Source organism: Talpa occidentalis, unplaced genomic scaffold (genome assembly GCF_014898055.3).
Source record: "Talpa occidentalis isolate TD23 unplaced genomic scaffold, MPIMG_talOcc4v2.1 talOcc4.11, whole genome shotgun sequence".
Lineage (NCBI taxonomy): Eukaryota > Metazoa > Chordata > Mammalia > Eulipotyphla > Talpidae > Talpa > Talpa occidentalis.
Genome location: NW_023601104.1, coordinates 36,221,424 through 36,509,781, shown reverse-complemented (window position 1 = coordinate 36,509,781; position 288,358 = coordinate 36,221,424). Strand labels below are relative to the sequence as shown.

The following is a 288,358-nucleotide window of genomic DNA, read 5'->3' as shown; positions in this document are numbered from 1 at the left end:
GGGACAGGGAAGAAAAGCGACATTTTACTCTATATGTTGTACACAATTTGAATTTTGTACATATGGCTGAAATACCTACTCCAATAATAAAGAAAAATAAAAGAACAACATACTATCTGATTAAAATTGTAGTAAATGCTAAAAAAGGAGAAATCCAAAGTTATAAGAGCATTTAACAGTGAGATCCAATCTAGACTTTTTCAGTTGGGGAAAATCAGTTTCACTGGAAGTGATGTTTGAAATGAAACCTAAAGGTTTAAGACATTAGCTTGGGGAAGGGGGGGATGAGAAAGTGGGAAGTGCAAGAAAGAATTCTGCGCAGACCTCTCCTGCCACCCGCTGCTCCCCTCAGCAGTGTACTTCAGTCCTTCTGCCTGCTCTGCTCCCCGCTCTGGCTCTGGTGAATTCTCTCACCCTCCCGCGCTTCTGACTGTACCCAGTGCATGTATAAACAAAACAAACAAATATAATAAATAAATAAATAAAAACATGCCTCTATAAAAAAAAAAAAATAGAATAAGAATTCTAAGGCAGGGTCCCCTCCAGTGGCAGCGCAGCCGGTTGAGTGCAGCCCAGCGCAGTGCTATGAAGCTGTCCACAGCCTCTGCAGTGTGGGGGAGAAACCCACATGGCACGGCAGACCTCTCCTTTCTCACCCCCTGCTCCCCTCAGCAGTGTCTTCAGCCTGTCTGCCTGTTCTGCTTCCCATTCTGTCTCTGGTGAATTCTCTAACCCTTTCTCGCGCCTCTGACCTGTACCCCAGTTCTTGTATAGATAAATAAATCTTTAGAAAAGAATTCTAAGGCAGGGGTTTCCCTGGTGGCACAAGGGGTTATGTCTCAGCACTATGAAGCTATGGGCAGCCACTGCAGCACTGCACAAGTTTGATCCCGGCAAGTCGGGGAGCTGACCCACATGGAACAGCAGACCTCTCCTGTCTGGCTGCCTGCTCCCCTCAGCAGTGTATTTCAGTCAATCTACCTGTTCTGTTCCCCACTCTGTCTCTGGTGAATCCTCCAACCCCCTGCACCTCTGGCCTGTACCCCAGCTCTCATATGCATAAATAAATAAATCTTTAAAAAAAATATTCTAAAGCAAAGGAAGAGTTTGTGCAAAGTATCCAGGAGATGGAAGAAGCATGGCCAGTTTACACCACACAGAAAGAAGACCAGAGCTTTTGGAAAGAAGTAAGACAAAGCGAGTTGGAGAGCTGTAATAGGTGGAGAGGTAGGAGAGACTAGTGGTGAAGAGCCACAAGGGCTATTTGAGGAATTTTATTCTAAGGGCATTGAGAAGGCACTAGAGTTGTTGGTTTTGTGGGTTTTTTTTCAATAGTCCAGTGGTTTTGTTTTCATACCTATCATGCCATGAATTCACAGGGAATGGGTTCTACCAGCTCAGGCTCCTCACAAAGTAGGCTTCTCTGTGGGGAGCAGACTGGAGCTTCAGTTGAACCCAAATACCTTTCTCTGACTTCCCTTTCTTTCTGATCATTTTCTTTACACCTTTCAGGAAACTCTTGGCTCCTAGAAAGCTTAATATGCTCAATGTGAACATAATTCTCTTGGCAAGAACCTTTCCCTTGTTTGTTTACAACAATGCCAACTGCATGCTGGGTATAGACTTTCAGTTTTGCTGTGGTAGCCATTGTGGAGCATTCCTTTTACAACAGTGTCCACCCTCTTGATGTCTGCAATATCACTTTCTTGTAGATTTGCATGTATGTAGCCAAAGGAACAACTCCAAGTTTTCTGAAAGGCCTAGAAAACATATAGCAGGTGCTTCTCTTTCCCTCTGTGTTGGTCATTTTGGCGATTTATTGCAAGATACCCATTCTAGGTGAAAGGTGAGAAGGCACGAGTGTTTTGAGCAAGAAATGACATGGTGAGAATGAACATTTAAAGAGTCATGTTTCAGAAAACTGGGGACACCTGGAGTAACTGTGTTTGGAGACTCCTGCATTTTTTTTTCCTTTTAAAGCAGTTTTTTTTTTTTTAAAGATTTACTTATTTATACAAGAACTGGGGTACAGGCCAGAGGCACGGGAGGGTGAAAAAATTCACCAGAGACAGAGCGGGGAGCAGAACAGGCAGACTGGACCCAAAACACTGCTGAGGGTAGCAGCGGGTGAGACAGGAGAGGTCTGCCGCACCACGTGGTTATTTCCCCGGCTGGCCGGGAATCAAACCCACACTGCAGAGACTGGACAGCTTCATAGCCCAGCGCTCAACCCGCTGCGCCACCAGGGAGGACCCTGGAGACTCCTGCATTCTGAAGACAGTGAGGGGCTGCTAAATTTCAATCCCCTGCGGGCATTTCTCACTGGCCTTGCACAGAGTCATTAACTATCACCACTAAAGAAGGATATGAGGCCAGTGGACATAATTCCTTTAGAACAAAGGAAATAACTTTTGTTACCCATGCCTTGGTTCAAGACTTGGAAACTAACAACTTTGGCAAAGTACAAGCAGAAATAGTTGTATCAGCTTAACCACTTTATCCAATGTGAGCCTGGACACTATCTATAAGGAGATGGCCACTCAAGCTCAACAAGGAATAACAGTACAATAATTAATGACTCATTTGGACTCCATCAGGAAAGAAATGGTTATATAGAGAAAGGTGCAAATCTGAGAGCAGAGAACCAGAAAATGAAAATTGAATTAGAACAAGTTAAGCAACAACTGATAAATGAAACCAGTCAAATCAGAGCAGATAATAAACTAGACATCAACATAGGAAAAAAAAACCTTAAGCAACCACAGAATTTACCCAAAAAGATACCAAAACCAAAAGTATTTCAGAGGCCTGGAATAAAACTGACACTGAAATCGCTGCTTTAAAAGCACTGATGGAATCTTACAAACTTGAGACAATTTGTTACCTTGCAGCCTCAGTGTTTACCTTCCTGGCAATAGCACTGGGACTTTATAGATTCTGGAAATAGCAGTGAAACTACTGCATTATACTCAGCTGCCAGAGTTGACTGCTTAGAACACTGAATCAGGAAAGGTTTCCATTTTCCAACATTGAAAGTTGCAGCAGAATCATAATACAAGATTATTCAAAGTACACATGGACTAAAAAGAAATGTTTTGGAATGGGAAGATGTGGTTTGTTTTATATTTATATCTTCATTGTATTAACAAGCTGTCATAAAAAAAAAAACTAACTTGAAATAGAAAGGTCTTCTGATTTATCCTTTTTGATAGGTCTTAGAAACCAAACTAGAGTTTTCTTGTATTAGCTTGAAGAATTTACTTTGATGTTTTCTGCAAACTTGAAAACTATTCTCAAGCCTACATACTTGTTATTGTATCAACTTTGCTGATGAGTGTAGCACTACTGTCTTTTCATATAAAATGCTAATATAACAAAAAAAGGTCATGTTTAGCTGATGAATGAGGAATAAATTGAGAGAGGAACAAGAATTGATAATTGAAGGAAAATTAAAGGATACTGCAAATAAGACATAATGAACAATAAAATTTTAGCTATCAGAATCCAACAATGTATCCATAAGATAATTCACCACGACCAAGTTGGATTCATTCCAGGGGCACAAGGATGGTTTAACATCCGAAAATCAATCAACGTTATCCAACACATCAACAAAAAGAAATATAAAAACCATATGATAATATCAATAGATGCTGAGAAAGCTTTCGACAAAGTGCAACACCCATTCATGATAAAAGCCCTTGAAATTCTTGGGATACAAGGAACATACCTCAACATCATAAAGGCCATCTATGAGAAGCCAACAGCCAGTATAATTCTCAATGGTGAAAAGCTGAAAGCAATTCCATTAAGATCTGGAACAAGACAAGGATGTCCACTCTCACCACTGCTTTTCAATATAATACTGGAAGTCCTAGCCAGAGCAATAAGACAAGAGAAAGACATCCAAGGAATCCAAATAGGAAAAGAAGAAGTCAAACTATCACTATTTGCAGATGATATGATAATATACATAGAGAACCCCAAAATCTCCACAGAAAAACTAATTCAACTCATCAGTCAGTTCAGTAAAGTGGCAGGATACAAAATCAACACACAAAAGTCAGTAGCCTTCCTATACACAAACAATAAATCTGAAGAAGAAGAAATCAAAAAAACCACCCCTTTTATTATTGAAACAAAAAAAATCAAATATTTGGGAATAAATCTAACAAAAGAGGTAAAGGACCTATACAAAGAAAACTATAAAACACTGTTAAAAGAAATAGAAGAAGACACAAAGAAATGGAGAGATATCCCCTGCTCATGGATTGGAAGAATAAACATTATTAAAATGGCCATCCTACCAAAAGCAATATACAGATTCAATGCTATTCCAATCAAAATCTCAATGGCATTCTTCAAAGAAATAGAACAATTATTGATGAAATTCATATGGAATCACCAAAAAACCCGAATAGCCAAGCTCTACTGAAAAAAAAAAAAGGAAATGGAGGCATCAAACTCCCAGACTTCAAACTATACTACAAAGCCATAATCATCAAAACTGCATGGTATTGGAACAAGAACAGACATACAGACCAATGGAATCGAATAGAAAATCCAGAAATAAACCCACAGATTTATGGTCAACTAATCTTTGACAAAGGAGCAAAGACTATGCATTGGAGCAAAGAAAGTTTGTTCAATAAATGGTGCTGGGAAAACTGGGTCGCTACATGCAAAAGAATGAAGCTTGACCACTACCTCACACCATACACAAAAATCAACTCAAAATGGATTAAAGAACTAGACATAAGACCTGAAACCATAAAATACATAGAAGGAAATATAGGCGAAACACTACGGGATTTGCACATCAAAGACATCTTTACAGACACATCACCCAAAGCAGTGATAGTGAAGACAAAGATAAACAGCTGGGACTACATCAAATTAAAGAGCTTCTGCACAGCAAAAGAGACAATAACAAAAACAAAGAGAAACCCCACCAACTGGGAGAACATTTTTGCACCCAACACTAATGATAAAGGACTGATCACAAAAATCTGCAAAGAGCTGATGAGACTCAGCAACAACAAAGAAAATAATCCAGTCAAAAAGTGGGCAGAAGAGCTAAAGAAACTTCTCTGAAGAGGAAATGCAAATGGCCAACAGACATATGAAAAATGTTCAACATCACTTGCAATCAGGGAAATGCAAATCAAAACTACCATGAGATACCATCTCACACCAGTGAGAATGGCACATATTAAAAAAACTAGCAACAACAAATGTTGGTGAGGATGTGGAGAAAAAGGAACTCTTCTGCACTGTTGGTGGGAGTGCAAACTGGTCCAACCACTATGGAGAGCTGTGTGGAGATTTCTGGACCTACTAAACATAGAGCTTCCATATGATCCAGCAATTCCACTCCTAGGTATTTACCCAAAGGACACAGAAACATCAATTCCAAAGAGCACCTGCACCCCTATGTTTATAGCAGCACTGTTTACAATAGCTAAGCTTTGGAAACAACCCAAATGCCCAAAAGTAGATGACTGGATCAAGAAGATGCGGTACATATATACCATGGAATATTACTCAGCATTCAAAAAAGATAAACACATGCAATTTGCAGCAACATGGATGGCGCTGGAAGGATCATGCTCAGCGAAATAAGCCAAAAAAGAAAAAGAAAAATACCGGATGGTCTCACTCATAGCAGGAATCTAGAAACTTAAATAAGGGACCAGGAAAATGAATATAAGAAAGTGAAAATCAAAATCAACAAAAAACTATGAACCAGAGACACTTTTTGGGGGGGGGCGGGAGGGAAGGATTGGGTCATGAATGGGGTGTTTGCAATTGAGAGGGGAATATAAAAATTAAATTTAAGATTAAAAAAAAAAAGATAATGAAACCATTCACTTGGACTAGAGTGAGGGGGAAAAGAAATGGAAAAAAAGGAGAATGGATTTTAGGAAATCTAGGAGGTACAACAAACCTCCACTGATGTATAATTGGATATGTAAGAATGAGGGGGAAGGAGACAGATGTCACTGGAAGATTGTTAAGTTTTCTAACTTAAAAAAAAAACTAGATGAATAATACAGCTAGTTGCTATGATGGGGAGTATTGGGGAAGACGTTGGTGGAAAGGTTTCCAATATATAAAATCTCCCTGAAAGAGGACTTGTGAGGAATAAATTATATTTTCACACCTTTATTAAAAAAAGATGCTATTATTACTATATGTTCTAAAAACTTTTTCTTTGACCCCACACTTAAGAAGTTAAAGCACTTTATGTGCAAGGACTTTTTTCATGAGAAAACATTTTGGTTTCTCAAAACACCAAAACCAAACTTCAAGTGCTTTAATTAGATAGGGATCAGGAATATTCCTTAAAAAATGTTAAGAGTAATAATAATGAAGTATAGAGGGTGACAGAATACAGTCTAGGAATAACTACACACACATCCAGTCAGTTGACATTCAACCAAGAGGCCAACTCAATCTAATGGGTGAAGGAAAATCTTTTTAAACAAATGTTGCTGGAGGGGGCCTCCCTGGTGGCTCAAGGGTAAGCAACACACTGTGAAGCAATCCGAAGACTCTGCAGCACAGAGTTTGATCCCCGGCCGGCCAGGGAGCAACCCACACAGCACAGCAGACCTCTCCTGTCTCGCCTGCTGCTCCCCTCAGCAGTGTACTTCAGTCAATCTGCCTGTTCTGTTCCCCACTCTGTCTCTGGTGAATCCTCTCACTCCCAGCACCTCTGGCCAGTATCCTCGTTCTTGTATGCATAAATAAACAAATCTTAAAAAAAAAAAAAGTTCAGTGCTTTAAAAAAATAAATAAAATAAAAATCCAATTTTAAAATAGGAAAGGTCATGATAGACACTTCATGAAAGATATACATACTTAAGATAAGCATATTAAAAATGTTCAACATCATTAATCATCAGGGAAATGTAAATTAAAATCATAGGGTTATTTCATACCAACTGAAATGGATAATATAAAAAATATAACAATAAATATTGAAAAAGATATTGAACTGGAACTCTCATCCATTGTTAATAGGAGCACAAAATAGTAAAACTACTGTGGAGAATAGGGAGATAGTTTCTTCTTTTAGGGAGATGGTTTCTTAAGAACTTAAATATACATTTATTACAAAAGCTTATACAACTCAACAAAGGAAACAACCCAATCAAAAAATGGACAGAAGAGGGCCTCCCTGGTGGCACAGGGGTTAAAATCTCAGCTCTATCAAGCTATCATCAGTCATTGTGGCAGGAGTTTGATACCTGGCCAGGGAGCAACCATGTGGCCCAGCAGACCTCTCCTGGCTCGCCTGCTGCTCCCCTCAGCAGTGTACTTCAGTAGATCAGCCTGTGCTGCTCCCCACTCTGTCTCTGGTGAATCCTCTCAACCCCCACACCTCTGGCCTGTACCCCAGCTCTTGTATTCATAAATAAATAAAATAAATATTTTAAAAAATGGACACAAGAGCTAGATAAACATTTCTCCAGAGAAGACATATAGATGGCCAATAGGCACATGAAAAAAATGTTCAACATCATTTATCAGGGAAATGCAAATCAAAACCATGAGATTTCACCTCAACCTAGTGAAAATGACCCATATCAAGAAAAAAACAGAAACAACAAATGTTGGTGAGGGTTGGAATGTAGACTGGTCCAGCCCCTATGGAAAACAGTATGGAGGGCCCTCAAAATATTAAAAAGAGATATACCATATGATCCAGAAGTCCCTGTTTCAAAGGGCTATATGCACTCCTATGTTTATTGTGGCACTATTCACAATAATCAAGTTATGGAAACAACCTGAGTGCCCAGTGACAGTGCAGTGGGTTAAGAATATGTGGTATACACACGTAATAGAACACTATTCAGCTACTAAAAAAAGAAAAGATAAGCCTTTGTTATTTGCCATTTGTGACAACATGGATAGAACTGGAAGGGATTATGGGAAATAAATGAGGAGGAAAACAAATACCAGATGATTTCACTCATGTGAAATATAGAGATACAAAACAAAGGAATTGATAAAACTAAGCCAAAACAAGCCCTGGAGATATGTCTATAGAACCGAGGCTAAAGAGGGGATGGGGTTAGGAACCAGGAATCAGGTGTGGGGGGTGTGGAAGGAGTGGGCCCGAAGGTCAGTGGTACAGGACTGTGGATGCTTTTGTGATAGGTATGTATGGGGTGGTGACATGCATCTGAGGTTTGTTTCACTAAATCCTATACAGTGTTGTAAACCAATGTTACTCAACTAAAAATTAAATTTTAAAAAACTGAAAAAAATAAACTTACAATATGACTCAGCATTTTTCTACTCTTAGGTATTCATCCAAGAGAAATGAAAACCTCTATCTGCAAAACAAAAACCAACAGTCTTGTGTAAAAATATACATAGCAGCCCTAATCATAACTGCCCCAAATGGGAAACCACTTGGAAGTCTTTCAATAGGAAATTTGATAAACTATCATATATTCAGCAATAAATAATTTACCAATACATACATTATAAATGAGTCTTCAAAGAATTATAAGTGAAAAGAAGCCCCACGCAAAAGACATACTATGTTATTCCACTTATAAAATCCAAAGGCAGGCAAAATTAATTTTTAGTGATGAAAATCAGCAAAAGTTATTGGTGTAGAGAGGATAGGAGGGATGATTTGAAAGCACAAGTAAATTTTCTGGGTTAGTTGTCATGTTCTAAATCTACTTTTGGATGATTATCAGACAAATGCATACAGTTGTCATAACATCAAACTGAACTTAAGCTGTGTGCATTTAATGATATATTGATATCTATCGATCAGCTTAATATAAAGGGGAGAAGAGGATTCCTGTTTCAGGAGCAACTGTTCCCCAGTTTACTTTACTGATCTATCAGTTCTCATGTAATCTTTGGGCTCTAATCTGCTTAGGGCCCAAGTGCTTGTTATGGAATTTATCTTAAAAGGACATACAATCCAGTGTCCCCCCAAAATAAGATATTAAATCTGTGAAGCAATTTTGGGTTAGTAAGCAACCATTTGATCATTTAAGGCACTGGCTTGTACTACTGTGATTTTAACATGGATAGTACAAGATTTAACCTAGTCTATTGTTAGCTACTGCAAATAATGGAGTAAAAAAATTAACTCTTCAAAGGCATGCAGAAGACTGTCACTCTTCTTCATTAAGCCCATCCCCTGGTATGCATTACTATGGTCTTTACAACACTCAAAACCACTTGCAGGTATTTTGGATACAATAGCATTTACTACCCAAAGCAAACATCATTTCCAAAGCAGGTCATGCTTCCTCCATTTTTAGAAAACTCTTTAGTATTTGCCCTAGTTATATAAAAATGAACCACAAGACAGGGTCATATGGTAGGAATTTATTAACAAGCAAACAACTTTGTTCATACCAGGAAGGCCAGCAAGTAGTTATAAATAACTTGAGAGCAGGTGCAATAACTTAACAATTTTAGAGCATTCCATTAGAATGTCTACTGTCCAAAGGGACCCACAAGAGGTGCTTTCACAAGTGTGGGTTATCATTACAATGCACTCTGAGAAAATGTGACTTGCTAAGGTCGGAGTACACAGAAGGATCTCCCCCTCAAAAGAGGAAGCTGAGAAGTTCAATTAGTGGTGCACTTGGATAGTGTTCTTAATTAAGGATGAATCCTGCTGTGTGTGTTTGCTCACTCCTCAGGAATCCCACCTCAGATGACTGGTTCCAGAGTCAGAGCCTCACCACACGAGCCCCAGATTCACAACTCTGAGAAATAGCCACTTAATGTGGACTGAAGTTAAAATAAATGTACAATAACATGGACTGAAGTGGCAGCTAGGCCATGGTTTTGTTACTGTATATGTAGGTACCAATTTTAACCTTCAGAGGGAAATCTAAAATCAGTAGAAACGAGATTTCAGCCTAGAGAACTTTCTGGAGAATTGATTGCCTAAAACTAATAGTTTCCTATTTCTATAGTCACCTTCCAAAGTTCTACCCTGAAACAAACTTGAGTACTCCATGGCAAAAGGGAGGCAGTTTGAAGAGTGAATACCAAATTTTTATAGATGTAGTCAGTGAGAAGGGACATGTAGGTGTCAAGAAAGACACCAAGTCAGGAATTACTTTGTGCATATGAAGTTACCAACTCAAAACAGGTTAAGACTGGCCTTGGAAATAAGGGGCTTGGTTCTTAATTCTCATTAAAATGCTAGGGTGGCTTGAAAACCTGAAGGAGAAAAAGGCATAATTTGAATCCTCCTTAGTAGAATGTCTGAGGTTAACAACAGAATAAGATGTATTTTGAACAGAGAAAAACCAATATAAGAATGTCATTGAGTCTCCAGGGCAACCTAAGATTGAAAGACCCTTAACCAATCTATGTAATTTTTTTTTAAAAGTTTTATTTATTTATACAAGCACTGGGTATAGTCAAAAGCACGGGAGAGTGAGAAAATTCAACAGAGCCAGAGCAGGGTGCAGAACAGGCAGACTGAAGAAGTACACTGCTGAGGGGAGCAGCGGGCACAGCAGGAGAGGTCTGCGCGCCATGTGGGGCCCTTGCCAGCCAGCAGCAGGGGATTGAACCGGCGCTGCAGAGGCTGCGGGCAGCTTTGCACCCCACCGCTCAACTGCTGCGCCAACGGGAGGACCCTCTATGTAATTTTAGCAGGTGTTTGGCAAAGTTGTTTGAGAAAATTACAGTGAGATAGTGTAGTAGTCAAAATGTGCCTTGAGTCCTGCCACCCACCCGCTGGATGGCCTTGGGCAATCTGTTGAGTCTCTATGTACAATCAGGATTGAAAATTCCAGATAACAGACACTCTGTTTACTGTACCTTCAGTGCCTAGAACAGTCTGACAACGTAGGTGTTAATGAAATAACCTACGTTTGAATCTTCATTCTGTTAATTACAAAAGGATGACCACAAGGAAATTATCTATTTTGCACTTCCATTTTATTTATAAGCTTATCTTAGGTCTGAATTTAAAAAAAAAAGGACATAAAGCATTTAGTGAACACTAAGTTAACCATAATTATTATTCCTAGTTTCTTATTTAAAAAGAAAACTGGAGTCTCCCTGGTGGCGCCAGGGGTTAAGCACAGCATATGAAGCTGTCTGCAGCCACTGCAGCATGAGTTCAATCCCCAGCCAGGAGCTACTCACATGGTGCAGCAGACCTCTCCTGTCTTGCCTGTTGCTCCCCTCAGCATGTATTTCAGTCTGCCTGCCTGTTCTGCTACCCACTCTTTCTCTGGTGAATTCTCTCACCCCCCACACCTCTGGCCTGTACCCCAGTTCTTGTATGCATAAATAAATAATGTTCTTCATGACCTGCTTCCTATTCCACAGGGTTAAGTCCCTAAGAGCCGCCACATTTGTACTGATGACCCACTCCCATAGATGGTTGTCTGTAAGTGTCTAGAACAGTGAACATGTAACACGTAGAACTGTGGGAAAAGCAGCTATTAGAATAATGTGGATGTAAAGATGGTGGATAATGCCAGTTTCAGAGTACAAAATGTCTACTTTTTTGGATCCAATTTCATCCTGCTTTTGGAAGTTTATGAGATAGCTCTATATCCTTATTTCTTGCCTAATTTAACAATAGTGTGCTTATTATTTGTAACTAGGCTTTCTTTCCCCATTTTCGTTAATCCTCACATTATTTCTATAAAACATAGTATAGCATGACAGAATGAACACAGTGAATCAGATCAGCATGGCCATGTCCCAAAGTCTCTATGAGCCTTCTCATTTATAAATCAGATAGCAATGCCTGGTTTGTTTCAGACTGCTTATAAGATAAAGATAATATAAATAAGGCATCTGGCAAGAAGCACTCAACAATTTATACATCCTATTAGTATCCCCATTTTACAAAAGGGAAAAATATGACTGAGAAATACTATTATTCTTCCTATTACAAAATATTGGGAAAACAGGAAAATTCAGTTTTAACACACAAGATTATTAAAGGATGAATTTAAGTTAGAAATTTGTGAACCCTTAAATGCTCTGAACTTTATTGTCCATTGATTTGACATAAATAGCTTAATGATTGCTTTACTTATAACCATTCAGCTACCATTACTCAGCCTCTAATTTACTTTCTCATATTTACTTCTCTCCCCTGGGAAGAGAATGTATTGATGTGAACAATCTACTCTGCCTCTAAGTTCCACAGTTCTTTTGATTTTGTGAATTGATTTTTTCTTTTTTCAAGATGTACTATTTACCAGAAAACTGACAAAACACACATTAGATCCTTTGGAGGCACTGTTTCACAAAATCCACTCAGCTAGGGCTTACAATGTGGCTCTTACCTGAGCTTGTGAATTTGCCAGGATTCTGTCTCTTATGGCCTAGTGCGCTCACCCATACTCCCTCTTTGAAACCACTCAAGTGTATAGATCGATAGTCTCAACGTTGTCTGTTTTCAAACTACATTGCACAATCATCAGGAATAGGGGTGGGAACAGGGCTTTACAAATGAATGCCAAAGACACAACCCAAAGTAACTGAATCATCTGTAAATCTTGATAGGGAGGAAGTTGGGCATTAGCTTTTGTTCTTTTTAAGCTCTTCAGTGATTCCTGAGTGTGTCTGATGGATAGTGGCATTAAGTTGCAGCCCAAGATTAACTCAAGTTGGAAAATATGGCTGAAGCACAATCTTGCTTTGACCCATATTTAAAAACACTGTAGGGCTCCCTTGGTGGCCCACAGGTTAAGTCTCAGCACTACCACCATGATGACCTGAGTTTGATCCCCAGCCAGGGAGCTAACACACATGGCACAGCATACCCCACTCTGTCCCCGGCGAATCCTCTCACCTGCTAAACCTCTGGCCTACGCGCCCCAGTTCTTCTATGCAAAAATAAAATCTTTAAAAATATTGTAAATTAACTGTCAACAAGTCATGAGATGTTTCACTCAAGGTGAATTTCACAGGCTCCTCTCAGAGCCTACCTAGTCAAGAGTAGTCTATTAAAATATTAGCTGGCTCTGAGACTACCTAAAGTTTGAGACCCCTATATTACTCTGACAATAAAGTTGTGCTTTTAGCATCATTATATTTGCTATATAGCAATGTGATTATGTGTTAATTGGCTCCTATGAAAATGGCCCTACACAAGCATATTATGTGATTTAATGAGTCCGAAAAAATTTTAAAAGGACCTGTTATCTTTCTCACCCTAGACGCTATTGCCTAAAGAAAGATCAACAGTTGCCTTTGTATTGAATTCCACACAAAGCAAAAAATTAAGTTTTCTTACTCTTTATTCCTAAATAGGTACTATTTAGTAATTTTAAATTGAGATTTCTCAGTTGACTTCTTTTATCTTGGGTAGTTGAAAAGCAAATTCCTTTAAACCAGAAAAACATGGACTTTATGCCCAAAGAAATCTAAAATATTTGAGGCCCACACTTTTCCTGTTTCTGAAGGAGCCAACATTTCCCTGTAAATCGTTTATCTTCCTAAACTCCCCTAGTTTATTCAGTTCCAAGGAGAAAACCTGAGAATGGGTAGCAGCTGTTCTGTGTTTTGTTATAAAACAAATCCTGAAACAATTTCCAGCAGACTATTCAAAGTCCTTTACATTGGAAATCCACTTGAACAAATAACTAGACCAACAACTGCAACTGGGCACCATTTATCAAATCTAATGATGCAGAACCTTTTACTCTCAGCTATCACATCACAGCCCACTTGAGGACTGTCCCAATCAGCAAGATAGGAAAGACTATTCTATCCATGGCTGGTTTCCTTTCATTAGGCAAAACACTGGGTCACATTAGTTGTAAACGCTCCAACAACAAACCACCTCTTCTGGCACTAAATGCTAGGTCACTCTGAAACTAGATTAATATGATACAAAGAGGTAGTGCTATATTGAGAGTCCCAGATAGAAGAAAGTTTGAATTGCAGATGGAAGAAATCGTGAATTGTGGGGAAGTTAACCTCAGTGGACCTTATTTCGTAGACCCACTTGCTATAGATGGTAATATAAGTTAAAGTGCTTTGCAGATAGTGATAAATGAATTTTTATAATTATAGATTCAAAAAAGCTCAAATTAAATTGTCCTAAAATCTGAATGTGGCTAGAATTAGAATGCCAATGACAAATATGTCTAACTTTGGAGTCTTCTTTAAGACAACTCTTATTCTATCTCTGTGGGAGATACAGGCTTCTAAGAATGAGCTAAATGGAAGTAATGTGAAGGAATTTTGAAGTTAAGTGAGAATGACTTAAAAGATTTTATCTTTAAAAAGTTGACAAAATCTACTAAAGATCTAATATCTATTACTGTTACAACAGAGATAGCAATCTAATGTTCAAAACACAAACTGGAAAGCTTTCAGGAAATTCTCTAAAGGCTTCATTAACCAAGTTAATTGCTGGGGATGGTCTCATTCACAGTTCCCTCCAAAGAAACTGAAACAAATCTTGCTATTTTATATAAAGTAGGAACAGTGAATAAGGCACAACTTGCAGGTGACTGTTAGGCCACCAATTATGTCTTTTTTTTTTTAAGCTATAAAAATAAACATAAGTAACTAATGGAATAACAAAATAAAAGTTTATTTTATTAGAATTAGGAATGTTCTTTCCCTCTGGGCAACCTGAACAGTCCAGTTTACAATGAAAATCTAAGAACAGTTATTTCCACAGCACAGGGTGCTCTATGCACAAAATTACAGGGTTAGGAGCATTTAATCAATTTACCGATCTGATTGTCTCACCAACCCACCCCCTCCCATCCCCCAAGTGCTCTAAACCGGGATTTGTAACTCAAAGAATGTTACATTGTCCTTTTCTCTCTTGTACTCACTTCAGTTCCTAATCATGGCTGAGCCACATTTTACACTGCATATTCAACCATTTCAAATCAAGTCAGTCTTGGATCTGTTATATATGTGTGTATGTATACACATGTGTATTTAATATATTTATTTAAACACACATAAAACACATACAATCTGGGCCGCAGCAAATTACACAGAATTTAGAATCTGGTTTTGTATGCTACTCAATTTTACCACTGTGGTATGTATCCTGAGCTTTGGATCAAAATTTTATTGTAAATCGTTGAAAGTACATCTACTGCTAAATAAGTTGTTCAAATGAAGCATGCACTTTTTCAAAAGACAATGTAACTACCCTCAAGAAGACAGGGGAGACCCCTGGTGCTTACTGCAAATAGAGCCCTCTGATAGAAAGACTTAGGTAAGTGAAATAGGGAAGCTGTCATACAGTGTGGCTTGCCTATCTCAGTTTGAGTCACTGAAGCTACTAGCAAAGAGAGCAATTAACTCAGGGAATTCCATCAAATATGTATGGAGATAGCTTTTAAAAGCTTGGAAGTAAAAAAGGCTAATTTACCTTGATCCATACAAACTAGGGAATGCACTCACAATTGCAATACCCTCAGGTAATATGCCAACATTGAAACTAGAAAGCATATCTAAAAAGCACTGTTCCTCCATGGGTGGGGGCTGATATGAAGTGCACACAGTTTTGAGTATTTGTTGCAAGGGACGCGTGTAAAGAGGATTCATGACACTCAAACCTAGATACCGCAAAGTTAACTGGTAAGTTTTTTTAAAAACACCACACATACACAAAACATTTTAAGGGAGCCACATACAGCTAGATAGCAACTCTGGTTGCTTTTCAAAGTTACCAGGGAAAGGAACTTATTCACACTTTCTAAAAAAAAAATTTTTTTTTCCTTAGCTCTGATAAATGTCTCTTAAGATTGATGCAGTCATTTAAAATAAAGTCAGGTGGATGATGGGGAAAAGGGGAGGAGAAGAGTATATGGAAAGAGCAGACAGTGAGTTCAGATGTGCACCTGAGGTGGCAAGGGAGGGGAGGATAAGAGGTATAGGGTAAAGTTGATCCTAAAGCGACAAGTGGTTTAAGGAAGCAGCATAATATACTCAGCAAACATTCACTGATTTTTGATGGGAAAAGTATAGTTGCAAGTACATCTCATGTAACAATCTTTTCTAAAAGGAAAAGTAGGGTTGATTCAGCAAAGCCTAACTTAGGCAAAAGGCCAGAGGAAAGTGAACCTACTTCCCAATGGAGTAATAAGATGTACAATGCAAGAGCAGACAAAGCTGCCTCACAAATGGTAAACACTCCCTAGGCGCAAGACATTTATTTAAAGGAAGACAAAGAGGTCCTCAGTCAAAACTGGTATTTAATATTAAGACCTCTTAATCTAGTTGCCTAGTTTACTCTGCACTCCTATATAAAACTGACAGATTTAGGGCAAAATACCACAGTCAGATGGCCTAAACAGGTATATAGTTAATAAAACCACCACCATCCTTTACTTTTAACATAGCTCTTAGTAGAAATTTCATAAAAATGGACATCACAGCTAAATGCATTATTAATTCTCCTATCTGCTGACAATAGAAAAGAAGCAAACTCAGTGATTTCTATTTAAATGCACCAGATGGGAATATCATGTTCTAGGGATATTTGCCTTCAAACTGAACCCACAGCAACAACACACAAGCAATCTCGGTACCCGCCATTTTAAATTCACAATCTGAAACTAAGTGAATGGCTATTTATATTTAAAGCTAAAACATTCTATTTGACACCCTCACGTAGAGAAGGGGTGAGAGAAGAGCCATAACTAAAATCTTAAAAGGCTCAAAGCAGCAATTAGGGGGGAAAAATCGCAATGTTTCCTCTGTATGTGACAGAAATCCTAGGAAGCCTTCAGCCCTCTGCATGACATGGGCACACAAAGGCTTAGGTAGATGCACGAGGCCACGAAGGGGGGTGAGGCTGGGGAGGGGGGGGATTGAGTCATTCATGAGCTGCAGCAACAAAGCTTGCTGTTGTAACCCTTTATCAGGCCATGGCATTTAGTCAGAGTTTGACCTCCCTGTTCCTGATCTAGAGCTGGGAATTCAAGGCATGAGGCCCATGGCCAACAACGGATGTATCAAAACCAGAAAGGGCAAAATTGTCTCAGGAAAGGGAAATTAAAGAGCCCTATTTAGGTCTTCCAGAGGAGCTAAACCAATACACGCCTTTTATCCCAACCCTCAACCCTGGGAAGATAAAGCAAACTGAAAGAAAATGCACAGCAAATAGACATAATCTTGAAGATTTTTAAAGAATAAATATTTTTTTTGTAATTAAACATTATGCAAACACGTGCCACGCTTGCTTTGTCCATGCATATGCGCTATATACAATTTTGAAAAATACTGTGTTGTCCTCTTGTTTTAAAAGTCATATACAAAGTTTTTTTGTTTGTTTAATCCTCCTGCTGTCTACCCTCCCTTTCCCCGCCCCAAGAATTTTCTTTACAAGGAACTAGTAATCATTCACTCATGACCTTCAGGTATGAGAGAAAGAGTGAGCCTGTGTGTGGGTATATTTGTATGTGTAGGGGAAGAAGGGGAAGAGATCCTTTACCAAAGTACAACAAAATAGCTGGTTTGGACATGAAAAGCAGTGTCGAGGAGCTGTTTTAAATTTAAACTGTACTACACTTAGGAAAAAGAAAAAAGAAAAAAAGGAGTCAGCTTTGAGAATGAAGCTACGTTACAAGTTAAAGTTGGAGGGCTTTTAGTGTGTCTGTCACACTTTTGTTGGCGGCCTAGAATACTGTTGTACAATGGTTTATCTACCTTTTTTATTACAATATAATTTACTTAAACTTTCCGTTAACAAAACAGAATTCTGGCACTATAGACCAGCGGTGTCAGAATAGGCTTAGTGCCTCCTTGTTTGTGTTTGTTTTGTTGTGTTTGTTTTAATTGCATGAGCACTCTAGATGGTAAAGTTTTCAGAGTTCATTTTATGCAGGGCCATTCTCAGTCCTCAATGTACTCCCACAGATCTTTTTCATAGCCTTCATGCACATGCTGTAACAAAACCCTCCGTCGACTCTCACAGTATCTGTAATTAAAGAGAAAAAAAATTATCAACCTACAATAATAAAAAAAGGAGGTACTTGCTTATTTTTTTAGGTTCCCTAATTTATCTAGATATGGAAATAAGCACTTATTTGAATAGGCACATTTCAAATCTAAATGTATAGGCACATATCAAACGGTTTCTACTGTTAAAAAGGTTTTTGAAAAAGCCACGATTCCCATGGCTAACAATACAATGTTAGAGATTCCTAAGGGCCTCAGAATTCATCTGATTGAACCATGTCCTTCTATATACAGAAGACAGTTTCAGAAAGAAGTGCCTTTAATATTAACAGATTCACATCTGTAAAATCTTTGTTAAATGTAAAAATACTATAAACACAAGGTAGTAGCTATAGTTGGCAAAGGGAAGTTTAAGTATTAAGACTAAATTTCCAAGTCTTCCAAATTCTCTCTTCCAAAAGTTTCTACTACATTAAAAAGACTTTCGTATTTGTCAGAAAACAATTCTGGAAAAAAGGACTTTCACACTGAAATGGTAAACATTTGGCATTTTTAGCTTCAGAGGTAGCACATATTTAGTCACAGGACAAATAAATCTCATTAGAAAGAACAAATCTAATAAAATCTCTAAAAAGTTTGGGTAGCTCACTTGTCAACTGCTTTGATCCACAAGATCCCTAGGCCAGGACCAGCATCTTATTCCCACCTCTCATCTTAATGGCCACTTGCACCTTTTAGGTTCTTTCTTCTTTGAATGGCATCAACTAAACAAAGTATATTAAGCCAGTGGGATAAATGGCTGATTTCCTCTGCTATGCTTGGCTAGCACTACTATCTGCAATTTGTTGCCCAAAGGACAGAGATAATCTGTGAGAAACATGGCAGGAGCTCAGTTACTTAATATATTAAACCCAAGTTTCACCATCACCCAACTGTACTGCTAAGGCACACCAGACATCCACTGGCAGAAAGTTCTGCAACAGCTATTTAAAAAATCTCACCTGTACTTATCCTGTACTTTTTGCTTTATATCCTGCAGAGAATCTTGGGAAATATCTCGTTCGAGGTAGCCCGAAAGCACCTCTGTGGCATTCTCTAGATCTGCTTGGTTATTCTGCAAGAGGAAAAAGAATACATGGTAAGTTTTGGCTTAAAACACTTAAAAAAAAAATAGATAAATCATCTTAACTGCTTTCTTACCTATGAGTACACTCAACACAAATTTTTATATTTTCATAAATGGTTTAACTGACCCTGTAAAGCTCTTTATCACTTTCACCTGTAACAACTTGCTTTCTCTTTTCTAGGACTTAAAATTTACCCATTACTTCTGGAAAAATAGCAAGGACAATTTGAAAGGACTTAAGAAAAAAGTCTTGGGGCCTCCTTGGTGGTGCAAGGGGTTAAGTGTCAGCACTATGAAGCAATCTGCAGCTACTGCAGCACAAGTTCGACCCCCTGGCCAGGGGGGTGACCCACATGATGCAGCAGACATCTTCTGTCTCACCCACTGCTCCCCTTAGCAGTGTATTTCAATCTTCCTCTTCTGCTCCCCACTCTGTCTCTGGTGAATCTCCCCCCGCCCCACCTCTGGCCTGTACCCTGGTTCTTTTATGTATAAATCAATAAATCTTAAAAAAAAAAAAAAAATCTTTGGAATCTTCTAGTTCTGAGAGCTGCTATTTGCTAAAACTCAAAGGGAAACTTAAGGAAAAAAACAGAAACCCATTCTTGCTTACAGTTGTCTGTACTTACTTCTTATAAGAAAACACTATATGGTAGCTTAAATTGTTACTCTTTACTATGGTTAGTTGCATATATTTACCCATCTAAATAACCATCTGAGATGAGAGTCTATTGTCTAATCATCTATGAACACGAATGCTTCATACATCAATTTTTTTTTTTTTAAAAGGGGGGACAAAGGAAACTGTAGTCCTCAGAATTTTTTTTTAATTTTTAATTAATTTTTTTTTTTATTTATACAAGCACTGGGTACAGTCAGAAGCGCGGGAGGGTGAGAGGATTCACCAGAGCCAGAGCGGGGAGCAGAGCAGGCAGAAGGACCGAAGGACACTGCTGAGGGGAGCAGCGGGCGGCAGGAGAGGTCTGCGCGCCATGCGGGACCCTCCTCCGGTGGCCGGGGAGCAGCCGGGGATCGAACCGGCGCTGCAGAGGCCGCGGGCAGCTTCGCAACCCAGCGTTCAACCGCTGCGCCACCGGGGAGGCCCTTCATACATCAATTTTTAATGAACATCTCTACTTGCATCCCCTGTAATCATTACTTTACCAAATAAACCATCATATTATTTCTAATAACATATATTAGTTTTCCCAGAATAAAGGATTTTATTGAGAACTTGTGATGTGTCAGGTACTGTTATAAACAACACACATAGATAGCCTTTTGAATCTCACAACACCCTAGAAATGTATTATTCTCATTTAAAAACAAAGGTAGCCATAGAAGGGATTAAGTAATTAGCTCCAAGTCAACAAAGGTAAAACGTGATGAAGGGAAGATTCACATTTACAGCTGACTTCAAGTCTGCACACTTAGGCACCTGGGGGGCTAAACTAAATCAATTTGAATATACTTTAGGACAAGAAATGCAAATTCTCACATCTTCCTAATAAATATGATCTCAATCCACATTTTCCAAATAGGCAGGAACCTTTAAAACTCTATGTATTTTATCTATGAATATGGATAAAGGAGTCCTATGATACAGGTTGGTTTCCTCCCCACTCAGTAACTACTCCTACCTCAAAGATAATGGACTGGTTATTCTTTTTGAGGTAGAAAGCGAAGACATAAGTGTACATGAGTGTGGCACGACACTGGCAGAGGACATCAACTGCTTTCTTCAGGAACTGCACCTCAATCCAGGACATGTTGTGCTGTTGCATCTCCTCCATTTTCTGCTTCACCTGAGCATAAAGTTTGTGCTCAAAGCGTAGACTCTGCATGTGGTTCATATAGCGATTACAGTAGAACAGGTACCTCTGCAGGGCTGCCCTAGATCGCTGTCCATTAAGAAAAATTAAGGGTGCATAATTATAACAAATGTATCATATATATACAAAAACCGATTAGCAGATTTACTGATGAAACAGTTAAGGAATTTAGGCTATACTCAGGAATAAACAGACCTCTATCTTTACCTCTGTTATTTAATACTGGTTTATACTTTCCAATATGGCAGCCACAAGCCATATGTGGCTATTTCAAATAAAATTAGAAATTTTTCAGTAGTCAGTTGAACAATGGTAATAAAGAATATATTCATCACTACAAAAAGTTCTACTGGATATCACTATTCTACAGTATACAAAGTAAGATATAAAACAAGCAAAAAGAATCAATATTATAAAGTAGAAAAGAACAGAGAGCCAATCAGACAATACATAACTCCTGATAAAATGCAACAGAAAGTATGCAGTACCGTCCTTTCCATCCCTTCCCCAAATTGAGTCTAAGTTTAGTTTCCTAGAGCTAACCACTAGTTTCAGAGGGATATAGAAAATAAAAGAGCTTGCTTATCGAACACCACCAAGAGTTCTATCAGCAAAATCCACAATATGGGAAATTCAATAGGTCAAAACAATCTAGTTTCCTCAACAAATAAATAATGAGGAGAAAGGAAGAGACTTGAGATAGCAATCAAATCCAAATTATGTACATGTGTGGATCCTGATTTGAATCAATTATAAAAGAAAACTGGAGGTAAATGAAGACACAAAAACACTGGGTAGTTGCTGATATTAACAGAGTATGCTTAAAAATATATATCTAGCTATAGACAGATACATTTATACACAGATATACACATATTATCTAATAATGACAGAGCAGTTACATTAAAAGACTGTCTCTGGGGCCTCCCTGGTGGCACAAGGGAGGCACAGCACTATCAAGCTATCAGCAGCCACTGTACCATGAGTTTGATCCCCACCCAGGGAACTAACCCATAAGGCACAGCAGACTTCTCCTGTCTCACCCACTACTCCCCTCAGCAGTGTATTTCAATAGATCTGCCTGTTCTGCTCCCCACTCTGTCTCTGGTGAATCCTCTCACCACTCCCACCCTGCACCTCTGGCCTGTATCCCAGTTCTTGCATGCATAAATAAATAAATAAATATATTTTTAAAAATTAAAATAAAAGACTGTCTCTGAAAGATACATTAATTATTACCAAAGAAACTGATTTCTGGTCTAGATTTGTTTTACATTATTTAATCAAACTGCAAAAATAACTCACATAGATCTCTTCAATTATATTTTAGAGGAGTATACACTTTTCAAAAAGTAATCTTAGAACCTAATATGTAGAAAATTATTAAGAAAAAATGCTTGTTAAATGTACCACTATCAAAGAGTTTCTTGTCACACATACGTATCTCTTCTTTTATTCTTACCACCTTTCTTTTCTTCCTGCCTTAAGCCTACAAACAGTACAGATACCACCAGACCCTATGGTAAGTCTCTTAGAAACACTATCTCTGAACTGCTGAATTAGCCAATCACATGATACAGCATCACACAACATTATAAAACAGTTCAAAAAACCTATACAAGTCATAGTATTTCAAGAGTCAAGTAGGTATTAAATCAATGCTTACAAACTGAAAAGTTACATCACCTATATATAAAAATATGCCAATTTTATCTAATTACTATTAGGTACATATTATGAGGTCAAAATAACTATTAGATATTATATATTGCTAAATCTAAAAATGATGCCACTTATATCTAAAAATGTAGTAGACATAAAACAATGTACTTGACATTTTACCTCCTCCAAAAGCACTAATATATGTCTGTCAAATTCCCAAGATGAAATGGAAAACATTAATTACCATATTAAATATATGCTAGAAGACTTGATTTAATGACCAATAATTCTGAAACAGGTTCTAAGATAACTTTCAAATTCAACATAAAGAAAACCTATACTAGTACTGCAAATGAGAGCAACTTCTAATCAAATGCCAGAATCTGGATTGTGAAATGCTATCAGTGACCTGAAAAACATTTTGGGGGAAAAAAAACCTGTAACAACAAACTAGATTGCTTAGTTAGAACAGTGTTAGGAAAGCAGTTGTCAAGATAATCTAGCCTATTTTAGTTTACTTAGAACGTTGTTACACCAACTCTTAGCATCACAAGGCAAAACTGTAGCTGTACAGCAGACCACATAATCTGTAAAGTTGAAAATTCATGACCTATCACAGTAAAGTGTGCTGACGCTTCGTCAGACAAGAAAACTCAAATACCCACCACTGTACACACTGTGGCATTAGAATATTAAGTCAATAATCTTCTCTACAACACAGGCACACCTTTTCCAAGGCACACAAAGTAACATTTACGGTTCTTTCTGGGCTGTGTGCCAAACTTCTAATACTTTTTAAGATTACAACTCCCAAATAGTAGTATGGAAGTGAGGGAAGTGAGTAAATAAGAGCTTAGATGGGGACACAATGGTGGGCTCCATTTTGGGAAGCATGGCTCCCATTAAACAAACAAACAAGGCCAACTATTGTGAACTCTTTTCCCTGTATACCCAAAGGATTAGAAGATTCTAGTTCAGTCTCATAGATGTAAACTAGAAAAAATTAGACACTGGCTTTGAAGCTCTGCACGGTAATCCACAGTTCCTTTAAGATTTCAGAAAGGGGCCCTCCCCTGGTGGCACAGGTGGTTGAGTGCCACACTGTGAAGCTGTCCGCAGCTTCTGCAGTGCTGGTTTAATCCCACAGGCCGGCGAGGGTCCCACATGGCACAGCAGACCTCTCCTGTCTCACCCGCTTCTCCCCTCAGCAGTGTATTTCATCAGTCTGCCTGTTCTGCTCCCCGATCTGTCTCTGGTGAATCCTCTCACCCTCCCGCGCATCTGGCTTGTACCCTGGTTCTTGTATAAATAAATAAATTAAAAAAAAAAAAAAAGATTTCAGAAAGGGGGCCTCCCTGGTGGTGCAAGGGGTTAAGTCTCAGTACTATGAAGCTATCAGCAGCCACTGCAGCACAAGTTCAATCCCTGGCCAGGGAGCTAACCCATATGGAGAAGGAGACCTCTCTGGTCTCACCCACTGCACCCCTCAGCAGTGTATTGAAGTCAATCTGCCTGGTCTGCTCCCCACTCTGTCTTTGGTGAGTTCTCTCATCCCCCATACCCCTGGCCTGTACCCCCATTTTTGTATGCATAAATAAATTAAAAAAAAATTTCAGAAAGGGATTCTACCAGCACCCAAATAAAGACCAGTTGAGGTGAAGAATATCCAATACTTTCTGTCTTGTTAAACACTGTATTTGTCTAGATCTAGCTAAACTACTCTTTATTCAGAACAAGTAAAAACTAAAAGCCCACCATGGTAATTAGGAAAAATATAATGTAACATAAAAGAAAATTTCTGTGTTGACTCAAAGAATTATTAAAATTAGAGGAAAGTTTTAGTAAAAATCATGTTCTTCTGAATAGGATTTAAGATAACCACAACTGCTTAAAACAGAAGCAGAAAATCACAAGGAGAAAGGCTAAGATTAAAAATTAATAGAAGGAAATGCAAAGACAAACTGAGCTAAATAAAAATGCAGGAGTAAGATCAAGTCCAAATGGAAGGTTGGAAAAAGCATTACTGTTAACAAAGGAACTTTTATATCAAAATTACACTGGGTGATATATCTCCAATTAAAGCCTAAAAAATACTAGATGGGAGTGAGGTAGGAGTAACAAATGATCCGGTTTTAACACATTATGGAATTGACAATGACATAAAGAAAAAAATCCAGTCAGCATCATCTGAAAGAGTTTTATAACCAAGAATCAAAATCTTATTTCAGATCTTGTATTTGTGAAATGGTATCAAACATTTATTTATCGTATAAGGTGAATGAGAAAAACAGTAATGAGAAAATATATATCAATAATAAATTCTAGTCAAATGAATCATGATGTACCATAGGAATAAAGGCTTACAATAGCTGAAATATGAAAGACAACACAGCTGTCAAATTAATTTTAACCTTTCACTGGCTTTGTAGTTTCCTTAGTTCAGCTGTTTATAGTTGAATAAAAGCAGAGGAGTTTAAACAAACAAAAAAGGAAGAATTTATAGCTGGGTTTATGATTATACATATGTAATGAATATAATTTAAATCACATTGAATTTGTTATCTTTCTGCCTTTAAAAGGATCACAAATATTTTTTAAATTTATTTTTCTAAGCATTTATTCATTCATTCATTCATTTATTGCATAGAAGAACTGGGGTATAGGCCAGCCGTGCCAGGGGTGAGAGGAGTCACCAGAGACAGAATGGGGAGCAGAGCAGGCAGATCTACCGAAACACACTGCTAAGGAGGCACTGGGCGAGACAGGAGAGGGTCCATTGCACCGTATGTGGGTTAGCTCCCTGGCCGGGGATCAAACTCAGGCTGCAGCAGTGATTGTGCTGAGACTTAACCTCTAGGCCACCAGGGAGGCCCCAGGATCACAAATATTGTGAAAGTCTGTGAAATATCACTTAATCATCTGTAAGTACAAACTATACTTTTCCAGATCTAGAAAAGTGAGACACAGAACTTTCACTTCTAACAATATGACAGACTGGGATATGGTATTTTATATTTATGGTATTCTAAGTAGAAATAAATTTTAAATAAAAGTTTAAAAAGTGAAATAGTAAGGAAACAGATTATATTCTGGACTGCATCCTGGCAAAGAAAACCAATTAAAAGAATATTTTTGGGATAACTGGGGAGTTTCAGTATGGAACTGATGAATATAGAAATGATTAAATTCCAGGGTTCTACACTTATAAATAAGCCTAGTATTACTAGGCTGAAAAAAACTCGAAAGTGTTTCGGAAGTAACCCACATTTAGTGTTTGCATCCTTTCTAGATTATTTTCCTATCCAGCAATATAGGTAATCCCTATCTCCTGAGGTCAGCTCATTACAGATTAGTGGTATTGCCTATAATCATTAGGCTTTAATCATTAACTGTGAGGTTTAAAAAAAAAAAATTAAAGTAAAATGAGATCCTGCCTATTACAAATAGCAACAGAGCTATTTACAAGGGTTAGTCTTCTAATCTCTTGCTGGGGAGGGAATAATCTTGACATGAAGACCACTGAAATCCGGAATTGTGCTACATGACTACATTAATCAAAAGAAATCAAACAGGGCCTCCCTGGTGGTGCAGGGGTTAAAGATAGAGCTATCAAGCTATAGCCAGCCACTGCAATTCAATGACCAGGCAGCCAGGGAGGTGACCCACACGGTGCAGCAGACCTCTCTGTCTTGCTCGCTGCTCCCCTCAGCACTATATTTCAGTAGATCTGCCTGTTCTGCTCCCCACCCTCTAGTGAATCCTCTCATCCCCCTGCATATCTGGCTTACACCCCAGTTCTTGTATGCATAAATAAATAAATCTCAAAAAAGAAAAACAAAAGAAATCAAACAAATTTATAAATAGGAGTATTCCTAATATGCATTTTAGATAAAGAGTTTCTCTCTAAATGTATAGATACCCAGTATTTACTGGAGTGTCTTTCCACAAGTCTTTCAGAATTGAAAACTTATACTAAATTATTTCCTAATTAACAGACAAAAATGTACATTCCTGTTCAACTGTCACCAGAAAATAAATGTACTTACCTCCTGTGCATCTCTTGCTGCTTTTGCATCATCCTCATTATAGCGGTTACAGTTGTACCTTAAAGTAAATTTAGAGAACTCCATAAAGCCATAAATCAAAAAAAAAAAAAAAAAAAAAAAAAAAAAAGGAAACAAATCACAGAATTTTAGCCTGGATTTAGAGATCATCTAGAACGAATATTCTCCTTTACAGAGATAAAATGAGGTGTAAATTACCCAGGGTTCTACCACTATGACAGAATTACAGACTAAAAGGAATAAAAGTGAATCTAATCCACACCAAGTGTTTGAATCCTTTTCATAACAGTGTACCAAGATTCCTCACCTCTGGCCGTCCACTTGAAATCAGCTTGCTGTCCTCATTAGAAAACACTGTCATATTAGAACTTCTATTAACTGACTGCAGTTTGAACTTCTCAGGTGTTTTTTTATTTTATTTTATATAATTCTTACATCTTTTTTCATCTTTGCACAATGTATGCATTTTCATTTTGGTTATATTCCCCATACAATTGTACACCCTGCCCCCCTTATTTTGACTCAAGTCCTTCCTTTCCCCACCTCTCCCCACTCCGTAGTGTGTCTCTGGTTTATAGTTGCTTGTTGATTTTGATTTTTACTTTGTATTGATTAGTCTTTTTCCTGGTCTCTTATTTAGGTTTTCTAAATTCCTGCTATGGGTGAGACCAGAACTTCTCAGTTTTTTTTGAAAAAGAGACCATATCACCTTCTAGGCTGTCTGTTACTTTTGCCAAAAACTCCCATTTCTGTCATCACTCACCTTCTTATCTGCTCTTCTATAAACTACAGGACCAAATGTTGGAAACTATTATATAGTAGAGCATGTGCTATATGCTTTACATGCTACCACAGTTTATAAGTGCCATTGAAAAACAAATGATAGACAAAATAAAGAGGAGGGAGGAAATGCCCAAAGAAGTCAGAGTAAAGATGAGTAACACTGGTACTTCCCTTGTTCCTTGTTTCAATTATTCTCTCTTCTGTGATGTCAGCCCACATTAGGGGAACAGCTACTATCTGTTTAGTGCTTACTACATACTACCCACTACTAACGGCTTCAAATGTACTATTACATTTACTCCCTTCAACCAACTTGTAAAATATTATCCTCACTGAGCACATGAAGATGAGGTTTAGAGAAGATAAGTAACAGACTAAGGTCCCATAAGTATCAACAGTTCCAGAACTGGGAATTAAACTTATATATGTTTAATAAGTTTAAGTACAAGGGCATGAAGTCCATGCTCTTAACCAGTTGAGTATACTGTTCACATGCATTGGTCACATCTTCAGAATCTTTTAGTGAATTTTTTAGAACTGAAGGAAAATTTGTTGAATTTAATTTAAATCTTTTAAAACTGGACCCATTCTTCCAGCTTGTCAACTTCTTAAGGATTTTAATGGTCTATACATTCAATATCTTTGATGTTACCCTCACTGTATGCAAGAATCTTTTAGTTCAAGTAAGTCACCAATAAAACTGACCAAAAAAAAACAATGTATAGTTTACATGGGAAAAAAAAAAGGCGAAGACAAGCCTTTCAGGAAACCTTTAACGCACTCCATTAGGGAAACACAAATTTATTACCTGTGCTCCAAGAAATAGTCACTCAATTCCAAATATCCCTCCCTGTCTGTATTCCTAGCTTGTCTATGTCCACCCTGAAAACCTTAAGGAGATATGCAAAACATTTTGTAATCCTTTATCCTAAAAATACCACTTGATTCTGGGATTTCACAAAAAAGAAAAGTTATGAGGTTCAAATTGTTATTTTGGAACCAATCACAAAATTTGAGGTTACACTTTATCTGTTTTCAATCTTTAGTATTTCCTTATTTTCCATAATTACTCCAAAATAACCAACACTGTATTATTAAACATCATCTCTTCAATTTTTTAAATCCAGACCACAAATCATTTGAGTCAGGAGAATTAATCCCTTTCTCCTCCCAGGCCCACGCCTCCTCCTGGGGTTGTATGTAGTTCTCTTACTAGTAATCACTCAAATTTAGGCCAAGGTTTGCTCTTCTTGTCCTCTACTAGTTAACTATTAACACCTTTTCTTTCAATCTGATACATCCTTAAAATTTTCCTTTTGATTTTTTAAAAGTATTTATAAAACTCAACTCATTCTGGGTTTACTCTGGCAATGTTTGCAAGGATTTTAAGGCCATAAAAACAAATAGGATTCATTTATAATTTGCAGATGAATGTTAGTACTACTTGGAATGCTACTTTTGAGGATTCTGAGGCATTTTCAGTTTTAAACAAGAAAGCATAGCAGGACTCATTTGCAATGTCAGCCACAGGTAAAGGTAAGACACAACAACATTTCTGATACCCCTGGTCCAGGTCATCATTCTATATCCCATCTGCTTTATACCCTTTACAGTTTTCTTTTTTTGAATTTTTTTCTTTTTTTAATTTTTTACATCATTGTTCATTTTTAAACAATATTTGCTTCCCCCCACCCCCTCAGGTGTAGTCCCCATAGAATTTCCTTCCCCATTTACCCTTTACAATTTTCAATGCAGTTCATTTAAAATTTGAGCTGTGATCAGACAACTTATACACAAAAATATTATCTCTTTATCAAAAACTTATTACCCATTCATTTCCCATTCATTAGACTTGTTTAATTTCACTAGTGTGAACTTAAGTTTCTGGGAACACACTAAATCCTCCTATTTGCCTTCTTAAAATCTAGAGCTAAATCCCAAATATGCTTCTTTGGTTCTGACAGTGACAATGTCAACTTTTTTACTTCCATTTAATGAATTCATTTTTACCCGCTTCAGAAAAATAATCATAAAAGTAAATCCCTTTTATTCCTTTAGTGAAGATAATGAAAGTTCCATAAAACTAAAAGGGAAGACTTGCCATCGTCTTATGGTCAGATCCTCCTCATCTTGTCTTGAACCCCTCCTACTCACTCTCTACAAAGTAGTTATAATGCACGTAATACAGTCTTCTCATTGAAATTACAGATGTAATCATTTGCTGTCACTTAAGATCCTTCCAATAATGCAAACTACCTTAAAGTAGTCTACTTTCTAACTCAATTCATGATGGACACAAACTTAAATGCCAATAAGGGAAAAGCAAGTAACACAAATTAGAGAAATAGGCCATTTGCATATCATAATACTCAGAAATATTTCCACTTTCACCAGGAAATAAAGAAGTTACTGTTCTCAAAACTCAAGGCATCCTCAGTCTAACCTGCCAAAGTGATAAAAAATGTGTATCAAACAGGTATATATCAGTATTAAACATGATCAGAGCCCATCGATATATAAAAGTAACATTGTTTTAATCTTGAGGAAACAATGGAAAGCAAAGGCCCCAAATAAAGGACTAACAGTCAATTCCAGGTGATTACTGTCTAGCAGAAAGCAGGCCTGTTTTCTATGTTTCAAAGAGGAGGTTAGAATCTGGACTATATTGGGCAATTTTCCAATTATTAAAGTTTAGGGCAATCTTTTTTTTTTTGTCTAATGGTTTGCAGGGTAAACAAAACACAGCTGCATTCTGTGTTTTGCCAAGAGTCTCTTAAATTTCAATTCTGTCCAATATTACAATGCAACTTCTCTGAATAACTTACACACTTTTACATCACCGTGCCTTTGTTTGTGCTGTTCATTTTTGTTTTGGTTGTCTTCCTGCTAACTTAATCAATCCTCAAAGTTTATCTCAATTATTACAGCCTCTGTGAAATATGCCCAATAAATTCCTCTCTCTGGATATCTTGCCTGTACTTCTAATACTGATCACAACTGTATTAATTATCTAGTTCCCAAAGTACGAGATTTCCATGAAGTAGAAACCTTATTCATGATACGCGGCACATTATCACATACTTATGTGAACATATTCTTCCCTTCATTTCCCCAACCTACCAGGCAGATCCATGTGGTTCCCAAGGGCCAAGACACACCCAGCAAAACTCTGCTTTACAGTTCTGGTTACGACAGACCATGTGATTACAACCGCCATCCTTCTCAATTGTGACATGGCATTTGGGACATTCCTATGAAGAGAAACTATAAAGTTGGTGTCAATGCTACACTAGGTTATATTACTATCACTGAGGAGAAGCCAGTTCCAGTTGGTTTAGTTTTAAATACCACCTTTACTGTGATTAATACATGTAAAGCACCTAGAACAGTGTCAAATACTTAATAAAATACTATCAAAAATCATAATCATTACTGATTTTTAAAACATTCAACAATTAAATGATTTGGTTTGTGGGGTTAGGGGGACAAAAACATTTTACTTTTAACCATACATGTAGTAAACACAGTTTTATGGGAGGTAAAATATTTTGCTCATGTAAATACATGCTCTAGGGTCATCTAGAAATAATTATTGAGCACTTCATGTACCCCACGCACTGTTCTCAGTGTTTTATATGCATTAATTTATAATTCTTATAGTCATGCTATTTCTATTTCCACTTGTCAGATGAATAAACTAAGGGCGTCAGAAAAAATAAATTAGCCCAAGGTCATACAGGTAGTAAATGATAAGAGTAAGGATTTAAACCCAAGCAATTCGGGCCTCAAGAATCAGACAAATGGGATCGGTAAATCCTTTTATGGTTACTGAACTCCCCAACTTTCATTTGCTAAATACTCAGGCTTTACATTCTTCTCATTATGTTCCATTTACAACTATACTACAGAGATCACAGTTTTTTTCCAAGTCTCTATCATTTCTTTTGCTGCTTAGTGAGCCAGTTATTGCCCTGTAGGCCTATTCTTTCTTTAGAGAAATCAAAAAAATCAAACTTACTCATATTTAAATAAAACTATAAATAAGATATAAAGTTTGCATTTTTGTTGTATTTGTTTTTGGTATCTGTAACTCTCACAAAGGAGGAATATCACCCATTATGTTGAAACTTCAGACTTTGTGGAACAAACTATACTGCCCATAAACTACAGTAACTTTAAGTAGACCAACATGGCAATTTTCAAGTAAAAGTTTTAAATAAAAATTTTTTAATCACACACAAGAAATTTTTCATTTTTCCAAAGAAGCAAATTCCAGGCTTAAATATATGTTCATTTGACATTCCTTATCTAGAATTTACCAAATAATATTAAGCCCTGAATGTGTTAGGATGTCACTGACATTCTGCCAACTCATTTAAGGAGATAATAACAATAACAAAAGAGTTTTTGAAACCTCAGGAGAAAAGTGTCCTCAGTAACTATCTCAAAATTGAGAAGTAAATATATTTATTACTACAAACTGCTATTTTTCTCAGTAATCTACCTTCAAAACAAATTCAATCATATTGAAGCCTGTACTCTGTACTTTAAACATCTAAAAAGATTCAGTGTTATTTGTGGATTTCTCTAGACACAGAATAAGAACAACAATTTAATCAAATTAGTAAACACAGAACTGCCCTATTCTGAATACTAGTTTTACATAATATAGTAAGGCTTTTAGGAATTCTGGAGAAGTCTTCAATCTTCTAAAAAGAATTTTTGACTAGGAAAAATGATTAAAAATAACAAAACTGAATACTTCTTGACATGGTACACTTTCTAAGGCTCTCTTGAGTGATATAAGTTGTATTTATTCATGATGATTTTAGAGAACACAAAAAATTTTAATTTCAAGCATACATTCCTCAAAGGTGTGACATTTGTTTTATGTGAGAGAAACCACTATTTCACTAATACCTCCTGAAAGACAAAAATGAATACTTATGTCCTAATAATTTAGGGTAAAGAAGGTACTACTGGTAAAAATTTTATGTTGGCTTCGTTGTTTAAGCACTCCTAATTCTTACTGTTCTACGATTGATGGAACAGTACAAAGCCATAACTAACCGTGGTCAAACAATTCAGCATTCTTTAAGGTGTGTGTAATACAACAGTAAAACATGAATAGCACAGCACATCAATATCCTACCACTCATCACCCAAAACACTTCCATATTATATGGACAGGATATTTAAGTAAATAAATATCGGCTATTTATACAATTTTCTGGTAAGAGACTGTTTGGATACACAGCTGTGATTCAAATGTTTACTTATCATTTCATGACAGAAAAGAAGATCAAGATTACCTGCATTTTGTGATATTTGTCTAGGGTTAAGGAAATGATTCAGTCATAAAGGAATTGAATTTTGAAATTATTATCATGAACAATACTTCAAATAAAAAGAAAAATAGAAAAACCAAGGCAAATTAATGTTATCCTAAAACTTATATAATCAGGAACTGTCTCTTAATATATCACATTTTAATAGTTCAATGCCAAGAATATTTGTTAAGTGCAGTTCAGTTATTTAAAAAAAAGTTGACTCAAAAAATAAATAAATAAATAAATAAATAGTTAAAGAAAGTTGACTCAATTATTCTGCTTGAGTCCTTTTCTAAAGGGTTTAAAAAAGTTAATCCCTGGGGCAGAAATGTATATAAATGTAAACTAATAAAATCAAACTAGGAGAAGTAAATTCTAGAACACATCTGTATAACTAAAGCAGCCAAGAACAGTATGAAAAGGCATTATAAAAGCACAGAGTAGGAAAATTAACAGATTTTTCTTTTACAGGAAATGGAAGTTTTCACAATGGAAGAAATCCTCTAAGTAGAGTACTATACATATTGCAGCATAGCACTCAATAACAATCAAAGAACTAACAGGCATTCATTCTGAGGGGAGGGGGGAATCTCTAATCAAGAAAAATGTTAAGAAATACCATAACTAGGTAAACTTACTGCTTTTGCTAAGCAAAGGCACCTATCCTTATCAGTTTCATCCAACAATTTACTGAAGGAAAATACCAACCTTAGTGTTGGCTGCAATCCAATTAGAGGTTTCACTGTCATCATCACATTTTTTAATCCACTTCTTCAACCACTGTTTGAAAATAACAACTGTTAGGATACAACAAATGACTTAAGAAAAAGGATAGCAAATTACTTCAAGACTTACGTACAGTAAAGCTTAAATATAAAAGCCAAAGAACAAGGGTTCATTTCTTTTTAAACAAGATTCTGTAGTTCTCAGATCTAATATATATGAAATCAACCAAAGAAGAATTTTCTGTGGCTAAAGATGAATGAGAAGCCCAGCTCCCAGGTTTGTAAATCTCCTTAGCCAATTACAAGTCTACTTTGGGAGATGCCTTCACCATGGCTGTTCTGATAGTTATCAGAAGCTGACTTATTCCTAAGTTATGGTCTCTAAATACTTGCAATGAAATAAAATCTATCCACTAATGAATAAATAAATAAAAATTGGGGGCTATAGTTTTCAGTCACCAAGTCTTAGAAACGCTCTTCTACATTATTTTAAAAAATTCCAAACTCACCTTACATTTAACAGGATCATGCCAATTTTCTCCACAGTTAAAGCTGTTAAGCAATAGAAAAGTTAAAAGAATTAAGTTCTACCTACTATAAGTAACTAAATAAACCAGTCCATACTTTATAGTTCTTCACTATTTTCATCAGTTGTTAGTGACCGGCAAAACAAGGGCTACAACATTCTATTTTATTCTATAATAAATTCAGAATTTAGCTATAGGACTAGTATGTAGTAGGTATCCAAATATATGAAATGAATGATAAAAAGCATGAAGGCATAATGTGATCACAATTTTATAATGAATGACTAAACAACCATCAAACTATTAAGACAATAAAAATCAGTTTAGTTAGATCTGTACATTTCTGGTAGTCTCTAATATATACATAGTTCCTTGCCCTACCCATTCTCTAATTGAAACCAAACTGAAGTTTCACTGATTTGTATTTAAATTTCTTTTTTTCTTCTTCTCAAATTGTATAGATTTGACAATCATTCACAGAACCATAGATTTTGGGAGTACATCACACCTCCGTGTTGTGCATGTTTCACTCACCCTCCACCAAAACTCTAGTGCCAATATCCTCTTACTCTCTCTCTCCTATCCCCTCCTCTCTCCTCAGCACCCCCATTCCCTCTAGTCACCACCAGTTTTCACAGAACTTAGTATTTTCTGTTTTGCCATGTTTTCTTGAACTTAAATATGCTTCATCAGTATGTCTCTATCAAATCTTTTATTTAACACTATAAATAAAGAATGTAAGTCTAACTTTGTAGAGTATAATTTAGTATTAATACACAGTAAGTAATATGTGGGAAGCAAAGAGGTTACATCTTTGAATGATGAGAACGAATGAACATCAGTCCAGTAAAGAGAAACTGTAAACAAGGTATAAAACCGAGTATGAGTAACTGTTCTCTAAAAATACAGGAAAGTATAGGGAATGGGAGGAAACAAAGGGCTTCATATGTATCTGTCATGTTTTAATACAATTAAAGGAAAAATTGATTTTGATTAAACCTGGTTGTAGTTACATAGTATTCATTTTTATTATTTTCTAAACTTTAGTCTGTATTTGGAATGTTCCATACTAAAATGTTTGAAAATAGGTATGGAATCAGACGTTATTGTCTGTCTACACTGTAAATTCTGAAACAATAATGCATATATTACATATTTTTAATCTGTGAGTTTATGTGGTTTTGGAAATTCCCTGCTAAGTCGAATATAGAATTCAAATGTTGAAGAGTACACTATAGATCTCCAAGGACTCAGATTATCAAGAAAGCTGGAGTCATAGGAAAATTTAATCAGTCATGTTTCAGCTTCCCAATTTATCTGTGCATTTTCTTTCTAGGAGTAAGATTCAACTTATCAGAACAAAGGAAATTTAAGAAAAAATCCTATGTATTTTATCTTAATAAAATATCACTTAAAATAAGCTAAAAAAGGAGCAAGAGCATAAAAGAACCAAACATTTGACAAAATAAGGTGAAAGAAGTAAGAAAGCTGTTGTCCCAGATCTGTAAAACACACAAGAAGCTCTAGAGAAACATAAAAGATGTGATAACAGCCATAATTTTCCCTTAAGAAAATATATCCAAAAGTTAGAGAAAAAGGAAAAACTGATTTAATATCTGAATTTTTAATATAAAAATTTCTTATTAAAAGAACTATAACTATTTTAAGCCAAAATCACCTATCTCACTACCTGAAGTGAACAATTTTACTATCAAGAAGAAACAAAAGCTGTATGTACAACTCCAATTTAGGAAATCACTTGTTTACCAAAACTGACGCCCACATTTGCAGCGAACAGGTTTAGCATCAGGATACTGGACTTTCACAACATGGTGGCAATCTGGGGCAGGACACCACTTTAACAGTCGATTGCACTGAAACACGAGACAGAAAATTTTTAAAATGACAGCAAATTAAATCATGATGCAATATTTCCCAACACACCAAGCAATAATGTATATTGTTTCCCTAATGCATAAGGCAATGGGGGTATGGTACCACAAGCATTAAAAAATGTATCATCAATATTTAGTCTATATCAATGGTTTCAGATGCAATGTTTTTCAAAGACTATAGATCCTGGTTTCATAAAATACATGAACTACTCCTTTTTATTTTTTTAAAAAAGATGTATTTATTTTATACAAGAACTGGGGTACACGCAAGATGCGCGGGAGGGTGAGAGGATTCACCAGAGACAGAGCAGGGAACAGAACAGGCAGACTGACGAAATACACTGCTGAGGGGAGCAGTGGGCGAGACAGGAGAGGTCTGCCACGCCATATGGGATTCTCGTCGGCCAGCTGGGATCGAACCAGCGCTGCAGAGGCTGCGGACAGCTTCACAGTGCTGCGCTCAACCACCTGCGCCACCAGGGGAGGCCCTACATGAACTACTCTTGATCTAACTTCAAAATCCCACTGAGATAAAGAACGAAAGCCAGTTCCTCACCCAAGGCAAAGATCACATTTTGTTTCCTCAAAAGGAACATAACTACTCAAGTGTTTTTATTATGAAATAAAACTGGCTTGGATAACACTCTATACCAGAATTAAAATATTTACTGACAATTTAAAAATATACCATATTCCTAAAATATGCTATTTTCTAGAAAATCTGACCTTCAGTTTAATCTTCAATAGAAATAAAAATTATTTCTGGCATTAGAATACCAAATTACACTGTTGCTCTTACACAGGGGGTAGCAAAGTTCTATAAAGAGCCTGAGGGTAAAGATTTTTGGTTTGAGGGATCATAATGGCCTCTGTAGCAACTATTCAACTCTACCATTTTTGCACAAATTCAGTTAACAGAACAAATAGGCATGGGCATGTTTACATAAATCTTTATTTACAAAAACAAGTAGGCCATAGTTTGATACCTTCTGTTCTGCTAAAACAAAGACAGTTGATAAGAACAAAGACCTACAGCATTCTTCATGAACAAAGTTTACTGGCAATGGAAGCTAAAACAACAGACATAGCAGGATTAGTGTGTCAAACATGATTAAATATGACATAATTAGCAGTCTGCTATAATCCTCTGCTAAGGATAAAGAGGGATGAAAGAAGACTATTATAAAATTAATTGTTATCAAAGTTAACAATCTGTGAAGAGATATCTACCTATTCGCTTGTCACATTCCTTTGAGAATAAAAGTATTTTCATGTGTTTCATAAATAAAATCCACAACCCAAGTAAATTGTAAAAGTGTCTTTTGCTGTCAAGAGAATTTTATATAAAACTGGTACTTCCATTAATAAGCAAAACTGCTTTTATTAAAAGAAGGATAACTTGAATCACTTACCTCTACAAAGCTATTTGTTATTAAATGTTGATACTTTAACTTAACTTTTGAATCTGTGATCAGGCGCCTGAAAGTGAGAATAAAAATAAGTTTGTAGCCAAGAGTACTCTCCACATTTATAAAATTTCAATGCCATGGCTATAAAATCTGCCCAAAATTGAGAACACTAAAATGTACACACAACAACCCAGCACTCAACCGCTGCGCCACCGGGGAGGCCCTAAGTTTTGTTAGTCTTAATGGTAAACATTCCTGTGAGTGTTATAAGAAAAAGGTAAAGCAAGGAGGGGAAAAAACCCCAAACAAGTACCCACTGAAAAGCCAGTAAGAACTGTATCAAACACACACACAGTCCGACCTCATTAAAATCTTTAAAATACGAAAGCTTTGTACAATTTGACCTTTAATTTTTTGAGCTTCTTATCCCACTGTTCTTCTGTTAAGACCCCACCCTATCCTGTGACACTTTCAATCTACTCCTGCCACATAAGTAGTCTTTCAAAATAGTAATAAGCACCACCCCCTCCTCAGAGGCTTTGCATAGGATAGCTTCCATTGTAAAGGGAAGAGAAGAATATCATCATGGGGCTCTGAAGTGGAACCACCTAGGTTGAATACTGGTTTCACAACTTACTAGCTAAAAATTGAGGGTAAGTTCTTTGACCTCTCAACTTTTTCATTTATTACTCTGTAAAATGCAAAGGAAAAATAGGTTGTGAAACTATACTGGTGCCTGGCAAACAGTAAGCATTCAATAACTATTAGGTGTTGCTATGATTATTATTATTATTACTATATTACTCTCAGCCAAAATGTTACTTGCTCAAGGTAGCCTCTGCTAACAATTCCTTACATCAATCTAGACGTACACTCCCCCTCAGTTCTCATGGAATCTGTACGTCTCTTTTTAAAGAATATGTCATAATTGTAGTTAGTTATCTGTAGAAGCATCTGTTTAATATCTACCTTACGGTTCCCCTCCCCCAATCAGTAAGTTCCACGAAATGACCCCTTGTGCTAGCATTCTGCCTGGTTTGTAGAAAGAGTTCAATAAATATTTTTTAAATGAGTAAACCAACACATTTCACATAAACTGAAGTCTAAAAATAATGTATTTGATGATACTTCAAGTAAAAACCAAAATTACTCTATGACCCAGTAATTCTACTCCTAGATTTGTATGTGTCATATAGCTCCAAGAGAATTAAAAACAGATGTTCAATTAAAAACTTGTACACAAATATGAGAGAAATATTTCCACAAAAAAAGTAGAAACAACCCAAATGTCTAAGAGCTGTTGAATGGATAAAACAAAATGTGGAATATCCACATAATGAAATATCATTCAGTCATAAAAAGGAATGATACATGCAAGAACTTGGATGAACCTTGAAAATATTGTTAGCTGTCAGAAGTCAGTACAAAAGATTACATGTTATATGACTTCATTTAAGTGAATTGTCCACAACAAGCAAATTCATACAGACAGAAAGTGGATGAATGGTTGTCAGATCTAGCAGAGGAGGGAATGGGGAATAACTGTTTAATGGATAGTAACTTCTTTTTGGGGTGATGAAATGTTTTAGAATTAGATAGTATCGACAGTTGCACAACATTATGACAAAAAAGTTCCTGGATTGCATACTTAGTTAAAATAAAAAATTTTACATGATTTACATTAATTAAAATAAGGAAAGAACCAAATCCAAAATCAGATTCCCTGACTGGCAAACAGGTATTACTCCTTTACCCATAATGCTTCTCTGATGGGACAAATCCTCAATATTTCTTAGCAAACTCTACCATAAGCAGTTGTCTAAGCCTTGCTTGGCTTACCAGAACTGGCAAGAATAGAACTCAACCATAGTTATTATGTTAAAGGTATTAAGGCTCAATTATCAAGTCATAGTTTATCTGAAAAAAGGAAATAAAAAGAAAGTGATTGTCATCTCTAATAAGAAGCAGTCAGAAGAAGGTGTCCTCCAGGCCATTAATAAACTAATATGCCCTGAGGAACTCTCTGATGGTGTTATACTTTAAGTTAAGGTTTGAAAGAAACTCTAGTTATAAAAGCAACACAAAAGGATTCTAAACCGTATCGCATGTTTTGTTCCCATGCCTGGAGAAGGTAATGTCAACTCATCATGTAATATTTTGTATAATTCATTATGAATCAAGAAGAATGAATTCTCTTGACAAAGACATGCTGCCATCACAGTAAAAATGGTTACACCAACTCTGATACCGGATACCTATCTATGAAGATAAATAATATGACTTGTACTGAATGACCGATATATAAGGTGAACACAATGTCGATGCATCTAACCATCCTTGAGTTCTGGGGTAACTCTCTTCACAAATTAGAAAATTGGAGAGCTGTGATTTGAAACCAGGTAAGTTCCAACACAAGGACTTTTTTCAGTATGCCAAGTACTAAACCACACCTTATGCTTGTGCAGCACCCTAGGCAAATCAACGATATGACTTTATTTAAGACTAATAATAAAAATACTTTAAAAGTTCTGCCTCAGGGCCTCCCTGGTGGCAAAGGGATTAAGTTTCAGCACTATCCAGCTATCACCAGTCACTGCAGTCTAAGTCCTAATTCCCAGCCAGGGAGCTAACCCACATGGTGCAGCAGACCTCTCATGTCTTGCCTGCTGCTCCTCTCAGTGTATCTCAGTAGATCAGCCTGTTCTACTCCCCACTCTGTCTCTGGTGAATCCTCTTACCTCCCCCACCTCTGGCCTGCACTCCCATTCTTGTATGCTTAAATAAATAAAAAATAAATCTTAAAAAAAAAAAAAAGTTCCGCTCCATTCTCCCACCTCTGGCTGCCCAAGGCCAAGGTTACACGAGGTTGTAAAAATCCATGCAGGATAGCCCTGGAGCAAGCACCAGCTTGTGAGAGACAGACAAGTGGAAAGAAAATTATTAGAAAATGGTTTCAGGCGTAATTTTGATAGTGTAACTCAGCTTAGGGAAAGGAGGGCTGCTTTGTTCTCTTTTGCTGGCTATCAACTTGGAGGTGGCAGTAAGGTCAATCAAGTCAGACTGCTTTTGAAAGTTAAAAGTCTGCCTTGAAGAACTATACCATGTTTGAGTCTAGCAACTGGCTATAAAAGCAGGTGAGAACATCGAATCTCAGATTAAAGGAACTGCACAAGATCATACAAATAGGTTAATGAAGGCAGAGGAAAAGTTGAGCACAAAGCAGAGCCTGGAAGCATCAGCACAGAATGGAGCCAAAACAAATCACAGCTGCCTGTTAACTAGAATGTCCTGAGAGCAAGACTGCTGCAGATGAGAACAGTGAGGCTCCGCAAAGCATCTGCTCTAGCCCACACAGACAGGAATAAACTGGAAACGACTCTAACAGGATCTGCCTGGAGGCCCCGTTTCCCTTTTTCAAAACGTGCTCTCTCCTCTGGCTGCGGGAGAAAACTGCTGTGTTAACCACCATGAAATGACTTCAAGGATTTGATGAAACAGCATGATACTGTTCTTCTGAGGACAACACACGCTACTAACGCGCACCCTCCGGCCTGGGTACACTGAGGGGCACCTACTGTGAGCCTACGGATCACATGCCAGCAAACTGCTGCCTATGGGTCAAACACCTGTTTTTATAAATAAAGCTTTGTTGGAACAAAAACACGAAAGATGTTTTCCCCCAGCCATGTAAATGAGACAAGCCTACAGAAGGAAATAAAAATCATCTATTATCACTCAGGAGCAATAAACACTCAATATTTTGATCAATCTGGGATCTTGCTCTCTTTTTTGTTTTTATCAATGTCTGATACATAGTTTTTAAAGAGAACATTTCTATCTTAGCTTTATTCACTTACATTACAGGCACTCTGAGTGCACTAAAACATTTATAGACCTTTTGGACAACTGTATTACATTCCATCTTCCCCTACTATTGTGGATATGTGATTAACATTTTCATAATATTTGCTTGTGTTTTTGTTATTAACAAAACATTCACTGTCATCTGAATTCATCTAATAACAATCAAAGGGCAAAATGATCTTATAGTCATCTCTGATTCATTTCTTTCTCTTACATCTCACTTGTATTATTTTAAAAATACAAAATCCAAGCATTTCTCACCATTTCCTCTGCTATCACACTGGATCACTACTATCGTCTCTCACCTGGACTTTGTAACTATTGCCCAATCTCCCTGCTCCTACTTATAGTCTCTTTCCTACTTACAGCAACCCTCTGCTCAAAATCCTCTTATGACTCTTAGAATAAAAGTCAAAGATCTTACAATGGCCTATTTTTCCATATAGCCTGCTTCATGTACCACTCCCTTCAATCTATAAGTTTACATCTGAAGCTCAGACATCTTTAACAATTTAAATTCATCATAATTATTAATAATTTACTGCCTATATCCTTTGTCTTTTTAACTACCAAAACTTGACAAATTATTTTATTTTGCATTTCAATGAGAGGAAAAAATTATTTCAGTATGAACTTGAGTCTAATCCCAGAAGCACATATTTTACAACAGATAGTGTTCTATAGCTTTTGTGCTAACCTTTCTCCCAGAACACTATGCTTTAAAGTACTGCTTTTCTGTTTCATTGTGGAGAAATGATGGGACCATTCAATTTACTCCACTATGAAACACACAACTCTTTTTTAAAAAAGATTTATTCATTTATGCATACAAGAGCTGGGGTACAGGTCAGAGGTGTGGGGGTTAGATGATTCACCAGAGACAGAGTGGGGAACAGAACAGGCAGAATGACCAAAGTACACTGCTGAGGGGAGCAGCGGCCAGTCAGGAGAGATCTGCTGTACCATGTGGGTTGCTCCCTGGCCGGGGATCAAACTCCTGCTGTAGAGGTTGCAGACAGCTTCATTGGTTGCATCTTAACCCCCTGCACCACCAGGGAGGCCTGAGACACACAACTCTTAAGTCATATGTTATCAGAACACTTTCCATAGCTGTGGACTGCCTTAAAAATAAATACAACATTGGGCCTCCCCTGGTGGCGCAGCGTTTGAGCGCTGGGCTGCGAGGCTGCCCACAGCCTCTGCAGCACTGGTTCGTTCCCTGGCCGCCGCTGGAGAGGGTCCCACAAATAAATAAATAAATAGATAAATAAATAAATACAACATTGGGATACGCAAAGATTTCATCAGGTATCAATAATCATAAATAGGAAAAAATGATGCCATTAAAATGAAAGCTTTTGTTCATCAAAAATCATTAAGAAAGGGCCTCCCCTGGTGGCACAGCAGTTGAGCGCTGGGCTGTGAGGCTCCCCGCAGCCTCTGCAGCACCAGTTCGATCCCCGCCCACTGGTGAGGATCCCACAAAAAAAAGAAAAAAAAAATCATTAAGAGAAAAGGCAGCCACACACTGGAAAAATAGTTGAAACATATCTAGCAAAAACCAAGAATATTTAAAGAATTCTGGAAAATTAATTAACAAACAGGAAATAAATAGGGCTACACAAATAAAGTTTCTACAAAGCAATGGAAACCATAACTAAAAGGAAAAAAGACACCCTACTGAATGGGAGAAAATATTTTCACATCACACATCTGACAAAGGAGTGATATAGAAGATCTAAAAAGAACTCATACAACTCAACAAAAACAACCCAGTCAAAAATTGGGCAGAAGAAGGGGGCCTCCCCGGTGGCGCAGCAGGTTGAGTGCAGTGCTGTGAAGCTGTCCGCAACCTCTGCAGCACGGGTTCGATTCCCGGCTGGCCGGGGAGATTCCCACATGGCGCAGCAGACCTCTCCTGTCACACCTGCTGCTCCCTACTGTCTCTGGTGAATCCTCTCACCCTCCCACACCTCTGGCCTATACCCCAGTTCTTGTATAAATAAATAAATCTTAAAAAAAAAAAAAAAAAGATCTCAAATTACACTGTTACCTTCCCAACTTTGAAATATAAATATAGGTGGCCAGTAGTGAAACCCCCCCCAGACCAATGAAGATTAGCTATGATGATTATCATAGTACAAATTAATCGCTGAAATTTTCAATTATGACACAGGTGAAGACAAGGAAGAATATACATTTTCAATTATATACAGTAACTGACACTATGGAATAAAAAAAGATTAATCCACTGAATCAGTAATCTTAAGGATTTAAGAGTCTAAGTAGCACTGATGGATCAGTGAGTAGCATTTCCAAACTCAGAGCCACACATTTTGAATGGAAATAGCAAAGGACTTAAGCAACATAAACAGGATATCAGAAGTTATACAGATTATAGCTTCAGAAAGAAAACAGATCAGAATATGGGTAATTGCAACAGTGTATGGTAATGGAAATACGGGGGAGATAAGGAGTTCACAGGATGTCTGACCAAAACAAAATGAAAATTTAAAATGAGGCTTGAACTCCCCGGTGGCGCAGAGGTTGAGCACTGGCTTGTGAAGCTGCCCGCAGCCTCTGCAGCGCCGGTTCGATCCCTGGCTGCTCCCCGGCCACCAGAGGAGGGTCCCACATGGGGCGCAGACCTCTCCTGCCGCCCGCTGCTCCCCTCAGCAGTGTACTTCGGTCCTTCTGCCTGCTCTGCTCCCTGCTCTGGCTCTGGTGAATTCTCTCACCCTCCCATGCTTCTGACTATACCCAGGTCTGAATGAATGAATGAATGAATGAATGAATAAATAAATAAATCTTTAAAAAAAATAAAACAAAATGAGGTTTGAAGAATGACTAAGAGGATAGTAGGTTGAGAATTAAAGAGTAAAACAAGGAGAGTAATACATGTGAAAAGTCATGAGCGAATACAGAAGTAATCAAAATTCAACCAAATAAAATGCATAGCAGTTTCAAGAAATTAAGTTCTATATGGCTAGAACACAGAATGTGAGAAAAAAGTGAGGCAAAAAATGAAGCCACACAGATGAGCAAAACAGGACAAAGGAAAACATTTGTGAAGAATGGATGGTGATGAAAATAGGTATAAGGTAATCACTTAGGAGCCAGTAGCAGATTCCTAGCTAAGAGAAGATGGCTGTGATCAGGTTAATGGAGGTAGGAACAGACAGAGAAATGGACAGATTTTTAAGCATAACTAGGATGTGGAACTGACAATTTGGTGCAAAATTCAGTACAGAAGACATATACCAATAGTTTACAACTATGTAAGATAAAAAGTAAAAATCCCTCTCCATAATCTCCAATCTTCCAGCTGGTATCACTACCAAAATTGTCTTTTGAGTATTCCTGAAAGCTTTCTGTATTCAGGATGAAAATCCACAGCGTTTTAGAACTCCTACATATGACAGACACAGAGAAAACCACATCAAAAACATATAGTCAAATTTGCTGTAAAGAGCCAGCAAATCATGAAAGCAGCAAGTAAGGAACAACAATGTAATTAAAAGCTGACTTATCAGAAACAATGGAGGCAAGGAGGTAATAAAATGATGTTCAAAGTGATGAAACTATTGGATGAAAGGCCAAATAGCACACATTTGTATAAACTGCTAAATTGCATAATAAATAAGGTGTGACAGTTTATATACCCTGTTGTATTATAGTCTCACATTAGATATTACTAACTTCTTTAATCCTTTAATCCAATATGAAAAGCAAAAAAGAAATTTTAATGGTGTGTGTGTGTGTGTGTTTGTGTGTGTGTAAAAGAAATGGAATGTAGGCCAGAGGTGCAGGGAGTATAGGATTCACCAGAGAGAGTGGGGAGCAGAACAGGCAGATTTACTGAAATACACTAAGGGGAGCAGTGGGCAAGACAGGAGATGTCTGCTGTGCCATATGTGGGTTAGCTCCCTGGCCAGGGATGGAACTCAGGCCAAAGAGGTGGTAGCACTGAGAATTAACCCCTAGGCCACCAGGAAGACCCTCCAAAAAGAAACTTTTAAAAAGGTTGAAGTATTTAATTTTGATTTACATCTATTTAACTAGGAATGATAGTAGCTAATGTTTAAGACTATTCAAATTTCTTTCTCCACAAATTGCTTATTCATGTCCTTTCCACAGAAGTATCTTCTTCCTACTGATTTGCAAGAGCCCTTACACTAACCACATTTGTTTTTGTGTTCGGAGTATTTTCTCTATTTCCTATTTAGCTTTTCCTCCCCAAATAAAATTTCCTAAGAAATAGCTTTCTAATACCTCACTGCCCAAATGTCTTATCACAACTCTAAAATGTCTTCTACTATACCATCAAAGTTGCATTTCTAAAATGCAAATCTTATTAGTCTCACCAACCTATTATGAAACTCATCACAATATGTCACTCTTCATATCTCCATCTCTAGTAATCCTATTCTGTGCTCTAGCCACAATAGAATACTTCATAGAGAAGTTCATGACCTATTTAAAAAATAGTCATCTTTTCTTAAAATATTACTCTTCACTCTGTCAAACCAAATGTTTACTCCTCTTATATTTCCCCCTAAGTAAAGTCTCCCTAGACATTTCAGATGGAATAATTCGTATTAGTTGATATATACATTAAACTTAAACTTTGCATTTTAGTGATTTATTAGTAACAATCCTCTGAGGGAAGGAAATGTATCCCATTTTGTTCTCCTGTGCCTCTGTGCTAATAAGTGGGCTTCCAGTAATATGTCTGTGGAATGAATGAAAAGTCAGTGATTTATGCTGATGAAATATATCAATGAAAGAATACCAGAAATCCAAAAGTATAAGGGGACAAGAGAAAGACAACTCTGATGGTACTTCAAGATGATACAAGGATAGCTTAAAACAATAATGGATAAAAGATTTACTGAAATATAAACAGTATTAACATATAGCTGATAATAGTAATTATGTTTTAACAAGTCAAAGTAGGGTGAGATTATTATTATTATTTTTTTAAAGATTTATTTACTTATTTATACAAGCACTGGGTACAGTCAGAAGCGCGGGAGGGTGAGAGAATTCACCAGAGCCAGAGGGGGGAACAGAACAGACAGTCCGACGAAATACACTGCTGAGGGGAGCAGCGGGCAGCGGGAGAGGTCTGCGCACCATGTGGGACCCTTGCCCGGCAGCCGGGGATCGAACCAGCGCTGCAGAGGCTGCGGGCAGCTTCGCAGCCCAGCGTTCAACCGCTGCGCCACCAGGGGAGGCCCTAAGTAGGGTGAGGTTATTAATAAAGTGGAATTAGCTTTATAAACTATGTTGGTTAAGTCAATTTATGGCTTTAATAGTTTTAGAAATTTGCTCATTGAAATTCATGGCTGTTTGTACTTTACCTCCAAATCCCAGTACTTAAACACGGATATGCCTTTCTATATAGGCAATTATCCAGGACCTAAATAAACTGTCTGTGGATCATTCAGGCCCTCGACCTTTGTCTCCACTCAGTCAGGTAACCCAAAGTTGTGAAAACAGCACTGAGTGAGGAATTAAACAACCTGGGATTTTATCTCAGGTTCAGGAACTGCTTGTTTCTTCAAATTTCTTTCTCCCTACAAAAGAGAACCACAGATCTGAAGCAATACAGCAGGGTAGGAGGGGAGAGAGAGAGGTCAAAAGAGGGACGAGACAAGCATAAGGGATGGGGGAAGATGGATCAAAGGTGCTATGGTGGTGGGAGAACTATGGATACAATACCTGAGGGGAGAAACCAAATAATGTCCAAAATTTACAGTGATTTAAGGAAATAAAAAATCTGAAGGAGGGAAAAAAAGAATCTTCTTGTGGAAAGTTAGTCAACAGACTCCAGTAGTGGTGGCCCAGGACCTATAGCAATGTTTTAGTCAAGGTCAAATTCCCCCTGCATAGCTCCCAGCTAATGAGTGACCATGGCTAGAGTACCATTTCTGTTTATTAAGGCATTGCTCTATGGACAATCTATGCACAGGAGTTCTCCAAAGAGCTACCAGACTCTCACAGATACCTCATAGTCTGAGTCACCTCCTAATGACTCCTCCTCCTTTCTTTCTCTTCTTTAATATGCATCAGACCTGCATCAAAGTCTGTCTATTCCTTCTCCTCCTCCTCTCTACCCTGCACTGTAATTGTCCCACAATAAATCTTCCCTTATTTTAACTCTGTTAAGGCATCAGTTTCCTAGAGAACCTGACCAACACTGACATAGCTTATTCTCCTTTTCCAGGTTTACTGAAATCTAGCTATTACATATTGCAAAGTTTATCAGAATTGAGAGGGCATTTAACCAAATTACAAATGGATTTTTATATAACTCCAAAGGAACAGAGATTGGAAAATCTCTTCAGATCTTAATCATTTTAACTCCCTTGAGGTATTGAGCAAAAATTAATTTGATTTAACCAACTAACCAATATTCAACATGTAGAAGCTATCAAAAATACTTACATAACTGTGTTGTCATCCACTAAAATATCACAACCATGAGCAGGACACGAAATAGTCTGAAAAAGACGGACACAGCTGTCATTCAACAAATATTTATCTAATGCTCTACCGTTACCAGACATTTAGTGGGATTGGGGGGATACCTTAATTAGGTAAGGACACCTTAATAAGATCTTAACTGTTCCCTTTCTTTTTTTTTGTTAAAGATCTATTTATTTATTTATTTATACAAGCACTGGGTACAGTCAGAGGCGTGGGAGGATGAGAGAATTCACCAGAGCCAGAGCGGAGAGTAGAACAGACAGACTGACGAAGTACACTGCTGAGGGGAGCAGCGGGTGGCAGGAGAGGTCTGCATGCCATGTGGGACCCTCGCCCGGTGGCCGGGGATCGAACCGGTGCTGCAGAGGCTGCGGGTAGCTTCGCAACCCAGCGCTCAACCGCTGCGCCACCGGGGAGGCCCTTAACTGTTCCCTTTCTATTAAAGCAAGTGTATGTATGCATGTTTATCACCATAAAGTAAATAGGATTGCTGACCTAATTGTTTTTTCAGTTCAAAAAGCAAGAAATCTTGCCCCAAAACAAATGAATGGATCAAAAAGATGTGGTAAAGATACGATTCAGCAATCAAAAAAAATAAACTCAAGCCATTCGCAGCAACATGGATGGAGAGCTAGACGGGATTATCCTCAGTGAAATAAGTCAGAAGGAAAAAAGAAAAATATCAGATGTTTTCACTGATAGTAGGAACATAGGGAAACCGAACGGAGGCAGAAAAAAAAAGATAAAACTAGCAGGCAAATCATGGATACAAGACATAGAACAGGGGAGGGGGGAGGGAGAGAGATCAAAACAGGGGAGGGAAAATCACAAGGGACTATGGTGATGGTTCATGGGTAATGTTGCAGAGGGAAATTTACAGGGAATACACCTGAGCAAGAAATCTTACAAAACTGCTTAACAAGTTGAGTATGATGTAGTTGAGTTGATGCCTGTTGAGGAAACATTGTCTGGATTGGTTCTTTATTTGGAAAGATAAAGAGTAAATAATAGAAAAAGGTCTCGGGCCTCCCCGGTGGCGCAGGTGGTTGAGCACAGCGTTATGAAGCTGTCTGCAGCCTCTGCAGTGCTGGTTTGAACCCAGCCAGCCTCAGAGCAACCCACATGGCAAGCAGACCTCTCCTGTCCTCGCCCGCTGCTCCCCTCAGCAGTGTATTTTGTCAGCCTGCCTGTTCTGTTCCCAGCTCTGTCTCTGGTGAATCCTCTCACCCTCCCACGCATCTGGCCTGTACCCTGGTTCTTAAATAAATAAAAAAAATCTTAAAAAAAAAAAAAAAGAAAGAAAAGAAAAAGGCCTCAATTGTCTTTTAGTTGTTTTAATTAAAAAAAAAATTCCCGGGCCTCCCCAGTGGCGCAGCAGTTGATCGCTGGGTTGTGAGGCTGCCCGCAGCCTCTGCAGTGCTGGTTCGATCCCCGTCCGCCAGGCGAGGGTCCCACATGGTGCGCAGACCTCTCCTGCCACCCACTGCTCCCCTCAGCAGTGTACTTCGTCAGTATGCCTGTTCTGCCCTCTGCTCTGGCTCTGGTGAATTCTCTCATCCTCTCGTGCTTCTGACTGTACCCAGTGCTTGTATAAATAAATAAATAAATAAATAAATACATAAATAAATAAATAAATAAATAAATAAATCTTTAAAAAAAAAAAATTCCCTCATGCAATTCATAATCCAGCATTCTGTACCTATTTATGTTTTTTTTTTTTTAAAGATTTATTTATTTATGCATACAAGAGCTGGAGCACAGGCCAGAGGTGTGGTGGTAAGAGGGTTCACCAGAGACAGAATGGGGAACAAAACATGCAGATTGACCGAAGTTCACTGCTGAGGGGAGCAGCGGGCAAGGCAGGAGAGATCTGCTGCACTATGTAGGTTGCTCCCTGACCGGCCAGAGGATTGAACTCGTGCTGCAGTGGCTGCGGACAGCTTCATAGGTTGAATCTTAACCTCTTGTGCTACCAGGGAGGCCTGTACCTATTTATGTTTGTGTAATGTTCTAAGTACTGTAGAAAATTTAATAAAAATTAAAAAACAAGTTGGCATCTTTACCTGTCCCATGCCTTCCTCCATTATTTTGGTAGTTAAATATTCGCTCCAACACTGCATACAAAACTTATGTCCACATTCAAGGCCAGTGAAATACTGCAACAAAAATAAAACACAGACTTTAAAAAGACATTATCAGAAAAACACTATATACAGGAACTCAGTAAGAATCTATTAAGTCACATTTATCACAGTGCCTAAAATACCAATTTCACAAGACTAGGGAGGCTCCTAAAATGAACTTCAAAGTGATGAAATATAGACATGCAAATACACTGAATATAAAACATCAAGTTAATGAGATATGCACCTACAGTATTTATAATTTTTTTGAAAGTCCAGCAACAAGTTTGTATTGAATATAAGAACAACAAAAATAACTCATAGACTGTGTGAAAATATAGTAGTTACCAAAGGGTAAGGGATTTGAAAGGAAAGGGCAAAGGGGGTCAATTTTATAGTGTGAATGGCACTAGAACTTGGGTGGTAGGTGCAATGAGACATATGCATTGAGATGTGAGGCTATACTCTTGAAATGTATATAATATTGTAAACCAAAGGTAAAATTTTATGTAAAAAAAAAATCCTAAAATAGGTCATGGGCCAATAAGCATATATAAAGACAGATGTTTAATACTCTTAGACAAAAGAGAAATGTAAATCAAAACCACATCATACCTACTAGGGTGGCTATAGTAAGAAAGATAGTAACAAGTGTGAGCAGGATATGGAGAAATTAGAACCCTCATACACTGCTGATGTACAAAAGCTTTTGGAAAACGCTCTGGTATTTTCTCAAATTAAACAGAAGTTATCACATGGTCCAGTAATTCCACTCATAGTCTATTTGCCCCAAAATGAAAACATATATCCACGCAAAAACTAGTACATGAATGTTCATAGCAGTATGAACTAGAATAGCTCCAAAGTAGAAGCAAGCCAGTCATCAACTGAAGAATGGATAAACAAAACATGGAATATTCACAAAAAGGAATGACAAACTCGATACATTCTATAACAAATGAACCCTGAAAACAATATGCTAAGTTAAGTAAGTATATCACAAATGACAACATACTGTTTTACTATGTTTACAGAAAAGATCCAGAATAGCCAAAAATTTATAGCAAAAAAGAAGATTAGTGCTGCTTAGGACTAGGTGTATGGGGTAAGAATATGGGAATTGACAGTAAAAAAATATGGGATTTCTTTTTGTAATCATGAAAATGTTGTAAAATTGACTGGCATTGGTTGCACAGCTCTGCCTATATAAAACACTTTAAATAGGTAAATTGTATGATATGTGAATTATATATCAAGCAAATATTTTAAATGATATTGGAGAGTCTAGAGAACTGTATTTTTAAAGGATTCAAATAAAGGTTACTATGTCTTTTTAATATTTACCACTAAATTACTTTTAAATAAGTAATACAGACTCATGGTTAAAAAGAATTATTTAATAGTAAGAGTTTATACTGAAAAATAAGTCTTCTTCATTCCATCCCTGCTCTCTCTCTGCTCCATCCATCCAGAAGTAATCACTATTTCTAATATCTTATATATTTTTTCCCAGAGATGTTCTAACATACACAGGCACACATACAACTATAGTAAGAGGAACACACACACTGTTCTGAGTCTTTTTCTTTTTTTAATTACTATTTAATAAAGTTCTGATGTGGTGCTACATTGGTAAACTTTTTGTACATGTAATGAAAGTACCACAATTTAAATAGTCTACTACTGAATGGACATTTAGATTGCTTATTCTTTTCCTAGTATACCACTGCACTAGACTATACATGCAACTTTGTGATCATATGAATGTATCTCAGAAGTTTATAAGTGAAATTATTAATAGGTATGCATTTACAATTTGATAGATTCTTACCAAGCTTCATCCAAAGAGGTTGTAGCAATTTACATTGTGCAAGATAAATTGGTTTCTCACACTCATGTCAACACAATATATTATCCAACTCCTTGATCTTTGCCAATCTAATGAGAAAATGAACTAACTTTATTAGTTTTTAATTTCTTTTACTGTGTATGAAGTCTAAGCATTTGAAAAAAGTTTTAAGGCTATATATATATATATATATATTTATATATATATATATTTTTTTTTTCTATGTACTCACTTCATCCATTTGTCCACTGGGTTTTTTTCCTTTATGATTTAGTGGAGATTTTTATTGATTTGTTTATAAGCATGAAAAACATTTTGTTTTAATTTTTAATGTTCATATTTGTTGCCATATAGCAGTTCTTTATATCTAGCACAATATATCAATTTAAAAATTTATGTTTTCAAATTAATTAACTTTGACATAAGGAGTAAGAAGTAGAAATTTAAGCTTCCATTCCACATAGAAATTATGTTGAAAAATAAGTTTCCCTCATACCCAACCCTGTCCTCTACTTTTTTCCTCTAGAAGGTAATCACAAATTGTTCCAAAACCATTTACTAAATAATCCACCTGAATTAACACATATTGTCTGTAATATTCTAAATTTATTCCATGCACACTGGATTCTGTCCTGTTTTACTTCATTACCTTTCCTTTTTTTTTTAAGATTTATTTATTTTTATACAAGAGCTGGGGTACAGGCCAGAGGCGCCAGAGGGCCAAAGGATTCATCAGAGACAGAGTGGGGAACAGAACAGTCAGACTGAAATACACTGTTGAGGGGAGCAGCGGGCGCAACAGGAGAGGTCTGCCACACCATGTGGGATTCTCGCCAGACGGCAGGGATCGAACCGGCACTGCAGAGACTGCAGACAGCTTCACAGCACAGCTCAACCCACTGCGCCACCGGGGAGGTCCCCGTACTTCATTACCTTTTCTTGTATGGAAGGACTAGTTACAGCCCTCACCCGCCAGTTCCCATCAATCCATTCTTTTTAACATTTTCAACTATCCTTTCTAAAAACTCAAGTTATCTTTTCATCTCCTTAGAATTTAAAGTTTTCTCCATATAGATCTTTCACATTTCTTGCCAAGTTTATTCTTAGCTCTTTTATTCTTTCTGTGGGTCTGATAAGTAGTGTTTTTATTCCATTACATTTTCTAATTAGTTGTTATATGAAATTTCTGATGTCACTTAAGAAATTAAATGCAAACACTCAGGATAACAAAATTCTATGCTACAGCATATCAACTGTATAAAAAATGTCTAGAAGCAGCTCTGGAAGAAAGCATACCAGAGTCCTGAAACTGGATTTATGGTCCAAAGACATGGGAAATATCAAACTATATATATGGCACTATTCAGATTGACGATGATTGTAACTCATTCACAAGACAAGTTCAGTAAATATTTGGGAAATCAGTATTCTTGCCATTAGAAAGAGAACTAGAAAACAGGAATCTATTTCATTACTCCCCACTAGTGAAGGCAATCTGGTACTAACTGGTTGCCAGATCACAAATGGTGAGTAATTGATTGTCAAGGTTATAATGAGGAGCATTCTGCTAACAAATAGAGAAATACACCAACAATTCTAAAATATTTTATTATTAACTGAAAAACATGTACATCCCTCTGCGCTTTATTCTTTTCTCTTAAGGACTCAAGAGATAAAAGGTCTCAATGATTATTAAGTGATCACTGCAAGTAACAGTTCTGCCTTTGGGACTTCTAGACTAGGGTCTGTGATGAGATATAAAGAAAACTTTTCTTTAAGGACCTTTTTTTTTAAAAATTTATTTATTTATTATACAAGCACTGGGTACAGTCAGAAGCATGGGAGGGTGAGAGAATTCACCAGAGCCAGAGGGGAGAGCAGAGCAGGCAGACTGATGAAGTACACTGCTGAGGGGAGCAGCGGGCGGCAGGAGAGGTCTGCGCACCATGTGGGATCCTTGCCCGGTGGCCGGGGATTGAACCGGCGCTGCAGAGGCTGCGGGCAGCTTCACAACCCAGTGCTCAACCGCTGCGTCACCGGGGAGGCCCTTCTTTAAGGACTTTAAAAAATTTTTACTTTACTTTTTTAAAGATTTTTTTTTTTCATTTATACAAAAGCTGGGGTACAGGCCAGAGGTGCGGGAAGATGAGAGGATTCACCAGAGACAGAGTGGGGAGCAGAACAGGCAGACAGATCAAAACCACTGCTGAGAGGAGCAGTGAGCACAACAGGAGAGGTCTGCCGCTCTATGTGGGAATCGAACCCGTGCTGCAGAGCCTGCAGACAGCTTCACAGCGCTGTGCTCAACCCGCTGCACCACTGGGGAGGCCCTAAGGACTTTTCTTTAAAATGAATTTTCTAATTAGGCAACAACACTAAACAAAGTAAGTCAGAAAAATAAACCACATGTGCATATCTAACGTTAAAGCAAAATCATATTCATTGTACTTAAGAGTTATCATTATCATGGATATGTATGGGTATCTTACTATCTATCATGCTTTCCTTTCCCTTCTTTTGATGTGTTTGTATCTTTACTACCTTGTGCTTACCTACTTGGTTCCCTGGGCCTTTGGTGACTTAGGAGATCAGAGTATCTATTCATCAAACATACCTATTTATAGCATAAATATATCTGAACAAGAATACATTAAAAAATATATGAATTATTAACAGGCAAAAATAAAATCAATGGTCCTGACAAAAAAGAACTAAAGGAGAATATACATTCTTAAGTTTCATTTATCTTCACCATTTTATATATACAGCAACTAATGTCAAATAACAGTAAAAACATTAAGCATTATCTTCCTTCAGAAGTTGATTCTATAATCTTTAAAGTTGAAGTCATTTTGTTTATAAAAACTTAGCAAATAATCAGGGATGTCTGCACAGCCTCAGTGCAGAGATTTCATCCAGGGCTTTGCAGGTTTCTTTTCCTCTCTTTCTGAACCCAAAGGCCTCTCCTGCAACCATGCTCTGCCAGATCCTCAGGCAGGCCTAGAAGCATTCTAGTTTGATTCTCCCTTTTTGTATTTACTGGAGCCAGAGGTTCCGGAGCAGCATTATATGTCATGCATCTGGCTTTGTTCAAACCACATGTCAGTTGGGGCAGACAGAATAACTCAGAACCCTGGAGCAAACTGGATCTCAATGACCCATGCAAGTTGTACTCAGTGAATGTAGAATATAGAAAACTGAAGGAAGAATGTCCAGACTTATAAATGAGATATGTCACTATAAAGCTGCTTAAAATGAAGGTCTTCCAGATACCATCTGCACAATTTTCCATTTAACCAGGAAAAATCCTCTAAATGCACAAAATTATGTTGATATATTGTGTTGGGGTTTACAGTGATTAAAAATAGCTGAAACTTGGAAAAAAATAAATAAAAAGGGACATAGGATTGGACCTATATTAGATATTTAAGTGTTTTCTGTAGTACATTAATTCAGAAGTACCACAGGAGTGGGGGATGGGAGGGTGGCCTATACTCACAATCTCCAATTTTGTAATTTTTAAACATATATTCTTAGAAAACACAAATTGCTGGGCCTCCCTGGTGGCGCAAGGGATAGCCTATGAGGCTATCCACAGCCACTGCAGCACGAGTTTGATCCCCGGCCAGGGAGATACCCACATGGTACAGCAGACCTCTCCTGACTCGCCCACTGCTCCTCTCAGCAGTGTATTTCAGTCAATCTGCCTGTTCTGTTCCTCACTCTGTCTCTGGACTTCTCTCACCCCTCCACACCTCTGGCCTGTACCCCAGTTCTTCCATGTATAAATAAATCTTTAAAAAAAGCAAAACACAAATTGCTTACTTCATAAAAATTAAACATTGTAGTCCCAGTTATATGTCCTAGTACAGCTAGATCTTAGGATTGCATTCAAAATACTATAAAATGAGTAACTGTCACCAGGACTAAGAAACCCCTGAACTGGCCAACACTGGGTAAGGGAAATAAAAAAGTGCTCTCAAGTCTCAGGCTATTTTTTTTTTTTCCAGGCTATTATTTTTTTAAAGGAGTCTAGATATCACCCAGGATAGTTAACGCCTCAGAACAAAAGTAGCAGAGGCATTTATTTAAAACAACTGTTTTCATATGGCACTGTATAAGGCTAAAGTTGCTTTGTAGAAGGATAATGGTATTGAAAATATAAATTAATAAAAGTATAAGTATTTGAAGATAGTGGAAATTGAAAAGTACGTGTTATACAATGTAAGTAAAAAAATCACTCATCCTACTAATAAAGCCCCAATGAAGACTATCAGGTGGTATTTACTTCCAAAACTGAAGAGGCTAAAATTAACCTTCTCTATTAGTCTAAAAAGTATGAGAAGTCCTAGTTTCATGATGATTATATATTTCATAACACTTGGCATAGTTTCTATAACTCTTCAACTTACTTTCCAATCTATTGTTGCTTCTCTGTTTGCTTTCTTGTCCTGTAACTTACATAGTCAAAGTTGATATGAAAGTAACTATACTGCCTCTAATTCCTTTCCCACCTTCAAGTTGATGAATGACTCTTCAGCCATTGAATGCAGTGTGGTTTCCCACCCTTACCACCTACTTAAAATAATTTTCCAAGGTCATCAGCAAGTTTCTCGTTAATTCCAAATTCATGTTTCAATTCCTTTCTCTGAAGTGTTTTTAGCACTGTTTACCATTTTTGAAAGTGCATTCTCTTCTATTAGCTCTGTGTTAATACGTCTTCCTTGCTCATCTAACTTGCCTGAGGTGATTAGCTCATATGTGATTTCTATGTAAAGCCCTCCCCAATCCAAAAGTGGACTGGGGAATCTCTCTAATAGGTCCCCACAGCAGCATACACTATATTAAAGCAATACCTCTTTCTGAATGTCACTTTACTTAAATGCCCAGAAAACCTATAAATTATCTGAGGCAGGCATTGTATCTTTATTCCATGGTGCTTTTAACATTTAGAACAGTACTTGGTGTGACAGATGAATCAATCAATGAATAGTAGGTTCTTCATCATCAGTTGCAAGTACAAGCAAAATTTACACTGCAAATCTCCTATCATGATTTCTAATTTGTTGAGACTGAAAAAGTCAGAGGGTATCTGTAAGCAGTTAGCTCCAGTATTCAAATTACATTTAAGATTTAATTTAAGGAGGAGGTGGCTATAAGAGATCAGGAGACATGCCAAAGAATAAGGAAACCTTGCATAACCTGGGAAAAATTACTTGGATCTTAATATTATCTCACAGTTTTAGGCAGTTTACAGTTTTAAAATGTAAACACCACGCAAAATGTCAACTGGTAAAGAGAATCTGTTAAAGAAAAATGACAAAATGATCAAAACATGAATTAATTTGTAACAGTAATGCTGACTTCTCTTTGAAGGTAAGGGAAATGATACAGTTTTCAGTCTGGAAGAGATTTGAAAGAATCTCTTATTCAATTCATATGTGAAATTAGAAAATACTTATAGCTAGTGATTAAATGACTTACTACCCTCCCCAAGTCAAAAAGTATTAGTAGTGCTAGAACTATGATCAAAACTTGAGATTTTGGAAATTTACCTACTAAATTATTTTAACTTGCTGATTTCTCATTTTCTCTAAGAGTACTTAATTAACATAATAATGGTAACAAAGACATGATAATTTATTAGTTGCTTAACTAATGAATTGGAGAATATGAACAAGTTATAATTAAGTAAATACATAAGTTACTATTTAAAGGTGAATTTAAATAAGAAATTCACTTAATTCAAAGGCGAATTAATTCCAAGTAACTAAATACATTTATGTTACAAATATTTTTTCTATGCGTACTAATAAAGTAAGGCCTTCATAGGAAGATTACGCTTATTTAAGCCTAAAATTTCTTTATTAGACCTAACTCCAAACCACCTACTCTATAGGTTTTAAAATGACTTTTATTATTTAATTTTCCTTATTTTATATTTATTTTTTATTTTTTTAAGATTTATTTATTTTTATACAAGAACTGGGGTAAGGCCAGATGTGCGGGAGGGTGAGAGGATTCACCAGAGACAGAGCAGGTTACAGAACAGGCAGACTGACAAAATACACTGCTGAGGAGAGCAGCGGGCGAGACAGGAGAGGTCTGCTTCGCCATGTGGGATTCTCGCCAGCCAGCCAGGATCGAACCCGCGCTGCAGAGGCTGTGTACGGACAGCTTCACAGTGCGGCGCTCAACCGCCTGCGCCACCAGGAAGGCCCCTTAATTTTCCTTATTTTATTTAACAGAAACATCAATTAATTGATCCTAGTCTCTGCTACAACTCTGTCACCACCTGTTATACTTAAGAATCTGTTAAAATGAATCTATACAAGGGAAAATCTTTTGTTATAAAGTAAATTAGTATTAGACATTTTATAATATTTTGGATATTTATAAAACTTAGTTTTAAGTCTATCTAAATTTTTTTAAAGATTAATTTATTTATGCATACAAGAGCTGGGGTACATAAGCCAGAGATACCGGGGGGGGGTGTGTGTGAGAGGATTCAGCATAGACAGTGAGGAAAAGAACAGGCAGACTGACTGAAATACACTGCTGAGGGGAGCAGCGGGCAAGACAGGAGAGATCTGCTGCACCATTTGGGATGCTCCCTGGCCATCAGGGATTGAATTCGTGCTGCAGAGGCTGTGATTGCTTCATAGTGCATACTTAACCCCTTGCGCCACGAGGGAGACCCAAGTCTATCTAAATTTTGATGAAAAATAATTCTAACTCAAGCAGCTACGTACTGGACAATTCTCCTATATTGGCAAAATAAATGTGAGAATATTTAAGCGTGTAACGATAAATTGTTGCTTAAAAAAACAAACAGGGATGGGAGGGCTGGTAACAGGGAGGACAAATTTTTATCCTTTCTCTTCCTTTCCTCATCCTTGATATATTGACAGCTTACTGCTTTGTTACAATCCCAGACTCCCAGATCTTCCTTTGTTTAAATGAAAGTTAATTACCCTCTGAAATAGAGAGTCAGTGCTAGCCTTAAACTACCAGATACTCACCGAGTTAGGGTAGTTCAAGTAGCAGATCTGACAAGGCATATCCTGTGCTGATGACCTTGTATTCATCTGGCGTGTTCGAGACTTTTTACTTGGATTAATTACATGACACTCAGCAAAGAGCTTCTCCAGGTTTCCATCAAAGTACCTGCATTATTTAAACAGAAAGGATGAGAGCCCAGCAATGTCACACTGTTAGAGCTCTCCAAAAACCGGATTTTTCTATAGGGAAAAGCAATGAACTGTAAAATACACCAAGAGCATAACCTTTTTGGCTCAGAGGAAGTAAGCTATGTGACTAAGAATTATAGCCAAAAAAGGTATATATGTATGAAAACAGATCAAGTTTTTATTGCTATTTTCACTATTCTTATCCTGGAAATTTGATCTATTAATATTTTAATTAAAGCTTAAGGATGAAAGGTGTGCATGGTACCTTATGAAGAGTAATGGTATTTTAAAAGACTTGGTTATATTTCATACAAATGAATTAATTTTGTTAATAATTTTAGTTATAACCACTATTAGCAAGTGAATTGCCTACAAAAGTATGGCTCATACTACAAATGATGAAGTTACTATGTATCTAAGTCTACAAAATTCTTTCTAAATATTCTTTTGAAACGAAGACATCTTAAAAAATGTTTTATATAAAATATATTACTTTTTCACAAAAATGTCTAAATATACAGAATTAGTTTAGTATCTAAGATAACAAGAGCATGGTATACCAAGTACTATCTATAGAGTTTAAACCGCAAACTTCTTAACAGCAGATGGTGTTAGCACAACACTTCCCATTAATCCAGATGGACATGGGCCCTGACCTCCTGAAATAACTTTATACTCCAAAGGGGAGAGCAACAGATAAAAAAACTTCTAATCTGTGAATCAACATAACCAGTAAAAATATTAATCAGAAATGGGTCATTACTTTTTTTTTTAACATATAAAGCTCAGGTTTCACTAACTACAATGTTTTTTACATACAAACTAGAGGTGCCCAAGTTAAAAATAATGATCAAGAAATTCCAGCATTAATGAGGGGCTTATTCAAGTTTTGTGTCAAAGCATTTACTATACATGCAGAAACACATTCAAATGAAAACAAAGCACATCATTCTTCTAAGACTAGTACATATTTTGACAACATTATGTTTCAATGAAATAATCAATTATCGCTCAGCATATCAATAGATTATAAAAGGAAAACTCATAAAATGTTAAAGTTGCTCTGATTCAGGTAATCAAAATATAGAACAGAAAACCAAGTGCTTTCCTACAGATTTTATCTTTGAGAAAATCTAAGATGAAAAGTTTTATCAAAGAAGTAGAAAGCATATGAAGCTAACACTAAATATGAACAACAAAAAAAAACCTTGTTTTCAAAAAAAAATAAACTCACAAGATCAACTTATGTCATTCAAAATCTGGCTACATGTAACTAGCTAGTCCTAATAGCGGGGTGAACACTCTACAGAGCATTCTATACATAGTGTAATAGACATGTAAATAGTAAATAGTAATTTCATGTAAATAGTAACATTCCAGAATTAAGCCTACTTTCTTCACCAACATCTTTGTTAATAACTATAGCTCTACACCATCTTCATTTCTGTGTATTATTCCACTTTAGCTATGTCACTATAATTTAATTAACCCATTTTATATTGAGAAACATTTAGACATTCCGCATATAATCCTTGATTGAAATCCTCGTTCATCTGATATTGGGAGTAATATCTAGACTTAAATTGCATTTCTTTATTAGTGAGGCTAAACATTTTTCTGTAAAGATCTTACTATTATGAGTTCTGTATGTAAACAGGAAGACTAGCCTTTTATTGCATGGCTTGCTTTTTCCCATTAAGTTTCTGACTTGTCTTTCAACCTTGTTTAATGATGTTTAAGTGCCACTTTAATTTTTATGCAGACAAATTTATCATGCAATCCCACTGCGATTTCTGGATTTCATAGCAAACTTTGAAAGATCTTCATATCCAAAAATCATAAAAGTTCATTCATAGTTTTAGCTTTTTCTTAAAACGTCTGCTTCACATATGAATTATTTTTGTACAATATGGAACAAAGCAAGGATTACATTTCATTTCATTCCAAGGACGTTTCAACTACCTGAAACCCACTTCTTATCTAGATCTGTTTGTTTGTTTATCTATCTATCTATCTATTTATTTATTTATTTATTTAGTGGGACCCTCGCTGGTGGCCGGGGAACGAACCAGAACTGCAGAGGCTGCGGGCAGCCACGCAGCCCAGCACTCGACCGCTGCACCACCAGGGGAGGCTCAGTTTAAATCTATATCCTCAGGTAAGTATTCCTTGACAGATCTTCTCCCACTAATTTGGTAAGGTATTACATCTCTATGGTACTTTACTCCTCCTATAGTCTTTATCACATTATTAACTCTGTTAATTAGTAGTTTATGTTTTCTCTGCTAGAATATATACCCTATGAGGACTATTACACTACTGTTGTACTAGTTTCTAGGAGAATCTTACTGTAAGCACTTCATATTTCTTTTTAAAGACTAACTGACTCAAACAGTAATTTCAAGACAACCTGACAGTAATCTATCTGAATTCCTTTGTTTTTATTTTTTAAATATTTATTTATGCATACAAGAACTGGGATACAGGCCAGAGACGTGGGAGGTGAGAATTCACCAGAGACAAAGTGGGGGAAAGAACAGGCAGGCAGACTGAAATACACGACTGAGGGCCGCAGGGGGTGAGCCAGAAGAGGTCTGCTGCGCCATATGGGTCACCTCCCTGGCTGGGGATTGAACTTGCGCCACAGTAGCTGCGGACAGCCTCACAGTGATGTGTCCCAACCCTTTGCACCATCAGGGAGGCCCCTGAATTCCTTTGTTTTTAAAGACACATTTCTTAAAGTTAGCATATATTGGACTTTATAGCTTTTTGATCCATAGCATTTATAAATACCCGGTAAACAGAATAGTGAGTTTAATAATACATATTCTTTTTTAAAAAAGATTTATTTATTTATGCATATAAGAACTGGGGTGTAAACCAGAGTTGCAGGGCATGAGAGGATTCACCAGATAGAGTGGGGAGCAGAACAGGCAGATCTACTGAAATACACTGCTGAGAGGAGCAGCGGGCAAGGCAGGAGAGATCTGCTGTGCCATATGGGACTGAGGATTGAACTTGTGCAGCAATGGCTGGTGATAGCTTGATAGTGCTGTCTTTAACCCCTGCGCCCCACTCATATTCTTGGGCACTGAAGACTTAGAAGTCTTTTCCTTAAATTAAGTTTCATCTTATAAGAAAAACAGCATTTAAAATTTTGTTTTAATTTTTATTACATGGTTTACTCACCAATGACTGCAATGATTATCTGAAAGATCTTGAAATCTATTTTACTTATTTAAATATAACAAAATCAATGCTTAAACTTATTCCTTCATTTGTCAAATTTAAATAACATAGTGATTGTCCTTGTATATATGACCGTACAACTTAACCTTCTAGTTTTGGCTGGAACTTCCTGGAGCCTTTCTTTGTTATCATTTTAAATAATTTTTTTCCCACTAATTATATACTGTTTTTATATTATATAGATTTTTCTTTCAGGAATGATAACTGCTTTTTGTTTCCTAAACTTAATCACTCTAATTATTTAGTTCAAATGTTTAAATATATCCCAAGGCTCACTTTTGGCCAAAAATTTTTATTTTTTTTTAAAGATTTATTTTTTTATTCATACAAGAACCAGGGTACAGGCCAGATGCGCAGAAGGGTGAGAGAATTCACCAGAGACAGAGCGGGGAACAGAACAAGCAGACTGACAAAATACACTGCTGAGGGGAAGGCATGACAGGAGAGGTCTGCAGCTCCATGTGGGACCCTCGCTGGACGGCAGGATGGAACAGGCGCTGCAGAGACTGCAGACAGCTTCATAGTGCAGCGCTCAACCGCCTACACCACCAGGGTAGGCCCTCGCCAAAAGTTTTCCCTGAAGCCCTCAATATTCTTTATACTGATAGCTTCCATGCTCTCTTCCCTTTTTTTGTCATTGAAGTCTGATGTCAAAATGTTTTTTCTCATTTTATAATTCAAATTCTTTTTCCAACCAACATATATAGGTTTATTTCTTCATTCTTGAAGCTTAGCAGTTCTACTAGGGTTTGTCTTAGCATTTAGCTTTCGCTTCTGACATGCCATTCAGGTTCTGATTACTTCAAAATTCTTTAGTTATTAAGATTATCTTACCCTGATTTGTACCTAATTTTTGTTCATTTGTTCTCCAAGTTCACCATCTGTGAATTCCTTTTATCCTTTTTCTACTTTATATATCTCTAACAGAGTATCTACTGTATTTCTTACTGTTGCCCATGTGGTTTTAAAATCTGCAAGATTGCTTGTCCTTTCATTTTCTTTTTTCTTAGTTGCCAGTGTCCTTTTCATATTGTTCTGTTGTTTTACCAGTTCATCTTTGACTCCTTATCTCCAGAGTCTATGTTTCAACTTCTATATCCTTAAGAGAACAAAGCAACTTTTTTCTTTCCAATTATGACAGCTTTATTAAAAGACTACTATACTCAAGAATATGGATAGATTCTTAACTCCCCACACTCTGTTATCTAGCCACTATTTGGAAGCTTCCTCAATTTTCTGGCTTTTATGTACATCCTCACATGTGAAAAACAAGCCAAGATGAGGTACTGCAGTTGAGGCACTTTAGTTAATGAGTTAACACTTATTTGTCTCCTTCACTGACTTTGGTAAAGGGCTGCAATGCTTTTGCTAAGATAATGCTTCTCTCCCTTTCTGCAACCCTCTACTATCCACACTTTTTTTTTTTTAAGATTTATTTATTTATTTATATAAGCACTGGGTACAGTCAGAAGTGCGGGAGGGTGAGAGGATTCACCAGAGCCAGAGCGGGGAACAGAACAGCTAGACTGACAAAATACACTGCTGAGGGGAGCAGCGGGCATGGCAGGAGAGGTCTGCGTGACATGTGGGACCCTCGCCAGTGGCTGGGGATGAACCAGCTTTGCAGAGGCTGAGGGCAGCTTCACAGCCCAGCGCTCAACTGCTGCGCCACCAGGGGAGGCCCTCCACACTTAAAAACAGAATGGCAGAGGGTTTTTCCTTCTGTCTAGTACTCCAGTGGAGGAAGGACATTCCATCGTTATGTGGCCTACATTTCTCTAGATTATGATTGTTAGAAGGGCAGTTTAAGAGGTTTCTCAGTGGAGATTATGAATGTTCTCTCTCTGGGGTTCTTTCTGTTCAGTCAGTATGCTTACAGAAATATAGGTAAGCAAACCGGCACTAAATCAGTTGATTTTCCCGGATATCCAGATCTTCATTTTTAATTTTACTTAACTGCTAAACAGAAATAAACCAAATAGTATGAATTAAATTTCAAGGCAGGGACAGTGACAGAGTAAAAATACCATGTCTGGTGGTGGGGGGAGACATGACTGATAGGGCAGACTAGTTCTAAGTGTTATTGTGGTTTTTTTTTTTTCTGAGTAACAGTGGCATCACTGCATTTTAGTACTTAATTCTGCAATTAGTTTGTCTTAGAAGCCATTAGTTTCATACTTTATAAAAGACAATTGTTGAAGAAGTACTTATTTTCACAACAGAAGCATAAAAACATAAACGTTAAGCCAGTTTAAAGTTACAGAGGGCTTTTCTATTCTCTATTCTTATGTTGTAAGATTTCAATTCTTGTTGTATTGCTCCCATTATTATCTGTATAACAAGTCAATTATCAATTGCTATGAGACTGAGGAGAAGCTAATATTAACATACACCTACATGAAAATACATAAAAACACATTATATATCCATGTATAAACACATATAACAAATACTTTTACGTCTAAGTAACTAAGTAATTTTTGCTTCAACATTGTTATGCAGTATGAGTACCAATATTTAATTTCAAAAGGCAACATGTTAAAAAACAGTCACAATTATTTGATGCCTTAATTATGGTTCTAACAGAGAACTAAAAAAGATCTGTGATACCAACATCTCTTCTAGGAACTGCCATTCACCTTTCCTTTGGCTCCAGCAACAACTTGCTTCTAATAGTTTGTTTTTCCCCCTACTTTTAGAAGATATATTTAAGCAAAAATGTCACAGGAGCAAAGGAATAGTTTAAGTTCATTTAAATCATGTGGATGAGTAAGAATTGCCATGGTGTTTAAAAGCAAAAATAATATTTAAGGCACCAAAATGACAGTCTAAAAATAGCAATAGAGAACAAGAGAATATACACATTAGAAGAGAAGACTTTCACCAAACATTAGTTTTCAAGCTTAATTCTCATCTTCTACAGAAAGGAGGCAGGAGATACAGTTTAGTAGTATAAGCAAGTTATTAAGTAATACTGAAGTAAACAGTTTTCTTTTGGGGAATGAGACTGGAACTGAGGATGTGGAGCAAAATTTTCATACACCTATATTAAAAGATTCACTCTATCCTTTTGAAGTAGTCTTTCAAAAAGAATAACTAAAAGTAGAATAAAAGGTGACTGGCACACACATTAACTTCCACTGGGTAAAGAGCTCAGAATTTCAGAGAACTAAAATTGTCTAAGGACTTATGGATAGAAAATCTTTTCTAAGGAAGATTTTTGGTACTTAACGACTTAAAACAATTCACATTTTACTATTAATGTATTACTTGTGGTTTACAGCTAAATAAACATACTGATCATGTATTTAATTAAAAAAAAGTAGAATACTTCTTGAGAATACAGGAAAACTCAATGTAATAAAAACAGCGTGATGTAATCTCCTGAGCTTGCTTATTGCTAAGCAAAAGATCACCTGACAAAGTTGTTACTAAATAATACTTTCAGTTTTCAGTACAAAAATCTTGTTGCATATTTTTTTGAGAAACTTTCTACAATTTGTTCCTTCATATCTTATCCTTTTTTGGATCTGAGCCACAATGAAAGCAAGTGTGTTAAGGAACTAACCACAATGAAATTATAAAGTAACTGTCTAGGCTTAAATTAGGGAAATCATAACAAAAAATTATGTCGTCTTCCAAAATAGGCTCCTACCTCCTTTTACTGGAGAAAAATTTAAATATGCAAAAGCAAAAAGAACAGTAAAACTAAACTCCCACATACCCAACACATCCAGCTTTAACAATTACTAAATTTTGCTAATCAAAAGGTTTTTACTGAATAAACTTGATCCTATTATTAACTTTCAGGACAACTTAAGATGCTAAATGGCTATTCCCTTTCTAACAGAGGAAAGAGAACTCTACACTAGAAGCTTCAGAAGATATGGACGCAGGTTTCCCAGCACATTCAATTCACATTTAAAGACACAGAGAACATGGGAATTGTCTTATGTTCTCTGACCTGATTATGATTATTTCAATTTATCAAGTTCTTTTAACCTAAAGTTCCAGAAACTTCAACTGTGCAGTATATAAAGTAGTATCACTTATTTACATGCTCATCCTCCCTCCCAAGTTACAAAGCTTTTTATACTTTTTCAAAAGACTACTGGCCCCCAAAATGACAAGAACCAATACAATTTTTTAACTATCCATTACTTCAAAACAAACCAACACCCAAACAAAAACCAAAACCAAAACCAAACAAAAACCAAAAAACCCACAGACAGCAAGTTCTGTGCACTCTGTCTAAATATGTGCATGCAACACAAGTCTGCAGCCCCTGCTCTACTCAATGGTCTTTACCTCCTGCTATGTATGAGCAGCAGAACTTAATACATAAATAAAATAATTAAATAAAATGGAACAAACTACTTGTGATTCATGCAAAAGTGGGTCTGATTCCAACACAAAGATGGTTCCCTCCAGTACATGAAAATATATATCTATATCCTTTCACTATTTTAGTAATGGTGTTTCAATATATTTAATGGAAATCTTCAGGTAGCAAATGTTGAGTATAAACTAAACTATGTTTAAAATCTAGCTAAAACTAAGAATATGCGATCAAAATACAAGACAGTATGTAAAAGCCATTTTCACATAGTTCCCTCACATATTAAGCAACTACCTGTGGAAACTGTGCTAGTTGGTGGAAATATGAATCTTTCGAAGAAAAAGATGGAAAGCTATTTGCAATATAACATGCTAAAGATGCAAGATATGAGAGGAAAATGGTACAGAAGTATAGGAAATAGCAATTTCAAGAAGTCAATATGACTGAATAGTAAATATGACAAAAATTCAGAGAATAAGGAGATACAGAGGGCATCATACAAGTTGTACATGATATACAGAATTGCACACAATTGTGCCTGTGAGCACAACCTTTGAATGAAATATTGTTGATGTTCTCTGAATTGGGACAAGGTGACTGGGACCGAAGACTATGAGGGCATCTGGAATCAAACTACAGAAGGTTTTCAACAGTCAGCAGTATAACTTAGAATCTGGCCACAAAATGCACTGACATGACAAAACCTAAGTTTAGGATAAATTTACATTAGCGCCTAGGTAGACAGTGAGGAAACAGTCTTGACAGAATGTTAGACATACTTGTAGGTACACCAAAGGCACGATTAATGCTACATGTGAAAACCCAAGTTGAAAGTTCCCTTTTAATGTTGTCCTTTTCCTATGTATAAGTGCTCACATTTTAAAATGATTTTTACTATGAATTAACCCAATTCTAGAAAAGTGTATAAAAATAAATGAAGTTTACAAAATGTTACATGGAAATGAGTAAGAGAACAGATAACGGACAAAATGTAACTTTCTTCAACAATTTTGACTAGAGTATGCAAGATTAATGGAAATACACTCTGTTACAAATTGGGATTTTATTTTTTTTAGTTACATACCTACAAGTATGTAATTTGCTTTTCTTGGATTTCCTAAGTAAATGATGTTCTACATAAAATTTCTCTTCTTTTCTAAACTTCATACCATTTACTTAATTTTCTATGTATTATTTATCAGAACTTCAATACATACAAATGGTAGTGACAGGCAGTAACTTGGATTTTAATGAGCATCCTCCTAATGTTTCAACGTTAAGTATAATTTTGCTGTAGATTATTAGCTGATATCCATTATTAAACTGAGAAATCACCATTTAGTTTGCTAACAATGTCTTTTTCTAAATTATGCACAGTATTATTTAATGCATTATTGACTACCTTTTGATTTTTCTTCATTAATCTGTTTCTGAAATACAATACATTCTGAAATAATCCTTAACAAGAACTGGTAATTTCTTAAAGATTTACTATATTGACCTTGCCCACTGAACCACATCTAGTGCTGTTGGCGTACAGAGGAGTATTTTTCAGTTTATTTACTATGCCTTTTCATTGCTATTTTCCTACCTTTTTGGGGGGTAAGGGGAGCAATTTAAGTGACTTCCATTTCTTTTTTTTTTTTTTAAATTTTTTTTTTTTATAGAGGCATGTTTTATTTATTTATTTATTTGTTTGTTTGGTTTATACATGCACTGGGTACAGTCAGAAGCACGGGAGGGTGAGAGAATTCACCAGAGCCAAAGCAGGGAGCAGAGCAGGCAGAAGGACCGAAGTACACTGCTGAGGGGAGCAGCGGGCGGCAGGAGAGGTCTGCGCGCCATGTGGGACCCTCCTCCGGTGGCCGGGGAGCAGCCGGGGATCGAACTGGCGCTGCAGAGGCCGCGGGCAGCTTCGTAACCCAGCGCTCAACCGCTGCACCACCAGGGAAGCCCAAGTGACTTCCATTTCTAAGCTTTCAAATGTACTGGTAAAAGCAGCATACAGTATTTAATTATAATTCTGAAATATTTTCCCATCTGTAATTATACATTATTCTCAATTTACTTATTATTCCTTTTTCCCCTGCCCCCATCAATGGTTTCCCCTGCCCCTGCCAATGGTTTATCCCCCATCTTTGTTCAAGAGATTTTACTTTTTCAGAGCAGTTTGAAGCTCACAGCAAAACTCAGAATTCCCATATACTCTTCCCCCTCTTCCCAAACTTCCCCAGTAACAATATCTTACACCAGTTTGATATATCAATGAATCTGTATCAACACATTATTATTCAGTCTATATTCTACTTTAGGGCTCACTTCTGGTGTTGAACACTTTATGGGTTTAGACAAATGAATAGTGACATATTCCTACCATAACAGTTTCATATAGCATAAAAATCCCTTTGTGCTCCAATCCCTGGCAACCACTGATATTTATATTAACGCCATAGTTTCGCCTTTTCTATAATGCCTTATAGTTGTCTAGATGTACCAGAACTGATTCCATTTGCCTACTGAAGGGCTTTCTGATTATGCCCAAGTTTTGGTGATTATGAACCAGCAGCTATGAACATGTGTGTGAAGGTTTTTGTGTGGACCTAAGTTTTCAACTCATTTATGTAAACACTAAAAAGAGTCATATTGTATGGTAAGAGTATATTTAGTTTTTGTAAGAAATTTGATCAAACTGACTTCCAAAGTGGTTGTTCTACTTTATATTCTCACCAACAATGAGTGAGAATTCCTGCTACTCCATAGCCTAATGAATATTTGGTGGTGTGTTTGGATTTTGGTCATTCTAATAATAAGTATGCAGTGTTATCTCATTTTAATTAGCAATGCCCTAATGGTGCATGGTGTTAAGTATCTCCTCATGTGCTAAGATATCTATATATCTTCTTTGTTAGATATCTATTCAGATTTTTGCCCATTTTTAAATTAAGTTGCTTTGTTTTAAGAGTTCTTTGGGTATTTTGAATAATAGTTCTTCATCAGATGCATTTTGCAAATACTTTCTCCCACTCTATGGCTTATCTTTCTCTCACTCTTGATACTTCCCTTTCACAAAATTCATTTCAAAGATACAACTTTTTTATTTTATTATTTTTTTTCTGTATTTCATTAATATTGCTGTTATCTTATATGCCAATCCTACCCTATTTGGGTTTATTTTGTGCTTTTCTAAATACCTATTTCTTTTTTTTTTTAATTTTTTAAAAGATTCATTAATTTATTTATACAAACACTGGGTACAGTCAGAAGTGCGGGAGGGTGAAAGAATTCACCAGAGCCAGAGAGGGGAGCAGAACAGGCAGAGTGACGAAGTATACTGCTGAGGGGAGCAGCGGGCCCGGCAGGAGAGGTCTGTGCTCCATGTGGGACCCTCGCCAGTGGCCGGGGATCTAACCGGTGCTGCAGAGGCTGCAGGCAGCTTCGCTGCCCAGTGCTCAACCACTGAGCCACTGGGGAGGCTCTAAATACCTATTTCAATGGCTTGTTTTCTAACTCTTTTCCTTATTCTTATAAATCTACTAAGGTTATAAATTTCCTATACTTCTACAGTCACATTGTACATTTTTACTCCCATTATTTAGTTCATTTTTGGATTCTAAGTGCTATTTGGAAGTGTGAATATGGAACACATATAGCTTTTCTTTGAATTTATTATAACTTAAAATGTGACAATTTCAGAATATGATGGGTATAAAATACCAATACATATTTTAAATCCTGTTTATTTATTAACTTCCTAGAAGAAAATGGTTTAAGAATAGTTCTATGAAACCACTCTCCCAAAAAGTTACATACCAAGAGAGATAAGGGAGAAGTAGCATCCACAACCTAGATTAAAATTATTAAAATGAGTAAATTGATATGTCTAAATAAACAATTTAAGATGACATTAGCAGAATATTCAAATACAGAAAGAAAAGCAAGTTAATGAATTAAAAGTAAACCTACTGAGCTTTCATAGACCAGAGCGAAAAAAGATGACAAGTAGAGAAGAAATATACTTTTTAAAAGATTTATTTATTTTTATGCATAGAAGAACTAGGGTGTAGGCCAGAGGTGCAGAGGGTAAGAGGATTCACCAAAGACAGAATGAGGAGCAGAACAGGCAGATCTACTGAAATACACTGCTAAAGGGAACAGCAGGAGAGACAGGAGAGGTCTGCTGCACCAGATGTGAGTTAGCTCCCTAGCAGGGATTGAACTCAGGTCCTCATGGTGATAGCGCTGAGACTTATTAACCCCTATGCCATCAGGGAGGCCCCAGTAGAGAAGAAATATTTTGAAAAAAGTTAGATGACTGGAAAAGAGATCCCCGAAGTTTTAACATGTGACAAACAGGAATTCCAGGAAGCATCAAGAGAAGGGAGAAAGTACCAGAGAATGGAGAAAAGGTAACACTGAAGAAATAACAACTGAGAATTTCCCCAAACCAAAATACAAGTCTCCTCATACTTAAAGAACTCAACTGGCTATGTTTTCAGTATCCACCAAAAAATTTCAGAATATCGAGTTTCTCTTATAGTACTCAATTTCTCTTAGAGTATCACATGTAAAACCTGAACTCCCCCTACCCCCCCCCCAAAAAAAATCCAGATGACTAAAGGATATATTCTAAAGAAAAAGGTGCGGGCCTCCCCTGGTGGCGCAGGTGGTTGAGTGCAGCGCTGTGAAGCTGTCCACAGCCTCTACAGCGCCGGTTTGATCCCGGCCGGCCGTCAGGGGTCCCACATGGTGCGGCAGACCTCTCCTGTTGCGCCCGCTGCTCCCGTCAGCAGTGTATTTCGTCAGTCTGCCTGTTCTGTTCCCCGCTCTGTCTCTGGTGAATCCTCTCACCCTCCCACGCATCTGGCCTGTACCCGGGTTCTTGTATAAATAAAAAATAAAAATCTTTAAAAAAAAAAAAAAGAAAAAGGTGCAAATTTGGATAAAACAATGATAATACAAGAAGAAATTAGCAAAAAAAAAAAAGTCAATAGTAAAAATGCTTAACATCAAATTAAAAATTCAAATACCAACTTATGCTGGGAGGGGCAGTGGAAAGGATAGAGGGAAAAAGAACCCAGTTTTGTCTTATGCAGGGTAAGGATATAAACACTATTGTTATAAACTTATAGTTTTAAGTATACCTATGCAAATTTAAAGATGACCATTAGAAAAATGGAAATAATTGTAAAATTACCAAAGGGAAAAACTTTGATCAAGTTAACAAAATAACCAATTACGAAACATTGCAAATATAAAGCACAAGTTACAGTAGCCGTATTTATATACCAATATATTAGTAATCATAAAGTAAGCATATAAACATAGCATCTGTGAAACTCATTACATAAAACAAAAAGATCTTTTGTATTAATTACACAACATTATTTAAAGATTTATAGGTAACTCAGTAATCTATCTTCAGAATATGTAAAAATAAAACTGAAGGTACAGGTAGTTTATACACTACAAGTTTCCCAGAAATCACCTACTTTTATTTCACACTCACTGCAACTTAGGTGGAATTATCTATCGAAAAATGCTTTCAGCAGTGCCAACAGTGTTAAAGGACATCATTCACAATGTTTTTGGAAAAATACATTAATAAGAGACAAACTGTGAGTAATTAAATCTACTTCACTAGAAGATGCAAATAACGAAAGACACTTTTCCTAGTAGAGGTGTCTGAAAGTCAATGCTGTATAATAATTTATTGAGAATAATCTTATGTTGCTATTTCATTTCTAGAACCTTGATTTTCAATTTGAAAATCAAATGCCAAAGGTACTTCAAAAAAGATGGTCAGTAACATGGAAAAAAATAAAACACACTAATAAGAAGCATTTTTTTCTTCATTAAAACTTTGGGAAAGCTGTGGTGCCCAATAATCTTGAATTTGAGTTGTAACTCCTTGTGTTACAAAACTGGGATAAATATATTAACCAAGCTCTACGTCTTGGTTTCCAAATCAATTAAGTGGGGATAATAATTTCAAACTCATGAAGGAAGAGAAAAATCAAATAACATCTGGCACAGAGAGCTCAATAACTGGACAGTATTATTGTTATTATTAAATTGTAGTTGGTATACAAGGTGTGCTAAATTGGGTATAATTATGGTATTATTTATACCTATTTCTACAAAGTGCTCTCAACTTTAAAGTCAAATGGGAAATATTTTCCATTTCTCACAATATTTGAATTTTCAGCTCCCAACAAATATTTAAATTTATTAGTATTTTGATTGCAGATTTTAAACTGACAAATAACTATGATAGAATAAATATAACTGTCACCTTACTACCATAACACGTGCTCCAAAATTCCAATTTAAGGAAGAGAAAAAGACTAAGAAATGGCAATAATACTGCCAGTCTCTACTCTCAGTAAATTCCTTCCCTTTTAGAACTTGAAATGTTTTCCAAGAGAAAATATAAGAAAAATGCACAACAGCAACCCTGCACTGAAATCAGAGAACCAGTCCAAATAGCCTCATAGGTAGGCAGGATACTTTTTCCATTTTTCACTGAATGTTATTCATATGCCTAACATAGACTTCAAGGCTTACGGGTAAGTAATTTTTAAGTAATTAAAGGAAGGTATTATTCTTGTATTAATGTATCAAGAGATTTATAAAAAATGTTTTAGCTCTTGTACTAAAAGATACAAAAGTAAGGACATGTGTAGAAGATACTGAATAGATCCTCCCACCTCACCTCCAAAATAAATTAAGAAACATTAAGCCTGAGTTACCTTTCTTTACACTAAGTTTACTGGGAGTTCACAAATGGGGAACATAAGAAATTAAAGCAATTCACTACTTATACACTGGCTTGGTCACATACCGGTATATAAATCAATTCCTTACTTTTGGTAAATTTAGTTCAAAGGCTAAATTGTTACTTTTAAGTCAAGGCTGACAATATAGTTCCTTACCTTTCCATTAGCTTCTCTTTATCCCAATTGAAGTGGCTAAGGAGTATTCTTGTGATAGTTGCTGGATTCTAAAGGAGGAAAAAAAGTCATTTTAAGGAATAGCACTTCATTGACCGTCAGTGAATTTTTATGCTGAATTTAAATTACTCTAATATCCTACCCAATTTTCCTTTGCTAAGATAGTTCTTTATTGCCCTAAGAAAATAAAAAAATTTAATTATAAGTTCAAGACTATTTAAAAATAGTTTGTCACACTAGTATATCAAGTTTTCTATGATATTTTAAAGCAGAATTCAAAACAATCAAAAAAATTAAATGGAAAGTTACAGCATTAAATCAAACACTAAGTAAAAACTTTTTTGCAGTTAAGATTTAACAGCTGTCACACCAGTACACTGTTAGTCAATCAAAATTCTAACATTTTATGCATTAAACAGTCCATTAGAGTTCAAATCACTTTTTAAGTCAGGAGCTATTTTAGAGATACTTAATGAAAATGACAAAAATACCTGCACTGTATAATAATTTATTGAGAACAATCTTAAGTTGCTATTTCATTTCTAGAAGGAAAAGCTAACATCATGAAATAAAGCCAAAGTTTACTGCCGTATCATTCAATACAGTCACAAGAATTTACATTTTCGATGAAATTAGTGAGATTAATATATGGACAAAGAATTTTGAATTAAAATGGGATGGGGCCTAAGACCTGTGCTAAGTCTCACTTACCAAAAACCACTAGAGCTATTGATAATTAGAAAGTCAAAGGTGGAACACAAATCTGAATATGCTTATTTACTTCATGTATAATTTTAGTCTATCAATTAAGATTTCAAAAAAGGTCTCAATATAAAATACTTTTATCACAGTTAGACCACGGGATTAGTTAGCTACTGACTTAAATAGCAATCTGATATAAAAATGTCACAAAAGAAATCTTTATCAGTTGTTCTCAACAATACTCTTTGTCACAGAAAAATTCATACACATTCACATACCCCCTTCCCCCCAAGTCAAAGATGCAAACAAGGTAACTTTCATCCACCTACTCCCAGGCACATTCTGTTAATTCACTTAGGATTAATTTACTTTTTGGACCAATAATTTCTTTAAGAGTCCTCTTCTAACATAGCATACCAGAAAGATACCACAATCTACAAGAGTTAACAGGCAAAAAGAAACCTACTAATTGATCCTAAATCGTATTGGGTCTATTTGTACATTGTATTTTACACCAGCTCTTTCTTGCAAATGTGATTCAACAATTCATTTTTTTTTTTAAAAAGATAAACCTCTCAGTTTAGTAAACAAATTTTCTCAAAAGGATTTTCCTACAACTGACAAAGTTTTTCATTGCGATTTAGTCATATGTAAAAATAAGGGTGATAATCCTACTAATTGGGAACACTAAGTCTACCAGTAGCTACCAGAATTGTGAGACTTTAACTCTGTGGCACCCAATACGTGGGATTCCTTGGTACAAGACAGAGCTGTTGGGGAAAAATGTTTCAGGAATTGACATAAAGATCCAATTTGCAAAGACAAAGAAGGGAAGGGAGGAAAAATGCCCTTTCTTATGAGTTGTACCTTTTCTATTTGAGTTCTAGTTTCAAAAATCGGTCCTATCCATAGGCCCCCAAATATGCTATTTGTTCATGAAAAATTATAATGGAAAATGCTGTTGTTAACAGACTCATAAGTCCCACCCCCATATTGTTATTTATTTGTTTATTTATTGAGATTTATTTTTATTTATATACGTATACAAGAACTGGGATGTAGGCCAGAGGTGTGAGGGGTAAGAGGATTCACCAGAGACAGAGTAGGGAGCAGAATAGGCAGATCTACTGAAAGATACTATTGAGGGGAGTAGCAGGCTAGACAGGAACAGTCTGCTGTTCGTGGGTTAGCCTTCTGGGCAGGGACTGATCTCATGTTACAGTGGCTGGCAATAGCTTGATAGCGCTGAGACTTTAACCCCCTGCTCCACCAGGGAGGGCCCCCCCTCTATCTTTAATAGATTGGGGTAGGACCTTCCTAAATGTACTTATTGCCGAAGGGATTCAGAAAATCAGATCAATGTTCTCCCACGGTGAAGAAAACATAACTTTCTCTTTCATTTTTAGTTCATCATCTTTATAGATATATGCATTTGTTCAACAATGCATATACTATAATGGAAGCCCAAAAGTCTTTCATAGTAGGATATTACTGAAAAATTTTGTCTAAATCACAGATATTGCCTATATACGTATATTCTGCTAGGACTATAAAACTACAGAGCAGGCGATATTTCACAATAAAATTATGTGAATATATTCTGATCACTAATTGAGTGCAGTCAACTCTAGTCATTTATATGTACTACATATAAGGAAGATGTGTATAAATCAAGTCCTGGGCTTACCTGCAAGCTATGAAAATGTGGAACACAGTCAAAGTATAGCTGTGGCTTTCAGAACAGAACTGCCCAAGTCCCAGGTCAATCTGAGTGAGAATGGGAGGGATATACTCAACATAGCAAAGGTTTTGAAAACTGAACAGATTAAAGGAATCACTGCTATATAAAGCAAGAAAGAACTGGAAGCTAAAACCTAACTGGGCTGATTTACTTATTAAAACAAAAACAAAAGAAAATAAAAATCACCATTATCTAAAGTATTTTAATAGGAGATGTAACTTAGGAACATAATAAAACATCTAGGATAAAATTCAAAATTACCAAACATAATATAAATAACAACAACAACAAAAAACAAAGGAGAGGCAACAGATGTTGACCACTATATGACCCAGATATCAGAATGATTAGACAAAATTTTTTTATAAGTATCAGAATTACTTTATTTTTTATTTTTAAAGATTTACTTATTTATGCATACATACAAGAAACGGGGTATAGGGCAGAGATGTGGGGGTGAGAGGACCCACCAGAGACAGAGTGGGGAACAGAACAGGCAGATTGACTGAAACACACTGCTGAGGGGAGCAGCGGGTGAGACAAGAGAGGTCTGCTGCGCCATGTGTGTTGCTCCCTGGCCGGGGATTGAACTCATGCTGCAGTGACTGCATATAGCTTCATAGGCTTCGTCTTAACCCTCTGTGCCACCAGGTAGGCCCCCAGACAAAGATTTTTAAAGCAGCTATTAAAAACATGCTCCATTAAGTAAGGGTGAATACCTTAAAAGGAATGAATGAAATTCTTAGGAAAAAGTAAATTTATAAAAAGAAGCAAATAGCATAAAGGAGAGATGGATGAGTTAGTGAACTTGAGACTGTGTCAGTAAATAAGCATCCAATCTTCACGACAGAATATATGCACACATATGAAAATAAAAGAATAACCTTTTAAGGTCCTATGGGATAATATCAAAAGTTGTCAGCCCAGAATTCTATATTCGGCAAAAATATAAGTAAACAGGGCCTTCCTGGTGGCACAAAGGGTTAAGCACCACACTATGAAGTGATCCAAAGCCTGGGCAGCACGAGTTCGATCCCCGGCCAGGGAGCAACCCACATGGTGCAGCAGACCTCTCCTGTCTCGCCCCCTGCTCCCCTCAGTAGTGTATCTCGGTCAGTCCGCCTGTTCTTTTCCCCACTCTGTCTCTGGTGGGTCCTCTCACCCCCCGTATCTCTGGCCTGTACCCCAGTTCTTGTATGCATAAATAAATCTAAAAAAAAAAAAAAGTACACAAAAATATAATTAAAAAGAAAAAACTTAAAAAAAATATAGTAAACATCTTAAAACAGAATGGAGATGTAAATACGACATATCAAAGTTTGTGGGATGTACCTAATATTGTTTGAGGGGAATTTACTGCATTAAATGCTTATCTAAGAAGAAAGAACACTACTTATTTTTTATTTTAAGCAAGCAGAAGGAAAGAAATATTAAAAAGCAGATATAGATGAAACAAAAGAAAATAACTGAAATCAAAAGCTACTACTTTGATCAACAGAACTCTAGTAAAGACAAACCAAAATTTAAAGAGACACAAATAACCAATAATCAAGAATAAAAGAGGGAAATAGCATGTTCCCAAGAGAATTCTACAAACAACTCTTTGCCCATTAGTTCACAACCTGCAAGAAATGGACCATTTTTCTTAAAGACATAAATTACTGAAATTCACTGACGAAATAGGTAACAGGATTCCTACATTTACATTCAACCAAATATGTAGTTAAAACCTTCTACAAAGAAAAGTCAAGACCCAACTGGTTTCACTGGCAAATTCTACCATCACTTCAGGAGTCAAAAACTATGAATTCCATACAGTCTCTTCCAAATAGAGACTGGGAACACTTCCCTAATTCCTAAGACTGGCATCACCCTGATAGAGAAATCAAAGATATAACACCCTGACAGAGAAATTAAAGACATAACCAGAAACTACTGATACTGTATGAAAAAAGATACAAAGATCTTCAACAAAAATTAGGAAATCACATTTAGTAATATATAAAACAAGGATAGTTATACCACAACAAAGTGGAGTTTTTTGCAATGTTGCAAGGGTGGCTACATACTTAAAAGAAAGTTAGCTAAGCATATTAATAGACTAAAAAAATGTATAAGATCTTATCAGTAGGACTCAGAAAAGGTATCCGACAAAATTCAACATTCGATATCCATAAAAACCCTTAGCAAATTTAGGAACAAAGTAATTCCTAATTTGTTAATTTCCTCATATTGGTAATCTTAAAAAAAAATTACAGGTAATGGGCCTCCCCAGTGGCACAGCGGTTGAGCGCTGGGTTGCGAAGCTGCCCGCAGCCTCTGCAGTGCCAGTTTGATCCCCGGCTGCTCCCCGGCCACCGGAGAAGGGTCCCACATGGCGAGCAGACCTCTCCTGCCGGGCCCGCTGCTCCCCTCAGCAGTGTACTTCGGTCCTTCTGCCTGCTCTGCTCCCCGCTCTGGCTCTGGTGAATTCTCTCACCCTCCCGCGCTTCTGACTGCACCCAGTGCTTGTATAAATCAATCAATCAATCAATCAATCTTGTATAAATAAATAAATAAATCTTTAAAAAAACAAAACAAAACAAAAAGGTGCTAAAACAATCAAGTGGGGAAAAACAAATAGTGCTGAAATAATTAAAACATGTATGTATTTTTAAAAATCTATTTAAATCTATGACTCAAGATTTCATACATAATTCATAATGATCAGACAGAAATATCAAACATAAGACTATAAAACTTTTAGTAGAAAACCTTTGTGACCTTGGATTAGGAAAACAGTTCTCGGATACAGCAAAGTACAATTCATAAGAGAAAAGTGATAAATTAGAATTCATCAAAATGAAAAAAAAAAAACACTGCACTGTTAAGAAAATGGAAAGACACATCACAGGCTGGGGAAATACATTTGCAAATCACATATCTAAATATCATAGCTAGAATATATAGTTTTAAAACCTATTGAAACCTAACCAAACAAAAACCCAGTTTGTTTGTTTTTTTTTTAATTTATTTATTTATTTATACAAGCACTGGGTACAGTCAAGGTGCGGGTGAGTGAGAGGGTTCACCAGAGCCAGAGCGGAGAGTAGAACAGGCAGAGTGACGAAGTACACTGCTGAGGGGAGCAGCGGGCAGCAGGAGAGGTCTGCGCGCCATGTGGGACCCTCACCCGGTGGCTGGGGATTGAACCGGCGCTGCAGAGGCTGCGGGCAGCTTCCCAACCCAGCGCTCAACCGCTGCAACACCGGGGAGGCCCCAAAAACCCAGGTTAAAAGAAGACAAAGATTTGAATGGACACTTCACCAAAGACACAGAAACATGGAAAGATGCTCAACATCATTAGTTATTTGGGACACAAATATTAAGCCATAATGTTACCACCACATGCTTACTGGAGAGAGTGCTTGTGTGTACATGCATGGTGAGGGAGGCGGGCAGCCAATCTGGCAAACCCAAATGCTAGAGAGTGTGTGTAACAACTGGGCCTCTCTCATTACTGCTGGTGAGAATGCAAAATTGCACAGCCAATAGGAAATAGTGGTTTCTTATGAAGTTAAATATAGTCTTCCTACAACTCCCAAAATCTCAGCATTAACAATTAACCCAAGTGAAATGAAAATATATTCACCCCCAAACCAATAGTAAATAGTTTTATTTGTTCCTGGCAAAAAGGGCAACAATCCAAAAGTTCTGAGATGGGGGAATGTATAAACAAATGGTGGTATACCCACACAATGGAATATTACTCAACAATAAACAGAGAGATAAGACAATGTGAATTCAAATACAAATTCTAGGTGAAAGCAGTCACACCAATGGCTACAAATTTTACGGTCTAAATGACATGGTAAAAAAGGGAAAACTATAGAGGTGGTATATAAACATAAGTTCCTTGGTTACTAGGAATTATGGGTAGGAGGGAGTTTGAACAAATATAATAGTAGTGAAATTTTTAAGGGGTGATGGTGGAATTGTTCTGTAAGTTGGCTGTGCTGGTGGTCACATAACTAGGCATTTGTGAAACCTCACAAAATTATATGAGTAATGAAAATTTAAATAAACTTAAGATATTAAACTATAAAAGTTATCTAACCTGCACTGGAGCATCTGTGATGAAGTTCTGACTGTTAACAGTACAGTGAGTGTCAAAAGGGCAATGTTGAACAGGAGGAACATAGATTTAGTCCCAGGCACTTCACATACATTATTTCATTTAATCACACAGCAACATTTTGTGCAAAGAGACATTATTTACATATTTCATATGAGGTTAGAGAGAAGTGGCAACTCAAGAAAAAATAGGTTAACAGGTTTTGAATATTAGGGGAGAGTTTATAAAATGTATATGTGTATCACGCTCCAATATTCTGATTTGATTACTTTAGGTTGGATCTGTTCAAAAGAGGGAAATGTGCCTTTGTGTGCTGCCAAAATTCATTAATTAGTTTAGTAGAAAGTCAATTCAAGCTTTTGGTTAAAGTAAAGAACTCTTCATTCTGTTCTTTTTGGTGTTCCTTATTTTTAAAAGAAACAGTTAACAAGCAAAATCACTATAATCAGAAAACTAATACTAGCAGCAGTACATTATACTTTTAGGGCAATAAAGTAACCTAAACATCTCACACCTTCTCTAGTTTTAAGTTCTAATGGTTCCCTTGCCCTTCTGACCCCCCTTTTCTGGTTACATGAATCTCCTGAGGAACTTTAAAAATATCAATACTAAGATTTTGCCACCAGCAATTCTGATTCAATTACTGGTGTGGGGTGGGATGGGTGGGTGGGGTATGTATAACTTTCACCCAATGTTTTTACCTAGATTTCTGCAGAAGAAATCAATATGCAGTCAGAATTAGGAATTACTGTTTCAGTTTCCCACTAAGGGGGTTCTGAAACATTAAAGGATGTGAGTAAAAATCCCACATACAATACTAGTGTAATAACCTTAGTAATATGAAGAAAATTATTCTTGGGTTACAGCAGCCATTTCTGCTTTGAAAGTTATACCTAAAGTTCTGTTTCTGAATTTTTTTTTAAATTATTATTATTATTATTTTTTTAAAGATTTATTATTTATTCATACATGCACTGGGTACAGTCAGAAGCATGGGAGGGTGAGAGAATTCACCAGAGCCAGAGCGGGGAGCAGAGCAGGCAGAAGGACGGAAGTACACTGCTGAGGGGAGCAGCGGGCGGCTGTTTCTGAATTTTTAAAAGTGGGTCTGGAAGAGGTAACTGTCCCAGCTGTGGATTTACTATCAATGCATTATCAACCGCTTCCTGCTAATTATGTGGTTTTCAATTCTGGTACACATTAGCATCATTTGAGGAGCTTTTTAAAAACTGATTCGCAGGCCACATCCTACAACAAATACATTAGAATACTGTGTGACAGGAAGGCATACTAGGGGAGAACCTAGGTATGAACAATTTTATAAAGTTCACTGGTGATTCCAATACACAGCAAGACCGAGAATCACCTTAGTTCACAAAAGAATGCAGACAATGTTCACATTCAAGAGTATGACAATCTCTTGGTAAAATCAACCAAGTCGTCGAATGACATTCCTATGATGAGTATTATAGGGAGGCAACTATTTTTTGAAAAGTCTACAGACAATCTTATTTCAAGAGAAAGCTGAATATACAAAATGGGTTTATATTATGAAAGATAAATAGCCAAAAAAAAAAAAAAATTCACCTCCCTCCAATAAACATAAAAAAAAGGCCTCCAGAGTTGAGTTTTTCATTTCTCTCAGAATTTGACCCTAAATAGGTTATGGACTCCAAATTCAAAACTAAGTTTGATGATTTTCCTACACAAAAAATGGGCTCATGTCTCTATTATGTTTCTATCTAGAGTAATCTATGATTTCCTTAAGAGAGTTGCTGATGTTCCAATTATTATTAGATGATTATTTTGTAGCGAATCTTAAACAATATTAGAAACTCAAAAGCCATAAAGTACAGAAACATCTACATAGAAAACTATTTATAACTCCCATAACAACAAGCAAACGTATAGTCCCAAAGGTGACAAATCTAACAAAAAACAATGAACAGTTAATTCAAGGAATATATTTAGTTGAAAAATATTCTAAAATATTTAACCTCCTTAATATAATACAATGACTAACCAAAATGTCTAGCACAATTACTAAGACCTTAAAACCTGAACACTATCCAGTGACAAAGATTTAGTGACAGGGTATAACAATTAGTGAGATGGCGAGTTAGTTAAAAGCTTCTGGGAGGGTAATTAATTTGGCACATGATCTAGGACCTACAGAATTGTCAGGGGGTTGGGAGAAGAGACGAGATGGGAGAAGACAAGGAGAAGAATTATTTTCATATGGACATTATTTGGAAAAATGAGAAAGAAAAATGAGCCTACATTTTTCCAAGAGGAGACTGACTATAAATTATATGATATCCGTACTTAGAACAAGATGCAGCAATTGAAAAGACAAAAATATATTTGTATTCACTACAAGGAAAAATATCCATGAGATACCACTGAGAGAAGGGGAAAAAAAATAAATTACTGAGAAATGCACAACATACTCTTTTTGTGTAGAACAACAACAAAAAGATTTATATTATAGACTGAATGTGCAATAAGAAAATGTTTATAAGATTATATACTAGAACTGTTCTTGAGACTTATTCCTGGTATTAGTTTGAGGGTGAATGAAAAGAGACATGGAGTTTTTCTCTACTCTATAAATACACATATTAAAGAAATTAAAAGTATTACTTTTATAAGTTACTATGAACAATACAGGCCATGCTACTCAAAATGTAATACACAAAATCACGACCATCTGAGTTTGTTAGAAACGCAGAATCATAGGTCCCAATCCACATCCACTGAATCCTCTCATTTCAACCTGACCCTCAAGTTCCCTGAAGTGATCTGTGTGCACATTAAAGTCTGAGAAGCACTGATACAGGTTACAGAAAGTAACAATCTTATTTTTGACATGTAAATTCTTTAAAAATTTTTAAAAATCTATTTATTTTTTTCTTACAATGCTTGCTTTCTTTTCTCAGGTGTAGTCCCCGTCGAATTTCCACCACCAATTCACCTGTGCACCATACCAGTTCCTTGTGCTCTTCCCACCCTCGTTTTGATCCCATTTCCTCCCCTATCCCCTGCAAAATGTCTCTGATTTATACTTGTCTGTTTATTTTTATTATGTTGTGGTTTTTTTGTTGCTGTTATTTTTTTCCCTTGATCTCCCCTATATCCCTCCTATATGTGAAACCATCCAGTACTTTTCTTTTTTACTTTGATTTATTTCACTGAGTATAATCCCTTCTAGCTCCATCCATGTTGCTGCAAACGGCATGAGTTTATCTTTTTTGATTACAAATCTTACCTATTATAAATAGTGCTACAATAAACACAGGAGTGCATGTATTCTTTTGAATTAATGTTTTTGAGTCCTGTGGGTGGATCTCTAGGAATGGAACTGCTGGGTCATATGGTAACTCCATTTTTGATAGACTGAGGAACCTCCACACAGCTTTCCATAGTGGTTTGGACCATTTTACATTCCCACCAGCAGAGCAGGAGAGTTCATGTTTCTCCACATCCTCACCAACATTTGTGGTTGCCTATTTTTTTAATATGTGCCATTCTTACTGGTATAAGGTGATTATCTCATTGTGGTCTTAATTTGCATTTCCCTGATTATGAGGAATGTTGAACATTTATTCATATGCGTGTGGGCCGTTTGCATTTCCTCTTTGGAGAAGTGTCTTTTAAGTTCTTCTGCCCATTTTTTCACTGGACTGCTCACTTTGTTTTTGTTGAGTCGTGTGAGTAAAAAAAAGGTAGATCTTTGTGATCAGTCCCTTATCAGTTGTATGGAGTACAAAAATTTTCTCCCAATCAGTAGGTTGTCTCTTTGTTTTCGTTAATGTCTCTTTTGCTGTACAAAAGATCTTTAATTTGAGGTAGTCCCAGCTGTTTATCTTTTCTTTCACTCAGTGACATTCTGACAACTGGTTAACTGTAAGGTTTCATTTCCAAATTCCCAGATTTAATACTCGTTTTCCTTCCAAGAAATCAAGAAATCATGTGGCAATTCCCTTTAAAGGTATATAAGTATGTTGAGAACTTGAGTGTCACTAAAAGGCTGCACTATAATAATGCTTAGTGACATAAAACAATTTTTTTGTGTATCCAAAGTTCATATGGTGGCACATATAAAATGGAAGTAGTTATCTTTTCACCAAAGGATATTCTCGACTTTGATCAGTCAGGATTTCATGCAGGGAATAGAATCCACTAACTAGATAATGTGGGCAAAGAAAGAAAATTAATAAAAGGAATTAGGTGCTAAACTATTGCTGGAGGAGTAGAGATGAGGGTTATGTCTACAGGAATGACACAAGAACACCAACTGAATCACAAGCTCTCCCTTAAGTAGCAGATGGAACCACTAAATTCAAGAACATATGGCATGTAACCATGATCCAAAAATTAGAAAGCTGGAATCAGGAAATCACCACTGCTACTGCCACATCTGCCTTCAGATACTCATGAAGCTAGATGATGAATAAAACAAAATAAGATCCACCTGCTGCCTTTGCCACAAATGCCTCTTGTAGCACACAGAAAGGTAGTGACTAGATAAATGCAATGCTGCATTTCTGCTACTAAAAACTCACATCTTCACAATCAGGAAGGGGAGGGCAAAAAAAGAAAGATGAACTCCTTTCACATCTAACACCATTATATCCATCTAATTATCAGCAATCAATTCACATCCAAAACTCTGAATGCGTAAGTCTGAGAAAAAAAATTTCTGGCTTTTGAGCCCAGTAATACAGGTACTTAAAAGGGTTGAAGACAATCACAGAATTTCTAGATGACTTTAAAGTCATAAACATGGGCCTCCCTGGTGGCGCAGGGGGTTAAGTCACAGCACTATAAAGCTGTGGGCAGCCACTGCAACATGGCTTTGATCCCCAGCCAGGGAGCTAACCCACTCTCCTTTCTCACCCACTGCTCTCCTCAGCAGTGTATTTCAGTCAGTCTGCCTGTTCTGCTCTGCACTATGTCTCTGGTGAATCCTCTCACCCCTCACACCTCTGGTCTGCACCCCAGCTCTTGAATGCATAAATAAATAAATCTTCAAAAAAAGAAAAATGTTATAAACATTTAAGAAGAATTTACAACACTAATTCTTCAAAGTTTCCAGTTTTGAATATTTACTCAGAAGGAAGGTACAAAAAAATGAGAAAAATATTGGGGGTAATGTACTTGAGAGGCTTTCTTACTGAAGATGCTTCCTGAAAGGTTATATCTTGATGTACCAAAACTTAGTAATGAAGGCACCTAGCCAAACATCCAACATGTCAAATTCGGCTTTGCCCGTACATGTGTTTTAGGAAGGAAATTACTTGGAGAGTCAGAGTTCACTTCTAGAGAATGTCAAGAGTTTAATCAGATTTTAATAAAATGTTTCTGTAAATGGAACAATATTATGATCTTTTGATTTAATACATAAAAATTAAACTACAAACCAAAGAGGGCAGGTGACAGAAGGGATATTATAACACAAACTGTAGAAGCAGTATGTAAGGTTAAAACATCTGATATTTTATCAGAAAAACAAACTCAAGACTTTTAATAGAACTGTATGTTTTGGCATCTAGTTGACCGAAGTCTAGCCACCTCCAACAAATGTAACCTTAGTTTTAAACCTTTAGCACTCCATGAGGTTCCAATTCAAGATTTCTTGTGTCTCAATCTCCTAATTGGCTATTTCCCTTGTGGGGAGGAATCCAAAAGACAGAACTAATGATAAGATCATGAATCAGGAAAACTCCAATTCCATACTACTTTGGAATAAAGGTACTTTCTAAACCACAAATGAAGATTTTTATATAGACTTCCTTGTATTAGTTCAGAATTATAAGAGATGATTAGTAACCTTCTCAGGTATGTACTTATATTCTCTCTGCTCAAGTCCAACTATCAAGCCCAAAGAATTAGCATTCCACGTAACTATTTTGGTACACACATTTGAGTAACTTCAGTGTGCTACCATTTCATTTAACACAACTAGCCGTCTCCAAACTATCTAGAGATAGCATACAAAAAGTAAACTAGTTCTAGAAAGTGAACTGATTATTGTGAAGAAGTTTTTCTTATATGTAGTTACTGCTTCCTCTAGAGGCACTTAGATACATATAGGTTCCCAACTAGTTCTTAACAAATTTTACTAGTACTTGATCTAGTGCTCTTCCCAAGCCATCTTTTTATTAAATATTCTTCCCGCGTCATCATAGCAACTCAAAAAATCTATTGGTGGGTGGTAGGTTTCTGATCCACAATTTATTACTTCTTACTTATTTGTACTTTAATATATAAATGCAGCATACAAAATTTTGTACAGTAATATAAACATAAGTGAGACTATCTGAAAATCATAGCCCTTTCATTTAGAATGTGTAAAGATGTTATTTAAGCAACTAAGAAAAATTGTTTTCTAAGAAAAATCCTATTTAAAAAAAAGCCATCATAAATTTCATCATAAATCCAAATGATTTTGAAATAGATATTAAGTATACTCCTGCATTGTTTAAAGTTTTATAATCGAACTGTAATAGGCCATGTACATTTCTAGTACATTCTCTTGCTAGTTATTCTCAGAATACACAATTCAGGGGCCTCCCTGGTGGTGCAGGAGTTAAAGACACAGTGCTATTAAGCTATGGTCAATCACTGCAACAAGAGTTTGATCCCTGGCCAGGTTGCTAACCCACATGGCACAGACCTCTCCTGTCTCACCCGCTGCTCTCCTCAGCAGTGTATTTTAGTAGATGTCCCTGTTCTGCTCCCCTCTCTGTCTTGGGTGAATCCTCTAACACTCCTCTCCCCCGACCCATACCTCTGGCCTATAGCTCAGTTCATGTATACATAAATAAATCTTTAAAAAAGAAAAAAACACAAAATACACAGTTCAATGATTAAGAATCATGAAAAAGGAACATACAGCCTATATAACTGAATCTTCATTCATGAAGGCTTATTATAATGAACACCTAAACTAAGACTCATCTACATATATTTGCTGAGGATGTTGTAAAGAAAGAAGGCATCACTAAATGTGAACTTTTGATGAAAGGACAGCACTAAATTTTTAAAAAAAATTTAAATGTAAAGAATGTACTTTTTTTTTTTTTTTTTTAATTTTCTAGAGGCATGTCTTCTTTATTTATTTGTTTGTTTGGTTGGTTGGTTGGTTGGTTTATACATGCACTGGGTACAGTCAGAAGCGCGGGAGGGTGAGAGAATTCACCAGAGCCAGAGCGGGGAGCAGAGCAGGCAGAAGGACTGAAGTACACTGCTGATGGGAGCAGCGGGCCCGGCAGGAGAGGTCTGCGCGCCATGTGGGACCCTTCTCCGGTGGCCGGGGAGCAGCCGGGGATCAAACTGGCACTGCAGAGGCTGCGGGCAGCTTCGCAACCCAGCGCTCAACCGCTGCGCCACCGGGGAGGCCCAAGAATGTACATTTTTAAGAAGTTAATAGTAACCTAAAGGTTGACAAATCTTCTGTGTTACATCTCAGTCTCTATGATTCCAACTCAACAACCATTTTAAATTCTTTTTGCTATTTCTTTTTTACTTTTATTCCAAATAGTATGCTTATGTTCACAGATACTATTTTTTTCATTTTAGACATTACTTACCACTTTTCCAATGTGAAAGATGAAGACCTAAGCACTATCCCAACTTTTCTTGTATAATTTTAACATTTTTATTTAAGCCACTATCCTTTTTTTTTTTAAACAATCAATAGGAAATCCAGAAAGAAAGGAAGGGAAGGAAATTATCAAAGCAATATTACAAGTTAATTTTTCAAAGCTTGAAAAGGACACAAGTTTTCCAGGTGAAAGGACCCACTAAGAGACCAACACAATCAGATTCACACACACCTTTTTGGAAGACCAAGGATAAAGAGAAAACGCTGATGCTTAAAACAGTAATAAAAACCATAAATGAGAACCAGACTGGTATTTGGCTTATTAGCAACAGTGAGTGCTGATGGCACTATCTTTCACATATATTCCAACAAAGCTAACCTAATAACCAAATCTAAAGGCAATTTAAAGGCATTATCGAGGGCACAATGAGTTACATCCTAAGAAAAGTTATGTGGGAGTTAAATTAAGGATGTATGCCAGCAAAGTTAAATTAAATCAAGAGAAAGACAGAAATCTAAGAAACAGCCTCCAACATGGGAGAACAGTGATGCAAAGTGATACAACGAGCTTAATGGGAAGGACATTCCTGACTAGACAGAAGGATGGAGGATTTCAGGAGTGAGTGCAAATACAATTCAAAGGACCTTGATACCAGAAGCACTGTCCTTAAGAAGGTCCAAAGCATCTGATATTAGACCTGTTTAAAAGAAAAAAAGTAATAACAGTAATCCTAGTAATTCTCCTTGACTGTCATCAAATGACAGCATAACCATAAAAACAAACACCATTCAATGTGTCACTTTAAAAATCAAAGAACGATAGAGTAGTAAAAATCAAAAAAACTATGGTTATGATCATAAGACAAAAGGATTTTGGTGTTACCAAAGTACAGCTGGCATGAAATGGGGTTCTCAAAGATGAAAGAAGCGATGTCAAATGGTGATGAAAAAGAGACATATTCAAGTTATAAAGATAATTGTTTGAACACAAAATAATTCTTTACTTTTTCATTTGTTATCACACACAAATTACTTTTTTAAAACAACAGATTGGAGGTAAGAGTACAATAATAACTATCATACCTTAAGACCTTATTAAAATGCAGAGAATAGGAAATGGTTCAGAGAAATATAAATTAAAGCAACCAAATTAATTTTTTATCAGACTAATGAAAAATTTAAGATTCGCAATAGTGTCAGCAAGGATGTACACTGAAAATGTCAGTGTACTGTGAGTGTAAAAATAAATTCAACAGCCTTTCTGAAAAATATCCAATCTTAATTATAAAATTATGTATGTCCACCAAGCCCATTTCCAAGGTTAGATTTGATCGGGAAAGGAAAAGAAGGAGCCAAATGATTTAGAATGAGCTTTTATGTCTAATAACAGGGAAAATAATAAACTGATATGGTCATATTAGAAAGTACTGTACAACTGGTATACTCCCATTACACTGGTGACAAAAAAAAAACCAGTAACTTGCAGCATAAAGAGGAACTGGGGCAGAGAATGGGAAAGAGCACAAATATAACTCATTTTTGTTCTAATAAAAACATTTAAGTTGTAGGGGCCTCCCTGGTGGCCTAGGGGTTAAGTCTCAGCTGAATCACCAGTAAGGTCTGAGTTCAATCCCTGGTATTAGGCTTATTAGCAACAGTGAGTACTGATGGCACTATCTTTCACATATATTCCAACAAAGCTAACCTAATAACCAAATCTGGTTATTGGCCAGGGAGCTAGCCCACATATAGCGAAGCAGATCTCTCCTGTCTCGCCCACTGCTCCCCTTAGCAGCATATATCAATAAATCTGCCTCCTCTGCTCCCCACTGTTTCTGGTGACTCCTCTCAATCCCCCCAGTACCTGCACCTCCAACCTACACCCCCAGTTGTTCTATGCAAAAAAAAAATTATAAATAAGTTGTACATTAAACATTATTGATATAAAACTGCCACTTAAAAAATATAATCTTACTAAAATTTAGGTCCATTAAAAAAAATTCTCGGGGCCTCCCCGGTGGTGCAGCAGTTGAGCACTGGGCTGCGAAGCTGCGCACAGTCTCTGTAGCGCCAGTTCAATCCCCGGCTGCTCCCCAGCTACCAGAGGAGGGTCCCACATGGCGCGCAGACCTCTCCTGCTGCCCGCTGCTCCCCTCAGCAGTGTACTTTGGTCCTTCTGCCTGCTCTGCTCCCCGCTCTGGCTCTGGTGAATTCTCTCACCCTCCCATGCTTCTGACTGTACCCAGTGCTTGTCTGTCTGTCTGTCTGGCTGGCTGGCTGGCTGGCTGTATAAATAAATAAATAAATCTTAAAAAAAAAATCTCATCTCCCCACCTTAATAAAAATCATTTTTCATAAAGATGCAAATTAGAAGTAATATCAATGTGCATTTTAAAAAGAAAACTGAGGTCTTTCCTGGTGGCACAGCGGGTTGAGCACCACACTGCTAAGCTGTTCACAGCCTCTGCAGTGCTGGTTAGATTAGAGCTGCAGGGAGATACCCACATGGCATGGCAGACCTCTCCAGCCTCGCCCGCTGCTCCCCTCAGCATTGTCTTTAGTCCGTCTGCCTGTTCTGCTCCCCATTCTGTCTCTGGTGAATTCTCTCACCCTCCCATGCTCCTGGCCTGTACCCCAGTTCTTGTATAAGTACATTAAGTCTTTTTTTTTTTTTTAAAGAAAACTGAAAAAGTAGAAGTTACTTTTGAAATATCAATAGTGATAGTCAGGATTAGAACAATCCTAAGTCTCTAAAATTCAGAACTATTTTACTAAATGTTGAGTTGGACTGCTAAATCTGACAATTTTGTAGACATTACAGATTCAGGACCAACATTCATTTTAATTTGCCATACTATAAAAGGTTAAGAAATAATTCAAGATCTATTAAGAGACCAAGAAATGCCTAAAATATATATTTGGAAGAAGGTGCTAATAAATATGAAAGTAAAAAAAAAATTAACCAAAAAAGCTTCCAAGACAAAAAAAAAAAAAAAAAGCCATTTTAAAACAGGATGCATCATGCTTTGACCCTGTTGATTCAATACACCTCCATTAGGTTACATTGTGAAACTTCACTTCAAAATACATTTCCACATTCAAGGAGCAACAGATGTCCTCAAAATAGTATAGGGTTTATTAAGGTATTTAAGAACTAACATCAGCCTTTTGGTCCAGAATTCAGGCTGTGAATACCTGAGATCTTTCTGTCATTTTGAAAACCCAACAATCTTCACTGAAAACCAAATACAAACTTTAATCTGCCTTTCCATTTGGGAAATGAAACATTCAAAGGGTGCTGAGAAAAGTGTATAAACCTATATAGAAAAAAAATAGCCCTTCTTTTTAGCATACCACATCAGCAAAGAAAATGATGCAAGTATCTGCATCACTCAGTTATACCTTTAATGGTTCACTCTACAATCAATACTTGAGCAATATTAATGAGCAATCCAACACCTCACCCCTATATACGTATTTCATTCCTTTTACGTCAAATGTTTGCACTGTATTGCCTAAGTCCCTAAAACTTGTCTTTGGGTTAAGGTCTCAGGATTCAGTATAAAAATGTTATTTTTCTCCCATGCTAACCCAGTATTTAAAAAAAAGGCAAGGAATTGCTACCTCTATCACTATTGCTATTATTTATTAAGTAAATGGGTACAAATATCTAAGAAAATGAATGGTACAAATATTTAAATAGCAATCTTTGAGCTCCTTTATAACAACCTAGGATATTTATATTTCCATCAAAATATATCAGAATTGGGTATCTTAATGTTCATATATAAATACACACACATATGGGCAAATCAATCTTTCAAGCCTCTTCTCCCAGTTTTACAAATGAGACCCTTTGTCACTATAGTTTCTGAAAATCAGTCAGGTCCATTGATTGAACAAATGACATTAATATCCTCCATTTAATCATTATTTCCATTATTCAGTATTTTTTTTAAAAAATGATAGAGGCAAACAGTAATTTACTTTGTTGCCTAAGTAATGGTTTAATTAACAGTAAAACTGGGTCCCTTAAAAATATATTATATTTGTCATGTCAGAAAGAGGCTTTCCATAAATACTGATAATATAAATGGTGTGCCCTTAAATAACAAGGTATTTGCTACCAATAAGTGTGTGCAAATGTTTGTTTAAAGGTCCTTTGGTATCTTGTCTTTGGAATAATTCTGTCCTACCTTTGCTGCTGCAGCCCGCCTGTCCTTTGCATCACTGAATTCATACTTCTGGAAGTACCCAATATGCACTGTAACAGACAGATGGACAGATCAATGGGCCACAGCGGCAAAGGCCAGATAGACAGATTTGATAAAAATTAATTTCAGGATATATAAAGGGGAAGGGGCAACTAGAAAAAAACATATATACCTAATATACTATAGTAAAATACCTAAACTTGACATCTGCATCCCTCCCATCCACATACCCAAACAATCTATTCTTTATCTGCATATTATTCCTTTCATTCAAATTGTATTGTTTTGTTTGTATTGTATTGTTTGTAACAGTACCACTTCAGCAGGCAAAATAATCAGCATTTTTAAATACCATCTGTCAATTTTACAGACATAGCAGGCACTTCTGTAACCATGCCACACAATTTCTTCAAATAGTGCTCTTTAATAAGAAACTATCACAATAATTAAAAAAAAACCCTTTCTATACCAAAATTAAAGTAACCATTATTACACACAAAATTTCTAAAGAAATGTCAAGGTTTCTAATTCATGCCAATGTAATCACTGAATTAAAGTCATATTTCAGCATTCCATCGGTCTACATTTTTCTTTCTCTAGAAAAATGGCTGCTAATGGGGCTTAAACGAATGCGTAATTGTCTCATTAGACCAATTACCAAGATATAATCAAACATTTATATACAAAACTATGAGCACGATCTTTAAAATCTATGTAGAGTCCTCCACTTATCTCGAATCCATTCAAACAAGTATCCACACTTTAAGAAGCTTCTAAAGGTTATTTAAAAAAATTCATTAATAACTCAAAATGGGGCCTCCCTGGTGGTGCAAGGGGTTAAGCACTATGAAGCAACCCACAGCCTCTGCAACACATCCCCAGCCAGCCAGGGAGCAACCCACATGGCTCAGCAGACCTCTCCCGACTCGCCCACTGCTCCCCTCAGCAGTGCACTTCAGTCGATCTGCCTGTTCTGTTCCCCACTCTGTCTCTGGTGAATCCTCTCACCCCCTGCATCTCTGGCCGGTACTCCAGCTCTTGTATGCATAAATAAATAAATGTTAAAAAAAAAAAAAAAAACCTCAAAATGCTGACCTGGCTTAAGGTTCATCAAAAGTTTACATCCATGTAGAAGTCATTTTAGTTTAAACAAATGTTTTATTTTTCATGTATGTACCATAATACATAAATGCTATATATATGTTTAAGGTCCATGCTATGTGTTTAAGAAACCCTGAGAAAAATGTTTCACTTCTCTTTATATTTCTAGGCAATATAACCATTTATACATTTCTTACTATAAGCCCTCAAAAAAACCCAACAAAACAAAAAACACAACAAAAAAACAAGCAAGCAGGTAATGAACAAGTTAATCAAATGCAATGTGTGATCCTTGACTGAGTCCTAATTGGAAGAAGATAAACTATATAAAAGATGTACCAGACAACTAGAGAATGTATGTATATTTTTTCTATGACAACTTTAATCAAGACATAACTCATATGCCATCAAATTCACTTTTGAGGTATATAATTCAGTGGTTTTGATTGTAGTCAGATCTGTGGCACATAATTGTGTCAAGCATTAATTTTAGAATATTCCGCCACCCAAAAGAAGCCGCCCCACACTCATTAGCAGTCACTCCCCATTCTCCTTTTCCCCCACCCAGTCTCTGACAACCACTGATCGACTTTTTGTCTCTCTGGATTTGTCAATTTCATACAAATGAGATCTAGCATACAATATGAGGCCAATTGTGATTGGCTAATGTCATCATTTAGTTTTACTTTTCTAGAAAGGCCAAAAAGTTGACAGTTTGCCAAGGATATCAAGTAGGTCTGTTTCAATGAGGGAAGAGGAACTGTTTATCTAGGATGTTAAATAAACACTACTTTAAAAAACTTTAAATTCCTTTTCACCACATCCTCGCCAACATTTGCTGTTGCTTGTTTTTTTGGTATGTGCCATTCTTACTGGTGTAAGGTGGTATCTCAATGTGGTTTTGATTTGCATTTCCCTGATTCTAAGGGATGTTGAACATTTTTTCATATGCCTGTTGGCCATTTGCATTTCCTCTTTGGACAAATGTCTTACATTGCTGGTGGGAGTGCAAACTGGTCCAACTATTATGGAAAGCTGTCTGGAGGTTCCTCAGTCTACTAAAAATGGAGCTACCATATGACCTGGCAATTCCATTACTAGGGATCTACCCAAAGGACACAAAAATATTGATTCAAAAGACCACCTGTACCCCTATGTTTATTGCAGCACTATTTACAATAGGTAAAACCTAGAAACAACCCAAATGCCCCAAATAAATAAATCTTTAAAAAAAACCTTTTATAAGATGTACCTGTCTAGACAGGCTCCTAGTCATATGTGTGGCAATATTTAATTCCTCGTTGTCCATTCAAAATACCAGATCATTAATAATAGCTTCTGCCTATGCATGTTCTATTCCTTTTCCTCCTTTTCTTGAATGCCATCTCCACCCTCCATGTGCCTAGTAAGCTACTATTTATTTTACAAAACCCAGCTTCAGAATGATTTCTGTATTTCAGTATATTCCCAGAAAACTTCAATAAACATTGCTTCTCCACACTTGTAATTCTACTGTTACATATACTGCTATATTGAATTTATTTATACATGCTTCCTCGAAGACTTGTTCAATATCTCTATTCCCCCAGCAGTGTAGCAGCTAAGGAAATGTTAGTTGGTAAACATATCAACTACTCAAAATTTTTTTTTTTTTTAATGAGAGTTAGAACATAGCTTCTTGGGTTTTTTTTTTTTTTTTTTAAAGATTTATTTATTTATTTATGCAAGCACTGGGTACCGTCAGAAGCACGGGAGCATGAGAGAATTCACCAGAGCCGGAGCGGGGAACAGAACAGACTGATGAAATACACTGCTGAGGGGAGCAGCAGGCATGGCAGGAGAGGTCTGCGCGCCATTTGGGACCCTCACTGGCGGCCGGGGATTGAACTGGCACTGCAGAGGCTGCGGGCAGCTTCGCAGCCCAGCACTCAACCGCTGCGCCACCAGGGGAGACCCTCAACTACTCAATGTATATACTGTTCCCAATTTTTTAGGGGCCCATTAATCTAAGAAATTAATAAAATAATCCTAACATGAGATGTAGGTTCGTAAAAGGAGGTAAAAACCTGGTTAGGAGAGGGATGTAAGGTCTATATTTAAAAATATTAATAATTAAAACAATAATAGTTGCCTTTGAGGGAAGAAACCAGGTAGTTAAGATCATTGTTTCTTTTAAAAATTTTTTTTTAAGATTTATTTATTTATGCATACAAGAGCTGGGGTGCAGGCAAAAGGTACGGAGAGGTGAGAGGATTCACCAGAGACAGAGTGGGTAGCAGAATAGGCAGCTCTAGGGCCTCCCTGGTGGCACAAGGGGTTAAGATGCAACCTATGAAGCTAACCACAGCCACTGCAGCACAAGGTCCATCGCCAGCCAGGGAGCAACCCACATGGCGCAGCAGACTTCTCCTGACTCGCCACTGCTCCCCTTAACAGTGTATTTTAGTCAATCTGCCTGTTCTGTTCCCCTCTGTCTCTGGTGAATCCTCTCATCCCTGCACCTCTGGCCTATACCCCGTTCTTGTATGCATAAATAAAAAAATCTTTAAAAAAAAAAAGAACAGGCAGATCTACTGAATTCCACTGCTCAGGGGAGCAGTGGGCAAGACAGGAGAGGTCTACTATGCCATGTGGGCTAGCTACCTGGTCAGAGATGGAACTCACTGCCCCTTGTGCCACTAGGGGAGGCCCTCTTTTTAAATTTTTGAGCCAAGAAAATATATACAGCAATAGTCAAACAATAAAAAAAATTAAGTCCGATTAAAAAGCTTATCAAGTCGGGCCTCCCCTGGTGGCGCAGCAGTTGAGTGCTGGGTTGCAAAGCTGCCCGCAGCCTCTGCAGCACCGGTTCGATCCCCGGCCGCTGGTGAGGGTACCATATGGCATGCAGACCTCTCCTGCAGCCCCCACCGCTCCCCTCAGCAGTGTATTTCGTCAGTCTGCCTGTTCTGTTCCCCGCTCTGGTGAATTCTCTCACCCTCTCGCGTTTCTGACTGTACACAGTGCTTGTATAAATAAATAATAAAACAAATCTTAAAAAAAAAAAAACAAACTTATCATGTCTTAGACTACTAAGGCTGTTTTTAAATTTTTGTTGTTGTTGTTAATCATGGGTTATAGAGAAGAGGTAAGTCAAGTCAGCCTCAGTATGCAACTTATTTCTGTTATTTTCTCTTGGCACACATAATGAAGAAAATTATGATTCACAAAGCTAAGTGCGCAAGCCATTCTTCACTTAAACTGACCCAGAAGCTTTAAAAAGGTAGTAGAAAACACTTCACTCAGAGTTAACCAGTTAACAAGATATAGTAACTGCTTCTATTTTTGTAAATGCAGAGTCAAAGGAAATACACTGAACTTAAAATCCCAAATCTATCACTATAGTAACATCAAGGTGAGCTGCCTATTAATTAACTGCAAAAACCTGCCAGTGTTTACAATAAACTAACAAACATATCTGTATTTGCCTTATCTTGCATTTATTCAAAGATGGGGTGCATATGTGATGCTGTAGTGTTTTACCTATGTAAAATTGCTTGAACTGACATAAACAGGTTTAAATCCAAAATACCAGGGCATAATAATCTTTCTAATCAACAATTCATAAGTACAGCCATAGCTTTATTCTGGATTTTGCACACACAAAACATGTTAACTTCAATGTAGTTTAATGTATTGGCCATTTCCAATGTGTTTAAAATTATGGCAAAGCTATCATGAAGGAAGGTTAGAACCAAGTAGCCTCAAGTCAAAAGCTACAGAGAGGCAAATACTAGTGTAAGAAATTCAAATCAGAGCTCTTGAAATATGAAATGTGGTTGTGGTAGTTTAAGTTACTGTAGAGTTTTAAGGACAGGTACAGGGACCAAACAACAGGAAGATAATACTTGGCAAGTGATTGGCCAGTGTAATTTTTAAGATCTCTTTCATTCATGTTAATCTAGGTGAATGAAAACTTTTGTAGACACTGGTATGAAGCAGAAATTAGACAAGTATTAAATGTTATACCTTTACTCCTAAACTAAGAATGACTAGAGGACTTTTGTAAATTTTATTTTTATTTATTTATTTTTAAGATTTATTTATTTATACAAGCACTGGGTACAGTCAGAAGCGCGGGAGGATGAGAGAATTCACCAGAGCCAGAGCAGGGAGCAGAACAGGCAGAAGGACAGAAGTGCACTGCTGAGGGGAGCAGCGGGTGGCAGGAGAGGTCTGCGCGCCATGTGGGACCCTCGCCCGGTGGCTGGGGATCGAACCGGCGCTGCAGAGGCTGCGGGAAGTTTCACAACCCAGCGCTCAACCGCTGCGCCACCAAGGAGGCCGACTTCTGTAAATTTTAAAGTTCTACCTTCATTTTACTTCTTTGGCTTTACAGTTCAGTGGGATATAACATTGCAAATCTCTGTACAAAGGCACAGAAAAAAATTTCACAGGGAATACTGTATTTTGCTATGCCAGGAAAAGTAAAGTGTGAAGAAATGGCTGGTAAGGTAAATAGGAGTCGAATTATGAAAAGCTTGATCTTATCATGTTAAGGAAATCTTTTATCCTAATCTGCTTCCTCTTCTAACTTCATTCCTGGGATCCCTAGGATCAGAATCCCCTAGGCTAAGCAGGGTCCTCATATAGCCCTTTTTTAAATATCACTCCCACCCTACTACTGCTTACCATGAATGGTAACGATATGGTATACTTTCTCAGGCCAGAAACTTAGACTAAGTATGAACATTTCTGACACTGTCATAATTTTAGCAGGATGACCACTCTGTAAAGGAGACATTCAATCACTCCCTGAAAAATTTATAGTGACCACAGTATAGTCACAAGACTACAAAGGCCCCATTTTCCATCAGTATATATCATTTTTTTCACTGTTCTGATTTTGCCAATAAAAGTCTTCTACTAACTTCTAATAGCTTCTAATAGCTTTATACAAGCACTGGGTAGAGTCAGAAGCGCAGGAGGATGAGAGAATTCACCAGAGCCAGAGCAGGGAGCAGAACAGGACTCTACTTATCCACACAAATGTCACTGTTTTCCTTCCTTCCAAAAACCAACTAATCACTTGGGAAGACAGGGCTTTCTTCTTTAAGCAACAAAGAGGGGACAACATACAACAAAAGTTAAACAACATATAACAAAAGTGATGTAAAAGCAACACTTCGAAGTAAAAGACAAACTGGTAGGGTCTATAATAGCAATACACAAAGATCCTTGGAAAAGCAAGCCAGGGCAAGTCCAGAAACAGGAATAAATGGATCAGGTTACACATGGATAAAAGTGGGTTTTCATGGATGGGTTGTGAGTTACTGCCTTTACAATCAAGTACTCATTTACACATCAGTTTGCCCGTCCCTAGACTAGGAGCCCCATAATAGATAGGAATGCTCTCTACTCATCTTTGTACATCTGTTGTCAAGTACCAAGGGGGTGCATATAGATATAAAGACTGAGTATATAGTTGGCAGAACATGGTAGGAGAAGATGCACAGTGGTTTCAGGAATAGAAAAATCGAAGAGAAGCAAGTTCAAGATAGACAGCGTTAAACTAAACGGAAAGGAGGCTTTTGTCTTTTAGTGTCCTATCTTGAAAGCATTCACATTATCTTTTGCCTCCACTCGAGTATAGTGCTAAGGTGACAGAAACCTGGAGACCTGGTGAAGAAGAAACAGGTACAGGTACCACGTCAACCCTTCCACTTTACATTTTCATACCCATGATGATCTCCTTTTGCTCTACAACCCTGCTTGTCCCAGGGAGAAGGAGCTAGTCACAAGTGCAGAGCTCTAGAATTCATCAAGTCCAAGCTTTTTTTGTAAGGGCAGATTCAGACTAGAAATTGATTTAATCTAAGGGCATAGTAATACAGACTAGACTCTAGTTCTAGACTCCAAGGTACAGGAAGTTTCAGGAAATTTGAATTACATAGAAAAAGTGGCTTATGTATTTTTTTTTTAAAGATTTATTTATTTATTTATACAAGCACTGGGTACAGTCAGAAGCGCGGAAGAGTGAGAGAATTCACCAGAGTCAGAGCGGGGAGCAGAACAGACAGACTGACGAAGTACACTGCTGAGGGGAACAGCGGGTGGCAGGAGATGTCTGCGCACCATGTGGGACCCTCACCCGGTGGCCGGGGACCGAACCGGTGCTGCAGAGGCCGCGGGCAGCTTCGCAACCCAGCGCTCAACCGCTGCGCCACCGGGGAGGCCCAGCTTATGTATTTAAGAGCCTTATAAATATTCTTGTCCCATATAGGAAAGAAGTTTTAAACATGTTGATTTTGGTAAACCTATTATATTATGCAAAAGGAAACTGACTTTTTCATTTTGGAGGGCTTTTAATATCACTTTTTCTAACTTATGGGATCATATTTTAAACTCATAAAAGTGAATGACACACAGAACAGCAGAGATGGGAACAAAGCAACAGTCTGACTTTAGGTGAGTCATTGTATTTCTGTTATCTATATAACAAATTAATCCAATATTTGGTGGCTTAAAACAACAAATATGTATTATGTCCTAGTTTTGAGTGGCTTAGCTGGGTGGTTCTAGCTCAGGGTCTCTGGGAAGGCTGTAGTCATGAAAATCATATCTGACGGCTTGGTTTGCTGCTGAGGCAACAGGAACTAGAGGAGTTGGTAATCTTACAACTTCAATGGTTTTTACCCTAGGGGCACCTGCAAATTCTAAGAGTTAAGTAGAAGACTAATAATCCACTATAGATGGATGCTGCTAAGAAGCTGAACAATAGTCCTCCCGAAGATGTTCACATCCTAGTATTTGGAACCTACTCATGTTACATTACATGACCAGGGGAAATTAAATTGCTAACAAGTTACCTTAAAATAAATTATTTTACATCATCAGATTTAATTAAAGGGTATTTTAAAATGAAGGGGGCGAAAGTGGAGGTTAAAGTCAGAGAGTCTTGAAGATGGAGTAAGGGCCCACAAACCAAGGAAAGCAGATGGACTCTAAATGCAAAAAGGGCAGGAGAGTTGATTCTCCCTGAGAGCCTCTGTTACAGGGAGAGGGGCAGCCCAGACCCCCCCCAAACCTGCCTGCTCTAAATAGGTTCTGCCATCCGCCGCATCAACACAAAGCATATGAGACTTTAATGAAAAGGAACTTTAATACAATTAGTGAATACAGGAAAGGCAAAGAATATAGTTTCTAAATCAAGGACCCAAAGTTACCTAGGCCCTCGTGGGTAAAAGTCCACCCAAACGGGATTGGCCCAGAGCAAGGCCCCAAAGCCTGCCACAAGTCTAAAGCATCTTCCAGTGGGGACCCACAGAAAAGGATCAGAAACAACCAGACAAATCTGGGAGGAAAATAGCAAAATCAAAATCAAGACAAAAACCATCGTTGTCACCTCCCCACGAATCTCACCCACATCTGTGTCACCCAGTCCACGACCAAAAGGCAAGTGCAGTTTCTTCACGTGTCTCTCGGCTCCCTATGCCTCCTCCAGGTCTGCTGGCTCTCTATCCTGCTTCCTTCCTTCCTCAATCTCCTCTGCACCTCTTCTCCCTGCTCAGCTATACCCTCCTTTGGGGTGGGGCAGGAAACCTGAACCTACCCCTTTCCTGGGGACTACCCTGTTACAACCCCAGAAGAAACACAACATAGCAATACCTTGATTTTCTACCAATGAGAGTCACTTTGGACTTCTAATTTTTTGAATTATAAGATAATACAACGTGCAATCTTTTAAATCATTAAATTTATTAGAGTAGCAAAAGGAAACATACTGATATTTGAAGAAGTGTCTTAAGAGATGGTGGGTCTTCTCCTTAGGACATCTTCTAAGTTGTGGGATTTCACAAGGCCAATGTTAAACATCTAAAGGTAAAATCTCTGAGAATACTGAAAAGTAAAGCTTCTGAAAGAGGAATAATCCATCCCCTATTTTTACAGACTCCACTCTTGTCTACACCTTGATCCCAGGCACCAGAAACTATAACTCCCAGGATGCCATTAACCTAACCTCCTGAATGTAAGGCTATAGGAAACTAAAGGTGGAACTAAGTGACAGTGCTTGGCTTATAAATGAACACATACATACTTTTGCTCACTTGCTTTTCCTGCTCTGACTTGCACCCTGGTACTTGCTTGAAGGAGATACACAGGAGGAGACATGTAGAGGAGAGACATGAGGGAAGGTTGTACCAGGTCCTTGGCAGAAACAATGGCAGCCGTTATCTTGATGTGGTATATTTTGAATTTTGAGTCTCTCCTGTCCCAGCTCTCTAGAATCTGCCTAACACCTTGTGGCTCTTTGACAGAAGGTACCTTAGACCTGCAGCAAGCTTTTGGACCTCAGGGGTCTCACCTCAGGCTGCAAAGGTTTGAATGGGCATTTGCCCATGAGGATATGGGTGATTTCTGGAGTTTTACTGGGAAGTTATAATTTGAAATCCTTTATTCTCTATGTACACCAATTCTATTAAAAAATCTATCACACTAAGCATATGTTTCCTTTGTCTTTATGTGCACAGATGGCCAAGACAAATCCCTTTTAAAGCGTGCACTCCTTGACAGCTTAAGCTCACTAAGTAGCCCTTGGTCATACACTAACACAGAAAGAACCTTCTAGCAATACAGGGAGACAAAGTCTGGGAGCCTCAGGGGAGGAATTAGTGAGAAAATAGCAGCATTGAAGACTCTTCTTGGGTTGAAGACTCTAAAGGGCCAGCAAGAGATCAGAGATAGACTGAAATTAAAGGACTAAAATTCAACCTTACTGCATTAAAGTAACCATTCAGCACTCTTAACTACTAAGCAGGAAGAAGAAAGACATTCTCTCTGTAGAAATCTACCCTCATAGTGCAGCTGGAGTCTCAGAAGCAAAGGGGATAAAAGAACTGTGAATTTCTAAGACTATTTCCAAAACTGGTAACAAGACATACCACCACAGATTCTGGAAAGGATCTGAAAACTAAGTGGCATAAAAATGAAGAAAACCACTACTAGAGCCATTAATGGCTTTTGAATAGTCTTTCAAAACCAAACTATCCAGATTAAAGACTTCCTTCAAAAACACTGGAATCTTTAAAGCACTGAAAGAAAACAACAAACCTCAAGTTATATACATAGCAAAAAAAAAAAACAAAAACAACAAACTTCAAAAATGGAGGTGAAGTAAATATTTACAAAAAGAATGTTTAAAAGTACCTCTTACTTTGCCAGGTACTGTTCAGTGCACTGGAACAACAGACACAAATAAAACAAAGTCCCTTTCACAGAGCTTTTATTTTAAAGAATACTGACATATTAGTAAATATGCCAGGTGGTATCTTTGCTAGCTCCTCCTTTTAAAAAAATTAACTATCCCATCCCATTTCCCCAACTAGTCATATTTTATAACTCACATTTCCTAGATTCTACTTCATAAGTACGATCTATATTTCTGTTAATACATCCCCTTAGCATCTAACATAGCTTTTATACAAACATTTCTCATTAATCAGTAATACTTATTTTTTAATTTAGAACCCACTGTTAATGTACAGTAAGCTCATAAAGTGTGGTTAATTTGCAAACGGGCATTTCCTGAATGATTAAGATTTCAGAATGTGAATGTAGCAATTCTCAACTTGTTTGGTCTCAAACCCTTTTTCATCTTAAAAATTACTGAGTACAACAAAGAGATCTGTTTGAGTTAAAACTACCAATATTTGTCACATCAGATATTAAAATGGAGATTTAAAAAATTCGTAATTTTAAAATAACAGTGCAAAAATTACTGTAAAATTATATATTGCAAAACAAAAAATTTAGTGAGAAAAGTGTACTATTTTACATGTTTGAAAGCCTCGTTAATACTCAGCTAAATAGAAAATAGCTAGATTCTCCTATCTGCTTCTGCATTCAGTCTCTTGGATATGCTCTTGTTTGAAGAAGAAAGAAAATATGGCCTCACAAAGATACATAGCTGGAAAAGGAAGGTGCACTTTCTTAGATCTTTCAGATAATTACAGATATTCTGTTTGCTATTACACCAAAACTCAAAAATGCAAAACTGTATAAAAGAATTTTTCCTGCTCTTGTTATATGAAAATCTTAAGGTCTATCCTGAACTGTGAATGGATAATTTACCAAATGACCACAAATATCACAGTTGGTCAATGGGAAAAGTGACCACAGGAAAATACTGATAACGTCACACAGATCTTCCAAATGTTCACATATTTTATTACACAGTACCTCCTCAGGAGTTTTTAAGTACTAGGAAGCTACCAGTGTTACAGTGGCAGATAGGTTTCCCAAAATTATAACTTTTACATAAAAATTTAAAAATTTATCATTGACAATAACTACTGCAAACCATTTAATAAGACAACCACTGTACTTCAGTATACAGAAGAGCTTCAGGCACACCTACAATTTTGCCACATAATCTATTATGATATGTACTCATGGGTTAAGATATAATAAAACTAGTAATTTTTACAGTATCACCCAGGACAGTAAGTGAAATTGGTATTTTTTTTTAAAAAGATTTATTTATACAAGAACTGGGATACAGGTCAGAGGCGTGGGAGGGTGAGAGAATTCACCAGAGACAGAGTGGGGAGCAGAACAGGCAGACGGACCAAAGACACTGCTGAGGGGAGCAGCAGGAGAGGTCTGCAGCGCCATGTGGGTTTTTTCTGGCCAGCCAGGATCGGACCTGCGCTGCACAGGCTGTGGACAGCTTCACCGAGCAGTGCTCAACCCACTGCGCCACCGGGGAGGCCCAAAACTGGTATTTTTTACTGTGGGTGTGGCAATGAAGAATACAGTGACTACTACAAATACAATTTGGTACTACTAATTTGATCTGTGCTAAGGTTCCAGTGGTTTTACCCACTCGTCTGTACTATGAGTACAAATGCCAGCATATTAAAAAGGTAAATATTGTCTTAGTATTATCATAAAATAGTTTGCTCTCATGGATGGTATTTTTGAGAACTACTGTATTAGAGACACTCACTTGCTTTTAACATCAGTGTCAGTTTATGTAAAGTGCCAGGGAATTATACACAAACAATAAAGTTTAAGCCAGAAAGGTCACTACATATATCGCAGGCCTTTAAAAGCTTGTCCTCTTGTAATTTAAACACTTTTTTTCTTGCCATCTTCTTATGCTAACACTGTGGCATTATCTAGAAATCATAATTTTTATTAGTGCCAGAAGAGAATCTCATTTGCCTCAGAAAAGGAAACTAAATCAGCAAGCATTTAGGAGACAATGACAACCATCACTGTGCAGCCAATTTCGTAAAATAGCGTGGAGGTTCTTCCAAAAAAACTACAAATACAACTACCATGTGATCCAGTGATCCCATTCCTGGGTATGTACAAAACAAAAACAAAAACAAAAACAAAAAAACTATGAAAACACTAAAATTTGAAAGGATATAAGCATGTCTACATTCACTGCAGCACTGTTTACAATACAGAATACAACATATTACAAGATATGGAAACAACCCAAGTGCCCCTTAAGTATGGATAAATTTTATATACATGTATGAATCAGAGATATATAAGAATATTACTCAGTCATAAAAAAGGATGAAATCTTGCCATTTTTCCTAACATGGATGTACCTTGTGGGAATTCTGTTAAGTGAAATAAGTCAAAAAGAGAGAGATGTTATTTTATATGATTTCATTCATTTGTGAAAGGTAAAGAAAAGTGAAAGCAATCAAAAACAGCAAAACAAATCCTTAGACTCAGACAAAATGGTGGTTTGCCTAAGGGGACATCAAAATCATGAAAGAGGGTGGATGGTGCGGGATGGTGACTGGACATCTGATGCTAGGTATGGTGTAAAATATACAGTTGCTGAGGGGAGAAAATGTACACCTGAAACCTATGAAGTGTTATAAAACTATGTTATCTCAATAAAAAGAACTGTAAAAAAACAAGTACTTGGGGCCTCCCCTGGTGGCGCAGTCGCTGAGCGCTGGGCTGCGAAGCTCCCCTCAGCCTCTGCAGCACCGGTTTGATTCCTGGCCGCTGGCGAGGGTCCCACACAGCGCACAGACCTCTCCTGCCACGCCCGCTGCTCCCCTCAGCAGTGTACTTTGTCAGTCTGCCTGTTCTGCTCCCCACTCTGGCTCTGATGAATTCTCTCACCCTCCTATGCTTGTGACTAAACCCAGAGCTTGTATAAATAAATAAATAAATCTTAAAACAAACAAACAAGTACTCACTGAGTTTCTATTATGTCAGAGACAACATTGTTGTGCCATGTGCTGTGGATAAATACAACTCACCTCTTACACTGAAAACCATATGTAACTAGCTAGAAAGACTTAGTCAATGGAATAGCTATATTACAATCTCATATAGGCTACACCAAACATCATAGCAAGTGCTATGCAAACATACATGGAAACACTAGAAAAATAGGGGATGGGACCTGGACAGGGTCAAACTGAGCAGGGTCTGAATAGGAGTACATCAGGGAATTTGGAGATGCTTTAGAGAAGAGGGACCAGTATGAGCAAATATGGGAAAACACAAATGTGTATTATACGCTGAGTAATTGTAAGTGGTACAAATGAAGGTGGTGGGACAATCAGGAACAGCATGAGATGAGATTAAAAATTAGCAGACATCAAGATCATGAATCCACAAATATCACATTAAGTAGCTGGGGCTGGACTTACAACAGGAAATATGTGTGTGGCGCCAGGGGAGACACAATGAAGTCTTTCTAGCAGGAAAGTGACTGCTATATTTGTATTTAGTACTATGACATACAGACTGGAAGCCTACCAACAAGGAAGGAAATAGGAAGAGGCCCTAGGTTGGCATTAGTTAGTAAAAAAAAAATTAGGAATTACATACAACAAATTTCATAATTAACTTGATTAGGGATAACTGAATGTAGGAAATGAAGGGAAAAAAGAATCAAGGATAATTCTCAAATTCCAAGAACGGTTAACTGGTAAGTCAAATAAGGGAACTAGAGCCTTGAGGAAAGAAGGCAGTAAATTTGGATTTCAGAAACACCTGTCCATAAAGTCACAAATCTCAGTATGTGCACATTACAGGGCTTTCTTTATAAATACTTGCTAAAAATCAGACAATACCTATTAGTCTCTAGCTTATACTTAATTCTTTTTAAAAAGTGCAATTGTGATTAAGAGAGACTATATTACCAAAGTAACTCTAGTCAGTTAATATTTGAATTAGAAGTATGACAGTTTCAAAAAAGCTAGCAAAGCAAGCCTGTAGAGAAGTGTCTGGGATTATAGCTATTCTAAGCATTGTCTAAACAAATGTCTTAGTAATAAGGAAACGTTACCTAATACTTCAGTATCTGCTATACCTTTTGCCAAAATGTATTAAGTGTCAGATCACTTGTGATACTTCTTTTAAATGGAATATAGAAAAAAAGGAAAATGCTACTGAACAAATGTTTACATGAAAAAATGTTAGGGGAAAACTCCCAGAACAGTATTTGTTACTTCTCATTTAAATACTTTTAACTTTTTGGTCTCAATACTAGTGGCTTTCTTTTCTTTTTTTTTTATAAGATTTATTTATTTGTGTACAAGAACTGGGGTACAGGCCAGAGACATGGGAGGGTGAGAGATTCACCAGATAGAGATCAGGGAGCAGAACAGGCAGATGGACCAAAAGCACTGCTGAGGGGAGCAGCAGGCGAGACAGGAGAGATCTGCCACGCCATGTGGGAATCTCCCAGGCAGGCCAGGAAAGTGGCTCTCATTTTAAAAAAATGATATAAAGTATATTCTGAAAAGTTAAATTGCCAGAGCAGCTGCCAGCTCAATAAGAACTTTTAAAGTCACCTTCTGAGATGCCAAACTACCCACCAATTTAATTCAAACTCCAAATAGGGAATCTATGATACATCAAGAAATAAGACACTATTCAATATTAAGGTAAGATTAAAACAAAAACAAAACAAAACAAAAAACATGAGTCAGATGAATGCCTGTCACTGGGTGAACAAAAATTTAGAAAGAAAGCAAAAACCTAGGGAAAAATTATATGACTGAGGAAATCTACTGACTCTAAAAGTACACTGGCTTTTTGGAATTAGAGATCCAACATTTGTCCATATTTTAATTAGCCTCCACAGTTTTGATTTGTAAGAAATACATTAGGCTTTTAAAAAACTGAAAATAAAACAAGGACTGCTACTACAATCTCCATGGGCTTCAAAGAATCCAAACAATCTATGTTAGAAGCCTTTGATTATAGATGACTCTCACCTAATAATTAGTGGTTATCAAATGTCGGCCTAAAAAATTATTTATCTCATTATTTAATGGGAACAATTAAGCTACTTGTAGTTATATAATAACACAGTATCAAGATAAAGGATGAACTATATACAGACTATTACTATAATATGTATATATGTGGCCAGTATTACTATACCTACTAAAGAAAAACGGTCTAAAGGAAAACAGAGTAGACAATATATATTACCAAAACTACAGGTTCACTGTCATAAAAGGAATGAAGGGGGATTGATTAACTTCAGAAAGAAAAGTTCTTCCTTCAGGATTCAAAAACAGATGTCAGAACAAAACAAAACCTAGGAACAATGAGTGATAGTTAACATTAAAGTAGAACTTAATTCCATTAAAAAATTAAGATTTAGGGCCTCCCCGGTGGCGCAGCGGTTGAGCGCTGGGTTGCAAAGCTGCCCGCAGCCTCTGCGGCGCCAGTTCAATCCCCTGCTGCTCCCGGGCTGCTCCCCGGCCTCCGGAGGAGGGTCCCACATGGCGCATAGACCTCTCCTGCCGCCCACTGCTCCCCTCAGCAGTGTACTTCGGTCCTTCTGCCTGCTCTGCTCCCCGCTCTGGCTCTGGTGAATTCTCTCACCCTCCCACGCTTCTGACTGTACCCAGTGCTTGTATGAATAAATAAATAAATAAATAAATAAATAAATAAATAAATAAATAAAAAACTTAAAAAATTAAAAAAAAAATTTAAGATTTAAACATCAGAATAAGCGGTATCACAAAATAGCTTACTGTGACTTATTTGTAGTTAAGTAGACTGAAATGTTTGAGAGGATTCCTTACTTAGAGACACTGAACAAGAATGAAGGCTCTCAACCCTGGCTGTATATTAAAATAATCCAGAGAATGCCTGATCCAAACTCCCATTTACTTCATCTGGAGCACGGCCAAAGTACTTGCATTAAAAAAAAAAAAAATCCCAGGAAAAGAAATCTGAATGAATAGATTGCATCAATGTCAATATACTGGTTGTGATATGATGCTGTAATTTTGTAAGATGTCACCACTGTAAAAAAAAAAAAAAAAAAAAAAAAACAGGAAATGGCATATGGAATCTCTTGTAATACCATTATTTCTTATAATAGTGTATGAATCTATAATCACCTCAAAATAAAAAATGTTATGTAAAAAATCCCCAGGTTACATAAGATAAAGTTAAGGGAAAAATCAGTTGACTGGAGAATCTCAAATTCCTGTCAATTTTAAGAGACTGCAAATTATTCTTTTACTCTGTCATTGCAAGATAATTAGAAATGCTTACCATTTTAACTCAAAAGTACTATGCCCTCCCTCCTATTAGTATATAAACTCACAGGATAGATAAACATACAATAGTAGTCATTCACCTTGTAACTAAGGCATATATATCATATAGTAGACAGCCTCTAAAACCAAGGCTCCCCACTGTCTGGTTTTCAAACTTCTTTTTTTTTTTTTTTTTAAAGATTTATGTTTTTATATAAAAACAGGGGTACAGGCTAGATGCGCAGGAGGGTGAGAGGATTCACCAGAGACAGAGCGGGGAACAGCGCAGGCAGACTGACAAAATACACTGCTGAGGGGAGCAGTGGGCGAGACAGGAGAGGTCTGCTTCGCCATGTGGGATTCTCGCCAGCCAGACAGGATCGAACCCGCGCTACAGAGGCTGCGGACAGCTACATAATGTGGCGCTCAACCACCTGCGCCACCAGGGAGGCCCTGGTTTTCAAACTCTGAAGGGTAGACTAGACTTAGTAATTTATTACAAGTAGAATATGGCAAAGCAAGGGGATGTCATTTCTGAAATGAAGTTATAAAAGGACAGTGGCTTTCATCTTGGAGGCTCTCAGATTTCTTGCTCTAAAGAAGCTATTGTGCTTTGATCACTTTATGGAGAAGACCACAAGGCAAATAATTGATGCCTCTGGTCCAACAACCATCCAGTGAATAATCTGAAGTCTACCAAGAGGCACATGAGTTTGGAAAAAGACCCTAATCTAATCAACTCTTGAAAGCAGCAAACCAGCTGATACCTTGTAGTTGTGGCCATTTATAACAGACCCTGGGCCAGCGGTAGCCAGCTTAACTGCACCCTGAACTGTGATATGAAGAAGCCAAGAGATGTTTGTTTTGGGGGGTAACACAGAGCTAAAGACAACTAATATAAATGGCAACCACAGGTTAAATCTAAAAGAAAGGAATCTAATCTGCTGACTTCTGCCCACCTTTCTTTGTCTTCATCAAGCATCTCAGTTTCTACATTATCACCTACAATTTATAAACTCCATTCTACTTCAGTTGACCTCACCATTACTTAGACACTTTCCCCATTCTCACTTTGTTCAGTTTCTTAGAATGGCTTCCTATCCCTCTTTTCTGTCCATCCAAATTGTAGCCACCTTCCAGATAATACTACACATGACTCTTTCATAAATACTTAATACTATCTACTATCCATTTGGTGCTAACCTAATGGTTTTAAGTCTCTATATTCAAAGAGATATTTCTCATTCTCCTCAACATTCAGTGAAGAATTAAGCAGGTGCATTTACAGTATCCAAGACCTTATGATCACCTCCAGTGTATTATGTAACTATTTTTGTTTAAAAACAAAAAGCTCAGGGGGTGGGGATGAGTAGAAAGAAAACCAAGTGCTCCAACCTAGAATGAGATGTCACTAGTTCGGTTTGCACATCCAAAACAACTGAGTAAAGATCACATTATCCTGAGAATAGCAGTAATGATGACAAATGCTCTCCAACTCTATGATTAGCTTGGTTAACTATTATCCAGGTTCTTGAAATGTTTGTTCCTTTTGTTTGTTTCTTAAACAACTTATCTTCCATCATTAACCCACCTCTTGTAACTTACCACTAGTCATAACATTGCCTTAAACTTTCAATTAAATCAGTGGGCCTCAAACTTTAGCTTGCATCAGCATTCTCTGGAATATTTGTTGTAACAGTCTGCTGGATCTCCACTCCAAGAATTTCTGACTATTGTGATAAGCAATTCAACAAATGTCAATGTAAATTAAAATTTATAGCTGGGAAAAGATAAAAGTTCAACAGTAAACTATACCAAATACTTTTAATAGCTTCGCCGCACACACTCTCTTCATCCCTCCCTATCCAAACAGGTTAATCAATTTAAGTTTTCTTGATAAGCATACTTGAATTCAATTTCTTGAAAATAATGAGCATCTCCAATTAAAAGATCAGCAAAAGCATTACTGGCCAAAAAAAAACAAAAAAAGGACCAACCTAATATTCAACTGTTTTTAACTTAGTAGATTAAAAAAAAAAAAAACAAAAAAACAAGAACAGAAACTGAAGGTTCTGGGATGTAAAATAGCTTGCAAGGAAAAGACAAAGACCAGGGTTAGAACACTTTCCCCAGCCAGTACCCAATGATATGGAATATACTGCCACTCTTAATTTATGCTTGAAAGCTCCCCTTAGAAGTTCTTTAATTAAAGCTTTCAATTAAAATAAACAGATGAAATAAAGATTTCCAATCAACAGCAAAGGTAAAGGTTAGATAATTCTGCTACCTTTAACAGAGGTTATTATTTAGTATAATAAATCTTAGAATAGTGAGATGCCCACCTACTTCTATTTATACCTCTTTGACTACTCACAGCCAACATCCCCAAACCCCTCCTTCCCCAATGCACCTTTTTAAAATGTGTTCCTACGTGTTACTGGTCTTCTCACGCTACTCATTCTCTCTGAGTCAAAATCATGACAGTAAATGAACAATGACTATTCCAGTAGTTCTAAACTATCACTGGAGTTACTAAAAATATCTAAATGCTTAGACGCCACTTCAGATTTAACTAATGAACAACAATCTCTGGGAATGGAGCCCAGAGACCTCTATGTTCCCCACCTCTCTATGCACCTTAAGCAAGAATCATGTCCTCTATACTAAGACTGGCACAGATATAAGATACAACCAGTATCTGCTCAACACTGTTGTGGAAACACAAAATGGCAAGTTTAAATATTCCCTCAGTTATAGAATTGCATAGTGCTAAATAAATAAGCTATTTAGGCAGTTACATTAGAAAAACACTTTTTTTTTTTTTTTACGTTAGCAATACTAGTTAAGAATTGGGTAAGGGTTTTAAGTATTTCCCTAACATCAGTATAGGTTAAAGAAAATCCCTGACTTTTTAAAATTCAAAAACTAAGGTAGCCACAAAAGATTTAAATATAATACCAAATTAAACAAAAACAACAAGAGTTACAGACTGTCAGAAAATCGAGTTTCCTAAAGTAGTGTTGACTTAACTGAAGACCAGAACTAACCTGCAACAGCATGTATCTGTTGCTGCCACTTCCAGAAAAAGCAAATTCCCAAGAAAAGATTGAAGTAAGCTAACCATCTTTTTCTCCTGCAAATTTCTTTTCAAATTCAATAATAACGTATCTAATTTCATATTGAAAAGTACCATTGAGGATCAGGGGATTTACCTGAATAAACAGCAAGGTGTTTCATGAACTAAGTAAACAATGGTTTTTGACTTGAAAAAACTTAAAATTTATTGTCACATTAAATAATGTTATTTTTAAAAGGAAAAACCTAGACAACCAATAGTTAAAGCCCCTATGAATATAAAGAGGCCTTTTATATTCCTAAAGGGGTAAAATGGACAAAAGCAAAAGGCAATTTATGAAAAGAAATATCAATGCCCAGGGTTAAAATTTCAGTCTCATCAATTACAAAATGGTGTATTTTTAAAATGATCATTTTTACCCTAGTAAAACACTGATGGGGGAAACTAGAATATTTTTCTGAAAGCTATATGGTAATATGTATCAAATGACTTGAAAATAAGCAAATCTTTTAACTCAGCAATACTATCCTAAGAAAATAGGAAAACATTCTATGAGAATATGATAGTCCCAATGATGTTTGTGAAAGTCAAAAATTTAAAAAAAAAAAGTCCATGACAACAGATTGATTAAATATATTAGACACTTACTCGCCTAAGCACTTGAAAAATACTTCTCGTTTTTGTAACCTGCTTTTTTCCTACTGAAAACATACACAGTACAATGTTAATGCTATTATTAAAAAATATGTACAGCTTCCTGAGAGGTCTGGAAATATAACTATTGTTCAAATTTTGGTGCATCCCTGGATGGTAAGTTTATTTTCTTTTTATTCTTTTCTTGCCTCGTAAGTTTTTTTCTAACAATGTGCCGCATTACCAGTGTAAAAGTGTACATCTATTAACATATAACTAACGAGTAGTTGAGATTTAGTAAGTATACCATTTGGAAAAAAAATGATCTGGGATATGGGATACAACCTACCCTTTTATTTATTGATATTTCTAAATTTGAACTTTCAACAAGGGATATTTATATATTCAGAATTCTATGAAGCAGACTAGTAAAGAGAAGAGTTTTCAAAAATCGGGCATGGAAACATGGTAAAAGTAGGCCATCTAAAAAAAATCCCTAGTATTTTGAAAGTCTTATAGATCATTTCATCTGCATTTATTCTCTCTCCCCTAAATTAACAAAGAATGATGTCATATGCATTAGCTACATCTCTGCAAGTGACGTGAACTTGTAAGGTTGGGGCTCAGTGATTAAGACAGACCTAAGTACAGAGAAAGTTGGATGAGATTTAACATGTAAAACAGACCATCAGTTTAAAAAGTTAACTAAAAATACTCATGATTTAAAAAAAAAATAATCTAAGATGCCAATAAAGCTAACTAATAAGTTTGAAAACGTCAGACATTACATAGTTTTAAATAAATGAAGAGAACTTTAAGATTTTACTGTTATTTCGATCAAGTTTCCTCAAGGGGGGAAAAAATAAGTAAATTTCCCTAGTGACCAAGGAACTGTCATATTTTTAGGATCACAAAAGGAGCAGCAAAATTTATCTTTATTTTACAACCCTTCCATTTCCAACATAGACTGAATTATCCTTATGCCTTGAGATTTCCTGTTCAGGAACAGTACTATCAGATTTTACTGTTATTCAAAATACAGATTTCAAATGGGCCGAAATAGATTGCTCGATGTTTGAGTGTGTTGCTTACTAGACAATTCTGTAAAAATCTGTCAATCATGCAGCAAAAAGTAGGTAGTGACATAGGACTGATTTGCCCGTGAATATTTAGCTAGCCAATTTTAAGAGGGAAAAAAAGCAATGACTGACATACAACACGACAAGAGTAACTTGCTGTTTATGCGTAGTTACCTTCAACGTACAATAACTACCCTAGTGTTTTCGGAAAGTTGCACTAAAATCAAGACTCCATTTTTATCCTTCATTCATAACTTCATTCACCATCACTATGTTTGTCCAAAGAAATGAAAGCTTTTGATGTCCTAAATCTCAAAATGCAAATTCTCACCCACAAAGTTAAATGAGATGTGGTTATCAACACAAGATTAACTTACTGATCACGAAATATAAATTATCAGAGAAAGGAATCCAGGAGCAGAAAGGCTTTACTTTCTAACTCACAATAGAGTGTTGTCCACTAATAGACAATAACACTGTTTGTTGTTGTTGTTGTTGTTTGAGCTGCAAGGCTGGGGATGCAATCTGCAGAACTATTCCAACAGCTTCAACTAAGTCATATGTTACAACTGGAAAAAGTAGCAGTTAAGTCCCAAACCAACAGGGCTAGGACTAGATGCAAGCAGACGCCGCACCATCAGAAAAGAAGGCCCATCAGCCCGTCTTCCGAGAAACAGTTCCCTTCCCCCACCTTTAAGTAGGCACTTAAGTCTGCCAAGCAGATCTATTTCTTTATTAACTGGAGCCCACTTGGGGCAACCGTACACCAGAGCTGCTCTCCGGCCTACTCCAAACCATTCCAAAAGTGCTCAAGTTGAGACTGAAGGCCGGGGTAACCCTCTCGGGCGCCCAGCTCTGCATGCTCTTCTCCACCCCACCCCCCTCCGCCCCGCCCCAGCAGGCGCTCCTGGGTCCAGAGGAAGGACACCGGACCCAGGGACAGGCAGGAGTTGCCCGCAAGAGCAGTCGCCGGCGGCCGGCGGCCTCCGCCATAGCCGGACCTGGAAAGCACCGCCCCCAGCGTACCTCCCCACACCCGGCTAACCCGCGACGGTCGGCTTTCGACACCCTGAATCCCCAGCAGAGGCAGCGGAGGAGACAGACCCAGGAGGCACCAGGCTGGGCTGAGAACCAGGCCCAGGCCTGCCCCTCCGGGCCGCGCGGGTCGCCAGAATCCGCTCCCCGGTCCGGCCCGGTCCAGCCGGCGCGGCGGCCACCCTCACCTGGATGACCTCGTTGACCTCCCGGATACATTCCACCATGTGTTGCAGAATCTGCTCGGCCGTGAGCACCTCGTAGCGGTAATCCTCCTCCTGCTCGTGCCCCGGCCCGCCGCCGCCGCCGCCGCCGCCGCCTCCGCCGCCGCCGGGCCCCAGCGCGCTGCCGCCGCCGCCGCCCGTCTCCCCGCACAGCAGTCCGTCCCGCTCCCCGCCGACGCCCAGCCCGGGCTCCACCAGCTCCACCTCGCCCAGATCCAGGTTATCATCGTCTGGCTCGTCCTCGTCCTCGTCCTCCTCCTCGGCGCCGCTGTCCTCCTCGCTGCACTCCTCGTCCTCGTCGAACTCGTAGTTGTAGCCCTCGTCCGAGTCCATGGCGCGACGCGCGGGGCCCGGCGGACGCTGGCCCTGAGGCGGGGAGAGGGCGGGGACGCCGAAGCCCCGGCTCTCGCTCCGGCTCCGGCTGATGTCCGGACGCAGGCCTGGCTCCGGCCCCGTGGGCCGCGGCTCCTCCCCGGGCGCGGCGGTTGGCGGTTGGCGGCGGGCGGCGGCGGGAGGGCGCGGAGGAGGGAGGGAGGGAGCGAGGGGGCCGCTGGCCGCCCGCCTCAGTCAGACGCGGCTCCACTCCGGCCGCCGAGAGAAAACAGTCCCCAGCGCCACCTCCACGGCCGCTGCTACCGCTACTGAGCCAACAAAGGGGCGTGCGTCACCGCGTCGCGCTGCGTCGTCGCGTCACTCCTCGGGGCGTCACCGCGCCCCGCCCCGCCGCCCCTGCGTGCGGTGCGGGGAGACCCCACCGTCCGGTCGGCCGGCCCCGGGGAGCGGAGCTGGGCCGACCTCGGCGTTTCGGTTCCGGCTGCGGCAGTTCCGTGGCCCGGGCGGAGATCAGGGGGCCCCGCGGCTGAGGGGGTCGCGGCCGGCTCGTCTCCGAGAAAGGCGGGGCCCGGACCGCGCAGGTGGTGGCTTGTGGCGCAGGCCTGGGGTTCCGGTCCCCGCTAGCCAGCGGGTGGGGAAGGCGGCCGCCCCGCCGGGCCCTGGAGACTTCCCGCGCGCCCTGAAGCAATCCCGGGAGGTCCTCTGCTGGGGAGCCAAAATTGTTGTGGCCCGGGTTATTACGTGGAAATCTGTTTGGGGGGAACCTCTGCACTGTGACAGGTGAACCTTATTTAGAGGCGTTAGCTGGAGTCTGTACACTGCGGCCTACGTGCCCTGGGTTTTAAATTTCTTCCAGTGACGTCATGTTTGAAAGCGTTTCCCGAACTCAACTCTGTAAACCCTAAACCACGCAAGCGGTCGTAACTTTCCTTAAATGAGCAGTGTGGAAGGGCCTTGCAGATGATTGCCTCACAGCCTCAGTACCCAGTTTATACCAGAACCTAAGAACGTGAAAGGGCCAAGACCAGAGAAACACTTGCCCTGTTTTAGTGACTGAATGACCTAAAACATCCGTCATAGCAATGCTGTGTAATGCATGATATGTATCACGGGCACTGGGCGAAATATCTACAAGGACCAAGTGTAGTAGAGAGTGCTTGTGTCTTCTCTGCTAATGTGATGGGTGAGCTGAGTGTTGGGTGAAAAAGGCCAGTTTAATAGGGAAGATGGTCTAACCTGAGATAGTAGCCGGTTTGTAAAGTAGCTTAGTTTGGGGAACTTAGAGTGTAAGTCTGGTAAAGGACAAAATATTAGACAAGTATTTCAGGCTCTAGGGTAGTAAGAGTATTTTGTGCCATTGTGTAAGAGTGAACGGATACCTTTGTAAGTAAAGTCGGAGAAATGTTCCGAAGGGAGGCACGAGAAAGCTCCCTCTTGGAACTGCCAGATTGAAGAGCTTTTCAATCGGAAGCCCTTGTTAATCAAGCTTACTGTTTATTAGTTTTTAAAGGTGGAAAAATTCCTTTAAAATGTAAACAAACCTGGGCCTCCCCTGGTGGCTCAGGCAGTTGAGCGCAGCGCTGTGAAGATGTCCGCAGCCTCTGCAGCGTGGGTTCGATCCCCGGCCGCCAGCGAGAGTCCCACATGGCGCGACAGACCTCTCCTGGCGCCCGCTGCTCCCCTCAGCAGTGTATTTCGTTAGTCTGCCTGTTCTGTTCCCCGCTCTGTCTCTGGTGAATTCTCTCACCCTCCCGCGCATCTGGCCTGTACCGCCGTTCTTGTATAAATAAATAAATAAATCTTAAAAATGTAAACAAACCTCTAATTTTTTTAAAGTAATTACATTTACTAAGATATTTCAGGATTTTCAAAATTAAATCTTATAACATCAATGCTGGTAGGTCTTGGTCCTTTTTTTTTTTTTTTTTTTTTTTTAAGGATTTATTTGTACAAGCACTGGGTACAGTCAGAAGCGCGGGAGGGTGAGAGAATTCACCAGAGCCAGAGCAGGGAACAGAACAGGCAGAGTGACGAAATACACTGCTGAGGGGAGCAGTGGGCGTGGCAGGAGAGGTCTGTCACGCCGTGTGGGACCCTCGCCCGTGGCAGGGGATCGAACCAGCACTGCAGAGGCTGCGGGCAGCTTCACAGCCCAGCGCTCAACCACTGCGCCACCATGGGAGACCCGGTCTTGGTCTTTTGATTCTGTTTTTATTTAGCAGTTCTAGGTTGTTGCCACAACTGGTACATTCTAAGGACCCTAGCAACCCTGCTTTCCACCTACCTTCATTGTTATATACCTACAGAAAACATTCAGTAGCACTTGTCAAGCCCATACTCTTTGCCCCATCTTTATTTTCATTGAATCCTTATTTTGATTGAACCCTACTGTCCATATCCTCCCCTTAGGTATTGGAGCAACTGCCCACTAGTAGAGAAATTTGTGTAACTACATGCATTCTATTACAAAATACAATCACCAGGCACAAATGAACCCTCAACATCACCCACCAATCCTGTCACATTTTCTGAAAGAACCAAATCTGACCACTAGACCATGAGGAAACTAACTTAAACTTTCAGAATTGGTCTTTCACTCTAGGAACCCTTTCAAAGCTTCACCAGTTTTCTTAAGCCCTAGTACTCCCTTCCAAATCCTCTCAAAGTAGATGAATTTATAGCAGAGAAATTTGAAATCATAAGGACCAATATGACTGAAACATGCTACGCTAAGCAAAGAAGAGAGTATTAAGGGATAAAGTCTGAGAAGGCAAATCAAGGCATTATTGAAATGGGAAACACTAAGGGAGTTTAAGCAGAAGACAAGCTATGATCTGTGGCTAGGTTTGGTTTTTAAATAACTGGTGGCTTTGTGGAGAATGGACTATGAAAGCAGAGACCAATTATGAAGCTATTGCAACAGTCCAGGGAAATAACAGCTTGGGCTAAAGTTTTGACAGTAGAGATCATGAGAAATGGTCAGATTCAGATATAATTTGAAAATGGAGTCAACAAATTTAGTAGTGATTTGACAGGGGCTTGACAAAGGAATCAAGGATGCCCACTAGATTTGGAGTTTAAGCAAGATGGGTGAATGGTGGTTCCTTTCACTGAAACAGTAAATTTGACATGCTTATTACTGAAGTAGAGATGTTGAATAGGCAGTTCCATATACTTATGTACATTACTGAAGTTTAGGAGAAGTTAAAACTGGAGAGCGAATTTCACCAGAGTTGATACCAATAATGTTGGGAAGCAGCATGGGCTAGTGGTAAAGAATTTAGGCTTGGGAGGAGACAGAACTGAATTGCCTCTGCCCTTCCATTTGCTAACTATAATCTTCAGCACATTATAGAACATCTTTGAACTTCACTTTGGAGAATTCTAATTCCTACCACAGTATTTTTGTATCAAATGAAATAATGTATGTAATGCACTTAAGTGTTCACAAAATAAGAGCTTTTGAAAAGTGTAATAAATCACCTTATATTGTGTGGGTAAAACTTGCCAATTGGATTTATAACTTTTGACTGTATTAATTACGCTTGTATGTACACAGCCAGTGTCAGAAGAAAGTTGGTTGGCTTTTTTCTCAGAAACATTTTCCATACTCATAATTTCTTTTTTGGTCAATATCGTGATCAGTATCATAATGCTTCTGAATTTGGGGTCTTTTATTCATGGATAAACCTTTATACCAAGATTCTCAGCAACACTAATTTCATTAACATTTTGGGAACTATCTTAGAATCAGGTTAGGTTATAGTGCTATTTAAGGAAACCAGTATAACAACTTCTCTCTGGCCCCAAATTGGCCAAGGGATGACCCACATACAATGTTTTTCAAATGACTTGCTCTTAAAGGTAATGCCTGTGTTATTGTTTTCTCAGCTATGATGATTACTAGGTATGCTGATTACAGTAGTGTGTAAACAACAACAAGACAAGGCCCTTGAAAAAAAGAATAGGCAAGTTAATATTCCCTTGGTGCCAAAGGAATCATTATTGGTAATTCAGTACTCCCATTATGCCCATGTTCTAGTAGGTAAACAAATATTAGTACAAATTTATTAAATATCTACTCATGCAGCAAAACTCCATAAATATTTATATGCTCACCAAATGGTTATAAATGAAGTACCAACAGGAAGAAAATTAAAAAGCAAATGCTTTTCAAATAAATAGAAATTAAAATAGCACTGGATTTTTCTAAGGGCAGGTAAGGCCCTCAAAGGGCATTCCACTAAAAATTCTTACACATATGTAATTAAAATACTGTCTCCAAAATAAAATAGAAAGAAATTGCTTTTCTGTCATTTTGCTTCTCTCTTTTTTATTGATGTAACATTGGATTCCAACACTATATTATTCAGTGGCACTGCTAGGACCATATATCTTTAGATACACATCACCACCCACACCTACTACCAAGGCACCCAGAGTCCTCCATTATAGTCCATTGTGTCCACTCACCACTTTGTTTTTTTTCTCTCCTCCCTATCTTGTTGCCTCAATTCCACAGTCATATTTCTAGAATTTGTTATTGGTTTGGTTTTGTCTCATTGGTTTATTTTGGTTTTCTATGTTCAATGTATAAGTCACATTATCTGGCATTTTTCTTTCTCCTTCTGACTTATTTTGCTTAGCATGACCCCCTCCACCTCCATCTATGTTGTCACAGATGGCAAGATTTTATCCTTTTTTCCAGCTGAGTAATATTCCATTGTGCATATATACCACATCTTCCTGATCCACTCATCTGTCCTTGGGCACTTAGGTTGTTTCCATAACTCAGCTATTGTAAATAATACTGCAATGAACATGGGAGTACATATATCCATACAAATGGGTGTTTTTGCATTCTTCTGGTAGATACCTAGGAGTGGAATTGCTGGATTTATTGGTAGGTCTATTTTTAATAATTCAGGAACCTTCCATAGGAAACAGAACCAATCTACATTTCCACAAACAGTGTTCAAGTATTCCTTTTTTTCTGTATCCTTGGCAACACATGCTGTTTCTGGTCTTTTTGATGTGGACTGTTCTCACAAGTGTGAGATAATATCTCATTGTGATTTTGATTTGCATTTCCCTGATGATAAATGATGAGGAGCATTTTTTTTCATGTGAGGGAGATAAAGTTCTTCCCAGATAAATAGAAACTGAGAGTATTTGCTAATGCTAGACCTTCCCTATAGGAAATGTTGAAAGGGGTTCTACTATCTAAATCAAAGAGGGAAATCCATGAAAAACTGAACAAGGAATTTAGGTTTAACCAGAAAACTATAGATAAAGTGGCAATAATAAACCTTCATCTATCAATCATTACCCTACATATAAATGAACTGAATTCATAAATCAAAAGACACAGAAGGCCAGTTGGATTAGAAAATAAAACCAACTTTTTCCTGTCTCTAGGAGACTCATCTGAGCTCCAAAATTAAACATAGATTCAAAATAAAAGGTTGGAAAATAACCATACAAACAAATGCCCTCCCTTCCCAAAAAGGTAGGGGCAGCCATATTTAGATAAAATAGACTTCCAGCTAAAAAAAGGTAATAAGAGATAGGTATGAACACCATATAATGATTAAGGGATCAATACACCAGATAGCTGTATACCAGATGTGTGTGTGTGTGTGTATATATATATATATATATATATATATATATACACACATACCAAATGAAGGAATATCAAAATATGTAAGGCAACTATATAAGGCAACTGAATAAACTAGATGACATGAACAAATTCTTAGAAATCTAAATCTTCTGAGACTGAATCAGGAAGAAACAGAAAACCTGAACAGACCAAACAAAAGCAAAGAAATTGAAACTGTAATCAAAATCTTCCCCCAAAACAAAAACCTAGACCCAGGTGGTTTCACTTGTGAGTTCTACCAAACTTTCAAAATGAACTAATACCTAAGTCTTTTCAAACTCTTCCAAAAAATAGAGAAAGATGGAATGCTTCCAAACACATTCTAGGAAGCCAACATCACTTGGATACTAAAACCTGAAAGGTATCAAAGAAAATTACAGACCAATATCCCTGATGAACTTAGATGTAAAAATCCTGTAAACATTGTTTTAACACAGCATTTTTATTTATTTATTTATTTATTTTGCTTTTGTGCTTTAATGTCTAGTGGTTCCTTTTACCAGGCTGGAAGTAAGAAAATAAAAGAACTAAATTTTAGTATAAATTTAAATTTTATCAAAAGTGCAAGGTACTTTGCATTTCTTTAAAAGCATCTATGTACTTTTGTTACAAACAACATTTACGAGTTACACCATTCTTGAGAGTAGCTCTTATTATACCTGTTCTATGTGGTAAATAATAATGAGACTTAGAGCAACTGTGGTTAGATGCATCAATAGAAGTCTGGCAGAGATAATACTAACCAAAATTAAAACTCAAGCTTTTTTATGCAGCTCTTTTGCTAAGATAGCCCCGACCTTATCTTTCTTCTAGAATATGAGGTCTGTATACTTTATTAGTGAACCTAGATTTTATGCAAATAATTATAACATGTGGTAAGATAATGCTGGAATTGGAAGTAGAGTACATACTATACAATTAGACAAAGGCACAAAACCATAATGGAAGTAAAGTACATACTATACAATTAGACAAAGTTACAAAACCCATAATTTCTAGACCCATTTATTTAACCCAATTGTGTGCTTATAATTCACGAAAAAGTAGCAAATGATCACCCCCTCCCATAAATGAACATATAACTTGTCCATATATTTGACAGCCACTGAAAGCAGAAAGTTTTTTCAAAAGAAAAACTTTCTATGGTTCACAATATCTCTAGTTTATTGGATTATGAATGTATTTGAATGAATGGGGAAAGAGTGGTCAAATATGTTCTTGAGCCTCTATTATTTGCCAAAATAGGTGCATGTATATGTTAGGTTTACGCCTGTGAAGTTGGAATTCTTCATTTTATAGAAGGAAAAGGCTCAAAGATGAACAGCAATTTGCCAAAGTTCACAACAGTGGCAGAGCTTTGATTCAAATTCAAGTTTTCAGAATTCAAGGCCACTGTTTTTTACCAATGATTCTCAATAATTATAATAAGATGTTATTCCTATTCTAAAGTGTGCCTGGAGTAATTTCTGGTCCTACTGTGGTCCAGGTTGTCAGCATAAACATTGACCACAGGCCATGTTTGTTCCTCCTGGAAATATATAATGAAAGTAGTTTATTGACTACATACATATATTTTCCACTATTCACAAAGTCCTGCTTTATTTTACTTTATTTTTATTTTTTTTAAAGATTTATTTGTTCATGCATACAAGAACCGGGGTATAGGCCAGATATGCAGGAGGGTGAGAGGATTCACCAGAGACAGAGTGGGGAGCAGAAGAGGCAGACTGACTGAAATATACTGCTGAGGGGAGCAGCGGGCGATACAGGAGAGGTCTGCCGTGCCATGTGGGTATCTTCGAGGCAGGCCAGGATTGAACCCGCACTGCAGAGGCTGTGGACGGCTTCACAGCACTGTGCTCAACCCCCTGCGCCACCAGGGAGGTCCTCCTGCTTTATTTTAATAGATAAGTCTTAACATTTTTAATAAAAACTTGAAATACATAATCATAATTTGGGGGAGGGGTCAACCAATCAAAAGTTATTTATTAATGTCTACCAAGTGCAAAGCACCTTTACAGGCATTCTGGAGAAATACAAAAGAAGAACCCTGCCATCTTAGACATTACAATTTATTTTAGATGAAGAGGCAAAAATCAAAAGAAATAATAAATTATAAAAATAGTAACTGCGGATGAAGAGATGTTACATGTCAAGAAGAATGGCACAGATAGTTAAGTGCTAGCAGAGTTCAAAGGAGACAGCAGTCACTTGACTGTCGTATACTAAGAAAGCATTATATGCTGGACTTTCCATACCTCCATGTTTTTGCACATGTTGTCCTTTGCCTGACATCTTTCCCATTACTCTTTACTCCCACCTAATCCATATGCTCAGAACTACTGTTTTTTTCAATTCGTTTCAAACCTGGCATCTGACACCTAGAACATGAGTCATCTATGTATGTCCCATTTCAAACAAACTTCCAACTTTTTGTTAATATTGGAATGATTAACATAAATCTAGAGCTCTAAGCCAATACACATTTATTGTCTTCTTGCCTTGAAGTGTGCTAAATCTTGCCAACATTCTATCAACATCAGTGTTCTTACGTATTCATCCTCCCAGGTCTTGTGAAAGCTTGAAGGTTGTGTAGAGAAGGCCTTATGTCATGTTTTCCACAGAGCCCTTTCCGAGGGTTTCTTTAGGACAAATGCCCATCTCACCTCCAACATGCCCAGTAGGACCTCAGCTTTTAATACTTCAGTGGAAGAAAGGATTTATGCTGGAATTCAGCAGACTGAACAACACAGCTAATACAATGCGGCCTGGTTATGAATGAGTAAAGGAGCAGGAAGTGAAAAAGAAATGCTTTAAGGATGTCAGGCCTGATAAAAACAACAGCACCAACTGGCAGGTCCACCTTACCCCACAGCCTTTAGAAATGAAATCACTTTTCATTCTTTTTATTTTTGATTTTGTTTTTGTTTTGGTTTGACTTTCTTGGGTTTATATTTTTCATTTGTTTTGTGGGAGACATTACCACATTTTAAAAGGCATAGTCACCTTTTCCAGCTCCAGGAACCAGATGACACTCCTCACAGTTATTTTGCAATGTGGCAAGAACTGGTTTTTCTATTCTATCTATGCAAATATACCCTCACAGACATCATCAGCAAAGTAATAATGGAGGGCTTGTGGTGCATGACTTCTTGTCCAGAATTCTTTATAAGCTGATTCATATTTTGCTTTCATGAAAGGGTAATTCAACATGTTGTATGCATGGTTTGACTTTTGAATGCTGAAGCACCGAACAGAGTTCCCATTTTAAATCTTTTCAAAGGTCGATAAAATAATTAAGTCATCCATTGTATCTAAATGGATGGTCCCAAACATTTATATCATAGTTACTGATCTTATGTATTTTCATACATAAAGCAAATTCATATGTAGGCACATTTTTTGTGAGCTATAATAAGCTTCATATATGGGTTATATGTTTTTGAAAGAAATAGACATGTACGCCATTAATTATAATACAATTACTATAATGAAGTATGATCTGAATTTTGGAGGAACAAGAAGATGGGCATCTCGGTGTGGGAGGCAGACAAGTGTGTCATGGAGAGCTCCTTAGGGGAAGTGTGGCCCTGAGTATGGGGGAGGCGGCGAGGAATGCTATTCTGAAAAGAAGGAGTCTCTGCATGTGCATGTAAATGTGAAAGAATGTGGCATATTTGAGCCATGATCTTTTTGGGAAACTGCCAGCAGGTCAGTACACCTGAAATTTAAGCTGTATATAGCACTTACAAATACCTTTGTAACCTTTCTATACTCTCCCTACATTTCTTTCCCTTTATCTATTCTTTAAAAAAAATAAAATCTATCTTCTTTCTCATTCCTCTTTAGGTATCTTGCCTAAAGATTCCACAATTTCCAAATGGTAGAGCTAGAAAACAAAGCCGTAATTCATCTCTGTTTTGAGTTTGTGCTTCTTTTGCTTGCTATGTTGAAGATTTTTCATTCTTCTAATAAAGCTTATCCATTATTTTCCTAGGATTTTTTTGTGAGAGAGACCATGTCATACTACTTTCTTCACTAAATTAATTCATGCATTTGGATTATATGGGGCAATAGGATGGGTTCAAGGAGAGTAAATATGTTTCATATTCATTCAATTAAGTATTTATTTACTTGATATAATTATTCATAAAACAGTATTAAATATTATTGAAAATATAAAACAAGCTACATTTTCTTGTGCTGCAGTGGCTGTGAATAGCTTCATAGTGCTGAGACTTAACCCCTTGCGCCACCAGGGAGGCGCCCTAAAAAGATGTATTTTTTTATACCTAAATATAGCACGTTTTTTACACACACACACAAACAGAAAACAACTTTTTCCTTCTTGAAAGCAATATTGCCCATGTTGAGAATATAAGCACTAGACTAAGGGTATCACTTTCAAAGTCTATAATTGGTTGTCAAATTCTAGTTTCAGAATTTTGGTAAATATGTAAAATTAAATATAATTAAAAATTAAATATCTTGAGTTAAAAATAAAAGCCACACTATTCGATGAAAATATAAAATAATTGGGTATACACATGTTAGCTGAACTCAGGGCTGATACACTCTGCAAGTCTTGGGGTGTATATTGACAATATAGTCTGTGATAGGAAGGAGAGAGTAGAAAATCATTTGAAGCTATAACCATGAATGTGGTTGAAAGAGAAACTCAAGCATATAAATTATTTCAATTTCAGCTCACTCTAACCATCTTAAACTTCCTCAATGTTTATTTGTTTATTATTTATGATGTATCATTTTACATCCTTGTTTATTTTTTCACAATTAGGTTTTCTCCCCTCAGGCGTGGTTACTACATCCTGACATTCTTATCCTGTACAGAATTATGTGTTTGTCCTCTGCAATACATAATTAATTCTCTGTGAATGGTTAAATCACTCACTTGATATATATACAGGTCAGAAGGGTATACCAACCAGAAAATTCAGTGTACACATTTTTATTTTAGTCCTCAATCCAAAATTAAGAATAAAAATGCTATGCTATTTTTTTTACTTCATATTGATATTCATTTATAAATCATTTCTTCAAAGCTTAAGTACTGACCCCAGGACAAAATTGAATTCTCCTGACTTACACACAGAGGAACTGAGGTTGGTTTTCAGTCAACAGCCTATGAGAAACTAAATTCTCAGTAAGGAAATGAAAATCTTCATTCAAAAGCCTATGAGGAGCTAAAGCTTGCCAATGATGAGTGAGCATGGAAGTAGATCTTGCTGTCTAGTACTCATGTAAGATTAGCTCCCTGCTCAGCACCTTTTTCGCCTCCTTGTGAGAGATTCTGAGACAGAGATCCATTTGAATCTACCCAGATTCTCACCCATAGCTACTTTGAGGTAACAGATTTTTGTTGTTAATTGAATTCTCCTTCACCCCAACAATATCTCCTTTTAAATGATCAACTGCTCAAAAGGTGCCAGAATAATTAGTTAGACTATACCTACTATATACTACCTTTATAACATTCATCAAACTTGTATAATGTCTTTCCTCTGAGTTGAGAAGTTACACAAGGGCAGAGATTATTCCTGTTGTGTTTGTTCCTATAATTTACATATATATGACAGTTTTCAATACTGAGAAGGCATATGGTAAATAAGCTAAAGATCTGACTTACTTTGTTCCGCCCATAATTCATTCTTTCAACCACGTTAGATTCCTACTTTGTGTGGTATATCAAAATAAAATCTAGATAAAAATTTAAGTATAGGGGGCTTCCCTGATCATGCAGGGGGTTAAGACACAACCTATGAAGCTTTCAGCAGCCTCTGCAGCAAAAGTTCCAGCCCTGGCCGGCCAGGGAGCTACCCACATGGCACAGCAGACCTCTCCTGTCTTGCCCGCTGCTCCCCTCAGCAGTGTACTTTGGTCAATCTGTTTGTTCTACTCCCCACTCTGTCTCTGGTGAATCCTCTCACCCCCCACACCTCTGGCCTGTACCCCAGCTCTTGTATACATAAATAAATATATCTTTAAAAATTTAAGTAACAGGGAAAGTCTTACCAAGGATCGTACAATATCTATAAGGAAAAAGATTAATAGATGTGACTATATAATTTAAAGCTTCCATCCACAAAAATATACATAAATGACAAAGATGAATTGGGAAAAATATTTGCAGCATATATGACAGAATATTTATCTTTAATGTATAAAAATCTCATAAGAACAAGAAACATATATACTAGTGTGTTTAGGGAGAAAGTATAAATGTCCAACAAATGAATGAAATTGAAATACAAATTAATGATTCCATTTTCACCTTTCAAATGGTAGTGATATAAAATGCTAATACTGATTTTGATGGGAGAGAAACAGGGGTAGAATCATAAAATGTAGGAGCCCTAATTGGTACAACTTTCAAAGAGGATAATTTGTAAGAAAAATATCTTAAAATGATCACACCATAATTCTTCTAGTAACAATCTAGGGAAATTTGTATGTAAAACTACCTGCAAAATGATTAAGGAATTCACTAGTTAAGTACATTATAATTTAAAATTTTAAAACTATGCTGCCATTTAAAATGATATTGTGGAGAAAATATGAATTGATCTGGGAAGATGGTCATGATATGTGGTTAAAGGGGTGGGGAATGGCAGTTATAAAGCAGTGTTAGAGAATCCTACTATGGTGTAGATGTGCATTTGTATGAGTGAATTAATGGTATTTTTAAAACTCTATTAAGGTTCAACCTGCCTGTTGTAAGATTCATTCATTTTAAGTGCACAATTCAGTGATTAATAAGTTTACAGAATTTACAGCCATCACATTTTAGTAAAGGGATTTTTCCCTTGTTATTCCTGTATTTTCTTATACTTCTGCAATAGATGTGTCTAGTTGGTAATTCTTAAAATTCCCCCTTTACAATTGACTTCTCTGAAAAAGAGGAAGATAGAAAATGCCAAAATAAGTATGGTAGTAATTAAAAGGTTTTCAAAAGAATGAAGAGGGTAGCAAATAAATACACTTAATTCATAGCGGGATTAAAGACTCTCTTTTGCAGTTTCTTCTTTCCCAACTGTCAAAGCATCGGATTAGTAGTATTTAGTTATGTAACTATATGATTGATTTAAGTAATCAAATGTAAGATATGATTGAAGTTTTAACTCTTAGAGAATTTGCACTTTAAAGCAAATTATCTGTTAATTTGTATTTATGGGGAGGACTATCTTGTAATACTTCCTGCCTTATTCATCTCTACTCTCTCCTGGTTCCTTATCTAATGTTCCCAAAAGTAAAATATGTGGAAAGGGGATGTCATTTGTGGAAGACAGTTATAAAGACAATAAAATTAAGGGCCAGATAATTTGACTATGAAGAAATACACCTGGGCAGCAATAATCAAATAGTGACTAGTTAACATGTTGGGAGCTGGTTTTCATAATGAACTGCTAATATTTCCAACTGAAAAAGAGCTTCTGGTTTCAAAGGCCACAGTCTCTTAGGTGATGCCATCTAAGGCCTCACTGAAATTCTCTGAATCTAGATGGTACACTGTGTCTCAGAGAGTCTGGGTCCCTTTACCTTTACCTTTTTTCTTCCTCCCAGTTCTTTTTTTTTTTTTTTGAGATTTTTTTATTTATTTATTCAAGCACTGGGTACAGTCAGAAGCGCGGGAGGGTGAGAGAATTCACCAGAGCCAGAGCGGGGAGCAGAACAGGCAGAATACACTGCTGAGGGGAACAGCGGGCACAGCAGGAAAGGCCCACGTGCCATGTGGGACCCTCACCAGGGGCCGGGGATTGAACCAGAGCTGCAGAGGCTGCGGGCAACTTCGCAGCCCAGCGCTCAACCTCTGCGCCACCAGGGGAGGCCCCTTCCTCCCAGTTCTTGCAAATAGTTGAGAACAGTTTAAAAATTCTGAATTTTTATGCGATATCTAAATAAAAATAAAAAGTGATTTGCCCAAAGTAGCTTTGGAGATATAGAATGAATTTAATTATTTTAACTAGAATGAGGTACCTATTAAAATAACCTGGGACCAAAAGGATCAACAGGAATAAGTTCTCTTTTATCATTTAAGGGCATAAACAGAGGAGATTGCATAGTCTAGCTGGTCAATGAAAGACCACAGGCCCAAGAAAGTTGGATGTTTGCCAAAAGTCAGCCTAGTAAGGACCAAAAATGAGTTTGAATTTCCAAACTGAATGTGCTTTGTGTTTTGCTGAGATGTTCCATTGTGTAGCTATAGGAATCTGGAGAGATTTCGTGACCTGGATAATCCATCTATTGGCAGCCTTTCCCAGTCACAGTACACGACACCAACATGTAAACTCCCTTTAATAAGATTTTCACCACTTTCATTGTGATTTCTATGTTGTTGATATCTTTGACCTAAACCATACAATGACTTTCTTTTACCCATAATAGTGAATTGTTCAATGTACAAGGGGTGATCTAGGGAGTGTTCAATAGTCATTATAGTGTTATCTCTGAATTACCTTCAACCCTGAAACCTTTCTGCTAGACTTTTAAAAAAATATTTCTTCCTTCTATTTCCTAATATCTAAGATTTTTTTTTTTGTCTTTTCATTCATTTTCCTGAACTGAAGCGTTGACCTCATCAGCCCTTCAGCCCTGTCTTCCATCACCTTCTTTGATTCCCCTCATGCCTACTGGTTGATGGACCACCAGTCACATCCCCTCGTGTTATCTCTGCCTCAGGCCTTGGCTCTACTATGTCTATTCCTTCTATTTCTGTAGCTAAACTTGCATGAGCTATTAACCCTACTACCACTGATTCACTCCCTATCTCTGACTCTGTCTGGGCCTCTGGTTCAGTCTGAGTTTCTAGCACTTTTGGAGTCTTCGCCCCTGTTTGAGTCTTTAGCTCTGTCTGGGTCCCTGCCTCTATCTGGGTCCTCAGTTGTGCTGCCACACTGGACTGCTTTTCTGGTGTCTGGTTCATCCATGGGAAATAGCCTCCATTGGTCTCATTTAAGCCCACTTCTTCTGAATCTATGTTATCCATCCTTGTCCTTGTCATAGGGATCATGAGGAGATTTTGATGTGGTGGAGAAACCTGATTAACTTATGTGACTGAATCCAGAAAGGAACCCTGGAGAAAAAGAAAATGCCAGGATCAGAGTTGCAGATTAATAGATAAACTATGGTCATCAAACACCCCAGAAGAGTACCATTGGCTTAATTATAATGGAATTTAGTTAAGATACATTTCTTATCTTTAGGGGTTGATTAATATCTCAAATTTTCTGTAGTACAGTGTTTCCCTGAAGATATACAAGCCAACTTATTCAGGCACAAGAAGTAAATAGTAGTTTCTTTGTATATTTTTAACAAATCATATTTAAAATTTTATTTTGAGTATGTTTCACAATGTAATGAATATATTGATGATGTAATGCATGTATACACTTTACAAGTAAATGTCTATTGGGCATGCTTACTAAAAAAAATGCTAAGAGGGTGTATGATGCAATGGTTTGCAGACCACTATTGTAATTCATTACTTGGTAAGAATAAGTAAGCCCATAGAAGGAGTAAATGAGAAGTGTCATACTGGCAAAATTCCTATGTTATTGCTCTGCTTTGTGTTTGTAATATTATAGAGGAGTAAATGTCAAAACTCTATTTTGGGGCCTCCCTGGTGGCGCAGCGGTTGAGCGCTGGGTTGCCAAGCTGCCTGCAGCCTCTGCAGCGCCAGTTCGATCCCCGGCTGCTCCCCAGCCACCGGAGGAGGGTCCCACATGGCGCGCAGACCTTTCCTGCCACCCGCTGCTCCCCTCAGCAGTGTACTTTGGTCCTTCTGCCTGCTCTGCTCCCCGCTCTGGCTCTGGTGAATTCTCTCGCCCTCCTGCACTTCTGACTGTGCCCAGTGCTTGTATAAATAAATAAATTAAATTAAATAAAAATAAATCTTTAAAAAAACAAACAAACAAAAAAAACCCCTCTATTTTGGAGATCCATAAAGGTGATGAGATTATTTGATATGAATGAAAGAAGAGGAGAATTTAAGAACTATCTTCTGGAAGGATGGCACTATCAACAGCTCAGTTATGTCTTTGCCTTCTTCCTCTACTTCCTGAATCTTGCTCCTGTCTGTACAGAGTCAGGTATCCTAATAGAAAAAAAAATGTTTTAAATGCATTGGAAACCCCTTCTACTAAAGATTGGTCATTGACACAAAAATAACACTTGTAGAGTCCTTCCAAATGTGAGATTTTAATATGCCAAACAAATAACCAAAGGAAGAAAGGAAGGGGCGGAGGAGGGAAGGCGAAAAAGAGAAGGACCAGCCCAGTCATGTAAAGTTGCCTTTTCTGTGCTTTCATTATTTCACAGGAACATTAACTCACCTACTGTCATGTAGAAGACACTGCCGCACCAATTGAGGTAGTAGACTAACAGGAACTGGAACTCCAAGATATTCCTGCTGTACAATTTCACTTGTATGAGGAACAAAACGAGGCAGAGGAGTAGGCAGATACCTGGGATTAGAATGAAAGCTATCACTAGCCATCATACCCCTCCTTCCGCTTTCCCTCCCATGACCTCCTCCTCCCTCCCTGTAGGTCAGCACTCTCAGCCACCTCAGTTACTGCCATTGAGGCCTGTTACATTGAAGTGGTCGTGGGAAGACCTATTTTGCAATTAACCACCATGGGAGAGCAAAGGACTTGTATTTTGACCCGAATAATGTTGTCAAAGTGGAGCCTATATATAGATAACACAGACAGAACAGGTAGCTAAATGGCTACAGAGCAATTTTCTGGCTACCAGAAGGGACTCCAGCCTAAATATCACCCCCACTAGTCTATCAGATAATGATTCCTAGAGTTGTTCCCATTAAGTTTTTTTTTTTAAATTGATTGATTGATTGATTGATTGATACAAGCACTGGGTACAGTCAGAAGCGCGGGAGGGTGAGAGAATTCACCAGAGCTAGAGCAGGGAGCAGAGCAGGCAGAAGGACCGAAGTACACTGCTGAGGGGAGCAGCGGGCGGCAGGAGAGGTCTGCCACGCCATGTGGGACCCTCCGGGGATCAAACCGGCCACAACCCGGCGCTCAACCGCTGCGCCACCAGGGAGGCCCATTGTTCCCATTAAGTTAAGCATGACCTCTTTGGGATTCCCACTATAAGAAGCAAGAGTTCAGTAAGGAGTGAAAGTTTATCAAAACATTCCTTCTTTTGGGAAGAAACAAGTAAATGCCATGAATGCAGGATTCATGCGAAGCTAGGAATGCCTAGGTAAAAAGAGAGGAAATGGCACAGGAAGAGAAAGAAATGCAAGGACACCAGGGACCAACTTTTCCAACCTCATTATGTTGTACCTGAGATGAAACTGGAGATGGATATGCCCAGATCTATGTAGATCTTGTCTCCTGTCTCTTTGGTGAAAGAGGTGATGAGCCGTAGAAGAATAATGAAGATGACGAGGGCAGAGATGAGGAATAAGATCCTGGCGAGGTAGAAGTAGTCTGCCAGGGAAGGGGAAAAAGAAAGGCATGGCTGGAGTGGAGGTCACCTGCCCTTGAAGAAGGCTGGACAGGGTCTAGGGAAGGGAGTAAACGACAAAGGAGGACAGAACCAGGGCGTGTCCTACATGTAATGAAATTAGTAAGCGTAAGGAGCCGACTTGTGGGTGGCTCCACAGGCACCAGTAAGGACCCTCTTCCCATCTCCTCAATGCTATATGGGATTCCTACAACAGGAAAGAAATTATTTGTTCCATAGTGAGAGAAAAGCAGCAATTAGCAGCTATAACCTTGAGAAGCATATTATAAAGTAACTTTTACTAATATATCTTTGTCTGAGGGAAGTTTCCAGTGCAAAGGCAAGAGAGACATCAGGACTCTAGCCATTCATTCCCAATCATCAGGGGGCTGTAGCCTTTAGGTCATTGAGGAAGTGTAGTCTAGACAAACGCAGACAAATTCCCCTGTTTGAAGGAGCTATCGTTACATGCTTGTGAACTAGGGGAGCAGGGTGGTGGGAAGGACAAAGGGAGAGTGATAAGCTATGGGGATGGAGGGGGCTGTTCTGAGAAGATCTACCAGTGGAGGGAGCCCCAAGATTTGGAAAACACTCACAAGATGCCTTTGGTGTGTGATTCCAGCAGAGATCATTGTCACACACAGTCCAGAGTCCTGTCAAGACCTTCTCCTCTTTCAGCACCACAAACTGCACCCAGTGTAAAGGGGACAAGCAGAGCAGCAGGACAAAGTTGACTCCCAAGAGGCCAGTACAGAATATGCGGATGTATCTTCGGGTCTTCCCCAGCGGGCACTGATAGGGCGTCATAGCAGAGAAGCATTGCATGGGGTAGAGGCGAACTGTCTGTGGTGAAGGGAGCAGGACATCAGGAAAGACCCTCATCTCAGGTATTTCCATCTCCACTCACAGAAAATACAATCCCTGGGTCCTCCACTGGGGGTAACTCTTTCCTTCACATTAGAGACTTTGTTCCTCTGCCTGCAGAGTCTCCCAGGTATTTTTTGTTTTTACTTTTTTAATATTAACTTTTAAGGAATACTTTTTCCCCCACCTATCCCTACTTTTATTTATTTATTTACTTTTGCATAGAAGGACAGGGGTGTAGGCCAGAGGTGTGGGGTGGGGGTAGTGGAGTGGAAGAATTCACCAGAGAAAAAATGGGGAGCAGAACAGGTGGGTTTACTGAAATATACTGCTAAGGGGAGCAGCGGGTGAGAGGAGAGGTCTGCTTCGCCATGTTGGTGAGCTTCTTGGAGGGGATTGAGCTCAGGCCACAGCAGTGATAATGCTGAGATTTAACCTCTAGGACACCACGGAAGTAACTGTCCCTACTTTTAAAAAAGATGGAATGACATTTTTGCCCCTTCCACCTTGACATGTCCCCCCTGCTATACATAATCTGCTTCCTCCAAAAGGACCCCTGTGTTACTCAGCCTACAGAAGGCTTCCTCACCCTGTATGTTGGGCAGCCCAGTATGCTGGCACTGTAAGCACCATGGAAAACCAACCCGTTTCCTTCCCTTCTTTCCATCCTAGCTTCTGGTGCATTGCTCTTCTCAACTGCCATAGAACCGAACCCAAGGGACCCTAACAAGTTTTCCTGCCCCTCCCCCACCCAGGGGACAGACCACAACACGGCTACAGTATCTGTCTCATTTGCCAGATGTCATTCAATCCCTTTCTCTGGCCCAGGTCTCTGCTAAGCTCCAGATACCTACAGCAATGTGCTTGCTGAACCCAAGTTTTACACAGACACAGCTCACCCAAGGAATGAGTGGAATAACAGTGGACTAATATTTAGCTGTTTCCACAAGGTGAAATCTTGCCTTCCATGACAAAATGGACAGGATTTGAGGTGATTATGCTAAGCAAAATAAATCAGAAAGAGAAAGTCAAATACTGGTTAATTTCTTATTTTCCACCAGCTAATCACAATAATGTCCTGCAAATTCCACCCTTTCTCGTTCTCTAGACATCTAGTATTTATTTCCACTTCCTTAGATTATCTTTTTGACCTCTCTGTCTTGGATTTTCTGTACATTTCTTTTTTTTTTTTTTTTAAAGATTTATTTATTTATTTATACAAGCACTGGGTACAGTCAGAAGTGCGGGAGGGTGAAAGAATTCACCAGAGCCAGAGCGGGGAGCAGAACAGGCAGACTGACAAAGTACACTGCGGAGGGGAGCAGTTAGCACAGCAGGAGAGGTCTGCGCTCCATGTGGGACCCTCCTCCGGTGGCCGGGGAGCAGCCAGGGATCGAACAGGTGCTGCAGAGGCTGTGGGCAGCTTCGCAGCCCAGGGCTCAACCACTGCGCCACCGGGGAGGCCCTCTGTAAGCTTCTTACTTGGCCTCTCGGCTACCTGGCTTGCTGTCCTTCAGTTCATTCTCTACAGACTTACCAAGATCGATGCCCCTAAATGCAAATCTGATTGTATCTCTGCTTAAAACTACTTAAAATCCTCTGCTTGTTCCCCACTTCTATGAGATAAAGTCCTAACTTGTTTAGTGAGTTGGTTAAATCCAGCCAGATCAGGTTTCTGCTTGCTCACTAAACTCATTCAATCATTCAGTATCTCCTAATGCCAGGAGTTGTGTTAGGTAGTGAGGGTGGAGTGATGCACTTGGACATCTTCCATGTGTCCCTCTAGAGCCACTCTCCATCCTCATTCAAAGAGGCAGGCTGACATGGACTTCATCAGTGGGTTCCCTTGCATCCAGCTTCTCATTGAGGACTATCAATGGCAAGCATGGACAGCAGGTCCAGAGGTCCAGAGAGCAGTATGTTTATTCACTGGTTGTCTCCTTAGCAGATAGTTGAGTAGTATCTGTGTCTCTTTACCTAAGGGAACACTCTGATAGTCAGCCTTCTCCATAGAGCCACTCTTCTGTGTGGTAACTGTTCCTTCCCCTTAAGGGATCAGGCTTCAGAATGAAAATGATGCTTCCCAAGGTGTCCCTGGTGGCGCAAGAGGTTAAACGTCAGCACTATGAAGCAATCTCAGCTACTGAGTTCTATCCTGGGCCTGGGAGGTGACCCACATAGTGCAGCAGACCTCTCCTGTCTTGCTCTCTGCTCCCCTCAGCAGTGTATTTCAGTGGATCTGCCTGTTCTGCTCCCCACTCTGTGTCTGGTGAATCCTCTCACCTCCCCCACACTCCCCCCAACCCCACCCACCACCCCCACCGCACCTCTGGCATGTACCACAGTTCTTGTATGCATAAATAAATAAAATCTTAAAAAAAAAAAAAAGAAAATGACACTTCCACTAATGGTTTTCTCAAATCCTTTTCAGCTCAAATGGGACTTCATAGATAATCCCTTAACTCTCACAGATTAACCACTTTGAGCAAACCATCTGTTTCCTTCTCATTCTTATTGTCATGGAGAAGAAAGCCTGTGATTTGTAGGTCATTCTCTCCCTCCCCTCCTTCAGCTCCAAACTATTTTATTCTTTTTTCAGTTTCCTAAACCCACCATGGTCTTTCCTTTGCACATGGCACAAATGGTACCTACCTTGTATGTAGTAGCTATCACACCTCCCACCTCATCTTTTTTTGGCTCACATTAGTCAAGGCTCATTTTGGGGAAAATTTTCTTTGAATCCAAACTTCAGTCCCAGACATTATGTTCCTACAGCACTTTGCGCTTACCCCTTTCATAACTTTTATCATATACTAGTGCAATTTGTCCAGATCTGTTTCTGGTCTGTGCACTTCTTTAGGAATAAGAACATAGCCCATTCAGCTGTGCATTCTCAACATCTAGCAAAGTGCTTGGAACATCATTATGATTCAGGAAATGTTTCATGACTGTATGAAAATAAAAAGATAAAATGACAAAGAGTGGGCTTCTGATTTCTAGTCTGGCATGCTTGGAGCTTGGAGTCACACTCCATTATATTAATAACATCAAATCCTCAGAGAAGTGAGATCCTAAGGGAAACTGTGGTACCCAATTCAGGAAGACAAAAATGTCACTACAGAGAACCACAACTTTCTAGAGCAGAAACCTCCATAGGAGTCATTACAGAAGTAGGAAAAGCTGAACTGTAATTGACAAATTACTAGAAAGTCAGTGTGGATAAGTCTGAAAGACTGAATTTTATCTCCAAAGTTTGAACACATTCTCAGGATGATTATCAGAAAAATTCACTCACGCTTCCAGTAGGGTGAGGGACCAGTTTGAGCACCAGAGCATTCTATTCTTAACACAGCCTGTCCTGAAAAGAAATGCTTTACAGAGCTCAAACTACTAGAATTTCATTAGATATTAACCAACCTGGGAGAAAGGAAATATCTAACTCCAGCCTGCTCTAACCTTCCCTGTTGGGAGGGGAGCTGTGTGACTCCAGTCTCCTCCAGCCCGCCTGTCCCACGATGTAAAGCAAGTGAATGAGCACTCATGAAGTTCACAGTTCAGAGACACAGACTGACGGAAAGACTGCAAAAATATCATAGAAATATAAAAACACTTCCCCTCCCTGCAAAGTTTATTACCACATTTCTAAAGGTTTATTTACCACATTTCTTTTTACCAGAACATCATGTCCTGCTATAAAAAAAAAGAAAAATCACAAGGCATACTAAAAGGCAAAAAACTTAATTTGAATAAACAGAACAAGCATCTGAACCAGATTCAGACATGTCAGAATGTTGGAATTATCAGACCGGGTATTTGAAACAACTATGATTAATGTGCAAAAGGTTCTAATGAGTAAAATAGACAGCATGCAAAAACAGATGTACAATGTAAGCAGAGAGATGGAAATCATAAGAAAAAATTAAAAAGAAATGGTTGAGATCAAAAACACTATAATACAAATGAAGAATGCCTTTCACGGACTATTAATAGACCAGGCACAGCTGAGGAAAGAATTTCTGAGCTTGAGAATATGTCAATAGACACTTTAAAAATGGAAATGCAGGGCCTCCCCGGTGGTGCGGTGGTTGAGCGCTGGGTTGCGAAGCTGCCTGCGGCCTCCGGCGCCAGTTCAATCCCCGGCTGCTCCCCGGCCACCAGAGAAGGGTCCCACATGGCGCGCAGACCTCTCCTGCCGCCCGTTGCTCCCCTCAGTAGTGCACTTTGGTCCTTCTGCCTGCTCTGCTCCCTGCTCTGGCTCTGGTGAATTCTCTCACCCTCCCGCGCTTCTGACTGTACCCAGTGCTTGTATAAATTAATAAATAAATCTTTTTTAAAAAATGGAAATGCATAGACATAAAAGACTGAAAATAATGCAACTGTGAAATAACTTCCAAGGTGCAACGTGTATGTAATGGGAATATTAGAAGGAGAAGAAAGAGAACAGAAGAAATATTTGAAGCAAATTAATGGCTGAGAATTTCCTCCAAATTAATGATAGACAGCAAACTATGGACGTAGGAAGCTCAAAGATTACCCATCAGGATAAATGACCAAAACAAAATAAAACAAAATAAGACACACAACATCTAGCCATATCATATTTAAATGGCAGATAATCAAAGGTAAATAAAAGTTCTTGAAAAAGCCAGGATGGGGGGGGGGGGGAAGAGGGGAGCAACAACTTACCTACAAAGGAGGAAATAAAAGAAGTACATCTGACTTCCAATCAGAAATCATAAAAGTGGGGCCTCCCTGGGGGTTAAGCATCAGCACTATCACCAGGACAGCCTCAGTTCCCCAGCCAGGGAGCTGACTCACGTGATGCAGCAGACCTCTCCTGTCTTGTCTGCTGCTCCCCTCAGCAGTGCATCCCAGTAGATTTGCCTGTTCTGCTCCCCACTCTGTCTCTGGTGAATCCTCTCACCCCCACACCTTTGGCCTGCACCCTGGTTCTTCCACACAAAAACAAATAAATAAAATCCTTTAAAAATTTCATAAAAGCAAGAAGAGACAAAAGTGAAATATTTAAAATGTTGAGAGAAAAAAACACCAAGCTGGAATTCTGTATCCTGTGAAATTCCTTCACAAGTAAAGGAAAAATAAAAACTCCCCAACAAACAAAACTTAAGGGCGTTTATTGTCACTAGATCTGTCTGAGAAGAAAATTTTAAAGTTCTTCAGAGAGAAGAAAAATGATGCAGATCTGAAACTTGGATCTATATAAAGCGGTATCTACTTCTAACTGACTATACATAAAACAGAATCAATTATAATTATTTCTTTGCACACTTGACTTGTCCTTTAAAATCACCAGTAGATTTATGGTTTTAGGCCAAATGCATTGATTAATTTATTCAGCAAATGTTTCTTAGCATAACATGTTATTATAGAATCTATAAATATTAGGTATGTTTATTAATTATTAATATCCAACAATATGATTATTTACATAAAGTATTTAAAATATTATAAGTTATTTACTAATAAATATTAACATGCTAGGCACTGTTTTACTCATTGACAGCACACAGCAGTGAGCACAATTCAAACTCCCTGTGCTGACATCTGCATTCTAAAGGGACACACCAGTCTGCTATTAGAGCAACAACGCAGCACAATATTCCCAGTGGTTTAAAATAGCAGATATTTTTCTTACTCTCATGTCTGCAAGTCAGATGAAGTTGGGCTAATTTGACTGGATTTGCCTGTTTGGTGAGCTAGCCTAGACACCAGGCTTTCGACCGAGGTCAAGTCTGTTTCATGTGTCACTGTCATTCTGAGACAAGTGACTGTTTGAGAGACATTTTACTCCTGGTGGATGACTGGGCACAAGAAAGGTGAATAAAAATACTTAATGCCTTCTAAATCCTTAACTCAGGTTTGTCGTAATCACCCCTGTTGACATTCCATTACCCACAGTATGCCCAATGGGGCAGAGAGAGACAATCCACCAACTATATCATGTGGAGTTTCAATGTCATTTGGAGAGAGCATGGACATATAATTCTAAAATTGGAAGGGAGGTAGTAAAGAATTGAAAAGCATGGGGGCCTCCTTGGTGGCCTAGGACTGAGTCTCAGCTCTGTCACCACTATGGCTTGGATTTGATCCCCAGCCAGGTAGCTAACCCACATATGGCACAGCAGACCTCTCCTGTCTCACCTGCTGCTCCCCTTAGCAGTGTATTTCAGTAAATCCACCTGCTCTGCTGCCCACTCTGTCTCTCGTGAATCCTCTGGCCTACATCTCCATTCTTCTAGGCAAATAAAAACATTTTTAAAAAAGCCATTGAAACGCATGGTTCAATCTACCATACGAAAGGGTAGCAGACAAAAGTAAATAAATATCAAATACATAAAGCAAGTTAAGGGCATATCTCTATGAAGGGAAGGAACTTACTTTTAGATAATATTGTTAGGGAAGGTTTATTGGATCTGGTAACATTTGAGTAGAGTCCTAAAGGAAATTAAGACACAAAATTAGTGGGATTCTAGGGAAAGAGCTTTGTGGGAAGAGAGAGCAGTAATGAAATGGCCCCAAGGTGGGGTTCAGGGAACTGCAAGGAAGCCAGCATGGCTGGAGTAGAATGAGCTAGAGGGAAAGCAGTATGAAACCCATTCTGTGAATGAATGTTTAAGTTGTTCCTAATTTTTATTTATTTTTTTAAAGATTTATTTATTTATGCATATAAGACTGGGGGACAGGTCAAAGGTGGAGGGGGTAAGAAGATTCACCAGAGATAGAGTGGGGAACAGAACAAGTGGATTGACTGAAATACACTGCTGAGGGGAGCAGCGGGCTAGTCAGGAGAGATTTGCTGTGTCATGTGGTTAGCTCCCTGGCAGGGGATTGAACTTGTGCTGGAGAGGCTGAGGACAGCTTCATAGGTTGTGTCTTAACCCCTTTCACCACCAGGGAGGCCCCCGTCCCTAATTTTTCTTTTAAAGATTTACTTATTTATTTATACAAGCAATGGGTACAGTCAGAAGCACGGGAGGGTGAGAGAATTCACCAGAGCCAGAGCGGGGAGCAGAGCAGGCAGAAGGACCGAAGTACACTGCTGAGGGGAGCAGCCGGCGGCAGGAAAGGTCTGCATGTCATGTGGGACCCTCGCCCCGCGGCCGCTGGGGATCGAACTGGCGCTGCAGAGGCTGTGGGCAGCTTCTCAACCCAGTGCTCAACGACTGCCTGTTCCTAATTTTTAACTGTAAAAAACATACTGACAATCCTTATATATGCCTTTCATGCATTTGAAAAAATCTTTCTTCAGGGCTGATAGCTAGAGGTACAATCACTGAGTATAAGTATCTTCCAGTTTACTAAGTGTTAACAAACTATAAAACATTATAAAACTACATTTCAAAGTATTATAAAGGCAATTTTTAGTCCCACCAGTGGTGTGTAAAATTCCAGTTTGAATTTGATATGTCACTCTTTTTTAATATAATGATCATTTATCATGGTATTTAATTACACATTTTACTATCACATTACATTAATAATCTGATCATGAGATTGTTGTAACTATTGTAATAACATTTTATTATTGCTGTTTCATTTATATTTCCCTAATTACTGGGAAGTTTAAGATCTTTTTATTTTATTGCCACTGGTTTCCTTTTGTAGTCTGCTGGTTTCCTTTTGTAATCTGCTTATGCAGATTTTTTGCCAACTTTTCTGTTGGGTTATTTAGTCCCATCTCACCTCTTTCTTTACATAGAACTTCTTCGTATATTCTGAAACTGAGTCTTTTTCATATATATATATATATATTTACCATATATATGGTATATGTCTTCCTTAAGTGAGATTTTCTCTTTGACTACCTTCTGTTTTATTTGTAGTACTGAATTCTTAATTTTTTAAAAAGATTTATTTATTTATTTATACAAGTACTGGGTACAGTCAGAAGTGCGGGAGGGTGAGAGAATTCACCAGAGCCAGAGCGGGGAGCAGAGCAGGCAGAAGGACCGAAGTACACTGCTGAGGGGAGCAGCGGGCGGCAGGAGAGGTCTGCGAGCCATGTGGGACCCTCCTCCGGTGGCCGGGGAGCAGCCGGGGATCGAACCGGCGCTGCAGAGGCTGCGGGCAGCTTTGCAACCCAGTGCTCAACCGCTGTGCCACCGGGGAGGCCCTGAATTCTTAATTTTAAAATAGTCAAATTTATCAAAATTTTTCTTTGTGCTTTGTAATTTAAGACCTCCCAAAGTCATAAGACTTTTTATAATTTTCTTTAAATTTTTTGCTTTCAAAAATATTAATACTTTTTTACTTTGCAAAATTGCAAATTCAGAGAAAAGTTCAGGAATAGTAACATGAATATCTTTATACTGCCAACTTACATTTACCAACTACTAACATCTGACACGTTATCTTTCTCTCCATGTTTTGGTGTATACGTTTTCTGTTGGCCAAATCATCTGAAAATAGAAATCACGATATCTCACCTCTAAATATTTCAGCATATCTCCTAAGAAGCAAGTATATTCTACATACCCACAGCATCATTATTACAACTGAGAAAAACAAGATGAATTCAATACAACCCTTGACTTACTCTCCACACTCAAATTTCTGCAATTGTCAAAAATGTTTATACATGTTTTAAAAATCCAAAATCAATACATATCATCTGTCTTTAGTCTTCTTTACTGGAACAACCCTATCACCTCTTTTTGTTCTTTTTTTTTTTAAATAAGATTTATTTATTCATGCATACAAGAGGTGGGGTACAGGCCAGAGATGCAGGGGTGAGAGGATTCACCAGAGACAGAGCGGGGAACAGAACAGGCAGACTGACTGAAATACACTGCTGAGGGGAGCAGCGGTGAGTCAGGAGAGGTCTGCTGTGCCATGTGGGTTGCTCCCTGGCTAGCCGGGGATGGAACTCTTGCTGCAGTGGCTGCAGATTGCTTTACAGTGCGGTGCTTAACCCCGTGCACCACCAGGGAGGCCCACCTCTTTTTGTTCTTTATAGTATAGGTCCTTGAGTAATTTGAGCCAATTGTCTTGTAGAAAGCCCGCATTCTGGATTTGTGTGACTATCATTAGACTCAAGTTAAGTATTTCTAGCAAAAATATCACATAGGTGATAATGTATACCTCCCACTGCATCACATCCAGAAGCACAAGTTGGGACTTCCCTGGTGTTGCAGGGGTTAAAGTCTCAGCACTATCAAGCTGTTGTGAGCCACTGCCCCATGAGTTGGATCCCTGGTCAGGGAGCTACCCACATGGCACATTAGACCTCTCCTGTTTCACCTGTTGCTCCCCTCAGCAGTTTATTTCAGTAGCTGCCTGTTATGCTCCCGACTCTGTCACTGGTGAATCCTCTCACTCCCTGCACCTCTGGCCTACACCCCAGTTCATGTATGCATAAATAAAAATAATAATAAATCTTAAGAAAAAAGAAGCATATGTTTAGATATCCTCCTGTTAGTGATGCCAAGCTTAGTCAAGACTGTGATTGCCAAACCTTTCTGTTGTAAAGGTACATTCTCCTTTGGAATTAGTAGATATTCAATGAAGGGATAATTTGATATCCTGTTTCCCAATAACCTTTTCACTCAAAGAGGATCTACTGGTGATCTCTGCCTGAATTATGAAATAATGAGTTTTAATTTCTACAATTCATTCTTGGCTTTTTTGAGGGGGGGGGTGCATAGAAGAACTGGGTGTAAGCCAGAGGTGCAGTGGGGTGAGAGTATTCACCAGAGACAGGGTGAGCAGAACAGGTGGATTTGCTGAAATACACTGCTGGGGAGAGCAGCAGGTAAGACAAGAGAGGTCAGCTGTGCCATAAATGGGTCAGGTACCTGGCTGGGAGAAGAACTCAGGCCATGCCAGTGATAGCGTTGAGATTTAACCCTTAGGCCACCAGAGAGGCACCAATTTTTTTTTTTAATAATAAATTTTATTTTTATATTCCCCATACAATTGCAACCCCTCCATTCTGACCCCAATCCCTCCCCTCCCGCCCCTCACCCCCCAAAAAGTGTCTCTGGTTCATAGTTTTTTGTTGATTTTGATTTTCACTTTCTTATAGTTATTCATTTTCCTGGTCCCTTATTTAAGTTTTCTAGATTCCTGCTATGAGTGAGACTATCCGGAATTTTTCTTTTTCTTTCTGGCTTATTTCGCTGAGCATGATCCCTTCCAGCGCCATCCATGTTGCTGCAAATTGCATGTGTTTATCTTTTTTGAAGCTGAGTAATATTCCATGGTGTATATGTACCTCATCTTCTTGATCCAGTCATCTATTTTGGGGCATTTGGGCTGTTTCCAAAGCTTAGCTATTGTAAATAGTGCTGCTATAAACATAGGGGTGCAGGTGTTCTTTGGAATGGATGTTTCTGTGTCCTTTGGGTAAATACCTAGGAGTGGAATTGCTGGATCATATGGAAGCTCTATGTTTAGTAGGTCCAGAAATCTCCACACAGCTCTCCATAGTGGTTGGACCAGTTTGCACTCCCACCAACAGTGCAGGAGAGTTCCTTTTTCTCCACAACCTCGCCAACATTTGTTGTTGCTAGATTTTTTAATATGTGGAGAGGCACCAATTTGTACAATTCCTTCTATATTTATTAGTTGGCATTCATTTATAAAGAAAATCTATCTGTTTCCCCCTCTTTCATGGTTTCTTTGGTTGAGTGTCACTACAAATGTTTTTTTTAAAACTCAAAGTGTAATAATAATCATGAGTATCATTCTTTTTAATGTTCAGATTTCCACTGGATCATACAATGGAGGTCCATAAAGTTTTGCTTTTCACATTTAGATCTTTACTCTGTCTGGGCTTGTTTTAAATTTTTAATTAATTAATTAATTAATTAATTTTATACACTACTGAGGGAAGCAGCGGGGGCAGCAGGAGAGGTCTGTCCCACCACGTGGGACCCTCGCCCCGGTGGCCGGGGATCAAACCAGTGCTGCAGAGGCTGCGGGCAGCTTTGCAGCCCAGTGCTCAACTGCTGCGCCACCAGGGGAGGTCCTGGGCTTTTTAACCAGTTGTACCCGTCCTATTAGTTTACAGTCCCGTTTCCACATTCATATTTTTTTTAACAATACCACTATATTAAATTTTCACATATGCATGTGTCCATTTCTAGGTTTTCTATCTTGTTCCAGTTGTTTGTTTAAACCCAGGTTTAGTTAATGGTTTGAGAAGTTATCTCCTTATATGCTTCTGGGGTAAACATCGCCATCTCATTTTTTTCCCTTCAAATGTATCTTTTGCTTTTTGCAAGGAAAAAAGTGTGAACTGCTCTAAATTTTAGGACCTGGTTGTCATTCTCTGCCTTCTCACACTCCTTATTTTTGTTTCATAGTTTTTGGTTTTATTTTATTGTAACTCACAACTCTATCATGTATCTCTTTATGCATCCTAAGAATACTTAAATTCTTTAGCATACTTATCCCAAAGTCCTTTAATCTGAAATAAATTTATATTGATTGATGGCTTTCTTTTTTTCTGAACTATTTTCTTTCTGAACATTTATTTAGATATTTGAAATTCTTATTTGCAGGCACAAAATTTTGTGTTTCTTTGTTTTGATCTCTCTCTCTCTCTTTCTCTCTCTCTCAACACCCTTTCATTCTGCTTGATGGTTTGTAGGTTCCTTTTTTGGTCAAAGGCTCCAGCCCAGTTTCAGATCTCATAATGTGGTATTTCAAATGTCTGTTCTGTTCTGCTGTGAGAGCTACCACAGGCCCAGTTAATGAACCAGTGGTCTTCCTAGTTAAACAAGATTGTATTCATGTGCCTTTACCTAATTAGGTCTGTAGTTCCAAATATGTTACTGCCCAAGTCAATGCTTGGGGTAGTTTTTGTTCTGCTTCTTTTTATAGGTCCCTAGTTTAAACTACAGCTGTGAATATGGCTCTAGTTCAAGTGTTGAGAAGCACTTTTAGTCCTTATACTCTACAGAAGCTGTCTTCATATTCATCTCTGTTTACTCTGGGATTTATCACCTAGTAAGTCTTTGTCTTCCCCTTTCTCCTGCCCTGCTATTCAAGTTTCATTTGTTGTTTTCTAATGGGTATGTCACTTGCATAAACAATGCAATGGTTTCATTGTTGTTTTTTTTTTCTTTCCTTTTTTTTTTTTTAAAGGGGGGGATTTTTTTTAAAAGATTTATTTATTTATTTATACAAGCACTGGGTACAGTCAGATGCACAGGAGGGTGAGAGAATTCACCAGAGCCAGAGCGGGGAACAGAACAGGCAGACTGACGTAATACACTGCTGAGGGGAGCAGCAGGCAGCAGGAGAGGTATGCGCACCATGTGGGACCCTCACCCAGGGTCGGGGATCGAACAAGCACTGCAGCTGCAGGCAGCTTTGCAACCCAGAGCTCAACGGCTGCGCCACGGGGGGAGGCCCAAAATATGATTGTTTAGAAGACATGCACAAGACATGCACTGTTGGATTTATACACTGGATCCCAGAATGTGATTGATGGGGAGAAAAAAAAAGATTGGACTAGTTATGTTGGGTGAAAGAGCCAGAAGTTATATAACACACAATAAACATTCATCTGGTTTGAAGGGCAACTGCATCATGTACAACATTGGTTGTGTTGCCTCCGAGGTGGTGGATCTATTTTACATGAACAATTTTGGAATACCATCAAGCATCAAGATATAACTGTAGGGTTTTATGAATCATTCCCATTTCTACTTTAAGAAATTGATATTTTTCATGCTGTCTCTATATGACTGCTTTAGGCACAGATCAGATAAAAAGGAGAATATGAACAATCTCCAAATAAAATACACTTGTAGCCTAGGCAGTGAAGTGGTACAACATTGAAAGACTTTAAAAATGCAACTCTTTTTGGGTCTCCTAAAGTCTATCTGCACCGTTTACATGAGTCTCTTCCTCAGGTGTCATTTGTCCCAGGATGCAAGGCACACTAAGGAAGATATCACCTTTCATTCCATAGAGACACTTACTCATGGTGGAAATTGGATGCACCCACCTATGATTCTTCATTTTACTTTCTGCCAAATCTGCCACCCATGATACAATGACCCAGGATGTGTAACATTTCAGTTTGTAACATCTCATAAGCACTGTCATCCAGTTGTTTGTGAACCTCTTTCCACTGTTCCTAATCTGCATCAGTGCCTAAATCAGGATGCAGTCTTCAGGGAAACACTACATCCGCTCCACTTCAAACAGGCACACAGAGTCTCCATGCTTTCCCCATGGACCCATCCATGATGGCTGAATGGGTGAACTCCCAGCCTTTCCCCCATTAGGTAACAGAACTGAACTGAGTCTAGATTGCAAACATTTTTGATAACACAATTTTGGGGAAAGTTGCTTATTTTCTAAATTGCATAGGGCAAGATATCCACTGGATTGGAAAATACAAGCAACTTACAGTTTGGGCTGTATTATACAACATTTAGAATGATGGATTTAAAGTTGTTGCCATTATGCTGGACCAAATTAAGGCAGTCATTCCTCTCTCACTGATGTGCCCAGCTGTGATAATAACTGGCTTGGAATTTACAGTTGCATTATAGTCTTTGCCAAAGACAATTTTTGGTGTTCCAAGGAAAAGGCCGCTCTCTTGAAGATCTATCATCTCTCCCTTCAATTTATTCCCCAGGATGTCAACAAGAGCAAGTTCATTTTGCCAAATCCCTTCATTAAAACACTGATGACACAGGCCAAGCCAATAGTACCAACTCCAACAACTGTTATCTTATTCTGGGTGGCGTGTTCTTCCTTAAGAAGATTCTAAATCAACTGATCCTTGACAGCTGCTACATTGGACTCAGAAGTGAAAGGAACCTGGAGTGCTTGTCCGGCGGGTGTCAGTAGCACACATGGGACCTGGGCTTGGTGCAGCTGTTCCATATACAGTTTATGTTTTAATTCAATTCATAACATTGTGTTTGTCATTTTTCTGGTCTGTGAAAATGTGGGTCTGCTTGACTTAAGCGGCTGCTAGACTTAAGCGGCCTGTTCAGCCACCATTATGGTTACCTGCAGTTCTGCATTCCTATACAAAGGTCAGAACTGTCCAGTCACAATCATGTGAGCCAAACCTTACAAGGTGCCTTTCATATCAATCAAGAGCAGAAAGCTTGACCACTCTGGGAAGGGTATGCATCAAGGAGTATGATCGAGAATGCCCTGGGGGACTGAGGACGGATGCATAAACTTACTCCCGAATCATACATCATGAGATATGACCGGGAACGCCTGGGGGGGCCGAGGACTGATGTATGACAAGGGACCCCAGAAACTGATCAGTGGAATGCCTTGTTGATAAGATTAGGACCGCGGCTTGGGGCCTGGGGTCTAGTTTCGATTACAACACTTGGTCACTTGGTCATCAAGCTGATAATATGGTCAGCAGACTCACGTCCCCCAAGCCCTAGATGACATTCCTGAGTTTCACCCAACCTTTTCTCCTTGTCCTCCTAAAGGATGTAGCTGATGCTCTATGATTATTTTTATCAATAAAAACGGCCAGGATCTTGCTCTTAGCAGCATCCTGCCTTGTGCAGCCTGCTCCACCACTCCCGTGTCTTTATCAGTGTGGTGAAAACACTTGAAACATGAAAACACTTGTCTTGTTTTATCTACATATTTTCTCTCCTCACTCCCACTTCCCTTTACTTCATCTATCATGTACTATATTTGAAGTAGAAATGTATCAAAGGGTGATTTGCTGTGCAATCTGATTGTAAACTCCTTTTTTTTTTAAAAAAGGAATTCTTTATAGACAAAGAAAGAGAAAAAGAAATTAAGAGTCTTCCATTTCTAAAAGGGCAGTGAAAGTTTGTCTCTGCTTGTAAGATCATTTTCTGCCAACAAAGTTGAAAACTTAGTGATAATTACTGCTTATTCTCCCCCAGATTCAGGGCCTTTATTGTTGCTTCTCCATTATCTAGCATCTCCACTATCACTAGACTTGCTTCCTTCTCTTCACCTCACTTAAAATTTCCATTCCCAAGATCATCAGTAGTCAGTTGTCTGTTAATTTTGTCATATAATTTAAGAAGTGGAATTATAAAACTTCTCTTTAAGAAGAGTAAGTAGTGATGCTGGGCTCTATAGCTCATTCCATATTAGGTTTGGGAGGGGAAGAATGGACTTCAATTAATATAGTAGCAATGACTGCTACTAAAGGAATAAAAGGTAAAATGAGTATCAGGGTATTTCTGCATGGAATCTGACCTGGGCTTCAAAGGGATCTTTAGTTATCAAAAGATCTATGTGATTATTTGAACACTCTTCCCTTACTTAGTCCTAGAGGGTATATAAAACATATCTGGTTTCTCTGAAATCTTTCCATTTACAAAAATATAGATGGATGTTCAGATGATATCTAAGTGAAATAAGGAGAGGACAAATAACACATTATTTCACTCATTTGTGCAATATAAAAAAACACAAACAAAAATAAACCTGTAGATCCTGACAAGAGAATGGTGGTTGCCAGAGGGGAAGGGGCAGGGAGGTTGTAGCTAGAAAAGGCCAATTGGTTTGTGGTGGATGATGATTAAACATTTAACGGGGTCATAGTGAGAAAATGTAATCATGGAACCTATAGAGTATTGTAAACTAACATGAACTTGATTTAAAAAAAAGAACAATATGAACTATCTTTCAACTTGGTCCTACATATATACTTACTTTGAAGAAAATCCTTTGTCCCCATTTGGCTCAACAAAACATAATTGATGCCTAAGGAGTAAGAAGATTCACAAATCTGTCATGAAACTTATGGCGTCTGACCCTCTTCACAGAAAAATGTTGATAAATTTTGTTTAGAATTTCAGGGAGTTTGTGGATACTTGGTCAAGATATCTCCCAGTCAAGGGTAAAGCAGCAGGTTTAGAACCTACTTTAAGATTTCATATTGCCAGTACCTACCTCCTAGAATCCTCAGAATCCATGCCCCTCTTAACTCCTTTGAGTGGTAGATATTATCTTCATGGATCTTAATTCCATTTCTAATAATGACCTCCAATTCCAATTCAACAATATTGTCCATGTTCCTTTTGTCCTGATTGTACCCAAGGCCACACATAATAAAGAAAATTTCAAACAGAATTAAATAACATCTGTCTTCACGGACCATTTGTTCCATAAGATCCCTAGTGTCCAAAGAGTTCAGTGACCCTACATCAATTACTAGTTTATTTTATTTGTGACCCTAAATGCTTATGTTTTCTTTTAGAAAATATTTTTCTTAAGTGAATTTTTTTTACTTTATGATTAACATACATATTTTGGATCCAGGGTACACAGAGGATATTTCATCAACTTTAATACTGTCTTCTTCAGTAATGAGGAGATGATATTAGGAGAGTGTCCCAGAATCTGCAGTCATCCCCAACTCAACTAGCTTCTCTGCCTTTTTCTAAGAGAAGCAGCAACTGAATTTTCCTATTGACATCACAGGTCTGTGTTTTATTGTGTTGTCTCTTCCTCACTTGAAGTTTCTGTCTCAGAGCTTGTTTCTTTATTGAGTTCAGGTGGTGCTGAAGTCACTGGACCAATCCCCAGCCTTGACCTCTCCATGGGAATCACAGTGGGGACACCATGATCAAGAGGAAGAGATCTGGCTCTTAGGTGGTTGAGGAAGGAGACGATCCCTAAAGGAAGAGAGGAATTTGAGGTTAGTTTCAACAGACAGATGGTCTTTTGACTTTTAAAATTCTTACTCATCTGTTAAACATTCAGTTCAACAATCCTCTTTTTAATGAAGCCAACCCTCCTCTCCCCCAGGAGAATTACATTACCTTTCCGTGCTCCCATTGTATTATAGTATTTCTCATGTGGTTAGGACAATGTCTAAAATTCCTAAATTCAAATCATGGCTCTGCTACTTTGTGTGATCTTGGGCAAGTTATTCAAACTATTTATGCCTCAGTTAGTGGTAGAACTAATTCTAGGTTTTCAGACTTTAAAGCCCATGCTTTCTTCACCACAGCACACTGCGTGCCAATATATAAATGTTCTAAGTAGAAAGAACCAGTAGTTCTATCTCCCCCAGATTATACCTCCCTTTAAAAAAGTAATATCTCCTTCCATCCTTTATGTATAATATAGGAAACTGACTCACCAGCAAAGGTGTATAAGAAATCACTCCACCAATTAATATAAAAAGTCCATATGAAAGTTGACTCCATAATATCCCTAGTATGCCACTGAACTTGTGTCAGAAATAGGATGAGGCAGAAGAGCAAGGAGACAGCTAGACCAAAAGAAAAGATGTCACAACTCATTAGTACCTTCAATCTGTCTTGACCGCCATCCCCAACTCTTCTTTGGTTTCCAGATAATACATATATGAAAAGGATAAAAAGGATTGAATTTTGGGGATTGACCAAATCAAGAGAGAGAAAGGGGCATCTACTTCTTCCCTGGCATAAGCCAGTAAAAGTGTGCTATATATAATAAGATAGGGCAGGTACTGGCAGCTTGATGTGATACTGAACAGGAGAAAAAGTATTAAGTAAAAGAGGATGAAAGCCCCACAGAGGAACTGTGTTCCCTTGACAATTACCATGGCATTACTCTGCTAGTATAGGTCTGTACCTGAGATGAAGCTGAGCATGGATACCTTCAGATCCAAGTTGGCTGTCGTGTTTCCTCTTCTAGGGAGGCAAGAATTGAAGAGTGAACCAAGGCAGATAAGTATGGCGATGACAGAGATGAGGAATAAGACCCTGGAATATAGGAGGTAATCTGGCAAGGAGAGCGAGAAAGAAAAGGCTTAGTTCATCCATTGGTGACCGACCCTTAAGAAAATCAGATAGAAAAGAAATCAGATAGTCTTAGAAACATGAATGAGAACACAAGAGGATGAAGCAGAGTTTGGTATGTGGTATCCGAGGAACAAATAAGGATCTTCTTTCCCAGTTCTTCATTGATACCCAGAATTTCTTTACTATGAAAACAAAACCTTTATTATTAAACTGAAGATAATATATAAACAGTTCTGGGTGCATTAGCACATACTCTTTGATATTAAACATTTATATAAGATGTATGACTCTAATAGCAGGGGAGAGGGAGGGAGGAGGGTCAAAACAAGAGAAGGAAGAGCACAAGGGACTATGGTGACGGGTCCCAGATGCTGTGGTGGTGAGAAAACTGTGGGGACTACACCTGAGGGGAGAAATCAAACACTGTACAGAAATGAACAATGATGTGAGAAAATAAACAAATTTAATTACAGAAAAAGAGTGTATGAGTATATGGAGGTATGGTTCTATCATGACTATACAGATTAAAACTTTTTCTTGTTCCTAAGTCTAATTCTAAAAGTAATACATGTTCAGGGCCTCCCTGGTGGCACAAGGGGTTAAGCACAGCACTGAGAAGCTATCCGCAGCTTCTGCAGCACTGCACGAGTTTGATCCCCAGCAGGCCAGGGAGCTACCCACATGGCACAGCAGACCTTTCCTATCTCACCCATTGCTCCCCTCAGCAGTGTATTTCAGTCAGTCTGCCTGTTCTGCTCCCCACTCTGTCTTTGGTGAATCGTCTCATTCCCCACACCTCTGGCCTTAACCCCAGTTCTTGTATTCATAAATAAATAAATCTTTGAAAAAAAATGACTACAAAATAGCATATCATGTTAAAAGATTTTGCTTAATGATTCATCCATTATTGGGATTGGAGTTTGTTTCTATCTGTCTTTTCTTTTTCATGTGCAGGCCTTATCATCCTGTGACTATAAAATAAAATCACATTTACTTTAACTTCTATACTGTAATGATTTCAAGCCCCAGTTTACAGGGTTGTAGGAATTAAACACTACAAAAATCTCTCTCCCCCTCGTTTTCTGAGTCCTTCAAGAGCCTGTACTTCACTACCCATATTCAGGGCCATGGTGCACTTTCTCCCCCCAGCTCTTGGCTTCAGGCCTTCACTCTCTTTTACTTGTCACTGCAGATGCTTGCTGGTAAGAGAGAAGAGGTGCCGTGCAAAACTTTACCTTTGTTTCCATATTCCTAACATGGAATAGGTCCTTCCTTTGATTTTACCAACAATGTTTTACTGAATATTAAGAAACAGAGTGATGTACAACTGCAAGTGGTTTTTATGAAATACCACCCACCCAGCAATATCTTCAATGTCCTGTACCTCTTCCTCTTTCCTGTCTCAGTGGAGCAGGAGCTAGCTCATCCTCACCACTGAAAGTCCTCTAAGCATTTCCATACCTAAAAGTCTAAGTCCAGTTTCCAAGTAACTCAGAGAGAAGAAATTATATGCCACATTTTTCCCAGTCTAAGATCTTTCTCCTAAGTTTTACTTTGTTCTCTAGACCATAATCAGTAATAGTTATTTCCATCAAGATAAACCACCCACAGAGGTAAGTCAATCTGTAACTCCAACAAGTTAGCTACATTAAAACATGATGAATTAAGGGCAACATGGTTCTGAAGACTGGGTCTTCCATAATTAGCAGTAGATATAGTCAACCAGAATTGTCAGCCCAGATTGAGCTGCATATAGCCCAGTGTGATAGACATTTTTATGGTATTTAACCCTAGCAGCCCTTGTCCATAGCCTTGAACCCTTCCCTCTGGTCCTCCTGACAGTAGTTAATAGGGCCGAGGAAGGAAATCTGATCCCAGTTGGACAGACTTGATTTTTATGCTTGGAAATTTGGATTTGGGACTGAATGGTGTTAATTTTCTCTTTTGCTTGTGTGAACCACAAATATAAAGTTAGTCTAGGATATCACTTTTTGGGCCCTTACGCAGTAATAAACAGGAAAAACAGCTGTGGACATGAAACAAAACACAAACATAGCTGAGTGACAAAGCAATTCTAGAGATACCAAGTGACTAGCTAGCTTCATTTCTTCACCTGAGATCCCAGTGTCTTCTGGAATCTCCTAAAGTCCAACAATCTTCCTGCCCTTGGGAGTCTATGACATTCTGAATCTTTATAAATACATTCACTCTTTAGCTCATGCTAGTTGAAATAGGTTCTGATATTTAAAACACAAAAGAGCATTATCTAAGATAACCCATCCAAGTGGGTTACAGTTCTGTCTTTTCTTCTACTGTGAAGGGAAGACTTCACCTTCATGTTATTCTTATAGTGTTCTCTGTTAGTGATTCATTTCCTGAAAATAACATAAATCAAGTCTCTCAGAAGTCCACAGGAACAGCTAAAGATTTAGTCATGGAAGAACCTGAACCCTCAGAGTAATAAGGTATATTACTCATAAACCTAACACAAGAAGTTATCTCACCAGTTCAGTACTTAACTTCAGACTCTAAAACAGCTGCATTTGGATAACTTCATATTTTTTAAAATTTATATAACTAAATTTATACAAGCTAAGGTCTGGAAGCAGAATTCAAACCTCTATCTTCCTTGTAAGATCAAAATTGATTTCAGCTTTTAAACCTCAGTTTTTACAGCAAGTGACTCATTAAAGTTTCAAAAACTCTTAGGACCTAAGTTATAAAAGGCCTTGCTTATACACGTCAGTAAGAAACCTTGGTCTGGGCAGAGAAGAGTGCACAAGATACTGGGAACACCACATGGGTTACCTGTAAGCAAACACTTGTAGAGCTTTTCTCAAGAACATGGTTTGATGTGGACTCAGGTTTCAGGAATAGCAAGGCAAGCCTCACAGCTTACCAGCTGAGAGGAGAGAGCATGCCACTTGCAATTTGGAAAGGAAGACATCCAAATCATTTAAAAAACTTGGTAAGCTCCTTGCTGGTGTTGTTGAGATCATCCCAATTAGTGATTTTGCCCTTCAGAATACCATTGGGTGGGACATGAACACCACCCTGGCCAGAAGGGACACTACCCAACCAGAAAGCAGTGCTGTTTTACCGTGAACTGCGAACTGGACACTTGGTAGTTTGTAATGGATGGGCAGGATCTCCTATTGTTATGAAAGTAAAACTTTGCCTGGAGGTATTAGAAAGTGAGAAGGGAAGTGTGAAAAGTCACATTACACTTACAAACAAACAGCTTGGTTAATACTAGATACTCTTCTCCTCTGAGGCTGTTGACACCCTGAAGGGAAGCAATGGGGAAGCCAAGACAGCATGAAAAGAAAAGCAGAGGAGAGATGCAGCCACATTCAAGCTGAGCACCTTCTACTCAGCTGTTCCAAAGAGACTTGGTGGTAGGGTTTCCCTCACTACACCCTCAGACCTTCAGCAAAGATCAAACCCAGGAGAGGAAGGCAGTGCTCCCAAAGGATATAGCCCTTTTAACTGTGAAGGAGCTAGGATGAACTGGTGGGAGGGGGCAGCACGTGTTGATTTTGACAACCCACGTTGTCAAAAGCCACATCTAAACCTCCACATTGAAGCCTGTGTGCCTCTGTTCCAGGTATATGAGGTCAAGATAAGACTTCTTCAGACTCAGGGGAAGTACCCAGAGGAGGCAGTTGGGAGTTTGGAAGGATCCTAGATGGAGAACTAGCACCCCAGAGAAGGGACTGTGAAATCTGCCTAGCAGAATTATCTTGCCAGCTATGCTCGATCACTTCACTTCTATTTCCGCAATCCACATTAGAATACCAACCACACTGTATAGTAACAACTAATAAATGACAAGAATTCTTCCCAAATAGTCCACCTCATAATTTGGGAGAGGAAACAACCTGCATAAGAAGGAGAAAGGGTACACAGAGGAAACCAAAGAAAAAGATGGTTATATTCAATTTGACTGCCACCCATCTTGGACTTGGAGAGGTGGAGGCCAAAAGAGCTTGAAGAAAGAAAATGAAGGGTCAGTGTGGCAGAGAGCTCTGAAACTATGGGGCCTGTGGCATTTAACTTAGTGGCACTCACAAGGTGGCTTGGGTACGTGGCTCCAGCACAGTGCTTCATGGTGGCATATGACCCAGAGTCCTGCGGAGAGCTCAAGACCATTCTTGGTCACCAGGAACTGCACCCATTCCATTGGAGAAACGCAGATCTGTAATAGGAGGCTAAAACCACAGAGGCCGCCACAGAACATTCGGGTGTAGGTTTGTGTCTCCTCCACAAGCTGTTTCTGCCTCTCGTATGTCATCGAGTCACTCTGCTGACCTTTGGTTGGAAGGGTAGGCTACAAGGATGAGGGAAATATTGCCTACCTAAAAAGATAACTCCCCCATCCTTAGGGACTCCTATTCTTCTCTACCTCAAGAGTCCCCATGTAGGTTTGATTTCTGCCTATCTTTCCTTACCCGTTCTATAAAAACAAACCCCCCAAATATTCAGGACATTCTTTTTTCTTTGGGACACTCTGCCTAGGACCATCCTTAAGCAAGTCCTCTTCCTCCCACCTAACCTACAATTAGGGGCCTCCTCACCCTTTGGTACTGCCGGTACTCCTTATATTTGGGAACATCAGGATTGTAGAAGGTCATGACTAATTGTTCCTTCTTCTCCATCTTGGCAGTCAGTTCTAACTGTCACGGAATTTGTCTCGGCCCCTCTTCACACAGGCTGGCAGAATCAAAAGGGGCCGGAACCCATGGCACAGATTCCGTTTCTGTTTCCTCTTCCAGGTCTGGTCCAATCAGGAAAAAAATCTCACATTTTAAGCATGAATGCGTATGAGTGATGTGCTCCACCCTCCCTTCTCTGAAGACTCCCAACCCCTTAAAATTAAATCTAAATATCTTGTCAGCCATTGCTATGTGTCAGTATTTGTGCTGGATCCTGAGACATAAAGATGAACAAGACACAATTTTCTAATAGCAAATAGAAAAATGTAACTCAGATATCACTAGGACTCAATAGTTTTGTGGTTATAATTTAAGATTATGCATATAACCTTAATAAACTGAGATAGGCACTTATGACAAGAACCTGGAATTTGTGCTTTTGCCCCAAACCTAAGTGGTAGGCCCCAGGGAGTCTCAAAATGGGTCTGTTAGCCATAATCCTTCAAGCAGCATCTACCCTTTTCTTCCTCTTTTGCTAATGTTACCAGAACCCAGCCATCTTGGTGGTGGGAGACAGCAGGACAGCGATGTCCTTTCGACCCTGCTGCCCCACTGTAAGTCAGTTGTGGCAGTTGCTCCTCAGAGCTCAGTAAATGCCCTTTGTAATGGGCCAATCAGGTGTGAACTGTGAGCTGATTGGTGCTAAATAGTCCAATCAGACTTGGGGGTGAAAGAGAATATAAGCCAGGGTTGGAGGGAGCTAAGGGAGCCCCCAGAAAAAGGAGACGACAACCAGGGCCCTGAAGAAGGAGAGACAATGCCAGACCCCTGAAGAAAAGAAGATGGTTCCAGCCTCCGAAGAAAGAAGAAAAGAAGCATCCAGCAGCTGTCCTCTGTGGAGGGAAGAGAAGCCGAAGGACTCTCAAGGACTGGGCCTCGGGCCTGTCTCTGACTTTGCCTGAGAGGAGAGCCAAAGGTCCTGGGTCTGGTGCCTCAAAGAGCTGTTTGTTGTTGGTATCTGGGTGAGGCAGCCGCCACTTGTGGGTATAGTGAGCTTGTTATTTTCCCTGTTTGTAAATAAACCCCATGGTGGTTGTTCCTGGAGTCTAAGATCTCTCACAATTGCGCACGTGGGTGAAAACCCACAGGCAGTGACCTGTGCTCTTGTCAGGCACTGTCCTTTTTAGTCTATAGCTCTTGGTTTTGTTTTTGGCCTTTTGGCCTTTTGAGGCTTTGTGGTTGCTGTCCGGTCTCAGAGACCTTGTGGCCTTTTTTGTGTCCTCTCTGCCCCTGTTTCACTATTCAGGAAGACATTTGAGGGTGCGAGGCCCCTGCCACTGCCATGGCTGATAGGGCCCACTGTGAAAATGCCAGTATCACTGGCTCTGGGGCTACCAGTCATGTACTGAAAGGTACTATACAAGATATTCAGAAGTGCGATATATGCAGATGTGAGAACGACCTTTCCTGGGCTCTACTGTTGGCACAGTTTGTCCTGAGACTAACTCAAAATCTCCTTTTCAAACAATTCTCTCAGATCGGTCCTAACTTCTCTCCCCATAGGGCTCAAAATCAATCCAAGATGCTGAACTGATGTATCCTATTCCACAGTGTGAAAGTTGATTCAAATTAATGTCTGGCTGGATTACCAGCCCTTGTTTTTCTCAAATAAACTTTGTTTCCGAAATTTGGGCTGAATCAGAATGCCCCATGACAATTTTCTTCTAGTCCACCCTCTAACCATTCACCTCAACCTGTTCAAATCTATTCTTCATTTCAGCTGGTGGGAACAACTAGCTGTAGAAAGGTTATGTCTATATTTCAGCACATAGCCCTTCTGTGAAAGTACGACTTGGTTCTGTCTCCCCATACTTAGCATAGTGCCTGAAAAGAATAGCAATATTGAATGAATGAGCAAGCAATTTGTTTTTATATGAAGAGATTTGTTTTTATATGAAGTATAGAATTTGTAACAAAGACAGAATGGTTAACATTGTCAGAGGAACATTAGGGAAGGTTTCCTGGAAGAGGTGATGTATTGGCTGCATTTTAAAGGAATTTGCCTTGTCATCAAGGTGTAAGGACATCTGAGGCAAAGAGAATAAACTGATGTCTCAAAGCAAGCTGCTGTAAACAACATGAGGTTCTATTAGGAAGCTGTGTAGTTATGTTGGGTATAAAAATAAAATGTAAGGGTTGAGGATTGCAGATATGGGCAAAGTCTAGATCATAGCCTTTTATGCTACGCTATGCAGTTTTATTGTGACAATTCAATAGCTGGAATACTTTATCCTGGCTGGTGTGAGTGTCAGAAAGACTTTCCCATCTACAGCAATGGCTTGCATAGCATGAAAGATATATGACTAGAGCACTAGAAATAGGCAGGTCTGCATTGTATTATGTTTCTGACACTTAGTGTATTAGGGTATCTTGAGTCCAATTTCCACAGGAGTGTGTGTGGCAGCTTTCCCACACCAATATGCAATTCTCAGGCACCTACAAAGTTTCAAGAATTCAACTCAATTCTGACACTATCTACCCAGAGATAGCATCAGTTTCCAGAGATAGCATCAGGTAAAGATTCAGTCTCTCAAAATGGTAGTCCATTTCTTGTTGGCGTTAATTACAATAGCTAAGATATGGAAGCAACTTCAGTGGTCAGTGATAGAAAATTAGATGAAGATGTATACACAAAATAATATACTATTCAGTTATAAGGAAAGATAAAATATTTCCATTTGTAGCAAGACAGAAGGAACCTGAAGGCACTCTGCAATGTGAAGTTAGCCAAAAACACAAATATTGGATAATTTCACATACATGGGTAATATAAGGAAACAAAGCAGGTGAACTAACAAAAAAAACTAGTGGACATTGATAAATGAACTGAAGTTCTCAGAGGTTAAAAGGGTAGGAAGTAGGAGAAAGGGTTAAAGAGGTGTAAGGTATGGTGGTAGATATTTGGTTTTGCTTGTCCCTTTCTTTTTAAAAATGAAACAAGACAAAAAGACTGATGGCATAGAAAGTAAAGTTATAAGGACAGATGATTTCTCATTAAATTTGATGCAAACTATTTAAAGAAATACCAGCTATAAAGTGTTGTTAAAAAAATCAATCTTTAATTTTCTATGCAGAAAAAAAAAATAGATCAAGTAAAAATGCTCGGTGTCAAACAGCTAGTAAGTGGTATAATGAGGATTCAAATCTAAATTTGTTTGAACCCAGATCGTGGCCCTTTAACATGACAACTACCATTTGGTTAAAGGTCACAGAAAGAATGCCTATTTAAAATAAAAAATGACCTCCCTTGACTTTAGATACTGGTTGTAAACCCAGGTTATTACATGTACTTCTGACCAAGACCTCCTTTCTCAGGTTCTATTAATTTCAGAGCAGCTCACAGAACTCAGGAAATCTATTTATGCATTAGATCACTGATTAAAGGATAAGAATCAACAACCAGATGAAGAAAAACAGGGTGAGGTCACAAACAATGGAGCTTCTGTCTTCTTGGACCTTGGGAAACTGCAATGCAAGGTAGCACATGCCGGTGGTCTGATTTCTCAACATGGAAACTCTCCAAAGCACTTCCTTTTGGATTTTTATAGAGGCTTCCTTACTTAGGCAAGATTGACTAAATTAATGGCCATTGGCTATTGAACTCAATCTCTAGCCCCTCTTCTCCTTCCTAGAGGTCTGGGGGTAGGACTGGAAGTTCCAATCCTGTAATGACAGATTGGGTGTCTTAGCAAACAGACCTCCTTCTTAGGCACTTCTCAAAGAGCCACCTCATTAACATAACAGGAGGCTGGGGGTGGGGAAAGGAGGGCTTGGGGTGAAAATTAGGGGGTTGTAATTGTATGGGGAATATAAAAATAAAATTTAGATTAAAAATTAATTAATTAATTAAAAATGTAATATTGACCCTTTGAAAATAAAATATGACCATATATTTTCTGCAAAAAAAAAAACACCACATAACATAACAACAATCACTGTTACCACTCATAACACTTAGGACCTTTCAAGGCATTTGGGACCTGGAGCCAGGAACTGTGGATGAAGACCAAATAAATATATACAAGAAATAAACTTGATTACCTGAGTGATTTAAAATAAATCACAATATTGCACTTAGTTATGTAAACATACTGTAAAATGTTCTGAGCATGAACCCTCTCTGCTCTAACAGAAAATAGAACAAAGCCATATTCATAGACTTGAAGTCTGTGAAATAGCTATGCAAAATCTACTGCCTGTGGGTAAATCAGTCTTTTCAGAGTCAGATAAAGAAAATTCAAACAATGGGTCCCTGCTTTTGGCAGTTACACAGGGCATTCGTCAGAAAGGAAGAGGTTAAAACCCAGCATTGCCTTCCCCTGTGAGTAGATAACATCAACCTACCTTTTGGTCAAAATAACTTAGAACCAGAAGCCCCCTGTTAAGAATAACTACACTTTTAATGTCAATAACTCATTTCCTACTTATACAAACTAAATTCAAATTTGTGATCGTTGGAGCAGTTCTCACAGAGTAAAATCTGCCAGGCAGGTTCAAATCCTCACTCTGATTGAGTAACCATCATTGAGACCTTTGTTTCAGTTAATAGTTACAATGATTTTTGGCTAGATTCCTTTGGGAAACTTCCTTAATTTCACTGAACCTCAGTTTCCTCAACTCTAAAATTAGAATAAATAATATTTCTGCCTCACAGAATTTTTGTGACAAATGAACTAATGCACATAAAGCTCTTAGCATACTGCCTTAGTAAGTACTGACTACATGCTATCTATTATTGATGGATTTTGTTATTATTGATAAATGTCATCTATACTGAGCAATTGCCATGTGCTCAGTAAATACTATCGTTGTTTTTTAAACTGTCTTTCCAAGTTCGCTTGAATATGACCTCAGAGAACAGGCTACCCTGAGCAGATGAAATCCTAATGCCCCTTCACTAGTGGCACCGACTACCCACATTACCCATGAGAAGACAGTGTCATTAACATGGAGTAACAGGTGATCCTGTGACTAGTATGATTGGGTAAATGATGCAACTATCAAGCACCATTCAAGTCTTAGGTCTACTTCAACACCAGTATTAGGTAGGATGTTCTGGCCAGCTGGGAACTTGCTAGATCCTGTGACATCCGTGGCAAATCAAACATTTATTCATATATGGTGACTGTGTATATATTGCTATTTTCCTGCTTTAAAAAGCAATTTGGGGGCCTCCCCGGTGGCGCAGCAGTTGAGCGCTGGGTTGCGAAGCTGCCCGCAGCCTCTGCAGCACCGGTTCGATCCCTGGCCGATCCCCAGCTGCTCCCCGGCCACCGAGGAGGGTCCCACATGGCACGCAGACCTCTCCTGCCGCCCGCTGCTCCCCTCAGCAGTGTACTTCGGTCCTTCTGCCTGCTCTGCTCCCCGCTCTGGCTCTGGTGAATTCTCTCACCCTCCCGCGCTTCTGACTGTACCCAGTGCTTGTATAAATAAATAAAAATAAAAATCTTTAAGGGGCCTCCCCGGTGGCGCAGCGGTTGAGCGCTGGGTTGCGAAGCTGCCCGCGGCCTCTGCGGCGCTGGTTCGATCCCCGGCTGCTCCCCGGCCACCGGAGGAAGATCCCACATGGTGCGCAGACCTCTCCTGCCACCCGCTGCTCCCCTCAGCAGTGTACCTCAGCCCCTCTGCCTGCTCTGCTCCCCGCTCTGGCTCTGGTGAATTCTCTCACCCTCCCGCGCTTCTGACTGTACCCAGTGCATGTATAAACAAAACAAACAAATATAATAAATAAATAAATAAATAAATAAAAACATGCCTCTATAAAAAAAAAAAAATCTTTAAAAAAAAAAAAAGCAATTTTGGGTCCCTGGTCTGTGTGTGCACTCACACACACACACACAGACACACAGACACAGGCTTCCCAGCCCTTCTGGGCTGGAGGGAGTGTGACCACAGCCTGTGGACTGAGAGCCTTGGGCACTGACACACTCTGCTTGGAGCTGCTCTGGAAAGGAGATTAGGAAGTCTGTTCATGTTCTCTGTAGAATCTTGAAGCTCTGCTTCTGCATTGAACTGGTTCGATGTGGTACTAGTTCAAGTGGCTATTTCTGATAAAACGATTGGACTGATGTGACTGGTTTTTTGGGAAAAAACCATGGAGAGAGATATCAGCTGTGAAAATCCACTATATCAGGATGAGGCCAATGAACTATGGAAGGTCTGTGCACAGATGAGGCAATCCCCATTTTCTGGGTCCCATAAAGACTTCACAACCCTAGTAAGGATAGAAAGACCACTCACATGGGATTTGAGGAGAAAAAGGAAGGGAAGTAGCCATTAAAAGACATATTATGACTAAAAGATGGCTTATGAAATACATTGATGGATGACAGAGAAACCAGCTTGTGTGACAAAGCACATCATCAATTCAGGAACTGGAAAATTATGTTGCAAAAATACAGTTTTCTTTATTTAACACTAAAAATACTGTGTGAACAGTATGTCTGTGAAGATCATGTCACAGGTCATATGGAAAAGCACAAGGTATTGTCAGCAAAGCCATCTTTGTTAGAACTTGATTTTGCCTCTGTGAAATATTATGGATACTTGATCTTTATTCAAGATATTATGAATCTTTAAAAAGCAGAATCTTCAAACCACTGAATTCTTTCCAATTACCTTACGTGGCTGTGTTAGGGGGAAAAGGACAGCCAGGAACCCGTTCAATATCGGGGCTGCTCTATAACAGCTGTAACTCTGCCATGTGCCTAAAGGGAAATACAAGCTGAGGATACTCCAGGCCAAGGAACAATACTCTGTACAGTGAACTAGGCATCACCATGCTAGTGCCACAGAGATGCCTGTTGCCTAGACTACATCATGCCCCAGGACCCCTTCCTCCGGACACCCTGGCCTCCTCTCCCTACTTTGCTCCCAAGTAAGAGGAAGCTCAGGGAGTTTTCAGTGTCACTCACATGGGAGACAAATTCTAAAAGGGATAATCAACCCTAAAAATGAAGAAGGAATCCAAGAGAAAGATCCAAAAGTCTTTCCAAAGAGCAGTAAGAGCTTTTAACTGTGCTCATACCATTAAGAAATCTCCACATAACATCAGGGAAATTGGGAATTTAAGAGATGTGTATCATAGTAACGTGTCACTGGTGTTTTCTAAAGTTTAATGTTAGTGGGATGTCAAAGGACAGAAAAGCTGAAGGGATCTGTGCTCTAGGGTTCTTGGAGGCTGTAAACTTGTTATTAGTCAAGAAAGAAAAATAAGATATAGAAGAGCCAGGCAGGAGAAGAATGGGGAAAGGCAAGTCAGGAGTAATAAATCTTTAAAGGTCAACAGGTGAAATTCAATAGACAAAAATGTAAGGCTTGAATGATTTTCTTTAGAGGACTTACATGTTCAGTTTAAGGTTTCATCAATGTTCTACCTGTCTTTAGGAGGTTTCGGATTCCTGTGGGTGTGGCTAGCATGAGCATTTATCACCACTGAGGCTCTAGACATGACAGTTTAAAATACGAGATGTGGCCCAAGATAATCTGAGTCCAGAGTAGCCATCAGAATGCCTGGAGCAGTCAAAAAGTGGGCAGAAGAGCTAAAAAGACATTTCTCCAAAGAGGAAAATGCAGATGGCCAACAGGCACATGAAAAAATGTTCAACATCACGTATAATTAGGGAAATATGCAAATCAAAATCACAATGAGATATTACCTCACTCCAGTGAGAATGGCCTATATTAAAAAAACAGGCAAAAACAGATGCTGGCGAGGACGTTGAGCAAAAGGAACCCACTTACACTGTTGATAGGAATGCAAACTGGTCCAACCATTATGGAAAACCATGTGGAGGACCCCCGAATTACTAAAAAATGGAACTACCATATGACCCAGCAATTTCATTCCTAGGAACCTACCCAAAGGACACAAAAACATTAACTCAAAAAGACATTTGCACTCTTATGTTCATTGCAGCACTATTTACTATAGGTAAAAATACGGAAACAAACTAAATGCCCAAGAACAGATGACTGGATCAAGAAGATGTGGTATATACACACAATGGAATACTACTCAGCAATCAAAAAAGATAAACTCATGCCATTCACAGCAACATGCATGGAGCTGAAAGGGATTGTGCTCAATGAAATAAGTCAGAAGGAAAAAGAAAAATATCAGATGGTTTCATTTATAGGAGGAACATAGGGAAACCATACAAGGGATCAGGAATAAAAAGACAAAACTAGCAGTCAAACTATAAATTGGAGACATTCATCAGGGGAGGGGGAGGGAAAGGGATTAAAATAGGAGGGAAGAGCACAAGAGTCTCTGGTGATGGTTTACAGTTGTCTTGAGGGGTCTTGGTGGTGGTAATTTTATGGGGACAACACCTGAGAGGAGAAATCAAACATTGTACAAAAATGAATAACACTGAAAAGATAGATATATGTACACATAGATATATCTATCTTTTCAGTGTTGTTTGTTTTATATATACATACACACATTGTATATATACATATATGCATACCTGTATATGTGTGTATACATATATACATACACAAATGTATGCATATATGTACCTATATATGTATGTATGTATATATATATATACACACACACACACACACACACCCCTGCCTGGAACAGGGTGTAGTCTAAGGAAGGGGTCCCTATGGAAAGGGCTTTAAGCACATTACCATCCTAACTATATAAGTTTGTCTCTTTTGGGTCTAAAAATCCCAACATCAGAGGCATAGCTGAAGATGCCTAGTTTTCCTATACAGAGTATTCATTTGGGATTTGGGTCAAGGCTCCATCAGTAGTGTTATTTGGATATGATTTATAGGATTTCAGGATGGGGTTATCTTCGATAGAATTTCTTCCATGAGTTTATCTGTATAGATGTAAACTTAAAAATGGGCAAGACCCTTAATCAAACAGCTCCTGTGGTAAAGGGATACTGACAATACCTTTCCCATGGCATTACTATAAGAATTAAGGGAAATCACACACGTTTAAAAAAAAAAAAAGAAAGAAAAATTGTGTAGGTGGCATGTACCTGGTATCGAATTTAAAATATTCAAAGGCTATTTTGGTGAAGTCTCCCTTCCCTTCCATGCGGCAGTCACCCATTATCATTCTTCAGGGGCAACCAGGATTGCCAGTTTCCTATAGATACTTCCAGAGATACTCCATGAGATACACATACCCTACTTTTAGGGTATGTATATCCCTACTTTTAGCAGCATTTTCTTCTTTGCAAAGTCTGGAAAATCTTGCTAATTCTTGAAGCTGTTGCTAGAGTGTCTCGCTCAGCACCAAGCCCAATTAATGTCTATTCAATGCATCCTCACAAAGGTGCCGAGGGCATCATCCAGTATCCTCTGATGGCCCAGCGAGGCTTCCAGGTTTTTTTCTGACTGGCTGTTTACATTGTGTGGAACTGTATGTCACCAAATGGGTCCACCCCTGTTATCTTTGATTTGCAAAAGGCTTAAAATCTACAAATGTCAGAAGATTCATTATCATTGTTTTTATTCTACTGGCCTGCTATGGAGACATGGATACAAATATCACTGAAGTTTTTTAGAAGGAAAAATACTCTGAAGAGGGAATAAGGGATGATTGTTATTTCATTTTATCAATATAGAACTCTAAAGCTTTACTTTTGTATAGAAAAATAATGGTTTAGTTTATCACAAAATTTGACTGCTGGAATCTGTTAATTTTTTTTTTTTAGCAAAATGGAATTTCAGAGGTAGAAGAAATTTTACCTTTTAATTCAGAAATTTTATCTTTTAATTCAACACATCATTCCACAGATGAAGAAAGTTGATCCTTTAAAGGATCTGATGTGTAAATTCATGAGAATAATTTACATATAAGGCCTCCCTGGTGGTGCAGGGGTTAAAATATCAGCGCTATCAAGCTGTTGCCAGCCACTGCAGCATGAGTTGGATCCCTGGTCAGGGAGCTACACACATGGCTCAGCAGACCTCTCCTGTGTCACCTGCTGCTCCCTTCAGCAGTGTATTTAGTGGATCTGCCTGTTCTGCTCCCTATTCTGTCTCTGGTGAATCCTCTTACCCTCTACAGTTCTGGCCTATATCCCATTTCTTGTATGCATAAATAAAAAATAAATCTAAAAAATTTAAATATATAAATTATATAGATATAATAAATACGTAATTGCTTTCAAATTGAGGTGTGTTCTTTTAAATTGCTTTATCACTATCAATGTAGTTTGTTAATGGCCCGTTTTAATACTTTGCTTAATAGTCCTTTTCTTTGTGAGCACTTCAATCTATCTCCAGGTTAATCCAAAGTTTGAATTACTGCAGTAATGTGGTTAGGTATAATGTAGAGAAGTAGAAATGTTTGGCAACATGATACTCTCAGGGAACTCCTAAGCAAGGCCAGAGTACAGCACAATTTCAATGGTCACTATTGACAGAAAATAAAAAACAGTGGAGTAGTATGACAAGGTCCTCCTGCCTGACTCATAGCACACATTTCCTATCTGCTACCCATTGGTGCTCACTTGTCAAGAGAGGGAAGGCCTAACCAGACATCAAGGAGAAGATAGAGTAATTCCAACTGTGCCACTATGAAAAGCAGTTGTTAGAAACAACTTTTTTCAACACAGAGAAACTTATTTCAGGGGGGATTGGTAGAAAACATTTCCTTTAGTGATAGTAATAGAAGTTGGGATTAATTGTTCTCTTATGATGCCACCATGTTGTTGGCAGATTATATCTTTTAAAAAATTTTTATTTTATAGATATTTTATATTGTTCTTCCTTTTTGTACAATACATGCTTTCTCCTTTCAAGTGTAGTCCCCATAAAATTCCCACCACCAATTCACCCATGTACCATCACCAGTCCCTTGTGTAAGAACACATTCTCTCCCTGGTTTTGATCACTCTCCCTCCCCCTCCCCTGCTGAGTGTCTCTGATTAATAGTTGCCTGTTAATTTATTATAATTATTTTTCCTGGTCCCTTATTTGGTTCCCCTACATTCCTCCTATAAGTGAAACCATCTGATATTTTTCTTATTTTTTCTGGCTTATTTCACTGAGTATAATCCCTTCCAACTCCATCCATTTTGCTGCAAATTGCATGAGTTTATCTTTTTGATTGCTCAGTAATATTCCATTTTGTATGTATGCCACATCTTCTTGATCCAGTCATCTATTTTTGGGCATTTGAGTTGTTTCCATAGCTTAGCTATTGTAAATAGTGCTGCTATAAACATAGGGGGTGCAGGTGCCCCTTTGAATTAATGATTCTGTGTCCTCTGGGTAAATACCTAGGAGTGCAATTGCTGCATCATATGGAAGCTCCATCTTTAGCAGGTTAAGGAATCTTCACACAGCTTTCTATAATGGTTGCACTCCTTCCAACAGTGCAGGAGAGTTCTTTTTCCTCCACATCCTTGCCAACATTTGTTGTAGCTAGTTTTCTTAATGTGCCATTCTCACTGGTGTAAGATGGTATCTCATTGTAGTTTTGATTTGCATTCTAATTTTTTGCCCAGAGGAAAAATGCCCACATAAATACCCAGGCAAGTCTATGTGTAGCCTATGATTAGACAGACGTAGGACAGGGCTAATTATTGCAAAGGGTGTATGCCTAGATTTAGGGAAGGCTGTTATGCACTAATTAGGGAGCAAATCTGAATAGGATAACTGGAATAGTTATATGATTAAATAAGAGAAGAAAGGAAAGTGCTCAAAAAGAAGAGAAACTGGACAAAAGATATTTTTAGTAGCCCCAAGGAAAACTGTGCATGTTTAGTAGTGGGAAATTATAGTTTGTAAATCTGAAAATGGAAGGGAGAAGCTGAAGGTTTCAGGGTACAGAAGAAATAGGGATGCCCCCGTGTGAAATGAAATAGATATAAACGGAGTCAGAGAAGAGTTTTGGCAGTTTCCACTTCTGTAAACTTTGACAAATTAAACAAAGCTTAAGTCTCACTGGTCTGGCTGACTGAAAGTGGGAAAAGAGAAATGAAGACATCAGTCCCCACTGAACTTGGGTCTACATTTTCAAAGCACAGAGATGGTCAGATTGTTTAGTGAACTCTTTGCCGAGAGCCTCAGGCCTAATCTCTCTCCACTTCTCTTTCCCCATTCCATTTCTTCAACATATGTTAAGACTAATTTTAGCAAATCACAGCACTAGTCTTTTCACTCCTCAACTAAAGAAATTTCACTGGCTTCCTATGAATTCAAGAGTAAAATCTCAATACAGTCTTCAGCCTAGCTTTCAAAAAGTGTGACATAAAAGCAATAGACTTTGGAACAGAAGACCTGTGTCCAAATTACTGGTTCTGGTAACTATGGATGGGGCCTTAATCAAATTATTTTAATTCTCAGGGCCTGTTTCCTTATGTGCAAATAGTGGTTAATACTCAATTTTACACAGATATTGTGAGATAAATAGGATACATACATATACTGTAACTTGCTCACTAGTTTCCTACTTTCCTTCCTTTATGACCCATCTTCAACCTACTTTTCTAACAAAATTTTTGTTGGTATTTTTCTTCCTGAACTATTGGCTCTAGCCAAACAGAATTGTTTGTTTCCCTGGTATCATACCATATTCTTCAAGATCTCTGCCTATGTTTGTTTGTCATTTCATTCTATTCATTCAAAAAATTCACTGACTGTGTTGCACTAGGTACTTTTCTAGGACCTGGAGATCCTTAAGTGAACAAGTGGGACAGAGTTTCCTTCTAGATTATAGACCTTTTCCATGGACTGCTCTTTTCCTTTACACATGGAAATTGTCTTTCAAAATTTAATACAATGCATCCTCATTCCTGCATTTATCCAACACATAATTGGTGACATTTACTATGTGCAGAGTCCTGGTTCCGGCAGTAAGAATAAAACTCTGAAGACCCACCTATGGTGATGGTGCACGGGTGAATTGGTGGTGGGAATTTTACAGGGAATACACCTGAGAGGAGAAAGCATACAAGCATACATTGTACAAAAATGAACAATGATGTAATATATATATATAAATATTAAAAAATAAAAAGTCTTATTGAGTACCCACTATTTGCTAGACACGATACCAGGGATTATGAGTACAAAAGTGAACAAAGAACCTGAACTTAAAGAGTATTTACTCCAGTGGAGAAGACAGACAAATGGACAGGCAATTACCATTCATTGTGCTCTGCTGGAGATAACTTCAGAGGGTTATAGGATCTTCCCAGAGTTGAGAAGTCAGTGATTTACAGAGTGGTAAAATGTAAGTTGAGACCTTAAAGCAGGCAGTAGTAGTTTAGAGGTGGCATTCCAGGAAGAAGGGAGAAAGGGAAATCTTTTGTTATTCCCCAAAACCCGGTGCTCAATATGCCATCTTTTTTTGCCCCTTGGGCCCATTCCCTGCCTGCCTCACTCATGCTTTGGAAGTCAGCTTAAAAGCCACCTCCTCAAAAGACGTCCTCAGGCAAAATTAGTCATTCTCTCCTCTTTTTCTACAGTGATGTCTCTACTTTATGAACCAAAAATAAGGCCACAGCCTGAGAGTGATTTTTTCCTGATATGTAAACAATTTTTTCAGACGTTATAGATGTGGAAATTAAATGTCTTATTCATTTAACAAGCTTTCTCTACTACAAGGGAAAACAGAAAACAACTGAATATCATATACTTGCACCCCAAATTTCAAGCACTATCTTACTACTTGCAGCAAGGGCATACTCATCTTAGTGGAATTTTGACTGAAGGCAGAAGATGGGGCAGTTACTAGGGCATTTGTTAGCAACCAATAAGGGAAGAGCCCACAGCAGAGGCAGGAAAGGAGCCGGCTCCAGCTTGCAACCGGCTCCAGCGCGTCCTGCATCTCTGGGCACAAGTAAATCACAACATTGTGATCTAATGGATTCTCTTACTAGCAGGCTACCCAATCCCCTCCCCTTTCCACACACTGCGAGCTGGGACGTCGTTGACTTTCCAGCAAGCCTGGCCACCTCATTCGGCGATTAAGATTCAACGTAAAAGTCCCCAGTCAGGGAAATTTTCTTTCCCCGTTCGCCCGCTAGCCCGCCCCACGGGTGCTTCCGCAGCCTGAGGTCCTTACAGCTCCCGATCGCGGGCTGGCATCTGCGGGGGCCCCTGGGTTACCCCGCCCCCAGGCCCCCAGGCGCCAGCTCCCGAGCCACCGCGAAGCCTGGGCGGGTCTGAGGCGCGCAATAAGAGCTCTCCCACCCGGAGCCAGGGGGAAGGGGACCGGTCCTCCGCGGCAGCCGGCAGAGAGCCGTCCCGATCACGTGACACGCCGATTGTCACGTGGTCCCCTCACCTGACCACGGCCTCACGTGGCCCAGCCGGCTGGCAGGGAGGAGACCGGCGGGCCATGGCAGCCTCCCCCACGCTTTGGTTTTCGCTGCTGCTGGCGGCAGCGATCCCTGGGCGAGCCACGGCCATCTGGCCTTGGCCCCAGTACATCCAAACCACCAGCTATCACTACATCATTTCCCCGAACCACTTTCAATTCCAATACCACAACCAGTCGGCCGCGCAGGTGGGCTGCTCAGTCCTCGACGAAGCCTTCCGACGCTACCGAGTTCTGCTCTTTGGTACCAGGAGTTGGCAACATCTCCCATTTGGTGAGTAGGACCTGCCCCGCCTCGTGCCAGGCTCCTGAGAGAGCCTGCCTTGGGGCAGCGCCTCCAGATGTCCTGAGACGCCCTTCTTTGAGATTTTGCCCAGTCCTCATCACAACGCTCTGTTATCCATTTCCTCCTGCTGCTCTTTCCCTCTGTCTTCTCAGCCGCCTCCAAGTTTAGACCCCTATCTCCGTCCGGTTCACTGATACACGTCTGGGGGCTGGATTTGAATCCTGCCCTTGGGCTTACATTTTCACCAGAAATGCCAGCCATAGGATCACAGTTCAGTTACTGAAAATGCCTGTCATCTGTGGTGAACCCTCTGACCATTTCAAACCTCACAGGGTTGTGGTTAGGTTGTGACCAGGGCTGGGTAGAGGAGGCTATAGCTGTTGGCACCCAAAATTGCTAAGACAAAACATAGAGCTGTGTTGACATATGCAATTGACATGGAAGTGTCTGACACATAGCATGTTCAATAAATGTTTAAACTATGAGAGAAGTTATACAACACTTCGGAAAGGAAATGAGTTTTGAGAAGCTACTTAAAAGTGAGGTGGAGGATAGAGCCAGTTACCTTGAAACTCAAAGAGCTGGGCTGGTGTGTGTGATGAGGTTGGCAAAGTGGGATTGAAATGAAGTCAGGAGTGCTTTGGATATTGGTTTCATCTAAAATAGAAACTAGCAATTTTCTTTAAGGCAACTTCTGAAAATTGTGTTTGAGGATTATCATTTCACAGCAAATGGATGCATAGAGTTAGCAACACAAAGGAGTAAAATTCTACGTTATGGGCTTAAAGTTCTTAGAGTTTTCTTGAAAACCTGCAATGTACTTCTCTGGTTATAATGTTTATAGGTATTTGTGAGGGAAGCCATATTTGGTTGGGCCATTTTGTGTGATGGCTCAGGTGTTCTTAAATTATTTTCAAATGGTCTCATTTGATATATAAATTTATAATTAGAGAATGACATGATTTAGGGAAAGAAATAGAGTCTCAGCATGAAGATTGTCCTTTTTTTTTTAATGCATACAAGAACTGGGGTACAGGCCAGAGGTGTGGGAGGTGAGAGGATTCACCAGAGACAGAGAAGGGAACAAAACAGGTAGATAAACTGAAGTACACTGCTGAGGGGAGCAACAGGCGAGTCAGGAGAGGTCTGCTGCACCATATGGGTAGCTCCCTGGCTGGCTGGGGATAGAACTCGACGCTGCAGAGGCTGCTGATAGCTTCACAGCGCTGCGCTTAACCCCTTGTGCTACCAGGGAGGCCCTGAAGATTGTTCTTAACTGGTAAGGTGCACTGGGCTGGAAGGATGAAAGACTTGCTGTTGTGTATATTATAGATCACATATTTGTCTGAATCCTTCATGACATATAGAATGCCTTGCCAAGATTGACACTCAGAACGTGTTTACTTTGGTTATAGGACAGTTAGGGCCTGGCTTGTGCAAAGAAAATATATCTGCTACCTAACTCATATGTGCCTATTCCAGTGCTGGGCATTATGGTGGTTAAGATCTAGGCTGAAACTTTATGGTCCATTTGGGAAAATATGAAGCTGAAAGACACAATGTATTATAAAATGCTCAGAAGATAGAGTGTTTACTACTATTGTATAAATTAGGAAAAATACTTGTAAATTAAGCCTTTTTCTCCATATCTAAAGGACTACAGTCTAATCAAGATAATAGAAATGGGGGGGGGTTATAGGACAATGGACAATGGTGTGTGGCAAATTCCCTTATTAAAGAGATTTACAGACAAGAAACTAAATAACAGATAAGAAACTAAATAAGATGTTTGTTTCAGTTTATTACTGTCTTGTGAATGAAATTGCTTTATTGGTTGGGGTTCTTGTCCATTGAGATGTAGTGAAAATGGATTTGGATGAACGTTATCGAAGATGTGCATACAAATAACTTCCTTCTTTATTGTTTTTCCTAAATAACCTTACCGTTGCAATGTAGTTTCCTGGACTTTGAATGATTTGAGCCTAGTTCAAGTCTTATTTCCTTGATCTATCATTGCTGCCCCTGCCTTGGCTATTCAGCTTGAAGACCATATGTAGTGGTGGTGCAGACCATAGTCTGCAACATGATTTATTCAGGAGTCAGAGAATGTTAATTAGTTGTTTGTTTAATTCTGTGGCCTTAGGTGAACTGCCTAGTTTTCAAACTGCTGCTGCTTAAAAAAAATAAATCCGCATTCCAGTCTTTTCTAATGAAAAGGAGGAGAGTGATAAATGTCTTTACATTCTTTGAAGGAGGAAACTTGGTGATTTTAAAGAAGAAAGAATGTGCACAGATCAGATAATGACCAGGTATATGAGAAGAGAAATCAGTTTTATTTGGGAGTTGATGTGCAAGAAGGCAGGAGATAAACTCAAATTTACCTCCCAAAAGAAAGGAAATAAGGTTATATAGGTTTAGGGGGCCAGGGTTGAGAACAAATTGTCTGAAAAATGGGTTAGGGACAAAGAAATGTGGACTTGGCTGGAGTTCATTAGCTAGTCACAAAACATCTCAGCCATGAAGTATGAAGAGACTTTTCTTCAGATAACTGGAATTTTGAATTTCTGTTGGTGCCCCCCTGTCTCTGGCTAGCCCCCTTCTCTTCTGCATTCTCCGTCCCCACCTGTCCTTCAAGCTCAGCTCAAGATGTGCTTCTGCTTTGCTCAGGCTGAGTCATTGGATGATAAGATCAGGGGCTGTGTCTATAGAAGCACCTCTAAGGGAAAGGTAAGTTTCTTTACCCTCTCTTATATTTTAGGGTCTGAGACCAATTTAACCATTTGACTTCAGTTCCAAGTACTTGGTGATTTTAAAAATACAACAAAATAAAATGTAAAAGGTATGCACCCCAGAACAGCCCTTTGTGCCGTCTCCTTCCACCCTGCTTCTTCACCTCCACACAGAAGAGTGAAGCTGGGCATTGCAGGTTTGTTTTTGTTTTTGTTGTTGTTTTTGCCAACTCATAGCTTCTTTTTTGTTTTATGTTTGATTTCAGGTATAAGCTTTTTTTCCCCCCTTATAGCTAGTTTCTTGCTGGGCTATGCTATGCTGTTGGTTTCTTAGCCCTTTAAAACCATAAACTTCAATTGTTTTCCCATTGGTTAAAGAGAAGAAAAAGAATTTTATTGGCCAACAAATACTTTTTTTTAGAAATGAGAGGTCACTACTATGTTTCAGTAGTTCCTTTGCTGGCTCTGGAAAAAAGTGATAAGAATAGAGTCACTGTAAAGGAACAGAATCAATGTACATCATCAAGAGGTTTAACCAGCGAGTCAGGAGCTTTCTCCCACCTTTTTGTGGGTCCTGAGAGCAAAGCCAGGAAAAGAAGAATTTGAGTCCATAGAGGTTAGAGAGGTGTATATGTGAAGGGTTTTCTTTGTGCCTCAGGGTTTATGGGTCTATAGTTCCTTGTAATAGAGAAATGGAATTGTTTTTCTTCTCTATTCTTGTCTGTAATGAATAACACCCATTATGGGGTCAGGAACTTCTCTTTTACTTCCTTTACTTCTGCTTTAAACTGTGACATTGCTTAAGTTTCCTGGCCATGCACTTAGCCCTGATCCTTATCAAATAGTGTGTGCTATTATTATGTCCCGATCTTGAGGCTGGCTGGGGCTTGGGGTGATTGGTGTAGAATTCTCTCCTGTAGAAGTGTAAACCAGACATCAGAAATATGGCTGTTTGCTAACTTGGGTGTCAGTAAGCAGCCTCCCCTTATTTTGTAAATTTTAGGATGGGAGCAAGGGAAATGATTTACCAGTTAATTTACTGTGTCCTAGATGAAAAGATTAACTACTATCTTTTTTAATCTTGCCCTGGTAATAATTAGTAGTTGGATCCCACAGTGGTGAGACTTTGGTCTTTTGACTAGTTTGAGACAAATTCAGAGTTCCATGTTCATGTCCCCTTTATATGTTGGAGTCAGCCTTTTTGCCATACAAGGTGCTAAAACACCATAATGGAGCCTTGACTCCTGTAAGAAGCTCATGAAAAGCCCTCAGGAAAGCTGCCTCTGGTGGGATGGTCCCACAGCATGCAGCTCCTCCAGCCTAGTGGCAAAACTGACTTATTAGGAAAAGAGAAGTTAAAAAAAGGAAGGAAATTAGCCTTTATTGAATGTCTGAAACTTGCCAGATGTTGTGCCTTTTATTCATACCGGCTCTGTGGCGTTGATGTTATCCCCATTTTCCAGAACCCAAGGCCATACTTCCAGTTTTACAGCTAATAGTGGTGGAGCAGAAATCCTAGTCAGTCTTGTTTGTCTACAAAGAGTTGCTCTTTTCACTGTATAGTCTTAGGGCAACCTGTTCTTAAGTGTCTTTTCCATTCATTATACCAATTAGCGTTTTGGAAAACTACTGGCCTCTGTTGGGATTAAGCCCTGATCACACCTCAGTGTTAATTTCTTGAAATAGTAATTTCTGTCATGTAATCACTTAATCATTAGCACTCAGGTTATGAATATTTTGATTCCCAGCCCATCATTATGAGATTCCAGTTGTACTTATGACTTCCTTCCATCTACCTTAGTACAAGTAGTATTTGTTAAGCAACTATAATTTGTCACTAGCACTAGCATATTAACTAAATTACTGCCTCCCCCCATCTTTAAAGAACTTAGTCTCTGGAAGTGGGGATTCAAACATAAAACAGAGTGTGATTTTTGCTGCTAATTGAAATACAGGTGCTTTGGAGTGCAGAAGAGTAACACCTGGTGTGTGTGTGTGTATGTGTGTGTGTTGAAAAGGCTACTATAAAAAGCTGTCTGATTGGGTCTGAAAGTAGGAATTGTGGGGATGGAGGTAATAAGCCACATAGACAGAACGGCATGTAGGAAAGACCGTTAGCAAGAAGGCTTCATGCCATATTCAAGAAACTCAAGGCCTTTGTGGTTGAACCATACAGCCTCAGGTGGATCAAAAAATTCTGAAGCTGGAGAGGTGTTAGATGACCAAGGAAAGTTAAACTTGTGAGCCCTGGTAAGAAGGCCATTAAACAGGATAAGATATAGGACTAAATTCTGCCTGCCTTGGAGATTGGTAGGGAATAAGACCAGAGGCAGGAAACCTCATTAAAAGTCTGTTACAGCAGTCTAGATAATAGACAACAGTGTCTGAAGTAGTTGATGGTTGTAGACAGTAAACTAGAAAATTGAAGAAAAAATTTAGGTGGTGGAATGCTTGAAAATGGTGAGTTATGAAACAAGGAAGTTCTGTCAGGATGACTTCAGATTCATGATTTAGCAACAGCCATCCCAAAGTTAGTGGAAATAGTAGGAGAGAAAGGGAAGGGAGGTTAGGTCTGGAGTGAAAAAAAGAGATTGAGCAGCAGGATGAGATTTATAAAAAGAATTGTGAGTTTGAGTCTGCACTTGTTGAGTGTAAGGAATCTAGTATCTAGCAAACAGCTGTATGCTAATGAAAGCACAAGAGAATGAGTCAGAACTCTTCCAGGGGACAAAAGGGTCTAAAAGGTGGCAATTGGGGCCTCCCTGCTGGCGCAGAGGATTGAACACCGAGCTGTGAAGCTGTCTGCAGCCTCTGTAGCGTGGGTTCGATTCCCAGGCTGCCAGGGAGAAACCCACATGGTGCGGCAGACCTCTATCTCGCCCACTGCTCCCCTCAGCAGTGTCTTTGGTCCGTCTGCCTGTTCTGCTCCCCGCTTTGTCTCTGGTGAATTCTCTCACCCTCCCGCACCTCTGACTTCTACCCCAGTTCTTGCATAAATAAATAAATCTTTAAAAAAAAATTTACCTTTTAAAAAAAGTGACAATTGGAGAGTGTTGAGAAGGAGGAGAATGTGGTTGGTAATTGCTAAGCTGAGATATGAGTTAGTCTTCCTCTTGAGTGTTGGAAATCTTATAGGATGTTAGCAGCCTTAGGATAGAAAGGAAGACCAGGGATAGGATCAAAATCTTAGGTAAAGAAAGAAATGACCAGGAAGTTACCGGGTTTTGTGACAGGGAGGGACTTCAGATTTTACAGTTGGATGGCCTGAGCCACAGCAGAGATGTTTTTCTCAATTGGTGGTAGAGGATAGATGAGCTGGAAGCAGCCCCATATCTCAACCCTAGGATGTGAGAAGGAGCTGCCTCTCAGAGCAATTTGTGGGGGAAGTAGTATTCCTGGGGAGAGTCAGTCTTCAATTAAATAGGAAGTAGAAGGGACTGAGGATGTGGGTAAATAACCACAGAACAAGATTCTAGAGGGTTTGTGGGGAAGGGTGATGTGTAGTACAGGTGGTTGATGGAGGAGAGGAAATCTTTTATAGGGATGGGAGTGCAGGTCCAGAAATGAGCAGAGATGTATGTATTTGGAGAGTGACAAAAAAGATTATAGAAATATGACATGGTAGATTCCCTGACTATGAAATTGGCAAGAATATAAGTTCCAAAAACAGTTCATAGATACTTGATAATTTAACATGATAAAGAAAGCATTTCTAATCAAAAGTGAACTGATATATTAATCAATAAATATATAGGGGTGACTAGTTATCTGTTTGGAAAAAATTAAATCTTTACCTAACACAAAAGTAAATTCCAGGTGGATTAAACATCTAAAGATAAAAGGTCTGCCAGAAGGCATCCAAATGGGAAGGGGAAGGAAGGGCGAGAAAGCAGGGAGAAAGCACCAGGGGCTATGGTGGAGGACTGTGGGCACTTTCATGGTGGGTACAATAACTACACCTGAAGGGGGGAGCCTGTACTTCCGAAATACTAACAATGATGTAAACCAATGATACTTCAATTAAAAATATAAATTAAAAAAAATTAAAGGAAACTATTCATAAAATTCCAGGGTAGAGGAGGCCTTTCTAAGCAAGCATATAAAGGGAACCATAAAGGAAAAGATGAACAGATTTAACTGCATAAAAATTGAAGCGAAAGAAATGCATAAGGTTGAAAAATGAACAACAAAAATAGACAACAACAAATAAAGGCAACTCTTTGCAGCCTTAAAAGGCAAGGTTAAAATAGAAGAATATAACTTTTTTTTTAAAGATTTATTTTTTTATTTATACAATAACTGGGGTACAGGCCAGAGGCGTGGGAGGGTGAGAGGATTCACCAGAGACAGAGTGGGGAGCAGAACAGGCAGATGGAACCAAAGCACTGCTGAGGGGAGCAGCGGGCCAGACAGGAGAGTTCTGCCATGCCATGTGGGTGTATCTCCCTGGTCGGCTGGGAATCGAGCTCATGCTGAAGAGGCTGTGGACAGCTTCGCAGCACTGCGCTGAACCTGCTGCACCGCTGTGGAGGCCCCAAAATTAACTTAGTTCAAAAATTTTTTATGTACAGGCTGGCACAGATGAAAAAGAATTGAGATGGCCTAGTTCTGGATGGGCCCACGAATGTTGGTTTGAATATAAATCAGTACAGTAATTTCGAAGAGAAATGTGGCAGTGCCACAACCAAAAATTTTCCTATCTTTGGCCTACCATTTCCACTGCTAGGAATTTTCCCTATGGAAATCTCTCGCAACTGCTTAAAAAAAGAACACACACACACACACGAATATTTATTTACTAGAGCATTGTTTATTAATATTTCAAAAATTCAGAAGCATTCCCAAATGTCCACAAAGGGAAGACTTAATTTTTTTATGTTCACATAGATCTCAATAGTGGAATTCCATTCAGTACTTACAAATAACAGTGTAGATCTCTATAATTGACATTAAAAGACCTGTAAATCATTATGGTGAGAAAAACCTAATATATCTTAGGGTCCTATTTTTAAGAATTAATAATTAGTTTTTACAAAAAGATTGAAAGACTGCAAAATGTTAACCAAAGTTATCTATTGGGATCTAGAATTATAGGGGCTGTTCTCTTTCCAGTGGGGCAGGCGAGGAAGGGAGAACACTTTGAGCTATAACTTTTACAACAGTAGGTGGGAGAAGAAGATTCAGGAGTAATCTATCAGCTGGATACTTTACTTTCTGAGTTAAGAGAGATTAGTAGTCTTTGTGGGGTAAAAAATATTAGGAGGAGGTACCACAGTCCATATAAATTCAGCAGCACGGTGGAGAGGATTCAGGTTCAGGGCAATTGGGTTCTCAGAGCCCCACTTTCCTGGGATAAGAAGTTTGACAGGTATGGTCTGCCTCTTCCCCTTAGTCCATATCATGTACTTTTGCATCGGCTGCTTCCCAAGCTTGGAATACCTTTTCATCTTTTGGTAGCCTGGAAAACACCAACTCAGGGTTCAAGGTCTTGCTCAGAGATCCCCTCCAAGGTTAAACCTTCCTTCCTTTCTGGAGGTAGCTGTAAACTATCAGCCCTATCCCTTAGCACACTGATTTTTTTTTGTTTTTTGTTCTTGTTGGGAAGAACTGGGATGTAGGCCAGAGGTGCAGGGGGTAAGAGGATTCACCAGAGACAGTGGGGAACAGAACAGGCAGATTTACTGAAATATACTGCTGAGAGGAGCCTCAGGCAAGATAGGAGAGCTCTTTGGTGCCATTATGTGGGTTAGCTCCCTGGCCAGGAATCAAACTTAGGCTATAGCAGTGATGGCGCTGAGACTTAACCCCTGGGCCACCAGGGAGTCCCATTTATCACACTGTTTTGTAATTGTTTGCATTTGTCTCTCCTGCTAAACTGTGAGCTCCTCAAGGACAGGGATCAGGCAGGGCTTGTTAATCTTTTTAATAGCCCCAGCACCTAGCAAAGTTCCTGATGCACAGTAAATGCTCGATATATATTGGTTGGAATGAAGAAATGAGTGGGAAATGAATGATTTCAAGGGCTTTCATTAGGCTGAGTTTGGGGAGAGAGGAAGCCTGGATGTGATGTATATGAATGTGAAAAGGAGAAGGGAACAAAATGGGCATGAAGAACTATCTCTGGCACCAGCCTAGGAAAGTCCCAGGACATATGGGGCCTTTGAGGGTAGACTTGAGAGTGGGGAGGTACCCAAGTGCGAACTGACTTACCTAGTTTCCACTCCAGAAACCAAACCAAACCAAACCAAATGCCAGTTGATAACCCAAATGATGTGTTTTCTCTTTGCTGCTAAGATTCTGTGAATTCAACACATTGCTATGATGGAAATATTTGGATTCAAGGAGGAGCAAGTTGGGTGGAGGGATACGCTTTTGTTTACCGAGGTAAAGCCGTAGTTCACAGGTACCCTAATGTAGCAATGAGTTCTGCCATCCAGAGAAGTGGAAAGAGCCAAATCTGAGTTTATGGACACAGGAATGGGTCTTCAGAGTAGTGTCTGCAAAGACATTTTTGTATGCTTTGGTGTCTTTTTACCATTCCCCACTCCAATCCCAGAACTTCAGAAATACTAGGTTTAGAAGCAATCTCTATATGAACAGCTTGCCATTTGTGCCAGGTACCATGTAGCTCAATCATTATGCATACATACCATTAAATATGCATTTTTAAATTCTGGCATCGTTCATTTTTTCAGCAAACTTTTATTGAATGACAACCATGTGCCAGGTATTGATGTTGAGGAACTCACAGTCTCAGTGAGGAGATAGACAAACAGCATATATTAAAGATAAGTGTTCTGGAAAAATATGTATATGTTGCTTCATATACAGCGCTATGAAGCTGTCCACAGCCTCTGCAGCATGGGTTCGATCCCGGCCAGCCAGGAAGATACCCACACGGTGCTGCAGACCTCTCCTGTCTGGCCTGCTGCTCCCCTCAGCAGTGCTTTGGTTCATCTGCCTGTTCTGCTCCCCGCTCTGTCTGGCTAATCCTCTCACCCTCCCGCGCCTCTGGCCTGTACCTCAGCTCTTGTATAAAAAAATAAATCTTTTTTTTTTTTCAAAAGGAAAACCAAAGCTGTTTCTTATTTAATCAGGTGAGATACAGAGGCAATGTGAAGCTTGTGCCCACTGGAGGAAACAATCTGTGCAAAAAACTAATATGGAGGAAATGTGGCCTTTTCAGGCTTCTGTAAAGAGTTCATAGTGCTGCTGCCAGAGCTCCTTCATGGAAGCAGAGAAGGACGAGGCTGGATTGTGATGATCCACTGGGCTCTGGACTTTATCCTGAAAGTCATGAGCAACCTCTAGAGGACTGGAAGCAGGGATCGTCACAATCCGGTTTTCTGATTGAAAGATCACAGGTGAAAAAAAAAAAGAAAAGAAAGATCACAGGTGATAGACTGAAATGGGTATGGATGGAAGTGGAGAGAGACGAACTTGAGGGGTTTTTACAGTGATTAAGCAGAGAATTTATTAGAGGCTGAATTTAGGCATTGACCCAGTGGGGATTGGAAGATGATATTGAGAGATAGTTATGAGACTTAATTGGTCTTTCTTTTTTTTTTTTTTTTTTACTGTGGTAATCTCAGTGCTTAGCGGTGTTTGACACATATTCTAAGAGAATAAACTTGTGAGTCTATTCAAAAAGGTGGGAGTAGAGGTTTCCAGCCTGGGTAAAGTAGTAGATAATGCTATTATCAAACCGAGAAGGAAGATCAACCAGGAAGAGGAATGGAAAGTTAGTTTAGTTTTGTTTTTAAGATTCAAAGTGTTTTCGAGATGTTTGAGTGAAAGTGCATGGACCCTGCGCTCTCGAGGAAGAGGGGGGCAGGAACTCACTTAATATCCAACAGCCCAACAAGGTAGGTACTTTGTGATATCCATTTTACAAATGAGGAAACTGCAGCTCCAAGAGCAAAAATAACTTACCCAGAGTCCCATTACTAGAAAATGTTGGAACTTAGATCTGTCTGACTTTGGAGCTCAACACCTAACTGCCTCGGCTCCATTCCCTCTAGAGTTTTCCTCTGACCAGAAGGAGAGAGAAAAAGTGACTATTTGAGATTATGTGCAGTTGAGACAGGAAGGCTTGCAAGCACTTTCATGCTGATGGGAAAGAAATAATTTGAAGACTTTTAGAAAAAGAGAAATCATTTATACAAGAGGATCCTGAACACTGATGAAAGGAAACCCTTTCCACTGAACTTGGAGGAGGAGAAGGTAAAGATCAGGTGTATGTTGCAGGTATTTTTGTCAGGAAGGAGAAGGAAAGGGAGGGTGGGGTGGAAGCTCTCTTCTGATTGTCCACTGAGAGGGAGGTGGTGATCAAGTCATAGATCTCCCCCTCAGGCTGGCAAGGAATGAAGTGAAGACAAGAGAGGACTGAGAACAGACAGGAAACTGACGGGTCTTAGTACTGGCATCAGGAGAAAGTACAGCAGTGCCACCTTGATAGTAAAAGGGTCTCAGATCCACATGCAGAACTCATCTGTCTGTGATGAATAAGGCAAAAGTATGCTTAAACGGGGGAACACAGACAGAAAACTAATCTTCTGACAGGGTGCCTGAGGGGGAGGTGCCAAAAAATTTTTTTTATTGTAAACACTTCTGTGTCATTTGAATCATTTTTTTTCAACTCTTTAAATTAAACAAACAAACAAGCACAAACTTTAAAGCAGGGGCATGCAGGAGCTGTGGGCCTAGGAGGCTGTGGTCATGGAGTGGGGGCTCTGGGGACTGTGACTGTTGGAATCTGTCCCACCCTGCCACTGTTTACAATGGGGAGGAAATGGGAACCCTGAGACCCACTCCGCATGGCAGGCACAGAACCAGAACCAACCTTTCCTGATTCCCCAGCGAGCCGCTGTGTTTTCCATGCTGCTTCCTGAGCACACTGGCTTTAGAATTTCCTGCTGTCCCACCCAGGCCCATGATGAGCGTCCCAGGAGACTGCTGACTGGTTGGGCTGTTTGCCACCCTGGCTTCGCACACCTGAGCTCCTCTCAGTGCCGGCTGTGGGTGTCTATCAGAGCACTGGCCTGTCTCCTGCCTGTTTCCTGCTCTCTTCTGTAGAGCAGCTTGGGGGTGGAAACCACAATGATGACACTCTGTTTGTGTCCTTTTAAGTGACCAGGGTCACATCTCCACCCCTCTTCCTGCTTTCCTTAGCAGTAGCCCAGGCTGTTTCTTTATCTGCCCAAACTCAGATGAGTCCCTGGGGGCACTTAAGACAGGAATCTTCATAAGACTGGAGGCAGGAAGTAGGGGTGATGAGCCCTTAAATTAGGGGTATTTTCCTAGAAATAAAATCCTTTCATTTTCATCAGATCTTCAAAGGTGTTTTCAAAGGAGACCCTCTAAAGGACTACAAATTTAGGGAATTGAGTGCAGGTGTGGTTTAGAAAAACAAAAATATGTTAGCAACAAAAAAAAATTGTGTTTTTTATCTTCCAAGTGGCATTTCAGATAAATCTGCTGCTCTAGCTGCCCCTCTTGTCATCAGGCAGTTGTCTGTGGATTGGTTGTGATTTCTCCTCAGTTTGGTAGGCTGAGGCCTGGGAGATTAATGCTAAAGCTCAGGATTTTTGCCCTCTTTTCTTTTCTAAAAAAGATTTATTTTTAGGGGCCTCCCTGGTGGCACAAGGGGTTAAGCATTGCACTGTGAAGCAATCCGCAGCCTCTGCAGCACGAGTCCGATCCCCGGCCTGCCAGGGAGCAACCCACATGGTGAAGCAGACCTCTCCTGTCTCGCCCACTGCTCCCCTCAGCAGTGTATTTCAGTCAGTCTGCCTGTTCTGTTCCTCACTCTGTCTCTGGGGAATCCTCTCATCCCCTTACCCCCGCATTTCTGGCCTATACCCCAGCTCTTGTAAGCATAAATAAATAAATCTTTTAAAAAATTATTTTTATTTATTTATGCATTCAAGAACTGAGGTGTAGGCCAGAAGTGTGTGTGTGTGTGCGTGTGTGTGCGTGTGTGTGTGTGTGTGTGTGTGTGTGTGTATTCACAGAGACAGAGTGGGGAGCAGAACAGGCACATTTTATGGAAATACACTGCTGAGGGGCGCAGTGGGCAAGACAGAGAGGTCTGCTGCGCCATGTGGGTTAGCTCCCTGTCGGGATGGAATTCATGGTTTACAGTGCTGAGGCTTAACCCCTGAGCCACCAAGGAGGCCCTCTTTTGCCCTCTTTTCAATGGCCACCTGGGTAGATAAGCAGATGACCTCCGCAGGGAAGATTTGAAAGATGTGTTTCTCCTTGATGTGGGGGGATGGAGTGGGGATGAGAAAGCATACAGTTGTCCTCACTCCTGGCCCTCCATTAAGCCCTCCCTGGTCTTTGGGCTCTGACCTGTTATATGACATAAAGCAAACTTGGACACCAGGGCTACCAAGAAGGAGATTTAATATACTCGTGCTGACTCACCGGATTCACATCCCAAGACTGAGCCCAGTCTGTAGGAAGTCAGGGGCTTATATACACTTTCAGTTTCTACAAGATTCCTGGTGGGTTTGCATTGGCAGCTGTACATGGTCAGATAGGACATGGCTACATACCAAGAAGTGAGTCATATAGTTGCATACCAAGGAGTGAGTAAAGGGTCAGTAGTCATGGGACCCCTCAGGTCCATTCTGCCTCATGGCAGTACATGGTCTAACATGAAGCAAGATTCATATCAGGCAGGCCTCCCTGGTGGCGCAGGTGGTTGAGCGCCACACTGTGTAGCTGTCCACAGCCTCAGAAGCGCGGGTTTGATCCCGGCCGGCCAGCGAGAATCCCACATGGTGAAGCACACCCTCCTGTCTCGCCCGCTGCTCCCCTCAGCAGTGTATTTCAGTCAGTCTGCCTGTTCTGTTCCCTGCTCTGTCTCTGGTGAATCCTCTCACCCTCCCGCACCTCTGTCCTGTACCCCAGTTCTTGTATAAATAAATAAATCTTAAAAAAAAAAAAAAAAAGATTCATATCAGGGACTGAGTTGCATACCAGAAGTTGAGCAAAAGGTTGTTACTAAGATCCCCAGACTGCTGATCTCAGGTCACCATGCTTCAGACCTGTCTGCGTGGGATGACCTGACAGATTCTGGTTTGAAAGTGGTCTCTGCCCTGAAAGTTTGGTTGTCATTCCATGCTGAGGATGAGTTTTTAGGGTTCAGAATGGATTTGTGAGTTGGTCTGGTCCCAACTAGTTTAATATTTTTTTTTCCTGCGAGAGCTTAGGCCGGCATTTGTATGAAGATACAGGGTATTTACTGGGAGGGAAAAGAATATGTTCATGATGGTTAGGACTCGCTTCTGGGAAGGTCTGAGAGCTGAGATGCAGCCAGGTGCTCAGGAGGCCTGAGCTGGCTTCCTTGAGATGGTTCAAGTCTCTTGGGTTCCTTCTGTCTAGAAATACATAATATTTGGGATAACAATTTGGTTCTGAATTTTCTCTCCCTGCCGTCTGCCAGTCCCTCCTGTCACTGACTGTGTAGTTCTGTGGGAAGTCCTGGGTGTTGTCCCAGTGGGGATGCATGTACCTCCAGAAAAGAATAGAGGGGGGGAATTCATTGAGGTTCAGGCTTGGGACAGTAGAGCCAGAACCACCCTGAAGGTCACAAAGAAGAAATGGTAACAGGGGAAAGAGACCCTGCATTAGTTTTTGATTTTGGCACTTTTTCCCTACATAGACTGGGATCTGTAGAACCATATTCAATCCGATGTTGGCTCACACAGCGTGGCTTTCCACTGCTGGGCAGAAGTCCCTCTTCCTGTTTGGGAAGAGGAAGAAAGTAAGCAGAGCAGGCAAGTTGTCATGTGTCTTCCTTGGGGCACCAGCTGGGCCATCTCAGGCAATGTCTGAATAGGAGACCCTCCTGACATCTTCATCTGCTCACGTTAGCTCCTGGGCTTTTACAAAATTGGAAACCCTCCATCAGGAGCCCTCAAGAGCAGTGCTACTTAAAGTGCCAGTTTGTGGTAAGGTGAGAGATATACACTCCTTCCTCAGGAAAATATTGTTATATAAAAATGTAGAACTGAATACTGTTTACTCTGACATGATTGGTTTACATTCTAGCAATGTATAAACTTCCTAGCTAGTTGCTGGTGGCAGATCAGTCACACTGAGTTTACCCTCTTCTTGCAGGAAAAAAGCATGTAAAAGAGAAGTCGTCTTTGATTATCTATGTGGCCACTGCTGATTGTGAACAACTTCCTTCTTTGGAGTCAGCCGAGAATTGTAAGTACCTCTTTGTCCCCTGTTCTAGAAGAGCAAGCACTTGTCTGGAGCTACAACTCTGGATGGCTGGGCCTAGATTGCTGATACTAGACGTGGAACCCTTCATGACTGAGGACCGAGGGACCCTAAGTACCATGAGCCATAGAAGGCGAGGTTTTTTGTTTTTTTTTTTTTTATATTTTATTTATATGTTTTTTACATCATTATTCATTTTTAAACAATGTTTGCTTCCCCTCCTCCAGATATAGTCTCCATGGAATTCCCTTCACCAATACACCCATGCACCATCACCAGGAGAGGTTTTTTTTTTTCATGTGCTCTAATTAGTGTCTGAAGGTTGAGTCCCACAGGACAACAGTGTGACTTCTGGACTGTACATAATTGGACTGTATATAATTCCATTGCCAATTTAGGAATGGGTACACTTTCCTCATTTCTCTAAGAGATTGACATTGTGGAGAGAAAGGGTTTTTGTCCTTTGTACTGAGACTGAAGCCAGGTCATTAGTCCCTAAGGGCTTCCTGTCTTCCTTGAGCAGCAACATTTAGGGACTTCTCAGTCTCCAACGTGAGCATGTAATTTCCTCTCATTCTTGGATAAAGAAGCTGCACCCTGGAGACAGAGGAAAAGGAAGGGGATGACAAAGGCCTTGGAAACATCATAAGCTGCACTTACCCCTGCAAGCATTCTTGCCCGCTTTGTCAATAGAGACTTCATGCTTTCAGCTAACATTGAGTAGGATTCATGTTTCTGGTGGGGGAAACTGGCCCATAAGGTGGGTGGTGCTTTGCAGAGGATTCTGCTCCAGCCTGACCCTCATCTCACATCATTTCCAGGGCCCACAGAGCCACTGGGTGTCCACTCTCCCTCTCTGACTCCAGATTGACTGACCTGCTGCTGTTTGTTTCTATGGATGTCTCCTCTTTGAAAGACTTTTTTGAAAAATAGTCACACTGTTGTGCCTTTTTTGGGGGGGGGGCAAGAGTTGTTTTTTTTTTAAAAGATTTGTTTATTTATACAAGAACTAGGGTATAGGCCACATGTGCGGGATGGTGAGAGGATTCACCAGAGACAGAGCTGGGAACAGAACAGGCAGACTGACGAAATATGCTGCTGAGGGGAGCAGCGGGTGAGACAGGAGAGGTCTGCTGCGCCATGTGGGATTCTTGCCGGCCAGCCAGGATCAAACCCACGCTGCAGGGGCTGCAGACAGCTTCACAGTGTGGCGCTCAACCGCCTGCGCCACCAGGTGCTATTGTGTTTTAATCCAAGAATTTATATGGAATATGTTACCTATAATCTGAGAAAAGAAATCCCTAATCAAATGGGGTCATTTCTGTCACTTCAGACACCCTGACTATAAATGACGAGCAGTGTTCCCTCCTCTCTGAGACTATCTGGGGAGCCCTCCGAGGTAAGCAGGAGGGCTGATGTCTGGAGGGAGGAAGGAAGGGTGGGGGGAGTGAGAGAGAGAGAGAGAAACAGAGACAGAGACAGAGGATGGAGGAGGTGGGTGGACAGATGAGGGCCCAAATACCTGACTTTAGGAAATTTTCTTTTGGAAACCAGCTGGACTGTTTCCTTATCTCCCTGCTGGGGGTATTTTCCTCACTACTATCCCTAGAAATTGAGAGATTTTAGCCTGTGCAGCAGCAGAAGCTTCCCAGGTGGTTGCTCTGAGAAGTAGTGGGAGAGCCAGAGGCTGCTGTTCAGGGCCCAGTAGGGGACAGGCCACTAGGGAGAGGGGCTGATGCCGCCACAGACACTGCCTGCTCAGCCCTCACGAAAGACTGTTAATTGGAAAGTTTCTTTAAAAAGGAAAATTTTATTAAAAGAAATAGATAAATGTCCAAGAAAAGGTAGTTAGAAAATATATAAAACAACATTGTTTCTGGAGAAAATGAGGGCTTTAGCTTACAGGTGATAGACCTGTGCCCTTCCTCTTGGTTAAATGAAAAGATAATGTCCCCTAGATACAGATTTAGTCAAATAATTATTACTTTTGGTAAAGCCTCTGCTGGTGAATGATGAGGGGAAGTTTTAGTTTGTCTTATCCCCTGCTCCTCCACAACCTCCCCTATGTTTTAGAGAAACTGCACGCCAGCACCCCAGCTTGTACCTTTTGTGCAGGTGCTAATGGCTGGTCAGATTGGGGTAGGAACTGATCTAGGACTTCAGAACCCTGGGTAGGATCTGATCTGGGTGTCAGAATAAGAGTGGAAAGGAACCAAGACAGTATCCCAGCAATCAGCCATGGACGAGGTGCTGGGATCTCACAGAATCTTTCATTCTGAAAGCTTGGGACTCTGGGGATCCTTCACAGGGCTTTTGCTGAGCTCTAGCTGCTGAGAACATGTAAGGCTCTGGCCTCCACATGCCGCCTTAGGACCCTGCTGGGATCTAGGAGGCCAACCAGGCAGCACTGGGACAGCTGCTGCCTCCACCCCTCTGTTCCTAATGGCGAGGACTCTTGTCAAGCTCTGAAGAGCAAAAGCAATAGTTCCCTGTCTTCTGCATTCTGCCCAGGCTCCTTAGAAACTCAAGCTGATACTCACTTTCTCACAATTTAATCTGGGAGAAGTGAAGCAGCTCTTCCCACGGCTTGTGATGGGCATGACCCATGGAAAACCTTAATGTTCTTGTGAGTTCAAGGCTTAGGGAATAGGAATAAGAGGGTTTTGAGGGTTAGTTAAGGGGGGCACTAAAACCCCTTATACTGCCATCTCCTCAAATAAAATATAGAATAAAAATAGGTACTTGTTCTTCTTTCCCTAGTTCATAAGTGTTGACAGTCATCAAGCCCACATGACGTTAATTTTTACGTGTGCCTGAGCATTGTGCTCTGCCATTTGGGAGCATCCCAAAGGGATGCATCTTTTTTCTCACCTCCCTAAGTCTTTGTTCTGCCTCCCCACTTCCCTCAGGTCTGGAGACCTTTAGCCAACTTGTTTGGAGAGCGCCTCATGGCACGGTGAGTATGGCCCCTCAAAAGTGCCCCTTTTAAATCTCTGGGGTTTGCTCCCAAAGTTGAGAGAAATAGCTTATTATGCCTTAGACAGAGTCCTTGTGGCTCAAGATGACCCCCAAGGGAGAAGCCCAGTTGGTCAGTTTGGCCTGTTTAGCATGGATATAGCTTAGTTACTCTGAGTCATTATTCAGTAATGACCTGGGGGGTCACAATGCTGTGAAGAAGATAAACATTAACAGTCAGTGAAAATTCACGATTTGTAGACTGGGTAATGTTGGGACAGCTGTATTTGGCTGCCTTGGGACAGTTAGTCTCTAGCAGGTACTGACTGATGGCCACTGAGGTAAGTGTGGGACACTTGGGAGCTAGTTAGCTTGCTGAACAGTCACAGATGGATTTCCAGGGATCTCAAGAGTCTTTTAGTCAGCACCCTCCACCCTTACAGTGAATTCCTTTGAGTCCTAACAACTTCTGTGTTTGGCCCTCACAGTTCTTTATCAACAAGACGGAGATTGAGGACTTTCCCCGCTTTCCCCACCGGGGCTTGTTGTTGGATACATCTCGCCATTACTTGCCCCTGACCAGCATCCTGGACACTCTGGTACCCACACCTTATAGTCTTCTTTGCCCTTAGGGTTATGGGATGTTGAGACTAGGGATAGACCAGGTACCATGTTCCTAAAGAGTTACAGAGACAATGTATGTAACTTTGTGAGCCTTCAGGAAAAAAAGGTAAAAAATGACCTGCTCCAAAACTCAATAAAATAACAAGAGTGATTTAAATGGTCCGCTGGCTATTGTGGACCAATATCCAGGCTGTCTCCTGGGATATAGAAAGTGGTCTAGGAAATTGACTTCTTTCATCTAGCAGAGCTAACTCTAGTTTGGTTAGGATGAAGTTTTACAATAGAGACATTTAAAAGCCTTATCTGTGGAAGTTCCAAACTTCCTTGAGTTTGGATGGTCATTTGTGACAGCTGCCAATCCAACTTGGGTGTCTACCTTTTCCTTTGTTCCTCTGATGGAACATCCCTTCTAAAATTCATAGGTTATTGGACTACTACATTCATGACAGACCTCACAGTTTGGATCATCACAAATCAGATGACCCAAAACAAATAGCAAGAGGAATTGTTGGTCTTCTGGCTATTTGGGGGCTTTTGGAACAATCCAGGGTACCACGTAACTGCAGCCCTCCTCAGTGTGGCTAGAACTTAACTCACTGCTTTGTTGGCCATCTTTGGATGTGCCCTGTGCTAGTTCTTCCCTCCAGGCCAGGCTCCCTGAGGGGAAGATTGGCTAGAGAGACCGCCTAAACACCTACCAGGCATCTGGAGCAAGTGTAGCCTGTTGGGGTGCAGGGAACAGTTTGCCAGCCTGTCCAACTTCCCATGTTAGGGACTAAAACTGGAGAATGCGCTGAGTTCAAATTGTATGCTCTGGCCTACAGGATGTCATGGCCTACAATAAGCTCAATGTCTTCCACTGGCATATAGTTGATGACTCCGCCTTCCCATATGAGAGCTTCACCTTTCCAGAGCTCACCAGAAAGGTATGTTTCCACTATGCCCAGACCAAGTGGTTGAGCCTGGCTTACTGTGACCCTGCTGGCTCTCACTGTGCTCAGCCAGTTTTAGGGACACACTGACGTAGGAGAAAGGCAGCACTGGATTGAGAGTCAGGAGACCCAACTTTGAGTCCAAACTTGGCCTTAATTTGTTCTGTGACCTCCAGGAGATAATCTTTCCTGATTTCATTTTCTTTTTATTTAGAGTCTGTTAGATACACTGATGCCTGCTTTGTTCACTTCACTGGCATTATGACACTCAGATGAAACAGTACATGTGATAGCTTGAGAAAATGATAATAAAGTTCCATGAAGATGAGCCCTGATAGCAAAAGACTGTGCATAGATTTTCTGATATCTAGGGAGTCCTGAAGGCATTTTCAGTATCCTCTACATTGCTAGCCTTTGAAATGAGATGCTGAAGGGTGTCTGTGTCTTTCAGGGGTCCTACAACCCTCTCACCCACATCTACACAGCGCAGGATGTGAAGGAGGTGATTGAGTATGCACGACTTCGGGGTATCCGTGTGTTGGCAGAGTTTGACACTCCTGGTCACACTCAGTCCTGGGGACCAGGTGAGGATAATATCTGGGGTTGGAGGGAGTCTACTGATCCCCTTCTGGAGGACTTCAGGGCATTGACTCTTGAATGTGGTACACCCCAGCCTTAATGTTTTCCATCAGCTTCTTTCACCTGGGCATTTAGATAGGCAGAACTTATTTTGGGCAAAGGAAGCCATTTATTACTATTAAAATATGGGCAGATTCTTTTTAGATGTCCTTGTCTTAATATCCTGCAGGTTGTGCCCTAGAGGGAAAGAGAGTTTTTGCCACTTTGGCTGCATTAGGTTCTCTCTGCATTTCTGCCTAAAGGTAGTAAGAGGAGGGCAGTATTGGGAGCATGGGTGACTCCTGCTGGAAACAGTGTGTCAAGGCAGCAGTGTGTGTGACTGGTGTGGCCCTGTCACTGTCCCAGCCTCTGTCCATGATTGTGTATATATTTGTATTTCTTTGATTGTGACTAAATGTGACTTAATGCTCATGATAACCTCCTAGTGTGTGTGAGTGCCTGAAGTGCCCATGTGGGTAAGGTTTATGAACACAGTCGTCTTACTTTGTGTGATGTCATGTCCTTCCGTGTATGACTCTGCACATGGGTCAATATATTTGTGACATGTGTGAGGTTCTCTGTTGGCCTAGGCATCCCAGGATTATTGACTCCTTGCTATGCTGGGTCTCAGCCCTCTGGGACTTTTGGACCCGTGAATCCCATTCTCAACAATACCTATGAGTTCATGAACACATTCTTCTTGGAGATCAGTTCTGTCTTCCCGGATTTTTATCTTCACCTTGGAGGAGATGAGGTCGACTTCACATGCTGGTATGAGCCCGTTAATCTTCCTATCCTAGGCAGACCCAAGAGACTGCCTGTCTCATGTGCTCCCCAGGGCTAACTCACAGCAATTTCTCTCAGTGCACATGGTGCAGCTTTGGGCCCTTCCTATGCCCACCTACAGAGAGACCCCACTTGATTTGGGCAAGGCTGTGAATGTAAAATTCTCCCTTCCGCCTGTCTTATCCTTGAGATGCTTATGGGAAAAAACAGATCTGGGCACAGAACTGTCTTGGAAAAATCCAGTAGGGGAGGAAATAATCCTGCTTTTGAAGGTTAAAATAGTTCAGTTGAAGTGTCAAGATACAGATGAATTTGAGATTAATAAATCACACTGCCTGATTAGTATTAAGTTGTAAGGTCCACACTTTCAGATTCAGTTAACTCAAGGAGGTTGCGGGGCTTCTTAAAGGAGTGAGCACTGGCGTGGACTTGGGGAAATCCTTGGACTCTTTCCAGATGTGCAGTAGGGAACAAATATTGCAGGAGGAAATGTAGACATTATGGAGCAAGGAAGCTACAGCAGCTGACAGACAGCAGTGCTTGTATCCAGCTGCTGGAATATAGAATAACTATTAAGGAAAAAGCAGAATACATGCTTAGAGAGGGACACCAGCATCCAGTGTGCCAGAGCTCAAGCCAAGACTCACAGTCACATGTCCAGAGATGAACAGATGTTCTCTTTGAGAGTTTGACATTCAAACCCTTCAAGGATAGACTAAAATCCTTTCTCAGCTTATGTCAGTAGCCCCCTTCATATAGCTTTGCTCACCCACAACTTCCATATTTGGGGCTTCTAAGCTCCTCAGCTGATTAGCTTATTAGGTGAAAATGCAGAAAGTTTTGGGAGGTCAGGTTACTATCCTCAAGCTTTGAACTGTGAGGATATTGAAAGAATTAATCTTCACTTTCTCCTGGGATTCAGGAAGTCCAACCCAGATGTCCACGCCTTTATGAAGAAGAAAGGCTTTGGTGATGACTTCAAGCAGCTAGAGTCCTACTACATACAGAGGTGAGGAAAGGGGGGAGGGGTGGTTGGGGTCTGGAGGTCACCTCTTGTGGGATCCTCACTTTTCATACTGGGGCCACTCCCTCCTTGACCACTTCCTCGACCTCCAAAGAGGTCCTTTTATCATTTTTGGCTTAGAGTGGTCAGTTCCCAACTGGGGAAAATACTGCTCAATCAGGAATGGATCCCCAGCTGGGCTCAACCTCTAGAGCACTGGCCCCATCAGTGTAGAGCCTGTCTGAACTAAGCAGGCACTTTCTTTATTCTCCAGGCTGCTGGACATTGTCTCTGCCTATGGCAAGGGCTACGTGGTGTGGCAGGAAGTGTTTGATAATAAAGTCAAGGTGAGCCAGGGCCAGAGAGAGAAGGAACCACCTGCAGTACGTCCCTCTGGTCTCTCTGCCCTTCCCTGGCCTCTGCATGAATTCCTGGTCTGGATTAGGCCATATCTCTCCTCAAAACGTTGCGGAACTGTGGCTGTCAGAGCCTCTGCCTACCTTCCCTTGCTACACTGATCAATATTATTTCTGCTAATAGGCTACTCCGTATTGCTGTGGTGGGTTGGGTTTTCCTTCCTGAGTCATACAATCTTCCAGATTTGTGGGAGCAGGGCTCCCTTCTCATGTATTATTGTTCATTAAGGCCCCAGCTTCCTGCCACATGCAGGAACTCTGTAGGGAACTTGACCCATCCTCAGAAACATCTAGAGACTCAGGCATTAACTTCTGATGAGTCTTCCTCCCCCTCAACCCCACGCGCCCCCCCCCCCCGCCTTTGTCTCTTTAACTCATAGTCGGTATTACTATCTCAGTGTGGACAAGGAGGTGCAGAAGGGCTAGGGGAGGAAGCTGCAGGTAGCTTTCTTACAACCTATGGAGTCCTTGGTCTCTGTGCTGGGCTAGGAGCTCAATGGTTAGGAATCACAGGGAGCTATTTGGCTGCTAGGGAATAGAGGGCACAATACCATGGCATGGGCTATCTGTGTAAGGGAATCTTATGCAGCTACATGCCGTTACTGTTCTTTGAACTTTTGTGACAGATTCGACCAGATACAATTGTCCAGGTGTGGCGAGAAGAGATACCAGTGAGCTACCTGAAAGAACTGAAAATGATCACCAAGGCAGGCTTCCGGGCCCTCCTCTCTGCCCCCTGGTACCTGAACCGCATAAGTTATGGCCCTGACTGGCAGGAGATCTACATGGTGGAGCCCCTGGCATTTGAAGGTGAAAGCAGGGAGGAGGCTTGGGCAGAGGGCAGGAAGGTCTGGGCTAGACATTTCAAGTTTGGAGACAAATCTACCTTCCTGAGGAGAGGGCCACCTTGGGATGGTGATTGAGGGGAAACCTTAGAGTTACCCACCACCAGCAGCCTATTGTTTGTTTTCACTCAGGTACTCCTAAGCAGAAGGAGCTGGTGATTGGTGGAGAAGCATGTATGTGGGGAGAGTATGTGGACAGCACAAACCTGGTCCCCAGGCTCTGGTAAGGGTTCTCTGGGGATGTGGAAGGTGGGTCTTGAGGACATGGAGAAGGGAATCTGCCTTACCAACTCTACCCTGAAGATACCCCAGACTAGCCCCTCTTTCAGACCTGAGAGAGAAGGGGCATTGCAGTCATCCTCACACCTAGCTTCCACTTGTCAGGTGGAAGAAAACCCTATTAGGTATGGGGATAGAGACTGTTATCCCCACTTCACAGATAGACATACTGAGCACATAGCTGATTTGCTCAGGATTCAGCACTGCAGTCATGGTTCCTATAATAAGACTTTGCCTTACTTCTTCTGCAGCAACCTCACCAAGCCTGGTTGGTTTTAGAGTTTAATTGAAGAACACCAGCCAGTGCTGGTGTCAGCAACAGTTCATGATGCTGTTAAACTTACTCTGGCTCCTGTATCTTTGGGAGAGGAGGGAGTGGAATCATGTTCCACATTTTAATGAAGAGGGAGCAGAGCCCTGGCAGTCCCTGGGAGAGCTCCAGCCAGGCTGTTGTTACGAATGCAAATGAGGCTTCAGTCCTCATCCCTTGACCCTGAGCCAGCCTAGGGTGCCTGAACAAAAGGCAGTCGCTTGTAGGTGCCCATCCCCCTTGTAGAGAGTTTAGGACCTAACTTGGTGCTCACCCCCCTTTCATCCAGGCCCAGAGGAGGGGCTGTTGCCGAGAGGCTATGGAGCAACAAGTTTGTGACTGACTTGGACTTTGCCTCTAAACGTTTGACAAACTTCCGTTGTGAGCTGCTGAGGTAAGTAGGCCCTGAGGTCTTTCCAAGGGGTGTGGGCAGGTCACGGGGAGGGACCCCTTACCCACCAGGCAAAAATGCTAATAATGGCTACACTTATAGAGGCTTCTATGTGGCAAACACTGTGCTCAGCCCTGTACAGGTGTCATTTCATTGAATCTTTACCACACCCCTCTAAGACAGATACAGTTTAATCCACATTTTAAAGAAAGGCAAATGGGGCATAGAGAAGTAACTTGCCCCAGAGTTGCTCAGAACCAGAATTTGAACAAGGCTGACTTCAGAGTCTGTGCATTGGGCCATGGCTGTGCTTTCATGGACTCTCACAAACCTGTTGGGGGTGGGTCTGCATAAAATGGTCATTTTCCTGACTAGGTCATTCATTGACTAGGTCGAGTGCAGAGAACAGACCCAGGCTAATGGCCAAGTGTGGTAGGGTCTAAGCCTCAAGTGTCTGTGATTCACTGGGAGACTTTGAGTTAGTTCCTTACTATCTCTAAGCATGTTGCCTATTTGGAAAATAAAGGAGGCAGGTCTAGGGGTTCCTTCAGGAGATTGGTCAAGTCCTGGAACTTGTAAGACTGAGACTTATGGACAGGACATTATGCTTGTACCCTGTGCATGAACTGGATAACACCTTAGTCCCCAGATGCCACTGCACTAAACAGCATCTCAGTGATGGGCCCAGAATGCTGGCCTCTACCTCTTTTCCAAGTAGATGAGTTATTTGGGACTGGAAGATAGCCAGGAAGGTTAGAAATAGAAAGGTGCTCCCCAAGTTCCTGGGTCTCCCTATAGAGAAATCATCTATTCAGAATGCAGATTCCTGCCAACAGTTGGCCCCAGCCCAAGCAAGAATCTCTAGAAGTGAGGTCCCAGAGTCACTCTAGTATATGGTGACAGCTTAAGATCCATGAAATGGGGAGAGAGGAGAATGTTGGTTGTGGTGGAGAAGATATTGCTGACCCCCATCTGAAGAGTTCTGATTCTTCATATCCTCTTGCAGGCGAGGTGTCCAGGCCCAGCCCCTGAGTGTAGGCTTCTGTGAAGAGGAGTTTGAACATACCTGATCAAGCACCCCCAGGCACCGAGGAGGGTACTGGCCCTAAGACAGTGATAGCAGGGCCAGGCTTCCACTGCATCCCGCCCGGGGGATGGAGCCCCTTGCGCACGTGCCCTGTGCCTGGAGAGAAGGGGGCTGGTGCTGGTGCTGGCGTCCAATAAAGAGCGATGTGACACTTTTCTATAATGAACATGGATTACCTGTGTAAAAAAAAGTGACTGGCCCTGGGATAGGGGAGCTGCGGGGACTGGCCTTTGCTCCTGAGTGACAGGGCTTAGTAGGGCCCAGCCAGGTTGGGCTCAGTATGTGCCCCCAAAGGGAAATTAGGAGTTGAGGTAGGGAATGAAACCCGCAGTAGCCCTTTGTTGTCCTGCCCAGACTATGAGGTATATGACACCTCCTATCTCCACACACAGTCCAGACAAACCCCGTCCTCAGCCTGGTCACTCCCCCCAAGGGGTCAGTTAGGCCTCAAAAGGTGTCTCTATATGGGATAAGAGATTTTAAGGCCCAAAGAAGTTCTGGGACTCAACCTGGTCCCAGCACAGCCCCTCCCCCATGCATGCTCACACATTTCCCTTTCCTAGAGCTTGTCTTCTGCTTTGAGCTGCTTGTCACTTCAATTTCATGTGACCATTATTTAAATATTACTGAATACATATTGTGGTCTTAACACTGTGATACTTGGTTCCCAGAAACCCTAGTTAATCCCCCAAAGCGCCAGCAAATTCCACCCCCTGCTCCCACTTATTTTCATAACAATAACACTTCTCAAAATTGATGGCACAGCTGAGACCATGAGAGGACACCCCTGGGGGAGCAGGAGGTGAACATGTGGCTCTGGAAGAGGGTCTCTGTACTTGAGAGAGTATTACCTGGGAGAATATATCTCACCATGCACCCAGACTGCCCCCTGGTGGGCTCAGAAGTGAACATGCCCTAGCATGGCTATGCAGTAGTGGAGAGCAGCTGTCCTAGATGAGGATTTCTTTGATCATTATTTCAGTTCATTTACCTGGTGCGGGACAGGAAGGACATTGAGAGGTCTCAGGCATTTCTTTCAGAAAGTTTCCAGTCTGGTGGATACAGAAACTTGGGGAAGGCAGGCCTGAGGAGAGATAGGAATAAAATGGGATTCTTAAACAGCATCCTTCAGTCCCTTTATCATAATCCTCAGGGAAACTGGTTGAGGGATGCTAGCTCTGCCTGCTTGAGCTGTTTCTATAGGGGCAGGGTGGGTGCCTTCTACCTGCAGGATGCTCTTGAGCACAGGGTTTGCACACAGCCAGATTAGCTAAAACCAGGGGTCTGGCTTAGAGAGACGTGAGATAAAACTGCTATTGCACCCACCAAAGGAGCCCCTTCTTACTTCTTACCCAGAGAAACCTGTGGGATGGTCTCAAGCAAGGATCCTGCACACATGCTGCTAACTCAAATGCCTGTGCTTGTTTCTTGATCCGAACTTGTATGATTGGGATAACCTTATAGGAACAGACACCAAGTTGTCTCAAATCGATGAAGAAAAAGACCTTACTTCGTTGAAGCAGTAAGGTTCTGTGCTTTCTTAATCCTATTGCGAATATTGTCTGAAATGTTTTACAAAAAAACTGTTGCTGATCAGGTCCTTCGGGTAGTGTGATAGGCGGTTCCCCACATCCACCATGTTCCTCTGGCTCCCCTGAGCTTGAGGCATTTACCTGAAGGTCATCAGACTGCTGACAGGTCAGAGGCAGGATCTGCACTGACCATCTAATGCGCAGAATCAACACTTCCCCACCCCTTCTCTCTCCCTTCACCTGAGCTGTGACTTCAGCACCCCACCCAGCGCAGGACCAGACTACTTGTGTTCTCTGTCACCACCAGAGGGCAGGGAAGGGCCCAGACTTATTCCCTGGCACAGAGTTGGGGCTGCTCTGCTATGAATTAGCTAGGGATGCAAAACAGCCCTAATGGGAATAAGGGTAAAGGAGTGAATGGACGCTGGGAGAGAGAGCGGGCAGCTCCCCTCTCCAGCTACTCTTCTCTTGGAATCTGGTGTTTTCTCGGCACCTCAGTAGGTTAGTATGGGGATAGGCCAGCAGATGAGGAAAGTCCAATGATAACAGAAAGGGTGCAAAGGGATTATATATGGATAGTGATTGGATTTAATTTATATTAATGTAGAAATACACACCTGGTAGCAACATTACCACCACTCTAGAGTTTAGATTTTCATAGTTTTTGTCAATATCATTTGTAAGATTAATCAATAATGCCGTGACAATGTGCATCACATACTTTTTTTCATAAAGAAGGCAGGAGTTGAGTGCTTTATTACAATCAATCTGTATTTTCTTCTCTATAAAATCTGTAAATTAATATTCTTTTGTAATATATGTATAACAAATACATGTTAACTAATTTCAATGAAATGTTTAATTTTTCATTACTCATATATATTCGTATGTCTAAATATATGTACACATGTCTATATATGTCCTCATGGTGGTTTGTTAAAATTCTTTTTGATGAGTCCTTTTTATGTGTATGTGTATTCTGATTTTTCAATTAACATGTCCGTGAGCTTTGCTGATTTTCACGGTTATTAATGTACACTAATCACATCTATGCTGTCCTCCCTACCACTGTACGTACTTCTAAAATTTTTTCCCAATGTTTTAAACAGAAAAGTGGAGAGAATAAAATAATTAACAGAGTAGAACCACCATCCAGCCTTCTCACATTGCAGTAGTTGAATTTGCTTCATTTTTTTTAAGAGATGAAATATTACCTCTACCCCGTGCCCCATCTCAGCCCTTTCCCAAAATAACCACTCTCTAGAATTTATTTTAAATCTTCTGAAATAGCTGATACTTAGCTGTGATTTTTCTTTTTTGTTAATAAATTCTTCATGGCTCACTTTATACCACTCAAAAAAAGGAGTGGGCTCTGTGTGTGTGCATGTGTGCGTGTGTGTGTGTGTGTGTGTGTGTGTACAGAGCAGCTGGCAGGCAGACCCACTGGAAAGTGAAGCACCTCTGCCCCATTGGTGAATGTACAGGAATGGGCATGTTGGTGGTATGTGGATAACCTATTTTTATGAAAGAATATTTAAACATAGAAATTTAGTGAAAATAAGCAGATGTTTATATAGATTCCCTTGTCAGAAAACTGAAGATAACTGTGGAGATCCATCTAAGGGAATGTTGTTAGGTGCTTGCTATGTCTGGCATTTCATGGGATGGTAATTTATTTAAATCTCATACCAACCAGTGAGGTAGGTGTCAATATTATCCTCATCTGAGAGATGAGGAAACACACATAGAAAGGCTAAATGACTTGTTCACGGCTACACAGCTAGGATCAACCAGGGTTTGTACCAGGGACTGTGGTGCCAAGTTCACCTGGTTCATTCCATCCTATATTGTACCCTGGCATTGGCACTGCCTCACACTGCACAGTATGATCTTGCTCTTAGACACCACACTCAGACATCCAGATAAAGCTGAGTACTCTTTGATGCTGAGTCTTTTCCCTCTCTCCTTGCTCTTCAAGACTGCCTTATTGATGGCTCCTTTCTCTCTCAGACAGGCACAACCTCCCGTTACTTTAAACAAAGTAAAAACCTGCCTTTTCTCAGTCAGGTTGCCTGAAAAGACTACAAGTTTATCTCCATTTCCCCACTTCCCATTCAGTGTTCAGGACCCTGCAATTTGGCCTTAATCTTCATGAAGGCTGCCCTCACTGAGGCCAACAATCACTCACATGCTCCCAAGTCCCTGGCCTTTCCTTGTATTTTGAGACTGGCCGCACCCCTTGAAATTCTTCCCTGACACTATTCTTCCCTGAGTTTTCTCTTATCTTTCATGATTCCCAATTTCATCACTAACTCCCATTTCCCAACCAAGTGTTTTATCTTCTTTTCTATATGTATTTTCTAAGTAATCTCATTTACACTCAAACATATCTTCAGCTCTATCTATCATCTATTTATCTCCGATGAGCTCCAAACTCATCTACTTCATACCACCAGCATATCCACAGTGTATTTTAAACTCACATGCCAACCAGAATTCACCATCTTCATGACTCCCCATTCTACTCCTATACCACTTTTCTTCTAGCCATTTGAATAGAAATCTGGGAATCATCATTAACTCCTTCCTAGCTACCATAATTGAATTCAAATCTGTCACCAAGCCAAGCCCACTCTACATCATAACTCAGATCCATTTCCTCTTCTCCATCTGCACTGCCATTATCTTTGTATAGGCCTGTCAGATCTTCCCTGAACTGAAAGCAAGATCCTGGTATACCTGCCTTGAGTTTATAAGAGTCATCAAGGTGAACTTCACTCAGGTTATATCTGCTTCCTGGTTTTAAATTTTTAAAATTTCCCCATTGTTCAGTTCATTAAAAATGCGCTATCCATCATTTCCTGACACCCTACCTGTATTAGTTAAGATTCCTTTAGTGGCAAGGAAAACTCTTACTGGCAATCATACGGTTTTAGGAATCAATCTAATGAGAGACATATAAGAACTTTATAGAGAAAAGCACTAATTTGTTTTGAATGACATGAAATGACCCAGATGTAGATACATAACATTTACATAAATAAGACAATACTGCAGCAATGTAAAATTGATTGGTAGATTTGATGTGATTCCAGTTAAAAATCCAATTTTTTTTAAATTTGGAAAGTTAAGGACCAGGAATAATGGACAATTTTCACGGAAAAAAATTGCAACATGGAATAAAGTTGATATCCAGTCAGTATTTCTGAGTGATCTCATTCACACCCAGACACATCTTTAGCTATCCCTTTGCAGGTGATATGTGTGTATACACACACACACACACTTATTTCCTTTGGGTGTGTGTATATCCTCCAGGTATGTACTATAAATTTTATATATTTTTTTATACATATAGTAAAATATTACTTATTTTACACACACACACACTGGATTTGTGGCCAGCATCTATTCTCATTGATCAATGTGCTTATTAATTATTTTGGCTATCACATGGTAATGCCAGATATCAAGAGTCATTGTAAAGCTATAATTATTCAGTTTGATTATTTGTATAGAAACAAATCCATAAAATAGAATATGGAACCCAGAGAGAGGCTTACACATATACAGACATTTGAAAACATACAGAGGTAACATTATAAATGAATGGGGAGACTCCTAGTTATTGTAGAAACACAGTATAAGAATATAAGAATGGTTCTGAGTCTTCCAACTTTTGTGAAGTGTGTGCAACAAGGTGAATTTGAAAACAAAAAGGCATAAAGCATACCTAAAGTGAAATGAGAAGAAAGAGAGCCTAACCATTCCAAATTACCAGAACTATATGCTAATAGCTGGTTTAGGAAACTCCAACTAATTCAAATATGAGTAAAAAAAAAAATATATATATATATATACATAATATATACATACACTTCTAAAAGAAAAAGAACCATTTCAAAATGAAGGTTCCTTTCTCACAATGGTGAACAAAATAATTTGGAACAAACTTATCACCAGAGAAAATGAGAAAAGCATGCTAGTATTGAAACAATAAAATGTTACAAAGCATTACTTGGATGAGATGTGAAAAAGACTAAAATCCAGAAGAGTAAGACTAGTATTTTAGGCCACTTCCCCATGAGCACAACTGCCAATTCTAAATAAGGCTGCTGGAATGCTAAGAAGCCCTTCTGACAATTTCATAAGTCTGAGGGTTAAAAAATGTAGTCCAGGGGCCTCCCCTGGTGGCGCAGTGATTGGGCACTGGACTGCGAAGCTGCCCTCAGCCTCTGCAGCGCCGGTTTGATCCCCGGCCACCAGCCAGGGTCCCACATGGCGCGACAGACCTCTCCTGCCATGCTCACTGCTCCCCTCAGCAGTGTATTTCGTCGATCTGCCTGTTCTGCTCCCCACTCTGGCTCTGGTGAATTCTCTCACCCTCCCGCGCTTCTGACTGTACCCAGTGCATGTGTAAACAGAACAAACAAACAAAACAAATAAAGAAATAAACATGCCTCTATAAAAAAAAAAATAAATTAAAAAAATAAAAAATAAATAAATAAATAAATAAATAAATAAAGCACATACAAGAGAGTCCTCTCCTTTAAAAAAAAAATTTTTTTAAAAAATGTAGTCCAGGACCCCAAAAAGGATCCTGGAAACCTCTCTCCACGCTTTGGTTTGAGATCTCAAAAGATCAAACTCTGCAAGTAAAAGTATATTGGATATAGATCCTTGCAGAAACTGCTGCTCAGCTTTCAATCATTTCAATCACTAAAATTGGTTTGATTATCACAGAATCCCTAGATTGCTAGAATCCCTAGATGCCTTCCAAAAACAAATGTAAATTCATTCTGGAGAAAGAAAACATTTTCTTAGAATTCTAATTGTTTCTAAAAATATTTTTCAAGCACATTGCCTATCATGAAATCAGAAGTAACCGGGCACAAAGAGACAAGATAACATGAAGCAGAAGAAAATACACAACAGGAACAAACTAAAAGAAGCTCTGTTATTGGAGTAGACAGGTCCAGATTATAAAATAACTACTGTGTTCAAGGAAATAAAATATAAAATCAAACATTGTGACAGAGAACAGAAAAATATTAAAAGAGTCATAGTATATTTGGAAAAGAATCAAAAAAGAAACTCTAGAACTAAATATATACAAAATCAGGAATATAATGAAGAGAATTAAAAAGAGAATTAGTGAATTTAAAAATATGCCAGGATAAAGTATCCAGATTTAAGCACAGAGAGTCAAAAAGAAAGTATATGAGATAAGAGGTATAGAAAATAGAAGGAAATGTAATTGCTCATGTGTGATAGGAATCATACAAGAGGAGAGAAAGGATAGGGCAAAAAGGGTATTTGAAGAGATAATGGATGAAAATTTTCCAAAATTGGAAAGAAAAAAAAACCCAGCAATTCAAGAATCAGGAAGTCTTGCTTTCTTGGTGGTGCAGATTTCCAAGAGCAAGTTTTTCCAGAATGGCATCTTCAAAGCTGAATTAAACAAATTTCTCACTCGGGAGCTAGCTAAAGATGGTTAGTCTGGAGTTGAGATCCGAGTTACACCACCAGGATAGAAATTATCTTGGCCATGGGAACACTTTGTGTTTTTTTTTTTTTTTAAAGATTCATTTATGCATACAAGAACTGGGGCACAGGCCAGAAGTGCAGGGGGTGGAGAGGATTCACCAGAGACAGAGCAGGGAACATTCTGTGTTCTTGGTGAGAAGGACTGGCTGGTTGGGGAGTTGACCACTGTGGCTCAGAGGCTCGGCCTCCCTGGGGGTGGTGTAGAGCCTTAGGCTGAAAGGCGGCCACAAGCTCTGTGTGCCATTGCCAGCAGAGTGTCTGCATCACAAACTCCCAGGAGGCTTTGCTGTGGCAGGGATGGCTGTGGTGTGCTGTGGGTCATCATGGCAAAAGACAGGAAGGTCACAGTGTCCAGGAAGCTCTGAGGACAGAGCGCCAGACCCATAAGGTTTATGGATGTTCTGACGATCCACAGTGGACCCTATTAACATTGACATCGCTGCATGTCATGCGCTTCTGAGATAAGGTGTGCTAGACATCAGGGAAGATTATGCAAACTCTGGACCCTAGTGATAAGATTGACCCTAAAATGCCTCTGCCTGGCCACGTGAGCATTGTGAAGCCCAATGATGCCATACTGCCTACCAATCCCATCACAAAACAGAAGGCTGGGAAACCTGAGTGTCTGCCATGCCCCAGCCAGTACATGTAGCTTAACAGGGTCAGCTTGGCAGCTGTATCTAGAGTCTGGATGTTGTGCTATAAGGACATTTAATACAATCTTTAAAAAAAAAAGTCTTACAAATCCCAAGAAGAATAAATAAAAAGAAATCAATGCATAGGCACACTAATACTAAAACAACCAAAAACGAAAAGAAAATCTCAAGAGACACTTCCCCCAAAATGTCTTAAAAACAGCAATGAGGTCTTGAGAAAAAAATTATACCAATTTTGAATTCTAAACCCATGAAACTATCCTTCAAAAATGAAGATGAGAGCCTCCCTGGTGGCGCAAGGGGTTAAGACACAACCTATGAAGCTATCCACAGCCACTGCAGCACGAGTTCAATCCCCGGGCCAGGGAGCAGTCCACATGGTGCATCAGACCTCTCCTGACTTGCCCACTGCTCCCCTCAGCAGTGTACTTCAATCTGCTTGTTCTCTTCACCCCCTCCTCCCCCCACCGTTGAATCCTCTCACCCCACACACCTCTGGCCTATTCCCCAGTTCCTGTATGCATAAATAAATAAATCTTAAAAAAAAATCAGCAAGGGTATAGAAGAACTCAACAACACCATTAACTAATAAGATCTGATCAACATTTACAGAACATTGTACCCAACAATGTCAGAATACACATTCTTTTCAAACACCAACAATAAAACTGAAATAAAGGAATACAGTATCCAAGAAATGTAGGACAACTTAAAAATTTGTAACATAAGAATAGCGAAAATGCCAGAAGGAAAAGAAAGGGAGGAACAGAAGAAACATTCAAAGTCATAATGACAGTTTTCTAAAATTTGAGTTTTGAAAATTTGGCGAAATTCACCAAACCATAGATCCAGGAATCTCAGAGAGCACCCAGCAGAAAAGACATCAAATAATATCCTATAGCTATACCTAACCATATTATATTTAAACTGCAGTAAACAAAACAAAAAAAAAAGAGAGAGAAAATCTTGAAAGAACCAAGAAAAATAAAAAACCACCTACCTATAAAAAAAAAACAAGGATAAGGATTACATTAGATGGCCAAAGCAACTCTGAAAAAGAACAAAGTTGGAGGTCTAACACTGATTTCCAGAATTATAGTAAAGCTATAATAATCAGGGTAGTATAGTATTGGCATAAAGACAGATCAATAGATCAAGTTAAAGAGCCCAGAAATAAACACACACATATACATTCAATTGATTTTTGACAAAAGCAATTCAGTGGAAAAATGATAGTTTTCTTAACAAATGGTTCTGAAACAAGTGGCTATCCATACACAAAACAAATCTGTTCTGATGAGCTCAATCTATGCACAAAAAAGAGTTTTTTAATGAACTCATCATGTATAAAAATTAATGAAAAGGGATACATAGAACTAAATGCAAAACCTAACATGATAAAAGTTCTGGAAGAAAACGAAAATCTTTGTGTCCTTGGCTTAGGCAAAAATTTCTTAGATATGCTATCAAAAACATTATCCACTAAGTAACAAATTGATAAATTGATCTTCATAAAGATTGAAATGGAGGGGCCTCCCTTGTGGTGCAAGGGGCTAAGACACAGCACTATGAAGCTATCTGTGGCCACTGTGGCACAAGTTCAACCCCCGGCCAGGAAGGTAACCCACATGGCGCAGCAGACCTCTCGGGTCTTGTCCTCTGCTCCCCTCAGCAATGTATTCAGTCAATCTGACTGTTCTGTTCCCCACTCCGTCTCTATTGAATCCTCTTACCCCCCATACCTCTGGCCTGTACCCCAGTTCTTGTATACATAAATAAATCTTTAAAAAAAATTGAAATTAAAAACTGCCCTTCAAAAGCACACAATCCACAGCCTGGGAGAGAAATGTTTGTAAAGTGTAAATCTGACAAAGGACTTACTAGAATATTAAAGAACTCCTAAAACTTAATAAGAAAACAAAAAGGAAAATTAACAAAAAATTTTAATGTTATTTCAATGGTAAATAATTGCATGGAAAATTTCTCAGCATTATTAGTCATTAGGGAAATGGAAATTAAAACCACAATAAGATATATTAAGTTTGGGTAAAATTGGTAAAACTGACTACAAGAAGAACTGACAAGATGCAGAGGAAAGTGAACTATCATACATTGCCAATGAGAATGTAAAATATAGCAACTACTTTGGAAAGCAGTTTGACAGGTTCTTAAAAAGAAAAAAAGAACAAAACATAATCTAGGCACTCTACTCTTAAGTATTAACCTAAGAGAAAAGATTTGTAAAAAGATTTGTGGGCCTCCCCTGGTGGCGCAGCTGTTGAGTGCCGGGCTGTGAAGCTGCCTGCAGCCTCTGCAGCGCTGGTTTGATCCCCGGCAGCTGGCAAGGGTCCCACATGGCACGCAGACCTCTCCTGCCTCCCGCTGCTCCCCTCAGCAGTGTACTTCATCATTCTGCCTGTTCTGCTCTCCGCTCTCACCCTCCCGTGCTTCTGACTGTACCCAGTGCTCGTATAAATAAATAAATAAATAAATCTTTAAAAAAAAAAAAAAGATTTGTATATGAACAAATGTTCATAACAGCTTTACTTGTAATAGCCAAAAATAGTCAAAAATTGGAAACAACTCAGATGTCCATCAAAAGGTGAATGGATAGTGAACACACAGAGACACACAGAATAATACTCAGCAATAAAAAAGGAATGAACTCTTGATACATATAACAAAATGGATGAATCTAAAAATAATATGCAAAGTGAAAGAAGCCAGGAAGAAATGAGTACATACTGTATGATTCTACTTATATAAAACTATAGAAGGTACAAACCAATCTAAAATGACAAAAATAGAGCAAGAGTTGCTTGGGGATAGAAGAGACAAGAAGAAGGAAGAGGAGGAGGGAGATTATCTAAGAGCACAATGAACTATTTGAATATAATGGGTCTATTCACTGTCTTGATGGTGGTGATGATTTCATGTCCTCATATGTCAAAGCTGACCAAATTAAATACTTAAGGGCCTCCCTGGTGGCGCAGCGGTTGAGCGCTGGCTTGCGAAGCTGCCCGCGGCCTCTGCAGCGCTGGTTCGATCCCCGGCTGCTCCCCGGCCACTGGAGGAGGGTCCCACATGGCGCGCAGACCTCTCCTGCCGCCCGCTGCTCCCCTCAGCAGTGTACTTCAGTCCTTCTGCCTGCTCTGCTCCCCGCTCTGGCTCTGGTGAATTCTCTCACCCTCCCGCGCTTCTGACTGTATCCAGTGCTTGTATAAATAAATAAATAAATAAATAAATAAATAAATAAATAAATAAATAAATAAATAAATAAATAAATAAATAAATAAATAAATAAATCTTTAAAAAAAAAAACAAATTAAATACTTAAGTGAATTTATTGTATTCAATCATCTCTAGCATTTGGGGGTGAATCGTCAATACCCACAAAATAAATAAGCATTCAGCCTCTGTGAAGGAGAAACCAAAAGGGTCTAATATCTCTGAGAATAGGAGAAACACCAAATTGCTGACAGGAGTTAAATGGTAAGTGCAATCTGGAAATAGCACCAAAATGTAGAGAAATTCATGTAGAATCAATATACAAGTGAATGAAAGGAAACTACAGTAAGTTCTGGATATGTTCTTAACTCTGTAATATCTTTTATTGACAATAATATCTTATCTGTATATGATATAATAATACCTTGATATGAACAAATGAAAACCTCCTTCCAGAACAAAGACTTGAGGAAAAACTAATGGGAACAGAAATCAAATAACACTGGGTAAGCACAATAAGGCAAAACACAGAGGCGGCCCAGATAAAAGTGGATGGGCCAAAAGAGGGTGCAGTTATCAGAAGTCAGCAGTCATATTTTATCACTTCTTTGAAGAAAAGTTTTGAAGCTAGAAAAAATATTCTTCCCCTTGCTCCTTGTAAACAGAAAAATTCATTATACCTAAACATGAACAGTTGAAATTGATCCCAGTTGATACCATGCACAATCATTATAAAAAAGAAAAGAATAAGAAATATACTAATAATGTTCTTTTTTAAAAAAAGATTTATTTATTTATGCATACAAGAGCTGGGGTATAGACCAGAGATGCGGGGGGGTGAGAGGATCCACCAGAGACAGAGTGGGAAACAGAACAGGCAGACTGGCTGAAATACACTGCTGAGGGGACCAGCAGGTGAGACAGAAGAGGTCTGCTACACCATGTAGGTTTCTCTCTGGCTGCCCGGGATCGAACTCATGCTGCAGAGGCTGTGAATTGCCTCACAGTGTGGTGCTTAACCCCTTGCACCACCAGGGAGGCCCACCAATAATGTACTTATTGACAATGAAAGCATGACAGGTTTACTTCCCCACGCCCCCAAAAATCAGAAGAAACCCATGCTGTGAGAAAATGAAAGAATCTATTTTAAGAATCAACATAAGGAAGGGTTAGAAAATCTCAGAAATGTGATAATTAGCAAAAATAAGATTTTTAAAAGTTTGTATAACACAGAAAAAAGAACAAAGTAAAAGTTATTTCAAGAACAAAAAATACACTAAAAGGAACACAAAAGAAAATAACAATGAATAATACCTTCAGACAGAGAATTTAATGGATGACATTTTTCAAAGGAGAGATAAAAGAAGAAAGAAATAAAGGATTTGAGAGAAACTGATAGACAAAGATCTAACATATGTATGGCATGGATTTCCTGAGGAATCAAAGCAATGGAATAGTACAATAAAACCTACACTTTCATAAAATTTTTCTGAAATAAACAGGCTTCAAACTACAGGTTTGAGAGATACATATGTCCCTCGGAGAATCAACGCAACTGACTAACATCTGAAGAAATTATGACTCATCTCTGCAGTGCCAGTGCTATAGCCATTTTATATAAATTAGCCAAAGATGGTCTCTGTTTATTAACCCAATATTGTTTCCTTCCTCATACAGATAGAGATCCATTAGCTCAAGATTGCAAACCCACTGGCAACACTGTTACACATCAAATTATTTTTAAATATAGCACACAAATAAGCAGATTTTTAGCCATTTACATGCTGCCTGTTTTAAATACCCTGTGAAACTTAACCTAACACTTGGTTCTATGGATAAAATAAACCCCAGGGCTATAAAGAACTCAAGTCACTTCTATCAGAGTTCTCTGATCCAGACTCTCTACCATGCTGCTGACCTGCTGACCTATCATGACCTAAACATGTAAGACCACTCTTTGGTTTGTTTCCCCAGGAGTTATGCTGGGTGGTGGCTCATGTTCAGTAAAATCTGCTGCGAGAGACTCCCCTGGGCCCCACAAAATGCAGACCTGTCAAATCATCACCCAAATAAAACTCATTGTAAGGTACTATCAACCAATGATCATACATTTTACCTTAATTAACCCTGAAATCTTTCAAACTCACTATAGAACAGCACCCGTTATTTTCATGCTACTTTGGGGTGTTACCTTGCTGGTGTCCCAGGGTTTAATTGGAAATATCATCAATTATGTTATAGAGTTCCCCACCTGATTCTCAGCCTCCCTCCTTGGACTGAAGCTTCTCATAATGAGGCCTTGTCTGAGGGTAAAATTGTTTATTATTGTACATTGGGATACACAATTATTACCACAATGACAGAAAAAAGAGCGAGGTACAAAGTTCCTGGTTTGGTTTGGATCCTTGATTCTGGTTGTGTCTCTCCCTGTCTGAGGAGTTGATTCTCATTGTCACTATTCAAAGTCACCAACAGGACAGTTTCATTGATCTATGAACAGCAGGACTTTTCTACTTTCTGGTAAGCCTGGTATTTCACTCATTTCTGTGTCTGCAGCAGTAATATAAGTCTGGACAGAGATATATCTGCTAAAGTCAAAGAGAAAGAAGTATGGGTGGTGAAAGAATGCAAATAGTTTGAGGCCTAACTGTGAGAATACTTTTATATTCTAAGGGCAACTCTATTGAAAGCACAAACTCTATAAATCTTAAAACTCAGCTTAACAGTCTTAAATTATATAACAAAAACTAGAACAAATACATAATGTATATATGAAAAACTGGAAAGACATACAGTTGTTAGCAGAATTATTGAGAGAATGTAATCCACCTCTCTTACAAAGAATGCAAAGGATGTAGGATATAGAGGATGTGCAAATTGTGAATGAATTAGTACATATTTTTAGAACATTACATACCAGAAACAAATAATGTTTTACCTGGTTGGCAAACTAAACACAAGTTACAACTTCTCTCTCAATATAAATCATAGAAATTTATACAAATATATATTCATAGAAACATTATATAAATATTTATTATATATAATTGGAGTGGGTAAAACAATTGTATTTTAAAATTATGAGTAATTTCTCAAAGATAAAAATGAAATGGGTTAGGATTGAATATGAAGCCTCAACCCAAAAAGGAGTGTTGCAATAAGTGAAATGGCTTCAAGTTATCATCAAGTGTAGACACTTAGGATAAAATCACTATAATATCAATATACCAGTAAAATCAGAGTAGTTGCAACAGGTTACTCCTGATAAACTTTCCCTACCAAATAGTAAGTAGTCAGAGATGCAGTAAAGATGAATGCAGAAATCAATGAACTAGAAAAAAATGGAAAAGTTCATCATTAGTAAAACTTGGTGACTGGGAAATCTAAGCTTTTATCAATCATCATCAAAGAAAAAAGGAGAGAAGGAAAACTTTAAGGATGAAAAACAAATTACAGCTGCAGCAAAAGAGATGAAAAGTTAGGTAAAATACTGTCTAAATATACTTAATACTACAATACAATTATCTTTAAGTATGAGTATATTTATGTGGTGCCAGATATTTGTGCGGAAGAGATGCAACAAACTTTTCAGGAAGGTTTCATAACTTTCACAAATAAAAGTCTGATACTTTTTTCTAGAGTATATTTTATTAAATTTTTCCAAGGCAGTGTGGTACCAGAAAATTTTGTAGAGTAATATCTTAAAATAATAAAACTTTTTTTCCTCAGTGCACAAAAAATAAAATAAAATAATGCATCGAAGAAAGTCAATGTGATGGAAACTGCAAAAGAGGTAAAGAGAAAGGGAGACAGAGTGAGATAATATACCAAATCTAATTTCAGAAAGAGTGACTAGAAAGAACAGGATATTGTACTTTTAGTTCCCTAGGAAGCTGCCTCTTAGACCAGTTTAACGTGCAGAATGTTTATTAAGGAGTGCCTTGGGAATCAATTTCCGTAAAACGGAGTGAGAGGAAGCAGAAACAGAGAAGATGAGCTGTGATTCAGGGTCAACAACAGCTATAGCGGACCCTACAGGGAGCTCTGCTGGCCTTAGCTTGCTGGCCTGAAAGGTTTGGCCTTATCACAACTTCGGCTCAGATAGTTTTTTTAATTCTATATTGGTAAATCCTTGATTTTGGGCCACCCTGGGAAGGGTCATGACCTTGAAGCAATCTTTGAAGGGACTGATAGCTGAAAGCACTTCCAGAAATTGTAACTATAGATCCTTCAACAAAGAGGAGGAAGCAGGCTTTGGCAACATATCACATCACATGTGAGAAAGACACTAGTTGATGAAACAACTGAGGATTCTCCAAAATTGAAGAATAATGTAAATATGTACATATCAGAAGCACAAGAAATTTTGAGCAATTTAATGAAAATAATCACACATTTAAATACATTTTGAAAGTGAAGCTTGCCAAGAATATTAAAAGATGGTAAGAGTAACCATAGAGGGCCTCCCTGGTGGCGCAAGGGGTAAGACGCAACCTGTGAAGCTATCCGCAGCCACTGCAGTACGAGTTCCATCCAAAGCCAGGGAGCTGCCCACATGGCACAGCAGACCTCTCCTGACATGCCCGCTACTCCCCGCAGCAGTATATTTCGGTCACTCTGCCTGTTCTGTTCACCAGTAGGTCTCTGGTGAATCCTCTCACCCCTCACACCTCTGGCCTGTACCCCAGTTCTTGTGTGCATAAATAAATAAATCTTTAAAAAAAGGTAACCATAGAGAAAGGCCAATTACCTGCAGAGAAATGGCAAGTTGACTGCCAATTGACTTCTCATAAGCAAAACTAGAAATGAAAGGATTGTTAAATAATATCTTGAAAATGCTGTGAAGAAATAACTATCATTCAAGAAGTGGGTCAAAATAAAGAATTCCAAGATAAGCACAGCAGAGTTTACCAACAAACTACTCACTAAAGGAATGTCTACATCAGTAGTTGTTAACCTTGTTTGCAAGTACATTCGAATCAAGAGGAAAGCTTTAAAATATGCTTATGCCTAGGTTCCATCTCAGTGATACTGATTCAATTAGTCTAGGCTATGGCGACAACGAGGTACACCACCTTCCTACCACCAGGGTAGTATCAGAAAAGAAAAGGTCAAACTGATAGCTTGGACTTTTATCTTCACCCAACATTAACACATTCCTGGATCAAGAAGATGTGGCATGTATACACAATGGAATATTATTCAGCAATCAAAAAAGATAAATTCATGCCATTCGCAGCAACAGGGATGGAACTAGAAGGAATTATGCTCCGTGAAATAAGCCAGAAGGAAAGAGAAAAATATTGGATGGTTTCACTTATAGCAGGAATATAGGAGAACCAAATAAAACATCAGTGTAAAAAAATAGTAACAATACAAAACACAGCAAAGCAAAAACAGACAATTATAAAGCAGGGACATACTGCAGGGGAGGAGGAGGGAGAGGGATCAGAGGGAGGGAGGGATGTGCACAGGGGACTAAGGTGATGGTGCACGGGTACATTGGTGATGGTGCAAACTCTATGGGGACTACACCTGAGGGGGTGGGGAAAAGCAAATATTGTTTAAAAATGAACAATGATGTAAAAAATAAAAAATTAATATAAATAAGAAAAAAACACATTCCTTTTCTCTGAGTTCCACGGAGACCACATGGGACTCTTCTCCCTCCTTGCTGGAATGGTATCAAAGGGACCTCAGTGGGAGTTTCTTTTCTTTATTTTTTTATTGAAATTTTATTTTTCTATTCCCCATACAATTACAACCCCCTTATTTTGACCCCAATTCCTCCTTTCCCTGTCCCTCACCCCCCATAGTGTCTCTTGTTCATAGTTGTTTGTTGATTTTGATATTTTCTTCTTACAGTTATTCTTTTTCCTGGTCCCTTATTTAAGTTTTCTAGATTCCTGCTATGAGTGAGAACATCCGGTATTTTTCTTTTTCTTTCTGGCTTTTTTCGCTGAGCATGATCCCTTCCAGCTCCATCCATGTTGCTGTAAATTGCATGTGTTTATCTTTTTTGAATGCTGAGTAATATTCCATGGTGTATATGTACCACATCTTCTTTTTTTTTTTTAACTTTTTTTTTTTAAGATTTATTTATTTATTTATATAAGCACTGGGTACAGTCAGAAGCGTGGGAGAGTGAGAGAATTCACCAGAGCCAGAGCAGGGAGCAGAGCAGGCAGAAGGACCGAAGTACACTGCTGAGGGGAGCAGCTGGCGGCAGGAGAGGTCTGCGCGCCATGTGGGACCCTCCTCCGGTGGCCGGGGAGCAGCAGGGGATCGAACAGGCACTGCAGAGGCCGCGGGCAGCTTCGCCACCCAGCGCTCAACCGCTGGGCCACGGGGGAGGCCCTGTACCACATCTTCTTGATCCAGTCATCTATTTTGGGGTATTTGGGTTGTTTCCAAAGCTTAGCTATTGTAAATACTGTGCTCTTTGGAATTGATGTTTCTGTGTCCTATGGGTAAATACCTAGGAGTGGAATTGCTGGATCATATGGAAGCTCTATGGTTAGCAGGTCAAGAAATCTCCACACAGCTCTCCATAGTGGTTGGACCAGTTTGCACTCCCACCAACAGTGCAGGAGAGTTCCTTTTTCTCCACAACCTCGCCAACATTTGTTGTTGCTAGTTTTTTTAATATGTGCCATTCTCACTGGTGTAAGATGGTATCTCATGGTAGTTTTGATTTGCATTTCCCTGATTACAAGTGATGTTGAACATTTTTTCATATGCCTGTTGGCCATTTGCATTTCCTCTTCAGAGAAGTTTCTTTTTAGCTCTTCTGCCCATGCAATAGTAATAAGATCCCCTTTGCCTCTATTCAGGGTGGTTTTAGCAGAGACCTAGTAGGAAACCTGAATTTCAATGCCCCACCTGTCAGTAATAAGACAACATATCTGTTTCAAAAACACTTTAGGGTCAAAGTAGAAATTTTAAATATCCAATGTCTCATAATAACAGGGACCAACACTGATGACACATGTCGGAATTATCTGTCAAAGATGTTAAAGTAGTCATCATAAAGTGCTTCAACAAGTAATTACAAACACACTGAAACAAATGGAAAAAATAGAAAGTCTCAAATTTTAGAAGTGAAAAATACAACAATTGAAATAGAAAAGTCACTGGGTGGGCTCAACATCAGAATGTAGATGGAAAAGTAAAGGCTCAGAGAATTCTAAGATAGAACAGAACTTAACCCACTCTCAACGATAGAGAAAAAATTGACTTTAAAAAATTTACAGAGCTTTGGGGACATATGGAAATATAACAAGATTCAACAGTTCTGTCATCATAGTCCTGGAGGAAAAAAAAAAAGGAGAAAGAGCGGGGGCTTAAAAAGCACTCCAAGACAAATACTGGCTAAAAACTATGCAAATTTAGTAAAAAAACACAAATCTACAAAATACAGAAGCAGAATGAATCTCAAACAGGATAATGCCAAAGAAATCCATATCTATCTATCTATCTTTCTATCTCCATCCACCTATCTATGTATCTATTTATCTATCTATCTATCTAGTCAAACTTCTGATAACTAAAACAAAGAGATGGGAAAGTGGCAAGAAAAAGATAACGTCTTGTCAATAAGGGAAAAAACAATTTTAATAACAACGGATTTCTTATCAGGAATTATGAGGTGATAAAAAATGCATCACCCTTTTTTTTTTCAAATGCTGAAAGAAAAGGTCAAATCATATTTCTATATTCACCAATGAAAGGGAAATCAAGATATTTTCACATAAAGGGAAACTTAAGAGAATTTGTCACCAGCAGAATTATCTTAAAAGAATGTCTAAGAAGGGCCTCCCCGGTGGTGCAGCAGTTGAGCACTGGGTTGCGAAGCTGTCCACAGCCTCTGCAGCGCCGGTTCCATCCCTGGCTGCTCCCTGGCCACTGGAGGAGGGTCCCAGACCTCTCCTGCCGTCCGCTGCTCCCCTCAGCAGTGTACTTTAGTCCTTCTGCCTGCTCTGCTCCCTGCTCTGGCTCTGGTGAATTCTCTCACCCTCCCGTGCTTCTGACTGTACCCAGTGCTTGCATAAATAAATAAATAAATCTTTAAAAAAAAAAAGAATGTCTAAGAAATTTTTTTTTTTTTTTTAGAAATTCTTAAAATGAAAAGAAACTGGACTATCTGGAAGAAGGAAAGAACAATGGAAAGGAGAAAACTATGAGTCAATATGATAGACTTTTATGCTCTTCTTGAGTTTTTTTTTTTTTAAGATTTATTTATTTATACAAGCACTGGGTATAGTCAGAAGCGCGAGAGGGTGAAAGAATTTACGAGAGCCAGAGCAGGGAGCAGAACAGGCAGACTGACGAAGTACACTGCTGAGGGGAGCAGCGGGCACAGCAGAAGAGATCTGCACGCCATGTGGGATCCTCACTGGCAGCCGGGGATCGAACCAGTGCTGTAGAGGCTGTGGGCAGCTTCACAGCCCAGCACTCAACTGCTGTGCCACCGGGGAGACCCTCTTCTTGAGTTTTCAAGATTGTTTTTGAATAACATTGTCTGATGTGGTTCTCAAAGTATGTAGAAGACACATTTAAGACAATTATATTAAAATGAGGGAAGATAAAGGCACTTAAAGATAGGAAAGAGTTCTAACTTTACTTAAACTGGTAAAATGTCAATGCCAGTAGACTGTGCTAAGATATGTATGTAGAATAGAATAAGGATCAAGCAACCCATAAGAAAAAGAAAATAAAGAAATTAAGAAGAGAAGGAACAAAAAAAAACCAAAAATTAAATAGCAAATATAAGCCCCTAACATGAGCACATTAAGAGTTACATTAAAAATAAATGGTCTAAATACACCAACTAAATGACAGAGATTAGCAGGCTAGATTTTTAAAATGATCCAACTATATGCTATCTATGAGAAACTGACTTCCAATAAAAGTAGGAAAAGATGCAAACATTATGCAAACATTAACCTAAAGTTAAAACAATGGTTAAAACATTAACCTTAAGTTAAAACTATGCCAAAAGAAATCTATAGTAATCTATATTAATTAGATAAAGTAGATCTCAGAAAGAAATATCTGGTGGTACAGGGGTTAAGTCTCAGTGCTATCAAGCTATTGCCAGCCCCTGTAGCATGAGTTCCATTCCCTGGCCAGGGAGCTAACTCCCAGGGCGCAATAGACCTCTCCTGTCTCGCCCCTCAGCAGTGTATTTCAGTAGATCTGCCTGTTCTGCTCCCTGCTCTGTTGCTGATGAATCCTCCCCCACACCTGTGGCCTGCACCCCAGTTCTTGTATGCATAAATAAATAAATCTTTAAAAAAAAGTCAGCAAGGGCATAGAAGAACTCAACACCACCATTAACTGACAAGATCTGATCAACATTTACAGAACATTATACCCAACAATGTCAGAATGTACATTCTTTTCAAACACCAACAAAACATTTACTGAGATAGATCATATTCTGAGAGTCACAAAATTTCACCTCAACAAATGTAAAAGAATTGAAATCATATTCTCTTATCACAATGGAGTACAAGTAGAAATCAGTAACAGAAAGATAACAAGAAAATCTCCAAACTCTTGGAAATTAAACAATATACTTAAAATCCATGGGTCAAAGAGGAAGTCTCAAGGAAATAAAAACACGCACCAAACTGAATGAAGTCAAATATTATGATAACTCATTTCATAATCAGGTAAATTACAAGCAGTAATTTTTATTAAAGTTAAAAAATATTTTTTAAATCACAATTTATTTCTGAATTTGAATATTGCTGTAATTTTTTGTTGATTCCAGCTGTTACATAGGTTCTCTTTTTATATTTATTTTATTTATTACCGATGCATAGAAGAACTGGGGTGTAGGCCAGAGGTGTTGGGGGTGAGATGATTCACCACAGACAAATCTACTGAAATACACTGCCAAGGGGAGTAACTGGCCAGACAGGAGAGGTCTGCAGCACCATATGTGGGTTAGCTCCCTGGCCGGGGATTCCAACACAGGACCCAGCAGTGACAGCATGAATAGTGCTAAGGTCTAACCTCTAGGCCACCAGGGAGGCTCCTATTATACATGTTCTTGAGCAGTTTCTTGGAATAGTGAATGGACACAGTTTAGCAATTTTACTTGAGAAGGCCAGAAAAATGTTTTATTACATAAATATATAATTTATGTATTATCTACCATTATTGTATTACTCTTCTGTCAAAAACATCAGTGGCCCATCATGAGAATACTGAGGCAAAGCAAGAGTAGCAGAATTTCATCAGCTCTGATATTTTGCCAATTTTTAAGAACATAAAAAACTATACACATCTTTTCCAATTTTATTATGAACGTGTATTTGAAAACAAGAAGCAAATATATTTTAACAAATCATAACTTGATTTATATCTTTTAAATATTTAGACACACTGTATGTCCATTTCCATTTCTTCTCTTGCCTTGGGCCCAGCAGATGTTAAGGAGAGTTTGCTCCCAAACTCCTTGACCCTCAGCACCCTTTTCCGGAAGAGGAAGAAAACACTCATGGAATTGGGGTGAACCATTCACTAGAGCAAATGTGGCTAAGTTCTCACTTCCCTGAGAAGGAATACGTGTTGAAGGCGTGTTTGGGAGTTTTTGTTTTGTTTCTTTTTAAAAAATCATTTGTTTTTGGATGCAAGAGAGACGAATGAGTCTGAGGTCCTTGGGTAAGGAAGAGGCTGAGGACACTGAAGAGTGAGCTGGGTGACGGGGCGGGGTGGGATCGGCTACGAGGAACTGGCTGTGGTAGTGGGAATCCAGAAGAGGAATCCCCATCCACCCCCGCAGGAAACGCACCAGTGATTGGAGGCGTGTGCTTGTGTGAGAGTAGGGGGTTAGCTCCGATTCCCGCAGACATCACCACGCATGACAAAGCTACTTCTCGTCACGCAGGGCAAGGCGCACACGCGCGATCCACGGCCACGCCCGCACACACTCGACTCACACAGGACATCCGATGGTCCGGTTACCATGGCGAGCAGGAGCGCGTGAGCCCAGCCGCCCCTCCCGCCCGCGGCCGAGCCCGGTCAACTCCAGCTCTGATTGGTCGCTGCTTCCTCATTATGCAAATCACTTGCGTAGACTCGGCGGCCAGCTGCCTGACGTCACCAAGCACGGGGCTGGGGCTCGGGGCTTGGCTCCGGGAGAGCTCCGGCGGGAGCCCAGAGAGCGCCTCGCGGGGACCTCAAGCCAGACCCCACCGTCCCGCCGCCTCTGCCCGAGCCCGCCCCGCCCCTGGCCACGCCCCTTTCCAGCCCGCCCCACCCCCTCTACGCCTCTCCACTCGGACCCCGCCCCTTGTGCAGACCCCTCCCGCCCTCGTCGCCCGGGCCCCGCCCCCTCCCCCCCGGCCCTCTCCACCGGTCCAGGGAGGGGACGGCGGGACAGGCGGGACCGGTGGGACCGGCGGGACGGCGGACCGGGCGGGGATATGGCCGCGGCGCCCGGAGGGTCTGCGCCGCCCGCCGGCCCCGGCCCGCGCTTGGGTTTCAGCACCGCGGACAGCGGCGTCGGCATGAGCGGGCTAAACCCCGGTCCTGCCGTGCCCATGAAGGACCACGACGCCATCAAGCTCTTCGTGGGGCAGATCCCGCGGGGCTTGGACGAGCAGGACCTCAAGCCGCTGTTCGAGGAGTTCGGCCGCATCTACGAGCTGACGGTGCTGAAGGACCGGCTCACCGGCCTCCACAAAGGTGCGCGGGGTCAGCCCAGCCCAGCCCAGCCCAGCCCAACCCAGTCCAGCCCAGCCCAGTCCAGCCCCAAATCCGATTAGAGTGAGGCCCGGCCCAAACCCCAGCCTCAACCGCAGCCCCAACCCTAGCCCTACCTAGAGCCAGTCCAACACTGGTCCAATACCAGCTGCCTCTGAGCCCAGTCCCTTCCCAGATCACAGAGCCTCTAACCCAGAATTTTCTCTCCGATATCCTCCCTCTGATCATCACTCTGGCTCCCTGATAGGTTCTCCACTCTCACCTCCAACTCTCTACCTTTCACCTCTCACATCCCAACATTCCCCACCCAACATGTCCCCGGTTGGACAGTCCTCCCATCATACATCCCCAGTCCGGGAATATGGAAACTTATTCTACTTTCTAGGTCTCTGTTACCCTCAACCTCCCAAGCCCCAGAACACAATCATTCTGAACACCCTCCCCCAATCTGGCACCACCCTGTTTAGGCCTACCCATCCCCACACATTGTAGACTTGCATCCCTCACTCTGGCCTCCAAGTGCAGACATCCTCACAGAACCTTCTTTTGACTCTCAGACTGCCAACCTAAAACCCCACAAACCCAAATTCTCCCCTCTTTAGAACCCAGGCTTGGCTAACTCACAAAATCCAATTCCTCTCCCAGAAGCCTCTCAACTTCAAATTCCACATTTATGCTAAACAATGATCCCATCTTTCCCACCCATTGCTAGAATCCCAACACTCTCTGTCTCTTTTGATTTGAGTGCAAACCCTGACCCCAGCTGGGAACTCCTGCCACCTTGAGCATCCTCAACTCACGTTTCCCCTCAGAAGAACCCACACTTCTTTCATCATCTAATCTCCCCACTCCCGGGCTTCCTCTTTGCCCTCCCTAATATCGCTTTTTATGGCCTCCTGCTTTCCTTTCCTCACAGACTGGTTCTGGACCAGAGCTTGTGGACCAGAGCTTCAGGGTGGGTCAGGCTGAAAAGACAGGAAGGGGTCTTCCCCCTGCTGTTGCTAGAAGAGACAGAGGAACCATGGTTAGCCAGCCACACCCCTTTCTTCCTGTGGAGAGAGGGAGGAGGCTTGTTTACATGCAGAAAAGTCTTCCAGGCTGGGCTGGAGTAAGATAGCCAGAGTCACATGTCATACATGGGTGGGGAAGGAAATAATTTGAGGAGAAACACCTTCACCTCTCCCTGCCTTCACCATGCTGCAGTTTCAAGATTAGGAAGGGAACGCTCACCAACTACACTCCTTGATTGTCTTAGGAGAGAAATGGTGGGCCTTGGAGAACAGCTAAAGGTACATTCCTAAGGCTGAAAGCTGGAATCAGGCTGCTCTTTTCAATTGGGAGACCTTGGGGGAAAACCTCTACAAACTAACGTAGGGGCTTCAGGAAAATGCCCCTAAAAGAACCGGAACCAACCCTGCCCTTTGGGATAAGGTTTTGTTAAAGGAAGCCTGAAAGGACAAGACCACTCCATCTAGATTTCTTCTAATGCAGTCTGGCTGGCTGGTTCTCCATTCATCCATAGCAACTTATTTTCAAAACATTTACTTCAGTGTGTAAGACAAGTTAATCTTTCTGGACCATCTGCACAATAGGGAAGTATATGGAATACTTTTAATTTCTCTCTTCTCACTCAAACACTATCAGAGTCTCTGAAATCTTCCTCATCCGTCCTTTTTTCTCTCTTTCCTTCTCCCCACCCTCTCCATTTAGCTCTAATTCTCCATTTTATTCATGCATTTGTCTCTTAAGCCATGCTTCTCTGTCTTTCCATCCCTCCATTTTCCCACCTCCTATCCCAGATAATACATGCAGAGCTCCTTTAGGCAACAACATAGCCCCTGGGTCTTTTAGACAGGGGCTCAACCCTGCCCCATTCTGAAGTCAGCTTATATGACGTGGTGGCAGAAGGTGAAGCAGAGATGTAAAGGGAATCAAATGTTTTTAGATTTATCCCCAAACCAACCCCACATCTCTTCAGGATGCCATGCAAGATGATTGGGAGGGTCTCCAAGTCAACATCTTCTCCAACCTCTCCCCAGCAACAGCCACATCCAAAAGCTGGAGTGACTCATTTTCCTTTTGATGGCTGGGTACTCAGGGAGGCAGCCACAGTGCTTTGAAAACAGCCTTAGCCTGTGAATTAGGAGGTTCCAAACACTACCTTGCAATCGACACACTCCCTGGATTTTTAGTTTCCCTATTCACACAGATAAGAGTTTGTCTCAGGAATTCTCTTAGGTCCTTTTGACTCAATGAATAGCAGATACCCACCCACCTTAAGGGGACAACCACATAGAAAACAATGGAGAAACTGTTCCCACTTGCTTTTCTAATCTGGTGAGGACTGAGTGGAAAACTGCACAGGTTCCTAATGGCTTCCCACATCCACTTTCTCTTCCTTCAGTCTTTCTTCTTCCTACACTCAGAAAGGACACTCCTATGAGCTCTTTTTGAAAACACAGATCTTATCATGTTACAATTCTGCTTTAAACCCCTGAGTGGCTCTCCACTGTTCTTTAGAAAAAAATTAAAATCCAGGCAGGCCTACAAGGTTGCAGATGACCCAGTCCTTGCACATATCACTGGCTACTCTGCCTGCATTCATCAGTCTCCCCACCATACTGCTTTCCATCCATTTCCCCACCGCAATGAATACTTAACTCAGTTATCATATGAATGTGCTATTCCCTCTGCCTGAAAAAATCCACTGCACTTCTTGTCATCTGGTTAACCCCTATTTGTTCTTGAGGATTCATTACTTTTTTGAGATACTGATCAACCCTTTGGACTCAATTACATGCCCTGTGATCCCTGTGAGGGCAGGGAATGTATCTGTCTTATTGCCCCAACCCCACCATAATGCCTTACCATAAACAGTAAGTATTCAATAAATATTTTCTGGCTAAACGAGTGCTCGATGACTGGTGGAAAGGGAGAGATCCCTACTTTAATGCTTCCTAGCAAGCTACAGGTTCTGAGTGTGAACAAAGAGGGATAGGATAGGACTGGCTTTTTGATTTAACCCAGACTCCTCTGCCCTATATCTACTGACTCTATTAGATAAATTACATTTGGGGCACAACATCCCTTTAAGAGGTCCTGTCTTGAAGTCCTTGGAAAGCTGACAGATCAAGCCCCTTGGATAGGATTGGAGGTCCCTAGCAGCTCCCACCCACAGGAAGCATTTAAAACAGTCCCATCTTCCAAGCCTCAAATTAATCCATTTGTCAGCTTCAAACTTGGCGGGGGGAGGCACTAGGAAGGAGTTATGGGGTCCTGGGCTTGGCTCCAAACCCTCTTCCTCCTCTTTTCCCTCTTCCCATCTATAACTGAGTTGGGAAGAAATTGAGGTCAATTTGGCAGTTTCTGTGAGTATGAACCCAAAAAAGAGGGGAGGAGGCTGGGGTTAAAGTGAAAGGCAAAGCTGCTTAGAGGTTTAACTCCAACAGGACTCTGGCTGGAGTAGGGAGGGGAAATGTGGGATTATATGAGAATGTGACTGGGTGTGGGTGCACATGTTCTCTAGGCAAGAGGCCAGGCAAATGAGAGGGAATAAGAGCCTGGTACACGGGCACATACATAAAGCTCCTCCCTACAGAGAAGGTGGGAGACAAAGAAGTCTTCTCAGAAGCAATGTCTTTGTTTAAAGGCGAGTAGTCTTGAGTTTATCAGCTTACTGGGATCATTCCAGAAAAAGTATTGGGGGGTTTCAGGAAAACCCCTGAGCCAGCCTCTTCCTCCCCAGGCTGTGCCTTCCTCACCTACTGCGCCCGGGACTCTGCTCTCAAGGCCCAGAGTGCACTGCACGAGCAGAAGACCCTGCCAGGGGTAAGTCCACAGGGTTGGGGGGTGGGAATCACCTCAGACTGGGGACATGCCCTATGTGCATGCCAAAGCAGCATGTAGGGGCTGGGTTGGGATCAGGAACCAGAAACAGTGGAGGGATAACTTTCTAGTGGAGGGATAACTTATGCCCTGAAGAACTGTGGCTCTTTGGTATAGTCGATTTTCTTAAAGAAATGGGTTCAAGACCCGTGGGGAAATTGTTCTACCCCATCTTTAAGGAAAGGTTGGCTAAGCTAAGATTTGTCCATCTTGGCTAAAATCATGGCTTCAGGTGTCGCTTGGCACTGATGTGAGCATGTATTCAGATACATGGGGTAGAGGCTTTGCTGGGCTGATATTCTATTTTCTCCAGTTCTAGGGGACTTGATGGCACTCCCCCCCCTTATCTTCTTCCTGTAATATTTTGTTTGGGCACCTTGACTCACCAAGATTGCTTCCATACACTTGATTAAAGTTAGAAGAAAATTATTCTATGGGTAGCTAGGTCATTATGTATCAGTGGCATCTAGTGTGGACTTGGTTAATGGCTAATCACTGGGCAAAAGGCAAAGTGGGACATACTGATCATGTGGCAGGAAGGAAGTGGTCATTTTTAGGAACTAGCATGGGTTCACTAAGAGCAAGATACACTACACAGCATCATTTTTCACTTGTTCTCAGAGAATGGTATGTCTACAACAAGTGCCTTGGGGGGACAATCCATTTCCAGGCCTCAAAGGGTCATTAGCCTACCAGAAAGAGGCCAAGATGGCATAGTGATGCAAAAATAGTTGTGGAAATATTGGAGATATTTAGCAGGAAAAGTTGGAGTTTATTGGGGTTTTAAAATGGAGGTATCAACATAATCATTAAAAACACTAGTTTTCAACTCTCACAGAGATGGATTTCAACCCAGCTCTGCCATATATTAGTTCTGTGTCTCTGGATATATTATTATGATGTTTGCACTTCAAATTCCTCATCTATAAGGAGTGAGTTATACTAAGACTTAGCTCACTGTGCTATCATGAAGATTAACTGAGACTTAGCAAGTTCCTGGCACAGAATAAGATCTTGATAATTATTAAAGTTGGACTTAGGGTAAAGGGTTTCAGATTCCAAAGAGGGATTTTGTTTTCTATGGGTAACCCCATAGGGCAGGATCTGGATCAGAGGGTGTAAAGAACAGACCTCCTAATTTCAGCTTCATATAAAGAAGTCATGTCTCTGAATTGGAGCTGTCCAGCAATGGATAGGTTTGCCTAGAGTTGATCAAGCTATTAATGGGGTGTCAGATCCTATAACAACCCTAGTAATTGAAGCAACTTGAGCCTCACTCTTCAAGACTCAGTGCCAAGTAACACTAACTCATCACCCTTAACCAATATTTCAATATGCAGGCTCAGGAGTTAGACAGAACTGGGTGTGGATGTAGGCCCCACAACTCGATAGTTCTATGACCTTGGGCAAGTCTTTATTTCTCTAAACTGAAGCTTTTCATCTGTAAAGTTAAATTCATAGGGTTGTTGAAATAATTAAATCATGAACTAAATCATGTAAGTGCTTGAAATGGTTCTTGACAGAAAATAAGCATTCAATACATGTTAGCAGGTGGCAGTAGTAGTAATGGTAACAGTAGGTAATTAGTAGGAGGAGCAGAAGTCATTATTCATCCAACAGGGGAGTAAATGACTTCTGCTGCTCAAATTGAGATTCAATGAGACAAGTCATAACATTTCAGTAGGAAATAGCATGGTAAAGGTGCAGAGACAGAAGGAACAGGATGGATGCGAAATGGAGTTGGGAGTGTGGGGGGTTGGCTGAGGGAGTTGTTGTATGAGCACGAGCCAGGCTGAAGAAAGATCCACAAAGAGTTGTGGTTGAAGAGGAAACTTTGAATACCAGGCTAAGGCGGGGTTGGACTTCATCCTGAAAGCAAATGAAGAACACTGAAAAAAAAAAAAAAAAAAAATGAATTGTGGCTCCATAAGGCAGGGGAAGCTGGGGGGATTATATGAAGCTAAGGGAACCTGAGATAGGACTGGTGAGGTCCTGGGCTACTGGGATAATTTCTGGGGGAAGAAAATTTCTGGGGCAGAAAAGAGTAATAATAATAATAACTATAAAACAACTTTTATTGATACCAGAAGTGTTCCTAGGACTTTATATGTTCAAAGTCATTTAATCCTCTATGAAGAAAATATTGTTATTGGCATCCCCATTTTACCAATGAGGAAACCAAGTCATAGAAACCAAGTGACTTGCCCAAGGTCATATATCTATTAATGGGAATATATGGGCTTTGAGTCCAGATACTCTGGCTTCAAAATTCATTCACTTAACTATGGCTCTGTTACCTGAGCCAAACAGATGGCAGACAGGGGTCTAAGATTCTGAAGGCAGTGGCAGCTGGGCACATATTCCCTCTCCCACCCTTTCATCTACAGGATTCCAACGTGACCTAGTTTCCTCTGATACTGCCAGGATTGACTTTATTCACCTCCCCAGCTTAACAAAGTAAAAATTAATATTTAATTATTCTCCTAAATGAAAATCGATGGCCCTGTTGGCCAGCCCGAGCAATGTCCATGCCATCAATCTTTCCTCTGGGCCTTCTGGGGGCAGCAGCCGCTTTTGTCACCTGGCCTCAGGCCCACCAGCATGGAGGGAGGCGGGTGCCGGCTCTCTGCAGGCACTGGGTCCTGGGCACAGCTGCCACCTGCTGGAGAAGCAAGGACAAGACTTCCATATGGGCTCCTACTGGAGACATGCAGGATCTTGACTATGGAGCCAGGAAAGGCTGATCAACCCTAAAGAAAAAGCCTGGGTACCTAGGGGAAATTTCATAGTATCCACTGTACTGGGACCTCCCCTTGCCTCCCATATACCTGCCCCCTACTAATGTTCTGTCACCTATTTTTAAAGCCTTGCTCATTACGCAGGACTTCTTTCAAACATCAGTGGTCTCTCCCATCTTCTGTAGCCTCTTCCCAGTGAAAATGGAGCTACTTCTTTCATCTTCACTGTAGGCTCCAGAGTCTATCTGAAGAGATTCAGGCCCAGTTTCAGCTCCACTTTATGACGTTCAGAAGGGGTTCCCTTACTTGTTCCTCTACCTACTCATGACCTCCTTTTCCTTGGGCATCTGCCCTTCAGACACTGTGAAGCGCACAGATGTAACTGAATATATTTGCTACTGCATGTTGTACCTTGCACAAAACAGATTAAGTAGAAAAGGCAAATAGAGGCTAAAATCCAGCCACACTCTTGACTAAGTCATGCACATTATCACAGAGCTGTGTCAGCCCAGAGGAGGGGGCACCTTTTTCCTAATTCATCTCTAGGGTTGGGGAAATGCCTTTTTGCAATTTATACTGTTTGTCCTAGCAGCCACCCAGTGAATTAGTGGAAGCCTTTGCCCTAAAGGAGCTTTCAGCCCAAATATAGCTCATTGTATCTCAGGTTTACATCTGGCCATGGAGAAGAGGAATTGGGAATGGAGAGTGAGGGGATTCTTTGCAGAGCAGATACTATCAGAGCTGAATCATGATCATACTTGAGGGTCTAGAACTCTGAAAGACAAAGGCCACTTCTGGAATTCAGTATGAGAACTGGCAGAGAAGGTCAACAAGGTGGTGAAGGCACCACATGAATAGAGAGTATCTTGCATTTTGGGCAGCAGGGAGGCAGGACTCACAAGTTTTGACTGCCAGTCTAAGGACCCTGGGTTTTATTGGGAGGCTTATAATGGGGAACTATGGGGTGGATTTTAAACAGAGAAGACTGAAGGACTGGTTTTGAAAGACCACTCTGGCTACAGTGGGAAGGCTGAGTTGCAGAGGAAGCAACAGTGCCAGTAGGACGACCCCTTAGAACCCTGTTGCTTGAGTGCAGGTAAATGCTAACATTGGCATGGAGCTGGGGATAAGGCAGGCATGAGGACCAGAAGATGGACATGAGAGCCATTTTGGATAGATATCCATATAGATTCTAGAACTGAGCAGCTGGGTGGTAGACTGAATTAGAGGAGGAAAAAGTATAACCAAGTGCTGAAAATGATGAAATTTGCCTTTTCTCTGCTCCACTCTTCCCTACACCCAGGACACCTATCTTAGAGCCACCAGTGGGCCACTCTTAGGGGAGTTCCTAATAAATCCCATGCTGGTGGGAAGGGGCTGGGCACATGAGTGTTGAATGGAGGGAAAGGTTGGCATCAGGACAGAAGAGTATGAAGAAGGCAATGCTGAACCCAAAGGCAGGGATTTTAGGCAAGTCTAGCAGGGAGAAAGGGTAAAGTTCTAGCTCCCACTCTGCTCATGGGGGCCTTGTGCACATCTGTATTGCCTCTGACCTTCCCCACTCCACTGCCTGGAATAGGGCTTTCTCTCCTCTCCAAGACATACTCCCTCTTGATTTTCCCTCCAGAACTGGGCCCTGAAGCAAACATGGGCCTGGACTCCCCCCTGGGAAATTCTCAAAGGAACAGGTGCTTAGCCCAGGGCAAGAGTTCAGCTGAGGTCCCATTACAAGTTCTTAGCTAAGGAGGCAATGCCCTCTTTCCTCAAAGGGGAGACATGATCATCCACCCCACTCACACATCCTTCTCCTGACTGTGAAAGGAACAAGGCAAGGTAGCGTTGCCCAGGTAGGTCTCTTTCTCCTCCAGCCACTAAATTGAGGGTGTCTTTCCTACTCACTTCCCAATGAGGAGTGAAATTCGCAGAGCTCTGGAGAACACTAATATCCCCTCCCACAGCTCTATCCGATTCATTCTCTTGGCTCCTCTCCTGGGGACTTCTTTGTACCTCCAAACTCCCCAACTGCCAACTTTCCCAATACCTAAGCCATAAACCTGGGAGTCAGTCAATATCCCCTCCTCTCCCTTAGTCCCTACAAGCAATAGAGTATTAGTCCAGTTAATTCTTCCTAAACATCTCTTGAATCTGTTCATTTTCTTCTGCGCTGGCCCAGGTTACCCTCACCCTTTCTCTGTATTACTGATCTTCCTACCTTTAGTCTCTCCCTTTCTAATTTTTTTCTCTTCACAGTAACAGTTCATAGGATCCTTCATAAGACAAAAAGGACTAGATTATTCCCCTCTTCCTTCCCTGGATCCCCACTATTTTTGAAATACAGCAAAGTCAAAATTCCTTGTGACTTTCAGTCTTTCCCAATTTGGTCACTGCTTACCTTTCTGTTTCACATCCTTCCATTACAAAACATTATTCTATCTAGTACACCTACTAAGGATGAGCCTCAGAGTCACTATCACTACAATCCTACAGGACAGGTCATGATGCCCTCTCTCCCACTTCTTTACTAAGTGGATACTGTGGCTCAGAGACACTGAAGAGGTTGCCAGCTATAAAGCCAGGATTTAATTATCCATGCCTACCTGACTTGGAAGCAACTTGCTCCATCCTGGCTACCTCCGTGTCAGGTGCCCACCAGACATGCTCCTTCAGACTTGCAGGTCATCCTCCATACCCCAGTATCTGAAGTGCACAGCCTCCAGTCCTACTTCTCCCATTCTCTCCGTATGGCCAATAAACCCCGTCCTGCACACTCAGGTCAAACCCTGCCTCCTCCATAAAGCTTTCTAAGTCCACCTCTCCAACTGGATTCAGACTCTCCCACAGCACATTACTTCGTACTCCTTCTAAGGTCCTGGTCCCTCAGTGGCTCATTATTTGTGATCATGTCTTAAGAATGGCGCCAAGCGGCACATTGCAAAAGTCATGGGCTTCAGTGTCAGATAAACCCAAGGGAAGATCCCAGCTCAACCACTCACCTACCTAGTTATTGTGAACAAGTGATTTAACATTGTTCAGTCTCAGCTTTCTCATCTACACTACAGAGACAGTGTTATTACCTTGCAGAGCAGTTGGGAGCAATTCAGAGATAATGTATACAAAGTGTTCCCAGGAAGGGCCGGGTGTATAGTGGGATTTCAGGAATTATCTTAATTAAGATAATTTCATTATCTTCCTCTCTGTGATCCTCAGAGGACAGGGCCCCCTGGGTCATCACTGTCCCCTTCCCCAAAGAAATCAGCCAGGGGTACTTCACAAGATCAGCAAACGCTGGCAGCATGCCTGAGTGGTGGAAAGTAAGTGCCCAGCCTCTGAGGCCAGGATTCTATCAGGTTCCTGAGGGACACATACGTACCTAATGCCTACTGTCCATCAGAGTGGTGGAGTAGGGGAGGGAAAAAAAAGGGGAGTTGCCCAGAGCACCAGCGAGCTCCATCTCCCCGGAAACCCAGCCAGGGAGGAAGCTGCCATGGAAACCACTGCTGTCACATGTGCTCGTCACTCTAGGCTCAGAGAGAAATTCTCAGAATCTATTTAAGAACTAATAAAATAATGATGGTCTTGCTCACCCTCACTGCTCCCCACCCTGGGCTTCCACCCTTGTTCCTTCTCCCCTACCACGCCCCTCCCTGCCTTGCCTGCACCCCCTTCCTCATCCCCTTGTTTCCTTCCATCTCCACCAGTATTTTTCTTTCTTTGCCCGTTTCTAGGTCTGCTTCCTACTCTCTCATCATTTCTGTCTTCCTCTGTCTCTTCGTCTTTCCCTGTGTCTCTGCTCTCCTTGGCTCTGTCTCTTGGTCTCTCCTCCACAATCACAGGTGGCCATGCCTAGGGACGGGTCCTGTCCTCCTGGTCCCTGGTCCAGGCCAGTCCAGACCTGTCCAGCTCGCCCTGATCTGCTTGGATTGATCTGTCATCCCCTCTAGACTGCAGCCTGAGTCCTGTCGGTGTCTCGGCCCCCACCCACAGCCTGGTACACTGCAGGTGCTCCGCCACCAGCGGGTGGGTGTGTCAGAGCGTATAAGAACCTCAACCCTGGGTGGGAGGGGGATTGCGTTGGCTCTGTCTTGGCCTGTTTTCCTTTTTTTTTTAAAAAATAAGACCTCCCTACTCCCCCTAAATCTGATCCAAAGGAAATTGCTCAACTGTGACTGCCAGGGTGTTACCATGGTTACTGGGTAGCACTTGTGGCTATGGTAACAGGAAGCTGCCTGTTGTCTCGGCAACGAGCACATTGGTAGGGGATGGAGTGGCCCCTGATTGGTGCAGAAGCAGTGCATTTCCTGAGGGGAGGGGGTCAGATCATCACCTTCTCAGGCCAGATGGGCATCAGTACCCCTTCCTCCATGAACAGGAAGGCCGCTGTTCTTTCCTCCCGGCACTCAGCTGTCTGCCCCCCAACAATAATTCCTCACATCCTACGCACCCAGCTCTTGGCAGTTTACAAAGACCTTTTGCGTCCCCATTATCTCATGTGATCCCCACAACACCCATGCGAGGAAGGTGAGATGGGGATTCAGTCATGAATTCTCTCAGGGCGGTTGGGGGATGGGAATGTGTGGGGTGTATATGGGAATCACCTAGGAGCATTTACAAATTATACAATTCCCCATCTTGAGAGTCTGATCTGGTTCCCAGGTGATTCTTATCCACCCCTGATCAGGGAACCCCTGAATCAGAACGTGAAATTGGTTGGGGGGGGGGGAGAGAGGGAGGGAGAAGTCAAGCCGCTTTCCAGGTTTATAGCTCAGATGACTAGAAGGATCAGTTTCGGGGGAAAAGATGAGCTCTGGTTTGGGTGTGTCCAGTGGCAGGTGCCAGTGGGACTTCCTAGTCGGGATGTCCAGCAAGCATCCTGGGAGGTGTGGGCTGACAAGACAGCTCTGAGTCATTCCTGCGGGGAAAGGAGCTATGGCTGTGGGTGTGAATGAGACTATCTAGGAAGGAAAAGAGTGGGATGAGCAAGGCCAAGGATAGTGCCCTGGAGAATTCTAGCAACTGCAAGGGAAGGGGGACCAGGATGGTACTGAGGGAGTAAATGTGGAAACTATGGTGACACAGAAGCTTGGGGAAGGTTTTACCCATTTGACAAGTAGAATCTGAGAGAGGGTGGCTTACTAGAAGTCATACAACCATTAAATGGCAGAGTTGAGCATAGACAGAGCTAAGACTGATTTCCAGATTGCTTAATCAAAATGACACATAGAATTATGTTCTCAGTTTTAGACACAAAACACAAACCTGCAGTATCAGTTCCACCCTCCCAGCCAATTCCTCTCACCAAAGTCTTCAAGTGAATCCAGAAGCCAGAGGGACAGGCCTCGCACGGTCCCTGCCACTGCCCAGAGCCCATGGCAGGCGAATCTCCTTCACTGCCACATTCCACCCAGTCCTTGCCACTGAGCTTCTTATCACCCAAGCCTCTAGATTTCAGCACGTTCTAAATTCTTAGGTTTAAGGAAGGAATTTTGGAGAAAATCTATATTCCCAGTGTAAGAATAGTGGGGTGCAGAGTTTAAAGGAGCCAGGGCTTAGATCCTGAGGAGTCCGCGGGGGAGGAGAAGCTGGGGCCCCAGGGTCAAGCAGTCATACTGACTAGATGTGTTGGTCCGATGTCTTTCAGATGAATCGTCCGATCCAAGTGAAGCCGGCTGCCAGTGAGGGCCGAGGAGGTAACTTCCCTGTCTGAAGAACCTCAGGGTATCACCCCTGTAGGGGATGGTGGGTTTATTCCCGGAGTCAGCCTTACCCCAGCTTTATAACTAGAGCCTCCTGTGGTAGGAGGACCAATGAAGCCAAGAGTTGTTCAGCACCAGAAATAGCTCAGCCATTCCAGATCAGACTGAGAAGAGGTCAAGTCCTGGGAACCCAGACCTAGAAAAGGCAGGAGGGCCCTAAGCAGATGCTGGAGATAGAGGAAGGGAGTGCTTGCCACTTTGCTCCTAGAGAGAGGTCACTCCTGTTTTTCTAGGTTGAACTTCCAGGTTTTTTGAAGGACAAGGCTGGAGTTATTCTCTATTTCTAGATTCTTCTGATTACATGGAACCAAGCCCATTCTGGGTTGGAGCCATTCATTCCTTTCCTGCACCTACCTGCTGACTCATGGTAAAAAATGAGACTGGTAAGACAGACTTTACAGGCCACATTAAGGAATCTGACTCTATGTTAAGGACCATCTTTCTTTTAAAGTTTTTTTTCTAGTTACACTGATCCTTGGTGCAGAAAGGATAGAGAGCCTGTGCTTTCCGACAACCAGCTGTATTCTGGCCAGCTTCTATGCTGGAAAAGCAATACTAGCTTCTAGTGTCAGTTCTTAGTGTCTTTGTAGCTTTTTGGCCCTGTATTATTCCAGGATATCTGGATATCAGGATAGCCCTCCCTTCCATCTGCTGACTCTCCCTTGGATAAAATATGCTCCCTGACTTAGCAAAGCTCAACCACGGCTTTGGGCAAAGAAGTGGCCCAGATCAGGGAGAAAATGGAACCCAACTGACAGTTGCTTCCTGCAAAATCTGCACTCCCAATGTGGAGTTCTTTCCTTTTAGAAATCCTTCACCCTTTTAAATTCTCTGAACTTGGGTCTCTGATTCTCAATTACTGCTCAAAATGTCACCACCCTCCACTTTGTCTTGAAGGGATATTTCTAAGCTTCCTTCTGCCACTCTACACACACACACACACACACACACACACACACACACACACACATTGTTCTTTCCCATCTTATTCTTTCCAGACCAATTTTTGAGAAGTCCCAGGTTGCACACCAAACCTCTAGTTCACTTATACCAAGAATTTCTGCTTCTTGGGAGACTCAAAAACATCAAGGCCCTTGTTGGCTATTTCTAAGTCATGTCCACAAATGCTTGACAATCCCACAGCTGAGAGTGCTTGGGTAAGCTAAAAAACAAACAGGTTGGCCTGCAGTTATTTAACCATCCAACTAATCTCTTCTGAGTAACTTACTTCGCATTAGGAACACAGGTATGAGCAAGGCACATGTGGCACGTGACCTCATGAAGTTCTGGAGCTATGAGTGGATATACATAAGGGTCACAATTCAGGGTGATCAGTGCTCCTCAACTCGAGGGAATTGTGGGGACAAACAAAGGGCACCTAACTTACTCTGGAAGGTTAAGATGGACTCCCAGTGGAGTAAATGTTAAATTGAGATCACAAGGATGAACAAGAAATAGTCAAATAAGGAAAGGAGGAGAGGGAGCAAGTATTTGAGGCACATAAAGAGTTCAGAAGAACATGATAAAACTCAGAGTCTGGTTCAGCAGCTAAGTCCAAAGTATTATTTGGAATTCAACACATCTTGTCAGGGTGAGGGCAGCTGCACCAAGGAGACCTCCGTGTTCATAACACTTCTGCTTGGCCTAGTCCATGTGCCTCACTTATCTGGAACTCAAGCAGTGACACCTACCTGAGTTGTACTTTCTTCACCACTTTTGTACAAGCTTTTCAGCTGTCACATCATTGACAAATTTTGTAACTATACACCTATAGAATTCATAATTTTAGTAGCTATGCATAACACAGGTATTTCTTGACAAGTGATGACTTGCAAAGGGCATATACTCCAAATGTATCCACAGAAAATCCTTCTTGCGACTTGGACAACCAGATCTCTCAGTTCCTCCCTGCTCCCGCTCAGATTCACCATATGTACTTAGTCTTGCAGAACAGTTGGGCCTGGATAATTTATAAGTATTTTACTATAAGTATTTTACTGATCTGTTTTAGATAATCTTGTTACTAACCAAAATGTGTTCCTTTTCTTCAATGTTATCTATACCTCTTCTACAGTGAGTTCAGCTCTCTGCTGAATTTTAGCAGACTAATGATTAATGATTTAGAAATTCAACTTTTAAAAATGGTATTGTATTTTGCTTTTTTTTAATTTTATTTTTTAAAAAGATTTATTTATTTATGCATACAAGAACTGGGGTATAGGCCAGAGATGTAGGGGATGAGAGGATTCACCAGAGACAGAGTGGGGAACAGAACAGGCAGACTGACTGAAGTACATTGCTGAGAGGAGCAGCGGGTGAGTCAGGAGAGGTCTGCTGAGCCATGTGGGTAGCTCCCTGGCAGGGGATCAAACTTCTGTTGCAGAGGCTGCGAACAGCTTCATAGGTTTTGTCTTAAGCCCTTGCGCCACCATGGAGGCCAGGATTTTGCTTTTAAATGTAAAATTTGACACCAGTGTGGGAGGGCTTGTCCCATTCAAATCTTATCTCTGTGATCTCAAACATTCCAGAAGCTTTCAAAGTTAATGGTCACACCTGTGCTAATATGTTTAAGAGGTGAGCCTGCAAATACTTTTATTATTCCTGAAATTATATCTCTTAATTTATAGTTGATAATAATGATTTTTTAAAGATTTATTTATTTATGCATAGAAGAACTGGGGTGTAGGCCAGAGGTGCAGGGTGTGAGAGGATTCACTAGGAACAGAGAGGGCAGCAGAACATGCAGATCTACTGAAATACACTGCAAAGGGAAGCAGTGGGCGAGACAGGAGAGGTCTGCTTTGCCATATGTGGGTTAGCTTCCTGGCTGAAGATCAAACTCAGGACACAGTAGTGATATTGCTGAGACATAACCCCTATGCCACAATGATTTTTATATCAAATAGGATATTGTTGTAATACAGACATAATCTAAAGGGTATTAAGCAAATGCAATTTCCAAAAATCCTTCACTTCCTTCTGGAAGGGATATTTACAATTTTCTTCCCATAAAGCAGAGATCAACAACTCAGATGCTACAGGAGTCAGGTAGGTAACCCTAAATGGGTGAGACTGTCCTGACTTCATAAAAAGCTTACATTTTAAACTACATTCAACATTAGCAACGTCTTCAATTTTTAAAAGTGCATCAGCACAGTGAAGCTTAACCAAACCTAGCTTTGCTTCTTTGGCCCAGTCTCATTTCCCCCCTCATTGGCCAGAAAGGAGTATTCTATTGTACACACATGAGTTTTTCAGTAGAAATGGTTACTTTATCTTCTGTCTCTTGAATTTTGATGCCTATGCAACAGAGCAGTAATCTTCCTATTTTTAATCAAAAGAGGTCTGAAAATACCTATATTTTAAACATACTATATTATTTTTAGAAGTTATTGGCAACACTTGTGAATTCAATGCCTACAGTTCGATAATAGTACCAACATAGCATGATCTGCCTGATGGAAGATGACAGGCTCCTCTCCTCCCATGGCCAACCCCTACAGCTTTGGCGGCACTTTCTCAGGGAGCCAGATATGCTTCCACATCCTCAATGTATCCTCTCTAGTTCCTTTAGATTCTGCAAAGTTCCATGCTTCTTACAGTATTTATGCTATACCCTGTGCCTGCATTTTACATCCTGTGATTTTCCTTTAAAGGAAAATGCATTTAATTTTCCAAAATGAAATTATCTCTGAACACTCATTTCTATATGAAACATATATATGATCAAAAACCTTCCCCTTAGCATTTGGATTTATTTGAATGTGAATGTTAAAATGTTCACCTGGATAAAAAGTCAAGGTTCATATAGTTTAAAATGTTATCCTCAAATTACATGAGATCAGAGCTTGGGATTCCCAAACCCCTCAGACAGTGGTAACTACATTAGTCTATTTTATTTGCTATTCAGTGTGGAGACTGTGGTTGGTTTTTCCTAATTTACATTATATCTACAATGGAAGCACTCAAAATAAGTTAAGCTGTCAGTACAAATCTTATAGGAAAAGTATTTTTCAGTCCTAGGGCAAACTCTTCAAAATCATTGAACTCCTGTGTATGTTTTCCTCTCTTTCAAATTTCCTAACATAAAATCAATAAATTCATAAATCACAAGGTGATTGCTCTGTTTGTTCCATTCCCCAGCTTGACTGTATTTTTTACTCAGCAAATATTTATGTATCCAAGATAACCACGGCACAAAAATAGGTGAGGCAATCAAGCTACATACTTTTTTCCGCTTTAATTTTTGTTTTTACTTTAAAGTTGAAAACATTCTCTGAGGTAAAGCATCTCTTTTTTAATCTTCCAATTTGATTTTAATTCAAAAGCCAATTATCTGTTATCACATCAACCCTCCTATCACCATCATATAACTGGTTAAGTCATTTCTGTCTGAATTTGTAAGGGTTTGATTAAACATAAACCTGGATTTTTAGTAATAAACATAAATTACTATCTAACTAGGTGAGTCTTTTTTTCCAATGTTTTTCTAAGATTCTATATTATTCAGGGTTTAACAAATAAGCTTTGTGTTAAAGTTACATTTTGAGCTAGAATTTTCAGAATTTCGCAATATTGGACATATCCTCTAACCTAAATCAACATGGACCTTAAAATGGATGGTCTGTGAGTTAAGCTTCATTTCTGTCTTTGATCCTTACACTTATTTAGTTCTAATAAGTATTTTTCCAACTAAGACCTGACAGAATAAATTTCACAGTAGTGTTTAGGACTTCCCTCAAATGAACATTTCACTTCCTGAAAAGCATTCCACTTCCCTCCAAGGCAAAGAGAGGCATTTTCCTTCAAGATTGACCCAGAGCAGAAGATCCTAAGCTGACTATTGGAACACTTTTAGCCATAGCGATGACTGAACCTCTGGCAAGCCCCCAACAACGTGACACTGCCCTTCAGGTGCAGGTGTACAGCCTGCGAAAGGAAAGTGCACCTCAGGAGACTGAGACTCTTTGCTCTTTTTTTTTTTTTAAGATTCATTTTATTTATTTATGCATACAAGAACTGGGGTATAGGCCAGAGGTGGAGAGGGGTGGTCAGAGGATTCACCATAGACAAAGAAGGGAGCATAACAGGCAGACTGACTGAAATACTACTGCTGAGGGGAGCAGGGGGCGGGGGAGACAGGAGAGGTCTGCTCCACCTTATGGGTTAGCTCCCTGGCCGCCTGGTGAACTCATGCTGCAGTGGCTGGTGATAGCTTGGTAGCGCTGAGACTTTAACTCCTGCGCCACCATGGAGGCCTGAGATTCTTTGCTCCTAAAGGAAATTTGGGAACTTAGGCTTGGTCTCCCTTTCTCACTCACCTCCCGGGTCAGGATGGAGGGGCAGTGGAGTCTCTGATCTGTTTCTCAGTCTAAGTCCCTATTTTTCAGCCCTCTTCATAAAACCATTCTTTATTTAATTTTTTAAATTGCAGTAAAATTGCTATAAATTTTGCCATTTACCATTTTTAAGTGTACCTTTCTGTACTTAAGTATAGCTATATTGTTGTGAGACCAATCTCTGAGACTTTTTTTTTGGTCTTACAAATCCCAAGCTCTGTATCCATTAAACAACTCCCCATTCCCCTTTCCCTTAAGTCCTTGGTGACCATCATCCTACTCTCTGCTTCTGTGGATTTGACTACCTAGATACCTAGATGTCTTTTTGTTACTAGATTGTTTCACTTGCTAGAATGTCCTCAAGGTTCATCCATGTTGTAGCATGTATCAGAATTTTCTTCCTTGTCAAGGCTAAATAAGATTTAATTGTAAGTATATACATGTCGTTTATCCATTCTTGGTTGATAGACATTTGGTTATTTTTTCACATTTTGGCTTTTGCAAATAATGCTACTATGAACATAAGTGTACAAATATCTCTTCAGGATCCTGCTTTCAATTCTTTTGGTGATATAGCCAGAGTGGTATTTCTGAATCATATTACTAAATCAATATAAAGTATTTTTAGGTTTTTGAGAATCTCTCATACTGTTTTCCATAGAAGCTGTACTATTTTACATTTCCATCAACAGAGCAAAAGCTTTCCAGTTTCTCCACATTGTTGCCAGCATTTGTTATTTTCTGGGTTTTGATAGCATCCATCCTAATGTGTGTGAGGGGACATCTCACTGTGGTTTCTATTTGCACTTCCTTTTTTTTTTTTTTTTTGTGGGACCCTCACCTGTGGCCAGGGATCGAACTGGCGCTGCAGAGGCTGCAGGCAGCCTCGCAACCCAGCGCTCAACTGCTGCTCCACTGGGGAGGCCCTCGATTTGCACTTCCTTAATGATTAGTGATGCTAAATATCTTTTCATATGCTCATTGGCCATATCTTCTTTGTCTTGTATATTTGGAGAAATATCTATTCAAGTCTTGCTCATTTTTAAAATCAGGGTTTTTTTGTTTGTTTGTTTTTGTTTTTGCTGTTAATCATAGAAGCTTTTTATGTATTCTAGAATTAGCCTCTTATTTCCCCTTATTCCATAGGTTGCCTTTTCATTCTAATTGTGTCCTTTGATGTACAGATATTTTTAATTTTGCTGCAGTCCAATTTATATAGTTTTACTGTCTGTGTTTTTGTTGTCATTTTCAAAAAATCTTGGCCAAATGCAAGCTCATAAAACTTTTTCCCTATGTTTTCTACTAATAGCTTTAGCAATTGCATTTAGGCCTTTAATCCATTTTCAGTTAATTTTTATATGTGGTGTAGGGTAAAGGTTCAACTCAATTATTTTACCACTAGAAATCTAGACTGGCACCTTACAAAAAACCAGTTGAAGGCTTATCTTATGCAAGGGCTTATCTCTGGGCTCTCTATTCTATTCCATTGGCCTACAAGTCTGTCTTTATGCTAATGCCACACTGTTTTGATTACTGTAGCTTTGTAATCAATTCTGAAATCAGGAAGCATAAGAACTCCAATTTTGCTCTTTTTCAAGATGGTTTTGACTATTCATGGTCTCTTGAGAATCCATATGAATTTTAGGTTGGACTTTTCTATTTCTGCAATAAAAATGCTATTGGGATTTTGATAGGGGTTGCATTAACACTGTAGATCACTTTGATAGTATTGATATTTTAACAATATGAAATCTTTTAATCCCTGAGCAAGGGAGATCTTCTATTATTTATGTTTTCTTAAATTTCTTTTTGCAATTTTTTATATTTCCTAAGGTATAAATTTTTCTCCTCTTTGGTTAAATTTATTCCTAATATTTTATTCTTTTTGATGCTATTATATGGATTTCTCCATTCATTTCGTTTTCAGATTGTTCATTGCTGGCATATAGAAATATAACTGATTTTTTTGTTTGTTTGTTGATTTGCACACTGTAGCTTTGCTGAATTTGATTATTAATTCTAATAGTTGTGTGTGTTGTTTGTGTGTGTGTGTGTGTGTGTGTGTGTGTGTGTACAATTAAAGCCCTTTTTAATGCTAATAAGATCTGAGTAAGAGACTCTGTTTGCCCTTGATATTTCCTTCACTACCTTTCCCAGTTTTTCTTGGTTCTCTATGCTTTAGTAATCACTAAGAATATTGAGGGGAAGATGGTTTGCTCCAAATGCTGCCACAAGCAGGACCTCTTGGGTTGGTGTTTGGGCTGCAAGTGGATTGGTATTTTTAGGATGTGCTTGGTGTTTGGTACCCCAATGCTGAAACCTTGCCCCTGTACTTTCCCTACCATCATGACATCCCACCTACATTTAAAGTGAGTGGGTGAGAGGGGCCTAGAAACAAGAAATTTGTTGCCTCAGGAATCCCTCTGGGCCAGCCAACCTAAGGCAGAGCCTCTTTTCTTGAACAGCATCTTGGTGCCTTTCCTGAAGAAGATGGAGTGAATAGATTCTAATCCCATCATTTGCTGCATTAGAACCCCTGATTTGTATGATCGGGTGCCTGAGGTGGCATCATAAAGATGGACCTCTGAGACCTGAACACTTGGTTTGGGTTCATAAAAGCATTGAGTAGAAAAGCAAGTAGTACATATTGTTTACTAACAGAATAATGCTATCATACCACCCAACTATGTTTCTTTCCAACTATGTCTTGACTCTATACTGATGTTGTCTTCCAATTCCTTCTATGCTAGGAGAGTTGAGCCTCCCCATTTGATATTCCTATCTTTCAAGGGACCTTTCCACTTACTACTCATGGGATGCTTTCATTCACACATTTCTGATCTACCTCTTACATAATCCTCTTTTTGCCACTGCTAGTTTAACCTAAAGGAAACTGAATTATCTGAGCTAAATTCTGCCATCATCTCTCTCTCCGGGTACTGATCAGTCCTCAGAATCTTCAGGATTTACGGGTATGTAAATCCTGTACTTCTTTTTGACCAGGTCTCTTACAAAACTTATTCCACCATTTCAGGATCACCTGAGGCTCGTGGTCACTGTGACCCAGGTCATCCACCAGTCAAGCATTACTAAAGCTCCTGTAAAGTAGCAGGAAGATAATAGGATTTAAGGTGGTACCTGTGAAATGAACAGGATAGAGCCCAGCCTCTAGGCCAGCCTCTAGGCCAGCCTCATTTCAGTTTCAAATTCTGTGTAGCCCAGTAGTCCAGAACCACAGGATCAGTACCTGTCATGGAAATGGAAATTCTTAACTTGGAATCTGACTCTCACTGGCAAAGAAGGATCTGAGAATATCATGACCTATGGCATGAGCTTAAACTATCACTATCAATAAAAAAGCACAAGAAGAGGAAGAACAGATGAAGGATGAGATCACTGTCCACACAAACTTCTTTCCTGTCCTGGGGGCTCCAGCTAAGCTGATGACATCTTTCTTCCTACCTAAGGCTACCTGGATTCTGTCCATGTGGCATGCCATCTTACCTAGGTGCATCACCATCTTCCAGACCCCACCTAATGACATAACTACACTATAAATTAGAATATCAAGAAGCCCTGCTCTAAGTTTTAGGACTCTGGAGACCCTAGGATCTTTTGTAGCCTCTCCTGGGCCTCTTGCAGACACAGACATACTTTAGTGTCATAGTTCAGAACAATAGCAGTTTTCTGATGCTTGATTCCCTGGCCAAATGGGGCCTATCTTCTAATGACAAGGTAAAGCCATGAACACCAGACTGGTTGAGAGATTCATGAAAGCCCTGGTTTCTCAGGTTCAGGAAAAAGATGATCCCAGATCCTTCCTTGTATACCATATGAAACTCTGTTCTCTAACTTTTAGGTCTTTAGTCTTCAAACTTTCCCTGGAGACTCTTCTGACAGCACTAGGGGGAAGATGAAGTAAAAAGAACTCCAGACCCTCTCTTCCCCATGTCTCTGGCTTCTTTTCTCTTATACTTTGAACATCATCCCAATATTTTATCAGAACAATGGATTCTACCACTTTTTTAATAGGTTGGGAAAGCAGTGATCTGTTTCAAGGGCACAACTCTGGCTGGCACTCCCAGAAGTGAAGCACATTCACCAGATGGTACTCTCACTATAAAAGGTTGGCACCTCCACTAGAATTCTGGCTACAAATACATTATCCATCTCATCCCACTCAGGATCACTGGGCAATATGCCTCTGGACAAAGGGCAGGATTCTGCCAATACACATTCTGCCTACCCCATATAAACTCAGCCCTCACCTCCACACAGACATACCAGGGGCACCCAGGACAGTCTAGGTCGAAGCCCACACCACCCAGGTGAAATATGGACTCACAGAGCCTTGCTGGAGAGTCCCTCCACTGCTAACTTTGGCCAGTCTGTTCTTTATTTTCAATGAAGAACATTTCATTTTCAACCTTTTCCCGGCTTCAGGCTATGATTCTCACCAGCCTTGTCTCCCTCATACTAAGAATCCAAAAGCCCCCTTCTGTCTAGCTATGCTTGTTAGGGAATGATGGGTTTTCTTAGGCTCTAAGATCTTTTTTTTTTTAAAAAAAGATTTATTTATTTATGCATATAAGAACTGGGGTACAGGCCAGAGGTGGGGGGGGTGAGAGAATCCACCAGAGAGAGTGGGGAACAGAACAGGCAGACTGACTGAAATATACCGCTGAGGGGAGCAGTGGGCGAAACATGAGAGGTCTGCTGCACCATGTGGGTGGCTCCCTGGCCAGCTGGGGATCAAACTCCTGCTGGAGAGGCTGCTGATAGCTTGACAGTGCTGTGCTTAACCGTTTATACCACCAGGAAGGCCCGGGCTCCAGGATCTTGAAGGTGAAGCCTGAAGCAACATTTCCACCCATACATCTCCCAACTTATATTGCCCTGGTGAAGCCCCACCCAAAATTCAGAGAATTACCTTGGTGCAGAAGTGAGTGAGCCTTTAACAGCAGGTCCTGTGGGGCTGAGCCCCTCCATTCCAGGCTCCTGAAGCCTGACTTGCTGACAGCTAAGCCCTGGTTTCCAGCTCCTATCTCCAGCTTTCTCCAGGGGACACAGGTCAAGTTTTCAGTCCCTTTCCTGTTATTTCTGCCACTCCCATAGGAAAGGTGGACACAGTGAAGGATCACACCTGCTCTCAGGTGGCAATGCAGGTCTACAGGCAGAACTTGCTCTCCCATGGTATGAACACTAATTCTAGCCATTGCCACTAGGCTGAGCAGCAAGAGTATACTTCTCTTCTCCAGACACAGTCTGAATACAAAGACCTTCTCTTAACAGGGCTGAAATGTCCAAAATAGCATTTCCTAAACACTGAGAATAAAAAGGTCAAACACAGAATAACGTTATATAGGTCTCTACCCCAGCAAAGAATCACTTCCCACAAAGGCATTAATAAGCCTTTCTGGGCTTTTCTAGGACCTAGGTTTTCCTGATGGAAATCTGGGTTGAGTTTCTTTCCTCCAAGAGTCTGTAAATTATGCCGCCCTCTTGGAACCCAATCCTGTCTTTGCAGCCTGTTCACTCCTTACACCTCTTTGCAGAGCTAGACAGCAGTGAACTATCTTCCTAAACAACCCTGGCTTACACTGGGGAGCCCCAGACTTAGGGTCCCCAGGTCACTCCTGGATTTGTCTCCAGAGGACCGAAAGCTGTTTGTTGGGATGCTGGGCAAGCAGCAGGGCGAGGAGGATGTCAGACGCCTGTTCCAGCCCTTCGGCCATATCGAGGAGTGCACCGTCCTCCGCAGCCCGGATGGCACTAGTAAAGGTGACTTGTGCAACTCTGGTGACCCTGTCTTACTCTGAGCCCCATGACTCTTTGGCCCCATGGCCTGATCTACCCAGTCCCTCTCTCCTGCCCCAGGCTGTGCCTTTGTGAAGTTTGGGAGTCAAGGGGAAGCCCAAGCGGCCATCCAGGGTCTGCACGGCAGCCGGACCATGGCGGTGAGGGCGGGCGTGCAGGGCAGAGGGTGAGGCCAATGGGGGTGGGGATGGGCTCCTCCTCCCCATGTGCGATCCTGGCCACCAGAAAGGATGGGGAAGGTGCTCGGCCCAGGGCTGGGGCTATATCTGGACCGGTCAACGCGACTTCCCCTGCCCTGCCCTGCCCTGCCCTGCCCTGCCCAGGGCGCCTCGTCCAGCCTCGTGGTTAAGTTAGCCGACACCGATCGGGAGCGCGCGCTGCGGCGGATGCAGCAGATGGCGGGCCAGCTGGGTGCCTTCCACCCGGCACCGCTGCCGCTTGGGGCCTGCGGTGCCTACACCACAGCGGTAGGTGCCTGGCTGCGACGGGTGGGGCAAGGGAGGGAATGGGGGGGTTGGGAATCCAGGCAGAGCCCACCACCGGGCTCTCCACACAAACCCCTTTTTCCTGCCCCAAGATCCTACAGCACCAGGCGGCGCTACTGGCTGCGGCCCAGGGCCCAGGCCTAGGCCCAGTGGCTGCAGTGGCAGCACAAATGCAACACGTGGCGGCCTTCAGCCTGGTAGCCGCACCGTTGTTGCCTGCAGCAGGTAGGGGCATGGGGGTAAGAGGACTGGAATCAGGGCTGGGAGGGGCCCAGCAGGGCTGTGGTCTGACTTTTGGGCCTCCTCTGCCACCAGCAGCCAGTTCTCCACCTGGCAGCGGCCCTGGCACCCTTCCCGGCCTCCCTACGCCCATCGGGGTCAATGGATTCAGCCCCCTCACCCCCCAGACCAATGGGCAGGCGGGCTCCGACACTCTCTACAATAACGGGCTCTCCCCTTACCCAGGTGGGTCCCTCTCAGTCAAAATCTACCCCAAATGGAATGGGGAGGTGGGAGTCAGCGCCCCAGGCCTGCTGGGAAGGGAATCATTGTACTTCTCAGCAGCCTTTCATAGACTTGCTCCACCCCCCACACTCCCAGAGCCTCTCTCCTCTTTCCCAGCCCTCCTTCACCATGGGCCTTGGGCCCCTCTCTCCCCAGCCCAGAGCCCTGGTGTGGCTGACCCCCTGCAGCAGGCCTACGCTGGGATGCACCACTACGCAGGTTTCACTTGGCGCTTTGCGGCCTGGGCGGTTGAAAGGTCCCAGAAGGGGACAGGGGGTGGGCGTGGGGGTGTTATGCTCTGTTCTCAGGAGTCAACCCTCCACTACCTTCCCCTCACTCCTAGACCCAGGCAAACTTTCTAGGGGTGAGGGTTGTGGTGGACTGGGCTGGATTGGTCAAAGGTGGCCAGGCAGGTGGGACCCTGCTTGGGGGATGCACTGCCCACTCCCATCTCTGTTTCCAGCAGCCTATCCATCAGCCTATGCCCCAGTGAGCACAGCTTTTCCCCAGCAGCCTTCAGCCCTGCCCCAGCAGCAAAGAGAAGGTAAGAGGTAGGGGACTTGAGATCAAGGTCCGGTGGGGCTGGATTCAGCGTCCCTCCCCTGATATCCAGCCTGCCACTGTTCCTGCAGGCCCCGAAGGCTGTAACCTCTTCATCTATCACCTGCCTCAGGAGTTTGGTGATGCAGAACTCATACAGACATTCCTGCCCTTCGGAGCCGTTGTCTCTGCCAAAGTCTTTGTGGATCGAGCCACCAACCAGAGCAAGTGTTTCGGTGAGCTAAGCACCATATCCAGGCCTCTCCTGCTCCTAAATTTGAGATTTTCCATAAACCCTAAGGTTTTCTCTCCATAAGTCAGTGATTCTTAGAGACATATGGGCACAAAGCAGGGCCTCACACTAGTGATAGGGCTAAGCCCAGACCAGGAACAAATCTATTCACATTCACCTGGGAAGGGCAGGTTTCTGGAATATGTTTGCCCAGGTAAGGTTTCAGAGTTTAGACAGGGCAGGAGGAGTCTGGATCTGGGACCAGAGATTCTCTCTCCAACTCTAGTTCAGAGGACCAGAGTGATAGCTGTGGCGGGAGAGAGCCAATCCAAACCAGGGAAAGACAGGGAAATACCCTCACCCACACACAGAATTGTCTCCTGTTCTTCCAAGAACCACACCTTTAGGAATCTCAGGTCATTTACCCATGTTAGTATGAGTGTGTCCATGTGTGTATGCTGCAAACAATGAAAGAGTATATGTTTGGTGGAACTGAGGGGCAGAGGTAAGAAGGGGTTAGTCAGTAGAAAAGAGGAGGCCCTGCCAGGTAGAATTCCTTGCTAATCTCTCTGCCCCTCCCCTCCCAGGGTTTGTTAGCTTTGACAATCCAACCAGTGCCCAGACGGCTATTCAGGCCATGAATGGCTTTCAAATTGGCATGAAGAGGCTCAAGGTCCAGCTAAAGAGGCCCAAGGATGCCAATCGGCCTTACTGATCTGCTCTCACTGACCAGCCACAGAAGTGAGTCACTGGTGGACCCCAGGTAGATGGGACTTGAATAATGAGGCTCTGTCAACTTTGATGGAATGTTGGGGGTGCCCATCTCTGAAAGTCTCAGAGACTGAGAAAAGCCAGGAATTACAAAGAATTCTCAGTTGGAGATTCTGTTTTTCCCTCGACATTGAACAGTCTTGCCCAAAGTCTGGGAAAGACAATTATGGACAAAATTCCTACCAGTTCCTACTCCAGAGAGAGTCACCAGGAGGCATGGACTACAAAATTCATGTGTGGGGAGGGAAGAGGACTGAAGAATGAGGCTAGAAAAGTGGGTGTGGGCTAGCTTATAAAAGGTCTTGACGACCATGAGTTTGGGTTTTACTCTGTACAGTAGAGAATCACTGAAGAGTTTAAGCAAAAATGTAAGGCCTGGGATAATGACAGTAGAGATGTGGAGATAAGCAAATACCCTTAGGAAGCAGGATCTGTGGGACCTGATGGATAAGGGGGTGACGGGGAAGGGTGACACACTTTCTTAGGCTTCTGGCAGGGCCAGCTGCCTGTGACCTTTAGATTTGCTGTAATAGAAGGCGCAATGGGCTGGCTTCACTTAAGCTACCCCAGGGAGGTAGTGTTGGTCTGGGGTCATCTGCTTGGGACCCACGGTCAGGCTTCAGTGTATCAGGCTGTGGTTTTGGCCCTGACAAAGATCTGCTTCTCAGGAAGAGAGGTCTGACCCCTCATCTGAGATGTGGCAAACAGGTCAATCGGCTCATGTCTTGCCCTCCAGAGTGACTTTTGCTTCTCCCCCTCCCCTATCAATTAAAACCCAACAACAGAAACTGAAGAGTGAGAAGAAAGGAGAGAAAAAGCACAGCAACGCTTGAGCAGCCCTTCCTGAAGGAGCAGCCACAGACGGAGAAGGATCGGACCCAAGGCTGGCGCCTGGGACTCAGGCCACTTTAAGGATAGTTTTAATCACATGGGTTGTTCTGTGCCTGTGCCAAGAGCGCAGGCTGGCTAGGCAACAGGGGCTGGCTGAGGACTGACCATCTAGGGGAACCAGCAGAGGGCCTTGGGGGTGCCAAGGGCTTATCTACAAAGGAAGCCCCAATTACTTCTTTCAAAATCATATCATTCCTTAGAGTTTAGGGACCAAAGGACTATTGCTTTTTTAAGAATATATATATATATATCTATATAAATTAAAAGAAACATACAAAAAAAAACCACAAGAGAAACTAAAATGACAGTATAGAGTCTCATAAAAGCTGCCTTTAAATATCCCTAGGAGACAGGGTGAAGGAGAACCCTTGAAAGCCCCAGCCTAGGCAGAGGGAGGCTGTGGACGATTGTTCTGTGTTTCATTCCCTCTTAAACCATCCTTTTCTCCACCTGCCTTTCAAAACTAAGGACTTCTGTCTAGGCTCAAATGCAGGCAACAAGTGAGTTATAGGAGCAGTGATCCCACAACCTCCAATCTCAGAGAGCATCTCCAAAGAGATCCCGGGAGGAGCCCTGGTGTGCCTGGACCTTTGTCACCCCGAGAGGGCCCCTAGCCAACAGAGGGTTCCTGCGTTTCCTTCCTGACAGCCTTTCCCGCGGAACCACTGCTTCCTCGGGCAGGAAGAACCAGGGAGCTTGGCCACTTCAGCCTTTCCCTTCCTTTTCCAGATAGACAGAGGCTCTGCCTTTGGCTGAGTAAAGAAACCTTCTGTTTCTCTTCACCTTGAGCCAGCCCCAGTGTCCCCTTGCTCCAGGCCACCTTCTGTCTTGAAGTCTGAGTTTGCCCACCTATGAAGTAGAGTCGGGATATGTATAGAGGGCTGTGACAACAGACTTGGAAGGTTTGCTACTGTAAATACTGCCATTGAGAAGGGGATAATTTTCAATATGTAGAAGCTTCAGAATTTAGAGGTCCCTCCTTACCCAGGGCCTGAGAGGGAAGTAGATGTTTTGCCAAAATACTTCTTCATTCCTTTAAAAAAAAGTACATCTTTCCTATGCAAGTGTCTCACATGTGCTTATCCAAGGTGCTTCTAGATGGTGAGCAGTGTTCAGCTTAGAAGTGGTGTGTGCTCTGTCTGTCTGTCTTTGTCTGTCTGTTGTATACAGTGGGTGCCATATAAAGCTGATCAATGGTGGTGCTTCCTGCCTGCTTCTGTGAGATGGGCAAAGATTCAGCTTAGAACACCGTGACTCACCTCGCCTTGGTCAGCCTTTCCTGGGCCTGCAGGGCCTTGCACATACTTTTCCCAGGAGGATAATTTCCCCTCCAACCCCTAGACATGGATCAGACTTGTCTGGGGCCCAACTGTGTGGTGGTCACAATGATCCCCAGAGATTGCTGAGACTGCAAGTTACTGATCTGATAACACATCAGACAGTAAAGGATATGAGGGTGGGGTTGGAGGGTTCCTCCCTCATAACAGTTTCTAAGAAAACTTATTCCCACCTGTTCCTCTGTCTTTGACTCATTTTTGGAGGGAATGGGAGTGAAAAATAGAAATGGTAATAACATTACCAGGTACAATGGGGTGTGTATCGACAAATCATTTCCAACTGAGAAAGGAACCAGTGTCAAGGTCATTTGCACAACAGCACATTACTGACACACACACACTGCCACCAGGGGCACAGATGGACATATGTAGCACCTGCACACTGAGATACTCAGATGGAGGCATGGCCCCCTCCACCCCTGACCCATGCTAAATGCTAAGCATGGAGCTGGGGCTCAGGCACGTTCTAAGTACTCAGAATTAGGGGGAAAGACAGATCAATAATTCAATGATAATGGAGTGCCACACAGGATTCCTAATAGCAAGAAGAATATCTAATTCTGACTTGGTTGGTAAGGGAAGTCAAAAAAGTTTTCCTGAAGGAAAGGAAGGGTCCCTGAGTGTCAACTGGGACATTTGGACAACACTGTTTGGACAGCCTCATCATTTTGATAAATTATCTTTATTACCAAGAAATAATTTTGATTACCATTTATTCAGTGACCATGGTGGCACATTTCCCCCATTCTTAACTCTACCTTGAATCCTAACTCATTACTGAGTCATGTCAAGGCACTTGAACCAAAATGATTTTTAAAGTATTTTGCTTCATGGCTAGGAACTGGCAGACTGTGTCACTCTAAATCTGCAGGAGTTAGTGTGGTCTAGATCAGGGATTGGCAACTATGGCCTCAGGGCAAAACTGGCTTGCTGCCTATTTTTGAATGGCCTACAAACTGAAAGTGGTTTATAAAATTTTAAAGGATATAAAAAAAGTATGACCATATGTGGCCCACAAAACCTAAAATATTTATCTGGTCCTTCAGACAAAAAGGATGCTGACCCTATGAGATCATGGAAGATTTTTATAATGTCTAAGGAGTTTGAGCAACATGGTGTTTGTGTCTCTGTTTGTGTGTGCATGTATTAGTCTGGACCTTTTCAGCTGCAACTGCCAAACACCCAACTCAAACACGATCGAGCCAATAGGAAGTTAATTGGCTTAATAATTGATAAATCAAATAACTTACATACCTTCAGACATGGCTGGATCTAGGGGCTAAAAGGACGGTGTTTTCATTTATTGTCTATGCCCCCTGCTATATGTAGCACTAGATCTAGCCTCACTAGATCTAGCTCTAAAGTCCTAGGGAGGACTTTAGCCAAAATGGACATGTACCTATCTCTAGGATAGAAGAGTAGGCCACCATCATTGACAACTTCATCAGGAGGGGAGAAATGGGTCCTCAGTGAAAGGTCTGATGGGCAGATAAGCTATATACATCCACTGTATTCTATGCCTTCTATTGTTCAATATCCATCTGTACTTTTCTTGACAAACATACAATCTCAAAAATGTGCCTTCCTAAAAACACAATGATATTAGGCCCTACAGAAAACACATCCACTTTCAAACAAGAACAGAATCATAACCAGTTTTTTTATTGGGTCTTCAGTCCAGGATCCCTTATTAATATTTAATTTTAGATTAGATCTGGATGTGGCTTCTTAATGATTTTGCAATCTATGGCTAAAATATTTAGCTATCGCCAATATGAAACTATGGAGGAAGACAGGATAACCATTTTAAAAAGAAATTTCCATTTGGAATAGGGGAGAAAAGAAAACAATGGTTACTAATCTATAACACAGAGCACATCTTTCTGGACAGTGGAGTGAGTTTCTTGGTACACAAAACTGATTGGTCTTGGTCCTTTCCACTGGAAAATAGCTCCCCTGGAGATGGACATATATCCATCTCCAACGGAAATATATCCATTGTCCTTTATGGATATCCATGACAGATGCCCCTTCTGGAATCGAAGTGTTCCTCCTCCCTTTGGACATGATTTGGATCCTAAGGATTGCCTTAGCAATTATACATTTCTAGATCCTTGAAGGCCAGATGTAAGGCTTCTCTGATGATACTTTTTTTTTTTCCAAATCATTGACTTGATGCCTGAGCTCTCTGAGCCATTAACCATCATCAAGAATCTTGCTGAGTACTTTTCCTTGAGCCTAGATCTTAGCCTGTAGTTTGTACCTCTAAGCAACAGGTCATCCTTTGCCCATTCCCTTCCCCCTCAACTTCATAACTTCCATATGGCCTGACTATGGTGGTGAGTCAACTTTAACCTGCTCAGTTCTCCCAGAGGGAAATGGCATATTCTGCACATGACTGGCTCATGCTCCAGTGGCCCTGACCAGACAGTCAAAATCCCTGAGTGGTCCTGGTTCCTAGACTTTAGCCCCAAGGGGATGCTTAGGGCAGGAATAAGGCTACCATCTGGTCAACAAGTTGCAGCTCTACTCCTTGCACTCTAACCATGGCCCATTGTTACCCTGAAGCCACATCAGCAAAGCACTCTTGAGGGGAGTCAGAGTGGGCACAGAATTTGGGGGCTCTCTGAGAATCTTTATAACTTGTGGATTATGGGCAGTCACCAAACTTCAGTAGGATCCCTGGAATTTCTTCTCATGGATGCATTCTGGGTGTCCTGGATGTAGGGATAAAATATCTTTGTTTCTGTGATGGTACTAAAGATGTCTGACCTTGGAGCAGCACTGAATCTGCTGTGTGCTTTCATCAGACCTGCAGTCTCCCTCTGACTCAGGAGAATAGAATATACATGCAATACCCTCCCAAAGAAGCTTCTAAGGATGTGAAGATCACAGAGGCTCTCAATCTGTTCCAGCTTTGCTTGTGATCTTTGGGCATCCACCAACCCGGCTGCACCTGTCTGCATCATGACACAGCCAAACTCAGCAGGGACTCCAGACTATTTTTGGCCTCTGGACCTCTCCTCACAACCAGTATATTTACACAGTTATGTTACATAGCCCTGTGTTCTTTTGGAGAGCCAACAAAGGAAGAAACCTCCTGGGCTCAGAAGGCTCAGAGCCCATGCAGGCAACGCAGCTGCCCTTTTCAGCCTGAGCCATGTAGGGTCTGCAAAGAGGTGACCAAGTTTATGCCAAAAACAAACTCAGAAAGGTCAGCGAGCCATTCTTTTTCTCCCCAGTCCTGGCTTCAGATGCTGCCATCACAGTGTTCTCTACCCACTTGCAACCTGGGCTAATCAAAACCTTTGACTGGCCATCTGTAGATGTGACTTTGAACGTCCAGGTTCTGGCCTCCTGTCTTCTAGTTGTCTAAGAGTGCAGAGACCCAGCGGGTAGAGCAGGCTGCAAGCCCAAGTCTGACTTTTTTCAAGGGAAGTTTTAGGTGCCCAGTAGAAAATGCAGGGGACCACAAAATGCACCTGTGAAATGAGCCTCTGCATCTCCTATGGAGTAGGTCAGAAAAAGCCTGACTCAGTGACCTTGGCATGGGACCTTGAGAAGAAGCCAGCATTCTCAGCTAGATGCCTTGCATTTGAGCAGGAAAAAATCAGGCATGCCCTGATGACTTTCTCACTACCCCACTGTTAGGACTCAGCACTGGGATAAGGGCTTTGATTGTGGTGGTACATCACTGCCCACATACTCTAGAAAGCAGACTCTGAGACAAGTATTGAAGAGGAGAGATGGAAATCTATGATGATGAGAAGGAGCCATGAGGAAGAACAGGTCATTTGATAGGGTTGTTTGTTAAGCACACGATCTTAGTAAGGAGAAGCCCTATGTTGGAGCAGTTGACCAAGAGGAGACTCAAGATAGAATTTATCCCTATGTTCCCAATCATCTGTTTTCAACTGGCCAAGGTGCGCACCACAGAGAGCTAATTCCACTTTCCTTCTGAGTTGTATCATTTGCATCCTGGGTGACTGCTCGGGGAATCAGAGCCAGTCATGTGACATTTCTACCACAGATAAAGAGTCTACTTGGCATAGGTGGGGTGCCAACCAAGAGAAAAGAGGTGGCCTAGGGAGTCCAAGAAGATGCATGAAATTTGTAACCAGTACATCCCACTCTCTCCCACAGGATTCACAGCCAATGTCCCCAAGCACCAGCATCCCAGCGCTGCCTAAATTCTAAATGGAAATAAACATTATTTAATTTGGAAGGAAAAAAGCATTCAGGTGTAACTTGGATGATCAGGCCTTTTCTCTGGAACACCCCAGGCCCTAAATTCCAATATTTTCCATTGGCTACCCCAAAACTTTATGTCTTTATTTCACTCACTTTAGTTTGGGAAAGAGGACCTGGCTTTGCTAATCTATACAACACATGATCATCTGAAATTTGGCAGTCTAGTTTACTGGTCACAGATAGAAAAGGAAAAGAAATAAAACTGTATATGGGTCTAATTCTGCCAGCATGGAAGAAAGCTGGATCAAGACCAACATACTCCAACATCCAGACATTATTTCAATGTACCCCTCAAATCTTCATCCATGGTAGATGCATGACCCAAATTTCAAGATAAAATAGAAGATCATTTAACCAACTTACTTAAAACCCTGTATTAGAGGTTTCTAGCTTCCCGGCCCAGGCCTCTCAGACCATCTCACTTCATTTTGCCAGTTGCACATTGCAGAGTTTGTTGTTGGCACACTCCATCCCATTTCTGTATTAGGACTGACTTAACTGCAAATGCTAGGAAACAGCACAAACCAGCTTGAGCAAGAGGGGAACTGAGAAGTGCAGTGGTTTTCTGTCTTCAGGGGGCAGAATCCAAGGACTCAAACATGTCACCAGGTCTCTTGCTCCACTTCTAAGGGCTCTGCTTCTCTCTGTGCCTCGGCCCCATTTTCTTGCCATAGACATATTTTCTTTATGTGTGGGGAGATATGGCTGTCAGCAGCTTCAATGTTATATTCTTCTGGATGGTATCATGGCCTCAAAAGCAAGAGAGCTTTGAGGGAGAAGTTATGATTGCCTCCACTTAGGTCACAAATCCATACCTGGGCAAATCACTTTGGTCAGGGTAATGGAACCCCCTGCCCAGTCTGAACAGTCATGGGGAAGGGAGAAGGGGCAGAGGTGGCATTGTGACTGTCAGCCCCACCAAATAATTGCAGAGTGTAAAGACATGTCCTGCTGGAAGAACCAGTAATTTGGGCTGACTGAGGTGTAGGAAGCAGGTGAGGTAGTGGTGAGAGACAAGTAAGAGCCAGATCCAAAGAATAGGTGTAAGTTTTATCCTGGGGGCAGAAGGCAGCTGAATGGAGAATAGATCAGAGGAATAGCTGCTGGGAAAAAGCCTAGTTAGGAGGCCAGTGCAATGGTCCCAGGGATCAGGAGGGACTGATTTAAGATGTATAAGACATAACATGCAAGGTATTTTGGAGGTACAATTGATTCAGTTTAAATGAGAGTGGAAGAAGTTCAAGAACTTTCCTTCTCAAGATTCAGGCTGAGCAAATCATAGGTACTATTTACTAAGGTAGGAACATGAAAGAAATGCAGATTGAGAAAATGAATTTTCCTGTGAGAAATACATGTAGAATTGTTTAAATAGCAACTTATCCAAATGGCAACTTTAAGTATAGGATATATATGTATGAAGTATAGAAGCACAGAATGGAGAAACAGATTTGCGAATCAGTTCTAGCATTTGCAGTCAATGTCTCCCGACTGATTTTAACAGAAAAGTCATTTATGGGAAGGGTCACAGGATTGCCAAGCAAAAAATGCAAGCTTAGAACGAAAGCAGAAATACTGGGAGGCCCAAATCAGATGCTACAACCAGTCCAGTTAGAACAATCCTGCCAGCATCATCATCATTAGACACAGGATGGTCATTATCCCCACTACCCACACCACCACAGCCCCTGGCGGAAATGGGATAAAGCCTACTATAGCCATCGCCATAAATTCTGCATGGTTTTATTTCTCAGAATCATTTACTTCAGAATCTACATTTCTGGGGACCACTTTGCCAGATTTAGGTCACATGCCTCTGAGGTGCCAAAGAGTTAGGAAAGCAAAGACCCAATCTTTTCAATGTCTGTCATGAAATAGGGCTCTCCGGGGTCCTTCTGGTGGCGCAAGGGGTTAAGACGCAACCTATGAAGCAATCCACAGCCACTGCAGCATGAGTTCGATCCCCGGCCAGGGAGGTGACCCACATGGCACAGCAGACCTCTCCTGACTCACCCGCTGCTCCCCTCAGCAGTGTATTTCAGTCAGTCTGTCTGTTCTGTTCCCCGTTCTGTCTCTGGTGAATCCTCTCACCCCCCCACATCTCTGGCCTATGCCCCAGCTCTTGTATGAATAAATAAATAAATCTTATTAAAAAAAAAAAAAAAGAAATAGGGCTCTGCTGACCTCCTAGATTTGTAGCATGGGAGGAGAAGTCAGATTCTGGGCAGCCCCAAGGTACCAAAGTCTGTTACAAGTGAGTGCTGTTTAGGTCATTTGGAAAGCTGATGAGAAATGGGTGTGGACAAAATTGTTTTTTTATTTAGTTTGGAGTCTACTGAAGGATGCTGTGAAGGAGTCACGAGAGGGTTGGGGAGATCTGAGTGAAAACAATAGCAGTTTACCCCCTATGACCTTTATTTTCTTTGGGAAGCAAAATGGCAGATGTTGATGGAAGCTGACATGCAGGATATCTGGAGTGCACTGGGGACATAGCCGAGGAGACCGAACTTTCAGTAGCTCTGTATTGGATATAAGTTTAGTTAGAGTGAATTTTTTTTTCCAGAAAAAGGGTGACTCATAGACCCCAAGGTCAGAAGCTCTTGGGATGGTTCAAAGAAGCTCCCAGGAACCAGTGAGCAGTCTCAGTATTTCTGGTCTCTATTTTCCATGCTTTGTTCTCTCTCTGCAGATGATCTTACTCCATTTATAATTCCTCATAGTAGGTGAGAAGTATGTGCACCCTCACACTCAAGTTTATGTCCTCTACTCAAGATACCAATCCAATTGAAATCATAAATTTTCAACCCTAATCAAAGATTCCCAAGAGTCATCTGCTTAGCACAGCATGGACTGGATTCTAAATCTATCCACAGGGCCTCCCTGGTGGCGCAAGGGGTTAAGATACAACCTAAGAGGCTATCCGCAGCCACTGCAGCATGAGTTCGATCCCCAGCTGGGGAGCTACCCACATGGCACAGCAGACCTCTCCTGACTCACCCACTGCTCCCCTCAGCAGTGTATTTCAGCCAGTCTACCTGTTCTGCTCCCCACTCTGTCTCTGTTGAATCCTCTCACCCCTCATACCTCTGGCCTGTACCCCAGATCTTGTATGCATAAATAAATAAATATTAAAAAAGATTAGTGAACTGCAAGCAGGGCATCAGGGTTCACACACATAGCCCTGGAGTCTGCAGATCTAGAACGAGTATAGAAAATATAATTCCCACAGAATTGGGCTCATGAATTGGACTAGCCCAAAACAGTGTCCTCTCACAAACTCAATTCTGCAGGATTGGGTGATTTCCATTATCCTGGTTATTATCATTATTAGCATGCAACTAAGGGGCACCCAAGAGCCCCAAACTGTTAAGGGGTACATGCTCTGAAAGGTCATCCACAAAGATAAAGGAAGCATACTCTTAGTATGATGGATTTTTTTTTAAGATTTATTTATTTATTTATTTGTTTGTTTGTTTATTTATTTATACAAGCACTGGGTATAGTCAGAAGCGCGGGAGTGTGAGAGAATTCACCAGAGCCAGAGCGGGGAGCAGAGCAGGCAGAAGGACCGAAGTACACTGCTGAGGGAGGAGCGGGCGGCAGGAGAGGTCTGCGCGCCATGTGGGACCCTCCTCCGGTGGCCAGGGAGCAGCCAGGGATCGAACCGGGGCTGCAGAGGCTGTAGGCAGCTTCGCAACTCAGTGCTCAACCGCTGCGCCACCGGGGAGGCCCAGTATGATGGATTTTTAATAAAATTGGTATGTGTAAAGAGAAAAGTTATTCCTAATATTTTCCCAATAACCCCCCCCCCAAATTACTCATCCCTTCATGGGTAAATACCCAGTCAAACACAGTCCAACAAAAGGACTGACAGCATGCCACAAGTCTAAGGAAACTTCTGGTGGAGAACCACAAGAAAGGGGTTAAGCAGGTCCCAGAGAGCTGGGACAGAAGAAAATGCCACATCGAGATGATGGCTGCCATTGTCTCTGCCAAGGAGTTTCCCCACGTGTCTCTCACTTTCACGTTTCTCCTCCAATGCTGCTTTCCAACAGTACCTGGGCCAGCAAATCAGACACAAAAACAAGAAGAAGATGACCCGGCTATTTCCATGTTATACAGTGTGCTCAGCTCCTAGTTCCCAGTAGCTTCTCAACTTAGGAAGTCTGGATCATGGCTTACTGGGACTTGTAATCCACTGCACATAAGTTGAGGGCAGGGAAAATGGTTCCTCCTTGTCGCAGAGGTGTATCTATAACAAAATGCAGGATTGTGACTTTAAGTATAAGCATATTAATAAAAATGTGATTTAAGTAACTGGTCATAGGATCTGGACTGGATAGGAAAAGAAATGAAGCCTGAAAGATACCGCTAAACTATGAGTCAGACAAAATTCGTAAGATTCATACTGAGTAGTAAAGCTGGTAGCATTGTAACCGAACTCAATGAGTCCATTCTCTTGGTGGGTGTCTGGGCTGAATAAAAGACATTGCCAAGATGGAGTGCTTAAAAGGACAAGCATTTATTTTCTCATGACAAGAAAAGGAGACAGCAAAACTAGCGTTTCTAGAGAAACCGTCTCCTAGAAGGGACAGTGAGATTAAATTATATAGTATTGTTTAGTGTGGGAGGGGGGTCTTTAGGAATGTCTGTTTTTGGTACTGGCATCCTCTAGTCCTTACCCTCAGCTAGGGAGGTCTGCAGGGTATATGTGTGTGGGATCATACTTCAGGGAAACATCATGAAAGCTTATCATTACATGATTCTTATCTATACTTTATTTATGGTCAAGAAGCTCGGGTACAAGGTGGCCTATGCCTGGTGACCTGGCCAGCAGTAAGATTTCTTAACTCTTACTACCATGTGCTCACAGTATGAGATAGGAGGAGGTAAGGAATGGAAATCCTGGAGGACTATGAATACTGGAATTTGACAGTTCATTCAGGGGATAGACAGTCCTGTGCTTATACAAAGTGCTTTTATGTTCAATCACTCCTGTGTATGCATGGCTATCAAACGGTGTTATAAGGCCTTTGCTGGTAAGCTATTTTAGGGAGCAGAGCAAACTTCTTACCAACTATTCTGAATTTATGTACTCTGAGATGAAGGCTCTAAGTCCTGTTTTATATCTCTCAAGTTTTTCAGTTACTAAAAGCAATGGATGTAACAACTATTGCAACAGTGTTGTGGCCCAAGCTGAGGTTAAGTAAAGGTGAGCAGAGAGGGACTTGATAAAGGAGGAATGTCAGAAAGGAGATGCCTAGGATATCTGAAGCCAGCTCAGAAGGAACAGGCATGATGAGTTTATGTCATTCAGGGAAAAGCCTTCCTATGTCTACTGTGTCCAGCTAAAAAGAGAGAATAAGGAAGAAGAATAGATCTAAGATAAGCCTTTCCCCATGGGTGATGGAAAGTAGGCACATTTGGGAGCCCCAAGATACCCATCCTAATTCTGATAAAGATGAAAGGCGAGCTGAACATGTCTGTGCTCAATAACCATAATAACCACAGAACAGCTCTCATTTATGAACTACTTCCTAGTCCCAGGTACTCTGCAGGTTATTTTACATGGATTAGGCTGAATTGTATGACAGTGCAGATATCTGACTCTTTACATCCATCCTACAAAATTGCAATTTCATATCATCCAGCCAACTGTTAGGGTGTAGGGGAAAATCCCCCACCCATCTGGTTTCTTTAGCTGGATGAGTAATCAAAATAGCATCAGTAATGTTAGCAAGTGAAAAACAAATTTAATAGCATGCATGAGGGAACTACAATGATTCTGCAGGTCCCAACTGTGGCTATAGAGAAAGGGGTATATAAATCCCACCTTAAGGGGCCCCAGGCACCAAAGGTAGAAGAGGAAGACTTCACATGAACCTAAATTCTGGTTCTTTGATTCTCCAAGAAATAGAAATAACGGAAACTCTAGTCATGCAGGTATCAAGCAAGAACTTATTAAAACTTATGCAGGGCCTCCCCGGTGGCGTAGTGGTTGAGGGCTGGGTTGCGAAGCTGCCCGCAGCCTCTGCAGCGCCGGTTCGATCCCCGGCTGCTCCCCGGCCACCAGAGGAGGGTCCCACATGGAGCGCAGACCTCTCCTGCCGCCCGCTGCTCCCCTCAGCAGTGTGCTTCGGTCCTTCTGCCTGCTCTGCTCCCTGCTCTGGCTCTGGTGAATTCTCTCACCCTCCCACACTTCTGACTGTACCCAGTGCTTGTACAAATAAATCTTAAAAAAAATAATAATAAAATAAATAAATAAAAAATAAAACTTATGCAACTGAGCACAGGGAGTCAGCATCAGGGATAGGATCTATATTCTATTCCCTGAGAAAGAGGTGGAGGCTCTATTTAAGCAGTTTTAACACAGCATAATTAAAGATCCTTTCTTTTTTTTTTTTTCCATAAAGTCCGTTTGATAGAAGCTTAGAGTAGAAAAATTTAGCAGAGAAGTTTTCACAAGCTCAAAAACCAAAGATGGGGAATTGATGGTTAACAAGTCTTAAACCAACTGTGGGTATTTCCAGGACCCAGAGGTGGGGACAGAGAGGATTATCAGTCACAGAAAACCAAACCAAGTTGACTCCAAGGCGATGAATTCCACAGTAATTTCATCAAAGAATGCTACAATAGGATATCCATTCCTCTGGTAAAATGCAGATCTTGTCCTTTAAGACTACCTACCTATTTCTGTGCAGGTGTCTCTTTCTTAAACCTGTCCCTTTCAAATGCAGCTCTTTACCTGCCTGCGTCTATGCAGGTATCTCTTTTTCCTAATAAAGATTTCTTAATAAACCTTTAAAATGCATGGGCCTCCCCTGGTGGCACAGCGGTTGAGCTCTGGGCTGCGAAGCTGCCTGCAGCCTCTGCAGCCCCAGTTTGATCCCCAGCAAGGGTCCCACATAGCATGCAGACCTCTCCTGCTGCCCGCTGCTCCCCTCAGCAGTGTACTTCGGTCCTTCTGCCTGTTCTGCTCCCCGCTTTGGCTCTGGTGAATTCTCTCACCCTCCTGCGTTTCTGACTGTACCCAGTGCTTATATAAATAAATAGATCTTTTTTAAAAAATCAATAAAAAAATAAAATAAAATGCAGCCTTTTCTGGTTTGTGTCAATGCAAACATCTTTTTCCTTAATAAACTTGTTGTGTGCATTGCAAATTTCCACTGGGAAACTGCCAAACTCTTTCTTAGATTTGTCACCAAATCCCAACTCTGAACCCCAACAAACCTACCCTTTATGATGCCTGCCCCCCAACTATATTCTCTAGGTCATATAAAACGGAGCAATGATGGATTCTGTAATTACAGAAAGGGCAAACTCTTAGGGAGTGACTTTCTTTTTTTCCATATGGGAAGGGCAAAGAATTCAGACAAGGACAAAGGCATCTCCTCAGTTTCTATGGCTTTCATTGCTCTTAACTCAAAATAATCTGCATGCTAAAATGGGGTGTCCTGAGGAAACCAATTCTGATAATCTTCGGGAGGTCTGATTTGGTTACCTTCATTACCATCTCATTTCATCCTCACCACAACAGAACAAGTAAGTACTACTGTCTCCACTTTACAAATAAGAAAATGAAGGCTTAGAAAGTGAAAGTCTTGGTTTGAGAGCTGTTGGGGAGAAAGCTAATCTTTCTCTACTCTTCTCCAAAAATCTGGTAAATAATTAAATTGAAAGGCGATTAGCAAAAGACAAACTGTTACAGAACCTCTTGAATCTAGAGCTTGCTTGTTTAGCCTTCCTGTTATTGTGCCCTCCATGCTAACAGGAATCCCACAAAATCACCAGTGAGAAAAAACCCTCCATTCTGTAGAAATTTCCAGTTTTCTGGCAATGGCTGCAAGAACTGACAACTGATAGATGTGCAGACTCAGGTGGCAGAGGATCTGACATAAAAGTGACTGAGGACTCATTAGAATGCTAAAATGCACACCTCTGGGTGGAGATTTAAGGAGCCACCGAGAAATCTGAAGTATTAAGACGCCTGTAACCTGTCTGTGCAAGCACCAGTCTAACCCAGCCTAAATCATGTTCTGACGCTGCTTCTGGCTCTCCTACTCTGGTAACGAGCCCCATAAAACTGGGACACCCAACACTCCCAGGCCAGGAGTCTGGCTCAGGGCAGCTGCAGCATCTCTCCTATTGCATGATCCACAACAAGCATTCCTTGCTTAAAACCTATCATTGCTCTTTCAAAATATGTGGGAGATTAATTGGTTCACTTTTATAGCTGTCCTAACATACACTAGTTTGAATTTAGTTTACATAGGTAGCCACAATGAGTCAATGACTTTAGGAATGTAATCTTTCTTGGTAGGAGTTAATAGTTCTAAATTGTCCAAACCTGAAGATATGCTGATGCTAGAGGAGGGCAATGTAGGCTTTAAGCTCTTCCTGGGTACCCACTGTTAAATCTTTTTTATCTGGCTCCTTGGTCATCAGTGGGCTTTACCTTCAGGCAGCAAATCCTTGCACATAAGATGAAGCCTTTGAAGATGGCTTTGCTTTCCTGCCTCTAAACCAAGGAGGGTGGGGTCCCAGAAAACTTCACGTTCCAGAATAGACTTTGCAAAGCCCTAGTTGGGAGTGGTTAGACTGTAAGATCGTCTCTCATCTTCCAGGTCACCAGAGATATTTATTTACTGTTTTGAGGGAAAAAAACACCATTCTTGGATCTTCTGTCTCTAAATTTCTTTCAACTCAAAATAATCGGCGTGCCACTTGGGTCTTTGCCCCTAATATAAACAGTAAGTAATGAAACCAAGCTTTGAACCCACCAGACTGAATAAAAGACCAGAGTGCCCTCCAGCACACCACAGCTACCACGGGAGCCAGTCAAACTTAATAATTAAAATACCTGGGGCGTTTGACTCCCAATTGCAACTCATAGATTCTTGGAGTCAGCAGGTTTCAGGCGAACTCAAATCAGCTGGCAGGGCCTCCAACGAGACAGCCCGGATTGCCTTCCCCGTTCATTCTTCCCTACCGCACGGGGCGCTGAAGGCCTACAATCTCCTTGGGAGGCCCTCCGCACCTCTCCAGAACCCCTCTTGCTTCTCCACACATCCACCCCGACCCACGGCGCAGGCGCCACCCCTCCGGGGCCCGCCCCGCCCTCTCGCCCCGCCCCCTCCCTGCCAGCGTCCACTGCGCAGGCGCCGCGGGCCTCACGTTGGGGCGGCGGCGCGCCCAGGAGGCAGGCCGCCTGATGGTTGGTCCGGGGCCTGCCACGTGGTCGCAGCGTCGCCGCGCGAGCGTGCGCAAAGAGGCTCAGCGCGCCCCTGACGGCACGGCGAGGCGTGGGGGTGCGCGACCTCGCCCGCCCGGCCCGGCCCCCGCCCCTTGGCTTACCGCTCCGCCCCCGCGGGGCGTCCCGGGCCGCTCGTCCCCTCGGCGGCGGCCGCGCGCGGCCCGGGGTCGCCGTGAGTACTCGCGAGGCCTGCTTGTGGGGCGGCCGCCACGGGGACGGGGCGGGGCGGGGCGGGGCGGCCGATCGCGGGAAGGGTGCGGGGCCCGCCCCACCTCGGCCGGGGTGGATGAAGTGAGGTGCCTGGACCGGTGGCTCTGAGGGGCCGGCCGAGGCTTGACAGGCTTCGCTCGCACCCAGCGGCTTGCAACACAGATCGGGCTCAGAGCTGTGCCTCCCGGGAGGCAGGTGTGGGGTGTCTTGGGCGTCTCCGGAGGAAGCCGGAGAAGACCACTAACTGCTCCTCTTAGGGAGGAGGCCTCAGGGCCTGTCCTGGAAGTGCGGGTGGCAGCTAGTGCTTTGGGGGTAACCCCGTCCTCTCCTTCTACCAGGTACCCGGGATAGCGCTAGCTGGTGAGAGTCGCCCCTCCTTGGCTTCTCCCCCGCACTCTTTGTTCAGTGGCCTAGTCTCTCTGAGAGGGGAGCACTTGAAATAGAGCGGAGTAAGCTCCATTCCCAGAACCACAAAGCTGGAAGTCAAACCCAGAGTTTAAACGTTGAGATGGGAGGCTGCTTTGAATAAATGTAAAGTTGTCCGATCTAGAAGCGCTCTTGCACCTACGGAAAGACCTTTGTCACCAAGACTTGAGGCTTATTTACATTTAGCTTATTGCCATGCAAATTCCTAAAGCCTTCTTTGTTAGCGGCCATCATCCAGATCGCTGAGCTGAACTACTTCGCTCTTCTCTCTCTGGGCACTCTTCACAGGTCTATATTTTGCCAAGCTTCTCTTGAAAAGTTCCCTCCTTCCCTCATTTAGATAAATCAGATAGGCCTTTCTTGTTTAATTCTTAACAGTTCCCTTAGTTAGTTATAACTATAACAAGTTAAATTGAATGTAATTAGGACGTGTCAAATGTGCTTAAGTCCCCTGGTCTGCTGTACTCCTGACCTTAAGCAAGTATTTTTAACCTCTGTGCCTGAGTGTTCTTTGTATGACATGAAAATTTTGAAATAGACCCTCTTTCAGGCATAGTCCTCCTTAAAATTTCTGGGATTTTGTGAGTTTTGTGACCCACCGCTCCTCTTTGCCCACTCTTCACTTTTTAAACCCATTTCCATCTCTCTGAAAACATTGTCATTGAGGCTAGAAGGTAGGAATCCCTTTTTTTGAAGCAACCTGATTTGGAAAAGCTGGTAGTCTGAATGGTCTCTTCCTTGGACCCCCCCCCCCCAAAAAAAAAAAACAAAAAAAAACACCTCCCTCTGAACTACCTTTTTCTCATTATAACAGCAGAAACCAAGCAGGAACAGCCCTTGGAGAAAGGCTAAGTTTTTCTTGACATCTACAGTGACAAAGACCTTGAAAAAGTTGGTACTTCTGGCCTACGCTGCCATCATCCTATCACCCAGCCCAAGACAGCCCAGGCTGGATGTTAGTGCCTCCCTCTTTATTCCTCTGTGATCATCCAGATCAGCACCTGACTGTTTATTTTCAAATCTCACAAATTCAGCTCCAGATCTTCATATTTGGAGTCTCAGCTGTACTTGAAGGTGAATGGAGTCTTGCTTTTTAAAATTAGTTTTGTATGATTTTGTCTATGTATAGATGCATTTAAGTTCTTGTATGTGTATCCCCTTGACTTAGTTATCCAGCACATGGTTCATTCATTCACTCATTCAATAAATGTGTGTTGAATATAAACAGTGAAAACAATTAAGACTCTGTCACTGTAGAACTTATGTTCTGGTAGGAGATAAATACTATAAATGTTTTATATGTCAGTGTGGTTAGGTGCTGTGGGAAAAAAGTAAAGCAGGGAACAGGACAGGGAGTGCTTAGTATTTGTGTGTTGGGGTATTGCTGTTTTATGGTGGTCAGGATGATCTTTAAGCAGAGATTTGAAAGAATGAAGGACCAAACCATGTGTAATCTTCCAGCTCTCACGTACAGTTGACTTTCTAGGGAGAGCCCCTGCAAGAGAATAACTGTAGCCTCTGATTTTAAAAATACTTTATTATGAAATTTTCCAACTATTAATATATACGAAGGTAGAATACATGCAACCCTAATTTACACCCATCGCTCAACTTTAATAATCAACATTTTGCCATAGTTTTATGATAGAGTAGTACTTTAAAGCAAATCTCAGATCATTTCATCTATAAGAATTTTAAGTTGTAATGTCCTTTTGCATACTGGTTTTGATAGATTAGGCAGTGTTATCAACTGGAAGACTGCTGTGCTGTTTGCTCTGTTTTGTGCCTTATTTCCCTATCCTGGATCAGTTACGAAGCTTATGTTGATATCTGAAGAATAGACCATAGGCTTTTGGAACTCAAGGATTTAGAATAATAGTTTTCAAATTTTGCCATGCATCAGAATAACTGAGAGGGCTTAAAACAGATTAGTGGACCACAATCTTTGGAATTTGTAGATCAGTATGTCTTAGGTGGGGACTGCTCTTAAGATAGCTTTGCTGTCCTGTGCTATTAGAACCATCATAATTTGACAGATGAAAAATACTTTCTACTGTATGTGGAGGTTTCAGTAAGACTAAAAGTTGTGGTAGAGTGTTGGAGCAGGGGAATTGTATAGGAAAGGACTAAGAGTTAGTGGTTTTTTTTTTTTTAAAGATTTATTTATTTATTTATACAAGCATTGGGTACAGTGAGACGCGCGGGAGGGTGAGAGAATTCACCAGAGCCAGAGCGGGGAGCAGAGCAGGCAGAAGGACCGAAGTACACTGCTGAGGGGAGCAGCGGGCGGCAGGAGAGGTCTGCGCGCCATGTGGGACCCTCCTCCGGTGGCCGGGGAGCAGCCGGGGATCGAACCGGCGCTGCAGAGGCTGCGGGCAGCTTCGTAACCCAGCGCTTAACCGCTGTGCCACCTGGGAGGCCCAAGAGTTAGTGTTTTTATGAGGTTTTTTTTTTGAGATCATGATAGCATTTTTATTTGGGGACTAGATTCCCTGGGCATTACTTTGGCTCTGATAACTCAGACCATGTGTACCTGAGGATTTCCTTTTAAAGTTAGCCGTGATGGTCATATCAAAATACTGATGCCAGTGTTTAAAAAACAAATAATGACTTAAGCTGGAGAAATTACTAGAGATAGAGAGTCTAAAAAGAACCTAATTTTGATGTGAGCTGTTACTGTGAAGAATGTTCCAAAATGGAGTACTGTAATCTGGTACTGCCACCATCAATTTTGACTTGAGTAGTTGTTAAAGCAATATTAACTCAAACAGGGACTTGCTTCAATCCCATGCCTCCAGCTTAAATGGAACAGTACTGTCTTATATTTGTATAGTGTTTTTGTGGTTTATTATCTGAAAAGAACTATGTATACAAGTGTGTGTGTCCATGCATGTCTCCTTTTGTGCAAGTATCTGTACATCTGTATAATAAAAGTGTATCTGTAAACATGTGTGCCTGTGTATACACCGCCCAGCTATTAAGTGGTGATGAAACCAATTGTTGTCTACTTTCCACAGGACAGTGACTTGTTACAACAGCAGAGCCTACCATCCCCAGCAGATCTCCAGTCAGCCCCTGACATTGTCCCTTCCCTTGTCTCCCTTTGTGGCCTCCTAAATGCCCATCTCGTTGGCCTGGGTTCAGCTGGTGGTATGGAGGGGTGCTGCCTAGCACTGAACTGGGAGTGTGTGTGACCCACTGACCCAATGGTGAGAACTGACTGCCCACTGCTCCAACTGATTATCCAGGGGGTAAATGGGACAAAGCGCAGACCTCAACCTTTTCCTGATATTTTCCCTCCCACCTTTTTGGAAGATAGAGTGGCTATTTGAAGTTGAAGAAGAGGCATAGGAACAGTGTTACAGTAGTCCCCCTTATCTTGGCTTTGCTTTCCATGGTTTCAGGTACTCATGGTCAACTGAAAGTATATACAATAAGAAATTCACCTAACTTTTATTATGACATACTGTCTTAATTATTCTACTTCATTTTTAGTTATTCCTGTTAATTTCTTACTCTGCCTAATTCATAAATTTTATCATAGGTCTGTAGAATAGAATAGTATATATAAGGTTTGGTACTATCCATGGTTTCAGACATACTCTGGGTGCCTTGGAGTGTTAACCCTGTGGATAAGGGAGGACTAATGCACTTGGGTATATGTATAGGTGGATTTTCTTGGGAAGGAAGGAGAGAATACTTAGAATACTTAGAAAGACATAGAAGAAGGGTGATGAGATAGGAGAGCTTAGGTGTTTTTGGGAGCTGTTGCCTTGGGTGAGGATCCTGAAAGAGGCCAGCTTGTACTCAAACCTAGATATGACTAGGAATCAACCTTGACATTGAAGTCTTACACATCCCTCCCTCACTGGCTACCAGAGCCTCAATCATCATAGCAAAACCAAAATTCTCTACCGTTTTCCTCCATCCCACCAACTCAGGACTAGACCATAAATATGACCAGAGTCAGGAAGAGACAGATCCTCCCAAAGGGTGAGGAGAAGGGAATAGTAAAGGGATTAGGGCCTCAGTTATTCTATCCCAAGGGACCTTCTCACATTCTTTGTGGGAATCTTTCCCATTTTATCACCCCACTGTGTTCCATGGGATAGCAAGAACCAAACAAAGGGTTATATCATTTTTCATCACTAGGACATCAAAGGCCAGTTCTGGAATGATGATGATTCGGAGGGAGATAACGAATCAGAGGAATTTCTCTATGGAGTTCAGGTGAGGTTAACCCCCCAGACCTGTGTTGGATGGTCTAGAGGTGTGCTTCTATCTGGATATACCAGGAGTGAAAGATTATTCTGGAACAAAAGTGAGATGAGGATATTATGTTAGTGTGGTCTGAGCATGGTCTTGTCAGAACTGATCTCATATCCTTGCACCTGCCTGACCCTTAAACCTTTCCTGCTCATCGAAGCTACCCATTTGCACTTAGCTGGCAATTTATTATTTTCTGACTCTTCCTCACTAGCCATTTCATTCATTAATGTCAGACTTAAAAGATTACCCTGCCAGTGATAACATAATGCTGTCACTACCCAGGGCATGACCCTGAGCAGGAATGCTGTACTCTTCAGAGGGAACCAATCTGAGTTGAATTCATTTCAACCTCTTGTGAGTTCTACAGAAGGAACACCTATGTATCTAGTTAAGGTTTGAGAAGCAAAGCTAGAGACTAGGATCTGAACTACTCAAGCAAAGCTTGTAGTCTTCTAGAATTTCTTAAAAGTGGGAATGGAGAGAGATTTATCTGTCAGTAAAATCCCCAGCTGGTGCCACCACTGAGAACCTTATGTAAGCAGCTGTATGTGCTGCTGCTGTTTGATTTTCCTGTGTTTGTTTTTTTGTTAGTGTTTAATGTTTCCCATTCTGTCTCCCCACTCCCACCACCACCACCACCTTTGCTGCTGACTCAGGGGAGCTGTGCAGCTGACCTGTATCGACACCCACAGCTTGATGCAGACATTGAAGCCGTGAAGGAAATCTACAGTGAGAACTCTGTATCTATCAGGTGGGACTCCAGGGATGACAGGGGAGCAAACCACTTCTTTCTGAATTGTTATAAGGCTAGAGGTTTTTTCTTTAGTTATGGTGTGATGAGTATCTGTGGACACAGCTAAATTGTTAATGGTAGTGGGAGTTGCTCACAATATTTAAAGTTAGCGGGACAGGAGTGAGTAGGGAAGTATAATGAGTTTAGGACAGTATAGTACTCTTAACCTCAACTCCTCTAGGCTGATACTTTCACCTTTGAGATAATAAGACCTTCTGACCTGGAGAAGTCACATAAGTGACTTGAATCTGTAGCAGGGTCTAGAGTCAGAGCTGTCTTCCACCTTCCCCTTTCCCCTGTCCCCAGGTTCAGTTCTCCCTCCACCTCAGTCTCTGTTCCTCTCTCTCTCCCTCAATGAGTCTCACCTGTGATCACCTGTATCTCTATAGAGAATATGGAACTATCGATGACGTTGACATTGACCTCCACATCAACATCAGCTTCCTCGATGTAAGTGGTGCTAGTACTTGCCAACAACGTCTAGCTGGACTTTTGGATTTTGTCATGTAGGCCAGGAGTCTTGTTCCTGAATGCTATATTTGGAGCACATATTCTTCATCCCTGTCTTTCCTAGACCATCAGCAGACAGTGGTGTGTACTGTCATGTGCATGTCTGTCATATAGGGAAAACTTCAAATCCATTCCTCTGTTGCCAAAATATTAATTCTTTCCTTTTCTCTTAGGAGGAAGTGTCAACAGCCTGGAAGGTCCTCCGTACGGAACCCATTGTGTTGAGGTTGCGATTTTCTCTCTCCCAGTACCTTGATGGACCAGGTAAAGGCTGTGACTTTGGACAAGTGGGTGCTCTGAATATGATCTAATCCCAGTTCTAAGCTTAGTAAGGTAGAGAAAAGTAGGAAGGGACAAGGTCCTGGGCTCAATGTGCAGGTCATTTGTAGGGGCATTGCAGTCTCCTGTCACCTAATAGCCATCCTCAGAAGGCTGTCTAGGTTTAATGAAATTACTTTGTTTCCCAGATATCATTTATTTCTCCCCTTCCCTTCAGCTTCCTACCGAGACTATTTGAAATGAATCAGACAGCTCCCAGAATCTACTCTCTGCCTCAGATGTTTCCTCCTCCATTACTGTTTAGCGTCCCCTTAGAATCTGAGGAAGCTAAGTCACTGAACTATCTTGGGAGGACAAAGATGTACATACTAGGAGCTTTCTCTTTTCTTTGCAGAACCATCAATTGAAGTTTTCCAGCCATCGAATAAAGAAGGATTTGGGCTGGGTCTTCAGTTGAAAAAGTAAGAATTCTGATCTTTCTGTGCATGTCTGTGTCATATAGGGAAAACTTCTAATCCATTCCTCTTCCCGAGAGGGAAGAGAGACAGACATTTGTATATACAGGCAGACCATTGGATGACTGTTTCCTTCCAAAAATGTCCTTCTGAACTAAGCCCAAGAAAGACTAAAATAAATTGAGGAGCCAGATTTATGGGTAGGTTGGGGGAACCTGTAGTTCTGAAGTATCTGGCCTTGAGACTTCTGGAAGTAAGATGGGAGGCAGACCAGTACTTAGCTTTTAAGGAAAAGTATAACCCTGGGATTAGATCCACGTTCTTCACATCTCTCCTTACAGTTTTTCTGAGTGGAGCACTAGGAAGTTGGACATTTTTAGTTTGTTGAATGCATTGAGCACCTTGGGAAGTATTTGGTATATCAGAGAAGTGAATCACTGATTCTACTCTTTAAAGTTTCAAATAGAGACCAGTGGACATGTGTTCTAATACAAGTAAGTTTGTAAGGTTTAGAAAGAAGGAATCTGGTGGCAGTTAGAGGGCTGTGAATGAAAGATTACAGGGGAGGTGGTAATTGATTTTCAAGGATGAGTAAGAATTGTCTGTGTAGACAGACTCTGGGAGTGAGTCTTGCAAAGGTAGTCAGGTGAAGCAGCGTCTGTGGTATGGGGGCTTCAAGTAAATGCAAGAGGAGAGTGATAGGAACTGAAGCCAAAGTTAAGTAGAAAGAGGTCCAAAGCAGAGCGATCTTGGATCTTTATCTTTTAGGCATTTGGGAGCCTTATAGGTTTTTGAGCAAAGGAGTGACATAGTCGGATTTAGTTTTAGGAAAACCATCTGGTAGCATAGTGAAAAATTGGTCAGAGGGGCTGAGAGTAGTACGAGTCTAGACATGAGACAATGGAGGCCTGAACTACAGTGTGACTGTAGGGCCTCCCTGGTGGCGCAAGGGATTAAGCACAGCCTGTGAAGCTATCCGCAGCCTCTGCAGCATGAGTTCGATCCCCAGCTGGCTGTGGAGCTACCCACATGGCACAGCAGACCTCTCCTGTCTCGCCCGCTACTCCCCTCAGCAGTGTGTTTCAGTCTGCCTGTTCTGCTCCCCACTCTGCCTCTGGTGAATCCTCTCAACCCCACACCTCTGGCCTGTACCCCACTTCTTATATGCATAAATAAATAAATAATTTTTTTTAAAAAGCGTGATTGTAGGTGAGAATAGTGACACATCAGAGACATTAGTGGGGTGTAAAAATCAATAAGATGTGAAGACTGGAGTCTCCCTAGTGTTACAGGGGTTAAGGTCTCAGCGCTATCTAACCGTTGCCAGACACTGTGGTAAGAGTTTGATCCCCAGCCAGGGAACTGATCCACATGGCGCAGCAGACCACTCCTGTCTCGCCCATTGTTCCTCTCAGCAGTGGATTTCAGTAGATCCGCCTGTTCTGCTCCCCACTGTCTCTCTGGTGAATCCTCTCACACCTCTGGCCTACACCCCAGTTCTTGTATGCATAAATAAATAAATCTTTTAAAAAAAAGAAAGACTAGAAAGAGAATAGTGTCACTGAAACGAGAGAGGAGAGTTTCTACAAGGAGGGCCAGGTGCCCAGAGGATACAAAAAGAACTTAGAAGTTTCTGTTGGACTTTAGCATCAAGGAGCAATTATAGTAAAGTAGTGAAAATAGAAACCAAAACACAGTAAGTTGAGAAGTGAGGGATTGACAATGGGGTAGAAACATTAAGTATAGATTGAGAAATTTGGATGACGATAAGAGAGGAAGATGTACAGGTAGCTAGATTGAGGTCCAGAAACTTGAAACATTTTGTAGACTTTGGGAAAGGACTGACAGAAAAAGGGGAAGGATAACTGACAGATCAAGATACTAAAGAGAAAAGCTCTGAGATGTAGAGGACAGAGCGTCACCTTGTCTGCAGAGAATGATGAGATCAAGGTAAGGATGGAAATGGAAGTCATTTTTGTAGTATCGTTGGAAAATTAAGGAACTGGTATCTAGCTTCAGTTTTCTGCTTAAGAGGAGAAAAGATTATCAGTTGTAGGTGAAATTTGTAGCTTTAAAGAAGGGGTTAAGGATTTAGAACAAAGCTTAGAGGAATGCTAGAGAGTACTGTTGAAGGACAAGTGAAAGGATTTATAAGACTAACTGAGGGCTCAGCTCAAGTTGGAAACCATAAATTTGGGGATGTAACATTGTCAGTGTCTCTCATATCCCAAGTCCTTTTCTTCGCTATTCCCAATGCAGAGGGTTGTTCTCACCAACTCCATCCCACCACTTCTATTCCATTCTCAGTATAGTTATTCTTTTATTTTTTTGAAGATTTATTTATTTACGCACACAAGAACTGGGGCCAGAGGTGCAGGGGGTGAGAGGATTCACCAGAGACGGAGTGGGGAACAGAACAGATGGATTGACTGAAATACACTGCTGAGGGGAGCAGTGGGGGAGGCAGGAGAGGTCTGCTGTGCCATATGGGTTGCTCCCTGGCTGGGGATCAAACTTATGCTGCAGTGGCTGCAGATAGCTTCATAGTGCTGTGCCTTAACCCCTTGCGCACCAGGGAGGCCCCTCAAGTAGTTATTCTTGGTGTTAAATTGCAAGGTTGAAATTGAAAGCTTACCTTTAAGATCTCCTTCTGGAGGCAAATACTTGTCAAAATTTTTCTTGTCCATTAGACTAAGTGGCTGTGTGCTTACTTACCCTCTAGGGTAAAGAGGTACTTTAGAGGGCCTCCCCGGTGGCGCAGTGGTTGAGTGCTGGGTTGCAAAGCTGCCTGCAGTCTCTGCAGCACCGGTTTGATCCCCGGCTGCTCCCCGGCCACCGGAGGAGGGTCCCACATGGCGCGCAGACCTCTCCTGCTGTCCACTGCTCCCCTCAGCAGTGTACTTCAATCTGCCTGCTATGCTCCCCACTCTGGCTCTGGTGAATTCTCTCACCCTCCTGCGCTTCTGACTGTACCCAGTGCTTATATAAATAAATAAAAATATATCTTTTAAAAAAAAAAAAAAGAGGTACTTTAGAGCAGTGCATTTCCTTGTGCTAAGGTCATCTTCAGACTCACATTCCTCTCCCACACTAGCTTTGTATTTCAGTTTAGCTGTTTTTTTCATAGTCCTGTTTCTTAACTTAATCCCCTGTTTGAGCTTTCCTAAACCTGCTCTTTTTAACTCCTATTTAACTTTTAGGATCCTGGGTATGTTCACATCCCAACAATGGAAACATCTCAGCAACGATTTCTTGAAGACCCAGCAGGAGAAGAGGCACAGTTGGTTCAAGGCAAGTGGTACCATCAAGAAGTTCCGAGCTGGCCTCAGCATCTTCTCACCCATCCCCAAGTAAGTGCTCTCCCCGGAGCTGGTCATCTTGAATTACTTTAATCTTATCTTAGCCCCCATCCCATCTTCTTAATTACCTAAACTTACATATCCTGTCCTCTCCCTAGGTCCTTTCACTTTTGTGCCTTTACTAATATCACCCACATAATCCTGCCCCCCTGTGTCCTCACCTTCTACTCCTGACTTAATATTTGTATTTCATCCTTTATGTAAAACTCTATACCTAGCTTATGGTATGTATTTGGAGAAATACATTTTAACCTCTCCATCTTTTATTTCTTTGGTCCTTATTATTATTACCTAAGAACGCAGAGACAGTAGGTAGGCATCAAGCCTTGCTCTTATGCAAGGATTTATTTATTATCTAGATTTTGGAAATACATATTGCTCCATCAGATCCCAGGCCCCCGCACCTTCTGATCTTTCAAAGGCAAATGCAGTCCCAAATTTGTAACTTCTCAGGCACAATCATTGCCTGACATTGGACTTGGGTGCAGTGTTTAGTACTTGCTCATATTTGAGTACTTTCATTTACTCAGTATACTCACACTGAGTAAATGAAACATGTATCTTCTTCAGAGTATCATTCCATACATAACTTGAATGCCATAGAGTGTGATTTAGACTTCGCCTCTCCCTGTCCTCCATGTTCCAATCTGAAGACCATAAGATAATGATATAAAATCTATTCATATGAATGATCTACTTGTTTTTACAGTGTTTAAAATCCACGAAACTGAGTTCTTTGACTTAGGTCATTTCACCTAACTTGGCCTAGGTTATACTTATTACCAGTCCTCCTCCAGAACTCATACTGAATACCCATTTTATAATTTCTCTTTGCTTATTCTCCAGGTCTCCCAGTTTCCCTATCATACAGGACTCTATGCTGAAAGGCAAACTGGGGGTACCAGAACTTCGGGTTGGGCGCCTCATGAACCGTTCCATCTCCTGCACCATGAAGAATCCCAAAGTGGAGGTGTTTGGCTACCCTCCCAGCCCCCAGGCAGGTCTCCTGTGCCCCCAGCACGTGGGCCTCCCTCCCCCAGCTCGGACCTCTCCTTTGGTACATGTGCTGGGGAGGGTTTTACTTGGGTATCAGGAGGGTGAGAGTGGAAATGTGAGAGTGTCATTTCTCAGAATGGGGTTGGGGGTGTGGTTGTTCAGGTACCATAACAAACCTGAGCATGTAGCGTGAGTGTGTGGGATGGGACACATTTTTTTAATAGCTAAAAGCTGATATCTAAACTGTCGGGGTGGGACCACTCTGGTGGCCTAGGGGTTAAGTATCAGCACTATCACTGCTGTGGCCTGAGTTCCATCTCCAGCTAAGGAGCTAACCCGCAAATGGCCAGCAGACCTCTCCTGTCTCGCCTACTGTTCCCCTTAGCAGTGTATTTCAGTATATCCATTTTGCTCCCCACTCTGTCTCTGGTGAATCATCTCATACCCCCATACCTCTGGCCTATGCAAAAATAAATAAATAAATAAACAAACAAATAAATAAATAAGCAAGCTGTCAGGGTAAACAACTCTGATAGTAGGCCATGAAGTAGTCTGGGGTTGGGCATCCCAAGGAGAAATCTTGAATGGTTTTATTAGGTTGTGGTTAAGACTTGATAGTCAATTGCTACTCTAACCTGTTTTAGCTACATTAAAGAGGTTTAAGGACAGGTGAGCCCTTTTCCAGAACCTTTGGCAAATATGTCAGCCTTCTGTCTCACTTTTTGATTACGTAGTCTGATTAGAGCTCAAGTTTAGTTGCTTTAGGAAACTCCTGACTGAAAAGTGTGAGTGAGGTCTGTCTAGGCACCAACTTCATAGGAGTCTCATGGGGTCTGTTTTTTTACTCTCATTAGGTCAGTGGTCACTGCAAAAACATCCCCACTCTGGAGTATGGATTCCTTGTCCAGGTAATCAAGTTCATTCTAAAGTCCTCCTACTCTTCTGTGACCCACCTGACTTAAGGAGTATTTCCTGAGTTGCTGTCCTCTAAGAACTATATAAGTGTTATAAGGAGGAAAGAAAGCATAGTCCCATCTTGAAGACAACACTTACAGACTGGTTATAATTAAGTGCATATGTGGCACTGCACAGACGAGGGACGGAGTCACACTAATTTCCTTATGATCCTCAGCATCCTTGCTCATGTGGTCTTCAATTTTCCTCATAGACGGCTTTCATTGCTGGGTCGCTACTGCTGCTTTATTAAGTCTCTATTCCCTGGACTTTGGCATCTCTGCTACCTTTCTTATGTCATTCCCTACACTGCAGTCAAGATTCAGGTGCCACCTTTTCTGTAAAATCTCCATTATTCCAACTGTATTAACTGGAATGATGTTTCTTCTCACTAACGTGCCATGTGTTGCCTTGACTTGTAATCAGTTTGCATATTTGCCATATCTCCCCTGTTGGAGTGTAGGGTCTTGGAAGATACTGTTACATTATTTCAAAATCAAGGAGACCTTTCACCAAGCTAGGTACAGACTAGGCATTCAACAGATCTGCATTAAATAACTGAATAAAAACCTTCATGTCCCTTTCTTAGCCAAAAAGTATGTGGAATGGGGACAGCTTGATTTATACACAAATTGTACCTGCTTGAAAAAACTATATTAAGACAGTGTTTAAAAAGGAAACAGAACTTCAGGCTATTGCTGCTTAACTTTTGGATTTGTGCTTTTTCCCAACAGAGTTCTATCTGTGTTTTGACCAGTAGACAGGTTGATTGTTCTAGATAGTTGAAATGGCTGCTTAGACCCCCTGCTGGCTGATCATGGACCAAATACTTGTCCTGGAAAGACAGGCTATAACTGCTATAGCTGATGTCAATAGTGTGATTAGTACCTGTTAATGTTTATAAAGTACTTTTTACAGAAATCATCTTATCACTCTCAATCACTTTATGAAGTATATAATGCCCCACTTTTTAAGTAAAGAAACCAATGCTCAGGTTAGCTGATGTATTAGTGTATATGTAGTGTTAAGTAAGGGGGGGCATCTTAACCCATGGCTGGTCTTATTTTTACTCTACTGTATAGTACTAGCACTGTAGTCAGAGTCTAATAATAGATTCTACCTTGTGCACAGGGCTAGGAGAAAAGAGTGTAGCTGGAATAGAAGCTGACATTATTTCCCATATCTGTGCCTGTACTTCCAAAAGACTTAATAGAATCTCTTCTCTCCCCAGATCATGAAGTATGCAGAACAGAGGATTCCAACATTGAATGAGTACTGTGTGGTGTGTGATGAGCAGCATGTCTTCCAGAATGGGTCCATGCTCAAGGTATATGTCCCTATTCCTTGATCTGAGCACAACCTCTTTTTTTTTTTTAATTAATAATAAATTTTATTTTTATATTCCCCATACAATTTCAACCCCCCCATTCTGACCCCAGTCCCTCCCTCCTGCCCCCCACCCCCCATGAGCACAACCTCTTTATTCCTCATATCTTCTTTCTTCCTGGGTCTAAGATAAAGGCAGAATTCTATCCATACTTCTCTCATGAAACAAATCTCAACAGTACTGTTTAGAAGGGTGAGCAAATGTGAATAGTTCTGCAGATATAATCCCCACTCAAGATTTAAAAATAGGAATCAGATATTGATGAAAATGATTGGATATGATTGTTGTCCTCTGGGACTCCAAGTTAGTCACTTTGCTATAAGAGTATAGAAGAAATACTAGCAGTGTTGTGGAAATTCATAAAAGAGAGCATCTAACTACCTCTCTTCATAATGGAGACAGCATTAATACTTCACTTATTTATGGTTTTCTCCTAAAGTAGAAAATCCCAAATTTCTACCTTATTCTAGAATTGTCTGAAGTCAGGATGGTCCCTTTTTCCCTCCAGTTCCTTGTTTCACACTCCTACACCACCATCTGTTTAATATGTCCATTTAGCCGGCCGTCTGTACTCGTGAACTGTGCGTTTTCTCCTTCTACACCCTGGGAGTCATGTCTGGAGCTGCAGAGGAGGTGGCCACTGGAGCAGAGGTATGGGCATAGGGAAAGCTGCTGGGAAACTGGGATCAAGAAAGGCAGGGAAACCCAGCACTTTCACTGCTTGCAATTTAACTGTCAGAAATACTTTCCTGTGTTAGGATGTTCACTCTAATATTATGTGTGATGGTAAAAAATGTGTACAACTCCATCTGTAGGGCATCCAGTTAAAGAAATGTATGCCTTTAGTAAAATATTTCAGAAATATTTCATAGCTATTTATGGATGGGAAGTTATTAAAAAAGGAAATACAACAGTATATGTAGTGTAATTCTTTTTTTAATTGCCTATTTATATTATAATAATGTTCCATAGAAATAATATTTGGAAGGCTATATATCAATCTTAGCAGTAATTACATGTGAGGAATGAGATTTGTTTGGGGGCAGTAAAATGCTTTTTGTCTTCTCTGTAATCTCTTTTTAAATCATTATGAATTGAAATTTTATAATGAGCTTGTATTTTCTAATTAAAAATTATGAACATATTTACCTTTAAAAACAATAGTGGAGAGAAATACTGAGAGACCCCAGAAGGTAGATCTATGCTGGGTATTCCTGTGTGAATCTCAATACTAGGAAATCACTTAGCTTCTGTCTCCTTTCTTTCCATTCTTCTAAGGTGGTGGATCTGCTGGTGGCCATGTGTAGGGCAGCTTTGGAATCCCCTAGAAAGAGCATCATCTTTGAGCCTTATCCCTCTGTGGTGGACCCCACTGATCCCAAGACTCTGGCCTTTAACCCTAAGGTATAGTTATGTGGGAGGAAAGTCAAAGTTAAGGAATAATAGGAGATCATAGGCCTTCATTCCATGATACACACAGCTTGGAATAAGAAAAGATGAAATTGAACACTTGTTTCTTGGGAACACTCAAACCCTAAGCGTTAGCTGTTTTAATGAGTAAATAACTCAGTTTGTTGAGGGGGGGGTTCGATGGGGGAGAACTAATGTTAATTACGTCACTATTAGGGAAGAATATAAGCTTAGAGTCCAACACACTTAAATTCCATTCTGAGATTCTGCTGTTACCTAGCTGAATGCTGTTAGGCAAGCCAGTTTGTGAACTTCAATTTCTTTATTGTAAGCAGGGGATATTATCTATAGTGCAGAAAGTTGTCAAAATGAGAGATAATGTATGTGAAGTACAGTGTTAGTTTCGGTTCTCCAGAGAAACAAAACCAATAGGAGATTTATTATATGAAATAGACTCATGTGATTATGAAGGCTGCAGTCAGCAAGCTGCAGGACCAGAGAACTGGTTTTGTAAGTTCCAATCCATAAGCCAATAGGCTTGAGATCCAAGAAAAGCTGATTTTACAATTCCAATCTGATATCAGGGAAAAAACGCCCCAGCTCCAGGAAGTCAGGAAGGAGGGGTTCTCTTATACTCAGCCTTTTTGCTCTATTCGGTATTCTATGTATTCAGTTGATTATATGAGGCCCACTGAATTAGGGAGGGCACAGTCTACTTTTTCAAAGGTTAATACCATGTAGAAACACCTTCACAGATGCACCCAGGATAATACTTCATCAAATGTTTGGGTACTCCTTGGTCCAGTCAAGTTGACACAACATAATTAACCATTGAGTAACCATCAGAGTTTCTGCCACAGTGCCTTATTGCTATATATCAGGCACTGTATTAGGTTCTTTACATATGTTATTTAATGCTCAGAACATTTTTGTGGGAGTGATGGGACTTTTTGTTTTCATTTACACGGAGTTGGTAAAAGAGAACTAGCATATGATTCCAGAACTATGTGGCAAGAATTCTGTGTTCCTTCAATGACATACTGCAGTGTTTCCCTGGGGTTTAGACTATTCTGTCCATCTATCCTCCTTTTCATTGGCATCTTACTCTTCTCCACTCTTCTTCATATGGTTCTTTATTTATTTATTTTCCATAGAAAAAGAATTACGAGCGACTTCAGAAAGCTCTGGATAGTGTGATGTCCATCCGGGAGATGACCCAGGTATTCTTTCTCTCTGTCCCCTGCATGCTGCCTGCCTCACTCAAGTGTATCCTATTCTGCTTAGAATTTTTGGGAGTCAGGTGAAGATTTAAGGATGCTATTTAAATTCCTCACTGTGTTTTCTTTAGTCTTCCCTCTTTATTTTTTTAAGATTTATTTATGTATGCATACAAGAACTGGGGTACAGGCTCAGAGGTGCAGGGGGTGAGAGGATTTACCAGAGACAGAGTGGGTAACAGAACAGGCAGATCTACTGAAATACACTGCTTAGGGGAGTAGCGGACCAGTCAGGAGAGGTCTGTTGTGCCATGTGGGTAGCTCCCAGGCCCGGGATCAAACTCGTGCTGCAGTGGCTGTGGGATAGCTTCACAGTGCTGCGCCTTAACCCCTTGCGCCACCAGGGAGGCTCTAGTCTTCCCTCTTTAGCTTCACAATTCTTGTTCTCTGTTTTGTTAGGGTTGTTACTCCTCTTTCTTTCTTCTAATGTGTCTCTTAACCTTTACCTTTGCTACTAATTCTTTCACAAGTTGTTCATATTTAATGTTTTCCCCATAATTCTTAGGAATTAGAAATGGGAGAGATCTCTGCCCAGGGCTGGGAGGGTAAGGTGTGGGGGCTTGGAAGTAAGGAACTGGATCTAGGGGCCTACACCTTCTAAAGGTGGGGTGGCCACATGAAGCAGTGACCATCCTTTGACCAAGACTGTCCCTCACCAGACTTCCCCACCCCTTGTCTGCAATTTCTGCATGAATAGGCATTCATTTGTACTCACATTTATATGTGGGCCTCTTCTCAGCAAATCCTTTATGTCACAGTTCAGAATAACACATAAGATAAACCGAGGAGAGATGATTTATTTGTCAGAAGGACTTAGCTTTATGTAAAGTTTTACCACTGGATTCCTTAGCTTTAATCTTTTGGGGATATTGATTTTATTTATTTTTGTATTTGCAAACAACTTTTTAGGGCTGTAGGAATTGCATAAAATGAGGGTGACCACCTGCATGTTGTTTTGTAAGCACCTTCAGTCATTTTCATATTTATGAGTCTTCCCAGTCTGACTGGGCTTCTTTTTTTTTTTTTTTTTAAGATTTATTTATTTATGCATATAAGAACTGGGGTACAGGCCAGTGGTGTGGTGGGTAAGAGGATTCACCAGAGACAGAGTGGGGAACAGAACAGGCAGATTGACTGAAATACACTGCTGAGGGGAGCAGTGGGCAAGTCAGGAGAGGTCTGCTACACCATATGGGTTGCTCCCTGGCTGGCCGGGGATCAAATTCATGCTGTAGTGGCTGCGAGTAGCTTCATAGGTTGTATCTTAACTCCTCGTGCCACCAGAGAGGCCCTGACTGGGCTTCTTGAGGGTGGGAACCCTATTTTCTCTTTCCTTAGTGTGGCCTTCAGTTCCTATCTTGCTCTGGGCTCCCACAGTCAGTCTCTGGAAAGCAGGAGGGCTCCCACCTCTCTTTGGAGGTAACCTTATGGTCACTGTCTTACAGGGCTCATATCTGGAAATCAAGAAGCAGATGGACAAGCTGGATCCCCTGGCCCATCCTCTCCTGCAGTGGTAATGACAAAATGCCTCATTTTTGAAGGAGGGTGGGGGTTGTATTGGACATGGAGCCTACATCTTCTCTTCGAGGCAGTTTCAGCATACTTCCTAAAGGTATCAATTTTATGGCTGCCCTTTCTTGGGTTCTATTGACATACCTGGCCTTGAAAAAAATTCAGATACTAGGGATCCCACAAATTCTGACATGTCTCATGTTCTCCTTAGGTGTTTTCTTGTGTCCCAGTAGGTAGTTGAGTACCCCTTGGATTTAGGAATTAACACTGTTCACTTCAGTTAAGTTTTCTATGCATCCAGAGAAGTTTTGTTTCTTCCTTCTACTCCCTTGCCCTGTCTCAAGTCCTTCCTCGAGGCACCATTGTTTTTTTTTTAAGATTGATTGATTTATGAATACAAGAGCTGGAGTGTAGATCAGAGGTGTGGGAAGCTAGAGACAGAGTGGGGAGCAGAAAAGGCAGATTGACTGAAATACACAGCTAAGAGGAGCAGCTAGCGAGACAGGAGAGGTCTGCTGCACCATGTAAGTTAGTTCCCTGGCTGGGGATCAGACTCCTGCTGCAGTGGCTGTTGATAGCTTCATCGCGGTGAGACTTAACCCCTTGCGCCACGAGGGAGGCCCCTAAGCACCATTGTTAACAAAGGTTCTGGCCATCTTCTACTGTCTCCATCCCCCCTCCTCTACCTCTCTGAATTTGATTTCTGTTCTGTTGTCCTGATGTAGTTTTCCCCTTCTAACTTGTTTCCTTCTTCCTTGTTAGTCTTTGGCATCAGTTCTTTCTCAATGCAGTGACCAAGCATAGACCATCTAGGAGGGCATAACAGGTATATAGATGAGGCACAAAAATCAAAGTATATCCACTTTAGGAGATAATGTTTCCTTGCTGAACCCTAATGTTTTATGTCTTTGTTTTCTGTCTTCTCACTTCATCCAGCATATAGTGCAGTCTGACCTTGAATCCGTAGACAGTTTTAGTTTCTTCTGTTTCTTTTTCTAGCTCCCAAAATAACTTTCTCTTCATTCTTCCTAATCCCTGAGAACCGTCAGGCTTCCCCTGAGAATAGGTAGCATGGCTACTGGGCCATAATTTTAAATTTCTAAATCCCAAGTATAAGTCGCCACCCTAATACATGCTCCTTTCTGTTTTTTTTCTCTTGTGTAGCTTAACCCTTGTGCTCTTCCTCTTGTCCTATCCTCAGTGTAGTAGTACACCTTCTATTCCTTTCATTCATTTTTTAAAAACAATCTAGTAACCTACTGGTATTTGGCCAGTAGCTTCCCTTTCATATTTTTAGACACATGCATTTCCAACCACAAAACCTCCAGATAGTAACCTTGGCATTTTACATAATTCACACAGCTCGGGGATACTTGGCTTATTCTTCCAGGGGCAGAGCAAGGCTTCTGCTTTGTTCACAGGGCCTAGCCATGCTTATTTTATCCTCTTTTTTTTTTTTTTTTTTCTGTTTTATCCTAGGATCATCTCTAGCAACAGGTCACACATTGTCAAACTACCTCTCAGCAGGGTAAGTGACCTTTCTCCCACTAACCTTTTAAAATTTCTGGTGAGAGGCAGGGAGGGGCTCTAAACCAGCTGATCACACTGGTCCTAGATCTGCCTAGTTTGCTCTGTTCATTAACAGTAGTCTTTGGACCTATGTATATTTCCCTCAATGCAAGCCTGAGTTATTCCCTAACCCCCACCCTTCCCTCCCTGATCTCGATTTCTGCTCTGTTTTCTGATCCAACCCCCACCCTGGGCAGCAGCTGAAGTTCATGCACACCTCACACCAGTTCCTCCTGCTGAGCAGCCCTCCTGCCAAGGAGGCTCGGTTCCGGACCGCCAAGAAGCTCTATGGCAGCACCTTTGCCTTCCAGTGAGGAGGGTGGGGACTGTGTTTGGGATTGGGGGGTTGTGTAGGAGACAAACAGAAAGCAAGTTCCATTAAGGTATATGCGTTTGTATTATCTATATCCATCAACCATTTGGTCAGCTAATACTTATTAAATGTTATTTTGTGCTAAATGGTAGGTGCTATAGAGTATTGAAAGATATGAGTATGGTCTCTGCTCTCAAGCTTGTTGGTATATAGTTGAGGAGAAATGATACTATGCATGTAAAAATTTGTGGTTGAGGGGACAGATTGGAGGGGATAGATTTGAAAATTAGTTTGAAGGAAAGCAGCAATTTATGCCTGATTGTGGAACAAGGGAAAGAGAGAGAAAAAGTAAAAGGGATATTGAAAGTAACTTAACGGGAGTGCTGGTATACTTTTCTTAAATAGATGTTAAGTCCACACTGGAAACCATATTTGGGATCAGTGGTGAACTTTTTGAGTTTGAGATAAATTTGTTTAACTTGGGATCTCAAGAGATGAGGCAAATGAAATACTGAACCAGCAGTTGAGAATTTAAGATGGTACTAGCTGAAGCGCAGAAGAGAGGATGGGACTAGAAATTAAGATGTAAGGGTTAGCCACACACACTCATCTTGCTTGCCTGTGACTATATCCATGTGCATGTCCATTGCTAGGTGTATCTGTGTCCTTCTTCATGTCCTGTGAGGGTGAGAATGGGTGGGAGTGGCAGTCTTGGAAGTGCTCTTGGGACCCTCATACCATGAGGAGATATGTATTCTACCCTGCCTTACAGTGGGTCCCACATTGAGAACTGGCATTCGATCCTGCGCAATGGGCTGGTCAATGCATCCTACACCAAACTGCAGGTGAGTCTTTGCCCTTCTCCCTTTCTCTCTACTCCCCACTCCCTGTACCACTTAGTTTGGGGTAAGGCTGATCTCAAATACTGAGTGGTTTTTGCCTCAGCATTTACAAACCTAGGCTTCCCCAGGAAGAAGTTGGACCTGTATGTATAGAATGAATATGATTATTGTATATTTGACTCTAGGCTATGTTTTTTGTTGGGTTGAGGGATGGGAATATAGCTGTGGGTAGGAATATGAATTGCTGATTGCTGTTATTATTGGGAACTAACCTATTAGAGCTTTTTAATTTATGTAACTATCCATTCAGAGTTGATATAGAATTCCTTTACCCTATAAAACTCCAGTGAACGGTTGTCCTGACTTCCTGGTCTGTAATTCCTTTTGGGGAGGAATTTTCATATGTCCCAAAGCCTGGGGACAGGTTCATGGATTTTGAGGGATTGGCTCTGGCTCTGCTACTCCTCATTCTCTAAGGCATCAATATCTAGTATTTCATAAGCATCCATTTTTCAGCCAACCAGCTTTTCAAGAGTAGGTGCTTAGAGTTACTTGAATAAGTGAGAAAATAAATGGAAGGACAGAGGGCTGGAGAAGCCTTGTGGCTGCTTAATATACAGCCATGGGAGGGCCCAGGCTTATATTGCTCATCCTGGTGTTTCCCTGCAAGCTGCATGGAGCAGCCTATGGCAAAGGCATCTACCTGAGCCCCATCTCCAGTATTTCCTTTGGATACTCAGGTAAGAAATACTCTCTGGCCTCCTTAACTAGTTACATTGCATCCCTTTTGTTAATACGTGAATTTGTTCTCTCCTTTTACTCCATCATGGATACTTGGTCTATGTCAGCTCTCTTCCCAGTCATGGATACACAGTCTGTCTCTTTCTACATTCTTTCATTAGAAATTTAGATTGTTTGCAAGATAATCCAATTATTTCCCTTTTTCTTCAGTGGTCCTCTTCTCTAGGAAAATGGTTTTATTCGTTATAGGAACTTGGCTCTGAAAATGGTTAGAGAATAACTGGGAGATGAAAGTAGGCTTTTAGTAGACCACGTTTTTGGTTTTGACAGTAGGCTGTCAATCCAGATTGTGTGTGGGCACATGGACATGAGCATTTACATGTGAAGATACTTGAAGGCTTAAATTCTTTCCACTGGCTTATATTTCTAGAGACATTATTCTCTGTGTCAACCACCTTTTACAATTGAAACTGTCCATAATTATATATTATTATATTAGTCACATTAAATACAAGAAAAAAGCATTTTATTCTAAAGATATAAAGAAAGTGTAAATTTTAGTCAGGATATGAGTCCAGCTCAGAAAACAAATTTTACTTAGCGCTCTCTCAGTGTTACAGATTTATGTGTTAATTCCTTCTTGGTCTTCTTTTGTTTTTGTTGCATATAGCCTCTGTATTTGGCTAGCCACCATATAGTTGTATGTCTGCCATATGAAGGAGACATGCTAGATTGTTAATAGATAGTTATTTAGTATTCTTCAACTGTTATAAAGATAAGAAAACTTGGGTCTAGAATCACAGAATTAGAAAAATCTCTAAGAACAGAATAAACTGAACAAAGTAGAAGAAAGGAGATAATATAGGTAAGAACCAAAATCAATGATACAAAACAGATACAATAGATTGCACCACAAATCACGAGGTGATACTTTCAAAGAACTAATAAAGCTTGTACTAAAATGTATATAGCATTAGGGTCTTCTGGTGGTACAGGAGTTAAAGTGGCAGTGCTATCAAGCTATCACCAGCCACTGTGGCATGAATTCAATCACCAAATGCATATAGTATTGAGACCTTCCTGGTGGCACAGGAGTTAAAGTCTCAGTCCTATCAAGCTGTCATCAGCCACTGCAGCATGAGCTGAATCCCCAGCCAGGGAGCTAACCCACATGGTGCAGCAGACTCCCCCCTCTTGCCCACTGCTCCCCTCAGCAGTGTATTTCAGTAGATCTACCTGTTCTGTTCCCCACTCTGTCCCTGCTGAATCCTCTCACCCCCTGCACCTCTGGCCTACACCCCAGTTTTTCTAGGCATAAATAAAATAAATCTTTTTAAAAATGTACAAAGTATTACAAATCAGTGGTACCTCAATAAAATAAATAAGTAAATAAATAGGCAGAGTTTAGGTAAGATTAAGAAAAAAAGACACAAATAATATAAATGAAAAAGGGAACATACCTACAGGTGTAGCAACATTTTAAAAGCTGGTGGGAGAAGTCTGTTAACTTTATGCTAGTAATTTGGAAACTTTGACAAAATGGATAAATTCCTAGAAAAATAAAACTTCATAAACTGATTTAAGAATAGAACCCGGAAGTCTGGATAGCTATAAAACTTGTAAAAGGCATTGAAATAGTAGTTTAAATTTTTCCACAAAAATGAAACAAACCTGGGCCTCCCCAGTGGCGCAGCGGTTGTGCGCTGGGTTGCGAAGCTGCCCGCAGCCTCTGCAGCACCGGTTCGATCCCCAGCTGCTCCCCGGCCACCGGAGGAGGGTCCCACATGGCGTGCAGACCTCTCCTGCCACCCGCTGCTCCCCTCAGCAGTGTACTTCATCACTCTGTCTGTTCTACTCTCCGCTCTGGCTCTGGTGAATTCTCTCACCCTCCCACGCCTCTGACTGTACCCAGTGCTTGTATAAACAAACAAACAAACAAACAAATAAATAAATAAATCTTTAAAAAAAAAAAAAAGAAACCAAAAAACATACCAATCATAGATAGTTTTATAAGTGAGTATTAAACGTCCAAGAAATAAGTATTTAATCATATATAACATTATCCAGAGAATAGAAAAGGAGGGAATTAAAAATCATAAAATATTGGCTAATTTTACTTCTTTAAAACTAAATTTCTGGGCCTCCCCTGGTGGCGCAGCGGTTGAGTGCTGGGTTGCAAGGCTACCCGCAGCCTCTGCAGCGCCAGTTAGATCCCCGGCCACTGGTGAGGGTCCCACAAAAAAAAAAAAAAAAAAAAACCTAAATTTCTTTTCATGTGACAACTTTATATGTGAAAAGATAAGCTACAAACTCAGAGAAGACCTTTACAATAAATAAAGCCTATTTTAAAAATTCTTACAAGGGCCTCCCCAGTGGCACAGCGGTTGAGCGCTGGGTTGCGAAGCTGCCCGCAGCCTCTGCGGCGCCGGTTCGATCCCCAGCTGCTCCCCAGCTACTGGAGGAGGGTCCCACATGGCGTGCAGACCTCTCCTGCCACCCGCTGCTCCCCTCAGCAGTGTACTGCTGTCCTTCTGCCCTTGCTGCTCCCCACTCTGGCTCTGGTGAATTCTCTCACCCTCCCGCGCTTCTGACTGTACCCAGTGCTGTATAAATAAATAAATAAATCTTTAAAAAAAAAATTCTTACAATAAGAAAAAGATGCCCAATAGAAAATAGGGAAATGATGTGAATAGGCATTTCACTGAAGAAATGACCAAAAAAAATGAAAAGCTGCTCAACTTCTGTTAATCAAGGAAGTAAAATCAAGACTACAATGATCATTTAGCCTTCCACGTAGACTGGCAAAACTTAAGAAATCTAATAATAGTTCTGATTGCACCAGAGGTTGTATATCAGCAGGATCTCGTCTATGCTTATGGGAATATAAATGGATACAACCACTTTAGAAACAATTTTATAAAGCTGAAAAACTTTATCTCTGTGACTCAGGATCTTCATTTCTGCATATGTTCACTCAAAGATGTATACACAAATGTTCAAAGCAACACCACAACAGCAAATCATGGAAACAGTCTCCATCAGGATAATAAATAAATATATTTGAATATATTCTCATCGTTCAGTAATGAAAGTGAGCAAATGGTGGCATTCATTCAACAATATAGAAAAATCTTAGTAATAAGTTGAATAAAAATTGACAAGCCCAAGAAAACGAAAAACAGCAAAACAGAACATAATGACAAGGCTAGAAGACTAGTATATGATGCCTTTTTTATATTGTTCACATGCAGACAAAAACATCACTTAAGTTGGTGTGTATATGTGTGAGGTAAAACTAAAGGAAAAAGATAACCCAAATTTCAGGTTAGTAGTGACCTTCCAAGGGGCATTAGATAGTTGAGGTAGGAGGGCGTACATCATTAGGTATAAGTCACTAGTGGTATTTTGTCAATAGTTCTTAGATTTAGTTCTTAGGTTGGGTATACATTATCCATTAAATAAATGATAGTGTATTATGAATCAAAGGTTATGATTAATCTACATATGGTAAGTGCCTAATCAGTTTTTATTGAACATGTGAATGAATGAATCTCACTCTGTGTGATTGGGGTTCAAAGTGAGGGTAGAGTTAGGGTTGTCTCTTGGGTTTTTTGTTTAGGTCCTTCAGTTTTTATCTTTGTCTCAGCATTGGCTTTCCCCTAATTAAATTCTTACTATTTTTCAAATAGTGAGATTCTCCTGTCTCTTTGTGCCCACAAGATCCTTTCTTCCCTGTGTTCTCTCTGTTCTGTAATCCATCTCTCCTCTCATACTGGCCTTTGTTTACCACCAAATGCCTAAATACCTTTAGTTATCAGATGGACCCAGGACTCTCTTGATTTCTTATCTTTTATCACTTTACTGACTACATAAAAGCATCATATTGTCTCTCTCTCTCTCTGTCTATTATAGATTAAAAAATATCATAGGATTTTACTGTTAGAGTTGTAGATCATCTCTCCCAATTCTTACTACTTTATAGATAAAAAAGGTGAAACAGAAACTTTAAATGACTTTCTTGGGGTAGCAGAGCTAGAACTGGAATATCCAGCTCTCTTGACTTCTAAACCAGTGTTCTTATCACTATATTGGATTGATAGGGTAGGCTTTGCTTGAATGACCTTCTCTGAGAGCCCCAGAGATATGTGAGTCTCTATAACAGAGTTCTTTATATATCTTTGAAACTAGAGCAGATCTGACTTGCTCTCCTTACTTTACCTCCAGTCTTTTCACTCAGCCTGGCATTTGATAGATGAGTAATGTCTCCAATCTCCTTGGCCCCTCATTCCTGGCTCACTGCTCCCCTGTCTTAGAACCCTTCAGTGATTCCCTGATATTCTGAGGATAAATTCCAGTTGTCTTAACATGTCCTAAAAGGCCTGCTTTGATCTGACCCTGGCTTACTTCTTCCATGTCATCTCTTGCTTTCTCTTTCCTTCAGACCTTATATCTCTTATTACCTCTGCCCAGAACTCTTCTTCCCCTTTGTTTAACTAACTATTCCTAATCCTATAGTTCTCAGGCCAAAAGTCACCAGAAAGCCTTCTTCAAACTGTTAAGCTAGGCTATTTCCCACTGGTTCACAGAGTGCTCTGTATTCTTCCCATCACAACACTTACCATGTGGTGTTATAATTACTCGTTCCTTGCCTGTCATCTCCAACAGACTAAATTCTGTAGGGACATTTATCTCATATGTTTTATTCACTTCTGTATCACCAAGTATCTCATTCAGTGCCTGGCATATAATATGTACTGCAGTAAATACATGATGAAAGAATGGATGAATGACCTGGGTTTGTTGTTCTGTGACAGGAATGGGAAAAGGACAGCACAGGATGCCTTCCAAGGATGAGCTGGTCCAGAGATATAACAGGATGAATACCATCCCCCAGGTATTACTGGTCCTGCTCCAGTGAGACAGGACCCTTTCTCAAGGATCATTTTAGGCTACAGAGATGGATGGGGCGTGGGTTGGGTGGTTTGAAGGTTATTGGAAAGAATCAGATATGTTCTAAAATGAATACACTTCCAGAGTCATATGTGATCTCAATCATAAGTATGAAAGCAGAGTCTGAGTTTAAATGCAGTGACATGAAAATATAAAGATAGAAGCTGGACTCAAGAAGATTAATTATGGGAAAGCAAATTCCCATAATTTCCAAAAAATTCCTATAAATTCCAAAAAAATTGTATGGGGGGGGGTGAGCAAGTCGGGGAGGATTGGCTGGGAGTCCAAGTTATCCTTGATGCCCACCCCAGCCATCACCAGCTAGGCAGCCTTTCTAGGGAAAGCTGTAACAGTCTTCTTGGCTCTGCTCTCCTCTTCCAGACCCGATCCATTCAGTCAAGGTTCCTGCAGAGTCGGAATCTAAACTGTATAGCACTTTGTGAAGGTAGGTAACTCACCCAGTCCCTGTTTTTCTCACTTTACTCCCCGACCTTTATTTCTGATGTACCTTGATCCAGCCAAGGGTAATGTTGAAGCATCTGGTCTTCCCTCTCTTGCCTGGACCCTGTGACTGGAGCATTAATATTCGTAACTTTTGGCCCCTTATTCCCAGTGATTACATCTAAGGACCTCCAGAAGCATGGGAACATCTGGGTGTGCCCTGTGTCCGACCATGTGTGCACACGGTTCTTCTTTGTGTAAGTCTAAAAGGGTACCTTGGGGATTATTCTTAGGAGTAGGAGTGGGGGTGTGATGGTGTGTGACTACTGGGAAAGTCTGTTTCTGTTATTTGGGACTTGTCCCTGACTGAGTGGAATTGGTGTCCCTTAGAGGATGGGAATGGGTATAGATCAGAGTCTGTTCAGAGGAAACCAAATAAGCTATATCTTTTCCACTCTAAAGTAACACGAAGGGTTTTTTTTCTGGGATGGGATGATTACAACTCCAAATACAGTTCACCTGGTTAACATTCTGGTATTGTTTGCCCTCTTATGTTCATACTTGCCCTATCTTTGGCAGATATGAGGATGGTCAGGTGGGCGATGCCAACATTAATACTCAGGACCCCAAGATACAGAAGGAAATCATGCGTGTGATCGGAACTCAGGTTTACACAAACTGAGGGGGCCCCAGCCCTCCTACCACTCCTGTTCCCCCAGGATCCATCTGCCCTCATAAAAGGGCTCAGGAGCAGCTGGCGAGACTGCCCTGAGGAATCAAGGGGCCATTACCAAGGGGCAGGAAAGGATAGAAGAGGCAGCCTTCATGGTGGAGACTGACCCAGGAACCACTCCACATTTGGATGGCCTAGACTGACTCCTTACCCCTGACTTTCCCAATTGACTTCACCCTGTTTGTAAATAAAACAATAAAATGGAAGGTGCTGTGGACTGGATATGATTACTGTGGTCTGACTGGCCGTGGCCCAGCACCTGCCCCAAGCTCCCAGCTTGGGGGTGGGGTGAGGAGAGCGGAATATCCTGAGGATTGGGGCTGTCTAGTGTAATGTATTAAAGATCTGTCAGTAGTCTAATCAAAATATTAGACAAAGAAAGGAAACTTACCAGTTATGCAGATGATGTAAACTGAAAAGGATATAAAGTGCCACTGGTGATTGTTCCTCCATATTTAAAAGGACAACTGAGGCCAGAGAAACTCATATTTCCTAGCCCTAGGACCTCTGCTTTCTGCTCAAGATCTATTCACTGTCCTCTGCTTTCCTAGCTCAGAGCCCCTATTCTCTTCCTCCCCCCAGCTATTTCTTTGGGGTAAGGGAAGTGGGGGAAAGCTGGTAGGTGCAAGAAGTTCAGTTGGTCTTTAATTTACAATATATAGAAATCCTAAGAAAATGCATTCTCCTTTAATGAAACAAAATCCAAATTCTCCAAAGTTAGCAAGGTGAGGAAAGATAACTGTTTCTCAGAGAACTAATTGGTCCAGTGAAGTCCAACTCCATGTTGAAATTCGAGATGCTAACCTGCTGACCTTTCAGACTGTACCATATACTTAAAACCCTGAGTTAGTGCCAAGAAGCAGGTTGGACGTTGCCAAATATTTTAATAAAATATTAATAAAGATTAGGAATATAAACACAGAAAATACAAAAAACATTAAACAATTTTGGCTTTTCAGGTATAGGTTTTTTATTCTATTATAACTTATTGGTTTACAAAGCCCTTTCTAGACTACCTATTGTTAGTCTACCTTCATTACCTTCACCCTAGTTTGGAGATAACCTTCTTTACCTAGTACCTTATCTGCTTTGTAGTTCCTGACCTGCCTTAACATGGAGGTACCATTCTTAACGTTCATCCTCCTAGGAGCTATTTCTTAAGCTCCTTTATCCCTTTCTTGATCAAGATCACTACATCCTCACTATAAGTCTCCTAAGGCTCTTGCTTGCACTCTGGTTTCAGGTCTAGGAAAATACCTCTTCCCTAAGTAAATGACCCCATCAGTGAGCCCATTCTTACTGAAATTCCTGCTTCTGGAAGTATCCTTGCAGTTCATCTGTGTATTATTAAGAGATAGCTAGCATTTAGTTCTTACGTCAATGCTAGGCATCATGCTAAGCATTTTAATAATTTGCTAACACTTTGGGTCACTTGCTAATGCTTCATACTATAAATTTCCTACATAGGTT

General features: G+C 40.5%; 6 protein-coding genes, 1 long non-coding RNA gene and 2 pseudogenes across 29 annotated transcripts; 4 read left to right on the top strand and 5 right to left on the bottom strand.

Moving 5' to 3' along the window:
* The first annotated feature begins 2,561 nt into the window (after window positions 1-2,561).
* Window positions 2,562-2,947, top strand: LOC119238822 (coiled-coil domain-containing protein 90B, mitochondrial-like; annotated as a pseudogene).
* An 11,612-nt stretch (window positions 2,948-14,559) lies between these two features.
* ARIH1 (ariadne RBR E3 ubiquitin protein ligase 1) lies at window positions 14,560-115,027 on the bottom strand. Of its 2 annotated transcripts, XM_054688628.1 has the most exons (15): window positions 114,345-114,411; window positions 91,682-91,749; window positions 73,302-73,369; window positions 58,614-58,758; window positions 49,683-49,775; window positions 47,578-47,633; window positions 37,267-37,333; window positions 35,727-35,833; window positions 33,942-33,984; window positions 33,416-33,487; window positions 30,498-30,628; window positions 26,577-26,634; window positions 20,677-20,937; window positions 18,912-19,024; window positions 14,560-17,929 (listed from the first exon to the last, which is right to left on the bottom strand). In XM_054688628.1, exons 1-15 carry the CDS (start codon window positions 114,373-114,375, stop codon window positions 17,845-17,847), a joined length of 1,398 nt encoding a protein of 465 aa, XP_054544603.1. In that variant the 5' UTR covers window positions 114,376-114,411; the 3' UTR covers window positions 14,560-17,844. The 2 variants fall into 2 exon arrangements, with proteins under 2 accessions (XP_054544603.1, XP_037358781.1); XM_037502884.1 differs by lacking the exon at window positions 91,682-91,749 and having other exon boundaries at window positions 114,345-115,027.
* Window positions 115,028-128,322: 13,295 nt separating this feature from the next.
* Window positions 128,323-133,473, bottom strand: LOC119238818 (transmembrane protein 202-like). Of its 2 annotated transcripts, none has more exons than XM_037502883.2 (5): window positions 133,322-133,473; window positions 132,465-132,711; window positions 131,706-131,852; window positions 130,728-130,859; window positions 128,323-129,469 (listed from the first exon to the last, which is right to left on the bottom strand). In XM_037502883.2, exons 1-5 carry the CDS (start codon window positions 133,433-133,435, stop codon window positions 129,438-129,440), a joined length of 672 nt encoding a protein of 223 aa, XP_037358780.1. In that variant the 5' UTR covers window positions 133,436-133,473; the 3' UTR covers window positions 128,323-129,437. The 2 variants fall into 2 exon arrangements, with proteins under 2 accessions (XP_037358780.1, XP_054544600.1); XM_054688625.1 differs by having other exon boundaries at window positions 128,324-129,469; window positions 133,377-133,453.
* A 12,084-nt stretch (window positions 133,474-145,557) lies between these two features.
* Window positions 145,558-146,429, bottom strand: LOC119237955 (L-lactate dehydrogenase A chain-like; annotated as a pseudogene).
* A 2,465-nt stretch (window positions 146,430-148,894) lies between these two features.
* On the bottom strand, window positions 148,895-155,769 carry LOC119238817 (transmembrane protein 202). Of its 5 annotated transcripts, none has more exons than XM_037502879.2 (6): window positions 155,643-155,769; window positions 155,048-155,247; window positions 154,542-154,800; window positions 150,301-150,450; window positions 149,825-149,956; window positions 148,895-149,354 (listed from the first exon to the last, which is right to left on the bottom strand). In XM_037502879.2, exons 2-6 carry the CDS (start codon window positions 155,126-155,128, stop codon window positions 149,170-149,172), a joined length of 807 nt encoding a protein of 268 aa, XP_037358776.1. In that variant the 5' UTR covers window positions 155,129-155,247; window positions 155,643-155,769; the 3' UTR covers window positions 148,895-149,169. The 5 variants fall into 5 exon arrangements, with proteins under 5 accessions (XP_037358776.1, XP_054544595.1, XP_037358777.1 ...); XM_054688620.1 differs by having other exon boundaries at window positions 155,671-155,769; XM_037502880.2 differs by lacking the exon at window positions 155,643-155,769 and adding an exon at window positions 155,550-155,568.
* Window positions 155,770-169,478: 13,709 nt separating this feature from the next.
* Window positions 169,479-197,285, top strand: HEXA (hexosaminidase subunit alpha). Its single transcript, XM_037502878.2, has 14 exons — window positions 169,479-169,764; window positions 184,635-184,727; window positions 186,076-186,141; window positions 187,652-187,698; window positions 188,186-188,296; window positions 189,146-189,247; window positions 189,705-189,837; window positions 190,462-190,642; window positions 191,580-191,666; window positions 191,935-192,007; window positions 192,703-192,886; window positions 193,054-193,144; window positions 193,800-193,904; window positions 194,908-197,285. Exons 1-14 carry the CDS (start codon window positions 169,512-169,514, stop codon window positions 194,969-194,971), a joined length of 1,590 nt encoding a protein of 529 aa, XP_037358775.1. The 5' UTR covers window positions 169,479-169,511; the 3' UTR covers window positions 194,972-197,285.
* On the bottom strand, window positions 184,924-229,735 carry LOC119238816 (uncharacterized). The gene is made up of 3 exons (XR_005123683.2): window positions 229,589-229,735; window positions 195,980-196,072; window positions 184,924-185,339 (listed from the first exon to the last, which is right to left on the bottom strand). It is a non-coding gene; the product is annotated as an uncharacterized LOC119238816 (long non-coding RNA).
* Window positions 217,390-246,147, top strand: CELF6 (CUGBP Elav-like family member 6). Of its 3 annotated transcripts, none has more exons than XM_037502876.2 (13): window positions 217,390-217,651; window positions 221,415-221,497; window positions 229,931-229,979; window positions 241,037-241,165; window positions 241,262-241,341; window positions 241,525-241,668; window positions 241,779-241,911; window positions 242,005-242,151; window positions 242,347-242,409; window positions 242,654-242,734; window positions 242,823-242,966; window positions 243,550-243,703; window positions 244,519-246,147. In XM_037502876.2, exons 1-12 carry the CDS (start codon window positions 217,390-217,392, stop codon window positions 243,675-243,677), a joined length of 1,443 nt encoding a protein of 480 aa, XP_037358773.1. In that variant the 3' UTR covers window positions 243,678-243,703; window positions 244,519-246,147. The 3 variants fall into 3 exon arrangements, with proteins under 3 accessions (XP_037358773.1, XP_037358771.1, XP_037358774.1); XM_037502874.2 differs by having other exon boundaries at window positions 242,002-242,151; XM_037502877.2 differs by lacking the exon at window positions 242,005-242,151 and having other exon boundaries at window positions 217,453-217,651.
* Window positions 246,148-259,582: 13,435 nt separating this feature from the next.
* Window positions 259,583-287,110, top strand: PARP6 (poly(ADP-ribose) polymerase family member 6). 15 transcript variants are annotated; one of them, XM_037502871.2, is made up of 24 exons: window positions 259,583-259,634; window positions 260,916-261,172; window positions 263,116-263,307; window positions 264,251-264,328; window positions 265,024-265,118; window positions 265,550-265,610; window positions 265,844-265,934; window positions 266,344-266,410; window positions 269,605-269,754; window positions 270,610-270,760; window positions 271,614-271,667; window positions 272,945-273,040; window positions 273,659-273,751; window positions 274,379-274,504; window positions 275,665-275,730; window positions 277,233-277,300; window positions 278,779-278,827; window positions 279,069-279,178; window positions 279,954-280,026; window positions 280,694-280,763; window positions 285,579-285,658; window positions 286,096-286,159; window positions 286,328-286,412; window positions 286,735-287,110. In XM_037502871.2, the coding sequence occupies exons 3-24, from the start codon at window positions 263,305-263,307 to the stop codon at window positions 286,835-286,837; spliced, it is 1,833 nt and encodes a 610-aa protein (XP_037358768.1). In that variant the 5' UTR covers window positions 259,583-259,634; window positions 260,916-261,172; window positions 263,116-263,304; the 3' UTR covers window positions 286,838-287,110. The 15 variants fall into 15 exon arrangements, with proteins under 15 accessions (XP_037358768.1, XP_054544574.1, XP_054544578.1 ...); XM_054688599.1 differs by having other exon boundaries at window positions 259,600-259,634; window positions 260,913-261,172; window positions 270,610-270,820; window positions 279,066-279,178; XM_054688603.1 differs by having other exon boundaries at window positions 259,607-259,634; window positions 270,610-270,820; window positions 279,066-279,178.
* The last annotated feature ends 1,248 nt before the right edge of the window (window positions 287,111-288,358 follow it).

Excerpts from the sequence above, each read along its gene's own strand:
- LOC119238818 (XM_037502883.2), bottom strand. The coding sequence starts at position 133,435 with ATGGCAGTTGAGAAGAGCAATGCACCAGAAGCTAGGATGGAAAGAAGG. Across the intron at positions 132,712-133,321 it reads TGGGCTGCCCAACATACAGG|ACAGTTCGCCTCTACCCCAT; the intron begins GTGAGGAAGCCT and ends CCTTCACCACAG. Across the intron at positions 130,860-131,705 it reads CATCTCCAGTTTCATCTCAG|GTATCTGCCTACTCCTCTGC; the intron begins GTACAACATAAT and ends TTCTAATCCCAG.
- CELF6 (XM_037502874.2), top strand. The coding sequence starts at position 217,390 with ATGGCCGCGGCGCCCGGAGGGTCTGCGCCGCCCGCCGGCCCCGGCCCG. Across the intron at positions 242,410-242,653 it reads TGGGATGCACCACTACGCAG|CAGCCTATCCATCAGCCTAT; the intron begins GTTTCACTTGGC and ends CTCTGTTTCCAG. Across the intron at positions 242,735-242,822 it reads GCCCCAGCAGCAAAGAGAAG|GCCCCGAAGGCTGTAACCTC; the intron begins GTAAGAGGTAGG and ends CTGTTCCTGCAG.
- ARIH1 (XM_037502884.1), bottom strand. The coding sequence starts at position 114,713 with ATGGACTCGGACGAGGGCTACAACTACGAGTTCGACGAGGACGAGGAG. Across the intron at positions 49,776-58,613 it reads ACTTGAACTACCCTAACTCG|TATTTCACTGGCCTTGAATG; the intron begins GTGAGTATCTGG and ends TTTTTGTTGCAG. Across the intron at positions 35,834-37,266 it reads TAACAAATAGCTTTGTAGAG|TGCAATCGACTGTTAAAGTG; the intron begins GTAAGTGATTCA and ends CTCGTGTTTCAG.
- LOC119238817 (XM_037502879.2), bottom strand. The coding sequence starts at position 155,128 with ATGGAGAAGAAGGAACAATTAGTCATGACCTTCTACAATCCTGATGTT. Across the intron at positions 150,451-154,541 it reads CCACGTACCCAAGCCACCTT|ATTACCTCCTATATTCCAGG; the intron begins GTGAGTGCCACT and ends TCTCCTTGCCAG. Across the intron at positions 149,957-150,300 it reads CATGCTCAGCTTCATCTCAG|CTGTCTCCTTGCTCTTCTGC; the intron begins GTACAGACCTAT and ends CTTTTGGTCTAG.
- PARP6 (XM_054688599.1), top strand. Across the intron at positions 266,411-269,604 it reads CTGGGTCTTCAGTTGAAAAA|GATCCTGGGTATGTTCACAT; the intron begins GTAAGAATTCTG and ends TTTAACTTTTAG. Across the intron at positions 277,301-278,778 it reads GCCCATCCTCTCCTGCAGTG|GATCATCTCTAGCAACAGGT; the intron begins GTAATGACAAAA and ends GTTTTATCCTAG.
- HEXA (XM_037502878.2), top strand. The coding sequence starts at position 169,512 with ATGGCAGCCTCCCCCACGCTTTGGTTTTCGCTGCTGCTGGCGGCAGCG. Across the intron at positions 169,765-184,634 it reads TTGGCAACATCTCCCATTTG|GAAAAAAGCATGTAAAAGAG; the intron begins GTGAGTAGGACC and ends CTCTTCTTGCAG. Across the intron at positions 187,699-188,185 it reads GGAGAGCGCCTCATGGCACG|TTCTTTATCAACAAGACGGA; the intron begins GTGAGTATGGCC and ends TGGCCCTCACAG.